Genomic DNA, 243,793 nt, shown 5'->3' with positions numbered 1-243,793 from the left:
TTTTTTTTTTTTAAATGACTCCCATCAAACGGCGGCAGCGCTGTGGGTTTTTGCGGGCGCAGGCGCACAGTAGTGTCTCTACCTCTTTAGAGCACTCAGCCATGTTAAGCTAAAATGACACTCAATTTATTCCCTCCATTAAGGCGCGCGGGCTGCACCACCGACACCCCCCCCACCACCGCCACCCACCTGTCAGCCTGTCGAACCGGGGAGCCGACGCGCTGGGAAGGCGGGCGCCAGCGTTCCAGATGGCTTAGCTCGCGCGCTGTCAGCGGAGTGGGGGGTTGGTGGTGTAGATAGGGGAGCGGCGGCGGCGGGGGGGGGGGCTAGATCAATGAGGTGGGCATTGAATGAGGCCTGACAAGAATTGTAAGTCTGCTTCCTGGCTCCCGCAGGATGACGGCGATGGAGGTGGGAGGATGCGCCCGGCTCCTTGTCATTAATGGGGAGCCGGTCTCCCCTTCTCCCCTCTTGTTTGCCAAGTTTTTTTGGGGGGGTGGCATAAATGACGGCGCAACCGGTGACGACTTGAAGTTCACATCGCCGAGTTCGTTTGCAAAAAACAAAAACGGCCATTAATGTCTGGGCAAACATAATCAAGTCCGGTTTGTGTACTTCCTGTGTTGATTTGATACTGAGGCAGCTCTCTATAATTAGGAAATTCCCTCAGTGGGGCACTTTTATACCGACAGAAGCTGATTGGGTCGGTTATTTACGACTTTAATTATGTACAATAAGGATATTAAAAAAAAAATACTCGGTTGTCAAGGATGCGCTTGCAACGCGCCGGCTCTGGTCGATGGCACAATTGCGCCTCGCAACGACTCCCGACCCCTTTGGATTTATCTCATACATCCGTCTGATGAAGAGCCCATGCAAAGCATTCAATGCAGGGAGGGGAAACCTGAACTGTGTGAGATTGGCTCTAATCTCTCTCACATTCTAGCGGACCAATCAGATTGTTTTTTTGTTTTGTTTTTTTAATTTACTGCTGGGTTGCTATAGCCCGAGGCTCACTATTAGTATGGGAAGTGACTTTAGTCTTTCCATCCAATTGTGTTTAAACCTCGGCCACAGCAGCATCCGCGTTAACGGCTCCGGCATTAGATTTGCAGTCCTGCTCGTCTCCGGCTCTCTCGAACCGCGCTAACGAGAAGCTGATTGATCACTGAACCCCAACGTAATTTTAAAAGCGACTGAAGACGCTCCCCACCTGAGGTTGGCCGGGCGGATGAGTGAGATTTCAAGGGTGAAACCTGAGCAACGCGGCCGCTGTGCGTCACATATTACGCGGATATTAGGAAACTAAGCCAGGCCTAATTTGTTGACTGAGATGACGACCTTGTGCGCCGGCTCAGATCAGTCACGCAAACGCACACCTACTCACGGTGCCTCTATACCGGCCGCTCACCAGAGACTCATCAGTATTCCCCATAGAGCAAAAAAAAAAAAAAAAGAAAGCTGAGTTTCCACTCTGCTGGTTGAACGATCGGGGCCTTTTCTTTCATCACAGGTGGCAAACATGCTGCGGGATTGAAATATGAGTGTTTCCGAGTTGCTTGGCCTTGCTGAATGACTCCACAAAATAAATCTCTCCGGATGGCGTCCGCGCTGGCAACCGGCTGGGTGTAAGCGGGCCAGCCGGAGGAAGAAAAGGAGCGACAGCAAGACGCCTAAAAGCGACAAAAAGAGGAGGTTTTGAAGAGGTCACGATCCCGGAGCTGCTGCTGCTGCTGCTGCCATCAATCACTGACGAGTCGCCGGTTCTAACGGTGCAGCCAGAGACGCCGAGGAAACCTCCAAGTTAAACACAAACGACTGATGGAGATGCGGGAATTAACAGCGATCAAGTGACATGTTGATCAGATTTTTGAGAACGTATTTGCACCGCTGTTATTATTCATCCACTCTCATTGTGAAGAGCTGCATAGAAAACGCTAAGCACATTTAGCCCTCTGTTTGCAGCCTCCTTCATTCTGGGCTTTGAAAACTGGTGCTTTGTTGTACCTGCGACATGTTTGGAAGGGCACAGAGCAAAGCGGACATGAGGTTAAACTCATTTCCGGCCAATTCTACAAATATGGTCAAATTAATTGTGATTAATGGTCCACTTGGCAGGCGACACTACGGCGCAGTGCGGCCTCAGAGCAAGAAGGTTGTGGGTTCGATTTCGGGCCTGGGACCTTTCTGTGTAGGGTTTCCTTGTTCTCCCGTGTCTGTGTGGCTTCTCCGGCTTCCTCCCGCTGTCCAAAAAACATGCATGTGTGGTGGATTGGGAACTCGAAATTGTCCCTAGGTATGCATGGGAGTGCCAATGGTTGTTTGTCTCTATGTAACCCTGCGATGAACTGGGCACTTGTCCAGGATGTCACCCTGCCTTCACCCTATGACAGCTGGGAGAGGCTCTGCAGATATTAAAAATGGATTGATGGATGGATGGTCCACTTGGCTGATGGTGTTGAGAGGAGGGTTTCATCAACGTACATGGAAGAGATGCAGAGGAGAAAAAAAGCAGCACTTTAATGCTACAACACAGTGTCATTGCAGCGGCTGTGAGACGGAGCTCCTTCAGGGTGCCATGTTCAGGCTCCTGCAGCCCCTCTTGGCCTCCAGCCACGTGGATTACAGGAGCCGCTGAGAAAAAAAAACAAAACAAAAAAACCCCTAATGGCCTCCATCTGTTCTCCATGTCCTCAAAACGCTTTCCGCTGTCACCGAGTTCCCCTGCAGCTCGGCCGCCGCATTAAAATAAGTTATCCCGGATTGTCCGAGTGCGACATGCGCCGCACGAATTCCAAACCCCTCCCGCGTTCTATTTGTCTCCATTTGCACTGTCACGGCCACTGAGGAAACACAGCCAGCTGCTCTGGAAAACAATAACAAAACAATAACAACAACAGCGAAAGCAAAAGAGGGATCAAAAAAGAGGGAATATAATGAAATCTGGCTCTTCACCTCTCCCCGAAAGAAAAGGAAGGGTGCATGCAGTTTAGATGCCTGTGCTGGCCAGTGGGGAGGAGAGCTCTGGATGCAGTGGGGGGGGGGGGGGAGCAAACATCGCTGCCTACCGCTGCTCGCTGATTGGCCTCCTAAACAAACAGCATCCCAGGTGGGGTAAAAACACGCTTTGTTGTGTCGCACTTTATTTCAGGGAAGATCCTGCGAATGATCTTGGCAGCAGTGGCCACTCTGAACTCTGCTTTTAGGGCACCACCATCACCGTCATCATCATCATCATCATCATCATCATCATCATCATCATCGTCCTCATCATCATCATCGTCACCAACATCATCATCACCATCATCTTCATCATCGTCATAATCTCCATCATCGTTGTCATCATCATCATCATCATCATCATCATCATCATAAAAAAAAAACCTTCTGGTCAGGGCAGAGCAGATGAAAAAGAGACACTCAGCAGCAGCAGCAGCAGCAGCAGCAGCATCATAATCAAACTCAAGCATCATCCTGGTTGTGTGGCAGAACACAGAGCTGCTGCTGCTGCTGCTGCTGCTGCTGCCTTCTCTCTCACACCCATGGGACTGAGCGGGTGCAAATCTGTAGCACAAAACAGCCCAGTCATTATCATGACTCCCCGCGCAAACACGATCCGTCATGAGCGCGGTGGACTGGAGGGGCTGCAGCCCGCTGCCTTCACCCGGCAGCGGCAGCGCAGAAACACACGGCGGAGTGAAACACACACTGCAGGCGAGACGCTGCGCCGCACAGGGTCTCTCTCTCTCTCTCTCTCTCTCTCTCTCTCTCTCTCTCTTTCTCTCTCTTCGCGCGCGCGCACGGACTGCAACAAAAGTTATCAAAACGCGCGTGACGCTGGAAGCCAAGCCCGCGCAGGAGCAGCAAAAACAAGCGAAGGAGGAGATATGGACATAAGGTGTCGCCTCGGATCACCATCATCATCATCATCATCATCATCATCATCATCATCATCATCATCGCCGCCGCCGCCGTCCACGCGCAGCAGCTGGTGCAAAGACGCCGCCTGACGCGAGCCGCAAGCTCGTAAAACTTCCAGGCCCCGCCCACTCGACAGCCAACAGCGTCTCGCGGTGTGTTTACGGAGAACACACACACACATACGCGCGCGCAAACACACACACACACACACACAAAAAAAAAAAAAAAAAAGTGACAGGAAGCGGCGTGGTGGCGGCACAGTGCGACGTGTGCTGGGAAAATGTCACGTCGAAACAGCCGGAGCTCACGTGGAGCCGCCCGGACGTTTGAGGTTTGACGCGCAGATTGGGAGCCTCGAGCTTGCGGGACTTCTGGAAGGAAGGAAGGAAGCAAGGACGAGGGAAGCAGCGGTGGTGGCATTTCAGCTCACCCGTGTCGACTTCAAACAATGGCGAGGCGCAAAAGGCGCAACCTGGCGGCTCGTTGCGTTTAACAATTATCGGGAATAATAATAATAATAATAAAAAAAAAACAAAAAACAAAACCAAAGGCTCCGCTGAAGTATCTCCCGGTGGACGGAGGAAGTGGGCGGCGGGGGGCGGGGGGAGGGCTTTAACACCCCCCCAGGAGTGACATGGAGAGCCCGTGCGAGAACCCGACCAGGGCTGTGGAATATTTGCAGGAGCTCAACAAGATCATCGAGACGCAGCAGGAGCTGCTGGAGAGGCAGCGGGGACGGATCGAGGAGCTGGAGCAGCAAGTGTCCGACCTGTGCGCCGAGAACGGCTGCCTGAAGGAGGAGTACCAGCGGCACCTGGCAACCTGCAGGCTGCTGCAGGGCAACAACAGCCTGGCCGCCCTGGGAGCCATCAGGGAGCGACTGACGGCGGAAAAGTAAGGGCGAAGTTGTGTCGCGCCGGAGTTGTCGACACACACACACACACACACACACACACACACACACACACACACACACGGACGCAACAACAGTCCTTCTATTTCATTTAATTTCAGTTTGTCGGGAGTGGGAAGTGTAATCTCGTGTCCAGGGGCGCAGCTAGCAATATTGGGCAATGTGACTAAAAATTGGTTTGCCCCCCCCTCATGTCTACCACATTAAAGGCAAGGATACTTAATAAAAAAAAAAAAAAAAAAGCGAAGTGTCTGTCATAGAAACATCTCAACATATGATACCCCCCCCCCCCCCCCCCAAACACAATAACACAACCCTCACCCCAAGCAACCCCAGGGCCATCATCTAAATTGGCCCTGTGCTGTAATCCAAGGTGGTCTTAGAGGAGGATTGCATGTTGCGTAGGTATGTTCATCGCTGATACACAGAACGCAATAACTACAATCCTTGGGGTGGGGGGGGTGGGGTTGGGGGTCTCAGTCGTGGAAACCTGGATCCTGTATGCAGTTGTGTTTCAAGGCTGCTCCCTATCTGCAGGCGGAGGGTTAAGCCCCGAGCAGAGCGGGGCAAGGTGGTGTAGATATAGTGTTAATACAAATGGAGTGCGAGTGCAGCTCCTGATAGAGTCAGACTGAGGATTATCACAGCTCTACTCTACTCTATCTAGTCTAGTCTACTCTACTGTACTCTACTCTGCAAGGTGCGCTTGTGTACGAAGGAATCGTCTGTGTTTGACAGGCAGCCATAGCTTGTCACACCACTTGGGCAAAGGCCAGCTCGGGATCCCTACTCACACATGTCCTAGTTCTGGTGAAATAGTTTAAATAAATAAAACTGAAACCGCCTTTAACCCTATGATTCCATTTGAAGCGACCCAATTTTTAGATTTCTAACAAAAAGCCATTAAAAACAACAACAAAAAGAAAAGGGGCTTGGTTATTCAGTCAATTTTGCAAGAAGATTCATGTTTATTTTGTTCACCAGCCGATGTACATGAAATACATTTGTATGACATTAAGTATTTATGTTGTGTCACCAATACAGCATCACGGCAGGTAGCGCTTCAAAGATTTGAAGATAATTGTTGTTGTTTTTTTGCATTTCAGACTCTCGTTTATCGGTGTTTGGTGTTTGGTTCGGCAGTGTGGCCGTGGACAGTCAGTCGACACAACTTTTCTGCACGTGCGCAGACTCACACAGGCCGTGTTGACAGAGATTTGCTGTCCTTGCCCCGGCTCAGCGTTGAAGTTCAGTCTTTGTTTGTCTCGTGTCCCGAGCGTCCCTCTGCGCTGACGTCAGCGCGGGCGGCGAAGGTCACGTGACCGCGCTTGACCTCAGTGTTGGAGTGGCTGCAAACACGTAGCGTCGACACAAAGGATGTGCAGTGTGGCTCATAAATAGCCCCCCCCCCCTCACTCCCTCTTCGCACAGTGTTCTGTCTGGTTTACCTCATAACCCACCGGATAGAATCCAGGTCCAAATTCAGTCGAGCGGTACGCCGCTAAATGAGGAGCCTGCGATTGCCGCAGTGACCCAGATGAAATATGACAGCCGTTAAAAATGTAAAGTGCATTTTATGGACGATGCAGACTTTTAAATTGGCTTTTTAGTGTGATGGGCAATTTGAATAGAGCGATGATGTAAAGGGAGATATACCAGAGTAAATGAGACGGAGGTGGTTTCTACTGGAAATGGTTTCTAGCCCGTAGCCTTCAGTTATTTCTGCCACTTCAGTCACCAGGGACGCCTTGGTTGCGGCAGATCCTTGTTGTCCTCCTTGGACTTGCACTTATTTTTCCAGCGGGACTCGGAGGGAGTTGCAGTAGAGTTGGGGTCGTCTTCTTTTCTGCTGCTGACCTCCAGCAGGAGGTCTGAGCATCTGCAGGAAGGCTAAAAGCCCGTTCTATTCATTCATTGTTTTTTTGTAGCTCTAATGACTTATTGGCTCGTAGCAAAGCGGATCAAGGCATGGCAGTGTTGTTTTGTCTTTCGCCGCCTCAGTTCGTTCATCCTGCTCCAAGCAGTCGACACTGTACACCGTCATTAAATAGTTGCAAAATCCAGGCCTGTTTACCACACGGCCTGTATTTGGCAATGCCAATGAGCAAATATTGAACCCAGCACAGCAAATAGGCGACTCAAGGTAATTAGTACATGTTGGCAGATTGACCATTAAAGGCTGACTGTCCTGTCAATCAAAAGTAGACTCGGTCGTTAAAATATGTACAGCGCGTGGTCATTTGCATCCCTCCGAGTCGATTCTTAACGCATCCTGCGTGTTGAACACATTGGAAATGTGCCATTAAGCCATTGTGTGATTTACAAAGGAGGACCAAATCTTTTAAAAATGTGTTTTTGTTGGTCGGTAGTGAACGTCCTGTCATGTGTTTTAAGGTAAATGTTCTACTTGGGTAAACAACAAGCCTTGGCTTATTTTATTTGTGGGTTTGCTTTGCAAAAAACAATGACCGGTTTCTAATTTCATCAGATAAATGGAACTTCCCGAGGCGAGTGTTTGAAACATTCTCATTAGCGTCCCTAAAATATTAATTTCCCTTCGCCGGGACATCAAACTGTCTGATTTCACACAATGCCAAGGATGTGGACGTCGCTGCTTTGTGTAATGAGCCTTGTTCCTGTCGCACTTGTACATTTGTTGACTGCGGAATCAGGAAGTGACCTGCAGCCTGTACTGTCAGGAAGCGAGAGGAGCTACTTGAAACAGCTGCAGACAATAGGCTGCTGTGGATCTGGGTCATTCATCACAGCGAACAGAAAGAAGTTCGGTCCAGATTCCTGTTGGACAAGAAAATGATGAAAAAGCCTCAAACTCATTTGTACTTATGTTAAATATAAAAGGAGGGACTGCATCAGTGTGAAACCTCTGTCCCTTACGTTTAATTATAATGCGGGGTGTGTTCCTCATAGACAGCTCTCCATGCCAAACCTTGGCTAGCTACTCATAACATGTCAATCTCCTAATCTAGCCAGGCTAGATTTTTCTGCTGCGGTACCTCGAGCAGCCGCTGGGAAACATTGGCGCGATGCCATATTTCCAGTCCGGTACCCAGTTCTTACAGTACATCCATGAATCTAGCTCACTGGCAGATTCAAATACATATACGTCTATGTATGTCTCAAGTTGCATGGCACCAAAGAGCATCATTCCTCAGAGACTTGCGTGGAGGAAAGTCTTGCTTGGTAACTTTCTTCAGGAGGAAACCCATCACATCTTCCTCATACCCGCTGGTGAGGTCGGCCAGGTCGCACCCGAGTCTGTGTGGGAGGAGTTTCAGGAGCTCCACTGTGGAGGAGCGCCGTCAGGTTTGAACCGCCGGCATCACCATACTGCAGAGCCAACGCCGCCTCATAAAAAATTTATCAGGAGGGAAAATAAATCTGGAGGAGTGTGAAGGCTCAAGACAAGGTATTTTGTCCCGGCGTGTTTGCTTCGCCCCAAGTCTCCCATGCTTCGCGTCTTCATTCTGCCCTTTCTCCTGCTTGCTGCTTGTGACGTAGTACGATATGAGCTTTGCATCAAATGTCTTTCGTCTTCGGTGGCCAACTTTTTATTGGTTCTCATTTTGCTTCCGAAAGATGTCGCTTAAATGTGGCTTTCCACAGTTAGTCCACTTCAGCATGGTTTTGTTTTTAAATACATGTCGGTCTTTTGTAAGCACCCCAAAAATCTGAGATTCATTTTTGAAGTTTGCCCTCTTTTGCTTCTTTTTTGTTTGTCCTGCTTTCCGGCCGTCCCTTCACCACTAGACAGCTGCTACCGTGCATTACCGTGACCCTGAGTGCTGGAGAAGCGGTGATAGGAAAATGGATGGATGGATAAAAGGCCATATGACAACAAACACATGTTCAATAATAAAACATACAGTCCAGGCATTGGGGTGATATTCTACTTGAAAACAAGAGACGCATCCACTGAACGAAGCATAGTTCCCGTCTATTTTTAGCTGCGTCCATTAGCTTGCTGCTAAAGGACAGCCGGCATGTTGTTCGTATGTTTTGTTTTTTTTTGTTTTTTTTTTCCTCCCGGTGCCTCGTCCCGTCTATTAGCGACAGAATGCGGCGGGAGAGCAGGAAATGTGATGCGCTGCTGATGGAGGACTTTGTGTGGTGCCGTGTCAACACTTTGCTGCGAGCGGGCTCCTGGCGGCCGAGGTCGTCCGTCAGGTTCTCAGGATGCGCAGCTGCTCTGATCCCTGTGTGCGTCGGGCCCTGACGGGAAGCCATAAACCCTGTTCTAGTGTTGTAGGACTGGAGATTGGTCTTGGTCTCAAGACCGTTCCGGAGACCACTTTTTAAGGGTCTCGTCTTAGACTCGGAGGCCTTTTTTTTCTGTCAAATTATTGAAAGAAGCAAAAAAGAAAAACACATGGGAGCACAGTTGATGTGGATTTGCAGCTCAACTTCACTTTTTTTTTTTTTTTTTCTTAAATTTCTACAGCGAATCAGTATCACAGTAACATCTTTGAGGAAACCACCAAACAAGAAGCTCTCACAGTGAGTTCAGTTGCAGTTGTGGCCACTGGTGATCAGACGCTGTGAAAGTGGACATAATCACATCTACCTGGGTCTCCTGCCACGTTTTTGTTGCTTTCGCTTCCTGTTTTTTTTTTTTTTAACTTCCTGTTTTAAAAGGATATGGGAGACAGGCTCTGAAGTGATGTGATTCTGCAGCCAGTCGGTCTGTGGCCTCCAGTGACGTCAAGCCAGCATTGTGCTTTCATGCGCTGCCTTTTTGTGTTATTTTGTGAGAATTTTTTGATATTCCACTCTCAGATTCATTTAATGATATAATGATAATAATAATATTGAATTATTCAATGGATCTGAAGAGGGAAACTGGATCCCCCACTCAGATCATCCATCCGTCAAGTGCGTTTGCTGCTTGTTCATCACAAACTATTCATTCCGCAGCCCTCTCAAGAGCCTTTTTCTCAACAAGTGGCAATAACAGAGATCAGTCTCCCAGTACTTTTATTCATTTCGGGTCTTTTGTTGACTTGGGTTTGTTGTTTCGTCCCTTTCAGTGAAATTGGTTTGGCCCATTCCGTGCAGAAAGTAATGTAAACGCATTCCACTTGCCAGTCCTGTTTTTTTTTTTGTTTTTTTGAAGTACCGTCTTACCCCAGACCACTGCAGCCAAAAGAGATTTGCTTTGTTAAAATAAATGTGAAGACCTGCGTTTTCACCGGACCGCCAGAATTGGTCCATACCCTGCCAAATTGGGACCATTACGGGGATCACGCCCAGTTTTTCTCTGTTCTGAGGTTCACTATCTGACGCTGGCTGAGATTAAAATCTCAGAGGATAAATTGAAGGGGCATCCAGGTGGATTGATTTCCAGCCAGACGGCAGAATGGAGTCTCCGCTGCCTTTAATCCCTTGTGTCTGTGTTAGTGGATACCTGCCAGGCCTCATTTGTGTTGCGTCACGCGTTGGCCTCGGTCACTGTTCGAAATATTCAGACGGGCAAAGATGTAATTGGTCAGTTTTTGCATTCAGTGTTCTTGCCCGAATTGTAAGAAAATGTATCCCGACTTTGAGCTTCATATCCCTAAAATTGGATGGGCAGTATAATGCAAGATGTAAGATTTGTCTTAATATACACAGGCATGGCTTAACCATGTAGAAAAAAAATGAAACCCATTAACTCCTATTTAGATAAAATAACTCACAAAAAAAAAAAAAAAAATCGAAGTTCAAACTAATGACATTCCTGGTAATTATTTGCATGAATAATTTCAAGATTTTTTTTTCTCTTTCGCTACATATTAGTGGTAATTCATCTTTAAGCTAATCTGTAGAATAGTTGACGGGAGAATTTGGTGTTGAAAATAGCTGCGGGATTGTTTTCGGGTGTTTATGCACCGGAGTCGCATTTTATTATTTGGCACGGCAGAGAGGTGCCATTCCACCCCCCCCACCACCCCACCCCACCCCGTAGGCGGTCGTTTAAATTCAGTTTGAGGAAGGGTAAGTAATCTTCAGCCCTCCAATAATAAATAACATGAGAGATCGCAGTTTATTCCGAGAGCCTTGGCGCTCTGATGGGGCTAATGTGAAGGTTTGGGCGCTGATAAATGAGCGGCTCTCAGGTTGTTGATGTTTTATCAGATATCAGGCGTCACTCGGACAGGAGGGGAAAGTAAACACTTTAATAAAAGTGAACAATATGTCCTCTGTTGACTGGCGTTCATTAATCCTGCCTCTTAATCTGTTTTTTTTCCCTGCCGGTTTTATGCCAAATATTTGTTGTTTTTGGGGTTCATTCAAAAACTTTTGTGAGGACAAAAATGAATAAAGGAGCAAGGAATTGGAACAACAGCAGTCTTATACTGTAGAAATCACCTCTATTATCGGTGCTTCCGGAATGTTGCCATAGACACTGATAATGCAGTATTGTATATGCATTCTCTGGGTATTATTGCCTGACCTGGAGTTTTATAACATGGCTCCAGTTTAATCCCGAGATCCTGAAGCTCACTCCCACAACAATGAGCCGAGCTGCTCATCTTTGCATAATGATCTTGCTATTACTGACGATGGCATTTTAATGAGCCTCTGCCAAGGGACCCACTGACTCCGAGCGTGTCCAACAAGTCAAACAGAGCTGCAGACTCCTTGTTGCTCCGAGTCGCGGTGAGGCTGCACCTCAGTGGAATCTGTGAGGCGGCATAGTTTTGTACGGCGAGTCTTTTCTTAAGCCAGCGAAAGGTCCAGTGTGTGAGATTTAGTCGCGTCTAATGGTGACAAAACACAACTCGGAACAATGTTAATGTCGTTGGCTGTTTGCTGATGTTTGACTCAAACCCAAAGTTGAATCATGTTGTGGGATACTGGCCGAATCCGAATCGAATGGAAGTGGACCTGCTCTTTATGTAAACTGCTCTTTGTTACAAGCTCATAGAAACACAAGTTGTTGCTTTTTAAAAAAGATTTTGAGGGACTTTTCCAAACTAAAAACGCATGCATTTCCTGTAGTTCATGCTTGCTTGCCCCTTTAAATCTTACGCCTTGCCTCTTTAACCGTCCGGGGTGGAGCTGCAAGTACCGCACAGAGTGTTTAGTTGTTCAGCTAATTTTAATCAGACATTAATGTTGTGGTGTTTGTTCAGTTCATGTGTGGAAAAATTACTTTACTTTTCTGTCTTCAGCATCTAAAAAGTAGCAGGAAAAGGAGCATTAAAGGGTGGAGTGGCTGTTTTTCACTTCCTCTGAAGGCCAAACGGCAGCGCGCAGCACTTCTCCTGTCGAGGGTTGTGCACCGTCCGCTGAGCTGCATGGACCTACATACCAACCGCAGCGTGCCATTTGGCCGTCATGTCCTGCTAACCAGAACCTCAGCTGCCCTCGCTGCCTCTCCCTGGGTGGAGCCTCCAGCCCGGAGATTGGTGTAAATAAAGCACCTCCAAGACCCGCGTAACGGCACGTGTCACCGGGGAGCCCCAGGCGGGACGTAATGGCACGATGGAGAAAGCCCTTCCTCGTGGCCGCAGGCGCCCGCTCATTTTCCCGACGATCTGCTGAACAATCAGTGTGCCAAACCAAATTTACAAGCACATGCGGCCCATCTCTCTCCCAGCAAAGCCCCCTCTAATGAAATACCCCCCGGCTCGATTAATGCCTGCCCGGGGATGATTTGCATCCAGGGCCGCCTATAAATCTCCGGCAATGGCCAAAGACAGTTGTGCATCTCGCGGTCAAAAAAAAAAAAAAATCAACCCAGAGCCGACGGCCTTCATGGATAATGGACGGTCCAAGTGCTGCTGCAGGACAGCCAGGCAACCGCCGACCTCCGTCGACTCCGCTTCAGACCCATCGAGACTCGCGTCTTCTGATGTGGCTCTTTGTCCCACAGGAAAGGATAACGATGGCTTTAATGAGGGGCCACTAAATCATGTGACGGTTGATCTGGCCAACAACAAAAAAAAAACGGCCACGCCGACGGCCCGGCGGTGAGGCACGCAAACACCAAACTGTGCGCCGCTGCCTCGGTTTTGATTTTCACTTTTAATGAGAGCGGGACTCAAGTGCGCGTTCGCTGTTATGGTTTGCAGCCGCCGCAGGAGTCCAAACTTTCTCCCCGCAACCTTAAGTCACTCTACAAAGCCTGGGTGCGCCATGTGACATCGCAAACGCGCGAGCTTGCCTCGTTACTGGTTGCTAGGTGCCGGCCGGCGGCAGTTTATTGGAGTTTGGGTAAAGTTGTGAATGCTTTGTAGCAGAGAACTAACTACCAAAAGAACGGTACGGAGACTGCGGACTTGAATGGGGCGATAAATTAAATAAGTGTTGCGGACTGAAAAGTCAAAATTGCTTTTAAGAAATTTAATCTCTTAAAGGGAAATTAAAGTGGGACTCTCAGCCCAGAGAAAGCACGTAGGCACTTTTTGCATTCATCCCGAGACGCGCGAGAGTCTCCAGTGTCGTCTGCGAGGGGAAGAGGAGAAGAAGAAAAAAAATTCCAATTTACCTAAACACCTTCCCACGAATTCTGAACGCGCTTTGCGAGACCGCTCCGGCCGTTTGACTGCGAGCCAGTGCGAGCGTTCGCGTCAACTCCGCTCCCTCTTTTATCGCCGCAGACTCGGATAAACACCGGAGCGCAGCCGCGCCCGAGCCCAGTGGAGCTTCTTCATCCTTTATTTCTTCATAGTTGAACCAATTACCCGCCTCGCAGCTGTCAAAAGCAGCTGATGCAGCGGCGGTACCTGCGGAGAGCTGCTTTTTAAAGGGAGTGCACGCTGTTTGCCAGTTGGGAAAGGTGTGTGTGTGTGTGTGTGTGTGTGTGTGTGTGTGTGTGTGTGTGTGTGTGTGTGTGTGTGTGTGTGTGTGTGTGTGTGTGTGTGTGTGTGTGTGTGTGTGTGTGTGTGTGTAACTGGGGGGGACAAGAAGACAAGCTCTGCTGCTGATGCTCATGGTGTCAAACTGGTGCACTTCGGTGGAGCCGTGCAGTGTTAACAGCAGAAACTTTGGGCTTGAGATGAATGCGACTCACATTTCCACAATTGAATGCAATTTCTGCGGGTTGCGGACACCGTCGGGAGGCCGGATCGACACTTTCCATTAGCTGCACTCGCAGGTGTTGGAGCTCTAATCTGGGGCGGCTGTCCCCCCCCCCCCCCCCCTTGCTTTGGTATACGCGCCTCGTGTAGCTCCGGCGGCTCCGAGGGCTGATCTAAATCCGAGCAATATGTTCAGGAATGCAGCCAGAGTGAAGGTGAGATCTCGCCGCTATCAGGCGCTCCGTGTTGGCTCTCAGAGTGGAGCTCGGCACAGAGGATTTCTGGCATTTTCAGGGGTTTTGCAGTCAAATCCTGTTCAAATCAGATCCCGTGATGTCAGGATATTTGACCTTCGGCCATGTGGAGGGATGTACGCACGTTTGAGACCATAAGACTCTTCCTGACTTAATCAGAAACAGTCAAGAGGGTGAAGTTTTCCTTCCTTGCGGCGTGGAAGCCAGTGCTGAAACAGTATTCTTTGCCTTTAAAAAAATAAATAAATAAATAAAATTGACCTTTATTTAACCAGGTCAAGTCAATTGAGAACCAATTCACGTTTGCAGGATATTTAGTGTACCAGAAGGGATACAAAAATGTAGTCTTCCCCGAAAATGAAAATATGAATACATATTATATTTCTCATAAAGTAAAAATGTATTTTTTTTCTATTTTGGTGTTCTAAATACCAACAACCCCCCAAAAACATGCCTGAGTACATCTTTAGCATTTTATTCAGTTTTTTTTTTTTTTTATCACAGACATTGCAGAATTGAATAGAGGATTTCTTTTCCTCCCCCACAAACTATAGGAGTCCTGCTAACATCCTTCAGACCGTACAGCTCCGAGACTCCGATTCCATTCCATTAATAACCTAAATGCAGCCGAGACAGATGAAGTGCCCTTTGAGGTTGCATTAATAAAGGCTCTGCTCCCAACCTGACAAAAATACTGATGGGCTCGGTGGTGCCGCCGCATCCCGTTTCTCTGCGGACACGCGGCAGGTTCCTCTAAATAATACATTGACTATTTGGGCCGACTTCAGAAGAGGCGATGATGACAAATGAGTGCGACTGGAGGAGGCAGACGGATGGTCCTCCTCCTCTTCTTCTTCTTCTTCTTCTTCCTCTTCTTCTTCTCCTTCTCCTTCTTTCACTCTCACCCTTCCCTGCAGAAGGTTCTCAGGGCTTCCTGCAGGGGCGGAGAGCCAGCCAGGGGTCACGCACCACTAACTCCTCGGAGGTGCATAATTTGATGGCACCGTCGGAGGGAAACCACTACAGAGGACAGGGCCCGACTCATTAGATCTGCTTAGTCGTACACAGCTTCGCCTGTAATTAGCTGCTGATTAAAACGCATCATTCAGGCGTGTGTGATATGGGAAGCCCAGAGGTGGCAAAACTATTCACGTTCTGCACTTGAGTAAAAGTATGGATACTTACTTGTGTAAAAAAAAAAAAAATAATAGTCAGGTAAAAGTGAAAGCACTGGTTCAACTCCTGTACTCAAGTAAATGTAAAAATGATTCGTTTTTTTGCAATTAATGAAACAAAACATTTGTTGATAAGCCGAGGTGCTAAAATAATCTTCCTCTAAAAAATGATCCAGTTTTATATTTCACTACACAACAGCAGAGTTCAAATAGCCGCACTTCAAGCAAGAACAACTATAGTCATAAAAAATGACTCACTTCTTTTAAACACATAAGTAACAAGCACGTTTTAACAATATTAGAAGTAGAAAGTGCAGATATTTGTGTACAGATGTGAGGAGTAAAAGTAAAAAGTCAGAAAAGGGAATGTATGGTTACCTGAAAAACCTACTTTAGTACTTTAAAGTATTTGTTCTTAGTTACTTGCCACCTCTGTGGATGCTGCAGACAGAGGAGTCCTAACACATGACTTATGGCTTTTATTCACAAACTGGGACGAGGCAAGTGTTTTTTTTCCCCTGATGGGCAGAAGTGAAGAGTCTAAAGTACACAGTTGCACAGTGTTGTGTCCTTCTCGAAAGAAAAATGGCCTTTTAAAAAAGAATGAAATAAAAACACAGTAACTCGAGAGGGTCGTAGAGGAACGTCAGGCTTCACCGTGTACCCCTCAGGAAGCTGTCAGTGTGAGTGAGCTGCACCGGCCAACTGCAGCTTCAGCTCATTGATCATTTGATGACACTGTTGTGAACCAGGGCAGCAAACTTAAAAAAAAAAGAAGAAGAGCGGGCCTGTTTATTTCCAATATAAAGTTCAGTGAATAATGGCGTTACTTTTATTTGATTGGATTTTTTTTTTCTTCCCTCCTAAAAGCTAAAAGTTTGTTTGTTCATTTTCAAGGTTTAGAGTGTTTCTTGGCTGTCACTATATTTTAGTGGCACATTAATAAAGTGTTTGGGGGAGACTTTGGAAGCAGCAGCAGTCTGGTCGTAGCAGTGCGGTGAGGGACACTGTGAGGCTCTTATTGAAATGACTGTTTACTTTGTTGCAGAGTTAAAGACTGATTTAACGTTTCAAACTAGAAGAATGTTGAAATAAGCCAAAAAGTAAAAGAGAAAAGATGGCAAATGTAAAACAAAGCAAGTGTGCCACCACCCAGACCGCTCTTGCTGTTGCTAGCTGCTAGCTGATCATTTGCCGTGTCACCTTTAATATGCATTCAGACGCTCTGTGTTCTGCTAGTCATCCTGTTGATTTCATTTCTGAAATCCGCCTCTTCCACCTTCGCCAACCTCTTCTTGAAAGTGTTTTCAGTCAGTCTCTGGGTTCACCTGCCTGTTTGCTTCCTTTCAGCTGATTTATAACCAAGAAGCAGCTGCTGCGGGCCGCCCTTAAAAAGCCCCTGAAGAACACAAAGAAGAAATTCTGGGAGCGACCTCTTTGCCGAGCTCCTGCTGAAGCTATTAGCATTAGCCGGGGATGCGCTAGCAGCAGCTGCTTTATGAAATTGGGGGCATTTTCACAGTCGAAGAAGAAAAAAGGACAGTCACTGGAGGTTTTCCGAGGAGGAAACCTGTTTTGTTTTGCCCTTTATTGACTTTGGTCACAGTTTACTGAACAAAACTCTCAAACCAATGGGAAGTTTTGTTTCATTGCTTGCTAACTTGCTGGATTTTGAAGAAAATGTGCCCTTTCAGCTAAGTCAAAGGCAGTATAGTGATAATTCTCATTAATGTCTAGACTAGACCAAACCAAACCAGCAAGAAATCAGGTTGACAGAAGGATTTTCCCAGTCAGTTGCCTGTCATTCACAAACGCCTCAGTTTCAGGTTCCCGTCAAACCCCTCCGTGTCCGAAAGGAGAGTTGCGTAGGTGTGACAAAACGCCGATATCCAGTGCGCTGGGACTGAGGACAGGGTGATCAATCACACCTCGTACCCTAATTGCCTCTGATTTTCTTCTTCTGCAAATAGCCACGCGGCCTTTACTGCCTCAGCAGCCTGCCATAATAAGAGCGGACAGTAATTGAATGAAGTGCTGGAAGGCATTTTCCTAAAGCTCAACCCTGCCCAACATTTTTTTAGCAAAAAGAAAAATAGTAATAACAATTATTTTTCTAATTACGCCGGAGCAGGTTTGTCCTGAACTGGGGACAAAAAAAACGAAACTGCTACCGGGGAAATTGTCGGCAACAGATGAAAATTCAGAAGCCGCTACCAAGTCCACGTGCAAGTAGTGCGCATGTGGCTTTGTGTGCCTTGTAATGTGCCACATTTCATTTTCGCGATTTCGTTTCATTCATTCGAAGAACACCGTTTTCTGCAGTCACGGCGTCTGGTTGCTCCTACTGCTGCAGAAAAGCAGATTGAAAAACTCTGTGTCAGCATATTTCTCTCTCTCTCTTTCTCTCTCTGGTGTTGGCTGTGCCCTCAGTCCACTTCCACCCTCATAACAGGAAACAGGTTTCGCACACTGCAACAGGAAGCGGTGACGCACAGGCTGAAGGAAAGAGTGGCACTAGTGAATTCCAGAGATGTGTGGCCGCTCAAAAGTCAACTTTGTCCTAGAGACATGGGGCCACTTGCAGGTTCATCGGGATCCCTCAAGACACAGCCACGTCAACTTTGGGGGGCATGAAAATTTTTCTTCCTCCAAGGTGGGGAGTGACAGAGAAAGTTTGAGAACCACTGCCTTAGCCGAACAAATTGGTTTCTTTATGCTGAAAACATTAACATAGGGATCTTACTGTTGGCATAATACCGACCCAGTCAGTACCAGTCACGGAGGTTCGGCCTGGCTTCCATTGATTCTGCCTCTGCTCGAACAGGGAGCTCATAAAAGTTGCAGGACTAACTACACATTTAATGAAAAGGAGATTTAGAGGCGAAGACCCAGTTTTTGGAAAGTTGTGCCACCATCTAAAGCCTAAATACAGAGTGCTGTAAACAGTTGCTCACTAAGAAAAAAACAACGACATTGTGTATGTGTGTGTGTGTGTGTGTGTGTTTGTGTTTGTGTGTGGGGTGAGGTGGGAGGGGCGGGGAGGGGGCTGAGCCCATTTTATGCTTTTTATCCAGTGATGAATTCTGAACTGTTTCCAATCTTCTTTCTTAACTGCCAATTAAAATCAGTCTTTTCACATCCAGCCGTGTCAAGGTCACCCAGTGTTAACGACTAGTTTACATTTTTAAGGCAGTCACAGGTGTGTGTGGGCGTGATTTACAGCCGTCTCGGCGTCCTTTTGTTCCTGTCTCGCCGTGAATCTCGGACTCATTGCCACCAACCTCTTTTTTTTCCTCTTTTTTTTTGATGACTTTCCGATGCATTTCCTCTCCGATCTGAAGAGGAATTTGAAAACTGTTTCAAATCATGGCTACTGAATGAGTATGCTCTTTTGCAGGACAATGCACAATTGTCCTGTGGATAGAGAAACAAGTGAAAGGAGACATCTGTGTCTAAATCAGCCTCCTTTAATTCTTGCCTGGGCCCTTTAACAATAAAAGGGATGGTACCGTTTTGTTTTGAAACATACCAGTGGTTCCGAATAACTGCCAGGAAATAGGTCCTATAAATAGCACGGTAACTTCCTTCTCTGGTTTAAAACAAAGACCTGGCAAAATAATGCCGGTTATTGTAAATATTCACCATTTGACGTGAGAATCAATCCTAAAACGCCCACGTTTTGTATCTGAGGCATCGCTATTTCAGTATTGCCGAGCACAACACAAGGTGAAGTCAGGGTTGTCGTCACCGTGGAGTTTTCGTCCAGAACCAGGAGCTGTCCATGGTTCTGACCTCTCTCCATCCTCACGCTAGCGATGGACGAGCTTCGAAGAGGTCAGATCGCTGAAAACGAGCAAAAAACGATCAGCCTTATTAAATGCAGTCGGCAGCATGCATCTCTTAGGCTCGTCCTTCCACAGCATTTCATTAACTGATGAACCCCCCCCATCCCTCCCGGACCTAATGTAGACACTGATAATGGACTCAGCCCTAATTAAAACACCAGTCTCATCAAGTTTGTTACGTGCTTTGGAGAACAACGACAACAACATTTTTTCTGATGTTTCGCTCAAATAATGAAACAGTGACAGAGAAAAAGGGTGCATGTTAAAAAAAAACAAAGCTAGAATTGATTAGAACGTCATCTGGAGGAGAGAAAAAAAGAGCAGAGCAAACCCAAGTAAGAAGAATTTTTGCATTTGACTGGTGCAGCAGCTCTGTACCTCAACGTGTCTCCATGTAAAAAGGAAGCAGCAAGGCTAATAAATTAGCCCAGAAGTACCAGGCAGGATCTTTATTGGCCCTCAGTGTTATGGTTCACAGAGCTGGCTGCGTTTCAGCTCCCTAATTTAAAGAGTAGTTCTCCCGCCACTGAAGCACCTTTCACTGACACCCATATATCTGTGAGGGGCCAGTGGAACTCTCATGGCCGAAACTGGCATCGCATCATACGAGTATTTCATTTGATTCAATCTCTGTCTTTAGTTTTTACACCTGGCTTTGTTCCCACCATTTTCAAGTATTCTGGTTCTCCCACTGAGACACGGAAATGTGCCTGTTGATGAAGCAGAGGGACATTTTTCTTTCAGAGCCTTAAAAAGAAATTCCGCAATCTTTTACAGCAGGGACTGGAAAACGAAAAGTTGCCAGTGTTTTATTTTGTGTTTCCCCCCCCCCCCACAATTTTTTGTGTGTTTTCTCTTTTAGTCCCATTCAAATGGAGACCACCACCAAGACTTGTATTTCCAGTTTCCCTTGTAATTTCAGATTGTGTCACGCGGTGCACTAACAGATCTACACCATTAGTCACAACAGAAGACCTTTTGTGAGATTTTTTGAAGCTCTTTTCCCACTCTGTTGAATCGCAGTGCAATTTGAATCTTCCATATATGTTGTTGTATGTTGGGTGACGGAATATTGTGTTACCAATCCCTGACTAATTGGCTCTGTTTGTCGGTCCTCCGTGCCAGATCCCCAAAATTGGCTGCTGTTGCTGCTGCTGTGTTGTTGCTGAATCAGCTTAAAGTCGTCTGTGTTTTTCTTTCGCTAAATTTCAACTGGATTTTCGCTTTCTTCTTCCCCACCAATCAAAAAGCATTCTTACCTGGTGCTTCTCCGTCTCGCAGGTCAGAATTTCACCCTTCCAGAATTGCTCGCTACGTTCCACTGCGCTAATATTGGGCACACTTCGAAACCGTCATGGTCATTGCGCCCTCGTAGCGGGAACTTCGCAAACCAAAAGGAGCCTTTGCCAGAACACAAAGCTCTTGGCATGTTGCCGATCCGTCCCGTCGACCGTCAGATTAGTGTGGCCGCTGCAGTAGCTGGAGTTCTATCAGGAGGGCATTTTTTTTACATCCAGATATCGTCTTCTGTTCAGTTGAGCGTGTCGAGCTGGTATCGGTAGAGGACCTCTCCTCCTTCTGAAAGGTCTGAGCCCGACCCGTCACTGTGTCTGTTCACGGGGTTCGTGCCGAGGAAATGATAAGACGTTCTGTCTGGCGCAGGCTCGGCTGACTCTGTGAACTTTGGAGATTCCAAAGCGTCCCTGCAGAAGGTGGAGATGAACGATTTGGAGCCGTAATGCGACTCCATTGTGCATGTGGAGAGATGGAATGCTCTTTCTGGTGCCTGATCTTCAGCCTCTCTCTATAGGGAAGGTTTGCCGTGTGACCCAAACAGCCTCTTTTCTCTGCCTCCATCGCACCGAGCGTGCAGGACGGACGGACGGATGGACAGATGGACTCCATCCAGACGAGTTCAATAGGACGTGGCGCTTTGACTGTGTTTTAGTCAAAAAAAATTTCAGGTCATGTCTGCTCTTCCCCGAGGTGCTCGGCTCTCCTGGCAGCTTTTCACTCGGTTCTGAAAGTCCTCTCACAAATCTGATGGGCCACAGCCTGCAGATGTGTGCCAGTCTTTGTCTTCACGCCATCGCTGAAAAAAAAATGCATGTCGTGACAGCGCGCGCACAATGTTGACAAATGTGCACAGGGATCTAATTCCCCGTCTTGTCTGCTCGGCTGTCTTGAACAAGAGGAAAGGAAAATAACAATTATTCAGTTCATGCATCAGATGATATTGAAATTGTTTTGTGGTTTTGCACATTTTCTTGGTTAATGTATGTATCAGGTTGAGGTTTAAGTCGCCTTTTAGCCAATTCTGAACATTATGTTCCGTCTTTAGCGATGCAAGAGAAGTGTTTATTTGAGTAGGTGTACCTCTAATTGCACGTGCACTAAACACTGAATAGCTTTGTAGTGTTAATGTCAGTGGATTGTGCGAAAATGCAGCGTACCGTCGATGAAAGCGGAAACTGAGAAGTGGTGTAATGGTTACAACAAGTGCACTGCACTTCATTATGCTAACAGAAAAGAAATGTGACATGGGACACAGTTAAATCAGGGCACACATCTATACAAACAGTGCTGCTGTTTAGTCCCTTCCTGCAGCTCTTTGATCTCGTGTTTCCCAAAGAGATTACATTGCTGTAAAAGTTAATTAGCTTGCCTTTTTTGGGGGGGGGGGGCTAGCAGCTTGGAAAGGTAGCATCTTTTTGTTCAGGAATTGTTGAGCATCATCCTGAAATTGCATTTTATACATATGGTGGAAAACCTCGGGTAACTGCAGCACCAGGTCCTCTTATAAAATGTATTTATCATCAATTTGTAAGCTTCTGCCGCTGCCGCAGGGATCTGAAGGCGCGGCGAGAGAACTGGAGGACAAGGCTTCACAGGCAACAGGCCCATCTCACCAATTTTGATCCTTTGATGAGGCTGGAAGCCTCCCAAATGGCAGCAGCCTTCTGCGCGCTGTACTTGGTCGGGAGTTTGGCCAGAGTTCCCAGAATCCTGTCCTCATTACTCCATCTGTGTTACTGTATATGCTGAGGCTCAACCTCCACACGCTGCGGTTTCGCATCCGTGTGCCTCTCTTGGCAGCCGCAGTGGTGATAAAAAAAAACAAAGTTAAAGTAAGTGGTGATTTTCATTTAGGTGCTTTGAGATACTCGTCGTGACGTCGGGCCCGAGAAGCTTCGGGAGCGGCGCGTCTCGCTCTCTGTCAGGCAGGACTGGCCAGCCAAGGTGCAGCACTTGCTTTGCTTCCATCAGGTTAAGACGTTAAGTTTGTCAAGGAAAGGCCTGAGATTGATTTCATGACATATTGACATATTTGACTATGAGTAATTAGTAAATATTATGTAATATCAATGTTTGATATGCACATGCATGACAAATGTTTTTTTGTTTTTTTTAAATTGCGTATCTTTTAAGTCCTTTCCCTGTTCCATTTTTATTCTGCCACATTACGAAAGCCCCCACCCCCCCCACCCCCCCCCCTACCCACCCGGCCTCTTACCCAACAGGAGCAGATGCACGTTGGGTCAGAGCTGTTGTTTTACATCTTAATGCAGAGGAACAAAGTGGCTCCGCTGGAGAGCTCTCATCACAACAACACAGAAAACAGGCTCATCGGTATGCGCGGAATATAGCATCAATAACCAGATAATTGCACTTCGTCCTACATACATAAATGAGTCTTGCTCCCGCTCCGACACCATGCTCCGAGTTAATTATGGAGGCAAAGAAAAGTGGCGGCCTCAGGGAATTTTCCCAGCAATTGAATTACTAATTGTCAGATTGCAGTCACTAGTTAACGCTTAGCGTTTTCACAAAAAAAGAAGAGGAAAAAAAAGAATCCAAATCTTTATGTTGGTGGATTTCTACCAATGAAATGGCTTTTACATGTCTCTGATAAAGATTGCCATCAATGGCAAAACACACAGATGGAGAACAGTTGTTTGAGAATTTGCGCACAACCCACTGAGCAATTTCATCCTTTTTTTTGTCACACGAGATAAATTTCCTTTAAGAAAAAAAAAAAAAAAATCTACAGGAGTTCTCTATAAGTGGGAAGTAGTCGCCTCATAAATGGCTATGACTTCCCTAAATTTCCAACGAGTAACTGGAACCTAATAAAAGTTAAAACCCTGGTTTCAAACTGATGCTGATTTTCTTTTTTCTCTTGCCTGCGCGCAGCACTGTTTCCCCCTCCGCTGCACTGCTCCTATAGAGCGGGGAGCAGTTAGTCTCAGTTACAGCTTATGCTCCTTTCTCTAATGCTCTCCCTATGGATGTAGGCATAAGCATCTCGCCGTAATTATTCCACGGCGCCTCTTTAAAGGGAAGCCAGTTTCACATGGTCGTGAACATCGCTGGGTCGTGCGTTTATTTTTTTTTTCCTTGTTGTATTATTATTATTATTTTTTTTTTTTCATCTCCCTCCCCTCGCCCTCCTCAACACACACACTCGGGGCCATTCGGAATCATCGGCACACGCCAGCCAGTCACTCACTCACTCACTCACTCACTCGCTTGATATGCTTCGCCATGACGCCAGCGAGCAGCTGATTTAAAATTGTGTGTGTTACATCGGCGGGTTGGTTTCATTACCATTAATAATGGACGAGCCACTGAACTTGGCAAAGGCGCCATCAATAAATAAGCCGCGCTCCCGACGGCTTTGGCGAGCGCTGGCTGGTTTTGATATAAGTCTGGAGCGTTTGTCTGTCGTGGGGGGGGGGGCTTGGTGGTGGTGGTGGTGAGCGGTGGTGAGTCTCTGGCTCGGGCTAATGAGAGGGGGAGAGCAAGACGGCGATTGTCGTCTGATTGCGCGGACGCCTTCCATTCAGATGTGATTAGAACTCGAGGACTCGGCCGCCGTCTGGCCTCGCCGACCCCGCCCTTATTGGATTGTTCCTCACCGGCCGTCCGCTGCTCCCCGGTGCACGTTTTGATACTGTGCTTATTCACATATAAATATATACTGTATATATGAAAGAAACCCGCGGCAGCAGACGGCAGAGCGCCGGCGCAATGCTTTATCGCTCCAATTGCAAAGTGTGGATGCAGGTGGAAATTGCGATTTAACTGGACCGTGTCTGTTTGTGTGTGTGTGTGTGTATGTTTTCTCCCCCCCCACCCCCTTCCTTCAGCGTTGGCTTCTGGTTTCTCTACCTGTTGACTCTCTGTGAGAGATGGCAGCAGTTTTAATTGGGCATCGTAAAAAGCCGCGGCCCAGAATTTCATTGTCTTCCCTGATCGTGGATATGTATTTATTTACTCTTAAACGTTTTTACGTTTAGTAGTCCGTCATTTTTACAAAATTGAAATTGCGCTCATTTTACTACTGACCAGCTCTTCATGGATCAAGGTAACAGTTGCCTCAGAGGGAAACCAAGAAACCCAGTTGTTTTGGCTGAAAACATGAGAACATAAAACATTTCGGTTGTTCTGCTCCTCCGTTATCATTACTTTTTTCACCCGACTGGAATACTTGACCAATCAGGAAAATGCCCTCCTTTGACAGCACGGCGAGGAGTAAATGGGTGAAATTTCAATTTCTGAGCTGAGCCATCCCCTTTGAGCTGGAGGAGGGAATCTGGAGTCGCAGAGCCGCAGCCTTGATGGGGTCCGCCGCTCTTTTATTTCCCCTGCAAATCTCCGCCGAGAGTTGGGCAAAACAGAGAGGCGGGGATTATAACGCCCTCCCTGCCTTTGTGGAGTCGACAATGGAGAGAATATAGAGCTCCGCCGGGCTCTTGTTGTGGAGGTCAAAGTCTTTCTCCGCTGTGCAAAGCGTCCGCGGCGAATCCCGACTCTGCGCTGAGGACGCTCCTCCGTCTCTCTTGCTGTTGTTGTTGTTGTTGTTGTTGTTGCATCATCGGAGTAAATGGGAGTGCCGGGTCTGCGCCCCTGCGAATACTTTTGACTCCAAGAGACGTGGCGTCCTGTCTCTGAAGCTGCGGGCAGGACGTTTATCTAACAAGGGCACAATGTGTGGACCGGACTGTGCTTAATTCACACAGAAATACAAGCTAAAAAGAGTCGGCCGGACCCGCGGTGTCGTCCTGATGCGTGTCTGGCTGGTTAGAGTGCTATTTGTCTGCTGGTAGGCGAGTTGAGAGTAGGCGAGTTTACGCAGTCACTTCTTTTTCCTGATCAGTTGACATTAGACTTGTTTCACGCCGACGTATCACTGAATAAAGTGACGGTATTGATTGAGAAGTTCCCCTAATGTCACAGCCAGCCACACCAGGAAGCCCGTTAGTATTTAAAGATGCCCTATGATGGCCAACTCCAGATTTAATGAATTGATTTTTACTGGTCTACTTCCAACAATAAACACGGTTTGCCTGGTCTATAAACTCCTAATTTGAGCTGTGCGGGTCTTAGAAAAACTAGCCTGAGGAGGCTGTTTTGGCTCTCTGCCTCCTTGCCATTGGCCGTCCGCTCATCGCTCATTGATGGCGCCGCTGGCTGGTGGGAAAGACGGCCACTAGCTCTCTGCAGCCTACAAAGAAAAGTTTTCAGAGGCGTTAAAGCGAGAATCTGATCGTCTTGTGACACCGAAAAGGGCAAGTTCCATACGGCTTGAATCATGCGCTAGGTCAGGGGTGGGCAAACCTTTTTTAGTGACGGACCACATGACAGACCTGCATCGAGTGGGCGGGCCACGGAAGTTTGGGGTGGCGGAGCAAGCTATCGCTATCACGTTACGCTAACCCGGCAACGTTACGTGCCGACAAAGTTTCGTTGGGGGGCGGGGGGGGGTTCCCTTCATCGACTCTTGTCAGAGCAGTGCAGAGAGCGATGCTCGATGTGATGGCCTGGGTGCTAAACCTCTTGACTTTGACCTTGCGCTAAGCCTTCTCTTACTGAACAAACCGGATTTTGGGGAGTCGATCTGACGCTGGTCTGAAATCGCTTCACCTGCGCACGTTTCAGGAGGCTAAAGGTGCGCTTGCAGAGTGAGAGGGTTCAGGTTCCTGCGGGGGAACTCTCACTGCTTCGACATAATTCGCGGCTCTGACAGACCAGAAACGAGGTCCGTGTGCCAGGCTGCGGCTGTGCAGCGCTTCGGTTCGGAGTGACTAACGGAGGGCAGTGGACGGCATTTAGACTGATTCAAGGTTCACCGGCTCTCGACTGAGGCCGAATAGATGCATTAGCATTTTTTTCAATTAATTATTCAACATGCTGAAACAGCAGCAAACGGCGGTGACATAATTAGCCATTGACGTTAGTCAAGGCCTCGGAGCAGGAGTGAGCTCACACAGAGAGAGTGAACTGTGTTTAAAAGAATCAAGGATGCGCACACGTTCTGATGAAAGATTGAATTCTTTGGGGAACTTTTGCTGTTTTGCTGCATTTTCAATGCCGGTAATAACAGCTGTTACGGTTCTGAACAAGATTTCTTAAATAAATTAGTTTAACAAAACAATGTTGCCTATAGAGAATGTTGTTTTTCCCCTGTTCGTTCCATGTGATAATGCCGTTAGTTCTCTTCACAGCAATCTCTTCAGTGGCAGTGATTGTTCACAACTAGTACCTTTAGTTGCTTCTTCTTCTCCCTGTTCCTCTCGTCTGTGTGTGTGTGTGTGTGTGTGTGTGTGTGTGTGTGTGTGTGTGTGTGTGTGTGTGTGTGTGTGTGTGTGTGTGTGTGTGTGTGTGTGTGTGTGTGTGAAATTGGAGAAGTCACGTCTCAATCTCAACGCTCTGTAAATGCAAATGAAGTTGATTGGCTGTGGAATCCAGTGAACTTTTAGGTTTTACTGAAAATGGTTTCTGTTGGAGGCTGGTAAGAGGGTCAAGATCAGGATGCTGTCGATGATGTAAGAAATATATCTGCGCCACAACTTGAATGATTTTCTGTTTTGTATTATCAGCCATGGAGTCGTCAGCATATATACTGACTGTCATACTTGAAAATATTTGACTAGTTGAAACATATTAATGTTTCTAAGCAGTAACCTAAACACAAAAATGAAAACAGATACTCCAAAGCTATATATTTCTGTAATGGTGCAACTGTGATGGAAATATTAGTCTCTGTTGGCCCAACCAAGACCAGCACATTGTCTCAACGTGACTGCCTTGAATTAATCATCCTCTGGACTGAAACCAAAACAAGGAATGGAGACATCCGCTCCAACACCTGGACTTCCTCTCCGACCCTGCAGCCACACTGTCGGTTCCCACTTACCAAGTTCGCACAACTATCAGTTCCCGTCAAAAACCTCCCCCGAGCACTGACTTCCTCCTCGGGCGTCGTGTCGAGCGGTCGCATCACGTTGAAATGTTTGGTTCCGCGTCTCAGGTGACTGACCTCTGTGTGTCTGTGCTGCAGGAGACACGCCTCCCTGCCGGTGGAAGTCGTGGAGAGCCCGGTGAGGTTGGAGTCTGCGGGCCGCAGAAGAGACACCCCCTGCCGCAAGTGGAATTCAGCCTCCTTTGGGTACAGTAAGACCTGCCAGACTGTCCAGCATCGCACCTTGACACAGAACCCATCGATCCGCTCTCATCCGATACCCTGACGTTCGGCCCTCAGAGATGCGATACCAGACGTGACGCTCGTCCTCCCATCAGATTCTCATGACGCCGCAACTTTCGCGTCTGCATTGTTTTCCCCGATGCGTGCAATAAAACTCCTCCCCTGTACCAGGAGATCATTAGGCTGTAGCCTTAATGAAATATGATCCCTGCGTGCGCCAGGCCTCGTTGCCGTGCACCTATTAGCCCTTTGCTGAGCTCGGGATTTTTCCACAGACTCTCACAAAGGGAGCGGTGAGCGCAGGCATCACTGGGACAGACTTTGGAGCCTTCAAAAGCCTGGTTTCAAAGACGCCTCCCAGTGCTGTGGGCTTCATCATCATCATCATCAAAAAAAAAAAAGAAATACTCAAAGTGTGCCTAATCCATAGCCCACTTTTGGCTCGTGTGCAGCCCCAAAAATAAATCCTATTGCATCGTGGGAGCCAGAAGCTATTTTTAAAGAGCAGTTTCTCAGGAGTTTGAGATGAGTCGGAACATCTGCTGGTTTTTAGGCAACACTGCAGAAAATAGGGATTGGCTATTTATCTCGCCCAATCGTGCATTTTTCAGACGGCTGAAAGGTGGAGAGCTTGAGGGATTGGAGCAGGATGACGGCGGGGATTAAGGCCTCGTTTTTTTTTTTGTTGTTTTTTTCCCGTCGGACAGAACTCTTCTGTCACGGTTGGTTGACGAGACAAGCGGCTCACTGGTGCCCCGCAAACCTGCAAAAACCCCTTCAAACTGGCTCCCCGAGTGTGACCTTTTGAAACCGCAATCTTCTTTCCAGCGGGGTAAATCAGCCAAAGGGACGGTGCTGTGGCTCTACGCTCCGACTCACAGGATCAAATGTGAGGACGACAATCAAAGAATAACGGCGGATTACTGAGCTGCGTTGGGGCTCGCGATTCATCGCATCGTGTCGCATGTGTTGCATCCCTGCTGTGATCACCCACCGTGTGTGTTCGTCACTGTGTTGCCATTTCTGACTCAATTAATGTGGTTCAGGTGAGTTGTGTCATTATTACACAGCCAACTAGTGGCTCGGCAGTCATATTTTGGGGATTCCCACTGTTAATTTGAACAAACAAGTGATCCGTTGTTCTTATTTACACCCATTTTAATCGCTAGTGCAAAATGCTAGCTAATTGTTGCGGCGGCGAGCTAACGCGACACACCAGATGCAAGGTCTCTCAGTCTTGGTGATTTTGCAGATCTACCTGGCAGGGAGTTTGGCCATGGCCTTAAAGGAGAGGCTCTTTCAATAAACAAACAGGTCTTGGAAAGTTTTTTTTCGGCAAACCATCAAGTAGACAGCAGTTCCAGGCTTTTCAATCGGTGTGAGGTGAGACACCTGTGGCAAGCGAGACGCTTTGGGCTTGCTCAGAACTTTTGTCAAAGCCATTGTTCAAAACGTCTATACGCTATTTCTTCTGCTAGGCTTTTAGGCTTGCAGCAGCTGCTTCCCTCAATTGTCAGAACTGAAAAATAGCTGTATTCTTTTCCTCAGTGCCGAGAGGGACTGAAAATGCTTTCGCTGGGAACTTGGCAAATTGGATGTCCAAGTTGAGACGGCTGTAAAAAGTTGAATACATTGGGTGTGTTTGATGTTGAAGTACACTTGCTTCGCCTTGATCCTGCTCAGGTCGCCACCATGGCCAGTTTTACCAGGTGGATGAATCCCGAGTTGGAATCATAAATACATGTCACACACGCACGCACCTCGCTCACAAGCAACAGGACTACAAAGTCATCATAAATAATTCATCCGTAGGCCTCGGCCCCAGCTGGGGTTTCTCTCAGTCTGACGGTTTCAATTTAATTTTTTACGAATTGTTTGCTTGCTGTTGGACAGGAAGTAAACTTTGCATGTGGCGACAAAGGCACCGGGGGAGGACGTGATCCCGGGAAGTCGAGGTGAAGGTGACTTCCGTTACAGCGCAAGTCACGTGAAAAGAATTCGACACTCCACATGTATGGGAATGTCGCTGCGCTGACCTGTCGCTTCCTGCCTTCTTAATGTTTCTGTGTGAGGCGGTTGATTTTTTTTCCCCTGGTGTTTCCTGTTTGGTGATTCTCTCCTGTCAGTAGCTGTGTTTCCATTGCAGTTTTTCACAAAATAAAAGCGATATCTCTAAAATTGCAATTTGCTGGTGTTTCCATTGAATGGTGTGAAGCGCATGAGCCGTAACTCTCGTAAAATCTCGTCCTGCAAGACCTCACTCTGAGGAGGATGGAGGTACAAAATTTCTTGCTGTCAAGAATGGTTGTTATATTTTTCTCCTTGGTTACTTTTTAAAAAAAATGTTCTGTCTCCTCCTCCGTGCAAACAAAATGCGCCATTTTCGCTTGAAGTGAACTGGTCACGTGACCCCATACGTCATGTCTGCTGACGCGTCAATGCAATGTGGGTTTTTAAAAGACGCAGCTCTTAATACGTTGCAGTTACCTGGCCCAGGCTTAGTGACAACAACCTAGCTTTTTGCAGGAGGCTGAAAACAGAGGGCTAATCATGCTGCTTTCTGGGGCTTAAGATGAAACATAAAGATCAGGTATAATAGGAACAACTTCCCAATTCTGAGCTATTTCAGCCCATGTATATGTTGTCCTGACGAAAAACAGGCTTTATTTGCAGCCATTTAAAACAAAGCACTTCCCGTGTTGGGCTGTTGCCGCGTCTTCGTAGCTCCTCCAAAGTGGAAATGAAAGCAAGGGAAAGGAAGCAGTTTTTTTCCCCCGTTGTTTGGAGAGGCTGGCCCCATCAACACGCTTCACAGCAGCGTTGCAAAGAATCTCTGGGGACGAGCGTTCATCGCGAACCCGGCGCCTCCTTGACTCTAATAGCACCCCGCCCGGGGGGGGCTCCACTGGAATCCTTGATCCTATCGTAACTATATTTTCCCCTTACCCGTCTTCGCTCCTCTCCTCTGCATCACCACCGGGTGTTTCTTCTCATCCCCCTCTAATTTTCCCTGATACAAAACAAAGACATCTATAGGTGAAATTGGATCAGCTTTAATGCTTTTTTTTTTTAATTCGTCATTAATGATTATTTTACAGTACCTTGGCTTTTGGGGTCACTGTCCATAAAATGCCATTGGTTATTGCTGTAAATGTCCAAAAAAAATTGCTGACTGGTCAAAGCTACTGCTGATTACAGTTTGGTTGTGCTGTAATTCAAAAAGAAAGACTACTGGTAAATAACTGGTAAAAATGATGGAGATGCTCCTGCAGGGACTCTTTCAGAACTTTTTTTTTTTTTTTTGCAAATTTATTGTGTCATTAATGGCAAAAAAAAAAACAATATAATTTTTACTTTTTATTGAAGTACATTTCAGATCCTGTACTTTCTCACTTTTAGTGGATGGGTAGAGGAGGCGAAATGACAAAAACACGCCGTCTACAGTTGTTGCTCTTGATTTAAGCGAAGTCAGAGTAATGATCGTGATCAGAGCAGAATGTCCTCCTTTCGCAAAGTGCGTTTCCTGTTGGCTTTCGCCCCCTCTTCCTGCCACCTTTCATGATGAAAAAAAGAGGCTGAGCCTGCTAACGTTCAACCTGTTTTCCGCAGCCAGCAGCCTTGGGCAAGGTTCTCATCAACGCTCCTCCCGTTGAAGTGACCCGGCGTACCGTGTTGAATTTTATGACCTACTGCTGTTTCACTTATTCAGCGTTAACCCGCCTCGCGGTTTTATGTTTTAGTGCCAGAGCACGCCGTTCGGAGCAGGGCGGGTGTCTCGGACCGGTGGTGGGGTCAGAACCCTTGACGGCGAGATACTCCTCACTAGCAAGAACGACTCCTCGCGCGTGGTTAAAGTTGACGCGGCTCGTGTTATTACGTTTCCCCTTTGCATAAGTGAATTAAAGGGGCGACGCGCCGCCGCTGGCCCTGACACGACCGCCATTAAATCTGCACTCGAGCGACGGTCGACCTCGACGCGTCGCCGTCACGGCAGACGAGGAGAGATCGCAGCGGAATGAAGTGCAAATAGCGGACGAGCGAAGACCTGAGTCGGGACGTTGACGAGTGGCAACGTCAGATTTTAGCAGTGGGAGGTGGCGGAGCAAACGTACAGCCGCTGATGTTTCCGCAGGAGAGTCATTTAATTGCTGCCCAGCTCACATGGGGAGGGTCAGAGGTCACGGAGGTCACAGGCAAAGACTGTTCACCGTCTGTTACACTTTGTCGGTGGAAAGCCGCTGTGGAACTCTTCTTCTTCTCCCTCTTCCTCTTCCTCCTCTTCTTCTTCTTCTTCTTCTTCTTCTTCTTCTTCTTCTTCCCTGCGGGGGGGGGGGGTTGAGAGCACCGAGGTGCCGGTGTTTTCATGTCATGCCGAGGGAGTGAAAGTGGAGCAGTCGGTCGGACCCAATGGTGACGCGAGGCGGCAGCTCACAGGCCAGATGGGGTAATTGCTGTGCGGGCTCGACACGGCGGAGGGCAGCCTGAATTTGTGCGGAGGAGTGTCACTGTAAACTGAAGGCAATTTCTTCCAAAGTGACAAGTTGTTTTTTTTTCCACTCGCAGCGACGATGTTGACCCGACTCACACCGGAGTCCTCTTCTTCTTTTTTTTTTTTATGACGTTTTACTCACTTTTATTAAAGCCCCCTGAATTAAAAACATGTTTTAGCCTACTGGGGTTTCGTTTGGACGCTGGATGCTGCATTCACTGCCTGCAGCTGCCTTTCCATTCACTCCCGTCCAGATTTAAGACCTCTTTACCCCCATCCAGCTCGACTTGAGGCTGAATGAAGGCTTTTACACAGCCCAGAATCCTTCTGTTCTCTTTTCCTCACTGTTACACTTTTATTAAATTCCACAATTATTTATATGTATGTATGAATGTATCTGAATATATATGTATATATATACATACATATCACATATATATATATGTATATATGTATATATATACATACATATCACATATATGTATATATATATATATATATATTTATATATGTATGTATATATATATATTTATATATGTATGTGTATATATATATATATATATATGTATATATATATATATATATATATATGTATATATATATATATATATATATATATATATATATACATATATATATATATATACATATACATATATATACATATACATATATATATATACATATATATATATACGGTGAACACACATATACATATATATATATATATATATATATATATATATATATATATATATATATATATATATATATATATGTATATACATATACACACATACGTACGCACACACGTGTGTATATTTTTTTTCCATTTAGTCTGCCAGGTGCTTCCTCTGCGTTTCCCTCCTTCAGCCTCCTCCTGCCTCTCTATTCTTCTCTTCTTAATTAAGAAACACATCTGACCTGATTAATAGACACAGACAGGCGCTCTACAGTGGTTGAGGTGAGGCTGACTGCTATAAACCTTCCTTGCCTTCATATCCCTCATGTAACGGCACCCCGATGACGGCGAAGCCGCTCCTATCGCTCGTCTTCCCCTTTTCTTCCCTCCGATTCAGACGATTGAGCGTTTGGCGAACGCGCGCTCCGTTTCACCTCTAAATAATTCACACGCCCAATGATATTCACGTTGGCGAGCGAGTACTTCAGAACCGAACCTGTGATTATCTCCGGGGGGGCCGTGCAATAATACCGCTGTGAGGTGTGGTGGGGGTCGGGTATTGATTCGCGGGAATGATCCCGTGTTTGCAGCAACGCGGTCACACATCCCGCCTGCAGGAGGAAAAACAACACAGCTGTCGTTACCGGCTGATGGCTGCTGGCAGGAAGGGAGCAGCCGAGCCTGTCATCTGGCCCCGCCGAGGCGAACATGTTGAACAAGTGACGCCCTCCTCTCTATTAAAATAGAGAAATATTATGGCTCGGAAGTTCACGAACCCGGCATCCAATGTGCTCGTGCCGCGAGGGCCCGATGGAAGCGAAGAGGTCATTTGGAGAAAAGCTTTAACAGCACAGTAAACGTTTTATTGTGAGCAGCAGCAGAGTCTGTGGCGAATGAAGGAGCGGCCGTTCAAAAGATTTAGTGTTGGTTTAGGGAGACAAGGCAGCGGTAAAAGTGTCTTCTTCTCCCTGTAAGATTCAGCCACTTGTCTGAATTCTGCCTTTATTGATCCGTTTGATTTGCGGCTCTCAAAGTTGTGATTCCACCAGACGGGGAAATCGCAAACGGCGCAACACTTTAACAGGCCTGTGAAACACAGAGCCCACTTCCATAATGGGTTTGAACTCGGGGGGTGGTGGTGGTGGTATAGGTGGGGGTAGGGCTTGGGGGAGGGGAGGCTCCTTCACCCTCTTTGAAGTTGCCAGCTTCTTGTTTCGTCATCACATTCTCTCCCAGAGTTTAATTACAGGCTGCGTGCTGCGTTGGCTGGAAAAACACCGGCTTTCTTCATCCTCCGCGGCTTTCGGTTAAATCGCTCGGAGTCAGAGGAGCCGAAGAAACAGAGGGCCGGCTGCTAATCAGCTCGGCCATCGGGGGATCTGCAGCCCGACAGCAGCGGCAGCACCGCTGCTGCGCTCGGACACTTTTGACGGATGGTGACACTGCGCAGCTGAAGGCTGCTCGGCTTCCGGCTCTGTGTTCCCACGTCGCTTCTTCTTCGGAAGCCTCTCATTTCACAGGCCGAACCGTAAAATGTACCCCATGCAGCGACGACGTGGCGGCCATTCATGTTTCTGCCGCGCTCGTTAGCAAAAATCTGAGTCATTCAGCTTTTCCATTCATGTTGTTGAATGGATAATTATCGTGAGAGACTTTGCAGATGGCAACTGAATCTGACTGGAGCTTCCTGACTGCTGGGGCGGGTTAATTATGGAAGATGATGGTGGTGGTGGTGGCGATGGCGATGGATGATGATGATGGTGGTGATGATGACGATGATGGTGATGATCATGGTGATGATGACGAAGATGATGAAGATGATGATGATGAAGATGTCGGTGATGATGATGATGATGATGGTGGTAATGATGGTGATGATGGTGATGATGACGATGGATGATTATGATGGTGGTGATGGTCATGGTGATGATGACGAAGATGATGATGATGATGATGTCGGTGATGATGATGATGATGGCGATGATGATGATGAAGAAGATGATGAAGATGATGATGATGATGAAGATCTCGGTGATGATGAAGATGACGGTGATGATGATGATGGCGATGATGATGGTGGTGATGATGATGATGATGATGATGATGATGATGATGATGAGTCGTGATCATTTAAAAACCTGCAGAGTCACTTTTAGTGGCTCTTTGTTTTTTGTGAGAAAACATTTTAGCATTTCTTTTCAGTCTTTCATATGAAATAAAAGCCTTTTGACTTCTATGTAAATCTAAGACGAATATTATTTGTAAGAATTCAGGCCCACACAAATGAATTGTCATCAATTTTATTTTGCTCTCGCTGTGACATGCATCACAAGTGATTCCAGGATGTATTTGCAATTTGTTGTTGTTCTCATTAGAAGACCTCCTGTACCAACCAGACCTAATGAAAAGTGTGAAAAACCGTGCAAATGAGCAACACAACCCCTGCGAGATCAATTCAAACGATGCGTCTGAAACCTGGAAGCGGCAATAATCGCAGCGCTGTATTTTCCTCGGACTAACAGCGCTGTCACCACTCTGTCAGCCGCTGCCTCTTTCCTCCAGGATGGAGTCGATGGAGTGATAGATTAGTGACACTGAGCCACTCTTAGGAATATCTCATCCTTTCATCAGCGCCGCGCCACGGTAATATCACGCACAGGGCTCCGCTGAGCCCCCTCAGATCCATACACCCCACCACCACCACCACCACCACCACCACCACCAACCCTGGTTTGATGGGAGGCATTTGCAATTCCATCGGTCTGTATCAGTGCTCAGATCAAGTGTGGGGGGAAGAGGGAGGGGGGAGGGGAGAGGAGGGGCCGCCGGGGGAGTCAGGAGTGGCTGTGCTGCACTCGGCAGGAAATCAGAGTGAAGTGTGGGATTGTTTGTCCCCGGCTGCACTCTGAGCCCCGCCACTCCAGAGAGAGAGAGAGAGAGAGAGAGAGAGAGTGAGGGAGAGACAGAGGGATTTGTCCGTGTATTTGGAGTGAGACATTAACAAAATGCCGCCCGCCGCCTCGGCCGCAGTCGGCGAATCTTGTGACGTGGTCGTGCGTGTCGGGGGGCGTGGGGGGGAGAAAATCTCCTGCGGCAGAAGAGCAGGAGAGGCCGGTTGACGGTGGGATCAGATTGCAGGGGGATAGAATGGGCCGTGCGGATGATATGTCAATGAGACCCCATGTCGCGAGCGCCCGTTGAGACATCGTGGCGTAATAAATGCAGAATTACTTTCTCGTTGCGTCGCTTTGGCGTCAGCGACGCGGCGCGCGTGGCGCCGGTCAGGTACGGGAGGGACGCATGCGCGAGAGCGTAAAGGTGAATGATGGATTCCCTGTTCAGAGAAAAAGGAATCGTTGGAGAGTGTAGACCAGACCAGCTGTTTGAACTGATCGATGATCTGGCACCAGGCCTTTTCAGAACACTGAAAAGGCCTTTAGGACGGCCTTCATTCTGTCGGTGCAGTGATTTCGGGTCCACGTGGGCTCCGAACCATCACGCATTCGCTGCAGATCTGTGGGCTGCTACTGCATGATCCCCATCGTCTGCTCCGACTCATCCCAAAAGGTTCCCTGGTGGATGTGCTGCAGATGTTGCAGATGTTGGAGATCTGTTGACTGCGGAGGCCGCCTGAGTGCAGTGAACTCGCCGTCCTCGCACTCCTGTGGTCTCAATGCTCAGTTGCTGCTAAAAGTGGCCAAAGTGTGCCCATAAAATATCTCCACGTCGTTACAGCAGCAGCAGCAGCAGCAGCAGCAGCAGCAGGCTGGACAGCTCATGCAGGGTCGGGGAGATCCAGACTTATGTGTTGTTGCGCACGTTGCTTCGACAGCGTGTTGTTGTCCATCTATTGATCTTCTAAGTCTGGCGAGATCGTCCGAGTGTGGCCTTCTGCTGCTGTAGCCAATCAGCTCCGAGGGCTGCACGTGTTGTGCCTGCAGAGTCTCGTCTTGTCTCCTGCTCACATTTTGATTGCGTGGAGTAGATATTTGGATTAAATTAAAAATAAATGCACTTAACAAGCTTTTGTTAAACGGTTGCTGCGCCGTGCTGTCATATTAACTCAATTTAAATTGGCCACCCTCGACCCACTTCAATGTCGAGGGTGGCGACACCCGACACCCGACTTCATTTATTTGACAGCTGTGGAGTCGTCGGCGACTGAGACCCCCCAACGTGGCCTTGGTTGGGGTGGGGGTAGTGGGTCGAGCAACGGCTCCGTCCATACTTCTTGCTCCACGCAGAGAGAGAGAGAGAGAGAGAGAGAGAGAGAGAGAGAGAGAGAGAGAGAGAGAGAGAGAGAGAGAGAGAGAGAGAGAGAGAGAGAGAGAGAGAGCTTTGTCTTTGCTTTGGCGAAACGCTGGTCTGTGTGCTGCCTCTGATCTTGTCGGGCTCGGGGCCAAGTCGCTGACAGAAGGAGGCTTTTTGCGCGGCGCTCTGCCCTCCGCCACAGATGCACAGAGAGAGGCTGCGTCGCCTTGTTTCGCGCACACACAAAAAAAAAAAAAAAAAACAGGCCCTCGTCCCCGGGTCAGTGTCGGGTCAGCTGAGAGATTTCGCAGTGTGCTTGAATCTGGACGGGTTAACGCAGATATGAATGATGGAACAACTGTATCAACATCATATCTGCTTATGAAACTCACAAATGGGCGCGTAGCTCAGCCTCTCCTACTTCCTTTGAGTCATGTCTGCTGCAGCTTTATTCCACTCCATCAATAAATTATATTTATTTAATCAGCGGTGCAGAGTCCAGCATCGCTGTTTGGCCTCGTCACCTCACTGGCTGCACAAAACCACCCCAGCGTGGGAAAACATTTCACAAATATCAGTCACGATACTGAAAACACCCGCTTCCCCCTTTCTCCCAGCGCTGGAGGTGACATACTGCCATCTAGCGGTTGGCAGCTCCAAGTGCTTTGCCGTATGCTGGCTTTCTCCTCCTGTCTTTAAAAACGAGCTGATCTGCCTCAAAATGGTGACCCCTGCTGCTTAGGCATGAAAAAAGATTGAATGTAGATAACTGTGGACTTTTTTTTTTTTTTTTTTTCTGAGGATGAACTGAAAAAAAAATAATGACCTTAAAAACAGAGGACGACGTGTTCTAGGTTTGGCATGAGATGATGGGATTGGAGGGAAGCGGGGGAGAAAAACAGCCTTGCTTGGACGGGGGTGTAGGAGCCGCGGCAGATTGCAGACATTCAAGATCTTGTTTTGCGGCCGCCGGCGCTTGTTCGGTAAATCTGTTATCCGCCGCTGTATCAGTGAAGGCCACTCAGCAGAGACGGACAGCCACAAACAGGCCCTGTCAGGAAATCCGGTGTTTTTTTTCCCGCTCCGCCTGTGCAACCCTTCATTCCTTTGTTTGTCTCTGTGCCAATTCATCGGAAAAACTGGACGGTAAAAGGACGCCGTGTTTATCGTTTGGTTCCCATCACGCTGTCACGTCACGTTCATGCTGTGACTCTCAGCCGACGCTTTAAAATGCTGCTTTTCAATTATGCACAATACCCCCCCCCATCCTTTTATAGTCGCACTAGATTACAGTAGTAAATGATCTCGTTGTTATGAAGTCATATCGTCGGAAAAATAGGGAACGCAAATTGATGCTTGAGCCCGTGTTCTGCTTTTTCAAACAGTCACCTACGCGCGCTCATCCGAGCGGAAGTCTTCTCTGCCCGATCGTGTGCGTTAACATCTCTGTGCTTTGTGCGTCCACGCTGGTGGGCCCTTTTGTATTCAGTCGTGCACGCTGTCACAGCTCAGCAACCCTCACAGCGCTGCAAGGCCATCAGCGCTGAGAGGGGCCATATGGTGGAAGAGGGGAGCGGGCAGGTTTGCGGAAAATGACCAGTGTTTGCCATCTATATATAAATATATGTGTGTGCACGTGCCAGGCCACTGAGCGCCGTGTGTCCGCGCGTGCAGGTTCGGGAAGGAAACGGGCCTTCAAACTCCGCCCCATTCCATCCACACATCCATCAGTCAGTCTGTCCCACATTTAAACAAAACACAATACCAAATGATTGGGGATGCAAATGATTAATTATTTAATTAATTTATCGATATTTCATTGACCTTATCAATCGATTAACGATTTATTGATAAGTGGTGATTTTTCCTGAGAACCTAATTTTCACGATAAAAAAAAATGTGTCAGGAACATATTTTTACATTAGAGAGCACTAAAAACACCCTAAACAAGTTGAATTCTAATGGGTCACGTTTCAACTTATTTTTTAAAAAGTTATTTAAAAGTAACCTGTTCTAGATATATTATGACCATCACAGTATCGACAGGTAAATTGCGCTCTCCTGCCGCTGCACTGTTTGGGTTACACAATAATAATGATATTAACTATCCGTGTAAAAAAAAAATAATAATAAATAATTAATTGAGTAATTAAATTTAATCGATTCAATTATTAATCGACAGTTAATCGATAATCTATTGTTAACATCCCTACTGATGACGCAAAAAATTTCACTGTATTTTATTTCATATTACATATTTATTGTATGCCGATTTCCACTTTGCACTTGACATTACACCACAAATGGCTTTCCAGAATGCTGCCAATCCTGCTCCTGTGCATTAAAAAAAAATCTGCACCTTCCACGTTCTGCACGGCGGCAATCACTCAGACTCTCGCTGTAGACACAGGGTGAGAGGCTGAGTGAAAATTCCGGCAGCCTTCGCCATCCTAGTCTGTTCTCGTGTGAAGAGAACCGGGGGCCTCTGTGGTGATAACTAGGGGGGAATCAGTGGGAGCGGGAGTTTAAGGTAATTTGTCAGTTTGAAAGAGCATCTCGCTGAACCAGCCTCACCTCCCGCGTGCCTGGAGCACGCACGGCCGGGCGTACGTGCGCCTTGACTGCTAACACTCTTATTGCCAGTGCACTCCAAGTATCGACTGGAACTGGAGCCCCCCTAACCCCCCCCTCTTCTCTACACACGTTTGGCCATGCGTGCACGCAAATGAGCACACGCAGGGAGAAGGAGTCTCACAATAGAGCTCAGCTGATTCGCGAAGCTGCGTGGACGATCGCGGCTGCGTTTCATTGCAGTTTTTCGCAAAATAAAAGCAATATTTCTACATTTTCGTACAGTTGCGATTTGCAGGTGTTTCAGTTGAATGGTGTGAAGCGGATAAGCCGTAATTCTCGTAAAATCTCCTCCCGTGAGATTTACAAGAATTAGGCTTGCTTTTGTTTGTTTATGTTTTTTTGTTTTTTTTTCCGGTGACGCATAAATGTGAAAAGTTGTTTCCATGACACTTTTGCGATGTACCTCTGTGTCCATACGTCTGAAAAACCACCCCATGAAAGCGTCAAAACCTTTTAGCCATATTTGAGAGGTTTTTCGAAGTTTACGTGTCTCCGTTGCCAATTTTTATATTGTGATATTTAGGTTTTGCAACATTCTACGGGTAATGGAAACGCAGCTATTGTGGCTCCAGCAACTGATGATCTGATGGGAGAAGTGTGCATTTTCCCATCCCTCAAAGGTGCAGCAACACCACCCGGTCGCGTCCGTGGAGTTCAGGCAGCTTCGAATCTTGAACAATGTTTTGCCCCTGTTGCCGGAGGCTCGCCGTCGGTGGCGCTGATATGACGGCTTATCTGCGAAGTGATGCGGGTAGGAGTTATTTGGAGGAGGTGGGGTTTTTTTCCCCCGCTTCAAACTTGTGAGTAATTTTCCTGGAACAAAAATGAGGAGGATTTGGCTGTGTTACTCTGTCGGACTGATGTTTGTTTGTTTGTTTTGGTTATCGGGGCGGATCGTCCGGCTCTCCTCGTTTATTTTATGAGAAGATAATTTTGTCAGGTGTTGGTGATGGGAAAAGCTAATGGAGCGCGTGAGGGAAAAAACACAATCGGTCGGGTCTGTGAGTCACGAGGACGAATAGGATTTTATGGCAGGCTGAATTTGGCCGTCTGCCTGTCAACGTGTTTGACTGTGTCAGCGGGGGTGGGGTGGTCATACCCTGTAATTACAACAGATGTACACAAACACACAAACAAGTGTGGAAACGTGCGTCCTGGTCCGCGCTCGCAGGCGAATGGCTCGGTCCGGGCCGAGGTGAGGAGTTGGGAGGGGTGGGGGGGGGAAGCGCGCTTCTGCGGGACGATTGAAGTCGCGTACAAAGTTGTGTAGCTGGTTGTCGAGACGCCGGCCGGCGTTGTTGGTCACCTTGGAGTTCACACCTGATACGCGGAAGTCTGGCCGAGATGAAACGCATCCTCCCCTGGGGAGGGAGAGAGCCAGCTCGCCCGCCCTGGGTCGGTCTGCAGTCTGCACCTGTGTGTCTGTGTGTGTGTGTGTGTGTGTGTGAGACTATACAACAGGGAGCTTGTCACCATAGGCACTCGGCTGCCTACCTGCTTGTTGTTCACTGGTGAAGGTGTTGGCCAAAAAACTGTTTGCCTTTCCATTAAAAAAATAAAACTCAACGTCGTGTGAACGCCGTGTTCAAATATCGGGAGCGAGTGGCGGAAACGCCGGCCGTGTCGCCTCATAAGGCCCTCGCTGTTTCGCCGCCCTTCGCGTGACGCAAGCGCAGTGCAAGGCCACGTAGTTTTCCGCTTTGCAAACTTCCCCCCCCCCCCAAAAAAAAACAATTTGCAGCTCCAGCCGTCAACTGCCGATTATTTCTTCTCCTTCTTCTTTTTTTTCTTTTTAAAACGTGACCTAATCTCTGCAGTGGCTCTTCTCCCTTCCTGCCTTCCTTCCTTCCTCCTCTTCTTTCATATTTCTCCTTCTCTTCTGCCGAGCCAAAGCTGGCGGCACGTCTGCCCTTCCTGCTCCCCATTAGCCCTCTCATCTGTTTTTGAAAAGGCGCCGGAGAGCGACGCATCGATTCCAGGGGACGGGAAGGAGGGAGGAGGGAGGGTAGAAAACAAATAGGGAGGGATAGGAGGGTAGGAGGGAGGGAGGGAGGGAGGAGTGAGGAGGCATGATAATGAGCTGTACCTCTGACACATCCTCCTGTTTCCATGGAGACGGAGGAGCCAATCCCGCGGCCCCGCCGAGGACCGTACTACTGGCCCGCAGATGGGAGGGGGGAGGGGTGTGTGTGTGTGGTGGCGGTGGTGGTGGTGGGGGGGAGCGTGCACGGATGCTGCTCCTCGTTGGTCGGAGTGTGTTGTCGTCTCTCCTGCAGGCGCAGGCAAGTCAACCCCCGCCCGGACGGGGAGGAAACACCGTCCACCTCCTTTTTTATTATTTTTCAGAGAAAAAAATAAAAAATAAAATGGAAATAAAGTAAGAAAGAGGATGCTTCCAGTCGGACCGGCCCGTTTGCTTCTTGGATGGGCTTCCTGCTCCTGCTGCTGCTGCTGCTCTCCCTCCCATCCTCCTGCAGCCTCTTGGACGCTCCTTGTTACATCACACACGCACACACACACACGGCTCGGCGTGGCCGCCTGTGTTTGTGACTGGGAAAGAGAGAGAGAGAGAGGGGAGTGAGCGAGCGAAGGGGAGAGAGAGAGAGAGAGAAAGAGAGAGAGCAGGAGCTGGTGTGGTGCCGCGCCTCCCGTCGCCGCCGCTACTCCTCCTCCGTCCGCCGACTCAGCGACGTGGTGCGTTCGTTCGCTCGCTCGCTCGCTCGCCCGCCAGGATGGACAAGCCCAGCGTGTGGCGCGCCGTGGTGAGCAGCACCGACCCCAGGAGGAGCCGCGACGCCGGCCCCCACCCCAGCAGGCCCGGCTCGGCCATGGGCTACCGGCTCTACGACATGTGAGTGGCGTGGTGTCGGTGATGGAGGGTCGCCGGGGGGGGGGGGGGGTCTGGAGGGGGGCGCGTCCCATTCATGGCCAGCGAGCGAGCGAGCAGCTGTGGCAGCGGGTTGCAGGCGCTGGTGTGTGTGTGTGTGTGTGTGTGTGCTGAGTCACCTACGGCATCTGCCCCCCCCCCCCCCCCCTCCATGTCCTCCTCATGCTGCTTCTCGGTAAACACAAGTCTTCCTCTCGGGGAGGGGCTCTGCTGAAACGGTGGTGGGGGTGGGGGGGTGGGGGGTGCGTGTGATGTGTGTGCAATGCTGATCCAAACCTCCAGTGTTTTTTTTTTGTTGTTTTTTTCAGATTTGGTCATTTCACGTGTCTATTTATGTCTCTATTTATCCGCCACAGCTGCAATCTTCCAGCTCGTCCTTCCTTCTGTTTTTTTTTCCCCCAGCCTCGGGTTTCTTCTACAGAAATGAGTCACGTGTAGAGGACACTGTGACAGCCTGTTTCTGGCCGCACCGCTTCCTCGCAGCTTCGGCCACATATCTAGCTGTGCATGTGTGTGATTTGCATTGTGTGTGTGTGTGTGTGTGTGTGTGTGTGTGCGTAAACTGCGACGGTGCTGTTATTTTTTTTTTATGTTTTTTTTTGGCGGGGGGGGGGGGACTGGGGATGAGTCCTGCAGCCTTTGTGTTGCAGAGCTCTGGCGTCTCATCCCGTCGGCGGATGGAAGCTTCGTGTTTTTGGGCTCCGTCCTCCTCGGCGGCGGCGGCGGCCGCGGCCGCGGTATTTACCCGCGAGCACCTGCCTCGGCGTTCACGTTCCCCCGACCTTCCCGTCGATTCAGCGCTCCTGACGTCTCACACATGTGGCCTCCCGGCAGCTGGTGCTCGACACCGGGCCGGATGACCCCGTCGTGTCTTGATCTAACGAGGGGTGGAAATCGGTCTCCTCAACGAACGTGAGACCTTCACGGCTCTCCTCCCGAGTCCTTCACGCCCGCTGGATTAAATCTCTGCCTTGTTCTCACTGGTCTCGCAGCGACGAGCGATCGCGTTTCTGCCACGCTCCGGTTTCTTCAGTCGCTGGGATTTTATTACAAACCCCCCCCCCCCGACTGTTCTGTTTTGTATTGCTCCCTGATGAGGGGGAAGGAAGAGCGCTGGAGGGGCGACAACTCACCTGTCAAACTCTGCTTATTGCTGTTTGCTGACAGAGGAGGCGAGGCCGCGGGTTTTTTTGGTGTTTTTTTTTTTTTTTTTTTGCTTCCCTCTCTGGTGTGGGCCGAGCGCCGTCCTGTTAGAAATGTCACTTCACCATCGCCGGCGAGGCCGCAGTCCATCTGGAATCTTAATGCAAGCGTGCACGGCGCCGGAGGGAGGCGGGGCGGGTGGTGCGAGTGGAGAATATCCTGAAGACACACGGCCACCCCTCCACCTCCCACCACCATCCCTTCTGGAGGGGCCTGGAGGAGCGCTGGGCTCTGCCTGCGGTGTAAATAGTTTTGGAATCAGCAGAAAGTGCGTGTGTGTGTGTGTGTGTGTGTCCCCTCGGGGGGCTGAAAGAGCGGATCGAGCCTGCACCCTTCAGGAAGCGCGCTCTTCTTGCACGTTGAAGGTTGACATTCTCGCGGGTGCAGCTCCTCCAGGTCGTCTCACAGTTCGGGGCAGAAGTGCTGGAACGAATGCCACCGAGATGAGACGCCTCTTCGTTGTTTACCGTCTTTGCTGCTTCTGTTTGAGGTCACAGCGTAGCTGCCCGGTGCGTTGAGGAGAGGAGGGAACTGTCGCTCACTGATAATGTTACTCTCAGTGTTGGGAAGATCGCTTTGCAAAATGTAACTGGTTAGACTTCCAAATGACCCTATTGACGATGTAATAGTAATTAGATTTACCAAAGTAATGTAACTAATTACATTTGATTACTTTTCCAAGTTTTGAATCAATGGTCTCAAATGTTTAGACATGACAGTAGCTGCGTTTCCATTCCTTCTAGAATTGTGCAAAACCTAAATATCGCAGTAAAAAACTAGTAATGGAAAGTTTGAAAAACCTCTCAAGTATGGCTAAAAGGTTTTGACGCTCTCATGAGGTGGTTTTTCAGACGCATCGATATAGAGGTATAGAGGCAAAAGTGTCACGGAAACACTTTTTTCACATTTACACGTGACGTACGGGGACGTACGGAAACCCCTGCAAATCGCAATTGTACTTTGTCGAAATCTTAGAAATATCGTTTTTATTTTGCGAAAAACTGTTATGGTAACGCAGCTATTGTTGAGCCTCCAGCAGCACTCAATACAACAACCAAAACAACAGCCATAACAAGATCAAACTTCTGTAGTGCTTTCTTTGAGATCTGATATTGAAGAAAAATATTTTGTGTACAACCAGCAGTGGAACGTGGTGTTCATCGAAATCGTTGTTGCTGCAACTCCGGAGAGAGAGAGAGAACTCAACTGGCAGGCGATTGGTGGGGAGCGCTGCAAGTCTGACCTTGACACGAGAACCAATCAGAAGCATCAGAATAGTATCAAACTTTGTCTCGTCTTTGTCTCGTCTTGTTTTCTTCTGTGGAGGGAAACAGAAAAACAGAGAAAGAAACGGAGAAAATCATGCAAAGCAACAGAAATAACACGATTCAACAGAAATCCCAGCCTGTTTTGAACAAGTAACAAAGAACTGTACTGTAATTAATACTTTTTTTCAACGAATGTAACTGATTGCAATTGTCTTAATTTAGTAGCTACAACGTTACATGCAACGCTGGTTATTTTCGGCACGAGACGTCATTTCGATACGACGGTCACGTCTTTCTCTCGAGCAAACAGCAAACTCAGGCCACCGCCGCCGTCCTGGAGGTCGAAACCCACGGTGCTTTGCACTTTCGCCGGGTGTCATCAGCTTCCTGTCCCCGCTGCTCGGCCCTGCATCGCCGCACGCCTAACGAGCGTCAATGAGCTTTTTACCCTTGACGGCGGCTAACGTCACGGGTTCTCAGAGGGCGTCTGTGCCACGAATGCCCCCCAAACCCCCCCACCCCCCCCCCCCCCGTCTCCTCCCTTCGCCTTCTCCGCGGCCGGCAGGAGGGATTCTTTAAGCGCCGGACCTGTTCCGAGGGACGCCATCGCAGACGTAACACGAAAAAAGAAAAAAGAATCAGTGCGTCACCGGAGCTGCGAGGCTCTGACGGAGGCACATTCCTCCGCTCTGACAGCCCAGTGTGCTGGGTCTGCAGATCGAGGACACGGCAGCTGCAGAGCAGAGCGCCGCTCCCGCACAGAGAGACGGCCGCTGCACGCGAGTCGCCCCGCGACGTGCTGTCATCTCCCCTGGCATCACCGAGGGCCCTGAGCCGGCTGGCAGCGAAGGCACCCAAGAAGCTGCCACGTCTCTGTCATGACGCTTTGATTTGACCCCCCAAAAGCCCCCCCCCCCCCGTCCGATTGCCGCAGCCCAGCCGTCACTCCGTCGGCTGGACACTAATTCAGTCGGCGACGGACGGTTCTTGTTCGCCGAGTGGCTGCAGTATGGATCACGAAGCTTCCTTATTGATCGGCCGTAATGGAGCTGTTTGTCAGATGCCGAGTGCAGCCAGTAAAGAAGCCGGAACCTGGTAGAAACTTGGGACAAAGTTTCGGGCCAACATTGACATTTATTCAACAGAATCTTCCTCCAGGCAGAAGGTATATGTATGGAAGATATATGGACCCAAAGCAGTTTTGTTTCAGCGTTGAATATGGAACAATCAAAGCTTAAGCCTTTACGGTAAATAACTTAATATTGCACACATGCAAAATTGAATTTCAAATGAATAAAGCTCATGAAAATAAATAAAACGCAAATAAAAAATCGTATGCCCCCTTTTTTGCAGCCTTCTGATTTAAATTTCATAAGTTTGATTTATTGATTGATTGAAGAATCTTTCCGCAGTTTTGCACCATCATGAAAAAGCCGACAAACCGTGAGCTTTGTTCCTCACATGGCTGTGAAAACACTGAGGAATTTTCTCATCACCGTCTCGAAGCTGCTGCTCATCTTCCCGCCTGTGAAACTCCTCGGTGCTGGAACAGATCAGAGATCGTGACCCCGTGCACACTGTGGCGACTGACGGACAAGTGAAATTTACAACCTCGGGTGAACCGTCCCCATACGGGTGGGTTCGGAACGCGCTCGCTCGCCTGCTTGCTCCAGCACACATGTAAACAGACCTCTAATGCTGGATCTGTGTGTGATGTCATACCCGACCCTCTGCCACCATCAACGCAAGAAGAGAGGCAGAGCGCCAGGTTTTGGCATCGGCCGTTTTGTGCGCTAAGACCCCAGCAGCTGGAGATCTTCAGCAGGAGGGAGGGATGGAGAGAGGGAGGGAGGGAGGGAAGGAGGGAGCCGCCTCGGCCGCGTGTTGTTTGGATTATCAACCCGACGGGAGCCGTCGGCCTCTCGGAGGACTCGTCTCACTGAGTTAAAAGTGTCCTCTGGGGTTGCAGCCAGTCCCGGTAAAGCAGCCCATAATAAGCTGTTGGCAAAGGCAGGGCAGGCGGAGGAGAGGAGAGGAGTGAGAGAGAGAGAGGGATGAACAGTTTGTTCCTCCGGCAAAAAAAAAAGAAAGAAGAAAAACAGATATAAGGGGGACGTGTTTATCGGCAGCGCTGTTGCGTAACGGCGGCCTTATGGAAATGGTCACTGCTGCTTATCGATTCCTTTTTTCCTCCCTGTGGTTCTCTTGGTCATAATTGTGGGGGGGGGGGGGAAGAAGACGCTTGAAGCAGTTTGCACTCTCCGGCTGACTCATGCTCGCACATTAAATCCGTCCTGTTTGTTTTTTTTTGTTTCTGTTTTTTTTCCCCTTCCTCATGACTCTTGGATTCTGTGCGTGCGCCGCTTGCATCATGAGCGTGACAATCCTATCGGGGGGGAGTGGGGGGTTTTCGTGGTGACTCACAGCGCCACATACACACCATTCGACGGAGCGAATCGCACTTGGGTCCTTGAGCAGAAACTGCAGGAAGCTTTTCTGTCGCGGCGGTGACCCGAGTGCTGCGGCACCTGCTTGGAAAGCGCTCTCGCTCCCCTCCGCTGGATGCACGAGGGTGTGCGTCTTCCTTGAGAGAAAGACAAGGACGTCCGTCCTTCCGCGGCTGTGTTGCCTTTGCATTCCAGCCTCAGATAATCATCCCAGTTTTCAGTTTTCTCGCATCGCCGTGTTTCTTTGCTTTGATGTAAAGCCAAAGCTGAAGAAGCGATAGCTCTGTTGTTCTGGCTCTCCCTCTTCCAGGTTGAAACCTCCTTTATTCGCCTTCCTTTTTTTTTTTTTTTTTTTTGTTTCGGGACTCGGCTGTAACTTTCATCTCGGGTGGCCCCCACCCACCCCCGCCCCAACGGCACGCCGCTAAAATCACACGAGGTGATGTTCTTCGCCCTCCAGCAGAAACTAACATGCCAGTCAGGAACTCTTCAGCAGTGGGTCCCCCCCTCTTTGCCATGTCATAGTATCCTCCTGCTGCCTGCCAGGAGGACTGCCTTTGTATCCTGCAGCAGCATCACGCAGACATCAGTGAGGCCCAAACACTCCGAGTTGACTTCCACCGCGTGATTTGACATTCTCACTCGTCCCCTTATGTTCATTTCATTGCTGCGTTTTCCCACGCCGCTGTCGGGTCCAGGCAGGGTTTGTTTGAAGTGGCGGCGGAGCCGACAGCCGCTGATTGGTTGTGAAGCGCTCCGTTTACTAAATACCTCCCAGATACGGCCCAATTGGGCGATAAGTGAATTTTGCCGTGATTTGTTTTGTTGATCTAATCTGCCGCGCATCTGTATTCACGTCAGAGACCTGCTTTTCCCGATCACGTCGGCTGACATGCACGAACGCTACTTTGATCGACCACCAGGGGGGGAGCTTTTCTAACACATACCATCAGTCACGCTGTCCTTCACAGAAAAAAAAGGAGTCCTGTTTTTTTAAATTGTGCTCTTCTCTCTGGGTGCCTTTTGTGATTGTACCAATCCCCCTGCTTTATTTCACTTCCTGATATCTGATAAGTTTTTTTTTTATATGTATATTATCTGCACTACATTCATTTTTCAAAACAAGAAAGAAAAAAATCAGTCAGGGTTAAGGTCATTTGGCTGGATTTTATGTCGTCAAGATGCTTCTCCATCATGAATAATGTTTTTTAATATCTTTCCATAGATTCTTTATTATTTTTGTGTTCAGTCTTTTCCGTAAGGTTCACATATCACATTCAATTTCATATATATCTTTTATTTTTCTTCCCAGTATCCAATGGAGCAGCTTTGTAATGTCCAAAAGATATATTAGATATAATAGACATTAGCCCTCTGTTTGTAGCTTCATATAGAAGTGCTTGGTTGTAAAATCCCGCTGACAAATAAGTAGTGTCAAAAACCAGGTGGCTGACCGGCAGGAAGTGTTGTCATTAACGTCGAGGGGCCTTTTTAAATGAAGTGTCAGTCATTATAAAGAGATTAATTCCACAAGAGTTTGAGTGTAACACGTTCTGAAATGTGCAACGAGCGAAAGAGTAAAAACATTGACTTTTCCCCCCCCGACAGGCTGTCGGAGCGCTGCATTGTAAGGAAACCCTGGCGAGCTCAGTTTTGCATAATGCGGGACCTTTTCAAGTTCCATTTCGTATTCCGCCGGTGTTTCATCCGAGGTGCTTCATCTCGTACGTCTTCTCTATCTGATGGCCTCTCACACATCGTTGATATTCAGACCTTCAGCGGCAGATACACTTAATGACTTTAATCACTTCCCATTGCTCAAGGAACTCCATCAGCGGCTGCTAAAGCCCGCCTCAAATCACGCAGGGACTCGTATTCATTTACATGAGGCAATATTTTTTTTCTCTCATTCGGGAGACGCGTCTTTCTCCTCAGGCCGTTAGATCTGTCCGGCGGTGTAGATTCATATTGATCCATCTGCAGGGCACTGGGGAGTTCAGGCGGAGGAGGAGGGAAACGTCTATTGCTGCCTTGAGAATGTCAAGTATTGACCGGCAAACACCTGCTTTTGTCCCTTATGTGTGACCTCTTTTCTAATGGACCATCGCGCTTGTCCTTTGCAGTGACATTGAAGATTTATGCTGATATTATGAAAGTAGAACACAGTGTTCGAATGAACAGGACCTGCCCCGAGGAGCCTTTCTCGAGGTTGTCGCGTCAGTGATGCCTCGTCGCCGTGCTGCCGATCAACTCTGCAAGTGAATCACTTTCTCTGGTATTTTCCGTTCACTTGTCAACATGACCTATCCAGCGTCGTAGTTTCCCCTCTTGCCGTTGACTGAGGGCAATGAAGTGGTGTAAAATGTCATAACGGTAGCGGCAGGTTCCAAAGACGTTGCATTGAAATCAAGCACACGTTAAAAAAAAAAAACAACATCTTCATCTACGGAAGTGCATTGCGCAATACTGTTGGATTAACTAACAGAGCAGACTTTTTTTTTTTCCCACGCCACGTGAATAAAGCTGGCAGTCGTGCTGGATCGCAAACACTTGTTCAGGTTCTCCTGACATGCCAGCATAAAATTCTGACTAGAACGTAAAACCCCGGGCCCAGAATACAGCACACCATAAATGTTCACATTCTCCTCATTCCAAGTCAGTGAAACGTTGCAGTGATTCGAAACTATCGTTTCCTGCAGAGTGCCCCTGTAATATGCAGTGGGCACGCTCGAGCCAATGCGGTGATAAAAAAAAAAATCTGGATGTGCTCCCAGGGGCAACGCACACAGTGGCTGCCCAGTCCTTAGGAAAGCAGGGGTCAAATGTAGATGCACATTGTGTTTGACCAGCAGAGTATATGCTATACAGTGTGTTGTCAGAGGTGTGACAGTAGGTTTATGATGCCCCGGATGAACAATTTTTTCTGTTAGGTCCCTGCTTTTAAACAGGGACTTGTGTGTCTCTCCTTTCTATATCTCTGCTCTGCACAAACAGAAGAAGCCGAGAGTGGTCGTATTAATCAAACCCAAGTTTGTCAACAAATGTTAAGATTAGCCCACTTGTTTTTATTTTTCGGATTTGGGTCTTTGTGTCACACGTCGCTCTGTGTGTTTGTAAAGATTTGTGGTGTTTGTGTGTGTGTGCATGTGTGGACTCTGACATCAATTGAATATTGATGAGAGGCCCTCCCACACCCCGTTCCCATGACCGCCGGGGCTGGGTGGCACTGCAGCGTGGCAGGCACCGCGTCTCAGGCGGGGAAAGAACAACACTGCTCTTGTGTTGTCCGGGAAAGTGGAGTGTGTGTGTGTGTGGGGGGGGGGAGGAACCAGCCTTTGGCAAGGAAAGAAGGCAACGCTTCATGCGTCGGGCGGTATAGCCCTCCTCAGTGCAAAGTGCTGCGACGTGACTGAACCGGCTGCTGTTGAGGACACACTCTTCTTTCACCCAGGTTGTTGCATCGTTTTCATCAGATGGTCCCACCTCGGAGCCATTCACTCGGCTCCGCCTCGCTGCAGAGTCATGCAGGGAATTTGTGCAAACTTGCCCTTTTATGAAGTCCAGCGCAGTACTAAAAAACATGAGATGCACTAAAAAAAAAAAAAACATCTTTAATGCAGCAATAAAGATGTTTTTTTTCTTTAATTTACGTGAACCCATGTGGTCAGACAACATTGTAGCAGCCCCTCCTCCCCGCTGACAACCCTCCCACCACCACCACCACCAATCACGGGGCCCCGCTCTGCGCGGAATCCATTCGAAGCTTCAGTAGTACCGTAGTGTTGCTCGGCAACCACTATCGGCACATTTTCTGGGAGGTCCTGCGTGGATGGCAGCAGCTGTGAAGAGGCAGAGGGAGTAGGGGAGAGTAAAGGGAGGAGGTGGGGGACGGCGGTGGCGGAGGAGGAGAGAAGAAGAAGCTTCGGGAGGGGATCAATCGGGAGAAGGCGGCACGGGAGCTGCGGAAGCGAGGATCCGAGAGCCTTCGCTCGTTGCAAAGTTTGTTCCTGCAGACGTCAGCGAAAGGCCACTGACGGCCGATCGCCGACGGTTCCCCTCCTGGCGTCGGCCCCCAATCCTCTACCTTCCAGGACCTGCGCCTGCAGCGGCAGAGCCGAGCCTCCTCTGGAAGTCCTGGTGTCTCAGAGGATCCCGGAGTGACGCAACGTGTTTGGGGACCGGCGCAGAGCAGTGGCGGGCTGACCTGGATACCAGCTAAATAAGAGCCAAGCCGAAGCCAGCAAGCCAGGCCAGCATCCAAAAGTTATTTTTCCCGGAGACGGATCCCACACTGTGATATTCCGGATCCGACAGGGTTGGTTGGTTTTTCCGGATGGGTTTTTTTCCAAGGTGGTGACGGCCGGAGAGACGGGAGCCAGGAGTGATGTGGTCGTTCTGGGCGGGTTAGAACCACTCAGGCTGTCGTCCAGGGGTGGTGGCTCCAGGATTGAGTGGAGCTCCGGCAGAGAACGGACCTGCTGAAGCTCCGGAGAGTGGGGGGTGGAGGGGTCGAGGAAGCGAGCAGAGTTTTCCTGCCCCCGTGGGCCCCCGCCGCGGTGCCATGGTCCCGGATCCCTCCGTCCCGTTGACCGCGTGACGACGCCACGATGTGGAAGTTCAAAGCCTTTTGCCTGGATTACTGGCACGTGCTGTGTCTGCACCCTCACAACAACTTCTATAAGAGGTATGTGTGTGTGTAGAAGTGGGTGGTGGTGGTAATGTGTCACATTCTGCTGTCACATTTCTCCTGTTTTGGAGAAGTTGTAATTACGGGAGCGCTGTCAGCCTGTTGGTGTTGCTGCCTGCGCTGGCGAACTCCAGAACATCGAGCCGGTCGGTGCGTTTTGTGAACAGGGAGAGGGCACCAGTCAGGGGGCGCCGCTGCGAGATAAATGAACCCTTCAGTTCAGTGATACGCCCCCCCCCCCCCTTTTTTTTTTTTTTTTCCGTGAGCTTCACCCCACGTTCACCTATCTCCCACTGCAGCGCCTCCGCCTGGTCGCAGCTCCGCAGCTCAGCTTTTCTCTTCTGTTTCATGGATAGGTGACGTGTTTCTGTTATTTAGTTTTCCCCCTTTTAATCACCCGCTCCGTCACTCAGAGGATGCATGCTAACGCGGGGATCGTCCTTTTCGTGAACTGCAGCCTATTGAGTGGGTCGGCGGAGGCGTCCGCTGCTAATGCAGTTTGCCTTCAGCGCTCGCAGGTATATGACAAAAGGTGCAAACTCCACCGCGTGAATTCATTTTTCTCGCCCCATCCCCCTTCTGCCTTCTCTGAAGCGGCTGGGGGGGAGGGAAAATGAGATGAAGCTGTCACGTCTCTCCCCGCCTGATACAACACCCCCCCCCCACCCCCCCCCCACTCCACCTGCCACCTCCACCCCGCCCCGCTGCACGCTTCGTACAAACGCGGCCCAAGCCCACATGCAAATTGAGGTACTCCGCGCAAAAGCGGCCATTATATGTCAAAGTAAAGGAATACTTTGAATGTTTGCTGGGGGGGAGGGGCGGGCTCTTTATTTTTGCCTCCGTCCACCATGTGATGCTCTGTAATCTCCCCTCGTGTACTCAGAGCTGCAATTTCAGCTTGGAAAGACTGTAGTTACTCTGAATTGTTGCTTTGCTCCCATTCAGCACAATTTGGAACTCGCTTTTTTTGCAATTGTCGTATATTTAGCTCGCTTCGTGCCGATCCCCATGCAGATGTCCTCCGTCAAGTGACTCTTCGAGTCTGCGTTCGAGAGAGTCCTTCCTCCTCCCTTGCACAGTTTACAAATGCTAATGTCTAGCACAGTTTGACTTCAGCATTGGTATTCCGAAGGCGAGGATGGTGTATGCCCACGATTCATTAATAATGCATCGCTGATATCATTGGTAACCCTTCATTGAATGGAGGCCTCAGGGAATCCACCCCCATACGGGAGGTGCAACCACACTTCTGCCTTTGGTGCCATGGCCGTCCTCACCGGCGGCATTGTGAATTGAAGTGTGACGTTGGAGCCTGACACCTCTGGTGGAGCGTTTTCCAGATGTTTTGAATCTATTTCACATATTCATGTATTTAAAGCAGAGGTGGGGCAAAACTTGAGAGGTGATTCGTTGAATCCTCTCTCTGTGGTTTGCCATTTAATGTTTGTTTACATTACTAGATCAGCCAGGTGGTAACAGCTGGAGGCTTTCTCTCTGTCACTTGGTGAGCTTTAATGTGTCCAATTCTTCTTTTCGTGTGAAAATGCCACTTCCAATTCTGATTAAAATAGCCGCTACTGCTACGTACCTGCTAATCTGTTTAGCAGACTAGCGGTCTCACGGTTTTTAGCGGCCATAGCTGCAGCTGCTTCCTGGCTTCTTTTTAGAAGATGAGAAGCCACTTGTGAATGGAATACAACGCAGTTTTGGAACATTTTGAAAACGCTTTCTGTTGAATGTTAGCAAGCCGGATGAGTTATATTTCAAGGTTAGCACAAGCGCGGCTAGCAGTCATGCAGAGTCTAGAGTTTTCAGCGGCCATAGCAGCAGCTGCTTCTTGGCTTCTTTGTAGAAGATGACTTTGGATTTACTTGGATTGTCGATTATTTATTTTTTTCCGCTGTGCATTACTTATTATGTGGCTCATCATGGTCAGTGGAAATATCCTTGTCATTGGGCGTAACTCATTGCAGCAGGCAGTATAACCTATTCACGCTGTGTCCAAGGGCAGGGGCTGCGCTGTTTAAAGCGGGGTCAGAGCAGTAACTCAAAACAGCCTCTCCCAGCTGCTGAACCGGGGCTCACCCTCCCTCCCGCAAAGCCTGTCCCATTGAGAGCAGTGTGATTGTTGGACACTGGCCCGTGTATTACCACATACAGACACACAGACACAGCCGCTGAACTCTCTCCCTATCGCTCCGATTCCCTCTCTCTCGCCCTCCTTCTCCAGTCACGTCCACATCAACACATGTACACATGAAACACACAACGCAGGCCCTGCCCACAACCAACCCCGATGAGTTTTAGATGGGACAGAACAAAAAGGAAGGGCTGTCTGCTCCGAGGAGACAGAGCACTGTTGTTTTGGTCATTGTGGGTGGAGAGCCTTTGTTAAGAAGAGGGATGATTTTTTTTTTTGCCTGCTATACGTACGAGGGGCCTTTACCTTACTTGGTCAAGAGGCTGCGATGTTCGGGGAGCAACTCTGAGCTCACCATAAACTCGGGCTGGGAGGCACCTCCAAATCCAAAGGAGTAGCTTCAGCAGGCAGAAGTATGTGTCTCTCCGCCGGCTTTTGGAAGGAAAGTGAAGGATGTGGGGTGTAATTTGTGGTCGGGATTGGAGGAAGCACAGACTGTACTTTTCGTGGCTGTCCTAGGCAGCGGGGGGGTTGGAGGAGGTAGGGAAGCTAATGCAATTTTGGTTTTTTGGGTTTTTTTTGTTTTGTTTTTTTCTTAAACAACTTTTTGCTTAGATTTCCTCTCGGCACCATGTGCTCTCTTTTCCGGCACGTGTGACGCCCCCCCGGTGATGTCACCCCCGTACGGGACAAGATGTGGAGGTACTGCATCTCAAGCCGAACTATAAGGTAGGAGACCATATGGCGGCGAGCTGCTCGGACCAGCGTAAAGTGCTGGTCGTCCTCCCGGCTGACCGCAGCAGTCTGCGCAGATACTCTGAGGTCCCGCCGATCGAATAACATTCCTGCCTATATGCTCGAGCCCGGCGGTTTCCTCCCCGCAACCGCGGAAATATATTATCACTGGCGCAGCCGAGGCTGAGAAGGGCAAGCGGAGAAGCGGAGAGGCAGAGAAAGACACCGACAAGGTCTTTCTGGTCCTCTCCGTCTGCTTTATCAAGGACACGCTTCGATAACAGACTCTAGAATAATCTCTCAATTCTTTTTTCATCCCCTCTAAAGCCTCCTTATGACTCAACCTTGTCCTACGCCGAAGAAAAGTGAAGGAACGTCCTCTGACACGCAGCATTCAGCGTTTATCTCCGAAACAACGTAGACAGAGAGATTTTCATTTCATTGTGTTTGGCAGTGACGAGTTCCCCCCCCCCCTCCCCCCCTTTCTTCTCTTCTTATGCGAACAATCATTATTGTAGCTTCTTATTATAACAAGATTCCCTTCAGGCAGCGTAAAACTGTATTTCCACAACTCATGCAGTGTTGACTGCTTGAAGCTCAGACTTGTGTGATGCGAGCATTTCAAATGTTCACTTTCTTTCTCAATGTTTCCTTTTGGTTTTGCTTTTTATTTATCACTCTTTTAGCTTTTTCACTTTTGCTTTTTATCCATGCAGTCGCCACCCAAACATGACTTATTTCTGACATGCTTTTATTTTATATAAACATTAAACGGGCTGCAATGCCAATACCAATGTGGAGTCTTAATAAAAACAAACAGTATTCTGACGAAAGCAAAGGCTGCTTAACTGCACAGTGGGCCAGCAGATTTTCTTTAGTTATGCAAGTAAATAATTGGTGTGGGCTGGTTCGCCTGCACAGTATCTTCTTCTTTGGGGAGATGAGAAGAAAAAAAAAAGGTCTGCCAATGGGTAAAACCTTCTTTTGCGGCTTTAGAAGCCGTCGGCGCTGGCAGAACAGCAGATGGTGTTCTGTCTGCTTTACAACCGCTTTCTTGCTTCCGTTTGAGCCAGTGGATGCGAAAGGTGGTGCCGCCGCCGTCGCTTGGGATCATTCTCAAGACGCTCAAGTTTAACTCTTGTCTGAACCAGGGGGCGCCGCAGCGACGCAGCGATGCTCTAGGCACCGGGGAAACACCCGATCTCTGGTTCCGTGTCAGGGAACACGACAGCAGCGTCATGTCTTATTCATTGCGTCTGGATCGCTAGCGCGTCGTCTGTTACGGTCCCCATAGTGCGAATCCAGACTGGCGCCGGCGCCGAGCCGGACCCGCTAGCGCCGGCGAGCAACCCGCTACCCGCCGCCGCTTGGCCTTAGTCGTGTAAACACAAGCAAGACACGCTGAGGCTTTTTTTTTTTTTTTTTTTTTTGCTCCCTTGCTTTGGTACGCTGGCTTTATGACAAGCCAGGTCTTTTTTTGGAGGGGGCCAGAGAGGAACCTCTTGTAATGGAAAAACAGCAACCTGCCAATGCGAGCTTGCAGTTCCACTGTGGTGAGTTAAAAAAAAAAAAGAGATACTGTCGGGGTGGAAAAGTTAAGACGTGTCTGGGACGGCGGCTGTATTTGTGGTCGGGGGAAAGACAAAAAAAAAACAAAAAAAACAGAAGAGCGTGATGAAGACGTGAACAGGCTGCTGCTGTTTCAGCCTGAGAGAGGAGTCAGCCAGTCAGCTGGTTTGCACATTCATCAAACTTTAAACTGATGTTCCCCCCTCCGGCAGGCCTGGACGGAGGCTCTGAGTGTTGAGTCAGCATCTTTCTACTCGCCTTTTTTTTTGTATGTTTGTTTGTTTGTTTTTTGCACTCAGTCAAGTCCAGTGGAAAACAGATTTTTTTTTTTCTGCTATTATCTGTGTCACAGAGTTACAGAGTCGCCTGGCTGCACACACGCACACTCAGCAGGGAGCATCATTAAGGATGTTTTTTTCCCTCTCCTGATACCCCATGTGTGTTTTGGTTGAGTCGACATCTAAAAGCACTTTTTTTTCGTTTTCGTTCTGTTTTTTTTTTGTTTTTTTTTTTGATCTGCGCTTTAGTTGCAGGCAGTGTCCAAGCTAATGAATAATTCAAGATTGTGTTTCACCCAGAGGGACATCAGCAGTGTGTGGGAGGATTTTTTTTATTCCTTCCCTCCTTATTGAAGTAAAGTTATGTGTGCGTGTGTGTGACTTTATTGCTGTGTTTGCTTTCAGGACATTTTGTTGAATTTTGATTTTGCATGGGGAAGCGCTGCCTCCAGAATGCACGTCCTGCGCGTTTGAGATGCTTAAATGCTAATCAAGCAGCGGCAAGTTTTTTTTTTTTTACTGCAACGGTTCGGAAAGGCCGCACCTCCCCTGCCGAAGGAGCGGGAAGGCGGCTCTGGTGGGGGAGGACGGGTGCGGTCGTATCTGCCGTTACACCTGATATCAGCGAGATCCCATTTGTTCTGCTCTTCGTCATCAGTCTCGCAGACTGATGACGAAGAGCGGGAGAGAGAAACACATGCTCTTCCTCCCCCCCCCCCATCCTCCGACTTTCCGATGACATATTGCTTCGCTTCTCCTCGCAGCGCTCGCCGGGAGAATAATGAGGGTGTGTGCTGCATTAACTTATGTAATGGTTGAGAGTTGGGGGGTTGGGGGGGGGGGGTTGAAGCTGAAGCTGAGGCGGGAGGGGGAGGGGGAGAGGAGAGCAGAGGAAAGGAGAGGAGGCGAACGATGAGCTCATGCTGCTGCACTGCAGCTCCCTCCGTGCACGCTCTGCGCTCCCGGAGCCCTCTGCTCAGCCCTGGACGTGCACGGAGGCACGTGCGCATCCGTCGACCCCACGCCGCTTGGGGCGCATGTAAATACATCTGTGTCCATAATCGGCCCTGGGGGGGGGGGCGGAGGGCGGCTTGCAAAACACGTCGTGGCTGATTCATGTGCCGCCCCGATTTTAGCGATTTAGGGTAAAAACGTGAAGGTCGTTGCCCATGTTGGTCACATCTCCTCTCGCTCTCAGTCGTTTCTGTGAATGGGAACTGGAGCCGGTGGTGCCGGTGATCAGCTGTGAGCGAGCAGAACCCCCGCCGCTGCTGCCGCTAATCCACCGACTCTTCCCAGTCACAGTTTATGTTTATTCCCGAACCCCATTAGCCTTTGCGAAGCAGCGGCTGCTCTTCCTGGGGTCGACATACTTTCAGTTTTACAAGATGAACTTGACAGACATTACAAATTCACATCACAGTACAACATACGTCACGTTACAACACACCCTTAGTACATCCATTCACACCAGTACAAATAAACAAACACAAACAACACAGCTGCTCCTCCATTTCTTTCCGTCCTTAATCTCTGAATGGATCCATGAGCTGTCAATAAATGAAATTTGTCTTTGCTCAATATTCAGTTTTCTAGCCTAACCTTGTCCCAGTTTACATGCAGCTGAAAATCAAATGATCGACGGGAATGTGTCCTCCTCCCCAACGCTAGGGGGCGATATTAGTCTTTTCAGCTTGTTCATTTCCGGTGAACCTTTTAATATAAAACAACTGGAGCGCGATACAACACCGGTGTTATGTCCGTAACCGGTCTTCAGTTTACAGGGTTCTCCTCAGCGAACAGGTGCAGATGTGCTGCGCCACCGTCAGCGTATTGGTCAGGAATTCGCAAGCACACACAACTGCCGATTTTACAGCCATAGAACCACATCTGTGCCACTGGCCTCATTAGCCAGCGTGCGTTTCGATTCGTGTCAGGAACGGTGCGAGTAGGGGAGGTGATGAGGTTGCACGAGATGCGGGGGCAGAGGGCCGGGAAGGGGGGCGCGGTTATTGATGGCACCGGAGCACATTAGCTCCATAAACCTTAGCGGGTCCTCTTAGGGGGGGGGGGGTTCATCCCGAAAGCCTGCAATTATTCTGTGAATAAACGGGTGAAATACGAGGCGGGTGGAGCGTCGTTCTGCAGGATCGTCCTCGGGAGGCGGGCGGCGCTTTATGTGTCATTGAAGACGATTGAATGTGTAATTTAATATTTTCCTACGAAATGATGGTCGACTCCGACGAGCACGTGTCCCTGCTGTCAGTGGAGGGTGGGGGCGGTGGGCGGTGGGCTGGGACTGCGGCTGGTAAACAGTCATTAATGTTAAATGTTTACCCCCGACTGTGCTAATTGCTTTGAGCTGTGTGCAAACGCTGGACTCTCTTTTTTTTTTTTTATTATTTATTTATTTATTTATTTATTTTTGCCCGAGCCAATATCTTTTTTAACGCTTACATGCATACGGCGACTTGGTTCTTTTTTATTTCTGCAGGCAGGCGCCGGCTGTTGCCTTGACAACCGGCCCCGGAGACGTGTGCGCACCTACATGCGATTGTGACAAAGCAGGGGCTTCCAGATCCACGAGGCGCCGGGCGACTTACCTTCCATTCACAATGGTGTCGCTCACCCTTCCTTCATTCATACGCATTGTGCTCAGCTGCTGAATGAGTCGGACTAATGATTAAGATTTTCTTTCTTTTTTCAATTTTGCATTTTTTTTTTTTTCCTCTCAGAAACGTGGGTGTGATCCTTTCAAAATAAAAAAGAATAATCGTCTTCGCACTGCGTCGTTTCTGACAGGTTGATCCTGGAGATCCGACCCGTCTCCTCATCCACGCCCAGACACGTCCGTGCTCGGACTAAATGAGCTCCCGGGGGGGAACCAGAGTTCCTCCGCAGGTCTTCCTCCGCGCACATTTTGTCCCCCCCTTTTTTTTTCTTCTTCTTCTTCTTTTTTTTCTTTTTTAAACCGCAACCCTCCCCGCCGCTGCTCTACTTTGCGCCCAACTTGCTTTGATGAGGGCGAGTGGGAGTCTTTTTGATCCCTCCGATATCCTCCGAGAACTGCCGTCGCCAGGCGGGCGCAGCATTGGCTGTGCACTAGCACCATCTGTTGGTGGAGGGGCCTCAGGACTGAGGTCAGTCTGCAGGTTGTGGCAAACCTCCTGTGACCACATTAAAAACCGGTCGTCTGGTGACCTCCCCCCCCCACCCCCACCCCCCGTTAAATCCCTTTCAGATATTTTTTGGAGACCGCACCACTGCTGCCTCAGTTTCTGGCTTGCAGTGTCAGTTGATGTGGCCATTGTTTTTTGGGGGTGTTTTCAGCAAGCAAAGAGCAGCAGGCTGAGCAAGTAAACAATATTAGTGAAATAAGGGAGCGGTTCTATTCATGTACTATTGAGCTGTAAGTCAGCAGTGAGTGGAGAGGAGAGGAGGCAGATGGAGGCAGTGGAGGGCTCTTGCTTTATGAGCCCCACAGATGCTGCTGCAGCTCCCGAGCTTCACTGGCTGCTATCCCAGAAAAACATAGATCTGCTGCTAAGCTGTTATAAAAATAATATATGAATAATATTAATGACAATTATAATTCTATTAGTCAGAAAGATGTCACCATAGATTATGTTGTAAAAAAAAAAATGACAATGGAAACAATCTGGTTGCAGCTTTATTTTATTTTATTTATTTATTTTTATCACTGAAAGCCATATTTTTAAAAACTGTCTTTGTTTTACTGAGTGTTGGCCAGTTATTATCAGTTGTGGTTCACTGGACAGAATGAGACGCGCCAAGCTGGACACGCGAGCAAGTAAGAAATCCGTTTTCTTAACATTTCTGGACAGTGGAGTTTCCTGTTCCAGCTCCTGTTTTTACACACGCGTTCCAGAAAAGAGGCGGCGACGCCGTTATGACGCAGAACTCACTCTCCAGGGTTTTCCAGCAAAAATGTACTCGAGCATGCAATAACCTCAATGAGATAAGCTTCTCTTTTGCAGGCCTGTCCTCCTCAGGACGTGCGTTTAAATGCAAAGTCCTCAAATGTGTCCCACTGTGATGTCACAGAGGGCACGGACGGATCTCCCAGATTGATGACGACAGCCTCGGCACGGCGGTTCTGGGCGTTTTGTTTTTTGATTCCACTTCCAAGCATGTGGAATGCACAACAAAGATTCAGCCTCAGCAGAAAGGGGAAAAATGAAAGTGCTGGCTGGAAACAGAGGGCTAAATACTGTATGCTGTTTTCTGGAGACTTTTATTGTTTCCCAGACGGCCAGGCTGCTCCTCTGGGGATCGATGTGAAAAATGAGGATTTGTGCGTCGCGGCATGCGAGGATTAGCGGCGCCATTGCAGAAACATGTTCTGGCATTTCCCAACGCGATTGTACGGAAACGTGACCTCGACAACCCTTTGAACCGCGACGCTGCTCCCCGTCTGAGGTCGTGAATGTTCTGCCTGAGAGCTCACATTTCGCTTTCAGCGTCGCCATGTGTCCGGAGGAAGGAGGGATGAAGGGAGGGAGGCAATGAAGGGAGCAGAGGAGAGGAGAGGAGAGGAGAGTTGGAGGGGAAAAAAATAGACAATGGTTGACCTTGTAGCGCTTTAGCACGCAGGCTTCACACTGGAGCTCCGACATCAAGCAGGCAGCTGAATAAATGGCCGCAGACTGTGTGTGTGTGTGTGTGTGTGTGTGTGTGTGTGTGTGTGTGTGTGTGTGTGTGTGTGTGTGTGTGTGTGTGTGTGTGTGTGAGAGAGTGGTGGGGAGAGGGGGCATATTTGGGGAGTGAGGGGGGAGCGAGGCAGCTGACGGCGCAGGGAGGAGGCGGAGGAGGGGGAGGAGGGACGGCCAGTGCGAGCGAGGAGAGCTCTTCCCGGTGACAGTTTTTCTGGGGGGGGGGGGGCGGCTCTGCTGATTAGCGCAGAGCGAATCGGAGCGACTGAGGTTCCCACGTCCGTCAGCTTGCCCACCCTGTGGAGAGCCGCTGCAGTCTGTCCTCAGGAGACGGACCTGTTTTTTGGTTGTTGTTTTTTTTTTTTTTTTTTTTTTTTTGTTACCCTGCGGGGGGAGCTGGAAGACAGGTGTGTGGATGTAAGTGAACTCTGCTTTAAGTGTGTGTGTGTGTGTGTGTGTGTGTGTGTGTGTGTGACGATCATCTTTTCCAAACTACAAATGTTCACGTTTGCGTGTTTTTCTGCTGTTTGTATTAATGTTCATAAGCGTTCAGCCCTCCGACGTTCCTCCAGACACAATTGTAGGTCGTTGCTGCTACTAGTACGGTAAATTCAGTTGCAGCTCCAGGTTCTTCTAGTAATCATCAATGTTCACATGAGTGCGCACGCCATTTGTATAGAATTAGGTGACTGATTGTGGGGTTTTTTTCACTTAAAGGAAGGTCTGATGCCGCACTTTGCTTCAGCGTTGGGCCAAATGAGAGGAATAGTTTGCGTCTTCCATGCGTCGGTGTGAATGTGCCTTTAGGCTTTTCACACAATAACCAATTCTTTGTTGTTGTTCTTTTAAATATGCAAACACAAGTCAAACTAGAGAGCAAACAAGTGCCTGCTATTCTTAGCAACCATCCTGCAGTGTTGGCTCGACAGGCAAAGCCTCACGTACAAATATTTAGCCCGAGGCCTTTTCATTGTCAAACTGTTATACTGGTATGAACACTTTATGTCTCGCCCCGCGAGATTTTACGAGAATTACATTTGCTTTTGTTTGTTTACGTTTGTTTGCTGTCAAGAACGTTTCATATGTTTTTCTCTTTGATTACTTGTAAAAAATATTCCGTTCCCTCCTGCGTCCAAACACAACGCGGCATTTTCCGATGAAGTGAACTGGTCATGTGACCCTGTACGTCACGTCCGCTGACGCGTAAATGCGGGGGGGGGAGGGGAGTGTTTCCGTGACACTTTTGCGATATACCTCCATATCTATAAGTTTGAAAAACCACCTCGTGGGCGGCGTCAAAACCTTTTAGTCATATTTGAGAGGTTTTTCAAAGTTTAGCTGTTTCTATTACCGTTTTTTTATTGCGATATTTAGGTTTTTTTGCGCAATTCTAGGGGTCATGGAAACGCAGCTTGTCACAGCGTCTTCTGTCGTGCAGTTCAGTCTTCCGATACTTCCTGCTCTCCTATTTCTGGTCGGCTCGTGTCGGACTGCCGCTGCAATCCCAGTACATAATGAGATTGCGAACTCGGACAAAATATCGATAAGTGTCGGGTTAACAAAAACAAAATAGCTTTTCTTTGTTCCAGTGCTGTGCGCTCACTCCTCCCCGACAGTCCTCGTCCCCAGAGCCGCCCCGGCTCACATTCCTGTTAATTGTCCTGCTAATGTCGAGCACCCGGCGGACATCTTTTCAGCAAAACCTCATCGGGGAGCCGATGATGATGATGATTTGTTTACGCCCGATTGTTCCAATAGAGTCGAGAGAAAGGGAATCTGTTGTCTCATTAGAGCCATCAACAGAGTGGACGGCTTGGCCAGGGCCTCATTAGGGCGTGTGTGAGACCCTCACCACCACAACCAACCCCACACACACACACACACACACACAATCACACCTTCCCACTGTGCCGTGCTGGACGTCACTAATGGCGTGGCCAAGTGCAGCGGGCTGCACTGGACCCGGCGCTTGCATGCATCCTCTCTCTCTCTCTCTCTCTCTCTCTCTCTCTCTCTCTCTCTCTCTCATTCACTCTCTCTCCGTCTCTCTCTCCCTCTCTCTCTCTCTCTCTCATTCACTCTCTCTCCGTCTCTCTCTCTCTCTCTCTCTCTCTCTCTCTCTCTCTCTCACGTGTGCATCACCCCCCAAGCCCCCCATCACATGACCATTTGTGTCATCTCCCATCATGCCCCCGACCACCACCACCACCACCACCCTCTGTGTTTACACTCCGTCAAGTCACATGCCCGGTCGTTGTTGCCTTGTGTGTTGTGTGCGTGATGTGGCCGAGTTCCGTCGTCCAGGTGCTGGAAAAATAAAAGCAGGACGATCATAAAAGCTGTGGGGTTATTGAGACCCTGGAAGTCGGTCGCCATCTCGAAATCCACATTTGGCGATAAAGATAAACGGGCGTTGTTTTCCAGTGTCATCCATCTATGACCAGCCACTTGAAATCACTTCCCAACAGAACTTGACTTTGTGCGCCGCCAGTGCTCACCTGGAAGTGCATTAGACAAGAGGCTGATCCGGCCACTCTCGCCCTCTCTCTCTCTCTCTCTCTCTCTCTCTCTCTCTCTCCGTCTCTCTCTCTCTCTCTCACACACACACACTTCCTCCACTCTCTGCATTAACGCTCGCTCAGCTCTTTGCGCGAGCCACGTGACTTGTTTACACGAGAGGGAAAAGTAGCTCGGGCTGATGTCAGGCACGGTCTCTGGGTGTTAGCAGGTTGCTGACTCACCATCGTCACCACCTCAACCGTCTCTGTAGTAGCGTGCTGATGCAAACGTGGAATGTTAACTGGTGGGAAGGCATAACAACCTGCTCAGACTCAGCATCCTCAAGGTGAACTGTGGGCTGTGGACTATTCAGGTCTGACCATTGGTTTGAAGGAATATCACTTCTGACTTGAAGCGATGGGACAAATGCTCCTCCGGCGCACCAGTAATCCAGCCTCCTATGCAATTGTGATGTGCTCAACGGGGGTATTGAGCCAATAGCTAATTATTAGCCAACGCTGCAGTTTTCCTCCCCCTCAGCACTGCAGAGCTTTTTATCATATTTCGACTCACAGTTTTACTGCCCGGAACTTTATTGAGCTGCTGCGCTCCCACAGCTCTTTAACAGGCAGCTGTTGGTGCGGACAGACTCTTATGGCCCTACCAGGAAGTGACACGGGAAAAAGGTTTTAACCGGGTGATAAATCGAGGCTGGGATACAGAAGAAAGGATAAAATATGCCCAGAGAGTTACTTTTTTTTTTTTTTTTAGGAAGCACAACTTTATATTGAAATTTGTTCAAAATGCTACTGGGTGTGAAATGGCAGCTCATCAGCTTTACAGTGTGGGGTGTTTTCCACTATCCAAAAATGTCTTTATTTTTGGAGAAATTCCAAGAAGTAAAAGAGAAGTAAAAATTCTGATTCAAATATGAGTGCTTTAATTGATTTTAAAATAACATAGACATATATTTATATGTTTTTAACAAGTCATAGAGATTTTAGGACAACAAAATGGAAAGACGTTTTTTTTTCCAAGTTGGAAAGATGAAACATGGGAAAACATCTTAAAAAAAACAATCCCTCTTGCTATAAAATATCTTACTAAGTCAAAAATAATTTTGTGAAATGATTCTGCTGCCTCAGTACCTCAGCACCGCCTTACTTGTTCAACATTTAAATACTGGCCAGTAGAAAGGGGAATCTAAATGCCACTTCAGTCCTCACCATCAAGTACCTGGTTCTCTCCAAATGTAGGCAAAAGATAGACAATGACACATCATATCTATTCTCTGCTGTTCTGTTTTTCATATAACCTTTCAAATTGACTTCAGCCCAGCCATTATTATCCAAATGTTATTTTCTCCACAGCTGGTTCCCCCATCTTTTAAAGTTGTCTTTCCCGACCTAATAATCTGAGGTTAACCACATATTAAAAAAAAGTCTTTAGTCAACTATCAACTATATTTTCCTCTCTCCACAGAGGAAATTCTGCCTGACGCGCATCCAAGACAAGCTCCCACTATATAAACTTTTACTTTTCTGTAAGGGAATCTTACATAAATAGTCTCCACCAGAAGAGAAAACATTCTCATGCGCTGACTTCAGCCTCGGCGGGCAGATAATGGCTGTTTCGGCTGTGGGAAAAACATTCTGACACGACCTCCATTGCGGCGTGGAGATCAGAGGCTGTTTATTCCCAGTACGAAACAGAAGAAAAGAGTCCGTCCTCTATCAGTCAGAGCTCCAGTATGTGTAGTTTAAGACAAAAACCCCAAAAGCAGACATGTTTCCATATTTTCAATCTTCCATTTTCTCTCTTTCTGTTTTGTTTTTTACTCCGTATCGATTTCCTTATGACCTGCAACGTGAAGGCTCAGCTGTTCGCCCTGCAGGTTTCAGAGAGGCAGTGCGTCGGGGGGGTGGGGGGGGCTTTGATAAGTAATTGAGGAGGCTTCAGATCAATGTGCCCTGCAGCTTGCGGAGACCCGGTCGCTGCTCTCAGCCAATAAAAGTGTTTTATGGAGCCAACGCCAAATCTCCACGGATGTTGTGGAGGTGGCGGACAGATTTACCCTCCATTTGAAGCCGTCCTCCTGTAATGACCACAATTTGTCTCCTTTTTTTTCTTTTTTTTGCCCCCCTCCCCGCACCCATCCCGATCCCTCTTTGATCTCCGCCGTTGTGCATGGCCCGCTCGGCATTAATGTTGAAGGATGACCTGGTCGGCTGCTTCTTTCCCCCCCGACGGCCGCAGCAGGACTTGCGACATTATCGACTTTCACACCTCTGCACCAGCTCTCTTCAGAATGTTTCCCTCACGGTGTCTTGCAGACGTTTTGGAGAGCGTTGGCGCAGTGAAAGAGGCGAATTAACCAGGCTCCCTGCCTGTTTATCTCCAATCCGAGGCTGCTTGTTCTCAGGAGTTTCCTTATCGCTCCGCTTTCGAGCCCCTGCTGACCTCCCACACGGCCTCCCTGAATGGGCCACGTGTTGGAACACAAGATCTGCTGACTTGCACTTGCCAGGTCTCGTGGAAACGGCCTGGTATGAATGGAACTCGCTCGCTCAGGATATCTTGCTCCGGAATATGTCAACATGAATCCATTTCCCAGCACAAAAGGGTTCCTCGGCGGCGCTCCCGCATTCCTGAGGTACAGGGATGCAGGGTGAGGATGACTCGCTCCGTCTTTGCGCTTTTGTCCCGCGATTGATTGGTTCCTCCTCGTCCCCTTTGTTGCAAAAAAAAGAGAAAGAAAAGAAAAGAAAACGGGTTTACAGACTGTTCGGTCGTAACATCTTATTTCTAAAGGCTGCCGACGGCTCGTTCTCAGCCTCCTTAGACCCCGGCACGACTCTAATGAGGACCAACACAAGAGACAAAGGAGAAACGTTGGCTTTTTATTGCCGGGGCTCTTTCAGCCGTGACTTTCAATTAATTTTTAATTACGAGTCATGAAGTTTTCATTTGAGACCGGGATGCATTCTAATCGCGTGTAACGTGATCCTTTCACATGCTCTGTGATGGTTTAATATTTCTGTTTGGGTGCAGAGTTCTTTAACAGGCAAAAAAAGTGCTTTCACTTTCCTTTTGCACAGGATATCAGAAACAGCTTAGCAGCGACTGATAAGCTCTTATTGGCTGTGTTGGAATGCAGTTGGCTGCCCAGCACCTACATACCTATAGGGAAGGATATCGTTATTAGGTCTGGTCGGATATTAGGTCTCATATCCGACCAGCAGGGGGCAGAGCGTGAGTCAGAAACGGGATTTTGCAACTAGCAGTTCTGAAGACGGAAAACAACACAGTGTCACACTAATTTGCTAAGGTTTATCAAACCTGAAACCCCACAAGGACGACCGTCAACTCGGAGGTGTATTTCTAAGGGCTCGTCTTACACGCGACCTTTACTCACATTTTCAAATAAATGATTTGGCTCAGAGCTCGTAATCCCCGAGCAGCCTGTCAAGCTCCCCGCTGCCGTCACTTACCCACATCTGCATCCAGTTTCCCAGCTGTGGAGGCTTTTCCTTAAAATAGTGTAATGTTTCCTGAATGACTCCATCCCTTGTCAGCGTAATGAGCGCCATAAAAATGAAATACATTTTGCACTCGATTGCCCGCGGAGGTTCTCAGTCATCCGGGTCATCGAAGACTTGGAGATTAAATTAAAGGCATTCAATCTTTTCAGAACTGAAGAGGCCTTTTCAGATGGGGGGGGCTAAATGTCTTCAAGATGCAAAAAAAAAAAAAAAAAAAAGTCTGCTTGTCTTTTACATAATCTTCAAGATTCAAGCCACAAAGGAAAAAAAAAAGGAAATATTAAGGCAGAATGTTTTGACAGCGCATATTGACACTTGTCACGGCTACAGGGGAGCCACTGTCGTTCAGTCACACTGTTCCATTTAAACCAAAGACTGTAAAAAAAAAAAAATAAGGGGGAAAAAAGGCGTGAGGGAGCAGACAGAGACAGGGCTGTTCCCGGCGAGCCGTGCCAACACAAACAATGGCCTGCGTCTGGAGGTGCTCGCCCGGGCTCAATAGGCTGCAGTGTGTCTGCCGCAGGCTCTGGATTCCACACGAGGCAAATTTGGCTTTGCCCAGGCAGAGCAAAGAGAGGCCGGAGTCCTGGCTGCAGGCTGGCTCGAGCATCGTCAGTGTCTAAAGCGGCGGTCCGACGAGGCGGCCGGCGGCGGTGAACAGATGTTGCATCAAGGCGGAGGAGGAGGAGGAGGAGGAGGAGGAGGAGGAAGAGGAGGAGGAGGAACGTGGTGGAGTTGATTCTCCAGCCGCGGTCGGCTTCCCCTCGGCGTTAATCCCCACTCGGCGTTAGCGTGTGGCGTAGGAGGCCGGGGCTCCCGCGGAGCAGACGAGAGGGCGCGATGCCTCTCCTCCCGCTGAATCACTCATTGAGGAGTGCACGCGCACGTTGGTCCGCTCACGCATTCAAAGGCGTATTTTGTACTACAGTCGGCTCTCCAACCGGGCAACACCGTTTCGCGCTCGACTGCTAATGAAATCCTGTCGGCAGCTCAAGAGGTTTCCACAAGCCGCTTCCTCTGGTCGCCCGCGCATGCAGGCAGCGATGAATGGAATCTGATTACGGCCGTAATGATTACAATTGTTTGCGAGGCTGGCAGTCAGTTGACTCAGTTCAGTGGGGTCGCCGACGATTGCTTGAGTTACTCGATGGATTTATTTATTTGTTTATTTATTGTAATGATCTTTGTTCATGTTGATTTGTGCAGCAGATCTTCAATCAGCACAACAGCTTTCTGCGGAGCTGAGAGAGTCGTTGCTGAGGGCACTCGAGAGTCGGTGAAGAATAACTGACCACGATGGTGCAATTAGGCCGAGGAGTCGTTTGGCTCAGGAAGCTTAAAGGCCTCGTAAGCTGCCGTGATCATTTATAATTGAGCTGAGTATTTGCTATCGGTGCTTGAGCTTTAAAGGAAATCCAGATTTCAATTTTGTTCAGATGGAAGCACTTGCTGTTGATACACTTGATTGTTCCCTCTATACTTTACAACCAAAGGAGCAATATGCACTATAATTTTCACTATCATTTTCGAAGTTTGCATTGTTCCACAACGAGCCCAGCACAGCCTCAATGGCCTCCTCTATAGTTTGCACGGGACCTGCATGAGCCACCGAATGATGAATGAATTGGCCCTTGGTGTTGTCTGTACAGTTTGTTTTCCTGTAAATTAAAGATTCAGGCTAACATTTTAGCAGGCGAGGTTAGCATCAAGGGTTATGAGAAGTTCTGAAGGCAGGGAGGAAGAGGAGATTTATATGTGTGGACAACCAGCACGGCCGTTAAACAATTAGAATATGATGTCAAGCACAAACCAGAATTTGTTTTTTGTCTGATAAGCAGGGAAAAAAAAACATACAAAGTTCCTTTTAATAGTAGGAAATAACTTGATTCGGACGCTTCTGTTATCAACATTCCATCAGTGAATATTGTACCGTGACAAATTCCTCCCGCAAATAAATGACAAAAAACTGGACTTAAGTTGGATTTGCTGGGTTGTTTCTTCCCTTTATTTTTTAATGTTAAAGCTGAACAAAGGAAGCTGAATTGTGATCGCACAGTTTTTCCTTTTGTACAGCCGCCTATCCGACCCATGACAAACACAACTGAGCACACTTGTCCCGGATGACCTCACCGCCACATGACTAACCCCCAGCCTGAAGGTTAATGTTTGAGGGGCCGTGTAGTTAACTTTCTAAACAGCGGGTGGCACTGTCTCTCTGAGAGACCTCTGAACGCATAAAAAAAGGGAAAAAAGAAAGAAAAGAAGGGCTTGGACTGGCCTGTTTTTGATGATGTGTCTGCGGTGCCGTGCTGTTGTTTCCATTATGCGCTGTGTGTATTTTTACCCACACTGGCCCCCGTCACCGTCACTCTTGCTGCGACGACCAACCGCTGGCGGCGACGCTGCCTTTTTTTTTCTCCCTCTGACCTCCGCGTTTGACAATGTCATCGGGAAGCTGCTCGGAGGAGCAGATACTACCGAGATGAAATCAGCAGGGCGTTCAGCCACTATCTCCCACATACTAGCGTGGATTCCTCGCAGCGTTGTTCGTGTTTACCCGAGTGTGTCGCCTCACATGGGTCTATTTTTAGCAACGGGGAATTGTGTTGTGCTGTGTTTCTGCGCCGGGGCGGGGGTGGGGCTATCGCGGAGAGCCTCGCAAGGAGAGAAACACAGCGCCTGGTATGGGTGTGCTGAACAGAATATACAGCACGGCACGCAACCCATGACCTCTGTGTGTCTTTTGCAAGGAGTCGGACTATATCAGAAATATCTGTTCAAGGCCTGCTTACATAAAGCAGGAAATAAACATTTGCCGGCTTGAGGAGCTCTGCTTGCTTAATCATGATGCAGGAATCCCTTGAACCATGTACGTGTTGCTGTGTTCTGCCAACAGTATGGCTCTGTTCTGCCCCGGAACTCACTAGAAATAAGAAAAGTCCGCCCTTTGTTTCTTTTACTCGCTCAATGCTAAAACACACAGTGCTGTGCTATTGTGATCTCACAAAGGGCACTTTTAGCCTGGCTGGTCCCTCCCACCGCCAAGTTAGTGACAAAACCCCCTGTTTTGGTTGTGCCAGATGTGGAAAGTACAACCAAAGGTCATTTCCAAGCAAGACGTTAAAACGAAACATTTTGGCAGGAGGTTTTAAATGGCGGGCTATTTATTTTTTGAATCATTAATAGGCCGAGACTGCTCCAGTGGGGCGATAATGATCAGAACGGAGTGGGTGGAATATGGCGAATGTTTTTTTTGTTGTTTTTTTTTTTTTCCTATTTTATCCCCGCAATCACTCATGTCGCTTTTTATGAGAAAGGCCTGGAACGGTCGCCCTGCCTGCTCACACTCATATTATTTGGTAATTTCCCCCCACCCAACTTGACGAGCGCAAGTTTTTGGAATGTGAGCAAAACCAACAGGAAACCGGCACTGAGAGAATGTAGAAAAAACCCCGACCCCTCCCCACCCCCGAAATGACCAGCGAATGAACAGATTCACCTCGAGCCGCTAACGGACTGTGTCGAGGATTTCAACACGCCTGCTGTTATTAAAAACAAATGGAGTCATAAAAGGCATTAGTCGGCCGTCTAACAATGTTGTCTTAATATTGCAGTCTGAAACTGCCAAATTGTGACATAATTAGTGTAAGCTTGCTATAAAACACCGCGGCTAGCTTAATAACCCAATGACGGAGCCAATTGGATGGTCACATTAATTCTCTTGGGATGATTGTTCTTACTGTTGCAGGAAAACCGAAGGCCATTATTGGTTTTTTTTCCTAAAAAGCTGAAAGGCTTTCGCCGTTCAATTTCGAGTCCTTCCAAGCGGGTGTTGGCGCTTGGGGGTGGGGGGGAATGCATAAATCGGGGCTCACACTGTAAGTTCTCGCCTGCCTTTAAGCTTTCATCCCGTCAGCAAGCGAATCGGCTTGATGTGGACGGGGGGGGGGGACAGAGCGCCGCCTGAACGAGAGGAAAGGAAAGTCTCGCCGACGTCGCTTGCCTCCGACGATCTTTGATCATTTGCGTGGGATCCCACGAGGCAACGCATCTGCTCCGGCTTTGTAGCCGGGGACGTGATGAGCGGCGGCAGCGTTGCCTTTAATTACTCTCATCTCGGCTGTGTTTATGCGTTTGCTGCCAGATCGTTTCGTATGCAGAAAGAGAAAAGTCTTTGTTCTGGAGATTTTACGGGGCGGGGCGGGGGGGGTGAGTTCTTCTTTTCTCCTCGCCGCCTCGCACAGCTTCCCTATGTGTTCCTACAGCCTCTACATCTCATTTAGTATGCCTGTTGTATTAAACTATGACATCACCCCGAATTGTTTCCAGACCTGAACATGGTCTGCTGCGTTTTTCATACTTTTTTTTTTTTCCGTTCCCTCGCCAAGGCCTCAGTCGCTCAGGGTCCAGCGAAGGCAGATTATCCGAAAAGGTGCGTGATGTCATGTCGACGGAGCAAAGCTGTGCTAAACTCTTGTGAGCAAGTCGCCAGGAAGTTGTTCTTCCCTGTTGCTGTTTCCTCCGCCGTCTGTCTTCTGTCCTGTCGGTTCGCAGCGGGGCGGGGGGGGGGGGGGGGGGGGACCTCTCCCCGATAACGCCTGGGCGTTTTGTCTTTTTTCTTTTTTTTTCCCGATGGGAACCCACCTGATAAAGGTGTCTGTTTGGGGCTGACCGGCGGATGCCTCTTTAACCTCGTCCCATCTGTAACAGATCTGTCCGTGTGTGTGAAGAAAGAAGAAAAGAAGGGCGTGCAGCGGGATGGAAAAGAGGCGGAGGGACGTGTGTGTGTGTGTGTGTGTGTGTGTGTGTGTGTGTGTGGGAGAGGGGGGGGGTTATAGAACAACCATATGTAGAAGAGAGACCATATGTATTGAGTTGAAGAAGTGCAGTTTTATGAGCAGAAAGAAAGTGGGCCTCAGCTTGGAATTCTCAATGACATCATCGCGGAGCAGGCGGGGGGATGGAGTGGGCCTTTCCCGAGACACAGCGGCCAGACTGCAGGGGGACCAGGCTGGGCCGGGGCGGCCACGCCGGCCTCGGCTGCTTTTTTGCGCTTTCAACTCGTTGAAACCTTCTCGGAAGACGGGCCGGACACCTCCAGCGCCGCTTGTGAACCACGGCGCCCAAAATCACTGCCGCCTTGCAGAGAACTTGGTACCTTCATGAAGTGCGATCGCCTCGGCGACGCCTCGTATCTCGTACCCCCCCGAACAAATAAACACTGGTCGGCGGCTCCCTGCGGACCAGCGGCAAAATGGAGCTGATATCAGATATCATGCAGATGTGTCTCCCCTGACCTACCCACTAAAGCTCCAGGGAGGAACAGATGCGACGGAATCAAAGGAATAATGAAGACGTGAAAGGAATGCGATCCTGAATGCCATTTCCTCCCCTTCGTCTGTTTGTTTTTGTTTGCCGTCCCCCCCCCCCCCCCGGAAGAGTGCAGGGAAGGAGTAGAGTGGCAGTAGAGTCAACAGGCCACGTTCACCAGACGACACAACTCCAATGAAACCAGATCACTGGACCAGCAGCCGGCCGGCCGACCGACTCCCTGACTGAGTCACGAGTCGTTGCCGTCGTCCTTTTCCAAAACAAGTCGGCATGCATACGTACCTACTTACCCGTGTTGGCGAGTAATCTATGACTGACTATGAAGTAATCCACTACTGTAATTAAACTATTTATTTTTAGTAACAGAGTAATGTAACGGGATTACTGTGGCAGAACCGGTAATTATATCATAATGGCTTTATCAAGTAGCGATTCCATTACTTTTCTGAAATATTTTGCAAGCTAAAAATATCCACAAAATGTCTGAAATTTGGAAAAACAGCCGAAAACAATGACGTCGCAGATTGATGATGCAGTCGTGCATGCGATGTCATTGATGTGCGACGACGCACCCAGCCGTTGCGTTTGATAGCTGAAAACACAAGCATTATTTTGAGTTCATCTCGTCTAAATGAAAGAATATTGTGCTTCTTTGCACGTTGTATGCAGGAAAGAAGACGTTCTTTATCTTTCTTGAACTAAAGTAATGAGTAATTGATTACTTAAGAAACGAGGTAGTTAAAGAAGTCATTAGATTACTTTTTAAGGAGTAATCAGTATTCAAACTACTTTTATGGAGTAATCCCAACAGCACTGGTACTTGCGTACGCTTCTGTTTGTCTTCCCTTCCTTTGCCTTCTCCGTCAGCATTTTTCATTTGAAGTCTGGGATGAAAACATTTAGGGGGGTGAGTGGGGGGGGGGGGGGGGGGGAGGTCAGTGACCATTTTGGAGCTCTGGGCCTGTAATTAGAGCACGTCATCATACCCCTGCAGACTGTATGTGTGTGTGTGTGTGTGTGTGTGTGTGTGTGTGTGTGTGTGTGTGTGTGTGTGGATGATTGGTGTCCCTGTAAAGCGGCCCCATGTGGCAGCCATTCTCCTCTGCTTCCTGTGCTGTTGTCATTATATAGAAAATACCTTTGACTCTGGTCCTAGTTTGCAAGCCACCCCCAAACCCCCCACCCCTTCTTCTCTCAGAGGGGTGATTAGTCTCGGGCCTGTCCAAACAGCCCACATAGAGAGTCCACAGACGGCGCACAAGCAGTTTTTGGTGGTGGTGGTGGTGGTGGTGTTGGTGGTTGGGGGGGAGAGTGGGGGGGGGTTGGCTTTTTTTTTCCCTGCCTTGAAGGCAAAGCGGAAGTCCTCAAACACCTCTGGAGTCCAGAAGCGTTTGGCGCTGGCCACAAGTATCGGGCGGCCTGATCACGTCCGCGCAGGAGAAAATGAAAAAAGGGTTTGAAAGAAGTCCCGCTGGGGTTTCCTGCAGCAGGGAGGCGGAGTGTTCTGCGGGTCTTTTCTTAGTGCTCATCCGAACAGTCGCTTCTGAACCCTGAAAGGGTTCTATTAATAGACGCTCTTTCCTGTATTTGCTATCGCTGCCCACTTTCTGCCTTCATGTCCGCGGAAAGGACAACAACACGGCGTCCATGTGATGGTCAAACACTCCGGCATTGTCCTCTCTCCTATTGCCGCTCTGTCATATTACAGGATCCTTTAACCTTATTTTTTATTTCCTTGCCCTTTGCACTCATCTCCTCGCTTTTATTTCCTGTCTCCAAGTCGTTTTTCCCGCCTCTAACTTGTTCACGTTCTCCAAATCTGACCTTCCTGATTAACCCTCCATTTTTTGTTTTTGTTTTTTTTTTGGGGTTGGGGGTCACATTTGCGTGCTGTCCTTGCGAGATTGTGCTGGAGCAAGGAGGTATTTCATGGCTGTCTGGCCAGTCTGCCCAGCTACAGACCCACCAGACTAACACACCCCCTTCCTCGCACCCCGCCCCCTTTCCATACTGCTCTGGGTCTGGCAGACACCCCCCCGCCCCCCTTGTCTTCCTGCCTCCGCCCCCCCCACTCGCGCAGACGAAGAAAGAAAGTGGAGAGAAAGAAAAAAAGAGAAGACGGAGCAGCAGCCAGCGCTCAATCGGGGCCGGGAGACTGCGGACGGGCCACCGAGCTCTGGCCATGCACGCCCGCCGTCCACGGGGAGCCGCGTCCACCAGCCAGACACGTGGGAAGTGGCAGAGCCGCTGCGCGGTCTGAGATGTTTCCGGGCGGAGCGAGAGGCAGACGCGGGGATTCGGCGAGGGCGGGCCGCTGATGGTTTTGTTTTGGAGCGTCCTGTGTCGGTGAGCGTACGGCCAGCATGTGGTGCTTGCAGTGTAACTCGGAGAAGACCCAGTCGCTGATGGAACTGGAGCTGAATGGCTGGTAAGAGGAGCGGCGGTAGCGGCGTTGGAAGGAGGGGGTTGTGTGTCTGTCTGGCTGGCTGGCTGTCTGTCTGTCTGTCTGCGCGTGTGTGTGTGTGTCCGCGTCCTGTCATTGGAGGAGGTCACACCCGCTCGCCAGATCTCGTGAGGCCTTGTTTAGTAAACAGCGGAGGGGAGACGAGGGGAGAGACGGAGAGGACACTGGTGCCCTGGCACTGGAATGCCTCCTTGGCGGAGCCGACGTAAAGGCTGTGAACTTTGCAGCGGTGGGGTCACTTCTGACCCGACCGCACAAAGGAACGCTGACCAGACCGCGACCCTCCTCCCCGGCCCCCCCCCCCGGCCACAGTCTTTCCACTCTCCTCTGTTCGGAACCCATCTGCAAATTGCAAATTGGAGCTATGCAGAGCATTCCTGCAATGTGTGTATTTTTCTAGCCCCACCTATCAAGGACAGGTGCTGCGAGTCTTGTGGACGTGTTTAATAATTCAACGGCAAAAGATAAAGGCGAAGTTAACGTGGCTGTTGTTGTTGTGAAGGCGCCGGCAGTCGGGAGGAATGGCGTTGCTTGTTGATTTCTGACGGCGTTAATGAGTGTGGGCGAGACGTCAACAGGGCGCAGAGCCGCTCGCCACACTTTGCGGCTTAGCAAATTCGAGTCCTCCCTCCTCCTCCTCCTCCTCTTTCCCCCGTTTGCGCTAATTACACATTTTTATTCCAGTGCGTTTGAAGAATCCGAGGAACGCCGCTAAACAACTCGACCTCCGTGGAAAAAAAAGTAGAGATCTGGCTTCGTTTAGCCCTTCTAGACCTCCAGAGGATTCACGCCATTGTGTGTTTTGTGCTCCATCGCTCGTCTGTCTGAAGTGCAATCAGCGAGAGTGCTCCACACATGCTGATGCGCTCGATTAGTGTATTTATTTTTACGCTCATTTGATTTGCGTTTAAATGCAGGATCGCAGCTCCCTAAATTGCAGTAGGCCGAACTTGTTAGCGTTGTGCGCCTGCTGCTGTCCTGCTGTAAACTCTGCGGAGCCTCTCTGACAGCCTGCTGGCCTCGCGCTGCTCTCCACTTTGCAGATGTGTCATAACTACAAATCCCTGACGTGCTACCCCCGCTGCAGTTTTATAGCCACTCCAGGACTCCTCCATTCAGAGGGTCTGCCGGCCCGGAATGGCTGTGAGTGTTTATCGGCTTCATTTCGATGCCGCGCTTCATTCACTGATTGCTGTGTGGTCGGGTCAACCTTTTACCTGGGAAATCTGTCTCCTCGCATCTGTGCTGCGGAGGGGTCGGCGCCGGCGTCTGTATTTATGAGCTCTGAGTCACTGCGAAGGGGCGAAGGAGGAACATCTGCTCCTGTCGAGCGGGCAAAACCGCTTCTGCCGTCGCAAGACGAAGTCGAGTGATGCATTTACACATTTGACATCGGATTTACAGCGCCGTCTGTCTTTCCCAGCTTCACTCTTATGATTGTAAAGACACTTCCACGAGCGGGCTGGACGGTCTCTGCAGACAGAAGCAGGAGGACGAGCCGGATTTCCGTCCTCAGTGGATGTTAAACTTGATTGAGGGGAGCAAATAAATGGAAGTTCTATTAAAGTAATCCAGAATAAGAACGAAAAGAAGTGGGATGGACATGTGTAGAGGCAGGCGGGCTGATTTCAAAGGCTCATCAGGTGGTTGAGAAGTAATGAGATTGTGTGCACACGGAGATCTTCAGCAGACGATTCCACCGGCAGCTGGCTTCTATTTTCGAGACATGAGTTTGGAATTTACGCTGCTCAGACGAAAGCCAAAAACGCGTCTTCGACGCGGAGCGCGGGTAGATTGGAAACGCACGTTGTCGAACTTCTCAATGACTTTGTTTGGCAGGCGGTTTTTCCCTCCACGCTCCCTCTGCAACGCCAGCCTGCACTTCATTAGCCTTCCTCTATTCCCAGAACTCCTGGAGATGTGACGCCTCCTTTCCGGGATCAAGGAATGTTTCTTCCTCAGGTCCGACTGATGGAATGGGTTGAGGCCTGGGTTGGGTTCTGGGCCTGTTTGCTCAGGATGAGTTGAGAAAGGAGGGGGAGAGAGAGAGAGGGAAAAAAAAGAAGGATGGTCCGACTAAACCCCTCCACAGCCCCCCAACCCAACCCAGTCCGCTGCTGAAATCCCAGGATCCCATGGCTGAAAATCACTGCCAGCTGAGCTGACATACTTATCCATGCCTCCATCTGAGCCATCCGGGGCTCCTGCCGGATAAAGAGCCGGGCCGAGTGACAGACACTGCTGAGCAGTCGTTGCATATGTTGCGGGATCATACGTGAGGATTCGCTTCCAGGAAAGTCTCGGGACCGCCACCGCCGCTTTAGGAATTAGTCATGTTTCACAGACACTACAGAAGAGTTTGGTCTCGACCATATTGAGTCACATGCAGCTCTCGGCTCCGCTGTGTTCTGCTGCCCTCCACCCCCATCAGCATCCATTACAGGCAGAACATTCTGGCCGTCTCTTCCTTCTTTCACGGTTTCCCCACTGTGAACAGGAAGTGTCCTCGCTCTGTGCAGACATTCTTTGACATGCGAGCGAAAACAAGAACATGTTTTGTTTTTTTTTCCACCGCATTCAGACAAATTCTAAACATTTGTATGTTGCAAAGTCCGGCAGGGCGGTCATAAAGGAAGGGAAGAGGCTGTCTTCAGGTCCTACTCCGCTGCCGTTCTGACTTTGTGCCTTAAATGTTTCAGAGTCGAAGGGGTGAATGAAAAAAAAGAAAAGAAAACACAGTGGAGCTTTGTTGTAGCGAAAAAAGCCTCTTGTACGGTCGTGTTGTTAACAGAGAGTATAGTTTAGTCTACATGTCTCGCCCTTCTCCACACGTTTAAATCAAGATTAATTTTGGTTTGGGTGCGAGTGTGCAATTAGACCAAAACCGAGGAGCGGAGAGTTCTTGTAAAACGACGAGCTACAGAAACGGCAACAAGCAATGCAAGTTCTTTAACCCGCACCACAGAGACACTTAAACCTGAAAATGTCAACTTATGAATAGTCCTGACGCTCTGATGTTAAGAGAACATGTAAAAAATGAGGTTAATTGGAGTGAAGTTTTTTTTTTTTTTTTTTTTAAGTGTTAAAACACTGCAGAAAATCACAAGAATCCCTGTTTAAAGCAGTCTGGAATCTACAATGCATTTACATGCGATCTCTCCGTCACACACACACACACACACACACACACACACATACACACACAAATCATTTAAACAAATCATTTTCTTAGCTACGGTTAAACTGTCAGCTTGTACAGCACCATTCTGATGAGGTGAAATGTTGAGCGTTTTATCTCCAGGATTCCCGGTGTCACAGCTTGACGCGACAGATGGTGGGGAAGATTTGTCCCGGCGACGGTTACGCAATCAAGTCTGATTCTCAATGTGTTGTGCAAGGACTGATGTTGGTTCCCCCCTCCCCCCCCTGAGTATAAAGGCTCTCTGTGCTGCTGTGTGGTGGTCCTCACCATGACGCTGCGGTGGCGTGGACCCACAGGCAGACAAGTGCGGACCTACTTCCACATGGGATGGAGGTAGAATTTGGTTCAACGCTTAAGTCGGGCATCCCTGCATCTTAACACTCGCTTCGCTCTCCAAATCAAAATGCTTTTGTTCGCAATAAGATCAGAGTTGCCTGGTTGGTTCGGCCCTAATGCAAAAGAAGCAGGTCGTGAGCTCTGGCTTCATACTCGGTTTATGTAACATTGCGCCATAGACGTTGATGCAAACATCGGCGGAGAGCATGACCGAGCATAAAAAAATCTCCAAAGCTCTGTGTCATTATGGAAACAATGGCTGACCATCCTTTGTAAATATTTATTCCCTGGTGCTCCGCTCAAATCAGTTCATGTAATCCGAGCGTTCGACCGGGACCGAAACGGCAGTCGATGGAGTCGCACGCGGGGCAAACAAACCCATCTGTTGCGTGAACCCGCGCCTGCATTCAGTTCCACTTTTCCGCCCCGGCAATAGTCGCTGTCTCATGAAGGAAGTGGGTTGTGTACAGTGCGTGGGTGTGCCGAGTCACAGCTCAAACACACTCGGGCTTCCAGGGAACAGCGCAGCGACTGTGATGCGGCCCGGTAGAGGTGTTGGTTGGTTTAAAAGCTGCTGGTTGAGCGGCTGGGCTCGGAGGACGCGCGCCGGGCTGTTTCCAAAGAGGCCGCTGGTGTCGTATTTGCGCTGTTATTCGGCCCCGACCTGGACTTTGTAACGTGCGTCGGTCCACAGTGTCGTCGCTCTCTCTGGTGCGTGATGCAACCCCCGCCCCGTTGGTCACTGATTGGCCTTTTCCGACGTGGCATAAAGCTGAACGGGCGCCTGTACTCTGGACTTGACAGGAAGAATGGTGGACAAGATATGGAGGAAAAGTTGGCAGTTCATAGAAAACAGGCGCTCTATTCGCAGAAAGCAGCCCTCTGATAACGCGTCAGAGTGTAAGAGTGAGTGAGTAACCACTGCATCTTTTTTTTCCTTCTTGTTTTTGTTGTTTGTCTCCCGACTGTTGCGCCTGTCACGGCTTTTCTTTGTTTTTGCGGTCCGAGGCCGATGTCATGCTTTTAGACAGAGGGTGCGGTTTCATATCCAGACACAGTTGAATGAGATGCTGTCGACAGCGTGCAGGCGAAAGAAAAGGCGGCGCTCAGTCGCACACTTTTCCACATCATTAAGTGCCTTTTTGGTCTGTTCCTGAACAAAGACTCCTGGGCCTGTTTAAATAAGCTCAGGTGTCAAATCCCGTTTGCTTTGACGTCTCATCAATTGGAGGAAAGGGACGTGGGCAAGAATGCCGCGTTTGCCACATTTTCACTCATTGGATCGAATTTTCCACCGTCTGATCGTTAACCCTTTCAACCAGAACGTCCCTAAATGTCCCTCCTCCGCTCCCTCTCCGCAGTGTGGAAGGAGATGGACGGCCCGGCGAGAGCGGCCCGCCACTGGAAGGCGTCACCGGCTACGGTCAGGGCCCGGTGACTCACGGTTCGGCCATCAGCCCCGACCGATTCGACAGCCCGCTGTACAGCCACGGAGTCCAGCCGGGACCTCAGAGGCCCCGTCGGCCCAAGCTCCAGCACTCGCAGTCCATCCTGCGCAAGCAGGCCGAGGAGGAGGCCATCAAGCGGTCGCGCTCGCTCTCCGAGAGCTACGAGCTCTCGGCTGACCTCCAGGACAAGCAGGTATTTTGACATCGGGGGGCGGGGGGGGGGGTGTTCTTGTAGGGGGACAGCTTTTCTGAGTCGACTGGTTCTTCATTCATTGAGCAGCACAGTTTAGAATTGGACTTTTTTTTTTTTTTTATTGAACATGTTAAAAACAATACAATAGAACTGAGGCAAAATTTGGAATTACTTCCCACATGCAAAGTAAACATCATCAGCAAAAAAAAAACAAAAATCTGTGAAGGTTCTCAGTCATCCAGGTATCAAGCATTGTGTTCTACTTCCAGAATAGAACGGAATGCCTTTATTCATTCCATAATTACAGCAACATACAGTGGAAAGAGAAGAAAATAAAATAAAATAAAATAAAAAATAGATAGAATACAGTAGATCAAATAAATTAAACTAAATATTTATGGAGTAAGAAAGGAAAAACAAACTATTTACATCTTACAACAGTTGGGTTGCAAGCAAACAAATAGAATAAAAAAAAACAAGAATTCAGCCTGAAGTTACTTTATGATTAAAACCTCATGTTCAAAAGTTGACGGTGGACTCGGTCTTGTTTTCCAGGTGGAGATGTTGGAGCGTAAATACGGCGGACGGTTCATCACCCGGCATGCGGCCCGCACCATCCAGACGGCCTTCCGCCAGTACCAGATGAACAAGAACTTTGAGCGTCTCCGCAGCTCCATGTCCGAGAACCGCATGTCCAGGCGCATCGTTCTCTCCAACATGAGGATGCAGCTGTCGTTCGAAGGGCCCGAGAAGGTGCACAGCTCCTACTTCGAGGGCCGGCAGGTGTCCATGACGGAGGACGGCGCGCCGCTGGAGCGCGGCGACGTGGACGTCCGCCACCACCAGGCCAACATGGCGCCTCACCCGGCGCAGCAGCAGCAGCAGCTGCAGCAGCAGCAGCAGCAGCAGCAGGCCGACCTGACGGACGCCATCACGGAGCTGGAGGACGCTTTCTCCCGGCAGGTCAAGTCTCTGGCCGAGTCCATAGACGACGCGCTCAACTGCCGCAGCCTCCAGGGCGACGAGGGCCCCGACCCGGAGGCGGCCGGCTGCCCCCAGTCGGGGCGGGACCTGGCCTACCAGGTGAAGTCGTCCCACCGCAGGGGCGGCCGCGTGCGCGACCAGACCATGGCCTCCTACAGCGACGTCACCCTCTTCATCGACGAGGAGGACGTGTCCCCGTCCATCGCCCTGTCCCGGGCGGGCGAGCTGCCCTCCGGCGCCGAGTCGGACTTGCGGCTGCGCTCGGTCGACTCGTCCCAGGACTACTGGCCCGTCGACCCCAAGGACGAGGGCCGGGACACGGACACGAGCTGCCGCAGCACCCCCTCCCTGGAGTGCCAGGACCAGCGGGTGAGGATGGACCACCTCCCGCTGCTGACCATCGAGCCGCCCAGCGACAGCTCGGCGGAGCACAGCGACCGGTCCGAGCGCAGCTCCGTCAAGCGGCCGCCGGCGTACGAGGTGGCGCACGGCCACATGGTGACGTCGTCCCAGGCCAGCCCAAAGCACATCCTCCACGGGCCGCCGGCGCCGCCTCGGGCGCCGTCGCGGGACGACGAGGCGCCGCTGCGCCACCGGCAGCTGGAGAGCCACCTGGCCATCAACGGCTCGGCCAACCGGCAGAGCCGCTCGGAGTCGGACTTCTCCGACGGCGACAACGACAGCATCAACAGCACGTCCAACTCCAACGACACCATCAACTGCAGCTCCGAGTCGTCCTCCAGGGACAGCCTGCGCGAGCAGACGCTCAGCAAGCAGACGTACCACAAGGAGACGCGCAACAGCTGGGACTCGCCCATCTTCAGCAACGACGTGATCCGCAAGAGGCACTACCGCATCGGCCTCAACCTCTTCAACAAGTAGGTTTATTTCCGATTCGGCCGTCCTGGAGTGACTTTTCGCCACTGCTAGCCCTGCTAAACTGCTAAACCTCGCTAAACCGATCGATTGCCTCAGTCTGGTCACATTCGTTTCGCAAGACACGCCCTGCCTGAACAAACTGCAACGCAGCTTGGTGATCCAGTGCAAACACAGCCCACATTTGTTTGACACTCTTTGAGGAAACTGAAACTTCCTCCATTCGTATGAGCCAAAATAAAGTTACCAGCTGCCACTTTTGGCCCGAGCAACAGTTTACATAACTCCCAAATCCAGACTGGTGTCCACTCCTTTCCGTTCATTTTGGAAAATGAAACGTAACAACAAAAAACACTGACAGTCTAGTCTTGACTCACCTTTCAACTCATGTTTGTGTTCACCTGTCCTGCCAGGAAGCCAGAGAAGGGCATCCAGTATCTGACGGAAAGGGGATTCATCCCCGACACACCGGTGGGCGTGGCGCACTTCCTGCTCCAGAGGAAGGGCCTGAGCAGGCAGATGATCGGGGAATTCCTGGGTAATCGGCAGAAGCAGTTCAACCGGGATGTTTTGGAGTAAGTCATTTTTTCCCGCTTGCGTGTCCAAGTTTTTGCGTTAGGTTAGAGAACAGTTTTGCAAATCCAAGTCATCCAAATGCATTACATAAACATTGATGAGTGTCTCTGTCTCCTCGTGTCGTTAGCTGTGTGGTCGATGAGATGGACTTCCAAGGCATGGAGCTGGACGAGGCGCTCAGGAAATTTCAGAACCACATCCGCGTTCAGGGTGAGGCCCAGAAGGTGGAGCGGCTCATCGAAGCCTTCAGGTGAGCTCATTTTCACGAATGAAATACGAAATCCAATCATTAAGTATTTCTAATTAAGTGTGTAATATTTGAAGATTTTGAGAAGAAGCAGCGACATCAAGCGGCGGCATTTAAGAATTCGCTCACCCTCCCTCTCCTGAGTTTGCCAGTGAGCTACGGTGGCCTGCGCACAAACACAAACCTGGATACTTTGTCAGCCTTCTTCTTCGTTGGTTTATTATATGGAACTCGACGTCAGGCGGCCTGGATTGTCCACACCGGGCTTCTTTACAAATATCTCGGTGCCAGATGGCAGCTAACTGGGAGCAAGACCCTTGCTCTATGTATATATATTATAGGATAACCAAATGACTTTTATTGCACTGCAAGTATACACTTTTACTAATGCATTTATGGGCAGTGTAGGGAGGTTTTAGCCAATAGAAAAATCATAAATCAGGCAAAATTCTACATACTGGACCTTTAAAAGACGAGGGAATTATTATTTTGATCATTACAGTGAAAAATAGTCTCAAGACTCGTCAGTAGAGTTTTACACCCACCGTCATACTGGCTGAACTTCACAGCAGCGCAACAGGAACATCGCAAAAAGAGAAGCGGACGTCACGCTGCTTCCCTTTTCTATGAGGAAATATTGCAAAGGTTTCCTGTGTGCGCGCAGGGCCTCCGAGGACTGTGTGTAACCTGTGACCTTGTCGTCTTCTTCCCGTGCGCAGCCAACGCTACTGCATCTGCAACCCCACGGTGGTGCGGCAGTTCCGGAACCCCGACACCATCTTCATCCTGGCGTTCGCAATCATCCTCCTCAACACTGACATGTACAGTCCCAACGTCAAGCCCGAGAGGAAGATGAAGCTGGAGGACTTCATCAAAAACCTGCGAGGTAGTTAAAGCGGACGGAGAAGAATCGGCTATGAATGTGTCCATTAAGATTAATCTGTTCGAGGAAGAGCGCAGTTTATAGTCCCTGTGAGTCTCTCACAGGTGTGATCATTTTTTTTTTATTGGTTTATTCTTCGAGCCCGTCTATCGTTTTGGCAGCCAACGTGTGCTGTAAAATAATTTGAGTGTCGTCTGCGCGCCAGGTGTGGACGACGGGGAGGACATCCCTCGAGACACCCTCGTCGGCATTTACGAACGGATCCGCAAGCGGGAGCTCAAGACCAACGAGGACCACGTCTCGCAGGTGCAGAAGGTGGAGAAGCTCATCGTGGGAAAGAAACCGGTGGGTACCAGTTAATGTCCATGAGGGTTCACCGGAAGCCATTCACAATTCCGAGTCGTCGCGTTCTACACTCTAAAGGAAAGTCACCGAATGTTTGTTTTTCTCTAATCAGTGCGCAGAGATACATCTGCAGAGAATTAGCTCGGCCGCTCTGTTAATAATGAGGCCGCTTTTACCGATGTCTGAACCCACGGACTCGCAGAACAGTCGTTTCGGTGAAAGTCAGCGAGGTGATTTAGGAGCTCTCGCTCCTTTTCCTCTTGGAATTTCGCCGAAAAGTGCACGTTTCCCCGGCTCAGGCCATCACACGCTGCTGATTCTCGCTCGGCAGAAGCCCTTGAGAAATGTCACTCGCTGCTGCAGCCTGGTGAAAAATGTTCCCTCCCTGACGTCTCCTCACATCAGGGCCTCGTACTGCAGGCGGGAGGGCGGAAAGTTGTGGAAACCAACGTTTAATTAAGCAGTGCACGTTACGCTGCGATCAGCGCGGCCCGGCGATTGCCCAGCTTTGACTTTTGGCGCCCTTCCGCTCGGCGGGGAGGCCCCGCTAGCTCCTGATGGGGGGGCGGATGTGGTGCGCTGCCACAAATAATTCCATGGTATGACGAGTGATCTATTATCGCCACTTAGCTGCCACATTAAAAGCGCAGGAGGGATAGCTGTAAGTCGGCTGCGCGCAAAAGCCACATCGGAATTCCTCCTCCTCGGTTATAATTGCTTCCAAAAGCGCCGCTAAAGAACTGGGAGGATCTGTTTTCATTTGAACATCATTACGGACTCCCCGAAGTCTGACATCAGAGGGAGAAATCCACCCGAGAGGTGTTCGCATCCTTATGGCTCTTTTATTAAGCCGCGCCGGGGCTACGAGGGCAATTCCACACATTTGTTTTGGTGATGATTTGGAAGCGGAGGCAAGAGGAAGGGAAACAGCAGCATTAAGACTCTTCTTGTCTCTGTCCTTGTGTTGCAGATCGGATCGCTCCACCACGGCCTCGGATGTGTAAGTAGGCTAAATATCCATAAATCATTGCGAATAGGAGGGCTTTTCATCCATTATTCCTCCCGACGTGCGCGGCGCACAGAGGTTGCTCTGAAACTGCATTACCGAGACTTCGGGGGCCCCCGGGCCGCACGTCCGTCACCGGGAGATGAGCTGTCATTGGGGGGAGAACCTTAGATATAAATTCCGCTGCTGTGTTTACACAGTCTGCCACCGGCAGGATGTTGAGCGCCGCTCACTGGCCGCCATGCAAATGTATCTTCCAGTCAGATAAATGCCCGGGGTTTGATTTACTTTTTATTTAGACGGGTTGGGAAGCAGTCAGTGCGGTTGTTTAAAGGATTAGAATGAACGCGACGCCCGTCTTCGTCTTCAGATCTTCATTTTTCAAGTCGAACTCCGGTGCAGCAGTGAATTCAGCGCAATATCTCTAAACTTTACTCGACTGTTTCCTGAGAAAACACTCAGCAGTTTGACATTATGTACTGATTGATGATTTGCTTTTCTTTGCTTCCGCTAAAGTCCTGCAATTAGCCAATGAAAGGTGTGTTCAAACAGAGCCGGCCTCCCTTTCCATCCGTAGTAATTACACAGAGAAATTGTGGGGGTTTTTTTTAATAATAATATAACTCGCGACGGTTGACCTGAAAAAGGGATCAAATCTGTTTCAACTGTCGTTTCCTACTTTGCCCTTTTATTGCTTCAAACAACTGTTATGGGCATCGCGGGTGCTATTATGACTGGTGGGTGGTTGTTTGATGGCAACGAGCACTTTGTTGTAAATGACGCGATCTTTATGCCTCCCGACAATTTATCAGTCGAGCTGCTTATCACTTCAATAACACAGAGTTCCTATCGTGTGGGAAATCAGCAGCTACACCCATCCCCGAAGTGGCCGCACTCACGTCGCGCCATAAATCATGGCATACTTTAAAGGCTCGGCGAATTTGTCACGGGTCGGCGTAACCCTCTTTTCAATTCAGCACACGTGGAGTGATTGCTGCTGCTGCTGCTGCTGCTGCTGCTGCTGCTGCTCATTGCTTTGTGCACTAAAGGGCAGAATGTCCTCTGAAGTTTTGTTATCTGCGCTTCTTTTTTAACCTTTTTTCTTTTTTTTCTCCACGCTTCCCTGTAGGTGCTCTCGCTGCCCCACCGCCGTCTGGTGTGCTACTGCCGTCTATTTGAAGTGCCAGACCCAAACAAGCTACAGAAGCTGGGCCTGCACCAGCGGGAGATCTTCCTGTTCAATGACCTCCTAGTGGTAAATGTCCTCTCCTCTCCTCCCCTCTCCTCTGCTATGCTCCTCCAAACCCCGCCTCCTCCTCAAAACATTTTTTTTCCGCACATGATTTCAGGTGACCAAGATTTTCCAGAAAAAGAAGAACTCGGTGACTTACAGCTTCAGACAGTCGTTCTCCCTCTACGGGATGCAAGTCATGCTGTTCGAGAGTCAGTGTAAGTCATTCTCACTACAGCGATCGGTGCAGTGTTGGCGAGTAATCTGTTACTAAGTAATCCACTACTGCAATTAAACTACTTTTTTAGTAACAGAGTAATTTAACGCGATTACTCTGGCGAAAAATGGTCATTACATCATGATGGCTTTATCCAGTAACTGTCCCATTACTTTTCTGAAATGTTCTGCAAGCTAAAAATGTCTTATCATCCACAAAATGTCTGAAGTTTTGAGTTCATCTCGTCTAAATGAAAGAATATTGCGGTTGGTTGCAGGTTATGTGCAGGAAATACGATGCTCTCAACTCTTTTTTAAACTAAAGCAATTAGTAATTGGTTACTTATGAAACTAAGTAGGTAAAGAAGTAATCAGATTACTTCTAAAGAGGAATCAGTAGTTGGATTACTTTTATGGAGTAATCCCAGCACCACTGGCCGTGACACAATGTTTACGCCCCTGCACTTCAGATTTGTCAGCTGTGTTTTAACTCTGCTCTTGATTAACGGCCCTTGTCTAAATGCCCCTCCCCTGCACTCCCCCGACCCCGACCCCGACCAGATTACCCAAATGGAATCAGGCTCACATCGGCGATACCAGGTGCCGACATCAAAGTCCTCATCAACTTCAACGCGCCCAACCCCCAGGACCGCAAGAAGTTCACCGACGACCTGCGAGAGTCCATCGCCGAGGTCCAGGAAATGGAGAAATACAGAATAGAGTGTGAGTTTCCTTCCTTCCTCCTCCTCCCCCGTCTCACTCTTTGCACCCCCAGGCTGTGTGGACTGGAACCACGGTATGGTCCTCATTACCGATCTGTGGCTCTTTTAAAAGGAAGAGTTTTCACAGCGTGGCCAAGAGAGAGGGGGGGCCAAAGCTGTGTCCCTTATCGTATTTCCACGAGTGCGCCCGAATGCAACACACTTATCGCGCTTTCTAACTTTACAGGCCAGCGTTGTCCCAAATCGCCGCTACCGTTTTCCACATTTTAGCCACATTCTCCTCTTCTTCGTCATTATCTTCTAATACTGCTTTTCTTTTAATTGAATTCTTTATTCGAGCATAAAAAACACAAATACCATGAATAAAATAAGAAATAGAAGAAAGAAAAAAAATTCAAGCCTAGCCTAGCCTAGCCTAGCAATAGCATTATATTACCGTATTTTACATATTATACCTTGGCACTGCTGGTATTATGCACGTGCACTTTATTAGCACTATATATAGACACTATAAATAATATACACTAATTACCATATTCCAGATACTATATATTAACACATGGACGGATGTTAAAGGACATGAAGAAGGCTAAAATCACACTTCAAAAACATTCTGAGTGCCTGACTCAAAATAAGTTGCTGTAGTGAGGCGCATGTTAGCTAGTTAGCCAGCTAAGTCATTTTGCCATTATGTTGATCGATATTAGGACTGTTTTGGACTTTGGCTTTAGGTGCATGAAGAGTGAATTATACTTTGTCAACATATCAGTGCAAATGAAGTTTGCAGACCTAATCACTCCAAATGTTGAGCAAGCGTTTGGCACGCGCTTCTGTGTTTTTCTCGGACGTTTGAAAGGGCGGTTCGGTTTGGTCACACAATATTGCAGTGTGGGAAATGTCCCGGGTTAATAGCGGGACATATTTGAGGTGGCTGAATCCATTACGGAGGAGTTATTACCTCGTCTGGGTGAGATGGAAAAACCGCCGCCGCTGCCGCCGCCGCCGCTTACCTCAGTCTTTCCCCGACTCCCCGTCCCGCAGCCGAGCTGGAGAAGCAGAAGGGGGTGGTGAGGCCCAGCATGTCGCAGAGCTCCGGCCTCAAGAAGGAAGCCGGCAACGGCAGCATGAACCGCGCCAGTCTGGACGACACCTATGCCATGGGCGAGGGCCTGAAGAGGAGCGCCCTCAGCAGCTCGCTGCGAGACCTCTCCGAAGCAGGTACAGCCGAGGCTTCCTCGCTTTTAACCGTCCGCCGCTCTCCTTTTTACAACCCCCGCCCCAACCTCCCCTCTGATTGAGTGAAGATGTCAAGGGGGGTGAATATAGGAAAACGCTGCTCGCCGCTACCGCTCACAGCGGGCGTTCAAGAACACTTCGGGGCGCTTGAGGTGTTTTTAAAAGTTTAACCTTGTGAAGAAATAAAGTTAATTTGTTCAGAGCAGAACCTCGCCTGGTTTGTCTTCTCCGTGTTGAATGAAATTGACGGGCGGTTCTCACCCTCACGAATGAAATTCCGAGCAACTCTGTTCATGTTTTTTTGATCATCCCTTACTTTGTCCAGTTGTTTTCCGACACGGCTCATTTACATGTTTTTGTTCTATCCTGTCCAGAAACGCACCACTTTGACCTGTTTCGAACATCTTGTCCCCTATTCTCTCATACATTTTTTTTTTTTGGTTTTGTTTTTGTTTTTTTTGCCAGGCAGACAGACTATTAGACTGGAGATCTTTAGTCTCGAAAAGTGGTGCTAAAAGTCATCTCACATCCATGAATATCAGTGTTGAACGCAGCTGTTTCCAAAGCCGGAGCACATTTCATTCATTACAGATAACGGCCGTATAAAGTTATCGGGTGATTCACCCGATAACAAAATGAAATCCAGTCAAGGGGTCCGCCTCACTGTTGGTAATATGATCCGCTTTTGTTCTTACGATCGCTCCCCTGATGGAACATAATAGGTCAGTCCAGTGAAGAAGAAGTCCCCGGGCGCTCCCCTCTGCTGTGTCCTCTCCACGCAGGATGTGGCATGTTAGTGGGGTCATTTTTTTTTCTTTTTTTTATTTTGTCAAGTGTTTTTCTTTTTTCCTTTTCCTGCCATTCTCCATCCCATGTGTATTTAACGTGTTATTTCCATGCATATCAGGTATTTTCCTGTTTATGTGTGATTATTGGTCATGTATCATTGGCTGAGTGTGCCTAACAATGGCAGGAGAGCTCTGTCCCGCCCTTCCCCCTCCCCCCTTCCCTCCCTCCAGACCTATATATGCCTGTACATCCCATGTGCAACGACCACTGTATTGCTTTTGATGTGTCTCCTCCCGTGTTACTGTCACTGAGACCGGCTTTTCGCCATTCCTAGAATTTTTTATTTATTTATTTGTTTATTTATTTAAATAATTTGCTCAACTACATCCTGTGACAGCTTTAGGAACAACCTGATACATGCTAGCAAGTAGGCAAATTGGGACTTCACTTCAAAGTTTTCGAAGCGACCTGCAAACCTCTGGTAAAACCCTGATTGGTGGCCCCTAGACGGTCTCGCAGGCCTTTTTCCAGGACGTGCGTCTACCATTTTATTTCTTTTTTTTTTTCCGAATCCTTACTTGAACTGACGCAGCATCGGTTTGCGACATAGGCAAACATACGCCCTCACTAGCCACGGCTCCACCTGTCACCCCACCACCCGCCTCCAAGCCCTGAACGTGCTCTCCCCCCTCCCCTTCCTGCCCATATTCGGACCTTACTCACAGTCACAATCCACTGCACTGCCCCCTAATGGGACTGGCGGGTGGCGTAGACGATCCAGGAGTGCTGTCGATCTCTAATCTGTGGTATTGCATGTCTCGGGCAGGCAAGCGGGGGCGTCGCAGCAGTGCAGGATCACTAGACAGCAATATGGAAGTAAGTTGGAAGCAGCTGGTATCCAAGCTACTCTCTATGTGATGATGTGCACTGTGAAAAACACACCATTTATTTATTTTTTTGGTCTTACACCTCCTTTTTGCTTCATAGACTCAGCCCATTTGTTTGGATCATTGATTTATTTCTTTTTTTTTTCCTACCCTGGGATGCCTTATGACCTGCTTGCCTCAGTTAGTGTGCATGCGTGGGTTGCCTGCCTTATGATCCTGCCCCTTTTGTGAAAGCCAGAGATCTCCTGTTTGTTGGTCATGTTATATGACCAATATACACTTTTATCTTCCAACAAGCATGACTCTACTAATCCCGCCTCTGATCCCTCCCCCCCTTTGTCGCCTGTCTCTGTCTTTCATTCAATCACACAACCGAGCAGTTCTTCATTTGGTTCTTCTTCTCTCCGGCGGGGTGGTAGCACGATGACAAAACTGTACATATCCTCCAGCCCTTCCTTCCTGTCCGGGCTTTTCTCCTCCCCCGCCCCCCACTCGTCCACAGCTTCTCTCCTCTGAAAATGTTCTGATGCTCAGGGAGGAACAGATCCTTCGTAGGCGGAGGCCTGCCGCCGCGCTGCACACAGACTTCTTTTTTTTTTCTTTTTTTTCTTTTTTTCTTACAAAGATGTGGATTTCATTCATTCATCTCTCCCTCATTTCATGTGTCCATCAGTTCATGTGTTGGACTGAAGTCTGGGATGCTGAAAAATTTCATTCTGCTGTCAAGCAAAGCCACACGCTCCTCCTCCGGCTGTAGACGGGGCGAACTCATGCCGGGAAAGTGAGCAGTGTCGAGACCAGGAAACCAAAAAAAAAAAAAAAAAGAAGAAGAGAAATAAGTGGGGGGCGGGGGGGGGTGGTGGTTTCCTGACCTGCCGTGAACGTGCGCACACAAGAGTTTAGTTCCTCCTGCCTTCCAGTTGAATGCTGATGTGTGGATGACGACTTTGCCTGTCACACCCTCTGCATGTGGAAACTATGCCTCTGTTGAGTATAACAAGCTGCATGTGTGACTCTTTGAGGGTTTGGAGCACTGACTGATGAATTGAAGACTAAATGTTTTTCCTGTTTTTAACGTCATTTTTTTGTTTTGTTTGTTTGTTTGTTTGTTTGTTTTTTAACGCTCCAGATGGTTTTAATATCTCTCCCTCTGTAACACTTTCCCCGTGCAGAGTGACTTAACGTACCGGGGCTCTTTCGAACCACAGGCTTCCCCTTCAGCGTCGCCCGCTGCACTTCATGAAAACATTTTTTTTTTCAGTTTCTCATTTGCATGCCCTTTGAAACATTCTGCTACATTTTTTAAATCGCCCCCCCCCACCCCCACCCCGTCCTCTCCAAAATGAACCAGCTGAATTCATTCTTGCCGCCGCGCTCGTCGGCGAAGGACGCGCTTGAACTCTAACCGACGCGGCGTTGCCTTTTTTTTTCACTTGTTTGTCTCCCGCCTTTGCAGGGGTCCATCATTAGCAGTCCGCACACGCGGCGGAGAGCCGCCACGCCGCGAGACGGACCCCCCCGCAGCGGCGGCGGCGGCGGCGGCGGCGGCCACCCCCCCACCGGCGGCGGCGGCGGCGGCGGCAGCGGCTACCCCACCGGCCCCAACCCGTCGTCCAGCTCCATCCTGGGCTCCATCTTCGGCAGCAAGCGGGGGAAGTCGCCCTCCCAGGGGGGCCACCCACCCCTGGGGGCTTCCTCCGGCCAACCCACCCTCATCTCCCACAAGCCCCACCCGACCAACCTGCACCACACAGCACAAGTGGCGCACACGGTGCAGGCCCAGCTCCACGGCCACCACCCGCACTACTGCCAAGTGCCGCAGAACCCGCCGCCCTACCACCACCACCACCACTACCACCCGCCCCCGCACACGCACCACCACCAGCACCCGGCGTACGCCTCCGCCCCGCAGACGGCGCACCAACACGGCCACTCGCAGCACAGCCATTACAGCCAGCACTCCCACCACTCCCAGCACGCCGCCCACCATCACAGTCAGCAGGGGGGGTCGGGGCCCGGGGCGCCCAAACCCAAACACAGTGGCATCAGTACCGTAGTGTGATGCGATGCGACGCGACGCCACCAACGAAGGAACTTTTGACGAAAGGACGCGCGAGCGCAAACACCAAAGGGACTGACGGCACGACTCTATGGCCTGTCCACTGTGTTCTACCGCTGCTGTGATGGAAAGCAGTCACACACACAGACACCTTTTGTTTTCCGCCTCCAGGTCAAACAAATATGCAGGATGGGAAAACCGGACTCAAATCTTCCACCAGGGGGCCTTTTACCCGTTTGCCTGATGGTTGGTTTGGCCTCGTCAGGGTGTCGTTGGGGGTTCTGTCCAGGAAGATGCTCTAGGTTTTCACACACATACACAAGCAGACACACACAAACACACAAACTGGCTGCAATGGCTGTCGAGAAAATGTTTGGGTCCCCCCCCCCCTCCCCCCAACCCCCCTCACCAAGCCGCTCCACGCTGCTTTGTTCCCGCCAGCAGCCTGTCTCACTTTCATGTAACCAGGAGGGAAGACGAGCGGAGGTGGGGGGGGGAGGGACGCGCCTCCTTCCTCGCGCGTTGCCTTTCCCGAAGTCGGCTTTCAGCGCCACGGTTTTTTTTTTTCCCGCCGACCCCGCCGTCACGCGAGCGGATTCCGTCGTCGTCGTCGTCGTCGTCGTCGTCGTCGCCTCCCGTCGACCTTCCCTGCGTAGTGACGCCGCCGTCATTTCACACCAAGCGCAACGTCAAAGGACAGGCTTAAAAACAACCGAGTCGACCGTCTAACGTCATTGTAGTTTCTAGTGCTGTATTTACTGTAGATGACAGCTATACGTGTTGTCTCCTAGCTCTCATAAATAAATGTGCCAATTATTAATGCATAATCTATTTAGTCAAGACTTCATGTACAGTATATTGTGCGTAAGGTAATTTGTAAGATGATACTTACAATTATTATTATCAGCAAAAATATCAGTATTATACTGAGTGGTAACGGGATGCAGATGTGAAAAGGAGTGAACCCCCGCCCCCAATTCAGAGTGGCCTATTATCTAGTCTGGAATATTTTCATGTCATTTTTATTTTTTATTTTTTATTTTTAAAATGATCTGAAGCCCCAGTGGACGGCAGCTGTTGCATATGGGCCTGAAGACGCTGCGCTGCGTCACAGCTGAAGCTGCAGATCAGAGCACACTTCCCCCGTCGAGTCTTGCAAAGTTGAGATCCTGAGATTATTAGCAAAAAAAAAAAAAAAAAATCTCTTTCCTTCATCAAATGTAAAAGCTGCTCTTCTTGAGTCTTCAAATCAGTCACAGAAACACCTTTAAACTAGTTTTGTTGCCTTATTCTTTTGGTTTTATTATTATTCATCAACAAAGTTTGTTGAGTGAATAAAATCAGCTCTGATGCAGTCAATATTTTTTCATATTTTCTTTTCCACCAGACGTGCAATACCTTTGCACTGATTTTGTACATTAAGAACAAGGTCTCCCTCCAATTCGTCTGTGCGTCTCTCTCTCTCCCCCCACCTCCCCCATGTCGTGTCATTATTTATTTATTTTCGTTTGCTTTTCCGACCCCTGTCAAGAGTCTTTCTCGGTAAATTTCGCGGCTCTCCTTGTGGTCTTACGAGAGGTACAGGCGCTGGAGTTGAATGGAATGTTTAGTAAGTGATTTTTTGCATGTAATGTTATTAATGTGAGGCTATCCTCTGCACATTGTATAACAAATCAGTGTTATCATAGCAAGTTTAAGTGCAATCATGTTCAGAAAAATGCAGACTTGAACTGAGAGTGGAAGTCTGTTATCTTGTTGTCCAGGACAAGATTCAGGTTAAAAAAAAAAATATATATATATATATATATATATAAATATATATAAATATATCTTTTTTCATTTAAGAATAGTATAAATAATTAATTACACAGCTCACAGTTGGAAAAGGAATGTGTGTATATATTTTAATAAAGGAATATGAGTCTCTTTGGGCTGAACAGAAATATTTTGCTGGATAAGCACATATGGAAGAACACTTTCATTTTTTTCAGGAAATGCAACTATAATATACAAAAATGCAAACTGATCAAAGGAGCGATGATTCTGTACAGATTACCTTTATACATTCTGCAAACAAGAGTCTATTCTAGTGTGTAAATTAGTGACAGTAAGCTGTTTGTCCCAATATTCAGGTTGTAAATGTATTTTAACATTCACAAATAAAACCATATCCTTAGGTCAGGCTTATTCTCACACATTTCTCCTCATGTAGTCTAACGTTGGCAGACGGGACAGTAATGATCACTTGAATGTGTCTTTCCATTGATTTCGTATCTTTGCTATGATTCTGAAATCTTGGGACGATGTTAAAGCCGAGCAGTTGGTTTATTTTGGTGTTTGTTGTAGTGCTTCTAATGTCTCCAATCTTCTTAATATTTTTTTTGTTCCCCTCGTGAGAACGTACCCCGACGATGCACTGCATGAATCATCATGTGTCCTATTCACTGTGAGCTGATGCAAAAAGGAAAGGAAAATATCAGCCTATAAAACTTTGTCTTTTGGTTCGGTTTTTTTGTTTCTTGAGTCTTTTTCTTTTCTTTTCTGTTTTTGATCTCCTGATGTTTGACGTGTTCCTTGTTGTTCCATGTTTGGCTGGTAATTATTGACGCTCAGCATGCATTTCCATCAACGAAGCCATCGTGTAAATGACAAACGTAAAGAGCGTTGCACCTCTGAGGGCTTTCATCGTGTAAATACGGGATTTCGATGTGCAAACCGATGAACTGCTTGGAAGGAGAGTTTGTCGTTGTGAACCTGTAAAGGGACCAAGACTGGGGGATATATATATATATAAAAAAAAAAAAAACAACAACAACAACTGTACATAACGTGTAAATGATCAGTAGTCTATTCTGATATCTGCAGCTAAGATCAGGATGTTTCACGCATTCCCTCATGGAAGGATTCGAGGGGCTGATACATGAACATATCGATTGTCTCTGCCTCCAGCTGTTGGGAGCTGACGTTTTCTGTAGAAATCCAAAACAGACTGTTAGAAAGATCAATGCCATTCGCACCCAGCTCTCTTCTCAGTACATGCAAACCTCCACCCCACCACACACTCGCACAAACACACACACACACACACACACACACACACACATGCATCCTGCAAACAGGCCGCCGGGTTGGGCGCGAGACACATTTTAGAAAATGGAAAAAAAGAAGAATGGCCTCATTTATATGTGCATTCTGTTTGTACAGTGAGTAGTGAGTCAGTAAAGACCCCAGTTATTGTAAAACTTCAACTGTGACACTGTTGAGAACGCAAAATAAACAAATATGACTTACGGTACGCCTGCGTTATTGTTTCCTCTCCGTAGCGCGGCGCTACTCGGCAGCAAATCTCTTCCTGAGCACTGAACCGGGAGTTGGTGGAAATCAAAGGAATTTTTCTTCTTTTTTTTTTTTGGCCTAATGTATTTTACATTTAGGATTTATCTCAAAGCTTTTCCATCTTCCACTTTGAGGCAGTGCTTCCCTACGAAGAGTGGCTTCATTTCCACTGGAGGCCATGCGTTAATACGACTTAAAATGGGGACGGAAAATCAGGAGCATTACACCACCTATGGGTGGATTTTGTCCCTGCTACACAGCCCCTTGCAGGATCAGCTGCTGCAAATCTTGCGCTTACCTCTCAGCTCTAAAACACTTCTGAGGAGGCTGACGTTCGTTTTTCCACGGGGCAAATCAATTTTCTGCCCTAATTTGTTTCCGCTTGTCTGCAAAATTACTGCAAGGAGAAAATTCTCCCTTTGGTTTCTGCCTCATGTGGTGTTCATTCAAGATTTTTCAAAATACCCCCTAACTAAATGGGAATTTGCACAAAGCGCTGTGCGCTCTCAGCTGTGTACGTGCATCAAAATGCCCAGTGCTCGCAACACTGCGGAGGATGGATGTCTAATAAACAGAGTGGGAGAGCTCCAGATAGCCCCTTCCACCATTTTAGAATAGATTACGTCTTATCTTCGACGAGCAGATGGATTTCCTCCATGCCGAAAGCGCCGCCAATGTGCAATTTGATTGGAGGGCTCCCAGCTGTGACGTCGCTCTGCGCAGGGTGCGTGAATGTTCAATGCTACTTGACACAACGGTCGAGGGGGGGAACAAAACAGTGACACCGTGGATTTTTTGGCGGGGGGGGCCTTTGAAAAACACTCACAGGAACGCAGGAATGGAGTCGAACTTGCGAACCTGTGAGGACAATTTAAAGATGACCGGAGTTACAAGATGTGCTGTCCATGTTGGTGGGTTCTAACAGGTTTGTGTTCCTTCAACATTTGCCCTAAAATATCTGAGTGATCGTTTAACATCACTGTCATAGCATGTTTAGCTTGTATATATTCTAATATTTGTGATTCTGCATGACCTTGACGGTTTATACACACATTTAAGAATGCTCTTTCGTAATAACTTGTCCACGCCTGTGCTGTAACTCCTCCTTCACGACATGCAGTTGCAGAAAACTTGAAGCAATGTGGAACGACTTGTCTTTCAACTTGCAGGATGCTCTCAGCTTCAGGCGTTCCTGTGCTCCTCTTGGCCACGCTCAGTGCATACGCTGCCGGTCAACACTGCCAGTGTTCGGCCTTCCCGCCCGGTGGCCTGAAGGTGAACTGCAGCGTCGTAAAACTGACGGCGCTGCCTCGACTGCCTGCCGACACCACCGAGCTCTTTCTTCAGGATAACCGGCTGACCTCGGTGTCCCCGGGCAGCTTCGACAGACTGGCCGGACTGCGAAGGGTCGCGCTGCACGGGAACCCCTTCCACTGCGGCTGTGGGATTCAATACTTGAGGAACTGGTTGCTGAAGAACGGGGACGTCGTCGCCGGGGAGCCTGTCTGCGCGAGTCCGAGCTCCGTGGCCGAAAAGCCCATCAGGGAACTCGGCGACGACCACTTCTCGTCCTGCGCCCCCAAGAGCAACACCGACGGGGCTTTGAACGGCATCATAGCTGCGACGCTGTGCTGCGTCGTCGTTTTGCTCCTGTGGAGTCTGAAAGTAGCGAAAGCGTCCAACATCACCCTGATCATAGGCGAGAGACATTCGGGATTGGAGGCCAAGGCGCTGAACTCACACAGGACCAAACACAGGAGGAGGCAGCGCGCGGAGCTCTCTCCCTCTCCCTCCTCCTCCGACTCTCTCGGCGTTGACCTGGAGAGGCCGCTGCTCAACATGGAGCTGCTGCCACAAGTGCTGGAAATCCTGCACAGGAAGCACGACATCACGATAAACCTGCCCGCAGGGCAAGTGGACCTACTGCACAGGAAAAACCGGCACACAGCGGACATGACGGCTGACGTGTGAGTTGAGACTGAACAAAATCAACCTGAGAGCATCAGTCGACTGCAGGCACCTCTCCTGCCGCTGTTTCTGGTCAAACTGCTCCCACCCAGCTATCATAACAAGCGAAACACACACTGGGCAAGTTGACAAACTATAGCTGTAATGTACAGGATGCATAGTTCAAGGAATACCTTCTCCCTATTCATGACATATATTATTATCAAGCGCCTACGAGGATTTATGTAAGACTGAACTGATTTAGAAGTGAGTGTGTTAGTGTTTTTTTTTTTTTTTTTTTTTTAAAAGCGAGAAATGGTGCAAATGTTTTTACAGCAGTTTCTCAGATACTTCTGAGACTGAGAGAAACCGAGTTTGTTTTGCTTAAATTAAAAAAGTTTATTAAAATTACAAATATGTATCTCTATATATATGTGTGTGTGTGTGTGTGTGCGTGTTTCTCGCTCTGTTCAGTAATTGTAAAGGGTCAATAACGACAAAGAGTGTGGATTTAGGAGAGGTAAAAGCTTTTAATTGACATTGTACTAGTACCTAAATAAGTATCCTTATAGATTTTGCCTCCAGAGTTAAAATCTTTAAAAACATAATAGTAAAACAAGTGTACGTGTTCATGATAAACAGGTTGTAACAGGTTATGGCAGCACTCGGCAAGGATGAACGCCAGCGGTTTGTGCGACTACTTGTGAGCGTTCACGGGACGAAATGCAAGACAAACACCGCTGTTGGAGGACAGTATTGCACATCAAACTCTTGTTTTTTTCTTCTTCTTCTCTTTACAGCACAGGTAACACTCTCATATTCATGCATAGTTTTTTCAGGAATGACGGGTAAACAGATGACCAAAAATACAATGGTTAAAAACACACCCTAAGAATTAGGGCCAACGGTAACAGGAATCGTTTTCTGTAATAAATATAGGATGGTTTAAGGAGTTATCTTAAACATTAATGTCATCTAAAAACAATTATTCAGGTCAAATAAGGCCGTTCTTGTGGTTTGTCTCGGTGAAACACAGGTAAAGACCATCACAAAAATGATACAAAAGAGCGGCTAAGGGTAACAGTTATATGATTATTTTCTCCCTCCCTTCCTCTCTTGTCCTGGTTTTGTTTTTAAATGATCTATATATTCTAATTGCCCTGCCATGTTAATGTCGATGTCCACAGTGTTGATTCTAACAGGCAATTTCGTGATATTCTAAAATCTCCAATGCTGATCTCCTCCCGCCCCCGATATCACGCAAAACACCTGTTGGCGTCAGATTCTACTCAGGCACAAAGTTCTCCTGCTTGAAGATGAGGTCCACAGCTTCGTTCACATCCTGCACGACGTGGTCGGGCTCCACCAGGTCCGGGTCGAATCTGAAGTCCCTGTGGCCGTGGAACACAGTCTGTTTGAGGCAGCGGCTCGCGTCCGACGGCACCTCGGCGTTGGGGTTGTAGACCCCTGTGCAAACGAGGACAGATTTACAGGAGGTGGCCGAGGGCAGCGCCAGCTCGCTCTCCCGCATGTTGTCGATCTCCTCCTCCTGCGGCACGGCCGCGTTGGAGCCCGTGGCGGCCGCCACCTTGGCTATCATGGCTTTGGGGTTCTTCCTGGACGTTCGCTCCTCCAGGTAGCGGCTGTACAGGTTGGCGCCGTAGATGTCAGTCATGAGGTTGTCGCTGAGGGCGCAGAAAAAAAATTAATGAATGAAGGCGGAGCTCAGTTGGCGCGAGCACCTGAAGGGTTTCCGTGCTCGTGCGTGCAAGCACGGTACGGCGATAACAGAGTGGTAATTAGCGCGCAATGACAAACAAACTGACAGCTAAACAGGCACGACGACGCTGCTTGTGACAAAAGCCGAAGTGAAGCGTTGGCGTTTGGGAGCAGGGGCGTGACACATGTTTTCAAAAGTGCTTGTGGGTTTGTGTGAGAACTTGTTGTTGTTGTTTTTCCTGAGTTACTGATTAACGCCTGTGGGCTTTTAAAAAGGCTCCAGTCACAAACAAAGAAAGCAAACACTTTTTACTGGGCTGTGAAATAAAATCCAGCGGAAGAAGATTCCAGCTTAGTTTTCTTTTTGTTTCTTAATCGCAGCCCAACCCTCGTCTAGATAATAACAGGTTGATGAAATGACGTCTTACCCAATAGCATAAAGGGACGTGATGGGATTTTTCCATTGCCTCTGCATGGCCTGGCTTCTGATGAGGTACTCTGCAAAGTGGTAGGTCAGCTCACTGGGTTTTCCCATGAGCGCTTCATACTTGAGCTCTTTCCCTGTGATCTTCTTATAAATGTTCTCTAGGCACACGAGGAATGTCCCATGGCCAAACCTGAGAGTGGAGGAAAAGGGAACAGAGCAATATCGCACACTATTTTTTTAGCAAAATCCTTCATTTTTAAAGGTACCATTTTGTGCAGGGTTCATTCTATTTTATATTGATGCAATAATGATGATGAATTCTATTTCTTCTACTTCTTTCTGCACTATCTTCCCCCTGTGATGTCACAAATGGCACGATACCTCCCTGATGTCATTGAAAACATTTCCAGATGTTTGTTCAACCTTCTACGGTTGTCTTGTGTCATCTGCTTCCAAACACGTATCGGGTAAAACAAAGCATTTAGGCAAGAAGCTAAAAAAAATTAAGAATTTTTGCTTAAGGCTGAAAACAGAGGGATAAATACAGACATCTATAGTTTCTAGGGTCCCCTGGGGTAGAAATAACAAATAATGGGTCTAGTATGAGACTGTCAAATTAAGTATTTTTTAATTTAAGTGAGTTTTCAGGTTTACCGTGGCGAATGAGCCTCGGCCATCCACATAAGGTCCATGTTGCAGGCCAACAGGGGGAGATGAGGCATGGCTTGGGTGTTGTGAGGACTGCTGAGGTTACCGTTGGTCAACAGAACATCGACGATCAGCTGCAGGTTGGTCTCCCATCGAATGGGCTCCCCGAACAACATCACACCTGTGTGTGGAATTGAAAGAGTCAAGTTACGGCTGTAAAAGCAAACGTTAGTTGCGGATTAAATGCGCTGCCGGTTCTGACCTTCAACTACTGGAAGATTGCTGACAGGATTTGACTGGGAAAAGACAAGACAGGCTGTGAATTATTATGCTCTGTTGCATTATGACAAATGAAGAGCTTTCGGTTTTGGTTTTGTTACAGGTAAGCTAATTCAGTATCAGTCTCACCGGCAGTTTGGGTCTCCTGTTGTGATCCACCATGTCCAGCAGAGGGAAAGACTCCCTTAGCATATCAATGCTGATGACGTTCTTAAAGCCAAGACTGAAAGCAATCAATTAAGGACAACCATTCTTACCCAGTTTAGAACAGGTCAGTACAATAACAAAAACAGCAACTGATAAGGATACTTTTTCGCAATTTCCAGCACAGGTCCCTGGCCAGACACCAGCACGCACTTCTCATGGAACTTTTTAAACATCCTCAAGGGACTGTGGGACATTATAACTTGATCTTGAGTAATCTAGGAAACAGATTTGGAGAGAGGTTAATAGCGGATGTGACTGGGGACCCTGGACCAAGTCCAGGGCGAAGCTCATTCAGCAGTGTGGACACTCACCGGCACCCCCAGGATGTGCGAGAGCTGGTCGGCCTTGGTTTGGCGGAGGCAGTTCCCTGCGTTAGTCACAAACACCACCGGCACCACGAACTGCCCCCGCGAGTCGATCAACTTCTCGAAGGCCTTCCTGGCTGCAGGGATCGGCATTCTTCCCCGCACCAGCACGCCGTCAATGTCAAACAGGAGGCCGAAGCGAGGCTGCGGCTGAGGCTGCGGAGAGAGATGAGGACATCAGCTGCGGGAAATAATAAGCCCGGCAGCAGCTTCCACCGCACCGTGGAGGGTTGACGGAAACAAGGAGACTCGACCTGCCAGTTGGCAAGACGGCGATATGTTGATGTTATGTAATAAAGATGATAATAATATTATTATGATTATTATTTATACTAATATAGGCTTCAGCAAACCCCCGCGGCCCTGAGTGCAGGAGTAAGCAGGTATAGAAGATAGATGGATGGATTTTTATTATTATTAGAATAATAATAATAATAAAAAATCACAATAATAATAATAATAATGATAATAATAAGCATCTCACACGAGTGAACACCAAAATGTTACCTTGGTTGTAATAAGCGTGTATAGCGTCTCTATATCAATCTGATAGGCATTCTTTACAGGGCTGCCTGCGTGGCGCCAACAGCCTTTTATTTAAGTTTACAAGGTATGGGGGCAACCACTGCGTGTCTGCCGCCACAGATGGCAGTGCAGGGAAATAGTTGATATTATCACAGATAATCCACTCATCACATACGTACATACAAAGAGCCCGTTTGTTTTGAGTACAATGAACCACAGCTGGGAACGCAATGTTATTGTTTTTCAAGCCCCCCCCCCCTCCCTCCTCCCGCACTGACTGATCACAGCTAAGCTGCATCGACTGCTGCTGCCGTTGCCTGGTGCTAAATGCCATGTCGCTCCTTCTTTTTCTTGCCGAGCATAGCCATCTGAATGCGGGGTGGGTGGGGAGTCCCCAACTGGCATCGGCGACGGATAACGTGAGAAGCAAGAGCCCTGGCCCAGCGCCAGCAAAACAAGCCGGGTTCGCCGGCGCCCATAGAGGAGCGGCGGTCTTTTGGATCGTACCTTGCTGGCGGATAGAGTGCCGCAAAATCGGCATCGAGAGGCGATAGTCCTCGCCTTCCCGGCCGGCCGGCTGCCCAGGGTGTAGAGGCCCCGGTGAATTGACAGGAGCCACCTCATCTCTCCGCAAGGAACGCCGGGTTGGAAAGGAAGAAACACTGGGGAGGAGACGGACAGGAGCCCGTAAGAAGCCGGCTGGCTCCGGCGGCTCGGGCTTGTTTTTCTCCCGACGGCTCCTTCCGCTGATTTGACTGGGCGAGCACGGTGACGTCATATGGGGAGGAGGCGGAGGATGTCGAGCTGCATCTTTACCGGAAGTAGCTGCGGTGCAGCATCTGTAACCAGCCGCTGCTGCCATTTTAGGCTCTCGAGGTGGAGGCAGTCGTTGTCCCCAAAAAACCCCAGCGAGACTATCGATTGTTAAAATTAACACCTCCGATACGCTCCCTCATGAGCAAATGCGCCCCGGGTCTTTTGTTTGGTTGCTTCGTCCTAATATTAGCCGTTAGCCCTTGTGTCGATAGTTTTCAGTATACTGCAGCGACATTGTGGGCGAGTGTGGAAATGTTAAATAACACTTCCAGTAGAGCTTTTTATATATATAATTTTTTTTTTTTTTTAACTTTAAGTAGCCACCCGACCAGATGTAGTCAAACTCTAGTGTGGCTCGGTTTTAAGGCCTCGTGATACAAAATTCCCTTATCAGTCACTGCACGTGTACAGCCAGTCAATAACTCATCTGAAATTAGAAAAGGTCCTCAATTTAAAGAGAACTTGCTCCATTTGTCAGTGGTGAAACCAGCATCATGTTGATTGCCTCACAAGTTAATGGCAACTGTTCAATTTACCTTTTTACAGCCGCTTCCTGTCCCCTTACAGTTTTGTGGAATTAAGCATCAGTTTTGGCAAGAAATTATTTGCTGCAAGCTGACAACTGAGGGAAAATGTGCAATATCGGACATCTAAACCTCATATCATCCTAATGTTAATGTTGTTACTCACCTGATATTGAATGCTTGAAAATCAAATGTGCCTTTGCGCACACAAAATGAGACCATAGAGCTTCTCCCCGTGCTCCTCCAGCTTTATTGATAGTTTTTTAAAATTAGATTTCTATTTTCTAGGACTTCAGTTGCACTTTCCTTCCGACTTAAAAACTGAGTACAAGCAAATGGTATTTATACAGTAGTCTACTAAGTGATATTGTACAAAAATAACATTTGATTTCTGTGAAAACATTTTTCATTCCCAAATAACTCCTAATTCTGCTGTTCCGACGACTGATCTGGTGTTAGGTTTTGCCAAGGTTTAAAAAATAAAATAAAATAATAAAAAAAAAACTTTTTCTCAAAAGGAAACGTGTACCATGGAAAACCATGATATCTGAAATTGTAAACAGATTTCTATAAAAGAACGTGTTTCTTTTAATACTTTCAAAGTGTTTAAATCTCAGCATAACGTGTTTTTGTAATTGCCCGCTTAGCTGCTTGTAGGGCGGAAATGCGTGTTGTGAAATGTTTCCATATCTTTACTCTCTTGGCCAACTCATATCCCACTAAAACAAACCAAAAATAACCATACATGGAAGTTTCTTTTCCATTTACTCCCTTCTTCTATCTCATTTTACTGAGGCTCTCGTCCACAAGCTCAGAGGTCCTATAGATTCCCGTGTGTTTAGTCCCGTTTATTCATCTCTGATCACCAGTGGCTTTGAAAGGGGGGCTCTTTAACAAAGCATACATAACACTGCTACCAAACTAAAACATTTTTGTATTGAATGCAGAAAGATTTTTTTTCACCCCTTTCATTGTATTACATGTCAAGTGGCTCACTGGCCTGGGACTAACCTCTGTCAGCCATACTTTGGCCAGTGAAGAGGATTCAGAGAAAATAATACAACCAACCATCAATCTGAAAAAAGGAGGGGCAACAGAGGGCACTGATTATGCACTGGCTTCAATGGTGCAGTCTTTTGCCAAGTGGCCTGCCTTGCCGCAGTTGTAGCATTGGCCCTCACTGGCTTTACCGCATTGCAAAGCGACGTGACCAATCTCACCACACCTACAAGGGGGAGAAAAAAAATAAATCAATTAAAATGCACATATCTCTACAAGAGTTAACCATAAAAATGCAAACTTAAGTCACATTATTTAAAATGACCAATAACCTCACTCTGTTTTTCTGACATTATGGCACGTAAATTAAACTCGCCCGTTTCCGAAATGCTGCCCTCAGCAATAACTCACCTGTAACATTTCACCTTGTCACAGAGTTTCTGGATGTGGCCAAAGCCACCGCAGGAGTAGCACTTCTGCTCGTTGGCATGATCACAGTCGCGGGCCATATGACCGGCCTTTCCACAGGTGTAGCAAAGCTGCTCCCTCTCCTTCTTAGGCTCCTTGCAGTCCCGGGAGATGTGACCACTCTTGTGGCAGTTGTAGCACGCTGAAATGGCAAAGTGAAGGCAAATATTACTATCAGCAATAACGATTAAGATGATCATAATGATAAGAAGCTGTTGTGTTGCTACAGCTAAATCTGGACTCGTACCTACACGTTGGGACGTCAGTAATCCAATTAAAATGTCCTAATCAAGCTATAACTAGGGCTAACTTGCACAAAATCAATAGGAAAAAAAAAAAATTAACAGCTTCACACACCATCCTCAGTTTGCTCACAGTCCCTGGCCATGTGTCCCTGGTCTCCACACCGGTAACAGAACATTTCTGCAAAGACAAGGACAAGTTACAAAGGAAATACAAGCATTACCCCATGTAATTGTATTAATTACATATAAGGGGTCGTGGCTGAGAAAAAAATTGTACCCTTGCCTCGTCCCCGGGGTCCTCTGGGGCCGCGTGCACGTGAGCCACCGGCACCGGGACAGTTCTTGATCCAATGTCCAGAGCGGCCACATCCATAGCACTCGCTGTTGCTGCCCAACTCCATTATCTGAACAAATACAAAAGAAACAGCTTAGCCTAAAATTAACTACCCTTTCCCCAGGCCAGGTTTTGGTAATTTATTAGATACAGATGTGAGCGTCTCCTTGCAATCAAAATATCTAATAAGCTGTTAAGAGAGGGAAAAAAGAGAGACAAAAACACACCTAAAATAGCTGTTTGTTCTGGCATACATAACGTATAAGTAACGATAAGTATATCATTGCAGCGTTTACAGGTATAAAAACAACATGAGGATACTGTTTTAGGAGGCTATTTTATGACCACTCAAATGACAGTCACATTGCGACACAGCATGAAGCCAGTTAATCATCTCTAAAAGGGGATCTAATCTACGCTTAAACTGTTGGGATATATTCGTCTGCTGCGGTGTCTATCATAGCTGGTGATCAAACTACAGTACATCAAACTACAAAGCTAACTTACACCTTTTCCTCAACGGAATCATGCTGAGGCCAGACCTTTGTTTGCTGACAGAGCTACGGGCATTAAGTCAGAGAGAATGCGAGTTAATGAATAATCAAAGTCCCAGTAATTGGTACCTACACAATGACGTGGGTTGGGGGGGGGGAGACACACCTGGTTTTACGTCGCTTAGTATTTACAGGCATACACATGCTGGCGATCATGTTTGAGGGCTTAAAATAGTTAACAAAACGCACGCCGTGGCTCATTTCGAACTTTTGAAACGTGCATTTAGCTAAGCAAGGCGTAGTGTTCCTCCTGCCTTGAAGCTCCACGATGGATCAACTTAAAAGGCAAAAGGCTTAAGAAATTTGCCACGCTAATTTCAAGTGACTCAACTTGTAACTCACGCCGACCACGTTTGACGAGCCGAAGACGGGGAATCGTGTTGTGTATGCTAACTCGAAGAGCTAACTCCAGAGGGCAGTCACACTACATCGTGTTGTGATCCGCCTAATGGAGGGCACACCGCTTCCACAAAGACCGAATAAAGGCTCGACTCACTCAAATGGCTTTCACCTGGCCGAATTCTGTCGCGCGCTTGGAACGTGTCCGCGTGTTCCGAACCAGCCAACGAACTGGCCAAAGCTGCAAACTGCGCCCATTAATTGTGTCTAAGGCCAAGATAACGGTGGCCTAGTCACGTTGATTTTTTTTTTTTTTTTTTTCCTTTACTGCACACCCGCTAGACGCGCTATTCGACCAGCACAGGATCGTGGCACGAACCGCGGTTAAGTCGACGATCCATCGACATTAACCGCTTGGATAGTGCGGATCCAACGCCAGCGACGATAAAACCTCGGTGTGTAACGTTTCTGACGGCTATCCGAGCGAATAAACGATAAAAACAAAATTTCCCGCGCATGGCTCGCATGCTAAAGTCGTTGTGAGGCGTTAGCATTAGCGGGCCAGACTGCGAACCAAATAGTCGAGCACTACGAGCAGGCCACACTCGTGCATTAAAAAAAGAATACATAGCAAAACTAATCAGACGACGGTAATTCCACAATGGGGTCGGAGAATACTGCACATTTTGTTTAAATAGATTTATTTTAAAAAATATATATATACTTATTGTCGCAGTCGGAAATGTTTTATTGCTTACCTTTGCTTGCTACCTTGCTATGTCGGTTGTTTACGCCTCCTTCTTTGCGCTACATGCGGTGTGATCAGGGGTTCCTGAATTGTCATTCACAGTGCCCAGTAAAAAAGCCCCTTGGTCATTGGCTGCAGCCTCTGCGAGTAGCCAATCACAAGCAGGAATGTCTGGACACCGCCTTTGGAAATTAACCAATCATCGAGACATAACGGTCTGGGGGCGGGGTGGTCCATAAATCGGCAGTTTCATTTTATTTTTTATTTTATTTTATTTTTTCCCCTACATAACAAAGATGGGAAATGTCATGAAAGTCTTTATAATTTGAGTTGTTATTCAACAAAAATATTTGGCAGGCGTAACAATGGAAATGTTAAAACTAGGCAAAATACACAACGCAAAATAGAGATAGTAAATGTTTACAGATACCATCACGAAATGCTTAAATGCAGCATTTCTGTCAACCCACATTTAATTAAGCATTTCTGTCAACCCACATTTAAGGGAACTGTGGTATTCAAAAAAATTTGCTCCGCCTGTTGTTTAATTCAGTAGATGTGAATTTATTGTTTTTAATTGAATATGATCCAACCAGTGCGTCACAGTAGTGCTGTGGATAGCACTTTCACTTAACACAGTCACACCTTCCATGTGTCTTTCCAGAAACACTGACTTACTCTGGCATTGGCATTGACATGCACGTTAGATTAAAAAGTGAATCTCCATTTGTTTATTTAAAAAAAAAGAAGAAAAAGTGTGGATACTTGATGTTTTTCTATGCTGGCCTGGTGCAGAACCACAGGGCAAACACAGCAGAGTTTACGAGGTGGTGCTTGAACAGGGACTGGTGAATGTACAATTCAAAAAATGTATGAACATTTTTATTTGACTTATCTTTAAATATATAATTCCCCAAAACAACCGGGAAGTGTGTGTGTGTGGGGGGGGGGGCAACAATTTATAAGCCTTCATGCATTCTCCAGTCCAAGTGCTAAAACTGCTCAAGACAATCTATGATCTAAATGACGAAGCTGTATATATTTCAGACTGATGGACTCATAATATATAATGGCATAACAATTCCAAATAATCCTTTTTAATGAGTCCTGATTGTATCATTAGTGAACTGATCGAGGCAACGATTCCTGTGAGCAGCATGCATCTGGTCTTCCTGGCCTGAGTGCTCAGTCAGATCAATAACTGGGAAAGATGCATTCGTTTCAGTCTTAAGGTGGTTTTGTTTTTAAGCCTTGGAAAAAGCCATTGTTATTCCTTGTGCTCTTCATCCCGCATCTCACAACCTTTAATGTGATTCAGGGGAAAATGTCACTTCCTTTGATCTGCTGGTTTGAATTGATGAAGTCACCAAATTTCTTGAGCGTGCTAGGGTAGCTGAGATACAGTATTACAGCTGCATGTGGGTTGGTGTACCTTAAAATGCTCGACAACGACAAAGCCCTGCCCTCGTCTTCCCAGGAACTGTATTTGGTAGTCCCGTTGTTCAGTAGACGGAATATGGTGAGAGACTGATGGTTTTGAACAGTAGACAAAATATATAAAGTTGGAAGAGTGAAATTGTATGATTTGAAAATAATGTCTTGCATGCAATGGTAGAAATTCCTGGCTTAAACCACCTTTCTGTTGGACACAGTGCATGTTGGTCTTGACTCTCACAACTGATGAAGCCGATGAAGCCTGTATATTCTCAGGTGTGTCCACTCCATCTTGCCGAAAGGACCTGACTGTAATGAAGGTAGTTGAAGGTTACAAGAAGGCTCTAGGAATGTTGAACACATGGTGGGTACAACTGATCCGTAAGTATCCCTTCCGTAATAGATGTGTGACAAGTTTTTATTCTCCTCTTTGAAGGCGAAATATAACATCAAATATGTTACTTTTAAAAAAAAAAACATTCATTGTGTAGTTTTCTTAAAATAACACATTTTGTCCTTCAAAGATACAGCAGTGTTACTGTTTCCTAAGTTTAAAAAGTTTTTATTTATTTATTTATTTGCGTTTACAGGACGAATACATTGTTTTCAAATTTTAATAATGTTTTATTTCCTGAATGACAGTAATCAATAAAGGTTTTCTAGAATTAAATAACTTTCAAGGCCACACTACTGCACTGCCTTGAAACATCCAGATGATGGCGGACTTCTAATTCATAATGTCACTCCTTTGGACATTGCTATTGCAAATAAATTAAGAAATATACAAATATTTTTAAAGCTGCTTCATAGACAACATCATAATGTTGTCTATGTATCTCAAATGTAGTGGTGATGATGTTGGAAGTGATGATAAGTGATGATGCTTTGACAGAAGTAGATCGGCACAGATTTTGACATAGAAAGAAGAGTGCATTTTAACCCTAAGCAACCACCTAGAACTCAGCATTGACTAAAGACCGACAGCTAGTCTTTTAAACGCACAAAAAGTGGAGATTTAGCCAAGTGGGAGGGGTTTGATTGCGCAGTGTGAGTGATGCTTGCAACTCTCGCTGTGACTGCAAGCTCCTGTTTCAATCAGTGGCGTCAGACGGACGCGCGACACCAACTCAAACCTTTTCACCTTCTCCCAGACAACGTCAATATTGATTGAAAAACGAGGTATTCGTCAGCGATTCGCTCCGTGTTTTTTTTATTTTATTTATTATTATTTGAAAGCGCCACACGGGAGTTTTGGATTAGCCCTCGTCGTGTCACTTTGAGGGTCCGGTGGATTTCCTTCCCTCACATCTACTGCAATAGGGGATACAAGTTTTCCTCTATTTTGTCCTCGGTGGTGGTTCGTTAAAAAAAGAGACCCGAATGTGACCTTCACGTCTTTAATCAAAGCTACCTAATACTGGATGGAAGATTAATTGTGAGGATTTCAGAGAAAGTTTTTCAACTTTGACTCTTTTTTCCCCCCCTTCTTGTCTTTGAATGCGTTGCAAATATGATGATGTCACCGACGCCACTTTTTCCCGAAGTTATGGCGGAGCACAACTTTTCTAACTTCTCTTGGTAAGCTCACGGAGGCTGCCGCCTCTTAGCATAGCTAGTGTTTGAAAGTAGCATTCGAGGCGACGACTGCGGTTGTTCGAGCTGCTTTTCAGTCGGCGAAACGACCTAGAAGTGTGTTTTGGACAGTGGAGATTTGAATGGACGGACAAACTTGAGCTGTGCAGTGGAGTTGGACGACCATCGTCCGCTTCCAAAGGGCCTACGTGCACTATCACGCCAATAACTGGCTTTACCGGGCCTTGTAAAAACACCCGTAGCACCGAGCGGCTGCCATAGCCGTGCTCGTGTTTGACGAGGACGTTACTTTACTGGTCTGTTTAGCGCTGTGCTGATTCGCTACCCCGCCGAAGGCGCCCCTAAACTCTGGCTTTGTAGCAGCGTCCACCACCTAGCCTACGAGACATGCTAACCTGTGGACACTCGTCTAACCTACTTTCTTAAGTGCACTTGAAGTGGCCGAGACCCCTGCTGCGTTGGATGCGACGTTTTGTTGTGGCTTCGTTAGCGCTGCTATGTTGACTGGCCTGTTATATCATGTGCGCGGGGCACTTGTAAAGCATTGTGGGACGTTGTAGGCTGAGCTGTTATAACAGAACCGAAAAGGATGGGGGCAAAGTCTATTTATACCGGGACTTCACGTTCCGTCTGTTGATACCCTTGTGTGGACGGATCACGGCACTTGTTTTGAACACACTTGCATGGTGGAAAGAGTGCAACTCGTTCTCTGTCTCTGTTATTGACGTGCGGGTATGTGCGCTGTGGCAGTTGGACAATAACTACGGTAAATCGTCTCCCTTGCGGTGAGCAGGTCATTGAAAGTGACACATCAGCGTTGGGGAGAAAGTGTTCACAGTGAAGCCGTTTAACCCGAGTGAAAGCAGTAACGACAACTCGGGATGTGGCTTCTGTTTTAGTGCAGAAACTTTTTTTTTTTTTAATTATTTATTTTTTTATACTTAACTTTATTTTAGAGTGTCTTGTTTTGATTGCACTGTGAGGTACAAAGTGTTTTTCTTTGCCTGTTGCCTGACCGTGCAGAGGAGTGAGTGTGTTGAAAGCGTATACCGTAAATAACACCGCTGACCTCTGTGGTGGCCTGAGATTCTCTTGGTCTGAGTGGATTAGTTTGTCTACATATCTCTCAGCTCGCTCTCAGATGAAGAAAGAAAACTCCACCTATGTGGTAGTCTTGAAAGCCGCAGAAGTTTATTTTTATTAAGGCGTAAGTTTAGGCTTTAATAGTTATCCCCGCTGAACCTTCAGCTGCTTTAACACCTACGGTTGCTACTTAAATGCCCTTTATCCAATACTGCCACCCTGGAAAAGCAGTCGTACATGGTGGTAACCTACCTCATATGTTACTTTAGAAAAGTATAGCAGAACCTTAACTAAGATATATTTATTTTAAATTCTTGTTCCTGGCTGTGAAAGGTTTTCACAAGTGCGAGGAAGTCCGACAAAAATACATGCACGGGAAAATTCTGACGTACAGCATCTGCCCTCTTGTCCAGTAGTTGTGCTTTTGTATTCATTAAAAAGTGCCCACGTTTTACTTCTGCCTGCAGAAGAATTGCTCACATTCTTCATAGTTCAGAGCCGATGTCGGCTTTCAAGCTCTCAGACTTTTGAGAACTCTCTGCTCTCCCCCGTGTGCGTGCGTGTTTGTGTTGTCGTCGTTTATTTCAGACCACTGCGAGCACTCGGGTTTACTAATGGAGCACCTTCAGGGAGCATGGAGGACCCTGAGCAACGGCTTCGGTATGAAAGACACTGACTTCGAGGGCCCGTGCCTCTCCCCAACCATGGTGCCGGGCTATCCATGCCAGCGACGCTCCTCGGATGATAGCAAAATGCCCGACTCAAAGACGAGCAGCACTATCCGCGTCTACCTCCCGAACCAGCAGCGCACTGTGGTAAGTTGTGTGTTTTACAGTCGGGCAGGAGGAGATTTTCTCATCCCCGAGAGAACTGATCAGCAAAAAAATGTATGCGAGAATGCAATGCATTTTCTGCTTTTCCCCACCAGGTGCATGTGCGACCAGGTATGACCCTGCAAAGTTGCCTGATCAAAGCTTTAAAGGTGCGAGGTCTGCAGCCTCAGTGCTGCGCTGTCTTCAGGCTGCATCCAGGACAGACTAGGTGAGGAAAAGTCAACTCTGGACTCAGACCCTGGACAATAAGATCAGAGAATTTCCAAATAATTTTCTTTTTTGTTATCAAGTATCAGGTTATCTATACTGGTTGAAGTTACCTTTCATTTTTTTGTCCATTTGTCGCAGTAAAAAATTACGGATGGACTGGAACACGGATTCCACCTCCCTCATTGGGGAAGAGCTGCTAGTGGAGGTTCTAGATCATGTTCCCCTGACCACGCATAATTTTGTGGGTATCTCAAGAGTTTCTCCAGAAAGCTTCAATCATCGTCGCTGCCCCCAAAAACCGCATCCTAACCCACTTCTGTCTTTCGCAGGTTCGGAAAACATACCTGAAACTGGCGTTCTGCGACATTTGCCAGAAGTTTCTTTTGAACGGGTTCCGTTGCCAAACGTGTGGCTACAAATTCCATGAGCACTGCAGCACCAAAGTGCCCACGATGTGTGTGGACTGGAGCAACATCAGGCAACTCCTGTGAGTTTGTTCAGCTTGAAATGGAGGGGGGGAGGGGGAAAAGCCTCTAAATCCTAATTATATATTTAAGCGTAACTTGAGAGTCAATGATAACATAATATAATAACCAACAGACGCATGTATGGCTCAAAATAAGCGCCGCTGATGCTCTCGATCCAGGCATCTCGTTTGAATCCCTGCTGCAAACAGAGGCTGCCTGCAGGCCAGAGGACGCCGTGATCGTACAGACGTCAACATTGTCGACTGCAGCGAAAAGCCTTTTTATTATCCGACGTCACTGTAGCCTTTAGGTGTCAGCCGTCCATTGAACACTGTTGTGAGTGCGCAGCGGCAGAGATTCACTCCTCGTATCTCCCCATACAGGTTGTGTCCAACACCTGGCGACACCAGCGCCCCCTCCCTGCCCCCGCTGACGTCTCGGCGTATGAGAGAGTCCCTGTCACGGTTTCCAAGGTGATTTGAAAACTTTTTTTGATTTTTAGCCATGTCTTCATACTTCCCTATCTGTTTTTTATTTTTTTTTATTTATTTTTTTTTTTGGGGGGGGGGTTATTTTATTTTATTTTAAAATAAAAGCTTACCTAATGCTGACAAGCTGTGTTGCTTCAAGCGGAGTGATGCAAGTATCTGTCGTGTCATCCATTTCAATCAGCAGGCTTTAGGAAATACTTTGCCTCCCTCTTCCTGTTTTTGGTGACAGAAAAGCTGTTGCATGTTGTGCAGGCGCTTGTAAACACGGCAAAGGTACATTTTCAAGTTTGAAGTCTTTGGCCCTCGACCCTCGTGGTTTGTCAGTCTCTGCTGCAACGCAGCTGTCCTCGGGTCATTGTTCGTCCACAACCTCGATGTGAAATGAAATAAATTCAGCTTTTTTTTCCTCCCTTATTTTTTAATGACGTCTTTGGTTCTGTGAAGGCTTACCAGTCCGAGTGCTGATGTAACCAGAGACGTGATAAAGAGCCTGTTGTTTCAGGAGGTTTAAAAGGTGGTTTAAAAAAAAGGGGGGAAAAAGCACCTTGCGCTGCCAAATTAAGCATTATGTTGTTCAATGCAAAGCAATCCCAAACACTGTTTTGAAACAAACTTTTTTCTTTTCTTGGCCAAGTATGGGGTTGTTCTCAGTTCACCCAGCGGTGTGATGGCACCAATGTCTCCGTTTTTTTTAAAACCCGCGGCTCCAGTTCAGCCTCTCGCATTGCCACACTAATAATCCAAATTTGTTTGGTTGAAATTGCGGCACTCAGTCGCGGCGCGTCAAGGCACAAAAAATAAATTCAAAAAAAAAAAAAAAAAGTCAATACAAAAAAACCTGCAAAAACGTCCATTTGCAGAAGAGTCATGCAGTGCAAGCAGTAGTGGTGAATGTCACAATCTGCTCACACACAAAGAGGTTAAACATGATCACTGCACTAATTACTTCTTCTTTTATTTCATTTTTTTTACATCTATTTATTCAGCTTTGGCATTTTGGTTTTCTTTTGTTCTTGAACCTGTTTTAAATTGTGTTGTTTAATTTACAAAGAAAAAAAAAACCCCAAAACCCAACAGTAACAACAAGCTATCGCTATTGTGTTGCGTCTCTTCTGTCGGCCGTTGTGTTTGTTTAGCATCACCACCGGCCACTATAAAAAAAACAAAAAAAAAACATAATCGTTGACTGCTAACACAAGGCACTAACAACAAATGTTGGCGAGGTTACAGCGTGGGTCACACCACACAAGTCCAACAACGGCATCATAAGAATAAGTCACGGTGCGTTCAGTGCATGAGTTGTGTCACTCTCCCGTCGGGCCAGCAGGGTAAGAGGAAGACCGCAGTGCAGCGAACTACTTCCTCATGCTGCTCTTTTTGTTCTTTTTTTTAGTCCCCCCCCCCACAGTTTTTCAAGCTTATTGGTTTTTTTCGCAGCCCGTCGCTGGCACAACACGACACGACACGGACTTAGCTTAAAGGCGAAGAGGAACTGAAATGACGGTGCAAAACTCCTGCGCCGAGCGGCGGTCCTGACCGGCCGCCCCGCCCCCTGGCCAGATCGGGCCCGCTTTTGAAGAAGTCAGAAACGGGCCGCGAAAAACAACCGTTGCTGCACCGTCGTAACGTGCGATCTCATCTTCCTCGTGGGGGGCGGGGGGCGGGGGGGGTTTGCGAGATGGCGCGACAACCCGGGGTGGTTTCACCTGTGTTTAAAGAAAACAACAGCGAAACAAAACTCTTTGGCGTGAGTGTTGCTGCGTGAAGAAAAGTGCTGGCATCACACAAAATGCAGGTATTTAAAGTATACCTGCATTTTGTTCATCCTAGTCTCAGATTTGAACTGCTTTTATGACTCGACAACCAAACTGAGCATTGTTGACGTTTCACAGTGAAATCCAGCACATAAAAAAACTATGGTGAAAATCAACCGGATCCACCGTGTTTTCCCATCACTGACTTCCTGCCTGAACGATTCTACCGCATGCATCCGCTTTTGGTGTAAATTAGGGGTCAGTGTGGATGAGCTCCCCATCGGTGGGTTTTCCTCTCATCTCATGGTTCCTCAGTGCGATGCCATGGGGGTGTTGTGGGTGTGTGGGTTTTTATTGGGTGGGTTGCCTTTCTGTTTTTATGCTGAATTCACTGATAATGCATGTAAAGCGCTATATAAATAAAGTTTTGATTGATTGATCCATGTGTAATCCCCGTCTCTCTCTCTCTCTCGCTCTCGCTCTCTCTCTCCCTGCTCCCTCACAGCTCGGCCCACCGGTACTCGACCCCTCACGCCTTCAACTACGCCACGTCGTGCTCGGCCACGGCCGGGGGCCTGTCCCAGCGGCAGCGCTCCACCTCCACGCCCAACGTCCACATGGTCAGCACCACCCTGCCCGTCGACAGCAGCATGATCGAGGTAACTGCACACCGCGTGTCCCCCGTCCACCCTCCAGCAACCCACACCGGTGCCAACCGTTCCTAAAATATCTCCTCCGCGAGAGAGAGGGGGAGAGAGAGAGAGAGAGATGAGATGAGAGATCTCGCTGCTGCTTGACGTCTCTGTCGGGCTCGTCCTGATCCACCTGAGCGGGACCCGAACCTGCGTTTGTTCAACCTCCCCCCCACCCACCACCAGATAACATCTTGTTCTCCTGATTGCTTTTCTTCTTCTTTTGTTTTATAATAGTAGTGCTTGCGCTCTCTCTCTCTCTCACTCTCTCTCTCTCTCTCTCTCTCTCTCTCTCTCTCTCTCTCTCTCTTTCCCTCGCTCTCTGTGTCCCCCTCCAGTGTTTAATTTCCTCCCCAAATGAATTCTGGGACTTGCATGCGACTGTGAAACTTTTCCTTCCTTTGAGTCCTCATAGATTTCTGCTCATCTCTCCAGTTGTCATTTCTTTTCCTTTTCTTTCCTTTCACCACCGCGCTCCCCATCTGCCCCGCCCTCACCCTTCCCTCCGCTGGCCCGTCGTGTCGCACCTTGCCGGGAGTAGCTAGACTGCCTGAATACCTTTCCCAGCTCGTGGTGCCACCGATTCTGGCTGAAGAGGAAAGTAGGTATTGTGCACTTCTCCCAGCCCTTTGTCGAGGCCTCGCCCGAGAGTCATGAAAAGGTTAGAATGCACACTTTTGCCTGCGAGCGTCGCGCATTGCGACCAGGCCACATTCATGTGTGTTTTTTTTTTGTTTGTTTTTTTGTACGCCGCAGCCAAACCGCGAGTGACAGCGGAGCGATGAGTCACCGTTGCGACACGCTGACCTTTTTTCTTTTCTTCTTTTCTTTTCCTGCTTTCTCTCCAGGATGCACTGCGTGATCATGACTCAGGTGAGCGACCTGCCGAGCTTCTCGTTACCCTGCTGTAAATTTCCCTTTTTTTTTTGTTTGGCTAGAGGTCGACTGAAACCTCTGGGCGACTCAGATATGCTCAAATATAGACTTTCAAAACTACACGGCATGTGACACGCCGTTGCTTTCAGTTTTTCATCCACTTTTTTTTTTTTTTTTTTTTTTTTTTGCAAACAGTTTGCTCACCACTTCTCATAATGTCGACGCCAACCAAGTCAAAGGTTCTGGTGCACTCTGACAGTTTTTTAGCCAGACGTCAGGCCTAGAACAAGGGTAAACATGACAGAGGACTAATCAAATAGTGTTCAAAATTTGCTCTCATGTAACCTGCGCTGTTGGTTATTAAAACTAGGCTGATTCATTTGGCCTGAGCAAACTTTCTAATGGGAAAATTCGTGTTACGGGGAAAAATGAATCCCAATGAATTGATATAGTAGAATGAATCGTGGTTAGGATTAATCGGATTATATTATTATCCAACACTGTCAAAGTGTCAAGAGAGACGGACGACGTCCCAACGTTGCCCTGCGAGCGAAACAAAAAGCGAGATGTACATTCCCGACCCGTTTCCTCTTCCTTCTCTCGGTGCACCTGAAGCCGGGAGTTCCCCCAGCCAGAGCCCCACAGGCTGGTCCCAGTCCAAGGCTCCTGCGCCCGCCCAGCGAGAGAGGGCCACTTCCTTCAACACTCAGGAGAAAAATAAAATTGTGAGTCTGACGTCTCTCTCCGCTGGCTTCCTGCGCCGTGCAGGATTCGCGCCCTTCTCGGCATCGCTAATCCCGTGTTTTGCTGCAGCTTAATCACGTCTGTAGAGTTCATGTGTAGCCTCGAACTCTGCCGAGGTCCCTGGAGGAGGCGCTTTAGGTTGAAAATCACACAGTCTTTAAAATGAGTTGAACTTAACGGTAATTACAGTTTAGTAAGTATGGGGTTACAGCTGCCAGTCATTTCTTCTCCCCAGCAACCAGCAGCCTTTTACTTTGGAGACTGGAGGGTTTTTTTTCCCCCTCGCTGCTGTTTCCCTCCAGTGCCTCCTCATTACTTTTCCATTGTTGTCAATGTGTCATGGTGAGTGTAACGGTCGCATTACGTGTCAGAGCAAGGCTTGATGTCAAAAAAAACAAAACAAAACCCCAGCAACCCACCCTTCCAAACACAATGACCCCGGGACACTTTGTCACCGGCCAAATGTCACTCAGATGTCAACCTCTTCAAGGGTCGTTCATTTGGCCCATGGTTGCTCTCCATGTGACCGAGCGCTCTATCAGTCGCTGCGCGCCCCGCGATCCTGGAGCGGAGCCACAAAATGTTTCTGGCTGCAGTTCTTCTTCTTCCTAGCGTTGTCTCTATTAGCGGAGTGGCTTCACGACAGCCTGCTTATCATAAATAACAGCAAATTAGCCCCCGTGTCAGGATGTTCTGTTCCTCATTATGTTTTGCAATGAACCTAATAGTGCTGCGTAATGTCAGTGTGACTTTCCACTCTGCTGCACGTTAACTGCGGTGTCGTTACACGCCTTAATTTTCTTTTTTCTTTTTTTTTTTCTTTTCTTTTTGGTTTCGGCTCACGAGTGGCAGTCTTCTGAACAAGACGCTGGCTATGATAATAAAGGTTTATTAAATTGAAATAGAATAGATAGCCTTTATTTATCCCGCATTGGGGAAATTTGTATAATTACAGCCACATAGAGTGCAAAGAGAAAATGTAAAAGAAATGGAATAAAATCTTTATGGAGTAAGAAAGGAAAAACAAGTTATTTACAGCTTACTGACAGTTGGATTATTTACAAGTTATGCATAATTTTATCGCACCTTTATGAAATCTAAGTGTTTGAGAAAATGTCTCTTGTTGATTTTCACCGTTTTATTTGTTTATTCCCCCCCATCCAGCGGCCTCGGGACAAGCGGGACTCCAGCTACTACTGGGAGATCGAGGCCAGCGAGGTCTTCCTGCAGTCCCGCATCGGCTCCGGCTCCTTCGGGACCGTGTACAAAGGGAAATGGCACGGTAGGAATGCGCTCCCAGCGAGGCCCTGCGCTGCGCAGGTGCACCCAACTCGCGCCTTCCGCGGTCTTTTTTTTTCCCGCGCCGCGCTGCCAAGTCCGCCGCCTGGCATTTTTCACGGGGGCGAGAGTGACTGAGTGGAGTGTTGTCCCTCGCAGGCGACGTAGCGGTGAAGATCCTGAAGGTGACTGACCCCACGCCGGAGCAATTCCAGGCGTTCCGGAATGAAGTTGCAGTTCTGAGGTAGGAATCGCTGCCGCCGAACACCCCCCCTTCCCCCCCCGGCGCTCCACCCTCCCGACCTGCCTCTGATTGGTTGCGTTCACCCCCCGGGGACTGCAGGAAGACCAGACACGTCAACATCCTGCTGTTCATGGGCTACATGACGAAGGACAACCTGGCCATCGTGACCCAGTGGTGTGAAGGCAGCAGCCTCTACAAGCACATTCACGTCCTGGAGACAAACTTCAAGATCATCCAGCTCATAGACATCGCCAGGCAGACGGCTCAGGGCATGGAGTGAGTCCGTCAAAAACACACAATTAAAAATTGTGTTTAACGTTCGAGAAACCCGAGGCGTCTTGATTGACCTTGTTGTTTTTGTTTTCCAGCTATCTCCATGCAAAGAACATCATTCATCGCGACATGAAGTCCAACAGTATCTTTTCTTTTGGTGTGGCAGATACTTTTTTTTTTATTTTTATCATTCATATTTTATCAGGGTTTCTTTTTATATGCACCTCAGACAAAACAAGTAAACATGGGACAACTGTTGGTTGTGCTGCAAAATGAGATTTGGATCCAGAAAATAAGCAAACGATATTGTACAGTGTTGGGGGAATGAATGGGGGAAAAAACAGCAACAAGACAAAACAGAAAGCAAAAGTAAAAACAAAAAAGCTGCTGCTGTTTTACGCTCTGTTTGTGACACCCAGAGTGACACAGCCTGGATTCCTAGTGAATTTATTTTTAATTCTATGAAGCAAAGTTTTTTATTTTTTATTTTAAATGGTTCAAAATAGTTGGCAAAGCAGCAAAATGTTTAAGACAATTATTACGATACCTTGATGGAAAGAGATGTTGCTGTTCGATTAAAAAAAAAAAGATACAGGTCATTTTTCTTTTGTTTTGTTGTGATTTTTCTTTGATGTATAAAGTCTTGGCCTTGTCTCCATCTCCATACGTTGTTCTCGTCTCGATAACGTCTTGGTCTCAGTCGGTGCGGTCTTGACTGCAACACCGATTCTCTGTGGTAGCTCTAACACCTCTGTCCGCCACGGCGCCCTCTGCTTAGCCTGGACGCGACTCTCGGCCGCTATTCCTTGACGGCAGCGCAGACATCTTCCTGCACGAAGGGCTGACGGTGAAAATCGGCGACTTTGGCCTGGCCACGGTGAAGGCCCGGTGGAGCGGCTCCCACCAGGTGGAGCAGCCGTCCGGGTCAATCCTCTGGATGGTCGGTAGCGATCCGTTATGCGGCTCGACGGGAGAAAAGCAAAAAGCTCTGTAATCACCTGACTGCTCCGTCTGCCCCCCCTCTGCCCCCCCCACCCCCTCCAGGCTCCCGAGGTCATCCGCATGCAGGACAACAACCCGTACAGCTTCCAGTCCGACGTCTACTCCTACGGAGTCGTCCTCTTTGAGCTCATGACGGGGGAGCTCCCGTACTCTCAGACTGGCAGCAGAGATCAGGTGACTGACGCCGCCTCACGCTCGCGTTCTGCACCGCACGCCGCCACCGCCGCCGCCTGTACTTTGACCTCCTGCAGGCTGCGGACCGAATGAGTCACACGCAGCAATGAGTGATATTGATGCTGACGCTCCTCCTCTAACGTGGCCGGGTTTCAAAGAGTTTGGCAGAGTCTTTCATTGGTTTAGACCATAGGTGTCAAGCTCTGGCCCGCGGGCCAATATTGGCCCCCGCAGTGTCGTTATATTTGGCCCGCGAGGCAATACAAAATCACTGCTATAGCAGGCCTGCTGCAATAATACAGCACACGTACTGCTAAAACTACAAATCCCAGAATGCTCTGCTGGTATTCTTGCCCGTCAATCAGGACAGGACGTTCACTGAAGGACATTATTATTATTATTATTATTATTATCAATAAATATAAATATAATGAGGCATACGATGTTAAGTGTTTTATAGTATCAAGCTTTGCTTGTTCCATATTCAGGTTGAAGCAAAACTTGTTTGGGTCCATATGATGTTTTGCGACTTTGTCCAAGTTTGACATTTTGGCCCCACTGTGTGTTTGAGCTCGACACCCCCTGGTTTTAGACAAAGAAAAAGCCGCAGTCTTCCGATCAAACGCGTGCCCGTTCTGTCTGCCCGTCCGTCTGTCAGTCTGGCCCGGCTGCAGGCCTGGGCCAGGAAGGTGGTGAACAGTGACTCGCTGTCTGAGGGGGGTGAGCGAGCCGGACTGAAACCGGCCATGGGAACAGAAGCAGGCACCCAGGAGCCACTGCCCTAATTTCTAATTTTAGCTACTGTAACACAACCCTGTGTGTGTGTGTGTGTGTGTGTGTGTGTGTGTGTGTGTGTGTGTGTGTGTGTGTGTGTGTGTGTGTGTGTGTGTGTGTGTGTGTGTGTGTGTGTGTGTGTGTGTGTGTGGTTTGCCGCAGGGCTCCCTCCACATCGCGTCTGAGTCGTGGTTGAAGTGATCAAACCGAGGATGCATCCTTATATTCTAGCTCTCTATAATTCACTCTTTCACACCACAGAAGCTGCACTGTCATGCCTTTGCTGTCACTCATCCGGCACCCCCCGGGCCCCTCTTTCACCTCCCTGTCAGATCATCTTCATGGTGGGACGAGGCTATTTGACGCCAGACCTCAGCAAGCTCTACAAGAACTGTCCCAAGGCCATGAAGAGGCTGGTGGCCGACTGCATCAAGAAGTCCAAGGACGAGAGGCCCCTCTTCCCACAGGTGGGACACAGCCCTGCTTTCATTTTTCCTCAGCCCGAACCTGGTTCGACCGAGTGTTGAAAATCCCCTTTGAGGGATCCCCCGGCAATGTGGGAACTTCATGCATCTACAATTTTTTTTTTTTTTTTTTTTTTTTTCATCCAGCCGTCAGACAAAGCGAGTCTCTAAAAGTAACGACACTCCAGTTTCCAATTCCGGGTCCGTGGAAATAGATTTAAAATGATTGAGGGAGACAGTTCTTCCAGATTTGAGTCATTGTGTCGGGGGGTCGGTCGGTCGGTCCAGTCTGAGTGGGCCGAAAAACCCAATTTGACTTCAGCATTCAGAGTGGACATTAGCGACAGACGGCACATGAAAAACCCTGCGACGCAAGCAGCTCGTGTCCGTCTGTCTTTCGGGAGACGCGCGTTCAAAGGCGGGATTGCATATGAAAACCAACTGAACCAGTGTGCCGTTGCCAGTGCTCGCCAGTTCCTACATTTGGCGTTGGACGTTTTGCAAGCCGCCCTGCCAATATTTTCTCCCTCTCTCTCTCTCTCTCTGACCGACGTGTCCTTTCGCAGATCTTGTCCTCCATCGAGCTCCTCCAGCATGCCCTGCCCAAGATAAACCGCAGTGCCTCAGAACCGTCCCTGCACAGAGCCTCTCACACCGAGGACATCAACGCCTGCACTCTGACCTCCACCAGGCTGCCCGTCTTCTAGAAGCACACGGCTGCTCCCACGCGTCGTCTTTGAAATTATCAAGGATGCCCCCCCCCCCGCCCCCCCCCCACCACCACCAATGCTCTCTGCATACAGATGCCTAAAAATTACACTACCTGCAGTCAGTACATACAGTACAGCCCTCGCTTATCAGAAGAGCCTATAAGAGGAGGAGGAGGAGGAAGATAGAAGCACATCTAAGATCCGTGATGGACTTTTTGCCTGGTCCACATGGAGGTGGTGCCTTACGTATTATACGCCCTGAGAAGTGTGAAGAGGCAGCGCTTTCGGTCAGATCTGTAAATACATGCATGCACACTTCGGTCAAGCAGTGAAAGGAATATCAAAGACGCGGTGCCTGTCTGCGACGTGAAGAACAGCCGCCCTGATGAAGAGGACCTTTAAAAAAAAAGCTAACATGCCTTAAAAAGGAAACAAAGTCTGGATTTGGATCCTGCACAATTCACCTCTTGTGACTATGAACAAGAACTTTAGTTGTACAGTATAGTTTTTTTTTGTTTTTTGTTTTTTTCCAGCGTCTTAAATGATAATGGGATGGATGTGGGGAGCGTCTGTCTTTTTTGTTTCTTCTCTCTCTCGTTGTCCTTGACTTCTTTTAACCGTCTATTTGTTGGGGGCTTTATTTTGGATGTATTATGGCCTGTCACCAAGAGCAGGCCCGAGTGATGGAAACATTGATTTTGCACATTTTCAGTTAAAGCAGTGGTTATGTTTCAGCAGTTGTCGCGGCTCAATCTGAGCCGCTCGGTTACACACAGAACTCACACAGACAGACACATACGTTCATATCGGTCCACCGTGGGAAGGCCATCGCCAGCCAGACACTTGGTAGTTGTCTTAAATATTTAAATCCATCAGAGACTAATTTGTATTTGTTCATCACGTCTATTTCAGAAGGTTAAAGGTTTTATTTTGAAGTTGGCAAGAAAGTTGTGTATTCAATATTTTTAATAAAATTAAGTTAAATTTCTTTGCATAAGATGTTCTTGCTTTTTTTTTTAATTTATTTATTTTTTTTAAGACAAAAAATTTAATGCAGAACACTGAATAATGAACATGCTGCCGTCACAGTTATGCCAATAACTTAAACCTACTGCAACTGATTTGAGGTCGCCGCATAAAGCCAAATTATGACTCCTTACCATTTAGAAATGCAGAAAGTTCTCACACATGTGCCAGACTTAGTGGCTGAGTGAGATGTTTGTTGTAGCGGTGCCAACGCAGTGGAGCCTCAAAGGGAGACACGACATCAGGGGACTTTGCCACGCAATGGCCTTGTGCTGTATGGCTTAGTGGAGTTGAATATGTCCTTTAATGACATTTATATGCATGTGTGTGTATATATATATGTATATCTGTGTATTAAATAATACATATGTGTATATATACACATTAGCACTGCAAGTATCCAACATGACTGGTATAGCATGACATGGCTCAAATGTACGTTAAAATTTTTTTGATGAACGTGGAAAGTTGTATTGTCCCTCTTACTTCAGCTCGTTGCGAGGAGCGCCATGGAAGCGAGTTCAGACTTTGAATCACATGTCTGAAAAAGTCTGACCTAAAGGTAAATCCAGGCTGGAGTCGGTCACGGCGGCGAACAGCAATTAGAGTTAAGCCACTGGCCGCCAGCCACTCATCTATTTTTACAGCAGTTTTGCTATATGCATTTATCTGGTCTATTTCTGTGCGCTGACAAACCACAAAGGCCAAAAGGCTTACATGCACCGCCCACAACAGTGTCATCTAGTGGCTGCTGCTCTGCAGGAGTCCCAGTCACTCTTACACAAAGAAAGGCCTTTGAGGTTCAAAAATGGTGCAGAAAAAACAACACATTGTCTTTTTTTTCTCTTTTTTTTACTGCTTACCCATTTCGGTCTCTGTTTTTTTTTTTCTTTTTCTTTTGTTTCCCAACAAATCAGACCAATCTACAAGAAGATTAGTGGGTGGGGACCATGACAGTTTTAGAGGTTTTGTTTTTCGTCTGGAACTTAAAGCACTTCATATTTGCAAGCCGAGTAATTTCCAGAGCAGAGATGTCAAGAACCATAGCAGCTCTAGCATATTAATCTTTGCCAATCCTTTCCTCTGTCTATTCTATTTTTTTTTTTTTTTTACTTTTTGAAATTGCAAAATGAAAACAAAAACTTCCTTACGTGGGGGAGGACAAAGGTTTGTGAGTAGCAGTTCAGGGTGGAGACTCAAGTAAATACCAAGTAATTTAAAAATAAATAAGAAAAAAGTACAGAGCATGAGAAATATAAATGGAGAACACCAATTCACTCTCTACTTTTGGCCACACAAAAAAATCCCTTGAGGTGACGCAAAGTACATGGGGACAGAATGACTGACTCATTTCCTCTAATATCACACTAACATGATGCGACAAGATAACCTCCAGGCATGCTGCGCCCTTCTATAATGTGAGACCTTCAACTTAGTCCCCTGAACCAACATGGTCTCAACCTTTAGCAAACCAAGTCATTTGGATTTCACTCTGTGTGGCCTCATACACAAGAGTTTTCACTTATCATTCTGCTATTTAAAAAAGTGGTTTCATTGGACAGATCTGCAAATGTACGCTTGATTGCTATTAATAAAACCTAGACATGAGCCGCTCCGCGCCACCACAAGGTAGCAGTAAAAAGCACTGCATGTCCACGACGCCGAAGTTGGCACCACATTCGCCGCGCGGCGCTTCTTAGGTTTCGATTCCACCTTAAAAAACAATTCCGCAATTTGGCCGCTAGATGGCTGTGCTTATCCCAACACTTTTCAACAAATACAATTCATCGAATTATGTTCAACGCTGAAGTGGATTTTTTTCCCCCTGAAATTATGCAGTAGAAATTGACATGTGAGGTATCATTGTAAAGCATGGGAGCTCTACTTTCATAATCAGTTGACGTATTTCACGGGAAATCATTTTTGGCCTTTTTGGGGGACTCCAAAGTTGACAACTTTGCCATTGACATCACAGTATTTTTCAGTTTTTCAGGTGGATTATTTCCAAATATTATACAATAGAAATGGACATGTGAGGTATCATTGTAAAGCCCGGGAGCTCTACTATCACAATCAGGGTTAGGGTTTCGGGGTTCCTCATGCGCAAGTTTTTTTAAGGTGGAATCGAAGCCTAAGAAGCACAGCGGAAGTACCGCGGCAAATATTGTGCCAACTTCAGCGTCGTAACGCTAACCCTAATGTCATACAAGTACATGGGGGTCAAAAGTCAACTTTGTTCAAGAGACGTGGGGCCACTTGCTGCTTCATCAGGATCCCCTAAGACACACCCACACCAAATTTGGGGCTTCTAACCCATGAGGAACCCTGAAACCCTAACCCTAACCCTAATTTCAGCCTTATCGCTAACCCTAATTCAATGCAAGTCTATGAGGGTCAAAGGTCAACTTTGTCCTTGGCCCTGTTTGCACTTGGTCATTTCATGCGTTTTTCGTATTCCGATCGGCAAAAAACACACAAAGTAACCAAGTGCAAACAGTCCAAATCCGTTTTGTCATCCGAATACCAAAACCACCTCCCAGTCGCATCGCATAAAATCGCATTCGTCACGGATGTGCGAACAGAATGCGAGCTCAGTCCACATTAACGACCGCCTACTTCACTCACCTCTCCCGTGTACGTACTTGGTCGGCGCCCCACCTCCCTGCGTCGTCATTATAAAGTTACAAACAAGAAGCCAATACAAATCATTTTTGTTAGACTTGTTTATTAGGATGCTAATAAATTTCATTTCCGCATTAGCGTATTTTGTCAGTGGAGCAGCGCTCGCAGTTTCCCACATATGAGATTAAATGTGCGCCACTGTTGATCCGAAAATAAAGTCGTCACCACTCTGTCCCACCAGTCGTTACTCCTCGTTCGGATCCATACGAGCTGCAGTAGAGTTAAAGCCAGTGACTTGATATAGTCCGCAAACAGGAAGTTGATTCTTATTCGCTTTCAGGTAAAACTCGCCGTGGTTTTGCGCTTTACTGCCCCCAGTCGTTAAAAACGGAAACGACGCATGTTGCATTTGCATAGGTTCGGCAGGGGGGGGGGGGCGGGGGTGTGATGCGATCACAAATGGCACGCTCGAGACGCATGTGAATGCTACGTGCGAACAGATGCTTCGAGATCCGTTCTCGTGATCCAATCCCCCAAAACAGTTACAAGTGACCAAGTGCAAACAGGGCCCTAGAGACATGGGGCCACTTGCTGCTTCATCAGGATCCCCTAAGACACATCCATGCCAAATTTGGGGCTTCTAGCGCAGGAGGAACCCCGAAACGCTACCCCTGATTGTGATAGTAGAGCTCCCAGGCTTTACAATGATACCTCACATGTCCATTTCTACTGTATAATATTTGGAAATAATCCCCCTGAAAAACTGAAAAATACCGTGATGTCAATGGTAAAGTTGTCAAATTTGGAGTCCCCCCAAAAGGCCAAAAATGATTTCCCATAAAATATGTCAACTAATTGTGATAGTAGAGCTCCCATGCTTTACAATGATACCTCACATGTCCATTTCTACTGTATCATTTTTTCCAAAATTATACAGTAGCCATCTAGCAGTCAAATTGCGGCGAATGTGGTGCCAACTTCAGCGTCGTGCAAGTCCACTAAACTAGCATTAGCAACAGTAGCCAAGTAGCTATCAAACAGTGTTTTTGATGCAGCCGTCCTCTAATTTGAACAGCACCGCCAGAAATACGTGATTCCAAAATAGCTCAACATTAATGCAAATAAATACAAATAATAATCTTAATCATTTTATTTTATGTATGAAGGCGGGGCCTTCGTTGTCACCAGGGTCATCCGCCACAGGGGCGTGTCTTATACATACAAGGTAATGGTTGAATGTGCTCAGGTGTGCATTTGGGGGTGAGGGAAAGTCAAACAGCTTTTTGACCATGCAAGAAAGTGCATTGACCCAAATAACTAACATGCACAAATAACTAACCTGAAAGTGTGATAAATGAACGGATTGCTATATCCAAACGGATCCAAGCTCTAGATGTTGTTTCAGTGGTCAGAACCCACGTGTCAATCTACAATCCGATCTCAGTTGTGTCTCGTTGTGATTACCGGTAAAAGTCACCGCAAAACCTCGAGAGAGAGAGAGAGAGAGAGAGAGAGAGAGAGAGAGAGAGAGAGAGAGAGAGAGAGAGAGAGAGAGAGAGAGAGAAAAAAGTCTTTTGGTCAGAAAACGGACTATCCAGTGGAAAACTAGGAGGAGGACCATGGTGGACTCCACTGCCGATCGCTGTGGACAGCGCTGGATGTCCTGATTGGAGTTCGGCCATGTTGCGGTGTGTGTGTGTGAGGACGTGGCCTACGAAAGTGTTGTATTTTTTGGACACGGACAGTGCATGGACAAGCAGGTATGTAGACCCAAATACTTATTAAGCCACGATAAACTGTAAATGATGGGTAACACACGGTTGTTCGAGAAAGACAGTTCACCCTCCTGTGATTATTATTAATACATGGGTTGCCTCGACAAAATTCAATTTCATTTTATGGCTGTAGAATTGTTAAAATATGCAGTGAGTGAGCGTATTCGCCCCCCCCCCCCCCTCCCTCCCTCCCACACACACACACACACACACACACACACACACACGATTGTGTGCACTTCCCTCGCATGTACACCAGGTGTCAGCCTCGAGACCTGTGGTAGAGTGTCACCAAATGCCCGGGATATCAAGGTTTCTGTGAGAGCAACATTTTAGCGATGGATACAAGATCATCACAGACATCATAAGGCAGAACATGCAATAGAAATATATGCAATTTGCAGACATTGTCACTTGTGATCGACTAATGCTGATTCTTGAGAGAGAGAGAGAAGGCCGATTTAAGTTGATACAATAGGAAAGCCAACATAAACGGTTTGCCTTCTCTCTCTTTTCGCCATTTAATAAAATACATTGATAGGTGGCACACTTGCTGGACTTAAAAGAGCATTCATAACGAATAATGACATCTAACATCTCAAGTCAGAGCAAAAATAAATTTTAAATAAAATATTGTTGTCTGGAGAGCAAAATAAAAAAAAAACATTGAAACCAAATAAATTGTTTTTATTGACTACTGTGAGAAAGAGAGAGAGAAATTAATAAATTAAGTGATTTTCTTAAATTTGATTGTTTGATTTGATTTTTATTTTCCAGCATAGAAAAATGAAATGACTGTAAAAAGCTAAAATACAAAATAAAAAGCATATTAAAACAAAATCTAACATTATTTGCATAACCCCCAACTGCACAAATAATTGTAATACAAAACAATTTCATAATGTGCAATTTTTTTTTTAAATCATCGTTAAATAAAAGACGTTAAAAAACAAAACAATCAAGGCACATATCGCATATTGTAGCTGCTTCAATATGTGGCGGCTTCCTTTCCCCTTGATCACCAGACCAACAATCTACAGAAACACTGTGATGGTTTTGAGTCGGTTTACTCGCAGTGTTTGCCAGCAGATGGTCAGAGCAGTGTGGCCCCCGCAGGGCAAGCGAGCAGCAGCTTTGCAGACAGCTGGGAGGAGTCGAGACAGAAGCTCCATAGCCGACAGTCACTTCCTCCTCCGTTCCTCCTCCTGTGACACCCACACGGCCCGCTCTCATTAGGCCAGGCCAGCTCGCTTGTTATGATGGGAGAAAAACATCATTAGTGTCTGGATGACTTACAAACACACATTGCGGTGTCGATTTTTATATATATGTATATATATATATATATATATATATATACGTGGTTAAGTGTTTTGCTGATGCCTGAGAAATTTCAGTCTGCTGTTCAGACACGTAGCAGATGTGTTGTTGAAATTGAGATCATGAACGTCGATGCACCCACAGGTTGTATGGTAAGACTTAACCCCCCCCCGTGTTCCCCTCTCACTTTCATTTAATCTGCCAGCCAAAAATGAGCCAGACGTGCCGGCACAAGTGTCGCTGTCTTATTGTGGATTTCGTGCTTTGGATTGCATTTTCGTTTTCATCATGTAAGCTATTTATCCTTTTATCAGCTGCAGATGCAGTTTTTCTTTGCATCCTTTGCACAAAATCAGAGCAAAACCTCCGAGTGGAGCTTTACAGAACAAGCCACTGGGGTTTTGCTTTCTAATTCCAGCACTTCTTTCCATAATTGATGACATCCAGTCACGTCAGCCCCAAAGACTGATGATGTGATTCGAGATGGTGTCTGAAGTGTAATATTGGGTTGCGGTTATGAATAGAATATTACGGCGTTACCACCTGCTCTAATTTTTGGAAAGAGTTCCAAGACCGCTTCTAAGATTCACTCTTCCTCAACCAGTTTTTCAATTTAAACGCTAAGCAGGTTTTCAAGTAAGCTGGAAAACTTGAAACATTGGTGGAGGAATTACACAGGTAACACAACCAGCTGCGCTCATCACAAAGAACAAATGGTTAGCGTTTGTGGAGTCCACCAAATAATTCAAGTTGAGCAAAATAAAATATCTAGTTACGCAGAGAAGTCATCCACCACACTGCCACCTGCTGGTAATTCTATAATTTGCACCTGTGGTACCATTAGGGCTTAACAAGGAGCCATATGCGGCCGTTATGATGGAAAAGCACTCGCCTGGCGGAAATGACTGGACACGGAGCCAGACGTGTATTGCAAAGGAAGCTTTATTGCCAGTGACGGGGGGAAAATATCCACGTAGGATTTCTTTTTCAAAGCACAATAAATTGTATTCCAGTCTTGGTTTAAACAGTCCAACACCAGTTCCAAAAGTACAGATTATTGAGCAAGTCATCATGGCCTTTACAAGTTACAGTCTGGCAGGTCTGAAGACGGAAGATTTACTTCAACACAATCGCGGCACGTCAATTTACTTATGTAGTTATTTCATCACAGTCACTGACCATGCACTTGTTGTACCTTTGCATGTCGCCCTCCCGGAAAATCAATGCCATGGCATATTTCCTATTAAACAGAACAGCACATTCATAAAGCCTCAGGCATGGCTTTCACAGGGATACGCTCACGGACACAATGGCACTTAATACGACTCTTAAAAGAAGTACACACAGAGCTTGCTAATCATAATCCTACACTATAATAACCCAGGAATTGTTGGAAAATAGCACAGATTCCTTTTTACAGTTAATTTGGTTGCTTTTTAGCTGTTTCACCATTAGGGGAATTCGTGTGTCGGCTCCATGAAAGCCACTGCTGCACAGCGTCAAAGCGATTGCGACGTCCGTGTCGAAACAGTGTTGGAAAGTGGATGATTATAGCTTTGTGAATTCATTGGATGGAAGATCTGGCTTGGAAACGATCACGTCAGTTGAGTATAAAACAGTGACTTTCATATTGCACTTTCCATCAACTCGCAGGACGAGCGCGGCTTATACTTTAAATCTTTGACAGGAGAAGTCCAACTGAAACTGAAGAGCACTTGTTGCCATGCTAACTCCGCCGTCATCGCTAATTTGCAGTACCCGGGCTTTTTGCGACATTTGATGTCAGATCCTTCAATATAATTTAAAGTTTTCTTTCACATAGCCAAAAACGAGTGCACTGCTATGTGAATGCAGTAGCTCTTAAACACATGAAATATACTCTTTTGGAACACTGCTCTCTGATGAGGCATCCCATTAGACACACCGCAGGATTAGTTGATATTTACACTGTGTGCCCCTGGCGTGCTGTGGATGATTGAAAATAAATCCTTTGTTTCTTTGGTTCAAAATGATACAAATATACTCATGTCCTGTGTGCACACCTGGACCAGTCCTATATAATAAAATCTTTCTAATATCATCTTATTTATAAGCGTCAATCTCTAAGCTAAACTCTAAATAATCTCTTTACTCGTGACGTCGTAGATGTGAAACTTTCTGTAAGGAAGGCCACAGACTGCGTTTCTATCTATGATGTATGCGTATGCAGGGCAGCGCGTGCGCACTGTCACGCCCACTGTTAATGCATGTTTTGGTAATGAACACATGTATCCCGTGAAACTTGTATAATATGTACTGCAGTTCTTATGACACATTCACAATGCAATAAAACACAGGGGAGCACAGCTGGGGCAAAACAGCAAAGTCGCGAGGGGAAGTGGAGGGGAGGGGTGGGGGGGGGGGGCAAACGTCCCTCCGGGTTGGACACTGATAACCGACTTGCACCTGCCTTTTGTTTCAGTCATGCAAAATGAAAATAAATATCTATATTGGCGTTAGTCTGAGAAAGAAAAGAAAAGAGCACCACTACAGCCATACACACTCACGTACTGTATACATATTGAGATATACACAAACTTGAAAGTGCACAAAGGGTCCACAGTTTCAACGATATCTAAAGGGACACACCAAATTAGAAAACGGGAGGTGGGGGGAGGGGCGGCGGGATTGGTCACTGCGTCGGAACAGGGAGCACAGAGCAGCACTGAACTCAGTGTAGGCACGATCTGCTTTGTCCACGTCAACAGCCCCAAAGAGAAGGGGGTAAAGGAGAAGGGTTTGGCGGGGAGGGGGTACACAGCTACTGCAACAGAGGCGACCTATACAAGCACACATCAACAGGTCAACAAGGAGACAGTACGTTTTGACACTGCATAGAGTTAAAAAAAATAAATAAATAAAATCTCCGGTCCGGGCCAGCAGTCGGTTCACCGAGCTCGCCTCAACTGATCCGAGCTGATCCCCAGCGCACACACACACACACACACACACACACACACACACACACACACACGCACATACACACTCACACGTCCACACAAGCACACACCTGCGCTTGCGTTCGGCTAAGGTACGTCATTGCCATCGAGGCTCTGACACTCCCCTCTCTCTCTCTCTCTCTCTCTCTCCCTCTCTCTCTCTTTCTCTTTCTTCTTCGCTCGCTCCCTCGTCGTGAGCTGTTCAGTTGGCCTGGACTTGTTTTGGACCCACTGCGACGCCGTTACAGTCGAGGATGTACTGCAGGCACCCTTGGGGCGGGCGGCCAACGCCGTTCTTAGCAGGGTCACCGGTGGCCTCTCCCTTCAGACCAGATCCCTGCAATGGACGCAGAAACGAGCGTCTCGTTAAGCCACAACAGGGACGGTTTTATGGTTTTTATGTCTCAGGTGTAAGAAATATACAGTACACCTGAATATACACCATTAGAAATACATTCTTGAAGATCCCTTTTTTTCTGATGTCCCCCTTGATCTCAAGTGAAATCATGAAAGTAGCAAATCTGCATTCTGGGCAACCGTCCAGACTTGGCTCCAACATGGGCTTGCTCTTCATGCTCTTCATGCATAAACAGTATATATGCATGCCGTTAGCTAATGGAACTCAGCAGCACTTTATTTTTAAGTGACTTATGTACAATTTTTTTCATCCAAATCGTTCACCTTGAATTATCGCACATTGGGCCGTTAAAGTTGGCAAAAGCGGCATTGCATTTAAAAGATTCTTGCTGTCTGATCTCCGCTTGCCCTACCTGGGACGGCTGCATGGTGGTGGGCTTCTGCGGGGCGTTGGCCTCCTTCTCCGCTAGCTCGTTCATTTCTGCCAGCACCATGTCGGCGATGAGCTGCCTGTCTTCGGCCTGGTGCTCACCGACCAGAGGCATGGCGGAGCCCACGGCCTACGGCGACGGTGATCGGAGCACAGAGGACACAGAGTGGAAGTGGAGGACACGTTAATTGAAGCAAATGCTTATGGGTGCTACAGAAATGATGAACTCCCACCCACTCCCACCTCTGTGATGTAATCCTTGCCATCTTTTCCATGGATGGCTTTGACTGCGCAAATTTGCAGACCTCCGAAAATCTCAGAGCAGGTGTCGACCCACAGCTTGTACCTGAACAAGACATCAAACACAAGACTCAGCTTGAGAAAACAGCACTACTTTTTTTAATTTATTTATTTATTTATTCATTATGTCAGCTCGATTTTACCCTTGCTTGTTAGGGTGTCTTGACTTGCTAAGCAAAAATGTTCTTATCTTTATCTGAAGATATTTTTAAGTATTTGTTTTTTTATTGTTATCTAATTTTAGTTACATTTTGTAGTTTCTGTCCTCCGGTCCTCTGCACCACACTTCTTTTCCTCATTTGTTTCTCTGTCTGGCTTGTTTTGCCTCCAGCATCTTCATATTAGAGGTGTTGCGGTTTGCAAAATTAACTTCACTAATGTTTCTAGCAAGTATCAAGTAATATTTGTTTTTGTCTTTGTTTTGATTCACTTCCAAATCAGTGGAAGGAACAACAGGGCATCAGTTTGAAAATGAGCATGACTTTCGACCTTTAAAATGCAAAATCACTGTTTATCACTCACCTGTCAGTCATGGCCACCTGCTCCAGCATTGCAGAGCCAGTATTTGTCTTCCAGTTACCAGATATGGATGTTCTCCTGTAGTTGAAATAATGTCAGGCACTTTTGTAGTTTCCTCATATGTTCCAAGTTAAATAAATTAAAAAAAACAAAACACCAACACAAACAATACGTGTCGGTACGTACATGTAGGCTTTGTAGTCATTGCCAATCTTCTGGATTCTGACGTCATACTTGGAGTCAATGAGTGGCTCTGTGGTCGTGTATGTCTGGGTCAGAGCTACAACACTGGCTATGTCCTGGAACTTGGTGTGATTATCCACCTTCACCTGCACGCACACAAGCACATGGGCAAACTAATTGTAGCAACCTCTCAAATTAATTGAAAAAAAAACAGAAAAAGTGAAATATACAAAGAAAATTGACAAGAAACAACTGGGTTTACCTTTCCAACACCGGAGTGGGCATGGCCGATCTTCACCACAACGGGGAACGACGGCATGCTCACCTAACATAAGAGAGCGGAGAGCTGTTGCCTGGCATTCTACTCGGTATTTGCAAATCTACACCCAGTTCTTGTAAACTTCTGCAGCAAGCTCACCATCTCCTTGTAGTTGGGGTAGAAGGTCTGCTCAATCAAGGGAAATTTCTCAGCGCCCAGCCTCCTGTGAGTGTTTATCAGCTGAGCAAACTGAGCACACAAAACACCAAAAATGAATCAGTAAAAGAAAGTACATGCTACAGGCAAAGTGAAAAGCCACCACCACCACCGCCAGTGTGTCCGAGTTGCGTACCGCCCAAGGCTTGTCGCACAAGTTGTAGATGGACGTGAGGGAGTTGATGCTCGGGACGCCGCCGTACTGCAGCCCGATGATCAGGTTGCGGAAATCTTCGTCCTGGGTCATACTGTAGGCATGCTGACGGATGAGTACGAAGTCTGGCTTGAATGACCTAAAGGATTGAGGATGATGGAGTTAAACAAACGTACAGGGCTGGAGGAGGACATTGAACATCGCGATCGAGTGATTTAAATGCACGGCTGTGGTTCACATCAAAGACCCCATATTGGACAAACGTTGAGCTCTGGAGGACTTAATTCAAGCTGCCGCACATTGTTGTTTTTTTTCACCAAAAAGCTTCGCAGATCCCCCCGGAAACATCCTATTTATCCCTCTCTTTACAACCTTCTCCCAAAATGTTCAAAAATACACTGTCTCAGTTTCCTGCTGATGCTTTATTGGACCTTCCACGTGTGTGGTAGAGGACAGAAACAAAGTGGTCTCAGGGGGCTGAACAGATCCCTGGCTGGAGGTGTTGTCACTAGCCCGGGAGAGATATCAGTGAGGGGTATGAGCCCTTTGTGACATCAAAGTGGAGTTTTATTGGCAATGTAGAGAAATGCATTGTTGTTAGAAAACACTGGTGAAGGGAATTTTTCAAAAACCTTGGGAGCTTTAATGTGTCAGTGTTGGCGTCGACCATGTGGCCACACAGACAGAGAACCAGCCGCACTCACACCTACAGACACGTTAGAGTCGCCATTAACGGGTGGCAGCTTGAGAGAACCCACATGGACATGCAAGCGCAGTGCAGAAAGGCAGAGGAATCAAATCTGTAACCTTTTTTCTGCGAGGCGACCTGTGCTAACCACAGCGTTGCCCACCCGGTCACACATAACATTCCTAATGCAACACTGCCACGGTAAGACTTTCCATGTGCGTCTCACCTCATAATCCTGGTTCCATTCCTGAGGACTTGCATGTTGACGTTGCAGGTGCCGTTGGCGTGAGCCACCACGTTGATCTCGCTGAATTCAGCCTGAGTGAGACGAACGATTAGAAAAGCAAATGAGGACGGAGCTCAAATACTTCTAGTCTCAAAAATAGGCCCCTCTCCTCGCTCCCCCAGTATGAATATGAACTGCTTGGTGAGACGTACCTGTTCCACTTTGATGTCATAATCTCCATGGATTTTCTTTCCCTTGAATAATTTTGCCCTTTAAAAAAAAAAAAACAGAAACAAAGAGCTGAGACAGGAATGACACAGACATATAACACTTTTTTTGCGTGCCTTTGACAGCAATAGGCAAATGCTCCATTTCAGCCTCTTTTTTTCTGTTGATGATTAATATTTGAACACTTTTCTCTGTGGATCTGACTACAAGAGTGTGAGAAGAGATGACGCATCTTTTTGAAACGCGACACCTTCCACTGCAGACACTACACCCACATAGCGACAAGACATTCTCTAAACTGCTGTATTTATGTTTTTGTTTAATGATTGAGTGATTCAGCAAATTTCCTTCTGGGACAACCACAGCCACGGTTTAGATTTTGACGGCTGCTAAACAGACACACGTTCACCATCTGTTGAACGCTCAACAGTGATGGCAAGTCCTGCAAATGCTGCTACCACGGACACAGCCTGCCTCTGCAGTGCACAAGTGGTCGCAGTGTTATAAAACCAACCTCGTGTGGCTGGGATTCATAAGTTGTCCTCATTCTTCTATTTTTAAATCAATACGTGTTGTCAATTTTTCCCCTCTCTTCCTCTCTAGACTGTGTCATCCCGCTCTCTCATGCCCTGCACTCCCAGCCTCCACAGCCAGGGCGCTTGGCTGAAATATTCATGTCTAATTAGAGCGCAGGGATTCATTGGGCTGTGGAGGAAAACAAGCATTAGAATGTGAATCGCACATTGGAGGAAATGAAAAGCCTCTAATGAATGCGCTCTGCAGATGTTCCAAAACACGACCACAGGAAAGCAAAAAAAAAAAAAAAGGATGCTTATCATGAATTTATTTTTCTATCAGCACATCATCACTTCTGCTATTTCAATTGCAGACCCTCGAGCTGTCTTTCTTCCACCGCAGACTGCGGCCGTTATTGCCGTCCACGTTTTACCGTCTACCTGCTCATTTAAATAAAGAGATGCACACTTGGTTCATTCTGTCATTCGATCGATACTTGGGCTCGGCTCGAGTCAAATAATGGGATGAAACCAAATTGCGCAAGAGCAACATGTCCTCATGTTTGGCCATTGATGAGTTTGAACTGAGCGATCAGTGAAGCCACCTCATTAAGGTCCGCGACAACCCCGGGCCACGGCGATCTGTAACAAAGCGCTGTCGAAGAGTTTCTCTTCCAGATGCTTCACCCAACAGCTCGGGTAACCGGGAGCCCCCGCTGAATTTTAATGTCTCATCGCTCAGCCTGTTTAACATTCAGCCTCAAATGTGGGCAATGTCTGGACAAGGTTACGCTCGTAGCACCAACCAAATTTGAACCTCCTGTCATCGTCATTTTAAGCGCAATAAGATGAGGCAAACGGGATCTCTGATGATTATTTACTTGGTTATGCTACAGAACTATTGGCCTGACGAACATGTCATCTGCACCTTCAATTGTAGAGGACACTATTTGTAGATGAATTGATTCAAAAATCCCCATTTTTTGCACCGTTTTATCGGCAAACACACATCATACCAGCTCAGATCTGCTGCATACACAATGATATATCACCATGCACTACCTGTTGCACAATCCAGTCCTCATATTAGTATCATAGCTTCATTTTTTTCTTCTTATTTTGTGCATCCTTTTGCAGTTGATTCCGTCAACAATGACACCAAGGATTTCAGAAATGTACATCCTTCTTTTTCTGTTGCTGGATTGATGGATTTTTCCCAGCTCTTATTACTCTGAACTTTCTGTCAGCTGCAATTATTCTGTAAGACTCTCCCCTGATTAAATTCTGTGCCCCTTGCAGCTGCCAGGTTTAATCACTCTTTCTCGGGGGGTGGAGAAAGGGGAGCAGCTCATTGTGGAATGACATATAGCCTATAAATAAAACCTGTTTGGGCTCAAACTGTGCCAGTACTGAAGAGAATTCAGCACGACTTTGGTAGTTGGCAAAGCCTCCATAGAAAATAAAAAAAAGAGGGAATTTAATTTTCCCTAAAACCCTCTACCAGTCATCTTCTGTCTTTGCCGTGTCACAGCTGAATGCCAAGCAGGTTTGGCATCTCAATCACTGCCGTACCTGAAGCATTCAACTGTGAAAACAACCGTCCAGCATTTTCACTGTTCCTCCTGGCTCAGGGTAAACAGAAACTGTAAAGATGGTAAATAAAAAATAAAAAAAAGATTGTAAAAAGTTTTTTTTTTTTTTGTCAAAGCCAAATTGGATCTGTTTACCTTTTTCTAAAAACCCACAAGTGCAACATAGTAGGAGCAAAAGTACATAAACAAAACAAAACAAAAAACACAACACTGTGCTTGTACAAATGCACATTTTGATTTTATTATCTATGTGAAATAATTAAGAGACATTGCACACTTTTATTGGCATGGAGTTCATTTAAAATGGACTGAAACTAAGTAGAAAAGAGATCATTAGGTGACACGCCAGCTCCAACAGACAGCAGCTCTGTTTGGATTTCAGATTTGTGCAAAACCTCAGCAACACTTCTGAGTTTCTACAACATGTCTTCTGCTCTTGCATTTACTCATTTAGTCAACCCAAAAAGCATGGTGGTGGGTGTTCTACATTTTGACAGGATTATTTTCACTGTCACAGCTGCATTACACAGTCACGACACCGACTTGAGGCTTCACAGGTGTGTTACCGCAGTTATGCTCAAAAGGCAATGGCCCTTATATGTGGAAGCAGCCGAATGTATTCTAGATTTCTGGAAAGTGACGGTCTCCTATTTCGCAGAACTGTTGAGGGGGTAAAAAAAAAAAAAAACTTTAGAATTAGCCAATTAACTTCTGATATGTTGCAAAAGGAAGCCTATTGGCACTTTCAACCTAGAGTCCGAGGAATGAACAGTTTCCCTGTTTCAGTTTTGCACAGACGAAAGCGGTGACCTTTTTCAAGTCCTCCAAACTGTTCAAGCGTCAAAACTTTACTGTGATATATGGGGAGTTTTACTCACAATTGATTTGTCTCCGCATCGGGGGGTATTTCTGTTCACTGTGTCATTTGGCACAATTTCGAGACTGCCGCCATGCCGCGTTCATTCCGCTTTTAACAATTTTACGGCTTCTTAAAAGGTGACTGGGGGAACTCGACAGGCCCGTCTGACTGCTGTCTAGACCTGGCCCTCATTGCGAATGCATGGCCCATTGTAAAACAGAAGCTGTGACGGCAAAGTCCTTGGCTTGCAGAGCAACGGGACTGATAAATCAATGTACTCGAAAATTTCATTTGAAAGCTTTGGCAATCAGTGACCTTCATCAAGTTGCCAAAGTCTTTTATCTCTCGCAGTCTTTTGTTTGTTGATCTCGAACATAATGACCAAATTGCTTTGAAAGCCTGGAGCTTCCAGTACAATCTCAAAGAGCAGCACTACTTGAAGGTAAAGAACACTGCTGTGGCGCTTTCAGTGAACCAAGACCGAACTGAACTGGCTTGAAGGCTGAAACCAAAACAAATAGAGACTACTTCTGATGTGGGTGATACTAAGCAACCATGAAAAATAGATGCGGCCCTTAGACAGAAAAATACCCCTCCTGACTGAAGCACTTTAGTTGATCTCCCTGGGGTATGTGTACTACATATAGTACAACACAACAGCAAGAGCAACATGAGTAGGACTAGACGTAGACAGAAGATGGAATGGCACTGGGTATAGTACAATAGCACTAAAGCTGGAAAATCCGTCTGTGAATCAGAGGAAAACGCTCCGTGTCTGTGTTGATTATTGAGAGTGATCATCTACAGGTACTACCCAGAAAATTAGAATATCCTGAAAGGGTTGTTGTATTTCTGCAATTCAACTTAAAAGGTGAATTTGACATATAATATAAACGAATAATATGCAAATCAATATATTTCAAGTTTTTATTTCTTTGGATTTTGCTGATCAGGTCTTGCAGCTTAAACCCCTCAAATTTTCTAATAATTTTCTGAGTTTGTGGGTTTGTGGTTTTAATAAGATGAAAATCTTAATCAAAGTTACAACAAGGAACTGCTTGAGAGATGTCGATTTGTTGGTTTCATCTTTTATGTTAAATTGCCAAAATAAAGCAACTTTTGCTTGATATTCAAATTTTTCGGAGGAGGTACCTGTAGTGTACCACTGAATTTGAATTGGCACATCGCACTGTAATCCTCTATCCTCAACAAGTGGCTCCCTGTCCTCCGAAAATAAATCTAGAGCAAGCAGAGTCTCAGGGCTGGCGTGTGTCCCGCCGACGAGACGTGATCTGATTAACCCTGATCGAGTTTTCCTTCTGATTAATGGCTGCCACTGCAGGCATAAACAAGATAAGGGGGTATATATGGCCACCTTCATTCCTAACAGTAGTGTGATACAGCACATTTCCAAATGCATACAGGATCCAGATGTGAGGTACAATCGCGTCAGTGTGTCCTGTGTTCTGGCACAGGACTGGTGACAAATGAGTGACTTACATGCAGTGGTGGAAGAATTTGTACTACGGTACTAAGTAAGCTAACAGAATTGCTGATCTGTATTATGAAGTATGTGATCAACACATTCAAGGAACAATTTAAATTCTAGTTATTAGTAATAGTAATTGCCAGGGAGCTAATGCTGCACAGTACTGCACCCATGATTAAGACAACTGCGATTTTGAATGCATGAAAACAACAAAGTGATTTTTTTAGTATTTGAAATTGAATGGTGAGAGTAAAGCATGCGATGTTTAGTTTCAAAACCTTTGTGGAGTACCACTAGTAGCAGTTTACCTCATTTTTAGAACAGCACATGAAAATAAGCACAATTTAAATTTACTGTATATTTCACAATTGCACGCAGCATGATTAAGTGCATGCAAAACAAGAACAAAAGTGACATCTTCCACGGTAAGTGTTTCCTGCTCGCATGCGGCAAACTAATAATGCCCATAAATAATAAGGGGTGGGGGGAGGGGGGGGTTGCAATTGAGCATCGCTGCACAGTCCCTCTGCAGAGCTCTCACACACATGTTGCAGGTATGTGGCAGCAGCTTTGCACAAAAATGTTGTGAACATATGGTGGGAGACTAATTATACTCCTTTGAAGCAAGGTGTCATCACACCCACGACACGTCGGTGTGCCTTTTAAGGCCTTCATTCAAATAAGATGAAGCATGGCTGTATATCCGGTCATTTGCATCCTGAAAATGACATCTGTGGAGCCAGAAATCCAAGCTATTGCATGCATGCAATTATTGAAATATTATCCACCCGTATATACATCACTCCGTCACATCCTCCTCCTAATGCACCGCGGGCCTGCAGTTAATTCCATTAGTAATTCCCCACGTTAGCGCAGGGTATGTCACGTGACCTGCCACGAGCGAGCGGGGGGAAACCCCCATTGAAGGAGCTGCAGCCCACCTCCACAAAGCGGGCGCACATTTTGCCTCCACCCAGCGGAACATCCATTTTAAATGGCAGCGTGGGCACGACCGCTCCAGTTTGACCCTCCGTTGTTTTCTCACGGCTGTGAGTGAAATAATCGCAGCATTTTGGTTCAGATTTTTGCAGAAATTGGACAATAAACATTTTCATCTGGTTTGCCAAATGTCACAGCCTTTGGCTTTTCCTGTCTCATTCTTAATTATTACTGCTATCTGGCCGCCTCGTAATAGCAGCAGCAGTGACAAGAACCATTGATGTCTGCAAAACCAGTTGGGGGGGGGGGAGAAAATCACCATGGAAACAGCGGCTTCTTGATAATTCCAGGTGCACGGTACGGGTGAGCAGACGGACGGGGACGCCTTACCACTCCTGCTGGGGTTCGTCAATCACCAGGAGGATCTTGAACTTCTTGGGCGTCGTGACTTGGTTGTGCTCCACGAGCCCCGCCGAGGCGGCCGTCTGCTTCACCACATTGGTGATGGAGCTGAAGAAGCCCCCTCCTCCTCCTCCTCCTCCGCTGGACTGAGCCGGCTGGGGCTTCCTCTCCGGGGCCGGGGAGCTGCTCGGAGGCGTCGGCCCGGCCGTCGGGGACTTGGCCGGCGGGGTAGCGGCGGTGGTGGAGGCAGGAGGAGGAGGCTGAGCCTGCTCGGCCCTCTGAAGGTCCGTCATGTAGCCATTGGGCAGGTTGGAGATGAACGTGCTGTCCGAGAGACGCCGGCGCAAATAATTCATGGCTGCAGCAGTGGTGGAGCGGAGGGCGAGCGGAAGAGGAGCAGAGGAGGTGCAGGCTGGGTGCGGAGGAGGTCGATCCCTGCCGAGACTTGTTCCCCGTTCCCGGCTAACGGATGAGCTCCCTGCGTCTCGCAAAAGCTCCTGGCCGTCTCTCAGCTCAGCGGAGCATCCTCAGAGCTCCCCCCGCCTCACACAGGCAGCGGTGACGTGACACTAACATCGCCAGCCAATCACGTCGCTCCATGCTCCCCTCAGCCGCTGCCAATGATGCGCCGGCTGCCTTCTCCTCCTCCTCCTGCTCCGCCCCTCCCCTCCTCTCACTCACTGGCGTGCCAGCTTTTCCTTCCCCCTCCCCCATTTTCTTCTGACTCCGGTGCTTTTGTGAACCGCAGCTCTCAGGGAGGAGGAGGAGGGGGGAGGGGGGGGTGAAAAAAGAGAGGGGTTTCCAGTGTCGGTGCGGCATCACGAGCCCTCCCTGTTGTTGCGTGTGGTGCTTTGAACGGCGGCCGAATGCAAACAGCATTTCAAGGCTGCAACCTAAAATGGCTGTGAGGACCACACCAACAGGAGAGGATCAGCGTCGCAGCGGTCACCTGAGACACGGATGTCTGATTTATACAATCAGTCTAAACTGAGTTAGCAGATCCTTTTCTCTCTGACTTCACACTTTGTTTGAGCACTAGAACAATTCCACATTTTGTGATTTATATTTTTCTTTTAATTTATTTTTTTTTAAAGTTTATTCAATTTTAAAAAGCAAGGCATTAAATGTACTGGTAAGCATCTTCAACAAAAATGAACCTGCTACTCTAGGATTCAACTGGCACATGCACTGGATCTTAAATTAGCTCATCAGACCGACCACAGACCACCAAATGTCCAACACTGTCAACTAGCGGGGCAATTCTGAGATTGCCTCGGGAAACCAATCCATAAATCAATGATGTGATTCGAGGTCAGAACGGACTGGGTCAAGAGGCTGCCAGATCTGAGTGTGTGACGCAGTAATCCCAGGATTTCTGAGTGGCCTTTGTTAAACAGAGAACCAACTTGCTCGGTGTGAATGTTTCTGTGCCAATATGCTCACTGATAGAAAGGCATTAATATTCTGAGGAAAATGGCCCGATGAGATTCATTCAAGATTTTTATTTCTCAATAAAATAATAATACAAATATTCTCATGACTAAAATAAAGGAAACATATAATGTGAAATATGTTTTGAGATAAAGGAAAACTCATGTTTCCAGAAGACAAAACCGGATAAATCTGAAGAACTCTGCAGAGAGATTGTTGCTGTAAATCTGAAGTGGCGTCATGGTTCGACCATCATTTGAAAGGTCGAATCATCCTGGAAATGTTTTTGTTGTTGGTGAACCAAATAAATTTTCAGTTGAGCCTGTGCCATCTTAATTTTTGCATGAAATGAAATTTGCACACCTGGTTATGACACTCAAAAAAATGCAAATAGACCTCGCGGTTGAAGAGACATGCTTCTTTTTTTACGTTGCTTATGCAATTTTCGAGCGGAGGCCGCTAAAACAGACGAGGGCTGAAGGGGTTAACGAGATAGAACTCACTCTTCCACTGGTTTCCTCCCAGGTGTCAGCTGTAGGATTCCTGCCTGTGTGTTTTCATTTCTTGTTATTAGCACTCTGAGCTTTTCGCTGCCTCTGTACATAGAGCAAAGGAATCACCAGCGTGCTGGGAATGTCCGCCCACCGTGTACCCATCCACAAATAACACTGTGTAGAGAAATCTAATATGAAAGTATACGTCACGGTGCTTACAATGCTAGTTGCAAATTTGAGCGCGAGCACTGTGAGTATCGCCATCATCATTTTAAATGCCCTGATTTTCTGTTGGTCGACCTGTCGCCTTTTTTTGGCCACCTCGGCTGCTCGTGGACGAATCAGAATGTGGAGGACAGAGAAGCTGAAGGAAGAGACGACAACTAAGCTGGAGCCTAACACTGTGAAATATAATGCAAAGTTGGCCACGTGACCTTTGATGTACATCAAGCCTATCGTGGAAAAGCACAGCAGCCAACTGCAGCCGACAATGAAGTTTCTGATTCTGATCCCTCTCGCGTCTTTCAGCCTCATGTAGGTAACGGGATGGACGACGGCGAGGTAGCGCTCGCCGCAGGTGAGGATTTGAAACAACAGCTGCCCTGCAAATTGAACGGCTGTAAGGCTGACGCCCGCCTTCATCAAATTTGTGTGCTCAGCGTGAATACCACAGCAGATGAGGACTAAGCCTGAAACACTGATCAACTCCACGAGAACCGCGTGGTAGGTGAGGAAGTCGGAGTGGTTAACGGCTGTGCCGGCGCTCTGCCACCGCCATCGTTTGAAAACCAGGTACAGGACGTAGATGTACATTGGGAGGAGGAAGAGGATCTGTGCGACGGTCAAGACTGTGGTCATGATGATGCCTGACTTCTGGATGTAGCAGATGAGCATTTGATGAAGTTGAGGCAGATCGTGAGGACGGGTGCCTTCGGAGGCGTTGACCGACATTGCTGTGGAGAAACTGGCAGAGGGGAAAGAGAGAAAAATGTAATGGAAAATGTGGAAACCATGACCAAAACTAACCAATTAATGCTACTTTAAAAGAAAATCTGTTGTTTATTAACTTGATTAAATACAGCACCGATAAGGAAATTTAAAAGCAATTTTCAGTTTAGCATAACTGAACACAAAATAGCTGCTTACAAGTTATTTGTTTTTACACAGGACGTTATTAATTAATTTGGCCACACAGGCCTGTTTCATTTTAGTCGTGGCCTGTGTCTTCACACGTTTAGCCTTATTTAACTTAAAAGCACCGACCTTGACAGCAGCGACCTCTGGGAGTTTTCCTCACCACTGCCCAACCCTGCCGCACACAGGTGTTGATCAGCTCACAAAGAGTGAGACCAATAGTGTCACACAGGCGTATTTGTAGAGTGGGTCCAAAGTGCATGATAAGGCCCTATTTGCGTGTGACTGGCCCTCATTTCATCATCATAATCAGCATCGTCATCATCAGCAGCATCAGCAGCGCCGGGTTGTAGGGAAATGTTGGTTGACCATGTCCATGGAGAGAAGTGGAGGGGGACGCCTACTTGCAGTACTTTGCAGTTAATGGGTGTATTTTCAGAGAAATCGAGCAAAAACTGTGGACAAGTCCACAAAAGAAACAATTGGGAATTGATGTTGTTTCAGTAAACTGGGCTAGTGTGACTCAACCTAAGATACTTTGAAAAGAAAAAAGAACAACTTATTATTATTCATTAAAAAAACAAAACAAAAATACAACTACTTGTGATAAATGTGTCGGGAGCTGTTGTGGTGGCTGACATCTCACCCCAACCCCTACCCCCACCCCACCTCTTCATCTCAGTGGATGTTTGACAGTAGTCAAACGAGCAAACTAAATAGGTGTATTCAAATCAACCAGTGGGAGACAAAGCAGAACAACAGCTTTCCAGCTAATATTGTTCTCTTTGGCCCAATTTCCATTTACTTCTTAGTCGCTTTGGCAAATTTTGAAATTTTGTTCATTTGACCATTCAATTTTGATAACAAGCTCTTTGTCTCAGTTTCACGGAGAGAAATGATGGCGTGGATGTCCAACAACAACCCATTACACAACATGCAAAAAAGAAAACAGCCACAGAATTAAACAGTTTTGAAGAGCCCAGTCAGAGATATTCAAACCAGCGCACAGTCTTGACACGCAGGTACACATCCATCTGGCATTTAAAACAACTAAGGTGAGTGAACTTTATGAAGTAGACTTATTTTGTCCTGTCTATTCCAAAGGAATGTTACTGGTGCTAATGGTATCAACCAGATTGATTTGTTTTTAAGTTAAGCCAAAGTTTGGCATGCTGTTTATAACTGAATGTTAAAACGTTATCAAGTCTAGTTCTTCAAAAATGTGCAGCATCGACATAGGTGAAGTGGACTAAATTAAAAGCTGTTCACTATTTCATTTGCGGCGATGGGGTAAGAGTTAACTGGTTTCAGGTTTTCTGCAGTAAAACTTCAAAACGTGTCCTCATGTCTCACTCACATCAATTTATAGTTGTACCAAGTTTGCAGGTTACAGGTCATCTCATATTGCACTTTCTTCTCTTTCTCCCTCCATCTCAGCCCAGTGTCAGGAGTGATGTCTGTCAATTGTTCCTCATCAAATACTTCCCTTCCATCTGCTCCTTCCTCTTCTGATAATGTTTTAGCTAACATGCAGCAATGCCTCAAATCCACACTTGGTATTTCCATGGTCACCACATTCACCATCACCTCCGTCGTCTTCCTCCTCCCCGTCTACATCTTCATCCTCCACCTGGGTTTCAAACAGTGGCGACAGCAGAGCTTCAGCACGATGGCCATGAGCCACATTGACCTCTTCACCTACCACATGGTTCTCATTGAGCTGCTGAACGTCATAGGGTGCATATGTGTGTGTTGTGGCATTCATACCAACCATGACAATCTTCTATGGATGGGAAACACCCTTTTTTTCGTCAGTGTATCTGGACAACTCTTTTTTCACACCGTCACCTGTGCAGAGCGCTACCTGGCTGTCGTCCACCCGGTCACCTACCTCAGTCTGAAAGGAGAGAAATGGAACAGAGCCAGAAATGTGCTCATTGCCTTTATTTGGCTTCTTTCCATTTTAATTACGATTTCAATTTTTATGCAAGATTGTGATAGCCCTTTTCTTTTTTTCTTTTTAGGAACATCCTTCATCCTGTTTCTCATCTTGGTTTTCAGTCTTTCTGTCCTCAGGGTGTTGATCCGTTCAGGGCCAGGGGACAGGAATGAGGGTAGACAGCACGTGGACCAATCAAAGCTCAGGGCCTTCTATGTCATTGTGGGTGTGCTGATGGTGCTGGTGTTAAGGCTGACTTGGAATTTAATATCAGGTTCTTTGCTGATTTGGATAAATCAAAGTGTAAATTGTTGGTTCATGGCATTCTCAAACTGGGTCGGTCTGCCCTGCAGTCTGCTAATACCACTACTATATCTACACAGAAAAGGAAAACTGTTGTGTTGCAAGAAGAAGAAGAATAAACAGAAAAGTTCAGTGAGTTAGATCACAAGCTGTTTTTGTTTTAAATCAATATTTGTCCATCTGATGGACAATCAATAATTTATGCATGCAGTCTACATTTGAAATGTTGCAGAGATTGAATGTTTTAAACAAACCAGAAACATTGGTCGAAAGAAATGTCTTTTTTTTTTTTTTTTTTTTTTTTTTGCTACTTTATTTCATTAACATCCAGGAGGTAAACATGTCGCTACTTCATTGTGTTCCATACTGCGTTGAGTTGCATTCTCATCTGATCCATCAGATCAGTGCAGTTCCTCTGGGTGCATGTAGGAAGTGAGATGAGTAATTGTCGTATATGGTTGTCACAATTAGTTAGTTGGTTTGCACATCAAGATGTTAATTTTACCAGGGATTATTAAATCAAATTCATTCATTCATTCATTCATCTTCTATACCCGCTTATTCCTATTCAGGGTCATGGGGATTAAATCAAATTGTTGATAAAAACTAAATATAAAAGTTGAACATTGGTTTTAACCGTTTTTTTCATTTTCATGTAGTTTTAATGTGATTATTTGAGTAATCAAATGTTGCAACGCAATTGTTCTTACCTTATACATTTACTATTTTTTGTATAAATGGACGATTAAATGGTTACAATAATTGCAAAAAGTGCAAATTTTGCTTCATATTTTTTTTGTTAAATTATACAAATACAACACGACATCAGCGTGCACAGTAAGGTTTCCTTGTGATAACCAAATATTATCAATGATGGAGGACGTGTGGAAAGGAGTTCCACCTGTGGGAAACAATGGCTTAAACGCTTGAATTTACATTTCAATAATAAAAATAAAAAATAAAAAAATAATAATTATTATAATAATAATAATTTTCTATGAAACTGTCAACTGGGACAGCCTGAAGACACCCAGCCATGCAGTGGTGTATTCATATAAAATTGTAAATAACGTGGCTCTTAGAAAAGCACCAGGTAGATCCAGCCAGTGTTCTCTAATTTGTCCCCATCCTACTGGAGGAAAGGTGCTACTGTGGATCAGGTTCAGTGACAGAAAAGACAGAGTGGACGGCCAACAATAACTAATTATATAACATGCAAAGACAGCTGCAGCAGAATAAAAGAGCCCAGTAGGAGATAAACTAGTGCACAGTCCAGATCACAGGGATACAGCAAACTGCAGATTAAAATGAAGCATCTGTATACAGGCAAAGAAGGTGAGTACATTTTATACCACTGGATGAATGTTTTTCTCATTTATTCAATCAAAAGATCTTCTTGAAGCACTGATGGTATCAACATGACTGAGTCACTTAGGTAAAGCCAAAGAGTTTGTGATGTTGGTTTCACCTGGATGTAAAGATGTTACCAATCTATTCTTGCTAGCAAAGGCAATGGATGAATTCAATTACATTTAAAACTGAAAAGTATTTGTATCTATTTTTTTTTTTTTTTTTTGGAGGGAGGGACAGGGGCGGGGGCAGAAATTGATGTGATATTTTCTGAATTAAAACTTTCCAAGAAGTTCTTGATTCAATGGTTATGGTGTCTTTTTGAGAGCTATGCAACGTTGTGCTTAAATTGCATTTTCTTCTCTTTCTCCCTCCATCTCAGCCCAGTGTCAGGAGTGATGTCTGTCAATTGTTCCTCATCAAATACTTCCCTTCCATCTGCTCCTTCCTCTTCTGATCTAATCTTAGTTTACATGCACCAATGCTTCAGAACCACACTTGGCAGTTGCATTGTCACCACCTTCACCATCACCTCCGTCGTCTTCCTCCTCCCCGTCTACATCTTCATCCTCCACCTGGGTTTCAAACAGTGGCGACAGCAGAGCTTCAGCACGATGGCCATGAGCCACTTTGACCTCTTCACCTACCACATGGTTCTCATTGAGCTGCTGAACGTCATAGGGTGCATATGTGTGTGTTGTGGCATTCATACCAACCATGACAATCTTCTATGGATGGGAAACACCCTTTTTTTCGTCTGCGTATCTGGACAACTCTTTTTTCACACCGTCACCTGTGCAGAGCGCTACCTGGCTGTCGTCCACCCGGTCACCTACCTCTGTCTGAAAGGAGAGAAATGGAACAGAGCCAGAAACGTGCTCATTGCCTTTATTTGGCTTCTTTCCATTTTAATTACGATTTCAATTTTTATGCAAGATTGTGATAGCCCTTTTCTGTTTTTCTTTTTAGGAACATCCTTCATCCTGTTTCTCATCTTGGTTTTCAGTCTTTCTGTCCTCAGGGTGTTGATCCGTTCAGGGCCAGGGGACAGGAATGAGGGTAGACAGCACGTGGACCAATCAAAGCTCAGGGCCTTCTATGTCATTGTGGGTGTGCTGATGGTGCTGGTGTTAAGGCTGACTTGGAATTTAATATCAGGTTCTTTGCTGATTTGGATAAATCAAAGTGTAAATTGTTGGTTCATGGCATTCTCAAACTGGGTCGGTCTGCCCTGCAGTCTGCTAATACCACTGCTATATCTACACAGAAAAGGAAAACTGTTGTGTTGCAAGAAGAAGAAGAATAAACAGAAAAGTTCAGTGAGTTAGATCACAAGCTGTTTTTGTTTTAAATCAATATTTGTCCATCTGATGGACAATCAATAATTTATGCATGCAGTCTACATTTGAAATGTTGCAGAGATTGAATGTTTTAAACAAACCAGAAACATTGGTCGAAAGAAATGTCTTTTTTTTTTTTTGCTACTTTATTTCATTAACATCCAGGAGGTAAACATGTCGCTACTTCATTGTGTTCCATACTGCGTTGAGTTGCATTCTCATCTGATCCATCAGATCAGTGCAGTTCCTCTGGGTGCATGTAGGAAGTGAGATGAGTAATTGTCGTATATGGTTGTCACAATTAGTTAGTTGGTTTGCACATCAAGATGTTAATTTTACCAGGGATTATTAAATCAAATTCATTCATTCATTCATTCATCTTCTATACCCGCTTATTCCTATTCAGGGTCATGGGGATTAAATCAAATTGTTGATAAAAACTAAATATAAAAGTTGAACATTGGTTTTAACCGTTTTTTTCATTTTCATGTAGTTTTAATGTGATTATTTGAGTAATCAAATGTTGCAACGCAATTGTTCTTACCTTATACATTTACTATTTTTTGTATAGATGGACGATTAAATGGTTACAATAATTGCAAAAAGTGCAAATTTTGCTTCATATTTTTTTTGTTAAATTATACAAATACAACACGACATCAGCGTGCACAGTAAGGTTTCCTTGTGATAACCAAATATTATCAATGATGGAGGACGTGTGGAAAGGAGTTCCACCTGTGGGAAACAATGGCTTAAACGCTTGAATTTACATTTCAATAATAAAAATAAAAAATAAAATAATAATAATTATTATAATAATAATAATTTTCTATGAAACTGTCAACTGGGACAGCCTGAAGACACCCAGCCATGCAGTGGTGTATTCATATAAAATTGTAAATAACGTGGCTCTTAGAAAAGCACCAGGTAGATCCAGCCAGTGTTCTCTAATTTGTCCCCATCCTACTGGAGGAAAGGTGCTATTGTGGATCAGGTTCAGTGACAGAAAAGACAGAGTGGACGGCCAACAATAACTAATTATATAACATGCAAAGACAGCTGCAGCAGAATAAAAGAGCCCAGTAGGAGATAAACTAGTGCACAGTCCAGATCACAGGGATACAGCAAACTGCAGATTAAAATGAAGCATCTGTATACAGGCAAAGAAGGTGAGTACATTTTATACCACTGGATGAATGTTTTTCTCATTTATTCAATCAAAAGATCTTCTTGAAGCACTGATGGTATCAACATGACTGAGTCACTTAGGTAAAGCCAAAGAGTTTGTGATGTTGGTTTCACCTGGATGTAAAGATGTTACCAATCTATTCTTGCTAGCAAAGGCAATGGATGAAGTCAATTACATTTAAAACTGAAAAGTATTTGTATCTATTTTTTTTTTATTTTTTTTTTTGAGGGAGGGACAGGGGCGGGGGCAGAAATTGATGTGATATTTTCTGAATTAAAACTTTCCAAGAAGTTCTTGATTCAATGGTTATGGTGTCTTTTTGAGAGCTATGCAACGTTGTGCTTAAATTGCATTTTCTTCTCTTTCTCCCTCCATCTCAGCCCAGTGTCAGGAGTGATGTCTGTCAATTGTTCCTCATCAAATACTTCCCTTCCATCTGCTCCTTCCTCTTCTGATCTAATCTTAGTTTACATGCACCAATGCTTCAGAACCACACTTGGCAGTTGCATTGTCACCACCTTCACCATCACCTCCATCGTCTTCCTCCTCCCCGTCTACATCTTCATCCTCCACCTGGGTTTCAAACAGTGGCGGCAACAGAGCTTCAGCACGATGGCCATGAGCCACTTTGACCTCTTCACCTACCACATGGTTCTCACAGAGCTGCTGAACATCATAGGGTGCATATGTGTAAGTTGTGGCATTCATACCAACCATGACAATCTTCTATGGATGGGAAACACCCTTTATTTTGTCAGTGGATCTGGACAACTCTTTTTTCACACCCTCACCTGTGCAGAGCGCTACCTGGCTGTCGTCCACCCGGTCACCTACCTCAGTCTGAAAGGAGAGAAATGGAACAGAGCCAGAAATGTGCTCATTGCCTTTATTTGGCTTCTATCCATTTTAGTAATGAATGTCATTTTTATGCAGGAAAATAATGGCCCTTATCTTTTATTCTTTGTAGGAACATCCTTCATCCTGTTTCTCATCTTGGTTTTCAGTCTTTCTGTCCTCAGGGTGTTGATCCGTTCAGGGCCAGGGGACAGGAATGAGGGTAGACAGCACGTGGACCAATCAAAGCTCAGGGCCTTCTATGTCATTGTGGGTGTGCTGATGGTGCTGGTGTTAAGGCTGACTTGGAATTTAATATCAGGTTCTTTGCTGGTTTCAATTGATCACACAGTAAATTGCGGATTATTGGCATTCACAAACTGGATCGGTCTGCCCTGCAGTCTGCTAATACCACTGCTATATCTACACAGAAAAGGAAAACTGTTGTGTTGCAAGAAGAAGAAGAAACAAAACAGTTCAGTCAGTTAAAGAAAAAAAAACAACAGCCTGTGGGGCTGTTTTTTTGTTGTTGTTTTTTTTAATCAATATTTGTCCATTTGATGGACAATCATACATCCATGCATACAATCTACATTTGAAAAGTTAATGCAGAAATTGAATGTTTTACTTAAACAAACTAGAAACATAGGTTGGTATAAATGTGCTTTATGTTTATATATATATAAATAAAGTGTTTGTATTCATTAACATACCCCAGGATGTAAACATGTTGCTACTTCATTGTGTTCCATACTGCGTTGATTTTCATTCTCATCTGATACATCAGATAAGTGCAGTTCTTATATGTAGGAATACTTGTCGTATTTGGTTGCAACAATTAGTTAGTTGGTTTGCATATTAAGACATTTATTTGTGAGCAAATATTAAATCTAATTGCTAATAAAAAAAAAATTCAAACTAAAAGTTGAACATTGCTTTTAGTATTCTTTTTTTATTTTCATGTCATTTCAATATGATTATTTGATTTATCATAATGTTACAACTTAATTGTTCTTACTTTATACATTTACTGTTTTTATACAAATGGACAAATAAATACTTACAATATTTACCAAAACTGCAAATTTTGTGTCATCGTTTTTTTTGTTCAATTATACAAACACAACATGGCATCGTCCTGCACAGTAAGGTTAGCTTGTGATCACAGAATATTTTCATTGATGGAGGACATGTGGAAAGGAATTCCACCTGTGGGAAACCATGGCTTAAACAATTGAATTTACATTTCAACAACAATAATAAAAATAATAATAATAATAATGATGATGATGATAATGATGATAATAATAATCATTTTTTGCACTTGATCCACTATTGTGGATCAGTTTCAGTGACAGAAAAGACAGAGTGGACGGCCAACAATAACTAATTATATAACATGCAAAGACAGCTGCAGCAGAATAAAAGAGCCCAGTAGGAGATAAACTAGTGCACAGTCCAGATCACAGGGATACAGCAAACTGCAGATTAAAATGAAGCATCTGTATACAGGCAAAGAAGGTGAGTACATTTTATACCACTGGATGAATGTTTTTCTCATTTGTTCAATCAAAATCAAAAGATCTTCTTGAAGCATTGATGGTATCAACATGACTGAGTCACTTAGGTAAAGCCAGAGAGTTTGTAATGCTGGTTACACCCAGATGTAAAAATGTTACCAACCTATTCTGGCTAACAAAGGCAATTGGGTCAAATCAATTCAATTTAAACAGGATAAGCGTTTGCATCAATTTTTTTTTTCTGGGGGAGCAGAAATGTTTGCAATATTTTCTGAATTAAAACTTTCCATCAAGTTCTTAATTCAATGGTTATGGTATCTGTTTCAGAGCCATGCAAAGTTGTGTTTATATGGCAGATTATAGATCATCTCACATTGCATTTTCTTCTCTTTCTCCCTCCATCTCTGCCCAGTGTCAGGAGTGATGTCTGTCAATTGTTCCTCATCAAATACTTCCCTTCCATCTGCTCCTTCCACTTCTAATCTAGTTTTAGCTTACATGCACCAATGCCTCAAAACCACACTTGGCAGTTCCATGGTCACCACCTTCACCATCACCTCCATCGTCTTCCTCCTCCCCGTCTACATCTTCATCCTCCACCTGGGTTTCAAACAGTGGCGGCAGCAGAGCTTCAGCACGATGGCCATGAGCCACTTTGACCTCTTCACCTACCACATGGTTCTCATTGAGCTGCTCAATGTATTATCATGTGTAAGTGTGCGTTGTGGCATTCTTACCAATTATGACAATCTTCTATGGATGGGAAACACCCTTTTTTTCGTCAGTGTATCTGGACAGCTCTTTTTTCACACCCTCACCTGTGCAGAGCGCTACCTGGCTGTCGTCCACCCAGTCACCTACCTCAGTCTGAAAGGAGAGAAATGGAACAGAGCCAGAAGCGTGCTCATTGCCTTTACTTGGCTGCTTTCCATTTTATTAATGAATATCATTTTGATGCAAAGCAATGATGTCCGTAACCATGTATTCTTTTTAACAACAGCCTTATTGCTGTTTCTCATCTCGGTTTTCAGTCTTTCTGTCCTCAGGGTGTTGATCCGTTCAGGGCCAGGGGACAGGAATGAGGGTAGACAGCACGTGGACCAATCAAAGCTCAGGGCCTTCTATGTCATTGTGGGTGTGCTGGCGGTGCAGGTGTTAAGGCTGACTTGGAATATTATGTCAGTTTCTTTGTTGGTTTCCATCGGTCACAGTGTGAATTGTGGATAATTGGCATTCTCAAACTGGATCAGTCTGCCCTGCAGTCTGCTGATACCACTGCTATATCTACACAGAAAAGGAAAACTGCTGTGTTGCAAGAAGAAGAATAGACAGAAAAGTTCAGTGAATTAAAGACCAGGGGTTGTTGTTTGTTTTTTTCAAATCAATATTTGTCCATCTGATCGACAATCATACATTCATGCATACAATCTACATTTGAAAGTTGATGCAGAGATTGATTTTTGAAATAAACAAATTAGAAACGTCGGTTGGAAGAAATTTCCCTGTATTTTTTAAACTGCTTGTATTCATTAACATACCCCAGAGAGTAAACATGTCGCTACTTCACTGTGTTCTGTTCTCATCTAACCCGTCCTATCAGTGCAGTTCCTGTGGGTGCACGTAGGCATACTTGTCGTATCTGGTTGAAACAATTAGTTAGTTGGTGTTGCACATTAAGACAATGAGTTTGTCTGTTTGCCAGCAATTATTTACTCTAATTATTAATAAAACTGAATCTAGTTTTGTGTTGCTCCGTGCCTCCTTTTTTCACAGTTGTTTGAATGTGAATTAACGTCTTTGTGTAGGTTTCAGGAGAGGACAAGATGTGCTGCTGCTCTACAGAAAACCAGGAAACATACAAAAAAAAAAAAGCAAGAGATTTTGACCTTGCCTTCAAATTGAGCAAAATTGCTTCCTGTAAAACAAAGCAAAAAACTAAAATTTCAGGACTGATGAATGAGAGTAATTGTGAATTAAAGACAAGATGAGTTTGTTTTGTGTCTCCATGGGACGGCATGCAGTGTCAAAGAACAACATGTTTCAACCTTTAGCTGAAGTTAATTGCAGAAGTCCCAGGTGAATGAAAAAATAAAAACTGAAAGTTGAACATTGGCGTTAATTTTAATGTTCATGTAGTTTTAATGTAATTACTTAATTGGTCAGATGAGACAAAGTAATTCTTACCTTTTACATTCAAAAATTTTGTGTGAATGGACAATAAAATGTTTCCAATATTTACATCAAGTGTAAATTTTGTTTCATCTTTTTGTTGTCAAAATATACAAACACAACAAGGCATCAGTCTGCACAGTAAGGTCAGCATGTGATAACAGAATATCATTAATAATGGAGGACGTGGAAAGGAATTCCACCTTGTGGGAAAACATGGCTTAAATACTTGAATTTACATTTTTGATATGATCAACATTTTTTTAAGTGAAAAAAGTTGAAGTTGCAAACTTTTCACAACAACATTAATAATAGTACTTTCTTTCAAGAATCGTTGGCCTCTGACTATTGTTCTTTATTAAAAACAAAAAAACAAAAAAACAATTGCAGCAACTGGGACAGCCTGAAGACACCCAGCCATGCAGTGGTGTATTCATATAAAATTGTAAATAACGTGGCTCTTAGAAAAGCACCAGGTAGATCCAGCCAGTGTTCTCTAATTTGTCCCCATCCTACTGGAGGAAAGGTGCTACTGTGGATCAGGTTCAGTGACAGAAAAGACAGAGTGGACGGCCAACAATAACTAGTTATATAACATGCAAAGACAGCTGCAGCAGAATAAAAGAGCCCAGTAGGAGATAAACTAGTGCACAGTCCAGATCACAGGGATACAGCAAACTGCAGATTAAAATGAAGCATCTGTATACAGGCAAAGAAGGTGAGTACATTTTATACCACTGGATTTGTGTTTTTCTCATTTGTTCAATCAAAATCAAAAGATCTTCTTGAAGCATTGATGGTATCAACATGACTGAGTCACTTAGGTAAAGCTAGAGAGTTTGTAATGCTGGTTACACCCAGATGTTCTTGCTGGCAAAGGCAATGGGTGAAGTCAATTAAATTTGAAACTTTTTGGTATCAATTTTTTTTAGGGGTGGAGGAACAGGGGAGGGGATAAGGATTAATTGATGTAATATTATCTGAATTAAAACTTTCCGAGAAGTTCTCAATTGAATGGTTATGGCGTCTTTTTTAGAGCCATGCAAAGTTGTGCTAATATGGCGGATTACAGGTCATCTCATGTTGCATTTTCTTCTCTTTCTCCCTCCATCTCAGCCCAGTGTCAGGAGTGATGTCTGTCAATTGTTCCTCATCAAATACTTCCCTTCCATCTGCTCCTTCCTCTTCTGATCTAGTTTTAGCTTACATGCACCAATGCTTCAGAACCACACTTGGCAGTTGCATGTTCACCACCTTCGCCATCACTTCCATCGTCTTCCTCCTCCCCGTCTACATCTTCATCCTCCACCTGGGTTTCAAACAGTGGCGGCAGCAGAGATTCAGCACGATGGCCATGAGCCACATTGACCTCTTCACCTACCACATGGTTCTCATTGAGCTGCTCAATGTACTATCGTGCATATGTCTAAGTTGTGGCATTCATACCAACCATGACAATCTTCTATGGACAGCAGACATCTTTTTTTTTGTCAGTGGATCTGGACAACTCTTTTTTCACACCCTCACCTGTGCAGAGCGCTACCTGGCTGTCGTCCACCCGGTCACCTACCTCAGTCTGAAAGGAGAGAAATGGAACAGAGCCAGAAACGTGCTCATTGCCTTTACTTGGCTTCTATCCATTTTAGTAATGAATGTCATTTTTATACAAGACGGTGAAGTCCCTTACTTTTTATTCATTTTAACAACAGCCTTATTGCTGTTTCTCATCTTGGTTTTCAGTCTTTCTGTCCTCAGGGTGTTGATCCGTTCAGGGCCAGGGGACAGGAATGAGGGTAGACAGCACGTGGACCAATCAAAGCTCAGGGCCTTCTATCTCATTGTGGGTGTGCTGATGGTGCTGGTGTTAAGGCTGACTTGGAATATATCAACTTCTTCTTTGCTGATTTTGATCAATCAAGGTGTGAATTGTGGATTCATGGCACTCACACACTGGATCGGTCTGCCCTGCAGTCTGCTAATACCGCTGCTATATCTACACAGAAAAGGAAAACTGTTGTGTTGCAAGAAGAAGAATAGACAGAAAGGTTCAGAGAGCTAAAGACCAGGGGTTGTTTTTTGTTTTTGTTTTTCAAATCAATATTTGTCCATCTGATGGACAATCATTCATTCATGCATACAATCTACATTTGAAAAGTTGATGCAGAGATCGATTGTTTTAAACCAGGGGTCAACAACCTTGTTAAACCTGAGAGCTACTTCATGAGCACTAAATAATGCTACGGCCCACCAGTTTGCCACTCTCTTTTGAAATCACAAGTTTTCTCAGTTTGCCTTTGGTTATATACTTTTATTAATGATACGCACCGATGTGAAGACACTGATCACGTTAATGATTCCTCACAATAATTATCAATAATGACTTGACATGGTTGGATACAGATAATTTCAATATCCAACACTTTATTTCTATTAATCAGAGTTCACAGAGTTCCCCTGAACTTCTCTAGACTTCATGTATAACAAATTATTTTGGTCATTTTATTTTTAAGTTATTGTCATTTTTGTATCCATCTTATCGCAAGTGTGCTTATCAAAGAATAGAAACAGAATAAAATTACATTTTAAATGTAGTTCACTGAGTTGTGCCTCCTTTTTTCAAAGTTGTTGGAATGTGAACTAATGTGTCTGTGCAGGCTTCAGCAGAGGCCAAGGTGTGTTGCCGCTCTACATAAAACCAACAAACAAACACCAAAATCAGGGGAAAAAAACAGCCTTGCCTTGAATTGAGCATAATTGCTTCCTGTTAAACAAAACGGAAAACAAACAAAAACAAATTAAACTTTGAACTGCTGAATGAGGAATTATAGAGGAATTCCACCTTCCTTCCAGGGAATTCCAGGAAGAGATTCGATTGAAGAGATCTGGGTGAGATGGATTCCTCTTTCTAGACAAGATTAGGGCCTTGCACTTGCTGGGCTCGAAAGTGACCTCCCAGGCATCAACCACCTCAGGCCCATTTAATGATGTGATGGGGGCGAAAATGGTGGAAACAGAAATATGTTGTTCTCACACTGTTCCACAACATCATCCATGAAGATGGACAATAGTAATGGGCCAAGAATGGATCCCTGAGGTACAGATGAGTTGATGGAACGTGGTAATGAAGACTGACCAGAAAGCACAACTTTGATGGGTCTTTGTTGTAGATACTCGTGTTGCCAGACGTGTAATCTTCCAGTTATGCCCTTTGAAGAGAGCTTTGCACAATGGCCATTGTGCCAGACCTGGTCGAATGCACCCTTAATGTCCAGTGTGACAATGTACACTCCGCCCAATGTACACTTGGCTTAAATACTTGAATTCAAATTTCAATAAGATAAACATTTCTAAATTGTAAATTGTTATTATTATTATTATTATTATTATTATTATTATTAATATTAATAATAATAATAATAATAATAATAATAATAATAATAATAATACATTTTCTGTGCATTGTTGTCACAGGTGAATAAAGCGCATCATCAACAGTTGGTTCATAGAAGAATGTAAATGGATATAATGTCTGATGTTTGAAGTAATAATAAATCAAGTGGCACAGACAGCCAGGTGTTCTGCTCTCAATCAACCTTCGATTTGAATGAGCCTCAGTTTAAAGTGGCATCTCATTTGATTGTAATCAAACATCCACTCGAATGGTCAAAGTTGTGAAAATATTGTCGAAGAAATGTCCAGGAGAATATTTGAATGAATTTTGAATGCATCGGTTTTTGTGTTGAGCTGTTTAAGGATGAAAAATATGTTTTGAAAGTTGGTTTGCTATTTTCTGTTCTCGCTTAGTCGTGATCATTCCTTTGGTCTTTATTCAATTTCGATTCCGATTATCTTGATAAGAAACAGCAACAACTCAAATTCATATTCCACATGTTTGAGTCACAAAAGTTGTCAGATCGCTGAGGGCAAATCCACATACAATCTAGTTTCACTTTAGAAGAAGACCTGCTCGCTTGATAATCTGCAAGCTCTTCGCTTTCTTTCAAGTATCTCTGCCCTCTGTAGCAAATGTTTTCGTAGCTCTTTTGAAATGCCCCATGTGCACTGTAATCACACACAATGTGTTCTGTTGTGACCCCTATCAAAGCACATGAGGTGACAGTAGTGCTCTGACTGAACTGTAGGACAGAATATACAGCAAAGTAGCCCATAAGCTGGTTCTTCAAAACAAAGCGTTTGCATCGAGTGATGCTGTCAATGATATGAGATACATGACTTCCCATGAAATAGATGACAATGTTGTGCAGTTAAGATTCTATTATGTGTTGTATAATTATAAAATATATATTTTTTGAAATGGTCAACTGGGAGAGTCTGAAGCCCTGCAGTGTTGTATTTAGAAAAAAAATCCAAATAAAGTGTCTCTAAAAACCACAGGGTAGACCCACCTAGTTTCCTCTATGCCCACCCACAAGGTAATTTGTCCCCAGTCTACTGGACAAACTATACCATTGTGGACTAGTTTCAGTGGCAGAAAAGAAAAAGAGGATGGCCAACAATAACTGATTACATAACATGCAAAAAAACCCCGGCTGCAACAGTTTTGAAAAGCCCAGTGGGATACATAAGTGCACAGTCCAGAATCAGAGAGATACAGCCAATCAGTGATCAAACTAAAAAGAACATTCTGTATACAGCCAGAGAAGGTGAGTACATTTAATGAAAAAGGACACATTTATGTCTGATTTATTCAAAAGGTTCTTTCTACAGGTTTATGTTCCATCGATTTTGTTGACTGGAGTTTATCAGCTGTCTTGGAGCAAAGGCAGGGTTACACCAAGGAAAAGACACCAGGTGGTTTACGTGTTTTGACATACGTAAATGGTACATTATAGGTCACCTGGCTGTCAATATCTTCTCGTTTTCTCTCCATCTCTGCCCAGTGTCAGGAGTGATGTCCGTCAACTGTTCCACCTCAAATGACTCCCTTCCATCTGCTCCTTCCTCTCCTAATCTATTTTTTGTCTACATGCACCAATGCTTCAAAACCACGTTTGGCAGTTACGTTGTCACCACCTTCACCATCACCTCCATCGTCTTCCTCCTCCCCGTCTACATCTTCATCCTCCACCTGGGTTTCAAACAGTGGCGGCAGCAGAGCTTCAGCACGATGGCCATGAGCCACTTTGACCTCTTCACCTACCACATGGTTCTCATTGAGCTGCTGAACGTCATAGGGTGCATATGTGTGTGTTGTGGCATTCATACCAACCATGACAATCTTCTATGGACGGGAGACATCCTTTTATTTGTAGGCCTATCTGGACAGCTTTTGTTTCACACCGTCAACTGTGCAGAGCGCTACCTGGCTGTTGTCCACCCGGTCACCTACCTCAGTCTGAAAGGAGAGAAATGGAACAGAGCCAGAAATGTGCTCATTGCCTTTATTTGGCTGCTTTCCATTTTGATGGCAGTAATTCTTTTTGTGTGGAAAATTAGTGAAAGTTACTTTTTCTTGTATTTGATAACAGTTTTGGAACTATTCCTCATCTTGGTATTCAGTCTTTCTGTCCTCAGGGAGTTAATTAGTTCAGGCCCAGGGGAAGGGAATGGGGGAAGATGGCACATGGACCAATCAAAGCTCAGGGCCTTCTATATCATTGTAAGTGTGCTGGTAGTGGTGGCGGTGAGGCTGATCTGGACTTTAATATCAGCTAATTTTGCATCTGAGCTAAGTCACAAAAATGGCAAAAATTGTCAGCTCATGTTGTTCACATTCTGGATCGGTCTGCCCTGCAGTCTGCTAATACCACTGTTATATCTGCAAAAAAAATGGAGACTTAGAGAGAAAAAGAAAAGTGAACCAAAGCATCCACAAGGTTGAGTTTTTATTTGATTCATACTTGTCCATCACACTATTGCAAAAGTTTGTGATAATGATTGAATGTTTGTTTAAAAGAAATGAAAATAAAGAACAAACAACCAAGTAACGTGATGAAAGATTTTTTAGTTTGTTTTACTGTGAGGCTTTAAGTTCTTTGTGTTCAAGTAAAGTGTACGTGTATACGATACTGCGCAGCGTGGAATGCTAATCCTTAAGATCAGCACCGTGTCTGTGGGTCATTTTGAAGGTTAATCAGTGCATATCATCACATGAGTCAATGAACTCATGGTTGTACCTTTTGTTTGGTTTCAGAAGTTAATTACTCTCGTCAGTGTGTTAGCCATGTTGGTCTCTTTGTCTACGGTTATCAGCCAACACTACTTTTGTCCTTTATGTGCCTTATTCAGTATACCTTACTTTGTGGTTATCCTCATGTGTGAAATAATGTGTATGTTCAGACTGTAGGAGAGGAGAAAGAGCGGTCAAGGTTTGTTGCTGCTCTAAGAAGAAATAATGGATATAAAAAGAACTATCAAGTGAGCTTGCCTAAAGAAATTAAGCTAAAATGGTTCTAATATCTTTTTATCATTAAATGGGGAAGTTATTCAAGATATCAGACGTAGTGTGAAAAATGCAAATGATGAAAATTGCACAAAATTCTTTCGGCTGGTTAATGTTCCATCACTTTTCTATCACTGTCTCTCCCTTAGCTCAGTGTCACGGTATTGTTGTTACACCCTGGACAAATTATCAATTGGTCTTCTTACCTAATAAATGGTATACAATAGGAAAACTCTTGTATCATGTTCATATTGCATCTTGCATTTTGTACTCTTTGTCTCTCCATCTATACCCACTGTCAGGAGTGATGTCTGTCGTCAGTTCCTCATCCAGTCATGAAGTTGTTTCTGATTGTTCATTTGGTCTTCAATCAACAGTTCAATCATCATCTCAGATTTTTATATCACATACAGCATTTGAGTCGCAGACAGTTGTCAGATCGTCCACATAGAATGTCGTTCCACCCTTGCAGAAGACCTGTTCATTGATAATCTGCTAGCTGTTTGTTCTCATTGGCCCTCTGTGCCTTGCACTTTCCTTTTCAATTGGGAGAGCTTGTAGCAGGTAGCAGGTAGACCCACTTCATTTTTTTCAATGTATACTCACCCCCACTATGCGTCTTCCCCCCTGCCGGAGGAAAAGTACTATCGCAAATCCGTCGTCCACCCCGTCACCTACCTGAGTCTGAAAGGAGGGAGATGGATCAGAGTCAGAAACATGACCATCAGTTTTGTTTGGCTGCTTTCCATTTTGGCGACAGCGAGCATTTTTCAGGGACAGATTAGCGATGGTTATGTGGTCGTTCTTGTACTCGCAGCGTCTGAACTATCACTCATCTTGATATTCAGTCTTTCTGTCCTCAGGGTGTTGATCCGTTCAGGGCCAGGGGAAGGGAAAAGAGGAAGACACCATGTTGACCCGTCAAAGCTGAGGGTCTTCTGTGTCCTTGTAGGCATCCTGGTAGTGCTGGTGTTGAGGCTGGGTTGGAGTGTAGTATCAGGTTCTTTGGTGATTGAAACAAGTCACCGTAAGTGGGACACCATGAGTGAAAATTGTGGGTTTTTGGCCTTGACATTCTGGATTGGTCTTCCCACCAGTCTGCCTATACCACTGCTATATCTCCAGATAAAACCACTACTACTGCTACTACTAACTACTGTCTTGTAAAAAGAAAAATTGTCCTGACAGCGCCCCCCCTTGGTCGACATTAACCACTGCAGTCAATATTTCAACATTGCAGGAAAACATAATTCACCAAGACTACATTAGCTCCATGTTCTACCACTCTTAGACTAATTTGTGTGTTATGTAGTATAAAATGAACATATGCATAAAGACAAGAAAAAACCTGCAAAACCATGTCAGTTTTAATCTAGCTGTGCTAGTCAGTTTTAACCTGACCACACACACACACACACACACACACACACACACACACGCAAATGTGACTAGTTGCATGATGGCAGCTTAGTATCTCTGATGTTTGGAGTATTAATGTAAACAAGTGACACAGAGAGCCAGGTGTTCCGCTCTCAATCAACCTCTGATTTGAATGTGCCTTGGTTTAAAGGTACACCTCATTTGGTTTTAATCAAACATCCACTCTAATGCTCAAGGATTTGAAAATATCGTAGAAGATATGACCAACAGAATATTTGAATGAATTTTGACTGTGTGCTGTGCAGTTTGAAGGTGATAAGTCCAGGCTCACTGATAATTCAAGCAAAATGATTTCAAATGAAAAAGATGCCAATGTAGTGCAGTTAACATTCTAGGAACAGACACACTCTTCTTTCATATCTAATGTAATGTAATGTGATTAAAAAAAAAAAAAAAAATTTAAATTTAAAAAAAAGTCAATTTGGGGAGTCTTTAGGCAGTCCTGTAGTATTTTATTCTCCTAAAACTTTAGATGAAATGGGCAACGCCAGGATGACTCACCCTGTTTTCTCCATTTCCACCCACTCTATGATTTGTCCCCGCCCTACTGGAGGAAAGGTGCTATTGTGGATCAGTTTCAGTGATAGAAAAGACTGAGCGGACACAACAATTACTATATAACAAAACAAACAAGTGCACAGTCCAGACTCACAAGGGTAACGACAACTGGAGGTTGAAATCAATTTCAAAAAATTATATACATATAGGTGAGTACATTTTATGAAATTGATGTATTTTTTCAGATTTTTCCAACAAGTATTTGGTTGTTTCAGTATGAACTAGTTGTTAAATAAAGTCAAAATAAAAGGTTAAGTCAGTTCTTTTGATCATTAAATGAGGAAACATTTCTGCTTTTCAAGATGTCAGACATGATTTTGATCATGTTCTGCTTACATTGGTTCAAGTGAAAATTTGCAGAAATTCTTTCTACATATGTAAATTCAATCAATTTTCAATCGCAGCTTCTCTTGCACTCAGGGTCACAGGTGTTGCTGGAGTCCATCCCAGCTGTCCTGGGGCCAAGGTGGGTTACACTTTTACCCACTTAATAATAATAGGCAATCTCTCCTTACATCATTTTCATATTGTATCTTAGATTTTCTTCTCTTTCTCTCTCCATCTCTGCCCAGTGTCAGGAGTGATGTCTGTCAACTGTTCCACAGTAAATGCACTCATGTGCTACAGAACCAAATTTGGCAGTTACATTGTTAGCACCTTCACAATCAGCTCCGTCGTCTTCCTCCTCCCCGTCTACATCTTCATCCTCCACCTGGGTTTCAAACAGTGGCGGCAGCAGAGCTTCAGCACGATGGCCATGAGCCACTTTGACTTCTTCGCCTACCACATGGTTCTCATTGAGCTGCTCAATGTACTATCATGTATAAGTGTGTGTTGTGGCATTCATACCCACAATGACAATCTAGTATGGATGGGAGACGCAATTTTTTTTGTCAGTGGCTGTGGACAACTTTTTTTTCACATGCTCACCAGTGCAGAGCGCTACCTGGCTGTCGTCCACCCGGTCACCTACCTCAGTCTGAAAGGAGAGAAATGGAACAGAGCCAGAAACTTGATCATTGCCATTTTTTGGCTGCTTTCCATTTTGGCGATGGGGAACACTTTGGTGGATGAGAGTGGTAATAATGAAAATTTGCTGTTTGGAGTAAAAGTTTTGCAACTATTTCTGATCTTGCTATTCAGTCTTTGTGTCCTCAGGGGGTTGATTTGTTCAGGACCAGGGCCAGGGCAAGGGAATGGGAGAAGACCCCTTGTTGACCAATCAAAGCTGAGGGCCTGCTATGTCATTGTCAGCGTGCTGGTAGTGCTAGTGTTTAGGCTGGCTTGGAATGTCACAACAGGTTTTGTGTTGTTTCTGCCAAGTGAACAAAACAGTGTAAGGTGTATATTCTTGGTATTCACATATTGGATGGGTCTGCCCAGCAGCCTGATAATACCACTACTATATCTAAAGAGAAAAGAGAAACTATTCCGTAAGAAAAAAAAAGAACCAAAACAACTGAAGGCTTAAGTTTGGATTTATCAACAACCTCTGGAGGGGGTGGTGTCTGATTTTATAGTTCTTTTCAAACTTTTCATTTGATTTTCAAGTCGATGTATCGTTGCTGATGGTAGAACAAGATTCTTTTCTATTGAACAAAAAATGAACAATTGTAAAATAATTCAAAAATACATTTTAAATGTAGAAAAAAGTTACAATATAAACTATGTCACGTATTCCCCTGAAATCTGTAACAGATGACATGAAACTATTCAGATTTGTAATTAAAAAAGTTTTGTTTCATGTTCCGTTCTTGGTCATTTCTTAGCCCTCTACATCCACCGCAAAACTTTCATATCTACGTGTACAAACTTTTTTCTCTGTACCATATAGCTTCTGCATGCGTGACAATTACAACAAAAGAATCCGGTGGCCACGCATCAACGTATCAACTATTGCATTTGTCCTTTTGACCATCTCATGACCGCACGGTATGATCTCGTGGCCAACGATGAATCAATCGTTTTTGAATTTCACCACAGGGCTCTGTACGTTCAGATTGATTTAGATGCCCTTTTAACAGCATTTCGTGCTTTTTTTATTACGAGGCAGGAAAGAGGCAGATAGACTTCCTGTATTTGAAAAGGTTGGTTTAAATAAAGTTTAATGAAGCATCCACACTAACACTCAAAGATATGAAAACATTGTGGAACCTATCACTAATGGAAAGTCTGACTATAGTATTTGAATACAAGGTGAGACGTGTTCTAAGTGGTAGTTTGCCGTTTTCAGGTTTTTTTCTGATTTGGTCATTTGCTCTTCACCTACCAGCATTTTCACTCAAAACATCAACATCTCACATTCATTTTTCACATATTTGAGTCACAGAAATCTGTCAGATCACTGAGGGCTCACCTACATAGAAGGTGGTGCTGTTTGTTTCCAATTTCTGTGACCCTCTGTGCCTTGCACTTTTCTTTCCAGTTGGGAGAGCCTGGTGTAGGTAGCAGGTAGACCTGTTCTTTTTTTTGTTTGTGTTATGAGTCGACGGGAGAACGCCCTGTTTTTGAATGCGTCTTAGGACGCCTTCTGCTCGCCGGCTCTCTCTCTCTCTCTCTCTCTCTCTCGCTCTCTCTCTCTCTCTCTCTCTCTCGCCCTCTCGCTCTCTTTCTCTCGCTCCTCCTCCTTTCTATTCCAGAGGCAGCACCTGTGGTGAATTAACCTGGAGGCAATCAACCTGATAAAAGGAGGCGGACCAGCGGGAAACGGGGGGGCCCCACCGCAGCAGCAGATTCTCGGGGAGTTACTCTCCCCGAGTGGTTTACTTTGTTTGGGGTTGAGCGCTGGCACGGGTTAGCGTGCTGGACATTTATTATTTTAGTTTGCTATTTTAGTTTGGACTGGGGATCTTCGGTAGTCCTGTTTTCGATCCTTCATTAGGTGAGTTGTTTTAGGCAGGTTATGGGGGTTGGGCTGGGTTGACGGCCAACAGCGTGGCTGGCTCAGACCTTCCCCCCTTTTGTTTCTTTTGGCTGGGGTCTCCAGTCCTTTTCGTTTGTTGGGGAATTATTTTATTAAAATATGGTTATTGAGAAATAAAACCTTTTTTTTTGCACACTCGAATTGTTTGTGGTGGCGTCCCTTTTTTCGATGTTCGGTCTTATAATTGTTTCGAGTCTATTCGTTGTGGCCGTAACAGTTTTTTTTTTTTTTATGTATGTCCATCCTCACTAGAATGTCCACACCCTACTGGGGGAAAGGTACGATTGCAAATTTCAGTGACTGAGATGACAGAGTGGATGGCCAAGAATAACTGATTATATAACATGCAAAAACAACTGCTGCAACAGCGTTGGAGAGCTTATTAGGAGATCAACAAGCAAGTGCACAGTCCAGCCACACTGGCATGCAGGCAACTGACAGTCATCAACTGGAGGTTGCATTGAAAAAAAATTATACATGTACATTAAAGGTGAGCACATTTTCTCTTACGGATGTATTTTTTTTATGATGTATTCAAAAGATGAAGCGCTGAATAAGCAGTTAATATAACTTGTGATCTTTCAATTACAAAGTTTTCTTTCTTTCAAGATGTCAGATGTGAAGTGAATAATGATGAAAGGGTTACACCCCAAACATGTCGCTAGTTGGTTTCTGTGTCTTCTTATCCATTGAATAGTATATTATAAGTCATCTCTTTTTTAATTGTCACATTGAATCTTGCATTTTCTTTTCTCTCTCCATCTCAGCCCAGTGTCGGGAGAGATGTCTGTCAACTGTTCCTCATCAAATGCCTCCTTTACATCTGGTCCTTTGTCTGATCATCAATTTTTAATTTACACACATCACTGCTTTAAATCCACACTTGGCCGTTACCTTGTCAGCTCCTTCGCCGTCACCTCCGTCGTCTTCCTCCTCCCCGTCTACATCTTCATCCTCCACCTGGGTTTCAAACAGTGGTGGCAGCAGAGCTTCAGCACGATGACAATGAGCCACTTTGACCTCTTCACCTACCACATGGTTCTCATTGAGCTGCTGAACGTCTTAGCTGGTATATGTACATGTTGTGGCATCCATGCTAATAATGCACAGCTTATGTTGATGGGAACCATCCTTTCAACCGAAGGTACATCTGGACAGCTTTTCTTTCACATCCTCACCTGTGCAGAGCGCTACCTGGCGGTTGTCCACCCAGTCACCTACCTGAGTCTGAAAGGAGAGAGATGGATCCGAGCCAGAGACGTGACCATCGGCTTTGTCTGGCTGCTTTCTATTTTGGCGACAGTGAGCGTTCTACAGCGAGAGACTCGTGAAACTTACGTGGTTGTTTTTGTACTCACAGCTTTTGAACTATCTCTCATCTTGGTATTCAGTCTTTCTGTCCTCAGGGTGTTGATCCGTTCAGGGCCAGGGGAAGGGAATGAGGGAAGACACCATGTTGACCCGTCAAAGCTGAGGGCCTTCTGTGTCCTTGTGGGCATCCTGGCAGTGCTGGTGTTGAGGCTGAGTTGGAATGTGATAACAGGTTCTTTGGTGATTGAACCCAATCCATGTAAGAGTGGAAACTGTGGGTTTTTGGCCTTCATATTTTGGATGGGCCTCCCTCCCGGTCTGTTCATGCCACTGTTATATCTACAGAGAAAATGGAGACTTTTAAAAAGGAAAAATGAACCAAAACATCAAAAGAGTTAAGTTTTTATTTGATCAATTCTTATCCATCTGACCACTGTAAAAGTTTGTTAAAAGGTTCTAAAAAGTTTTATCAATGATGAAACATGATATGACCCGATATGACCTTGTCGGGTTCATTGATATGACCTTGAAGGAGCGCATACAGGTTTTAATTCATTCAGTTCAGGGAGGTTTGGGCTCAGTACTGAATAAAGTTAAGGCTTATAAGAATTTAGGATATCATACTTGCACACTATTATATCATTGTATGTGATATTTCAGATTATGTTTCTCTGGTATGGAGCTTCCTATCTAGCAAATATCAGACATAAAGGTGAGATGTTGAGACTTTGGAACAGATTTGTTAGCACACCTGAACATAGAAATATTTCTAATTGGGACACTTCTAATGGCTATTCTTGGGGAAATCAAGTATAATATTGATTTTGTTTTTTTGTGAATAATATATCATTTATTTATTGAAATGGATTACTTGGTAAAATTCAAGAAATGTAGAATTACATGCTCCTTAAGTAGAAAGATAGATGGTTTGTTGACATGTGGTACAAACAAAACAGATTGTGTTATTCAGAAGAAAATCCATGTAAATAATGGAAAAATGTATTGAAAAGTCAAAGATCATTCTGTGCACAGTACATTACGAATAGCAACTGTCACCTTGACCTAGCCCCTGCTAATGTATCATGTGGTGTAATTTAATGTTTTTGCTTTGAATAAAGCTTTTCATCACAATAAGCTTCTGTTCTGAAAAACATTAGCTTTATTTGTCAGATTTTACCTATGTTGTATAAAAATCATGATGCATATTCATTCATTCATTCATCTTCTACACCCACTTATTCCTATTCAGGGTCAGGGGGGTCTGCTGGAGCCTCTCCCAGCTGTCTTAGGGCGAAGGCAGGGTGACACCCTGGACAAGTCGCCAGTTCATCGCAGGGCCACATAGAAACCGACAACCGTTCACACTCACATGCACACCTACGGACAATTTAGAGTGTTCAATTGACCTGACATGCATGTTTTTGGAGTGTGGGAGGAAGCCAGAGAACCCGGAGAGAACCCACGCAGACACAGGTAGAACATGCAAACTCCACAGAGAAAGGTCCCAGGTCCGGGCCCCGGAATCCAACCCACGACCTTCTTGCTGTGAGGCAGCAGCGCTAACCACTGCGCCACCGTGTCGCCTCTTCAGCATATGAGATAATTTTTAAATTTTCCCCTTCAGGTAGAAAGAAATGTCCGCCATGTTCGAAACAACTGGCGAGCGATATTTGATGAACTTCCTCAATGGTCGTGAAAAAACAAAGCAGCGGACGAACCATGGAGCAGGAGATGGACGGATGAATCGGGCCAGCAGCCGCTGTGATGCAGTCATTGGACTGGTCTATTGCAAAACTCTCCATTCACCATCTAAACCGCTACCTACGTTCCAATGCTCACCTATGGCCATGCATTTTGGCTCATCTGTTTGGGATGCCTCTCCAGGGAGGTATTCAGGGCATGTCCCACAGGTGGGAGGCCCAGAGAAAGACCCAGGACCTGTTGGAGAGATTATGTCTCTCCGCTCACCTGGTGAAACCCAATTGATTGCATCCCAAATGACTGCACTGTCGAACCCTCTGATAAATATAACCTTTAAAACAGAGAATAATTTGATGATTATTTCTGCTTAATGAAATCTTGTTTTTCCTGATGGTTCATTTGTTCTTCAACCACCATTTTTCATAGCAACAGTATTATCTCAGATTCATGTTCCACGTGTGTGAGTCACAGAAGCTGTCAGACAATTTAATTCGGATTTTTCGAGATGTGAGCTGGCAGTGCTAATTAACTGAACTGCTGGACAGAATATACAGCAAAGCAACCAGGCAGCGCTGACTCCCCTAAACACAACATTTGGGTCCAGTGATGCTCCTGATATTTCCAGCAAAATGATGGCCAATGAAATAAATGCCAATGTAGTGTAGTTAGCATTCTAACAACAGAAACAATCTTCTTTCATTTCTGTTGCTTGTGATGTGATTCTTTTTTTTCCAATAATCAATACGGAGAGTCGTTGTTTTGCTCTCAAAAAATTGGAGATAAAGTGGGCGACGCCAGGAAGACTCACCCAGTTTTCCCCATCACCACCCACACTATTACTGGCCGCCACCCTATTGAAGGAAAGGTGCTGTTGTCGATCAGTTTCAGTGACAGAAAAGACTGATTGGACGGCCAACAATAACAAGTTATATAACATGCAAAAAACCCTGCTGCATAAATATAACAGAGCCCATTAGGACAATCCAAATAGACAGGGACACAGCCAACTGGAAGTTTAAATAAAAAACATTTATAGACTAAAGGTGAGTACATTTTATGAAATTAATTTCTTATTTCTGATATATTCAAAAAGTAAATGGGGAGTAATTGCAATTTCAGTATGCATCAGTTGTTAAATAAAGTAAAATTTTTTGGATCAATAAATGGGACCGTGACATCAATCGTGTCCCGCTCAACAGTGTGTTGCTTTACATTTGTTCAAGTAAAAAAAGCTGACATTCTCTCTACAGGTTTATGTTCCATCAATTTTCCATTGCACTCAGGGTCACAGGTGTTGTTGGAGTCAATCCCAGCTGTCTTGGGGCGAAGGTGGGTTGCGCCCTGGTCAAGTCACCAGTTGTTGTCTTTTTTTTTTACATTTGTTTTTGTCCATCACAGGTCTTCTGTCTCACTGCATTTTCATATTGCACCTCACATGTTCTTCTCTTTCTCTCTCCATCTCAGCCCAGTGTCAGGAGTGATGGTTTTCAATTGTTCCTGGTCAAATGCCTCCCTTGCAGCTGCTCCTACTGTTCATGATCCACTTTGTGATAGGGTACAACATTGCTTCAAAACCACACTTGGTAGTTCCATTACCAACACCTTCACCATCAGCTCCATCGTCTTCCTCCTCCCCGTCTACATCTTCATCCTCCACCTGGGTTTCAAACAGTGGAGGCAGCAGAGCTTCAGCATGATGGCCATGAGCCACTTTGACCTCTTCACCTACCACATGGTTCTCATTGAGCTGCTCAATGTATTAGCATGTATATGTATGAGTTGTGGCTATCATACCAGCCATAACAATCTAATACAGACGGGACATTTCTTTTTTTTTCTAATTATGTGTGGGCAGATTTTTTTTCACACCGTCACCTGTGCAGAGCGCCACCTGGCTGTTGTCCACCCAGTCACCTACCTCAGTCTGAAAGGAGAGAAATGGAACAGAGCCAGAAACGTGTTCATTGCCTTTATTTGGTTACTTTCCATTTTGGTTGCATTTTTTCTTTCGCTGCCCGACAATAGGATCACTTTATTTTTCATGTTGTCCGTAACAGTTTTGGAGGTATTTTTAATATTGGTATTCAGTATTTCTGTCCTCAGGGTGTTGATTCGTTCAGGGCCAGGGGAAGGCAATGGGAGGAGACTCCGTGCTGACCCATCAAAGCTGAGGGCCTTCTATGTCATTGTATTTGTTCTGGTAGTGGTGATGTTGAAGCTGATTTGGAATGTAATATTAGGTTTTATCATACTTGCGGTGCTATTAGGTGGGATTGTAGGTTGTGTGATCATGTCATTCACATTCTGGATCGGTCTGCCCAGCAGTCTGCTTATGCCACTGCTGTATCTACAGAGAAAAGGGAGACTGGTGTTTTGTAAGAAGAAAAATGAAGCAAAACATACAGAGAGTTAAGTTTTTATTTGATCAATACTTTTCTCTACAATATGAACATCTTCAATGTAGGATTGAATGTTGAAAAAGGAAACAGGTGTTTCTGCACAGCGTGTAATTATATTGAATATAATATAAGAACAAATAAATAATACAGGATGTTTGATCTTCTACATGGACAAGATACTAATGAGTTCAATTCAAGCTCAGCAGAAATTTTGTAAGTGCAAAGATATAAAAGGCTTTACAAATATTGATCACTAGACAGCTTCCGGTGTTTCTGTTCCTATAGTTACCTCACAGTAGGTCTGTGTTTGATAGTTTTGCACTACCACTATGAGAGCAGCAGTCAAGTCAGTGACTGTTTAGTGTTTCCTTTAATGTTGGTTTTAAAGCAGTCTTCATAAAGTTGCTTTTTTTTTTGCAAATGTTCTGAAATAGTTGCTATTCTTACCTTAGCCTGTATTCTTAAAGTTATTTGTTTTTTGCAAATGTGCGATGTGTTGTGTGTACTCAATTAAAGTTTTCCACTCTGTAAAGAGTTTCACATTGTTATAAAGCCTTATAGACGTGCTGAAGTCTCTGTGTGTGCACAAACGTTTGTTTGGGTTTTCACCACTTGGGGGTACTTGACTTTTTTCCATTTTTTTCTCCTTGCTACTCCAACTGATGTAATTCATGTAAAATCACATTCAACTGTGATTACAAAGTCAGTTGGGAGGGGCTTCAACTTACAGTCTCAGACATAAGGTGAAACTACCTTCCTTTGTTATCTTCAGTTTAAGATAATTTAACAAGTAATTTGTTTTTCTTTGAAAATCTCTCTGCAGTTGTGTCATTTCTGCTGATGATGAACATGTGCACTTTGGTGTCATGGTTGCTGACTGGGAGAACATGTGTTGTACACATTTCAATGTGTAAGTGCAGCCATGTTCGAAACAACTGGCGAGCGATATTTGATGAACTTCCTCAATGGTCGTGAAAAAACAAAGCAGCGGTGGTCACGAGTGGACGAACCATGGAGCAGGAGATGGACGGATGAATCGGGCCAGCAGCCGCTGTGATGCAGTCATTGGACTGGTCTATTGCAAAACTCTCCATTCACCATCTAAACCGCTACCTACGTTCCAATGCTCACCTATGGCCATGCATTTTGGCTCATCTGTTTGGGATGCCTCTCCAGGGAGGTATTCAGGGCATGTCCCACAGGTGGGAGGCCCAGAGAAAGACCCAGGACCTGTTGGAGAGATTATGTCTCTCCGCTCACCTGGTGAAACCCAATTGATTGCATCCCAAATGACTGCACTGTCGAACCCTCTGATAAATATAATATTTAAAACAGAGAATAATTTGATGTTTATTTCTGCTTAATGAAATCTTGGTTTTCCTGATGGTTCATTTGTTCTTCAACCACCATTTTTCATAGAAACAGTATTATCTCAGATTCATGTTCCACGTGTGTGAGTCACAGAAGCTGACAGACAATTTAATTCGGATTTCGAGATGTGAGCTGGCAGTGCTAATTAACTGAACTGCTGGACAGAATATACAGCAAAGCAGCCAGGCAGCGCTGACTCCCCTAAACACAACATTTGGGTCCAGTGATGCTCCTGATATTTCCAGCAAAATGATGGCCAATGAAATAAATGCCAATGTAGTGTAGTTAGCATTCTAACAACAGAAACAATCTTCTTTCATTTCTGTTGCTTGTGATGTGATTCTTTTTTTTTTCCAATAATCAATACGGAGAGTTGTTGTTTTGCTCTCAAAAAATTGTAGATAAAGTGGGCGACGCCAGGAAGACTCACCCAGTTTTCCCCATCACCACCCACACTATTACTGGCCGCCACCCTATTGAAGGAAAGGTGCTGTTGTCGATCAGTTTCTGTGACAGAAAAGACTGATTGGACGGCCAACAATAACAAGTTATATAACATGCAAAAAACCCTGCTGCATAAATATAACAGAGCCCATTAGGACAATCCAAATAGACAGGGACACAGCCAACTGGAAGTTTAAATAAAACACATTTATAGACTAAAGGTGAGTACATTTTATGAAATTAATTTCTTATTTCTGATATATTCCAAAAGTAAATGGGGAGTAATTGTAATTTCAGTATGAATCAGTTGTTAAATAAAGTAACATTTTTTGGATCAATAAATGGGAACGTGACATCAATCGTGTCCCGCTCAACAGTGTGTTGCTTTACATTTGTTCAAGTAAAAAAAGCTGACATTCTCTCTACAGGTTTATGTTCCATCAATTTTCCATTGCAGGGTCACAGGTGTTGTTGGAGTCAATCCCAGCTGTCTTGGGGCGAAGGTGGGTTGCGCCCTGGTCAAGTCACCAGTTGTTGTCTTTTTTTTTTACATTTGTTTTTGTCCATCACAGGTCTTCTGTCTCACTGCATTTTCATATTGCACCTCACATGTTCTTCTCTTTCTCTCTCCATCTCAGCCCAGTGTCAGGAGTGATGGTTTTCAATTGTTCCTGGTCAAATGCCTCCCTTGCAGCTGCTCCTACTGTTCATGATCCACTTTGTGATAGGGTACAACATTGCTTCAAAACCACACTTGGTAGTTCCATTACCGACACCTTCACCATCAGCTCCATTGTCTTCCTCCTCCCCGTCTACATCTTCATCCTCCACCTGGGTTTCAAACAGTGGAGGCAGCAGAGCTTCAGCACGATGGCCATGAGCCACTTTGACCTCTTCACCTACCACATGGTTCTCATTGAGCTGCTCAATGTATTAGCATGTATATGTATGAGTTGTGGCTATCATACCAGCCATAACAATCTAATACAGACGGGACATTTCTTTTTTTTTCTAATTATGTGTGGGCAGATTTTTTTTCACACCGTCACCTGTTCAGAGCGCCACCTGGCTGTTGTCCACCCAGTCACCTACCTCAGTCTGAAAGGAGAGAAATGGAACAGAGCCAGAAACGTGTTCATTGCCTTTATTTGGTTACTTTCCATTTTGGTTGCATTTTTTCTTTCGCTGCCCGACAATAGGATCACTTTATTTTTCATGTTGTCCGTAACAGTTTTGGAGGTATTTTTAATATTGGTATTCAGTATTTCTGTCCTCAGGGTGTTGATTCGTTCAGGGCCAGGGGAAGGCAATGGGAGGAGACTCCGTGCTGACCCATCAAAGCTGAGGGCCTTCTATGTCATTGTATTTGTTCTGGTAGTGGTGATGTTGAAGCTGATTTGGAATGTAATATTAGGTTTTATCATACTTGCGGTGCTATTAGGTGGGATTGTAGGTTGTGTGATCATGTCATTCACATTCTGGATCGGTCTGCCCAGCAGTCTGCTTATGCCACTGCTGTATCTACAGAGAAAAGGGAGACTGGTGTTTTGTAAGAAGAAAAATGAAGCAAAACATACAGAGAGTTAAGTTTTTATTTGATCAATACTTTTCTCTACAATATGAACATCTTCAATGTAGGATTGAATGTTGAAAAAGGAAACAGGTGTTTCTGCACAGCGTGTAATTATATTGAATATAATATAAGAACAAATAAATAATACAGGATGTTTGATCTTCTACATGGACAAGATACTAATGAGTTCAATTCAAGCTCAGCAGAAATTTTGTAAGTGCAAAGATATAAAAGGCTTTACAAATGTTGATCACTAGACAGCTTCCGGTGTTTCTGTTCCTATAGTTACCTCACAGTAGGTCTGTGTTTGATAGTTTTGCACTACCACTATGAGAGCAGCAGTCAAGTCAGTGACTGTTTAGTGTTTCCTTTAATGTTGGTTTTAAAGCAGTCTTCATAAAGTTGCTTTTTTTTTTGCAAATGTTCTGAAATAGTTGCTATTCTTACCTTAGCCTGTATTCTTAAAGTTATTTGTTTTTTGCAAATGTGCGATGTGTTGTGTGTACTCAATTAAAGTTTTCCACTCTGTAAAGAGTTTCACATTGTTATAAAGCCTTATAGACGTGCTGAAGTCTCTGTGTGTGCACAAACGTTTGTTTGGGTTTTCACCACTTGGGGGTACTTGACTTTTTTCCATTTTTTTCTCCTTGCTACTCCAACTGATGTAATTCATGTAAAATCACATTCAACTGTGATTACAAAGTCAGTTGGGAGGGGCTTCAACTTACAGTCTCAGACATAAGGTGAAACTACCTTCCTTTGTTATCTTCAGTTTAAGATAATTTAACAAGTAATTTGTTTTTCTTTGAAAATCTCTCTGCAGTTGTGTCATTTCTGCTGATGATGAACATGTGCACTTTGGTGTCATGGTTGCTGACTGGGAGAACATGTGTTGTACACATTTCAATGTGTAAGTGCAGCCATGTTCGAAACAACTGGCGAGCGATATTTGATGAACTTCCTCAATGGTCGTGAAAAAACAAAGCAGCGGTGGTCACGAGTGGACGAACCATGGAGCAGGAGATGGACGGATGAATCGGGCCAGCAGCCGCTGTGATGCAGTCATTGGACTGGTCTATTGCAAAACTCTCCATTCACCATCTAAACCGCTACCTACGTTCCAATGCTCACCTATGGCCATGCATTTTGGCTCATCTGTTTGGGATGCCTCTCCAGGGAGGTATTCAGGGCATGTCCCACAGGTGGGAGGCCCAGAGAAAGACCCAGGACCTGTTGGAGAGATTATGTCTCTCCGCTCACCTGGTGAAACCCAATTGATTGCATCCCAAATGACTGCACTGTCGAACCCTCTGATAAATATAATATTTAAAACAGAGAATAATTTGATGTTTATTTCTGCTTAATGAAATCTTGGTTTTCCTGATGGTTCATTTGTTCTTCAACCACCATTTTTCATAGAAACAGTATTATCTCAGATTCATGTTCCACGTGTGTGAGTCACAGAAGCTGACAGACAATTTAATTCGGATTTCGAGATGTGAGCTGGCAGTGCTAATTAACTGAACTGCTGGACAGAATATACAGCAAAGCAGCCAGGCAGCGCTGACTCCCCTAAACACAACATTTGGGTCCAGTGATGCTCCTGATATTTCCAGCAAAATGATGGCCAATGAAATAAATGCCAATGTAGTGTAGTTAGCATTCTAACAACAGAAACAATCTTCTTTCATTTCTGTTGCTTGTGATGTGATTCTTTTTTTTTTCCAATAATCAATACGGAGAGTTGTTGTTTTGCTCTCAAAAAATTGTAGATAAAGTGGGCGACGCCAGGAAGACTCACCCAGTTTTCCCCATCACCACCCACACTATTACTGGCCGCCACCCTATTGAAGGAAAGGTGCTGTTGTCGATCAGTTTCTGTGACAGAAAAGACTGATTGGACGGCCAACAATAACAAGTTATATAACATGCAAAAAACCCTGCTGCATAAATATAACAGAGCCCATTAGGACAATCCAAATAGACAGGGACACAGCCAACTGGAAGTTTAAATAAAACACATTTATAGACTAAAGGTGAGTACATTTTATGAAATTAATTTCTTATTTCTGATATATTCCAAAAGTAAATGGGGAGTAATTGTAATTTCAGTATGAATCAGTTGTTAAATAAAGTAACATTTTTTGGATCAATAAATGGGAACGTGACATCAATCGTGTCCCGCTCAACAGTGTGTTGCTTTACATTTGTTCAAGTAAAAAAAGCTGACATTCTCTCTACAGGTTTATGTTCCATCAATTTTCCATTGCAGGGTCACAGGTGTTGTTGGAGTCAATCCCAGCTGTCTTGGGGCGAAGGTGGGTTGCGCCCTGGTCAAGTCACCAGTTGTTGTCTTTTTTTTTTTACATTTGTTTTTGTCCATCACAGGTCTTCTGTCTCACTGCATTTTCATACTGCACCTCACATGTTCTTCTCTTTCTCTCTCCATCTCAGCCCAGTGTCAGGAGTGATGGTTTTCAATTGTTCCTGGTCAAATGCCTCCCTTGCAGCTGCTCCTACTGTTCATGATCCACTTTGTGATAGGGTACAACATTGCTTCAAAACCACACTTGGTAGTTACATTACCGACACCTTCACCATCAGCTCCATCGTCTTCCTCCTCCCCGTCTACATCTTCATCCTCCACCTGGGTTTCAAACAGTGGAGGCAGCAGAGCTTCAGCACGATGGCCATGAGCCACTTTGACCTCTTTACCTACCACATGGTTCTCCTTGAGCTGCTCAATGTATTAGCATGTATATTTACGAGTTGTGGCTATCATACCAGCCATAACAATCTAATACAGACGGGACATTTCCTTTTTTTTCTAACTATGTGTGGGCAGATTTTTTTTCACACCGTCACCTGTGCAGAGCGCCACCTGGCTGTTGTCCACCCAGTCACCTACCTCAGTCTGAAAGGAGAGAAATGGAACAGAGCCAGAAACGTGCTCATTGCCTTTATTTGGCTGCTTTGCATTTTGATTGTATTTATTTTTTTGCTGCCCGACCATTGGATCATTTTCTTTTTCATATTTTCCGTAACAGTTTTGGAGGTATTTTTAATATTGGTATTCAGTATTTCTGTCCTCAGGGTGTTGATTCGTTCAGGGCCAGGGGAAGGCAATGGGAGGAGACTCGGTGCTGACCCATCAAAGCTGAGGGCCTTCTATGTCATTGTATTTGTGCTGGTAGTGGTGGTGTTGAAGCTGATTTGGAATGTAATATTTGCTTTAATCATACTTGCGGTGCTATTAGATGGGATTGTAGGTTGTGTGATCATGTCATTCACATTCTGGATCGGTCTGCCCAGCAGTCTGCTTATGCCACTGCTGTATCTACAGAGAAAAGGGAGACTGGTGTTTTGTAAGAAGAAAAATGAAGCAAAACATACAGAGAGTTAAGTTTTTATTTGATCAATACTTTTCTCTACAATATGAACATCTTCAACGTAGGATTGAATGTTGAAAAAGGAAACAGGTGTTTCTGCACAGTGTGTAATTATATTGAATATAATATAAGAACAAATAAATAATACAGGATGTTTGATCTTCCACGTGGAAAACATACTAATGAGTTCAATTCAAGCTCAGCAGAAATGTTGTTAGTGCAAAGATATAAAAGGCTTTACAAATGTTGATCACTAGACAGCTTCTGGTGTTTCTGTTCCTATAGTTACCTCACAGTAGGTCTGTGTTTGATAGTTTTGCACTACCACTATGAGAGCAGCAGTCAAGTCAGTGACTGTTTAGTGTTTCCTTTAATATTGGTTTTAAAGCAGTCTTCATAAAGTTGCTTTTTTTTTTGCAAATGTTCTGAAATAGTTGCTATTCTTACCTTAGCCCGTATTTTTAAAGTTATTTGTTTTTTACAAATGTGCGATGTGTTGTGTGTACTCAATTAAAGTTTTCCACTCTGTAAAGAGTTTCACATTGTTATAAAGCCTTATAGACGTGCTGAAGTCTCTGTGTGTGCACAAACGTTTGTTTGGGTTTTCACCACTTGGGGGTATTTGACTTTTTTCCATTTATTTTTTTGTTTGTTTTTCCCTCCTTGCTGCTCCTCAGGCATAAGGTGAAACTGTCTTCCTTTGTTATCTTAAGTTTTTAAGAAAAATTCAACAAGTAATTTGTTTTTCTTTGAAAATCTCTCTGCAGTTGTGTCATTTCTGCTGATGATGAACATGTGCACTTTGGTGTCATGGTTGCTGATTGGGAGAACATGTGTTGTACACATTTTAATGTTTTTGCTTTGAATGAAACTAAGTTATCATGTAAAATGTAAAATAAAATAAAAGAGGAAAAAGATAAATTAGCTTGATTGGTAAGTTACGCTCATAACTTTTCTCTCGTGGCACCTGTAAGGGGTTAATGTTTTGTAACTCTTGCTAAAATACGTTTATTTCATGCGGCAGAAGAAGAAGAAAGTTATTTTCTTTTTAGTAAAAACAGTGTTCATGTACTACTCCCGCCAGCAGGTGGCAATAGGTTTGTTTTTTTGTTTTTTATGGTGCGTTGCCAGAAGTTACAGCAGGTAGAACCAGTCATAATAGGCCAGTTGATAGTCGGAGGCCGGATGATTATGACTTGTGGCCGGTGCTGCTGTATGCCTACTCTTGCCGTTTTGCTGAGTTTTCGCCGGTGGAGTAAGTAAATGAACATTCTTCTGCACCACGACTGTCGTCCGTTGTGAGTGGTGTCAGACTCTCACCCCCTCAAAACAAACGAAAAAAACAAAAGTCCAAACTCAAGTTGCAGACTAGTTACTTGACTGCACTTTAGCATGTCTGATGTTTGGAGTATTAATCAAACAAGTGACACAGTCAGCAAGGTGTTCTGCTCTCCATCACCATTTGATTTGAATGAGCCGCGATTCAAAGTCACAACTCATTTGATTTTCAAACATCCACTCTCACCCACAAAGTCTCTAGGAAAACCCCCTGTCGCAGACGACCAGTTTGTTAATCTCCCAACTGTTTGTTTCCTATTTCTTTGATTTTCTATGCCCTCCACAACAGGGGGGACATGAGTTGTACACCTTGATCCATTTCTTGCTGTTGTTTGTGTGTTATGATAGTAATCAAGCTACTTTTTCACATTAAACTTCTGACAAAAGAAAAAAAAAAACAATTGAAAAAAAGAGCTAATTTTGCTTTGTTGGTCAGTTTTTACCAATAGAGTACATGTTCATAACCTTGCCCTCTCCCCTCCACAAAAAAAGCTCAGAATTGAGGCTACTTAAGGACTGCAGCCCGCTATGTCTAATATTTTGTGCGTAATAAAAACATTTGACGCAGACAGCCAGGTGTTCTGCCAACCATCAACCTTTGATTTGAATGAGCCTCGGTTTCAAGTCACATCTCATTTGATTTTAATCAAACATCCACTCTCACCCACGGAGGATGCAGCACAACCAACCGCAGCAGAGGAGCTGTTTGTTGATAACGTGCCAGCAGTTTTGTTTTTTTGTTTTTTCAATTGCTTTGATTTTCTGTGACTTGCACTTTAATTTGACAGCAGTTTAAGATGAATCACACAGATGTGATGTGAGCTGGCAGTGTTGCATTTACCAAACTGCAGTACAGGATAGACAGCAAATGAGCCAGCAAGCTGCTTCCTCTTAACAAAGTGTCTGTGCCCAGTGGTGCTCTTGATAATGCAAGCATAAACATTTCAAATTTAATAGATTCCACTGTAGTGCAGTCATCGTTCTAGGAACAGACGCGCTCTTCTTTCATTTCTGATTACAAACAATAGTTTGTAATAGTGAGTCAGGAGAACCTTTAAGAAGGCCCTGCAGTCTTTCATTCGTATAAAATTATAGATAAAGTGGGCGACGCTAGGAAGACTCACCCAGTTGCCTCCATTCCCACCCACACTATAATTGGCCCCCACCCTACTGGAGGAAAGGCGCTATTGTGGATCATTTTCACTGACGGAAATGACTGAGTGGATGGCCTACAATAACTGGTTGTATAACATGCAAAAAACAGTTACAGACGTATAGAAGAGCCCAGTAGATGATTAACAAATGAGTGCACAGTACAGACTCGCAGGGACATTGACAACTGGAGGTTGATTTTTTTTTTTCTTTCTTTCTTTTTCATTTTACTGAAGGTTGGTACATTTAATGAAATGGGTGTTCTGTATAGTTTCTGATTTATTCAAAAAGTAAAAAGAAATGCATGAAAAATGTTTAACAGGTTTCTGTGTCTGCCACAGGTGTTGTTGGACTCCTCCCCGGCTGTCTTGGCGGGAAGTCGGGCTTGCACCCTGGACAAGTGGCCAGTACATTTCTTTACCTTTTCTTTTCTTTCTCTCTCCATCCAGGAGTGATGATTTGTTCCTCATCAAATGCCTCCCTTACACCTGCTGCCTACCAATCTTTTGTTTGCTTGCACAAATGTCATCTATCCACATTTAACAGCTACATTATCATCACCTTCACCATCACCTCCATCGTCTTCCTCCTCCCCGTCTACATCTTCATCCTCCACCTGGGTTTCAAACAGTGGCGGCAGCAGAGCTTCAGCACGATGGCCATGAGCCACATTGACTTCTTCACCTACCACATGGTTCCCTACGAGCTGCTCAGCGTCTTAGCATCCATGTGTGTGTGTTGCGGCCTCCATACGAATAATGAGTATCTCATGCTGATGGGAATGGGGTCTTCAGTTGTAAACATACCCGGACAGCTTTTCATTCACACGCTCACCTGCGCAGAGCGCTACCTGGCTGTTGTCCACCCCGTCACCTACCTCAGTCTGAAAGGAGAGAGATGGATCCGAGCCAGAAACGTGACCGTCGGCTTTGTTTGGCCGCTTTCCATTTTGATAACAGTCATCGTTTTTCTGCCCAGTAATCATGATGTATATTTGTTTCTTTTCATACCAGTACTTTTTATGCTATTTCTTGTCTGGGTCTTGTGTCTTTCTACGCTCTGGGTGTTGCGTCGTTCAGGGCCAGGGGAAGGGAATGGGGCGAGACGGCGCGTCGACCAATCAAAGCTCAGGGCCTTCGATGTCATTGTATGCATCCTGGTAGTGCTGATGTTGAGGCTGACTTGGACTTTAATATCAGGTCCCGTCACACTTAATGCCAGTGAGAGTGCAAAGTGCTTTATATTGTCATTAACATACTGGATTGGTCTGCCCAGCAGTCTGCTTATGCCGCTGCTGTATGTACAGAGAAAAGGGTTGTTGTGTTGTAAAAAGACTATTCTTAGAACATGAGCAAGTTTTGTTGTTCATCTAAATTTAGGATTGAATGTAAAAAAAAAAAAAAAGGAAATACTTTTTCTTTTTTTAGAGGCATTTCTTAACATGTCACAGGGTGTGATTGTGTTGAATAATATAAGAATAAATAAATAAGAAGGATGTTGAATTTTCCACAAGGGCAACACGTCAAAGGTGAAAATAAAAATAAAAAAAAGAAGAAATCACACATACAGAAGAATTCACAGCCTTTGCCGTGAACCTCAAAATTGAACTTAGGTGCAAGGAGCAGAGGAACGAAAATGTGTTCAGCATTTGGAGTCGCAAAGATTTCATCAGAATTGTTGTTTACATCTACTGCTCTAAAGACACCGCTGCCCATTTTTTGATCCTCGCAAAAATTCAGAAGAAAATACTGGTTAAAAATTGATTTAGATCGTTAATACCCAAATACTTTAGACATCATCGTTTTGCTTTCTTTACAATAATGTCTACATACGGTGACTGCTCAGTTCTGTTTATCTTCTGGGAGGTAAGCTAATTATATTGATGTTAGGGCGACACCCACTGGTCATAGTGATGTAGTGCATATTTAAATGTAGGCTTAGTTAAGCTAAGCGGTCAGTTATTACGTTGAAACAGATGAACTGATATAAATGGGACAAGGAAAAAAAATATGGACATCTTGAAACGGCTGAGAAAACAAACAGAACTAAAACATGTAAAGGAATGAGTTTTGTTTCTCAAGAATAAAAAAAATACAAAATGCAGCCATTCTTTAAAAAACATTTTATTCACTCACTTGCTGTTAGGAGACTTCTGCATAAAAACATAAAAATATATTGACTAGAAAGGAGCTAAGAAAGTTATTGAGAGCATTTATTCTCCAAACAGAAAATGCATGCTATGCTCTGACTTAATGCTGCACCATCTTGTCTAACAGTACAAAAGAAAAACAAAATTCAAAACTTCAGTGAAATGGTTTAGTTAACTGTCTTCAGAACTGACTGCAATTCCTTCACTTCACTTCTCACTGACATTTCGAGGAGTTGTTATTTTGGTAAACTTGGTCTTAACTGAAGTTGACTGTGAATGAGAGTCAATAAGCTGCAGCTACTAAACAGTATTAATAAAGAGGAGCCCATTCATTCATAAAAAATAAGTCAAGAAACCAAAATATATCTCAGTCAATGATCCCAACGAAAAGGATGCTTTTTGCGTTTTCCCATTAGTTAAATTTCTAAACCAACATTAACATTCATTGAATATTCACAGTTCAGATCAGTTGAAATGATTATTATCATTATTATTATTATTATTATTATTATTATTATTATTAATATCATTATCATTATCATTATCATCATTATCTAAACATTTAAAACTTTGTGGTGACACAAAACTACAAAACTTCTAAATGAAGTTACTGTGCTAATGCATCCATTTCTGTTCTTGAAAACAGAATTATTTGTTGAGGATTTGAGTGTTTGTTGTTTTAAACCAACTCAAACTCCCGGCTTCCTTGAAAACATGCCAGGAATTCTCTATTGATCAATGAGCGTGACACTAAACACGTGACTCTGATATGACACATGATGAAACCCAGGACCATCGAACAGTCAAACTGTCATTCAAATCCATAAAGACCTTGTTGGATTTTTGCGATTGTCCTTCGCTTCATTGTGTTTACAACAGTCTGGCTACACTATTTACTCAAATAATGCAAGAATACAAGTTCTAAAAAAAAAGGGGGGGGGGGGGGCTTTTTTAAAGATATCTTAGTAGACTTTCATTTCTATTTTGGCACCACGCTGTCAATTTTCAGTCCTGTGACAAAACTGCTTCCTTGTCTGATGTTGATCCTCGAGGCGTCTTTGATAACAAGAATGATTCTTACACAGCAAAACCTGCTTCAGGTGTGTTTTTTAATATAGTAATGAGTGAGCTGCTGGTGTTGGGGGTGTATGGCACAAAGTCACTACACAACACGGCAAACAATTGTATTTACAAGCACGCAACCAACTGCTATTTAGAGGGTTGGCTCCGTAAATTATTCATTTTTGTTCCTGGTAAAGTATTCCTAAAAAGTTCAGAACAACTGAATTTTGCTTGAATTTGACTTTTTTATATGTATATATAAAAAAAATTAAAACAAATTTTTACAAATGTCCTTCTTTTTTTTTTGTTGCTTGCTCTCTGCATTGAAACCTGAAAAGGTTTGGACTCGACTGAAGTGACCACGAACAATTTGGAATGTGTTCTTTTCATCACGTCCGGCTGTGGAGCAGCGCAGGGAAAGACCTTTACATGCTTCATTTCAAAGTAAAAGGTCAAAAAGTGCCTAGAATTCCAAATCTTAACGGCAGTTCACAACCCTGAGGAAAGTCTTCATTAGTGTTGCATTTTTATTCATTTTTTTATCTTACAGTCATTCTGTCTCTTGTGCGTCTGCCTGGTTTTATTTAAGTGGTGAGTGTTTCTGCAGGACTTCACAAAGGCACATCAAACACCAGAACCAGTTACCTGCTTAAAAGCTGGACAACCACCTGCACAGCAGCAACAGCAGCAGCAGCAGTAGCTGCCGACAGAATCATTAAAGTGTTTGTATGGCTTCAGGACGTTTCTGCTCTATAAAAACAGTGTGTGGTTGTACTAAGTGACTCTGACTCTCTTGTAGTGTTTGTGCTTTGTTCTGGCGTCCTCGCTAGCCCGTTTACACCGTGTCCTCGTCCATCCGGGCAACGTTATCTGACACGACAGCAGTAGCAGCGCCGTCCTCCGCATCTGCCTTCAAGTTGGACGGAGAGGGCGGAGCCAACATGGCAGTGCACTCTTCCTTAGGTTCCTCCCTCTCTCTCCTCTCGGCCTCTTTCTTCTCACGGTCCAGCAGGCGGTAGTTGATGCCCATTCCACAAAACAGGATCACACTGGAAACTATGAGGATGATCCCGGAGGAGATGTAGGTGTAGTCATAGTGTTTGTAGTAGTTGTAGAAACTGCCTGGTGGTGACCAAAAAAAAAAAAATCAATCAATCAATCAATCAATCAGTCAGTCAATCTGAGTCCAGAACTAAGCTTCAGCACGAATGCTGTAGGGAGAATCACTGGCTTACCTGTCAGCGGAGGACCCAGCAGCACCGGCCCACACTCCACGATGGTGACCAGACCCACTGCCGAGGAGAACCTGGAGGCTCCCACCAGGTCCATCAGGGTCTCGAACAGAACCGCACTCAGCCAACCAAAGGCAAAGCCAAAGAAAATGGCATAGACCACAAATCCAGTGTAATTGAAGGTCAGCGGTGCCAGAACGTGACACACTCCGTTGTAGAGGACGGCAGCAGCAAAGAAGTACTGAATTCTGGGCCGAACCCACTTGGTGTTGGCAAGCATGCCCATGGAGGGACGAGCAAACATGTCAACAAAGGCCAGAATTGAAAGGAGGAAGGCAGCCGCTTCTTTGCTGATGTCCTTGCTCTTGGCGTAGTTGGACAGGAAGACGAGCGGAGCGAAGAGGCCAAAGAACATGACAACGTTGCCGCTCAGGTAGAGCAGGAAGCCGCGGTGTTTGAACAGGGTCAGGTCGATGAAGGAGTTGATGGTCTGCAGCACCGTCTTCTTTGGCTGAGGCGGCACCGGACCTGCCGCCTTGTCCTCCGGGTTGGCCACTGCCTGCTGGGGTTTGGGTCCGATGGGCCGCATGAGGGAACCGGCCACGCAGCAGTTGAGCAGAAGTCCCCCCAGGATGAGGAAGCTTCCCCTCCAGCCAAAAGCATCGTACAGCCACGTGTTCAAGGGAGCGAGTGTGGAGAGGAAGACGGGGCTGCCCGCCATGGCGATGCCGTTTGCGATGGGCCGTTTATGGTAGAAGTATTTACCAATCATCGTCAACGCCGGGTTCAAGTTGAAGGCCAGTCCCAGTCCTGGGGAGGGATGGAGGATTGAGGTTACATGAGAAAACCACCATCTGATCATGTGATTGTCACTAGTGAAGTTTAACCTTCACAGCAGAAAAAAGCTCTTCTGTGACATTTCGTTCGTTCGAGTTTCTTCCACCTGCAGCAGTTCTGCTACTTGTGTTCACACAAGAACTTTCTGACTCTCACCTCCCACCACCCCAATGAAGAGGTAAAGCTGTTCCACGGTGTTGCAGAAGGAGGCGATGACGAGCCCCAACCCGGCCAGACATCCACCAAGAATGATGATTGGACGACTGCCAAATTTGTTGACCAGGATGCTACTGATTGGACCTGGAAACCAAATGGAACAACCAATCAGTTAGCTGCACAAAATAAATATAGGCCTGCTGTTGATTATTACTCTACTTACATTTGAACGATTTGTTTGAAAATAAAACAGAGCAACAAAATAATTCAGCGACATTTGATACTGACATGAATAAATGTAAGAAAATTTTAGCATGTTTAAAAAATACCATACATGCTCTTAATAGGAACGTCTTTGGTTTGTGACATTTTGACAGATGGCGAATAAAAGGAAATTCTAAAGGTTCAAGAAAATACAGCAGAGAAGACTTGCAGTAACAACTGATATAAGCACAAAGTAGTTACAGCAGTTCGCCAACAGGTGGTGCTGTCATGTGTAAAATTAAACGTCGATTGTGTAACAACACCAAATGCACACAGTCAGAGGCAGGAGGCCAAGGGAGGGAGGTCGGGGAGTGAACAAGGGAGGAGTGTGAGGGAGGTGTTGGAGCGAGGGAGGAGCGTGAGGAAAGGGGTGAGGGAGGGAGAGGGGGGAATGTCAAGGAGGGACGACAGGAGGAGAACTGGGTTGAAATCCGCTGACGTGTCTCAAGTCCGGCGTGAAAAACCTGAGAGAAGCTAAAAAGAGAGAAGGGAGAGAGAAAAAAGAAAGGAAGAGATGAGGAAACAGTGAAGCAGGAGAGAAGAGGGGAGAGGGGGAGTGGTTGGAGGCGATGCACGTGTCTCTAGTTGCGTGCAGCCCCGGTTGCGTGTTGCTGTGACTCGTCTGTGAGAGACAGATTTGGGAGAAGGAGAGGAGGGTAGCAAAGGGGAGGAGTAGATGAGGAGGAGGGAGAGTAATGGGAGGAGGACATAGAGAAAGAGGAGGGAGAGGAAAAGAGGACAGAGGTGTGTGGAGGAGGGGGTGCAGTGAGGAGGAGTAGAGAGAGGGGGAGGAGGGAGAGTGATGGGAGGGGAAGAGAGAGGGGCAGCGAGGCGTTCAGGCGCTCCAGGTGATCTGAGGTCAGTCCTGTGAAGTGTCCGTTTAAACCACGGCTGCTTGGTCTAACTGAGGATTCACTGCTGCATCGAGTTGGAAGATCGTCTGGTTGCACCATCACAGGGTTAGGGTGGGATCATGTTGGAGGGTTAGGGTTTGGATTGGGGGGGATCGTGTTGGAGGGTTAGGGTTTTACGTTAGGGTGGGACTGTGTTGAAGGGTTAGGGTGGGATTGTGTTGGAGGGTTTGGGTTGGAGGGTTAGGGTTTGGGCTAAAGTGGGATTGTGTTGGAGGATTAGGGTGGGATTGTGTTGGGGGGTTAGGGTTAGGGTGGGATTGCGTTGGAGGGTTTGGGTTGGAGGGTTAGGGTTTGGGCTAAAGAGGGATTGCCTTGGAGGGTTAGGAGTAGGGTGGGATTGTTTTGATGGATTAAAATTAGGATTAGGGTGGGATCGTGTTGGAGGGTTAGCGTTTGAGTTAGGGTGGGATCGTGTTGGAAGATCATGTGGTGGCACCGTCACAGGTTGGAAACTATTTTAGCTTCGAGATGGACAGAACTGTATGAAAGGGTGAAGTTGATCAGCGGAACAATGTCCTTATAGTCAAATCCATCAGGTGGATTTTTCAGCTTCACAGTCAGAAACTACTTGCCTCAAAATGTTCGATGTCCTCTTCGGACACGACACCCTGACCAACTAACTGCCTAACTAACCCAACTGCAGACAAGAATCTTCCTCCCGGGGCAGCTGAGGAAACAATCGCGTCTCACTCAAACCAGAAGAGACAATCTTTGTTGCTGTCCAACTCAACACAAAGAGCGCAGTGAGGAGTGTTTGCAGAGATATTATATAAACACAGACACTCTCCCTTCCAATCCTCCCTCTCCTCCCTCCCCTTCTCCTCTGCTCACCCCTGCCTCCTCCTCCTCCTCCTCCCCCTCCTACCCTCCACCCTCCCCACCAGCCCTCCTCCCAGGGAACCGAAAGGAAACCTGAGTGAATCCAGCTGCGAGACACAAGGGCCCTGTTTGCACTTGCTCATTTCAAGCATTTTTCGTGTTCCGATCGGCAAAAAATCACACAAAGTAACCAAGCGGAAACAGTCCAAATCCGTATTGTCATCCGATCACTAAAACCACCTGACCTCAGGGAGGTGGTTTCGACGCTTCGCAAAGCATTCCTCACGGACGTGCGAACAGAATGCGAGCTCAGTCCACATTAACGACCGCCTACTCCACTCACCTCTCCCGTGTACGTACTTGGTCGGCGCCCCACCTCCCGGCGTCGTATAAAGTTACAAACAAGAAGCGAGAACAAATCATTTTTGTTGGACTCTTTTATTAGCATGCTAATAAATTTCATTCCGCATTAGCGTATTTTGTCAGTGGAGCAGCGGTCGCAGTTTCCCACATATGAGATTAAATGTGCGACGTTGCATCCGAAAATTTGCCAGCCACTGTTGATCCGAAAATAAAGTCGTCACCACTCTGTCCCACCAGTCGTTACTCCTCGTTCTGATCCATACGAGCTGCAGTAGAGTTAAAGCCAGTGACTTGATATAGTCCGCAAACAGGAAGTTGATTCTTATTCATTTTCAGGTGAAACTAGCCGTAGTTTTGCGCTCTCCTGCCCGTAGTGGTTAAAAATGCACTAACGCGATCACAAGTGGCACGCTCGAGACGCATGTTAATGCCATGTGCGAACAGATGCTTCAAGATGCGTACTTCGTGATACGATCCCCAAAAACAGTTGCAAGTGACCAAGTGCAAACAGGGCCTCAGACAAATTGTGAAAGGACAAAGAGGAAATTAGTTCAAGATGTACAATAACTGTTCCATCAGACAGACACTAGACACTAGACGTGTTTTAAAACTGGTCAGGATCACAGTGAAGCAACACTCCAAAGATCATTAACAATGCAGACCATTTTGACAAAAGTGAAGAAAATCCTTAATTCACAGGTGTCAAACAAACATCAGGTGGTTCAAAAATGCGCACGATGAGAAGAGTTGTTGGCGCAGAGGGAACAATTCTGAACAGCTCTTAACAAAGTGCACAAGGCATTTCTGTTTTATGAAATTTGTTGCCATTACCTTGAAGTTTGATCTGGGATTAACAGATCGGCATGTCATAACCTGATAATGTACAACTAGAATGAATAATCATCAAATGTTGATGATGTTTTTTAGTGACCCGAGAGATGACACACGCACACGTACGCACACACGCAAACACACAGAGTCTTACCTCCAGCGTACATGACGGCCAACATGATGGAGGAGATCCAGGAGACCTGACTGGGCGTGGCATCAAAGATGACCTCAATCTCTTTGAAGAAGACAGTGATGGACTTTGGGAAGGCGTAGGAGAAGCCGATGGAGATGAAGGCCCCCACCACCACCACCCAGCCCCACCCCCCCTCAGGTGGGGTGTAGCCCACCGGCCCACCCGGCGCTGCAGGCATGACTCTTTTGCAGGAAGACGGCGGAGGAGCGACGGAGACGGTCTCAGGATCTCAAAGCTGTGGGAGAAAGAGAACAGCTGCAGAAGATCTTCCCTGGGATGAGGATACAAACAAGGCCCTCCCTCTTTAAATCCCCTGGCATTTTGAGCGCAACTGCTGTCCACAGCAAAATGAAAACGGTTCAGCAGAAAAAATATTCACTGAGGTAAGGGAGGAATCCAAAATATTTATCTTTCATTTCTCAGTTGAAAAACCCTCAGCAGATGCTCAATCCATCAAATCTTGACCCCATTTGAAACTTGCTTGGGTTGTTAGATAGATAGATACAGTAGATCTATTGTTGGTCAGACGTGTGAACTAAACACAACGAAACAACCACAGGAAGTCACAACATTAACCCATTTTCCAGGAAACAGCAGGAAATGAAGAAGTTGCGGCAATTGGTCACTCAGACTACCTCCCCTTCGCACACGCATACACACAGACACACACATGCAGCTGTGCGGTTGTAAAAAAAAAAAAAAAAAAAGACAGTTTGTCAGTCAGTCGATCAACCTTTACATATCAATCTCTAAATCACATCCGCTGGAGTGACAATTAAAGAGAAACAAACAAAAAAGAAACAACAGCAGACACAGGGGCAATAACAACACAAAAAACCACAGCACACACTTTCATGACACTTTTTGTCAGGGTTAGTAAAGCACACAGTGCAAAGGAAGTGCACTGTTCTCACACTAGGGGGGCGCTCACACTGGCCAAGTGAACCAGGGCTCCGACGTGCTTGGGCCTGGAGAGAGTGAGCACTTTGGAAAGAGTTAGAAATCTCTTCTTTTTTTCCACATGTAATTCCTTCCGCTGCCACAAGGGGGCTCGTGCCTTCATAACTAATGAACGAATGCTCTCACGAGCAAAACATCACCAGACTTTGATCTTTCAAACTAAACTCAGACAAACAGAATGGAATAAAATCTCTTTCAAACTGTAGCCTTTAACAAGACTCATCCACTGACGACGTCCTTGTTGGAGGTAAAAACACAACTGAGCTATTTCTGGCTGCGGCATAAGCGGTGCTTCAGTTTGGGCTGCTGACCGTACAAGGACTCGGATCGACATGCTACACAACCTCAGTCCCGTGAGTACTAGCAGTGACACTCGGAGCTTGAAGCTAACTGCTAGATCCTGAAGTTCAAACTCAGGGAACGACTGCAAGCAATGGACATATTATTTATGACAGTTACGCACCAGATTGTGTGTTGTGTGCTTGTGTGCGACATGAACTTAAAGCTTCTACTTCATGAAGACGAAGCAGAAATTTCAGCCCAAACAGTGACTTATCATCATTTACATATCAACTACTCACTCAGATGTTGACAACAGATCAACTACTGAAGAAATGAACTCTCACCTCCAAGACAACAACAGAGAGGATGATTTACAGTTAAAATCAACCAACTTGTGGTTGATTTTAAGTGGATTTAAACTGGATTTGAATAACATTTGTTTTATCCTTCATAATTAACGTTTAGGACTGAGCTGTCAACAGATGTTTGAGAGACGACTAAAAAAGAAAAACTCTGAAAAAACAATCATCCGATTGTCTTCCAGCATTCTGGGATCACGCCTCCCCTAATTAACATATTGTCGCACCTGTACTATTAAAGGACTCGCAGGGCAATGAGAGACCACACACACACACACACACACACACACAGATTCCCAACAATCCCACCCACTGATGGAGCTTTTTCAAATTTTAATTCAGCAGAAGACAATCTGGTGTGTGTTGGTTAGTCTCTGTCCACCCCACACAAACAACACATGTTCATCACAACGCTGGAGCCGAAGCTGAAGATCAAAAGACTTCTGGCAGGACGGCTGCTCAGAAGATGTCATTCTCACAGAGCCCAGTTCCCGCCACTCAACACACAGGCAGACGGGTTAGCATTTGGGCTAGCACGCTCGTTCCACAAGCACCAATCAGGTACCTGGCAGGAACTCCGAGGTCGTCCAAGGACCGGCACAGCACCCAGTGTGAGCCTAATTAGCTGAGCAGGTTATCAGATAATCTAGCAGTCACGGCTGTTGTTCAGGTGGTAAACAAACAACACAAAACACAACAAGGTCAGAAGTGTGAAGGAAGCTGTTGATTACAAGATACAGACTCTTCCATGTGTGTGTGTGTGTGTGTGTGTGTGTGTGTGTGTGACCGTTCATCTTGACAATGACAAATCCACTGCCTCAGATGTCATCCACATTAAATTTCAACGCTGTCAACAATTGAACGGCAGACTTTTTTTTTCCCCCCCAACAACAACACAAACTCACTGGGCTGTCACAACAAATCTGTCACTGCCTGCATCAAACACACCAATAATAATAAGAGAAACCCAGAGCTGAGCACCTTGACTGTAACTCTCATTTACATCCTAAGAAGAATTTAGTGAAGAATCTTCCAGCAGGAGCACAAGGACCAGTTTAATAGACTGGAAATGAATTCCATCAATTTCCAAACTGACAGTCCAGAGGCAGAAAAAAACCCAACATCTGGTTCTACTTGCGGTTTTGCCTCCCTCAAACACACACTCACGCACGCACGCGCGCGCGCGCGCGCACACACACACACACACACACACACACACACACACACACACACACACACACATTCATGTTAATTTTTAACCTGTGCATTTCAAACTTTAGAATCTTTTCTGATAAAATCATCGCGTTTACTTCCGTCATAAAAGTTGCTGATAACAGATTTTTATATCTATATATAGATATTTTATATAGTTCAAGTTACCCTTCGAAGAAAAGTGTTGGGCAACATCTGAACTTCCGACGGTGGCGCAACACATCAATAAAGACACACATTAACCCGTGCGGGACACCCGGAGCCGCTGCCGCTTCCCGGGGGACCAGGGCCACATGGTGGCCGGGGTTTGGTCCTCAGCCGGCGGCTCCGCCACAATCAGGTCGGACTCGGCACACAATGTTTCCATCGACCTGATTCCGCTCAGACGCATGAGGCCGCGTCACGCATACTGACGCGCCCAGAGCTGCGGGCTCGGCTCGGCTCGGCTCGGCTCGACTCCGTTCGGCTTGGCTCGGAGGCAGCATCCTAACGAATCACATGACGACAGTGAAATCAGTCGGCGGCATGATTGCCCGGTGTCCGATCGGGGAAGCTGGAAGAACCGGAGACGGGCAGTAGCAGCAGCAGCAGCAGCAGCAGCAGCCGCCGCCGCAGCGGAGACGCGGCGGCCCGCTGCCCAGAGCCTCGGACCGGAGTCCCGGTCAGCCGACCGCCGTCCCGCCGCTCACTCACCGCAGGTTCGGCTGCTCCACTCGAGCTTCGGCTCGGTTCGAGTCCCGTTGTTTGCAGCGTCTCGCAGCAGCACACTCACACGCACCCTCTGCGTGTCCCTCCTGATGCTGCTGATGACACCAGCATCAGCGCGCATGCGCATGCGCATGCCGTGGAGGAATCTGGCAAAGCGCACGTGCGCGATGCAGAGGGGCCGGAACTGATGAAACACAAAGGTCCGAAATTCAGCAGACAAAACCGCTTTCAGACTCGTTTTGCACCGAAACACTGAGGGGGAAACACGCTCAGAAAGATCCTGAATGTAAATTTCACCCCCAGAAAGAGTCCAGGCAAGACAAAACACTCTAATCTTCAGCAGGAAAAAAATGCATCTGTTATAACAATCATATACTCTCAGCCAGTCAAAGGTTGAAACCTGAAACCTGCTTCTCTCACTTCCTTCAGTTTCTCACCACTTTGACCAGCAGGGAGATTTTTGGCAGATTTTCTCCTGCAGCTCTTTTCCAAACTTCACTAATTTCACTCATCATCATAAAAATTTACTTTCAGGTCTTTTCTTTGGTGTCTGAAGAAGCAGAAACAGAAATTATTTCTACCTTTTATCTGGTGTTTTGTTGTTGTTGTACCTCCTGATAGAAGAAGCATCATCTCTGAATGACTAATTTCATTGTGAGCGACCGACCCAGAACCAGAACCAGAACCGGCTCCACCTCCCCACTGGGCATCATCACTGAACCTCGTCTGTCTGACGGCGTGACACGGACACTTTGGCAGCCAGACAGTCGTTAATTGGAACTTTCACTTTCTGCTAATGAGGCTCAGAACAAAGAGATCAAACACTTTTTGTCTGTCAATTGCTCTTGAAGATGAATAAAGTATCTATCTGTCTGTCTGTCTGTCTGTCTGTCCCTCGGTCTGTCTGTCAATGATTTTTGTCTCTATGTTGGATGTTTGTTGGTGAAACTCAGGATAAGAAAAGCCCTCCGTTCTTCTGAGCTGCTGCCCTGTTTTCACTCAGGGCCAATAAAAGAATAAACTCTGTGTGTGTGTGTGTGTGTGTGTGTGTGTGTGTGTGTGTGCATGGTGGGGGTAATGAGAAACAGAATGTGGCGCAGTTGGAATGTCTCTCTGCTCTTCTGGCAAGAAACAACTTTGAGTGTGTGTGTGTGTGTGTGTGTGTGTGTGTGTGTGTGTGTGTGTGAGCGCTGCAGGTCAAATACACAACACACTAGGGAGGTCGCCAGCAGCTGCAAGAAAAGACCTGCAGCAGGAGGTGTGAAGATTCTCCTGAACCTCATGAGTCTAGTGAAGTAGAAACCAACCAACCAATCAATCAATCAATCAATCAATCAAAGGTTGACAAAAAAAAGAGCCTGAAAACCTCCAGACAGTGAACCAAGAAGAAATACCAGGATCTTCTGTGTGGACCAGCAGCCGGGCAGGGAACCCTGACTCAGTGACACAATGAACCAGTTGTGTTTGAACAAACTCAACAATCTTTGTGCAAATTAACAAAGATCCAAAGTTCAGAGGCTTCGCGTCACTAACTGATCAAACACATTGATCGCTGAACGTTGTCCACTTTGTTCTTGAACTTTAACCCACTTCATTCAGTTGTTCTGCTCAATGAAAAAGAAAAAGAATCTCAGGTTTTGCTGGTATGGCTGAAACATCATTTCATTAGCCGAAAAAGACAACATATTTCTGTCTGTTTGATGTTGACAATCAGTCAAAATGTTTTTTGTTTTTTTTTGTTTTTGGAGAGACAGCAGCAGCTTCAGGTGGAAATGGTCCCATGACCAGGTACAATAAGACTTAATAACCTAATGAAACCCAGAAAACCTCAAAGTCTTTAATTAAAGCCATGTGCGTTCCGCCCACATTCTTGCTCCAATCACAGCACAGGATGAGTTGGACTCGACGTACAGTGGAAAAAGTACATTCAAGTTTGTTTTTTTTACAATAGAAAAAAGTTTTATAATTAATATGAATAATTTTCTAGAGATTTGATCCCCAAGGGCAAAATCATCACCCAAAGTCGAAACGTTTTAATTGAATTTTCATACATTGCTGAAGTCTGCCACCTAGTGGTGGTGACAGTAGCATTGCACTCGCTCAAATATGAACAGTTGTAAACTTTTGAGTTTTTAAAGATGAAGTGGATTCAAAATCTGGAGGAAAATTTATAATTAACATTCATGACGTATTTTCCGTTCAAAACAATGTCATGCAAGCGGAACAATGCATTTTCCCCTTCAGACCTCAAACCTGACTTAATCTTGCAGTTGTTGCTCAGAGTGTTGTTGTTAGACATGAGTGTGTGTGCCAGCGGTTTCACCCAGCTTCAGCTGATGAGGACACGCCTCAGTTTGGAGGGGGAGATGGCGCTAGAGAGCAAAACACACTCAGAAAGACAGTTTGACTGGACTTAAATTGGGTTATTCTATTTGTGTTCATGTTTGCTGCTTTCTGAAGACTTATGATGCCTTTCATGGTAAACAGGAAGTGTGTCGGTTAAACATTCCAACCAGTCAAACTATAATTACAACTCAGACGTGAGGAGGGAGCTACTTAGTTCAGCTAATGGCTTCACCTAGTGGTCAAATGAAAAATGTTCTAATCCAATATTGAGTGACGATTAAAGTGTTTGTTTTTTTTTATACTTAAGTTAAAAGTAAATAGTAAGGTTTTTTTATCAGTAAATAAGACCATCAGACCACGAGTTTAAGAGGGATGACGTCATTATCAGCAGGTGGCAGTGGTGAATTTCTTTGTCTGTTGAGCGCCGCACAGGTAAATTGCACTGATTGGATGGAGAGCAGAGGGATCTCACCTGCTGGGTGGGGCCAAAGAGAGTTAAATGAATGTGGTGTAGCTCCGCCCCTTATCCAGAGTACTGAAAGCAGTGAAGAAGAAAGTGGAGGACTGTGTTCACAAGTTGCAGGACTTTTTCTTCTGTGGAAAAAAACTTTTCAGAAGTCTCTTCTTCACGCCCTTCTTGTTGGTGAGGAGAAGCTTCAGCTCCGCCCCCTGTTTCACCTGCAAGGTGAGTGAGATCTGCGTTCAACCTGCTAAGGTGTGAACCAGCCGAAATTTGAAGCCAAACTGCTGTTTTTTTTTTCTCCTTTGAACTTCAATCTTAATCTAACACTCAGTTTTGTGGCTGTTTGGAAGTTTACAGACAAACAATTAATTACCGATCAGCTGCAATCAATCACTGATTACTGCAAATAACATGTCCTCTGAGGTCAACATGGCCCCTCCCCTCACTGTGTGGGTCTGTCACATGACCTTTCTGGCTCATTCTTCATCTCTCCAACAGTCAGCCTCAGTGTCTGAAGGGCGCTCCCTGGTGGAAGATCAGTGTCACTGCAGATTGCTTCTCAGAGTAAGCTGACGTCATGCTGCCTTTCACTTTCAGTCATTTTTTTCTCTCTCTCTCTCTCTCTGTCCACTTAGAAGTTTAGTTAGCATCACTTCTGTTTTCTCTCCACTTGTCATGAAAACATTTTTACTAGCTGTTGTTTCACGACTAAACTGCTAACCGCTTATTTTCTATTGACACTGCTGTGTGACTTTATTTTGTCACTTTTTCCACAGTAACACAACTTTGTGGTCCCTATTGATCAGCAGCTTTCAGCAGACGTCTTGGAGAGAATTTGAGTTATTTGAAGCAGCAGCTCAAGTCTTCTGGACCAATGGCATCCTGCTACATTGCTGACGGCCACGCCCCCATCACTCCGCCATCAGGAACCTCCAAGCACCGAACCGGCCTTCTGAAGCAGGAGGCGGAGGCCAGCAGGGATCCAGACAGCCAGCAGGGGGCAGCAGCTCCAGACATGGAGAAGCGCAGTGTTGTTCTGACCAGCCTGACGATGTTGAAGGTGAAGCTGCGTCTTCTCTTCTCGACCCCAAGGACGAACTAAGGTTTCCCATGAAAAGAGTCACTTTGTTCTTTCAGAGGTCTGGAACCTTCCAAACCCGTCAGCTGCAAGTCACATGGTCTCACGCACGCACATACACACAGATGGCCTGAGCATTAGATTACTGATGAGCTCAGACTGATTCTGTCTTCATACATAGAAGGTTGATGAATCAGAAATAAGTTTGTCCAAATCTTGTCGAGTTAATAATCAGCTGCAGCCTGCTGTATTCAGACCAGGTCATGTGACCTGTGACATCATCACAGCTTTGAGATGTATGTGGTGTCAGACTCAGCAGCACAATGACTTGTCACCATGGTGACAGATGGGGCCGATGATGTCACAAGGCATCATTCTCTGTTTTGTCTCCCCCTTCCCCCGACTCCCGCCACACTGGCTGCTGCCCCCCGGAGGCTGGGCCAGACAACTTCAGTCTTTCCAGACACATGCTGTCAGTTAGCAGATACATCAGTCCCCACCCCCTCTCCAGCCCTGAGCCTAACCACACACACACCCACACACACACAGACACACACACCAGCTGCCACTCCACCAGCTTCCTGCTCTGGGGGTGTTTGGGGGAGTTTGGAGGAAGGATTTGGGGGAGGACAGTTTTTCTAACCCCCCTAACACCTGCTCCCAACTCGCCTCCACCCCATCCCCAACCCCACCCTGCCCATTCCCATCATCCCGTAGTGAGCCCCGCCCCCTAAGTCTGTGTCTCCTCTGTTGTCTGGAGCCTCACTCAGTCGTCCAACATCCTGCTGTGTCAACGTTCAGCATCGTCTCCCCTGCTGGTGGAGGGACCTCTCCAGGGGTTCTTCCTCATTGTCTTCCTCATCATCTCCGGTCCTGCTTGTCTTTGTTAGACAGAGTTCCTCTGATTTAACGGACAGTTTTCTGGCAGGTTGTACTTTCTCTTTGTTTAAGCTGTAGAGTGTGTGTGTGTGTGTGTGTGTGTGTGTGTGTGTGTGTGTGTGTGTGTGTGTGTGTGTGTGTGTGTGTGTGTGTGTGTGTAAACTGTCTGTCTGAATCAGGATTAGCCACTAAATCTTTGTCTGGTCTTTTGGCCCCGCCTCCTGAGGCTCCACCTGGCCTTTTATAACCCCTGTGGTTGTTTACATCCTATCACCCCCCACTCAAACACACACCCCTCTTTAAGGGTCGATGGTCACCTGAGTGCCCTCCTTGACTCATTGGCTCCTTATCTTTCTTCAGTCATGTGACACTATGAATCATTTCAAAGACTCTTATCTGAGTTTTTTAGCTTCTCAAGAGAAGAGACGAGGTGCAGCTTCAACACTGTCCTCACCTGAACCAGGGGGCACCATACATACACACAGCTTCGACCTTGTGTATAAATTCTGTGTCTATTCTATTCTTTGTCTATTTTCCAGGAGTGTGTGGAGCAGAAGAGTCCAAGAAGCCGCTGGAATCCAGGGAACATGGAGCAGCCTCTGACAGGTTTTGCATTTCCTGTTACATTACATTGTTTTTGAAATTATGTTAGCATTAGCATGTGCAGTTTTCTGACCTGTGTGTGTGTGTGTGTGTGTGTGTGTGTGTGTGTGTGTGTGTGTGTGTGTGTGTGTGTGTGTGTGTGTGTGTGTGTGTGTGTGTGTGTGTGTGTGTGTGTGTGTGTGTGTGTGTGTGTAGATGTTGGTCTTGCTGAAGCCACTTCACTCCGGGACAGGATGGCGCTCTATCAGGCTGCTGTGTCCAAACAGGAAGTGCCTGGCCACTCGGCCACTGTGAGTTGGATTCTACCTTTTGACCTTCTGCAAAGGCTTGAAAACTCTGCTTGCATCAAAAGAATAAAAACTGAATCAATGTGAATATTCATCTTGAGAATATGGATCAGAAAAGAACTGCCGTGCTATTTAACATGATTGGTCATTAAACTTATTGGCCCCACCCACCTTCATCCAAGAATCCATCAAGAAAATTGAAGGCATTCAATCCAGTCACAAAGCGGATAAAATGGGATGTCCTTGTATTTGATTGGCAACCCGTCCAGCTAATAGAAACAGTTGTTTTTTTTCCCACTTTAGTATCTTGGAACAACTGGAAGGAGATTTTTCAAAACAAATTGGCAGGTCAATGTGTGGCCAGATGGTCCAACTGAGTCCTGACTGTGGGAGTTACATGGTGGCTCAACAACATTTAATCTGGACTGAACTGTTCTGATCATCAACACATCCTCAACGGATCATTACTGCATGATGAATCATTCCATTTTTTTTTTTACATTTTCTCACCCACAGAATCTAGATTTCAGAGTTACAGGCAGAAACTTCTCTGCAGATGATAGTTCGAAATCAAGTTCCTGTCTTGTTTTCTGTGTCAGAGGGATCAGCCAGACGGTTCCTGTGGAAAGCAGAAGGAGAACGTTCCTCCTCCTGGTCCAGACATGGTGAGGAGCAACTAAGCAGACCGTCAACTGCCAAACAGCTCAGCCCTAAATCTCTAGTGACATCATCACTTCTCCTGTTTTGTTGCAGAGTTCAGAATGTGAGCGAGACGTCAGGAGTGACGGTAATGTCATTTTTCTACTCCACACAACAGGAAGTGACCATTGTGTCATGTCCCTCATTTGGATACGATAGCCTTCTATCCAAAATTTATTCTTAGCTTGTGACATTGAAATTCAATCAGAATATCAATATGAGAATATCTTGTTTTTGATCACCGTTTCTTCCCTGTTAGGCTAAAAATATTTAGCCTATTATTTTTATTTTATTTCATTTTATTTTATTTTATTACTTATTTTAATCACTATAATCTCAATTATTTTGTATCGTATTGTTGTTGTAATAATAATGCAAATTTCCCCAATGTGGGATTAATAAGGGCGTCTTCTTCATCATCATCAAAAAATAGCTCCATCTAGTATAGTGCAGGGCGTCAAACGATGGAAAGGTCAGTGTGTGCGTGAAGCTCTTTGTGTGTAAAAAAGCACTCGTGTATTTCATCTGTTGTTCTCTTTATCCCCAGCAGGTGGCACTCCAGAGACACCCCTATCCTTCGCGCAGCCCAGGACCCCGAGAGTGAGTCTTGGCAGAAACGCACTCGCCACAGAGAGTAGTCAGTTAGTCACGTGTGTGTGTGTGTGTGTGTGTGTGTGTGTGTGTGTGTGTGTGTGTGTGTGTGTGTGTGTGTGTGTGTGTGTGTGTGTGTGTGTGTGTGTGTGTGTGTGTGCAGAGTTACTGCACACCGCTCAAGGAGAGGTGTGTCGCCTGCCTGAAGACGGTCTATCCTCTGGAAAGGCTGGTGGCCAATCAGAATGTCTACCACAGCTCCTGTTTCCGCTGCTCGCACTGCAGCACCAAGCTGAGGTGAGAGGTCATGACCTCTGGTAACATCACTGCTTTCTGTCTACAGTGGATTTGTGTTGTCTGTGTCCTTCTCTACCATCTATCGTGAATGTATTTGATCATTTGTTCTCGTTCAGAGAAACAAATCTTATTTATGGATGATTGTCGTCCATGTTCATTTTTCATTCTCTCTCCCGGTAGTTTGGCTAACTATGCCTCCCTGCACAACAACGTCTACTGCAAACCGCATTTCAGCCAACTGTTCAAGACAAAGGGCAACTATGACGAGGGCTTCGGTCATCGTCCACACAGAGAGCTGTGGGAGGTCCAAAGAGACCAGGAAGAATCGGAGGAACCGGAGGAACCGGAGGAACCGGCACCCAGCCCAGGGGTCCCAGGTCCAGTAGCCGAGTCCCCAAAGTTAAAGGTCACCGTGCTGACCGCCACCATGGAGGGTCTGGGTCAGGACCCCCCAGACAGGACCGATAGACCCTCCGAGAGCCGGCGGCTCAAAATCTCCTGGCCACCACATGGCGACACTGAAGCAACGCCCACTAGAGACGTCGTCCTGGCCAGCAAGCCAATCAGGGCCAAATGGCCGCCAGCCAACCAGGACCCAGGGCCAGCCCACCTGCACGGAAGCTCCTCCCTAAAGGAGCTCTGTCTGCTTTTCACCACTGCACAGCAACAAACTGCACAACAGACTCCACCTTCCATCGCGTCCAGTCTCCAGGACATGTCTACTGAAGGCGTCCACATCAGCTTTGCAGAAGACGGACAGCAGAGTGTGCCAGAGGGCCAAAACCACTGTCTCACCAAGGGCAACACAGAGGAGGAGATGGAGAAGGTGAAAAACATGGACGAGGAGGAAGAGGAGGTGAAGGTGAAGAAGATGGAGGGGGAAGAGGAGGAAGACGTGGATGAGGAGGAGAAGCTTGAGACGGTGAAAAGGATGGACGAGGAGGAGGAGATGGAGAAGGGGAATATGGAGGAGGAGGAGGAGGAGGAGGAGGAGGAGGAGATGGAGGAAGATGGAGGTGTGTTGGAGGAGGTGATGGTACCTGTGAAGGACCTGGAGGCCCTGACGGAGACGATGTCCCCAGAAGATCTAGACGCCAGCCGCTCCTCTCAAGACGTGGGTTTCTGGGACAGCGAGGAGGACGACGACCAGAAGAGGGCACTGTCTGTGGAGGAAATGATCAAACGGAATAGATGCTATGAGGATGAGGAGGTCGAGGACAAAGCTGCCAACCTGGAGTCACATGTGATGACTTGAAGTCATCCAGTCGGTTACCAGGTACATTTGTGTTTGTCAGAACATCAGGGATCTCAGCTGATGTTGCTCCAGTTCAAAAACAGGAGACTAGATCACTTCTGGAATACATGTTGGTCTGAAGAAAAATTCTTTGCATCTTTTTACTCTGAGCCCAAGAGAACATGTCAGAATTTCACAACTGCAACTTGTGAATTTGTACCTGTTGAAATAAAGTGTTGGTTTGCAAAATGAGATTTTGATGGTCACCCACACAAGACAGGACGTGAGCATCAACCCACAGTGTGGAACTTCAAAAAGCTTTAGTGAGGCCACCAGAGAAACCATGACATCAACAGTGAAGTAACACAGCAAGTTCACAGCAAGAATGGTCATGGCTAGATGGTATCAAAGATTTGCCATTCCGCAACAGTGACATCAGGGTGAACTCCATTGTGGGTCACTGTAGAACTTGAAGAGTGTTATTTTGTTTTATGTTGTATTATGTAAGATCTGGCAGATCAGTACGCAGCATTACCCGTCAGCTGACCCACCTGCTGTGGCCAATGAGGTCTCAGAGGCGTGGCTCACCGTCACACAGAGGCTGTGGCTGTGTCTCAATTCAGAGTCTGCATTTGAAGGCCAGTTGCATCATAGCACTGTGCGAAGGCTTGTCCCAATTCACTAAAATTCGAAGGACGCTCCAAATGCGCCCTTCAAATGTGGCCTACTTTTAGACAATTCGAAGGATGCACCACTACTATCCTTTGCGTCCTTCTGTATCCCAGGATGCTTTGCAACAGCACGCACAGCATCCTGGGAAGTCAGCTGAAATGGCAGCATCTACTGACAAAGACACAACAGATACATTTAAGAACTGAAATTTCACATAAAATATTAGGTTTTTACTTATTTGAACATCCAATGCCATGGTTGGATGGCGAAACAATGGTTAGCTTGATGCTATAAAAACGTCACTTCCAGGGTTGGCCAGCAGTAGGGAACGGCGGTGATGCAACCAGGAAATACGCCGAAGGCTTGACCATTCCATTTGGTTACCGTGGAGGTGGTTTTTGGTTGGTCTTCCTTGGCCGGGTCCTCCAAAGGACCCGCCTTCCGACGGAGGACGCATCCTTCAAAGGATGCAGACCCTGAATTGAGACACAGCCAAAAACTCTGTACCGCTTGGTGGAACATTTCTGCTGACAGATGAGTTCAGAACAGTGACTGTGGCGTCACAGTCTCACAGAAGTGTCGGGCCTTGGACTGAATCAACAGCGCCTCCTGCAGCTGTGGAGGGAAATTACAGGATATTTGTCCTGTGATTGAGCAGTGAGATAGCACAGAAGACAAAACACAACGCGGTGAAAGATGTGTCACCAAAAGTGTTTTGTTGAGCTTTGAGGGGAAATATCTCAAAATAGTGAAATAGTTTTGGTCAAGTTTTCCCAAATAACTGGAAACAAACAAAAACATCAACAAAACAAACACCTGAGGGGTTTTTTTCTACATCGACACTGACACAAAGTCCAAACTAAAACTTAAAGTCAAGCAAGATAATAGAAACCAAAATATTAAAGGTTGTTCTAACAATTCACAAAATTAAATAAAAGGCAAAATGTTCAGAAAAGACTCCAGATTTGTTGTTTTGAAACAATGAATTTACAATATTAAATACAAGGAAAATGTTCAGAAACAGTAAAAGAGTAAGATCACAAGATATCAAATAATATAATATAGAATAAATCATATCTTTCGGGACCTTGTAGTCATGGAGCGCTGTGAGCTTTAGCTGATACTACCTGATGATGTCAGCAGGAGGTGCTGGTGGACACATTACTAAGTCACAAACACCTGATATCGAAGAACCAATAGCAGAAAGTGAAGTGAAACATCCAGCCAATCAGCAGTTAGGGAGCAAGAGAGAGAGCGAGAGAGAGAGAGAAAGAGAGAGAGAGAGGGGAGGAGAAAGAGAGAGCAGTGTTCAATGCCAACAAATGAATCAGGTGTGAATTGATGATTCACTGAATGACTCAGCGACGTTTCTGCAGACTCATATTTTGTGGGCCGTCACCCCCCTCCACCTTCCTCCTCCCTGGCTCCTCCCCTTCTTTCCCCATCTCTCTCGCTCCTTCCACCCTCTCTCTCTCTCACTCTCTCCCTCTCTCTCCCCCACAGCCCCCCTTTAAAGCCGGTGCTGTGCCGCCCCCCTCTCGCTCTCCGTCTCCGGTGGCAGCAGGGAGAGAGAGAGAGGGCGAGCAAGGAAAGAGAGAGAGAGAGCGAAAGACTCTCCAGAGCCGCTCTATCACGCCATCACGCCGCCGGAATCCCAGCATGCCTTTGCTGTCCAGCCTGAGTGCCGCTGCCGTCCTGCTGCTCGCTGCCCACTGCGGGGCGTGGACCAGCACCCCCCTGCAGGGCCCCTCCAGGGCCTGCCCCTCCTGCAGGGGGCTCCAGGGGGCGGGACGCCCCAGTGGGGGGGCCTTGGCCCCGGGGGAGCCGTGCGGGGTCTACACACGGAGCTGCGCCAGGGGACTGCGTTGCGTGCCACCCCCGAGGGAGCTGAGTCCCCTGCAGGCGCTGCTGCAGGGCAGAGGGGTCTGCGCCAAGCACAGCAGGACCACCCCCACCGACAGGCCACGCCCCACAGGTAGGAGCCCAGGGTGTGGGTGCGAGTGTGTGTGTCTGTCTGTGTATGTGTGTGTGTGATGTGGTGTATCTGGTTCTTCCTCTGGGGCCGTCCTCTGTGATGGAGCCACCTCCTGCTGGGCCAGCAGCAGTACTATGCTGTCATGAGTGATGCTGCTGTGTTCTGCCCTCAGGTCCTCAGCCGTCACACAGTGATGACATCGAAAGAGTGAGTACACACATAAACACACGCACACACACAATCCATCTGTCAGCATATGCACACGCACACAGACAAGAAGTTGTGATGATTGGTCTCTTCACACTCACTGCGGTGCCTGATGTGTTGCTGCTATGCGGCAGAACTAATTGAGCATGATGGGAAATGGGACAGTCCTCATAAAGTGTGTGTGTGTGTGTGTGTGTGCGTGCGTGCGTGCGTGTCAGTGTGTGTGTGTGTGTTTGTGTCTGTGCGTATGTGTGTGAGCGTGTGTGTGCACGCCGAAAGATTTCATCATCATGACAGCTTAATTATTCTAAGTTACAAGAAATGTTACCAGTTGCCATGAGCTGCCTGACGTCACGTTCACACCAGCGGGGGCGCCACTCTGTGACGCTCACAGCGGCACCCCCACTGGTGGGCGGAGCCTGTAACGCCACCTCGTTTCCAGTGGAATCCCGATTCTGCTGCCAGTCCCAACACACATTGCTGTGTTTTCAGGCGCCCTGTCGTAAGCTGCTCAACAGCGCCCTCCGGGGGCTGGAGCTGACCGTCATCCAGTCGGACCGGGACATCTACATCCCAAACTGCAACACGCACGGTTTCTACAGGAAGAAGCAGGTAGGGTCACCTGACCGCCACCCACCAATCCTGCCCCATCTTGCCTACTCACCCCACTCCTTTATTCTTGCTGCTGTGCTGGGGTCACAGTGCCGCTCCTCCAAGGGCACGCAGCGTGGCCACTGCTGGTGTGTGGACGAACTGGGAGCGCCGCTGCCCTCCCGTGGTGGCGGAGACACTCTCCCGTGTGACGGAGAGTGACGGCTGGACTCCGAGCCTCTCGGGGGCAGAAGAGCGCTGGAAGATTCCTGGACAAGCACTTCCTGCAGAAAACACATCAAGTTTTGTGTAGAAGCACACACACACACTGTCACAGTCCAGCCACTAGCTGAGCTGCGGCGCTGTTGGCTGCGCCCACCTCCATCTCTGACACTGCCCGGGTTTGTTCCCGCCTCAGTGGCTGAACACTGTTAAACCCAAAACCTCCCCAGAGGAAGTCGCTTAAAGAGGCCACTTATTATTTCTCAGTCTGCAACTCCACCACAAAAACTCCCACTGATACCAGGTCACATGACAGGCCTGCGGTCGAGACCCTGCAGCTGATTTGTTGGGATGTGAAGCAAGAGAAGATTAAAAGAGAAAGAAAGAAAAAAGCTTTCAGCTGTCACTGGTTTGAGAAAAAAGTTGAGGCATATTTTTATACAGGCCAATATGATATTTTATATATATATATATTCACACATGTTGTTGGTTTAAGGAACGATCTACAGCACAGTGGCATATATTTTTATATTATTAGCTTTTTTTTAGTTTTGTTTATTGACAAAGTCTATTTTAGTTTATGTTGGAAACAGTCTTGTGTTTGTGAAGAAAGAAAAACAAATTAAGCTGCTGCACATCTTATGACCACAAGTTTATAACTTTGTGAGTTGTTGATATGAGAATGTCTGTGTGATTTGTTAAGTCAATGTCGAGCATCATGTCACATTGTCACGTTAGGGTGTATTTGTCACAAACTGTGTTATCAAAGCTGTTGTGTTGATGTGTGTGATGTGATGACAAACCTCCGAAAATGAACGGAAACATCTGAAAATATGAAATAAAAAGTAACGAAGACTTCAACGGCAGTCAACTTTTTTTTTCAACGATAGATTTCCATCACAGACGACCATGAACGCACGTCATGAGTCCCGGATGCCCCGCCCTCTGCGTGCCGTCATGTGACTGGACTGCCGTTCTGCCATTGGATCCCTTCCCCTGTCAGTCGCCAGCTCGGCACGTGGTCACTGATATCAGGGTCGGCGGGGGGCGGTGGTGGGCCTCTGACGTCATCTCCCGGTAAGAACGAGCGAGCGACTCGAGTGAGAAGCTGAAATCGATTTGCCGGCTCCGCTCCGATACGGCGCGGGGACCCGGGGAGGGCCGCTCCGCCTCGGACAGCTGTCATCAGGAGGACCGCAGGGCGAGGACGGCGGAGCAGCGACCATGGCCTCAGTCAGCAGCTCCGGGGCCTCCGCCAGCCCCATGGTGGTCCTGGCGCCCAAGACCAAGACCAAGAAGAAGCACTTTGTGCAGCAGAAGGTGAAGGTGTTCCGGGCCAGCGACCCCGTCCTCAGCATCTTCATGTGGGGCGTCAACCACTCGGTGAGCGGGTCGGGGAAGCTAACGCCGTTGCCGAGGCTAAAGCCAACTGGCAGAGTGTAGCCCTCAGCGGCTAGCTGGTTAGCATCCAGGGGGACGGTCTGTCACAGCGGTCGGCTGTTAGCGTCGAAGCTAAAAGGTGTCAGCTGGTTCCGGTTGAAACATTGCTGTGTGTGTGTGTGTGTGTGTGTGTGTGTGTGTGTGTGTGTGTGTGTGTGTGTGTGTGTGTGTGTGTGTGTGTGTGTGTGTGTGTGTGTGTGTGTGTGTGTGTGTGTGTGTGTGTGTGTGTGTGTTCCCAGATCAACGATCTGAACCAGGTTCCTGTTCCCGTCATGCTGCTTCCTGATGACTTCAAGGCCAACACAAAGATCAAAGTGAACAACCACCTGTTCAACAGGTGGGGGCGCTAAGCGGCAGTCTGACTGTTGGCTGTGGCTGTACAGCAGCTCAGTAGCAGCATTTCCACTACAGTTGTTCGCAAAATAAAAGCAATATTTCTAAAATTCCAACAAAGTACAATTGAGATTTGCAGGTGTTTCCATTAAAAATGTTATGAAGCGCATAAGATGTAATTCTCGTAAAATCTCGTCCCGCAAGATTTTACACTGTGTGTGTGTGTGTGTGTGTGTGTGTGTGTGTGTGTGTGTGTGTGTGTGTGTGTGTGTGTGTGTGTGTGTGTGTGTGTGTGTGTGTGTGTCCCCTCCAACAGAGAGAACCTCCCAGGCCACTTCAAGTTCAAGGAGTACTGTCCTCAGGTGTTCAGGAACCTGAGGGAGCGCTTCAGCGTGGAGGACCTGGACTATCAGGTAGGAGCTCCAGGCTGGACCTGAAGGCCATCGAATGTCTTTGAAGGTCCCTGAGCAGCCGTGTTTTCCCTGCAGGTGACCTTAACCCGCAGCGCCCCCATCAGGAGCACCGATGACCAGGGGGAGGGGCTGATGCTGACCTCCTACGATCGGACGCTGGTCATCAAGCAGATCTCCAGCGAGGAGGTGGCTGACGTCCACAACATCCTGTCGGAGTACCATCAGGTGGTGCTGCACTCACTCACTCACTCACTCACTCACTCACTTACTCACTCACTCAGACACTGAGGCTGTCAGTCTTCACACACTTAGACCTAGATGTTCAACACACACACACACACACACACACACACACACACACAGATTCACTCACTCACTCACTCACACTGTGTAGCTGAGTCAAGTTGACCCACACATGGGTTTTGTAGAGCAGCACACTGATTGGTCCAGTTTTAGCTCTGCCCCGTCTTCCTGCCGTAGCGTCTCTGGCTGCATCAGACTCTTTGTTTTGTCAGTGTGAAGAGGTCGCATCAGACTGTCAAGGTCTGGATGGACGAGATCAACCAGCAGAAATCAAGCGCAAGGAGCTGCTAAGAGACTCGCGCAGCCGACAGCAGTGTTGTCTCTGGTGTGATCGGTGGTTGTGCTCTCATCCCCGCAGCACATCGTCAAGTGCCACGGCAGCACGCTGCTGCCTCAGTTCCTGGGCATGTACCGGGTGAGCGTGGACAATGAGGAGACCTACCTGTTGGTCATGAGGAACATGTTCAGCCACAGACTGCTGGTGCACAGGAAGTACGACCTGAAGGTGAGGACGCCTCCACACACACACACACACACACACACACACATACACACACACACACACATGCTGTGTCTCAATTCAGGGTCTGCACCCTTCAGACAGAGTGTCCTCCATCTGAAGGAAGCGTTCTTCGAGTACCCGACATAGAAGGACGGACTAAACCCCGCCTCCCCGGTCACCACTCGGGACGGTCTAGCCTTCGGCGTATTTCCTTGTTTCGTCACCGCCGTTCCCTCCGGCTGGCCAACCCCGGAAGTGACGTTTTTATAGTATCAAGCTAACCATTGGTTCGCCATCTAACGATGGCGTTGCATGATCAAATAAATAAAATCCGTACGTTAAAAACTGGATACTTTATGTGAAACTTCAATACTTAAATTTATATGTTGTGTCTTAACCAGAACATGCCGCTAATTTCAGCTGACTTCCCAGGATCCTACGATGCTTTACAGCAGCACGCAAAGCATCATGGGATACCCAAGTATGCCAAAGGATAGTAGCGGTGCATCCTTGGAATCGGCTAAAACGAGTGCGTATTTCCGAGTACGCATTTTGAGCGTCCTAAGCACCCTTGGGAATTGGGACAAGCCTTTGCGCAGTGCGATGACGCAACTTCCTTTAAAAATGCGCACTTCAAGGATACAGACCCTGAATTGAGACACAGCAACACACACAGACTGTACCCCTTGCTGTGACATAATTTCCTGGTCACTTCCTGGTTTGAGATCTTCACAGGGGTCTGCCTGTTCTTAGACAGAGGTTGTTGATCAGGATTCAGGATTCAAGAACTTTATTTGTCACATGCTCAGAGGATGAGCAATGACGTCTAAAAGTGACAATGCTTAAAGCATTTGCAGTGTAGAATGAGCAGCAGGAACAATAAAGAATAAAAGAATAACACTGTGTACAAGCACATTTTTTTCTTAAATACAAAGAGCACACATGATTGAGATCGTGCAATGTGAAGGAAGTGAAGGGATTGTTGAGACACGACCATGGTCATGTTGTGTGATGATGACGCTCACCTGTCCTGTGCTTCTCGCAGGGTTCTCTGGTGGACCGGGAAGCCAGCGACAAAGAACGGGTAACGTATCAGAAGCAGACAGTGTTGTCCTGTGACCTCTTCTGTCACAACTGGCCCGTGACGCGTTCACTTCCCCCAGGTAAAGGAGCTACCCACCTTCAAAGACGTTGACTTCCGGAACAACATGCAGAAGGTGTATGTGACAGAGGAGGACAAGGAGAAGTTTGTGGAGAAGGTCAACAGAGACGTGGAGGTGGGTGGGCTGCAGTGGCCTCTATTTGACCAGGTGGTGGCAGCACTAGCAGCTGGAAACTACTGGATGTAACCAAGTGTTTGGTGTCTGCAAGTGCAGTTCCTGGTGAAGCTGAAGATCATGGACTACAGTCTACTGTTGGGCATCCACGACGTCGGCCGGGCCGAGCGAGAGGAGGACGTCGAGGAGGTCTTCAACGAGGAGGAGCAAGAGGCGGAGAACGTCTACGGAACCTCCCCCGAGGGCATTGCCGGCTACCTGTCGGCCTGCAGACCTCTGGGACCCGGAGAGTTCCACCCCTACGTAGACGTGTACGCCATCAGGAGCTGCACAGGTACGTGGTCCTCATGGTCAGTGAGCTACTCGGGGAGGCAGGGACGGTCTTGACTGATGCTGCTGCTGCTCCTCTCCCCTGAGGTCAGGAGCTCCACAGAGGGAGGTCTACTTCATGGGCCTGATTGATATCCTCACTCAGTACGACACCAAGAAGAAGGCGGCGCACGCTGCCAAGACCGTCAAACACGGGGTGAGTCAGAGCTTCCCCCCCCCCCCATCTCCAGATGTGATGTGATGTGATGGAAGGGGAGGAGCTAACAGGAGAAGGTTGACCTGCTATATGTCTGCTCTGTTGCAGGCTGGTGCTGAGATCTCCACCGTCCACCCCGAGCAGTATGCCAAACGATTCCGAGACTTCGTCTCAAACATTTTTGCCTGACCGCACCGCAAGCCGATTGGCCAATGCGGCGGCTGCACGTTCTCGCTACTGATTGGTGACCTCGAGCTTCTTCACTGCTGATATTTATTGAAAGAGTCTCTCTGCGAAGCTCTCAGAAGGCAACACTGGGGGGCCCTGTTGACCCATTGACTGTTTCTTTGTCTCACCCCAACACTCCCACCATCAACCATCTCCAATCATCTCCGGCTCCGGTACAACTTGTTAGCTTAGCCAGTTAGCTTCCGCTGAGCTCGACGCGCAGCCAGCAACACTAATCTGCTAGCTGCTAAGCTAAAAGGTCGCTAGCTGCGTTGTTGCGTCACAAGTGTGATTGTTGAAAGTGTCTGGAAGCTTCAGTAGCAAACAAATGGAATCAAGCGGCCGACATGTTTTCACACATTGATTAGATCCCTTAGAACCAGCGACGTCTCATAGCTTAAAACACTAAAGGTAAATAGTTGCATCATTTAGTGGGCGGCATGCTTTGAAATGTACAAAGTATGAAACAGGACCAAAACAGGACCATAACGCAGGACAGAAGTTTTTGAATTTAGAATCGGTCACTATGAAACAACTTCTGCTGCTCTAGACGCCTGTGGATGTCCGAAGCTCCGCCTTCTTTGCCATCACATGATGTATTTTTGCAAATCAGCTTTTGGACCAAAATATATATTTTACAAACAACTGCAATTGTGTGGCTCATTATTCTGTTGGGTGCGGGACTTCCTGGGTTTTGAATCATTCTGGGCACCTGAGAAGGTGATGGGGACATGCCAACTAATGCTGCCAACCAGAACCAGGCCAGAAATGGTGTTCTAAGTTCTACTGGTAGAAGTTCTGGTGCTCTCCAGCCACATGCTGCTTTGACGTCTGGCCACGGTGCTGGAGGCCAGGAGGTGAGAGAGCTTTCCTTCCTGAAGATGTTTCTGCTGATGGTTACTTCCTGTTTCAGCGGCACTCAGAATGTGCTGACTGGCTCTTACCGGACCACGAGCAGGCCTGATAGGCCGGGCAGGATGGGGGTGGGGTCAGTAAAGTGCTGACCATCGGGAGAAGAAGAGGCTGCACTTCCCTTGGTTCAGCCAACACAAATGTTACCAACGTTCCTCTGCAGCCACCAGTGGACCTAGGTCCCCAAGCTCCGCCCCCTCAGCACACTCCCAACTAGCACCAGTCTGTTATCAGGGACTTCCTGCGATTGTCTTCAGCTGACACACACACACAAAAGCTCTCTAAGTTTGTTGCGTCATCACAGCCCAAATCAACACCAATCAGAGAGCGAAACTCATCTATCAATCTGTTGATCAGATGTTTGTCTTTTTTTCTGATCAAAAAAAATAAAGAAACTTTCATCCGAACACACAGTGTGTGTGTGTGTGTGTGTGTGTGTGTGTGTGTGTGTGTGTGTGTGTGTGTGTGTGTGTGTGTGTGTGTGTGTGTGTGTGTGTGTGTGTGTGTGTGTGTGTGTGTGTGTGTGTGTGTGTGTGTGTGGAGGGGAGGGGAGAAAGAGAGAGGAGGGGAATGGAGCCCCCGGCCGCCCCACTGCTCACATCTCCTCACCCTCAGAGCTTGAAGGAGCCTCGCAGGGATCCCTCTTCTCCTCAAATTACCTTCTACTCCTCAGGTGACCTATTCTTCTGCTTCTTCTCTGCTCTCTTGTTTGACCATCTCTCCCGAGGTTCAAACTCTTTCCAATGCAGTAGGGCAGGAGTGAAGGTGGTGCAGTGGGACCTTCTCCTGCTACTCCCTCTGGACATCAAGGCTGAAATCATCATGTGACTGTTTGAAGAACCCTTTTGACTTTTTCCCTCTGCAGACGATGAGCGCTGACACGTCCAACTACTCCTGGAACCTGAATGGCACACCGTGGTTCCTGATGGACTGCACCCTCCAGCCGGACAACCAGTCGCGGCGTGTGGCCCTCTTCCTGCTCTACATGCTGATCTTCATGGCGGGCCTGCTGGAGAACTCCCTGGTCCTGTGGGTCAACTGGCGCCGTCGTCACTCGGCCAACGGCGTTCTGTTCTGCATCATCAACGTGACCCTGTCGGACCTGATGGTCATCACCATCCTGCCTTTCTTCATCATGGAGACCACCCTGGACAAGGTGTGGCTGTGGGGCCGCTTCCTGTGCAAGGTCACCTACCTGGTCTACCTGATCAACTTCTACAGCAGCTCCATCTTCCTGGCCCTCATGACCCTGGAGCGCTACCGGTCCCTGAGCCAGCCCTCTGCCCGTTCGCTGTTCCCCGTGGCGAGCAACCAGCGCTGGCTGCTCTGCGGGGGGGTGTGGACCTTCTCCTTTGTTCTGGCCCTGGTGGAGAACGTCCACGTGGACCTTCTGGAGTGGGATGAGCCAGGCTGCTACATGGTCCCTGAGTACAACTACTTTGAGTGGTTTACCACGGTGACCTTCATCTCGCTGCTCTTCCAGTTCCTGGGTCCCGGCGCCATCATTGTCACCTGCAACGTGCTGATCGCCCGGGCAGTCCGGACCACTGCCGATGTGCAGGAGCGGCGGGATGTCTGGCTGGTGCATGTCTACTCGCTGGTCTTCACCGTTTGCTGGCTGCCGTACCACATGACCACGCTGCTGATGATCGTGGACGACTTCAACCCCTTCATGTTCAGCTGCAACATGGTGGAGGGCCTTTACTTCTCCTTCAGCGTGGTCCAGACTCTGACCCTCTTCCATTGTGTGGCCAACCCCATCCTCTACAACTTTCTTAGCAAGAGCTTCTGCAACAACCTGGTCAACACTGTGCTGGACCACATCCCCCGGCAGGAGGCCCCTGCTCCGCCGGGAGCAGGAACCCAGCCTGGCGCTCCCAACGGGGGTGGGACCAAAGTGGCCTCGCCCCGCAAGTGGAGCAACGGCAGCACCAGCGAGTCCGACGTGGACTCGTAAGGCCGGCTGCAGGTCTCCAGGGACTGGAACCATCAACTTTAACGTTCCAGCAGCTGCCTGGCTTAGTTTCAAGCAGAAACTCTAAACTCCCAGTTTGATTCCGATCACGTGATTTCACCGTATTTATCTGCTGTCACATGTTGAAATACGGGAAAGTGTTTAAATGTATTTACTGATGTTTCCATTCATGTATTCAATCAAGATAATGTGATTAAAGATCTCTTTTCCTGCTCTTTGACTCCTGCTGTCACTGGGGAATGGAAAGGGCCACATGAGAGCAGGAAGTGAAGCTTCACACTATTCACTGCTTCCTGTCATTTATTCTTTGAAAAACATCCATCCATCCATCTTTTTGCACCTGCTTCCTCCTGCACTCAGGGTCGCTGAAATCTGCTGGACCCTATCCCAACTGTTCCAAGATCAAAGCAGAAAAACACATGTTTTTGGAGTACCTAATGCAGACACAGGGAAAACATTCAGACTTCACACAGAACCCAGGTCTAAATGGTAAAATGGTAAAAGGACTGCACTTATATAGCGCTCTTCCAGCACTTTCACGGTACCCCAATGCACTTTACAAGGCCTCTCATTCACGCATGCACGTATTCATACACCAATGGGTGGCTGCTGCCATGCAAGGCGCTGCCTAGCCCCATTGGGAGCAATTTAGGGTAAAGTGTCTTGCCCAAGGACACAACGACGGACTAGGATGGAGCGGGATTTGAACCTCCTACCTTTCTGTCATTGGCCAACCCGTGCCACTGTGTCTCCCTAAAGGCACAGTGACTAACACAGTGACACAATCTGACTAGCTAGTTAGTTAGCTAGTTAGTCAGAGCTAGTTAGAGTGCTATGGAGTTCCACATTGGTCCCTTCTTGGAACAATTCTCTTCAAGTTTTACAGGTTACTTCTTGGTAATATAACTACAAAACATGACAATGACTGTTATTGCGATACGGACAATACTCAATTATATCTCAATGTCTATATATCTAATACACACATACATAATCATATATGATATTTTATATTGCCTAATGCTTCATACTAGTAAAACTGAGGATCATTGTGGGCCTAGGTTAGAGACAATGTAGTAATTGCGAGGCGTGCCAGGTTGTTGTCGTGAGATGAGAGTAGAGTTCCATGAGATTTCCTGTTCTTGTGACACAATAAAACCATTTTCTTTCAGTATGTTTCATCTTGTCAAATTGAAACTTAAAAACCGTCAGACTGGGATTATTGCCAAGTTATTGGTATGGGAATGAATCTGGTTGTTATAAGTTGTTTTCTGGATTCTGCTTGCATCAGTTTGTTATTCCAGAAATAATTTTAATTATTCCCACATGATTCACTTGTCAATACAAGCCGTCTTCCGTCTCTTCCCTCAGGATGCTGCTTTCAACTCCAACCGCTACGTTTCCCACTGATCGCTCAGTGACTTATCTCAACAGAAGAAGGCCTCTACAACTTAACAAATCATTGCACCGGTCCCTCAATTCCAGGAGGCAGGTTACAAAAAGAAACTGGTTATTGGATGAAAACCTTTTCGGTACTTCAGTGTAGCTGTAATACCGGCCTTGACCACAACCGCTGCACATTTGTCTTGCGGAGGCGCTGTTTGACCACCTGACAGTTTGGTCCGATCGCCACTGCCCCCTGCTGGTGACGGATTGACAATTCTTCCTGGTCTGCTGCCCCCCAGCTGCTGCTGTCCGCGCCTGGCGTCATCCTGGTTGAATCCATCTCGTCAGCAGGTAACGAAGCTTTCCATCACCTCGAACTTGTCTTGAAATTCCACTGATAGTCTGTCCAGACCTCATCCTGGAAGATCTGGGAGATCTTCCCAATAAACTCTGCCTTGAGGACATGTTTAGTCCAGCTTGTAGATCATCTGACAGACTGACATGTCATTCAAAAGCCTGAGTAATTAAAAAAAAAAAGAGAGAGAAGTTGTTTTGACATTTTACTGCATGCTGTGGTTATTTAATTTCCTGCATGGACCTGATTTCCATCAGAAAGGGGTCACGCGTCAACAGAATACAGACAGAAGACTTGTTTTCATTTTTATTTTTTTATTTTACAAATTCTCCAATCCGTCCAATCAGAAGTTCCTGCGAGACACAAGACATGCCATTAGTGAAACATTTTCAACTTCACTTTTGCACAAACATGCAAAAAAAAGAATCACGATCCAATTTCAGGATGCATCCAATTTTTAATCCGGCCATGCACTGAAATATGTGCACAAGGGTGTTTTTCTGGAGTCAAACCCAGTGCCTCAGTTACAGGGATACTTCCTGTGAGAGGTGAAATCAGCTTACCTTGCTTACTTGGACACAACGCCATCAGTCTTGGCCAGCCTGAGAATCGAGTCGTCAGATTCCCCCTACAGGATGAAACAGAAGTTCAAGGGAAAAGTCAGGCCAACACTACATCGACTCCTGGGCTGTGTCTCAATTCAGGGTCTGCATCCTTGAAGCATGCATTTGAAAGGAAGTTGCATCATAGCACTGCACGAAGGCTTGTCCCAATTCCCAAAAGTCCTTACTCGGAATGCGCCCTCGTTTTAGCCGATTTCCAAGGCTACACCGCTACTATCCTTTGGCGTACTTATGTATCCCATGATGCTTTGCGTGCTGCTGCAAAGCATCATGGGATCCTGGGAAACCAGATGAAATTAGGGGCATGTACCGGCAAAGAAATTCATGTATTAAATTTCACATAAAATTCAGTTTTAATATCGGGTTTTTATTTATTTGAACGTCCAATGCCATCGTTAGATGGCGAACCAATGTTAGCTTGATGCTATGAAAATGTCACTTCCGGGGTTGGCCAGTGGGAGGGACCGGCGGTGACGCAACGAGAAAATACACCGACGGCTAGACCGTCCTGTGTGGTTACGGGGAGGCGGGGTTTGGTTTGTCCTTCTAGGCCGCGTCTTCGAAGAACGCTTCCTTCAGACTGAGGACGCTCGTTTCGAAGGGTGCAGACCCTGAATTGAGACACAGCCTAGATCTCTTAATGAGGGGTTGGACCAACACTCACCATCCTGCGGATGGCGCCACAGATGGCGTAGGTCTTGAACTGGCCGTTGAAGCGGCCGGTCACCTTGTCGACCTGCAAGCAGGAGGAAGAGGGACAAGAGGTCCAACAATCAATGGCTCAATCAGACATTGATGATTTGGATTCGTCATTGTACTACTGGGTGCCTTGACCAAACATTTTTAACACAGCAATATCACACGTACATTGGTTTCAGTGGGACTGTATTTTTTTCCTTGCACGTTTCAAATGACTTGGGGAGGAATTACAACAGTGAGCAGCTCCAGAATGGCCTACTTGACTGTCATGAGTGAATCATGTAGAAGAACATCAAGACTTACAGCCCAGCGACTCAACGTCTCAACTCCAGGCTTTATTGCATTAAAATATAAGAGTATTTGATTCAAAATCATCTTTCTAGTCCCCCCTTTTACAGGGGGACTTTGTGGGTTCCCCACGGACCAACATGATGAAACACCCCCAAAACACACACTTTCATTACACTACTTTTATTCCTGTCTTTATTACTGCAGACATTATCAAAAATCTTTGGAAAAAAGATCAACATCTAGTAATTAATCAAATTTTCGCAGTTATTCTACCCTGAGGATGTCTTATGGAATTATTTTTCTCCTATTAAGTGTACAGAAGCCTTGAATCTGAAAATGAAAAAAATAACATCCGTCTTCACTAAGATATGCTGGAAGGGCAGCATTTAAATATTTCAGCTGGCAAAATTCCTGAAATGCAGCAATTTCATGTGGCGTCATTATTATTATGATTATTATTTTTAGGTATTTCAAATTAAAAACCTAAGCTAACCAACCAAAGAAGCCACAGGAGTGAGCAGTTTGGTTTACACAGTTCAGATCAGCAAGTGCAGGAGATCTGAAGACATGTACAATATTTTCCGTAAAACAGCTGCAAGTCAAAACATTTTCAAGTTATTATCCGATTGGTTCCGATTATCCTCAACATTTTTCCTGGATCTAGTTCTGGGTGATGTTCTTCAGACAGAGCACCTCCGGCATGAGAAAACTCAACATGAACTCAGGGCAGGAAAAATCAATATATTATCGGCATTAAACGCCGTTTTAGCGGATAGGGATATCATTATTATGCAAACAAAATTCATTACCTCAGCAATGTTCATCTGGATCGAAGCGTGATCTTTAGCTCCGATGATTCTGTTGCTTGCGGAGCTGGAAACAACACATCACATTTTGGTTAGTTGACAAAACTAACGAAGACAAATAGTCCAGCGTGTCCACCGGCTGGCAGCGCAACAGCTCGTCTTCCTACAGGAAACTCACCATTTTCGTGGGACGTAAAGATCCACAAATTCACCTGCGTCGTTCTGCATGTTGGAGCTTCTTAGGTTCAACCTGAAAATGACGCGAAGAACTCCAGGGGTTAGACTGAGTCCGACCAACACACAACACGTTCACGGCCTGACGAGATTTTTTTATTTTTGAAAAAAAGGATATTCTGTTCCAGAGACTGTTTCACACCGAAGCTACGGCTAGCGAGTTAGCAGCTGGCTAGCAACAGCGCAACATGAGGGCCGCGTGTGCGGCTCGCGCAGACACGGCGGCTCAAAGCCACGATATTTCCGAGAAAATAGCCCACTTAAGTTTCCACAGAGTACAAAAACGTTTAACTACCGTTTACAAAAGTGTAGAGGCGAACACAGAGAGGATAAATACGATAAAACTGGACCATTCGACGGAGAGCTGGACACAAACTCACCTCGCTCGACTAATGGCCGACAGGAAAGAGGGAGGGAACCGACCCGGAAGTAGAAAAAAAATACAATGAACCGATTGTGTAGCCCCCTGCTGGATGAATTTATACTGGTGAGTCTGGCGATTCTGCCACGCAAATAATTACATGTTTACTCGGGTAAAGAGTGATATTTATTCGTACTTTTATTAAAATAATAACAATCACATACAAAATGAGGCCTGTAACAATCCTCCTTTTTATTTGTTTTATTCAAGCCCCGTTTAGAAAGGGGAAATCACATTGAGACCAAAGGCTCTTTTTCAAGTGCGACCTGTTCATATCAATAGAGACAACTCGCAACTGATTTCCTGAGCTTTATTAGATTTCACATAAACTAAAGCCAATGTGACAGATACAAGTGCATAGAATTGTAAAGAATTGTAAAGAATTAAGGAAAACTGCACAGATTCAATCATTCAAGAACCTTCAAAGTTGTTGACATGAAAAGATGAAGTGATCTTCAAAACATTGAAAAACACACAGCCTGTCGTGTAGTTGGTCCTGAGAGAAACAGATGTGGAACTGGCCACAAGTGTCAAAAGTATTAACAAGTACAGATTGGACTCGGTTACTCAAATGTTCATGTTCTGAAACAAACTGAAGTAAAAAGTAAAAATTAGGTGGGGTTTTTTGTCAAATTCATTGATAATTTTTCAAAAAGTAAAAGGTGACAGAATAATCTGGACTGAACTTGTTCTTTTCTACATGTTTATTTTTCTCTGTACTGAAAATGTACTGAACTACGGAAGCGCATTGCTGCCAAAAACGTGATCATTTTTTAGTTTTTACGTGATAATGTTCACATAATTTCATAATGAATCTAAACTAAATGGAGTGAGGCAAACGGAGGCACCATGTCTCGTCTGCATGAGTTGATTAAACTGTATTTTAAACTTGGTTTGAAGCATGGTGAGATCTTCAATTTATTAAACACCATCGATGAAATTAACATAAGTTTGCGTACTTTGAGGAGGATTTTGAGATGTATGTGTTGGAACTCGCAGCTCGTCCATAGTTGGAGGGAAACACTTGATACGGTTTCTTTCTTTTATAACTTTGCTTTATTATATATTTCCCATGAAAACTTTCGTGGACAGAGCTCTTCTTTCATGGTATCGAAACATCCCATAATACAACAGAGAACAACAAAACGCGCTCATACACCTTATTGGCGTTAGTGGATCATGTGACTCCCACTGGCTGATTAACTTCAAAATAAAATAATAAAACAATATAATATGAGAACATACAAAATCCAACAGTATAGGATTGTATCAAAGGAAGAATGAATCCGACCCGATCAGCTGGAGGGGCACGGAAGGCTCCATGGGTATAAGTTCCACCATCTCAACTGCATCCTAATTTTCACGTAAAACCGTGAAAATTATCATGTAAAAACGTGAAAGTATTACATTATAAGTGAAACTATTGCGTTATAACGTGATACTGAATAATCTCCCTCTAAAATATCATCCACTCTTAAATTCAACTACACCACAGCTGAGTTCGAATAACTACACTTCAAGCAACATAAACTAGAACAAATAATGCCTTTTTCATCTTTTAAACAGTTTTAAACATAATAGTAATCTGTGCATCTTTCCAATGTAAGGAGTAGAAAGTACAGATTTCAGAAGTCAAAGTAAAAAATCATCGGAAAAAGAAATACTTGAGCACAAGCACAGCTCTACTGAAGTACAGTGAGGAAGTATTTTGTACTTTGTGACTTCTCACCTCTGGCTGGTCAGTGCTGGCTGACACAGGTGCAGCCGACAGCCAGCTGGTAGGGACACCTGCACATTCCCGTCAAATCATGATTCGGCTGCAACACCCGGATCGACAAGTAGATGGGTTTGGCGACCATGTGCTCCACGTTGCAGGACATGCACACAGCTGTCTTGATGTGGTGGGGAAACCGGCCTGAATCTCTGTCGATGCTGGAAGGTGTGAAAAATCAAAGTGTGAGGGCGTGTTGATGAGCTGCTGACCTGTGATGAGCTTCTGGCTGAGGGACTCACATCAGTTTCCAGGGAGCCACGGAGGAATTTTTCAGCTCTGAAACGTGGTTGAAGAGCGTGTGGGAAGTTGTTCCGTTGGTGGCGGGTCTACAGTTCGAGGGACAGCTGCACGCCATCCGCATCAGTCCTAGAAGAAACTGCACACACACACACACACACACACACACACACACACACACACACACACACACACACATTTAGACTCCTCCCCCTCCGCATTTTAGCTGGTCACATGGTCAAAAAGCTACCCAGGTCCAGATTGAAGATTAAGATGATTTCTCTGTCAGGCCTTCAGCAGCAAGAGCTCCTGCAGTTAAACCACTGCTGTCACACTCACCAGAAGAAGAGTGAAGGTCATGCTGGTCCTGGTTTTGGTCCTTGTCCACCACTCCAATCTCCAGCTAGAGCATTTTATATTCGGTTATCAAACAACAGATTTGCATCAAGAGGAAACAAAGGGGGCAGAGCCTGCAATGTATTTTCATTTGGTGTTCCATCCTGTGTGTGTGTGTGTGTGTGTGTGTGTGTGTGTGTGTGTGTACGTGCTGCACTCGCCTCTGTAGAGTTAAGGAATACTTTAGATGTATAAAAGCTCATTTTGAGGTCATGGTCATGAACTGAGGTCAGGTCTTTTATTCTTCTAATCGTCCCTTCACACTGGGAGAATTTATTTTCCGTTCACTTAACATTGAATATTTTTGAGGGTTTGAACGTCTGTTGGTTGCTTCAAATCATTCAAGACAAATTTTTCAGACAGGTAACAGAGTGAGAACCAAATTTCTGGCCTGGGATTGGCTGCTGGAGGCCCAGGCTGGTGGAAGTCCTGCTGGCTGAACCTTTCCATCGCATGCAAATTAGTAAAAATCCTCCCAAACACCCGTTTCCACATTTAGAATGTAAATATTTGTGTGTGTGTGTGTGTGTGTGTGTGTGTGTGTGTGTGTGTGTGTGTCAGGTGATGGATTTACACTTTCCCTCTGGACTTCCCAACTGGACTTCCCAACACACACACACACATACAGCAGCCACTCTTATCTGTTGTTGTAAACAGTATGAGTCACTCTGAGGGAACACCTGCTGGCTTACATGATTCATCCATGGAAGAACCCGGAGATAAAGGTCATGTTCTCCACACTGAGTGGGTGGAAGGTCAAGATCTGAACTTGTGTCACTGGTGTGAAGGTGACACACCTACAAGAGGTTCAGGTTGGAACCACAGACGAACACCACTGATTATTAGGTACTGAAATGATATAAAATTAAACCTGCAAGCAGGGTTGATGGGGCTAAGCCCGCCTACCCTGACTGAAAGCGGACCCCCGTGTATCCCACCACGTGCATGTGCGCCACACACACACACACATACAGCAGCCACTCTTATCTGTTGTTGTAAACAGTATGAGTCACTCTGAGGGAACACCTGCTGGCTTACATGATTCATCCATGGAAGAACCCGGAGATAAAGGTCATGTTCTCCACACTGAGTGGGTGGAAGGTCAAGATCTGAACTTGTGTCACTGGTGTCAAGGTGACACACCTACAAGAGGTTCAGGTTGGAACCACAGACGAACACCACTGATTATTAGGTACTGAAATTATATAAAATTAAAGTGGGTTGATGGGGCTAAGCCCGCCTACCCTGACTGAAAGCGGACCCCCGTGTATCCCACCACGTGCATGTGCGCCACACACACACACACACACACACATCAAAGTGTTTCCTGTCACATACTGAAGTTTAAAGACCCTTGACATAACTAAGCGGAGCGTGTATGTATGTACATGTGTATTGGTGACTACAGAGAGCATATGTTATGTTGTTTGTCTGTTCTGTTTCGTTATGATAAAAACTAATAAAATCTATTTTAAAAAAAATTGGTTGATTTTTTTATTTATTTTTTAATCTTTTTGGCTCATCCCCAAAAACTGTCTCACTTTCAGGTAAGTTATGGAGGCCTGACTACGTTGAGATTACCAGGTGGATCTCCTCTCCTCAGGAGGTTTTGACTGCTGGGGTGCCCCTTAGTGTTTAAAAATGTGAACAGAAGTCTCAGTGTTTCCTCAGCTATGTGATTTTCAGCTGCTACATGATCAAAGATTTTCTTCTGCTCTTCTAGTCTTAAAATCTTCCCTTTAGCTGGAGACAGGTAGTGGAGGCCAGCTGACCTGTGGAGCACTAGGGGCAAAACTGATTGGTTGGCTGGGTGAAGAGTTAAAGTCCCAGTGATTGTCACATCCCAAAGGATGCGAAATTTGTCCTCCGCATTTGACCCATCCCCCGAGGGAGCGGTGGGCAGCAGCAGTGCCGCGCCGGGGAATCATTGGGTGATCTAACTCCCCAATTCCAACCCCGAATACTGAGCGCCAAGCAGGGAGGCAATGGGTACCATTTTTACAGTCTTTGGTATGACTCGGCCGTGGATCGAACCCACAACCTACCAGTCTCAGGGCGGACACTCTACCACTAGACCGCTGGGCAGTGGAGTTGCTGCCTCAGCAGGACTGTCAGGGTGTGATGATGGTGACGTGTCAAAGAAGAGAGAATGATCGACATGAAACAACTTTAATTTCCTGTCATGAACTTAATAAAGCACAAGGGAAGATTCTCACAACACGAGGAGGCAGAAGATCACAGAGAAACAATAAAAACTTGGTTCCACGTGTTTTTCCAGAGTGATAAAAGCTAAAAAACTACAGTTTGAAATTTTCTCCAGAACACACAATCATTGGACACAAACACTACAATACATCAAGCCCCGCCCCCTCCTAATGACCCTCACACCGCTGATCACAGACGACAAGTAGCAACGACTGTACACAGACCCCCACGGCTCCGCCCACGCCATCTCGGAGAGCGCCGACCACCTGCCAGAACTCGTCCTGCCAACAAGGACCGACTTCCTGTTGACCTCCTCAGGACAAAGAAAGTTCCTGGTCCTGCTGTGGCTTGCAGGAGTCAGTTCCCTGGAGCGCCCCCCCCCCCTGCAATCTCAGTGGGGTACTTCAGAAACCACCCTCAATCCCTCTGTTGCTCAGAGTGACAGCTGCTGGAAGTGGAAATTAGTCTGGATCCAGCAGCACCTCCAGCAGGCCTCAGCGCTCTCCTGGAGAACCAGTACCTCTGTGTGTGTGTGTGTGTGTGTGTGCATATGCATGTGTGTGTGGATACATTCTAAGGTTCTTGGTTCTGGTGATGTTGGAGGGCGGATGGAACCCAACTGAGATGGCACGTCACTTGTCTGGCGCCGTCCTCCCCATAAAGCCAAGCCGAGGGATTGGTGGCTGTGAAGTCACAGGTGTGGCTGGCGGGCACCGGGCAGAGCAGGAATGTTGCTTGTATTTGACAGAAGTGGGCTGATTGGATCAGACGCTGTCTTCTGTTCTTCAGGTTGTCAGTTCAAACTTCCTTTTTGTTTGGTGACTTTTTGGTTTTTATTAAGAAATCTTAGAAAAGATTGACGGTTCCTGCTCCTCTTTACTTCCTGTTTTTAGGGTTCGGGTGTTTTGGTGGAGGTGAGACGACGGACAGGAGGAGTCTGAAGCTTTTGGTTTGAGAAGACCTCCCACTTGGCAGGAGGACTGGATGAGCTGGAGCTCTGAAGTCGGAGGGAAGGAGGTGAAGATGTGACAACCAGAAGAATCACTGATCCATCACTGATCCATCACTGATCCATTCCTTCTTCTGGCTGGAAATCTCCTGATTTGACTTCATCCTTGACCACTGGTTAAACTGACCAATCATGGCGTGTGCATCTACAGCTCACTGGGCGAGCAGGCTAATGGGGTGCAAAAGGGTCAGCTGCTCACTGACACTGGCTTTTGTCTTCTGGATCAGGAGCCATCGATTTTATTCACAATTCAATTTTTCTTTGATAACTCGGCCACATTTTCACTTCAGTGTTCCTGCCGATCCGCCTCTCACCAAGGGACAACTTCTGCCAGGAGGACAGCAGGTGGCGCCATCCCACAGAGGCTCAGCCCCGCCTCCACTAGGTGGTCTGCAGGGAGGACCAACACAGAAAACATAAAGATGAAGGTATTGTTCACAGCCAGCAGGGGGCACCTGTGGCTAGTTGTGTGATCTGATTAAAGCAGCAAAGAGTTAAGAAACTGGAGGAGAAGGACAAACAGGAGGTGAGGGAGGATAAGGAGGAGGAGGTGGAGGGAAATGGAGGAGGAGTAGGAGAATGAGAAGCAGGAGGGAGAGGAGGGGGAGCAGGAGAAACAGGAGGAGGAACAGCAGGAGGAGGAGGTGAAATAGGAGAAGCAGCAGGAGGAGGAGACTGACCTCAGTGCTCTGCCGCTGCATCTTGTTAAGGGGGCAGTTTGCCTCCTTCTCCGCTGAACCTTCACGCTCCGACTCTCGCTCCCTCTTGGCTGTGACTCCTCTGGTGTGGAGGAGGAGACCTGAGGAACACGAGGTCATGGTGGTCATGGTCACAGTGACAGTGCTGACTGAGGTGTGAAAGGTGTGTGCGTACCTGGGTGCTGAGGAACGACAAACTTGTGGTACAGTAAACTGCTGGTGATGGTCTGGCTGGAGTCTGATGGGAGATATGCAACAAGCAGCAGTCAGAAAGGCAGACAGGCAGGCAGGCAGGCAGGCAGGCAGGCAGGCAGGCAGGCAGACAACCCACCCTGCTGCTGAGGGGGCGGAGCCACTGGCAGTCTTGGCTGAGCTCCGCCGCTGCTCCGGCTCTGCTCCTTATGGTCAAAGTTGAGCAGGATGCTCCCGTTGCCTTTAGGTGTCGCCACCAAGCTCCCCGACACAGACGGCACTGGCAGACAGGCAGACAGACAGACAAGTGGTGAGACACGTGTCTTCAAAGGTCCTGCGGTCCTCCCTCTCTTGGCCACTCACAGCTGCTGTTGGTCCCCTGCTGCTGCTGCTGCTGCTGTTGTTGTTGTTGTTGTTGTTGTTGTTGTTGCTGCTGCTGCTGCTGCTGCTGCTGCTGCTGCTGCTGCTGCTCCCCAGGTGAGTAGACCATCATCCCTCCAGTCCCGCTGCCATTGGTGGACGGCACCGATGCCAGCAGGCCTGACAAACATACACATACACACGGGTTAATAAAGGAGCCTGCAGTGGCTGGCTGAGCAGTGGGCGGAGCCTCACCCAGCCCTCGGTAGCGGCTCAGCTGCTGGTAGATCTGCTTCATCCTCTCGATGTTGAGCCGGCTGGCCTCGGCGTGGTTGACCATGGGTTTGGGGTAGTGCACGCCGATGATGCACTTGGCGGCTGCCTGCACCGACTCGGGGGCGTTCCAGGGGTCGTAGATGAACTTGGCGGGGAAACCTCGGAGGACAGGTAAATATCGTCTGCAAACACAAGAGGACATTAGATTTGCCAGCAGGTGGCGCCTGTCGTGACGTCACAAGCATCCCGTTGGACTTTTAATCTTCGCAACACAATGTCGTTTGTATCCGGGCAGATTAACGCAACATGAAGTTGTGCTGTGGGACAGTACGGCGCTACAACTTCACAACAGAGTGTGAGGGACGCTGCAGTTTACCGTCACAGCGCCCCCTTCTGGACCGACACACACAACACCAACACGTCCCAGGGATGGAGGCCAGCACCGAGAGTGCCACCTACCTAGAGCACGCCGAGCTCACGCAGTCCAGCAGGGGGCAGAACAGAGTGGGAGGAGGGGCGCCGTAGTCGGAGCTCCGCCCCCTTGTCTAGAGAGGCGACTGCTGATTGGCTGACGACGCTAGGCGGTAACACGCCGTTACAAAGCAGAGTGTACTGACCCCGCCCCCCTGCAATAGAGCTCAGCGCTGCCCCCCTGTCCCCTCAGACTGTGGTGGTTGGTTTTTAAGTGGTCTGACTGACTGACCCCGCCCACAGCCACAGCGCCACACCCTTTTGCTAGGAAAACCCGCCACCTCCAGGCAACAGGGAGGAGCAGCAGAGGACTGCACCTGGAGGAGTATGTGTACGTGCGTGTGTGCGTGTGTACGTTCTCGCCAGTAGAGCACCACTGAACATTTCACAAAGTGTGTGTGTGTGGGGGGGTGCACCAGCACCGGCACCAGGTGGGCACTGGGTGGGCGTGGCCAGAGCTGGCCCAGCCCCTCTCCTCTCCACCCTCTGGGGAATGCTTCATTCACCTCTACCCAGTGGGGAACACAGGCCAGTCTCTGCAGTCTCTACCCAGAGGTCAGAATCCCTTTTAACAAAATCAGACGCTACCAAGTCACAAACTCGCCCAGATGGGGCCGCTGAGGCAGCCAGCCAAGTCCCGTCCCTGCCTGGGGGACACCATGAGAAAGAGAAGAAACGACCACCGGCTCCACCCTCCAACTACCAGTCAGGGCAACTCAGCTGCGCCTGGGTGGGGGAGGGGCCTGAGGACGGCCAATCACTCTTAAAAGCAATCGGCCACAATCTATGAGGAGAGGGACCGCAGCCAGGACACAAACACAGGGTTCATCCTGGCTGCCACAGCTGCCACACCCACATCACCGCACCTCCACCACGGCCCGCCCAGCTAGACCAGTGTGTGTGTGTGTGTGTGTGTGCGCGCGCATAGGTGCTCCAGGCAGCAGGAGGCGGGGCCTGTACCCACCTGATGAAGTCCCCGTTGGGGTCGGTACGGCGGCCGAAGCCGACGGGACAGTAGCAGTGGAAGAACTGCTGGAAGAAGGAGCTGCAGGACAACCACATCCAGCTGCCTGCGTTCACACTCCAGTCTGCATCCAGCAGCAGCTCCTCAAACACCTGCAACAGTGAGAGCTTCAGGAGGTGGAGGAGGCTGAGGAAAAGAAAGGAGCAGGAGGAGGGAGACAGGGAGGAGGAGGAGGAATAGAAAGAAGAGGAGGAGCGGAAGAAGAGGGAAAAGAAGGAGGAGACGGAGGAGGAAGAAAAAGGGCAGGTGGAGGAGGAATAGGAAGATGGGAAGGAGAAGAGGAATAGGAGGAGGAAAAGTAGAAAGGGGAGAGGAAGAGGAGGAAGGGGGAAAAGAAGGAAGGGGAAGAGGTGGAGAAGGGGGAGGAGGTGGAAGAGGACAAGGAGGAGCAGAAGGAAGAGGAGTAGGAGGAAGAGGTGGAGGAGGCGCAGCCGCAACAGCTGCTGCGCCTCCTCCTCCTCCCCCTCCTCGTCCTCCTCTTTCCGCCCTGTGGTCTCCTCACCTTCATGCCCTCCTTCCAGCCAATCCTCTTACTACTTCTCCTCCTCCTCCTCCTCCTCCTCTTCTTTTTCCTCCTCCTCCCACCCCTCCCAGTGGTCTCCTCACCTTCATGCCCTCCTCCCAGCTGATCCACAGGTCTCCTCGGGTCAGGAAGCAGGCCACGGCATGCCGGGCCAGGTGGTGGATCCAGCCCTCCTGCCTCAGCTGGCTCATGATGGCGTCGATCCAGGGGAACCCCGTCTTGGCCTCGCCCCACTTGGCCAGGGCCTCCATGTTGCGGTCCCAGGGGATCCGCACGCAAATGGGGTTCCCCTCCATCTTGTCAAAGCGGGCGTTGTTGGTGGCGGCGGCGTAGAAGAACTCCCGCCACAGCAGCTGGCCATAGAGGGAGAGGGGGGGCGAGCTGTTCTTCTTCACCTAGGGCCAGAGAGAGAACGAGAAACAGAGACGGCGGGGTGAGCGTTGGCCTGAGGGTGGCGCTGCAGCCCGGGGGTGGGGAGTGGCTGACGGACCTTGCGGTAGAGGTCGCTGAGCTTGAAGTAGAAGAGGCGGCAGGAGAGGCAGCCGAAGCGGAGGTAGGGGCTGAGGCCGGTGGGGCTGGCCAGCAGGGAGTTGGCGTTCATCCGCGGCCGCTCGAAGTTCGCCACCCACGCCTGGAGGGGGATAGGGGTGAGAGGCGAAAGGGTGAGGGGGGGAGGGTGAGGAGTTGGAACGCCACCAGACCACCACCTGCAGTACTCACCTTTCTCTCCAGGTGGCGCTCTATCCTGGTCAGCGCCTCGCTCTCTCCCCCTGGCCACACGGCGGTTGGCAGGCCCTCGATGTCAAAGCCTGGCGACAGCGAGACATCCCATAATTCACAGGTGCGCTCGGTAACCGTGACGACACAAGCAAACGCACCGGTCCTTGGACACATGGGTCCGACCTCCGACCGTCTCAGAGAAAAGAAGCCATGTTCACTTCTGACATCTCACACCGACTCCTCCATCCACATGTCCCCATCTTCCCACCTCCACCTACCTATGCCCACCGCCCTCCTCCTACGTCCACCTGTCCCCATCTTCCCACCTCCACCTACCTATGCCCACCTGTCCCCACCGCCCTCCTCCTACCTCCACCTGTCCCCATCTTCCCACCTCCACCTGTCCCCACCTCCCTCCTCCTACCTCCACCTGTCCCCACCTCCCTCCTCCACCTACCTATGCCCACCTCCCACCTTTTACCTCCACCTGTCCCCACCTCCTCCCTCCACCTGTCCGCACCTCCCTCCTCCTCCCTCAACCTCCACCTGTCTGTCCCCACCTGCCTTCTCCTAACTCCTCATCCACCCAACTACTACTACAACTACAACTACTCTTTCGCTCTCTACTTGTCGCATCTCCACCCACCTGTCTCCACCTACCTCTCTCGACCTCCCTCGGTACAACCTCCACCCACCCACTGATCCCCACCTACCCTCCTCAATCTCCCCTTCCTACCTCCACATCCACTCACCTGTCCCTGCCCTCCACCCTAGCTGGTCCTGTGTGTGTATGTGTTGTGTGCCAGGACTTGGGCTCCAGCGGTTCCTCACCCAGCTCCTCCAGGGATGGAACGCCGTACTTGTCCCCGTGGTCCTCGGAGACGGGGGTGACACAGCGTCCCATCAGACTGTCGGACAGCGCCTCCACTGGCAGCTCGGGGGGGTCCAGGCGGCTGATCAGGGTCTGGAAACGCTTGTAGGTGAGGGGGGGTTGGCCGCCATTCAGTTCGATGATTCTGAGGGGGAGGGGCAGAGGGCAGCTGACACTTCCTGTTTTACACACACCTAAAACATCACTCCACGGATTGATTTGCCAACATGCTGTGATGTCACCAATTCTCTCTCTTCAGTCTCTTCAGTTTAGGATTGTTGCCGTCAGTAAAAGGTACACTCGAAATTTTAGAAACTACCAGCAAGATGGCAAATCAACCCAGAGATTACTGACTGAAGATTAAAACCAGGAAATTACAGCCTGAACCAGGAGGTAACAGCCTGAATCAATGTGAACCAGATGACAACCTGCAAACAGTTGCTGCAATGTCCATGGATGTCCATGATTTTGAAACAGGAATTGACATCACTCAGTCAAACCATCACAAGATGACATTCGCATCCTTGAACGTTTGTGTGTGTGTGTGTGTGTGTGTGTGTGTGTGTGTGTGTGTGTGTGTGTTCTCACTTGTCCAGGTCGTAGAGGGTGTGCGAGATCTTGACGATGACCTCCACTCCAGCCTCCATGGCCAACTTCTTGATGGCGGCGTCTCTCTCCTTGCCGAAAGGCTCCGAGTCATATTCAAAGGTCAGCCGGGAGATCTTCCACTCCTGCACAGAGGAGAAGGTCTCACACTGGAGCCTCCAGCCAGGAGGAGCTCTCTACCGCCCAGGAGTAGCTCACCTTGAAAAGCCGAGGGAACACATTGGCTGGTTGGCCCCTGATGACAAAGAGGCGGGAGTTGAGTTTCCTCAGGTTGGCATCCAGGTCCTCCAAACACTGCAGGAGAAACCTGACGAGGAGAAAAAGGAGTTAGTGAGGAAGAGGAGGAGGAGGAAGGACTTAATCTGTCTCCCATCTTGAGAAGTCCAGTTTCAACTGGTTTACAATTTAAGACTGGAACCAAAATCCTCTGGAGAGCTTCCAGAGCTGCTGTGACCATTGGTCAACGGACCAATCACAGAAACCAGACATCGAACCAGGTCTCAGGTAGCGAGCATCCTGGCTACTGTTAGCATCAGGTAGCGAGCATCCTGGCTTCTGTTAGCATCAGGTAGCAAGCAGAGTGAGCAGGTCCACTCAAGAGTCAGAGTTTCTGAAGGCCCAAACACTGGAGCTCCTTCTGAGCAGTTCAGACAGCAGATGGCGCTCTAGGGGCCATCACCTTGAAAATAAGAACTGCTAAAAAAAAAAAAAAAAAAAAAAAGTATGATTGTGTGTGTGTGTGTGTGTGTTGCTGTCTGACCTCATTAGTTTGCTGTCACCTGCTGAAATGTCAAAGCCCTGTTTGCTCTCAATCCCCTGGTCTAGGGTGACACCTTGTGCATTTGCCTGTGTGTGCTGTGTGTGTACAACACAAAACAAAACAACACAACACCAGGCGCGATGACAACCCAACCAAAAGGCATGATGGGAGATAGTAGCTTTTTCTTGGCTTGTACGGCAGCAAAGAGGTTATGTCAAGAATATATAAGAGGTATGGCTGCAACTAACGATTATTTTTTGTTGTCGACTAATCTATCGATTATTTTTTCGATTGGTCACAATAATATTTATTTTTACCACCTATTTAGGACTCCTGTTTAACCTAACTTCCGTAAGTCTTCACACCTGTGTTATACTGCTGCACTCTGACAGCATACATTTTTATATATATTTTCAAAGTAAAATATCATAGGTATATTAATTCATGATTTAAAGCTTATATGGAATGTTTATCACTGTTAAATACCTTAAAGGTGACCTATTATACAAATTTTCTGGCCTTTGTATTTGATTTAAATGAAATATATTTTACTTTTTGTACTGACCGTGTTTTTGTTTTGTATTTTTGAGAGACATTTTAATAGAACTTAGAATGATTTCGTTTCATACTGTTGACTTGTATCAAAACACTGTCCTAGCAGAGAAAATATGGACACTGAAACGATCACTTGAGTCACAGAGTCGTTTATTGTTAGACAAGAATATCTGCACAACTTAAGTCCACACCAAGCACAAAGCAGGAAGAGCTCTATACAACCCATGTTAACATGCTGGCAGCGTGAAAATCGCTGTAAGGAGCGAAACTTGAGAGTCGATGCCTCTTCAGTTTCGCTGCCAGCGAACACAACATAGAAGCAGAGCACGGAGTTAGCGGTGGTGGCTAACAGTTTATCAACACGATTCAGCGGTTGTACATTGCAAGTAGTCTTAAAACTAATGTTGCTTGAGGTCACAATACACTCACAATCCTCATACATGTTTTCAAATATTGACGTGGCTGACTATTCTCTCGTCGTCCACCGGCCGAGTCGAGTCCGTCTCCCTCCCGTTGCCGAACGGGCCGGTGTTCCATCGCATCCGCATTGGGCTGAACAAACATTTGAATCCAACATTTTCTCCGTTCATTCCACTCCGACAATTGTGGTCCTTGGTGCTTCGGTAGTCGCTCGGTAGTCGCTCGGTAGTCGCTTGGCAGTTTCTCTGTATTTTTTTTTTTTAAATTTCCCTGACACCGAAAAAACATTTTCTGCGACATCACTTCCGGGGCAGAACCAGTCCGAGAGAAAGGGTGATGGCCATAGATATATATATAAAGATGCGTTAGGAAGTGACAAAGATTCTAACAAAGTCTCGTAGATTCTTTCCAACTCTAGTCGGGAGAGATGGAGGGTCCGAGTAGCCCGGGCTTCACTGCAAGCATGAATCAAATAAAATCAATCAATCAACGGTTAGGTTTAGGATCAGGACTCGGGTGGCTGTTAGGTTTAGGATTCGGGTCCGAGTCAACGGTTAGGTTTAGGATCAGAACTCGGGCGGCGGTTAGGTTTAGGATCAGAACTTGGGCGACGGTTAGGTTTAGGATAAGGACTCGGGTGACGGTTAGGGTTAGGATTGGGGTCCGAGTCACAGTTAGGATCAGTATTCAAGTTACGGTACTGGTCAAGAATTACAGTTTTGGAGGCTAAGGATGCTACATAGGGTAAAATCATTGCCTATCTCTATCAATGTTAGCCATCCTCTTTGACGTTAGCTTTGTCTTCAACATGGTTTTTCGAGACTTTCTAAGAATCTACGTCACTTCCTTACGAATCTTTGATACCATCTAGCCATGACCGAGAGTAAGCCTGAGCTTGTCCATGAAAGGAAATCTGGAATGCATTCACGTCAATGCGTTCCCAGTGTTAAAAAAAAACTCGGTGAACAGAGCGTTCAGAACCATGCCCAACAACTTGCAGGGCTCACGTCCAAACGCACGAACCTCATTATTTGACGATTTCGCATTGTTTGACACTAGGGTTAATTAAACATTGTAACAGTATTTAGAGTTCAGAAATGTGGAAAAGCATCATAGGTGCCCTTTAAATGTATTTTTTACAACTTAAATATCGAATTAATATGTCCATAATAACACAGTTGATAAGTGAAAGTTTTACAATTGAGTATGAATGCTAATATTAACAGGGGCTGTAATTCAGTAATTACTGACATAAAGTACGCATTTTCCTAACTGAACTATTGTTCAGTTAGCAAGCTTGTTCCATGACGCGTCATAGGCTGATGATTAATTAACAAATAAGCGTGTCATTTAAAAAATATCTATGAAATATCTATCCTTGACTGGGGACTGATGATACAGGAACTCTGGGGTGTCGGTGTTTAAGCTGTTCGCGTATCGCCGTCGTGCTACAATGGAATGCTAGGTGAGCTTCACAGAGTTTGCACCTAATGTGTTTCGTGCTTCATTTTCTCTGAAATATTCCTAAACTTTAGAAACTTTGGGTCAGAGTTTTAGAGCCTTTTACAAAAGAAGCTGTTCTTCTCTGTTTTTGCAGTATGTAAACAACAGGTGACAGGTACAAATGAGCACGTAGCAGCCAGAGTGTGATTTTATCATTCAGCAATTTACAAAAACATTAACACAACGTGTCGACGCTTACATGTTCGCGTCAACGAATTTATGTTGTCAACGTAATCGATTACGTCGACTAATCGTTGCAGTCCTAATAAGAGCTGGATAGCAGGTTTTCGCCAGTCGCCACTCATGGCACAGCAGCTAGAAAACTGCTAATTCAAATCTCAAGACACAATGACCTCATCTGCTTATCATGATGTGAGCAAAGAACATCTAGAACTGATCTGAGCTACACAGCAGGGTTAGTCACTTCCTGTGTGTGTGTGTGTTAAAGCCTTATATAACCACTCTGGCCTACATCGGTCACACACATACGTTCACTCTGTTCACTCTGTGTGTGTGTGTGTGTGTGTGTGTGTGTGTGTGTGTGTGTGTGTGTGTTTGAGAGAGAGAGAGAGAAAAAGAGAGAGAGAGCCAGTGAGAGAGAGAGGGAGAGAGAGCCAGTGAGCGAGAGAGAGAGACAGAAAAAGAGAGAGAGAGAGAGAGCCAGTGAGCAAGAGAGAGAGACAGAAAAAGAGAGAGAGAGAGCCAGTGAGCGAGAGAGACAGAAAAAGAGAGAGAGAGAGCCAGTGAGCGAGAGAGAGACTTGTCATAAGTGGGTCACAGTCATGTAACAGCTGAAGTTTCCTTTGGTGACACACTGACCTACATGTACACACACACACACACACACACACAGACACACAGACACACACACACACACACACACACACACACACACACACACACACACACACACACACACACACACACACACACACACACACACACACACAGTGTGTAGTCCTAACAGTTGTTGGGAGAGTTTGTTTTGTCTTGTCTTATTTTGAAAATCCACCAGAGGACAGCAACAAAGGTAGCTCTCCTTGTTGAACAACCAGATGGGGGTGCTGTGTGTTGCTCGCTATGTTGCCATGGCAACCCCATGTTGTTGTTTTTTTATGTAATGATTCTTTATGGTCAGTCTGTGATAGGACAGAACAAACAGCTGCCTGTCAGTAAGCCTTCAAAGGATTTTCCTCTGCCTCTTCAGTTAGTCTGTGAGGTCAAACACACACCTGCTCACTAGCGCCCCCCCTCACCAACGCCTGTCACAGCAGTTCCCAGAAGGACTTCATTCTCTTACCGCCACCTGTTGACCCCGACGTTGGAGGAGCCTGCGAACCAGGGGTCCAGGAAGTAGACGCAGCGCACCGTCCCCGCCCCCCGGACCGCCTCCCTCAGCGCCGGGTTGTCGTGGAGGCGGAGACCTTTCCGGAACCAGTGGATGGAGTTTGGGGCCATTTTATTCTGGAAGAAGAAAGGAGCAGATGAGCTTGGAACAGATGCTTTCACAGGAAGTGGTCTGGTGGCCAGTGTTAGCTCAACGCTGGCTTACCTCACTGTGCTAGACATGAGGTTCTGCTGAAAGGGGCCAGTTTCAGCAGAAACCCTGATATTGAACCAGAGAAACCACCAACAGCCTCAGCATCTGTAATTGGTTGACTTGTTGGCTAAGTGTTTGTGGTCTTCCAGCTTCTAGCAGATGAAACAGAAGCTGGACTAGGAGCTGCACCAGGACCAGAAGCTGGACCAGGAGCAGAAGCCAGACCAGGAGCAGGAGCAGGAGTAGGAACTGGACCAGGAGTAGAAGCTGGACCTGGAGCAGAAGTGGGACCAGGAGTAGAGGCTGGACCAGAAGTTCTTGAGGTCCTACGTCAACCACACAATTGACTCCTTGTTAAACGCCAGAAAACAGCGCCATAATCTGATGTGTGGGCTACATATCAGCCATGGGGCTGTCCTGCCTAACAGACTACCCCCTTGTGGTACACCTGGACCATGCCCACAGTGTCATTGACAGGTTGATCAGACTGTGGAAGGTTTCCTGTCACTTTCTCAGATCCAGTAGGAACCAAAACTTGGAAGACAGGACAATAAAGCTAAAAAAAAAAAAATGACCAACACGTGGAACCAGGAAGTCAACACTGAAAACTGGACCGACAGATTTAGAACACTGCAAGCCGCTAACAGCTTGAGTGCCACCTTGTGGTGGATAGCGGGACAATGCTAAACACCAAACATGACGTTGAGAGGAACTTCTCTCTCTGCAGGAATCTTCCTGGACACAACCATCACAGGAACCTTCTGAACACAGCTCCTGGTATCCACAGGAGTTCTTCCCTCTGGGACTGGTATCTCGACCAGGAAAAGATCTGATCACCAGTATTGTAGACTTTTGAGAAAATCTCTCGGGTGACTGTACTGAAACACCCACAGCCATTAACAGTGAAGAAAATTGTTTCAGAACCCCAGAGAATCTTCAGCACCATCTGAGATCCAGTCAGCTGGAGGATTTACAGCCGAGAGGTGATCAGACACAAGTTTAGTCTGCAGTCTGTCGGCGATGCTCCAAAACACGGAAATTAGGTCACGGGCTTTACCCCCCTCTCTTGGGAACCCGATGTTCCTGATGTTCGTAAGGTTTCTCAATTCTATCCCACCACTGGCTCCATCTCACCTAGATACGCCGTGACAGAGACCCTGCGGTCGGGTGTCCCCCTCACAGGGCGCCCTAACACAAATGGGGTCACCGGAGCAGCTTATGTAAGCAGCGGCGCTGTTCGGAGCGGAGCCGCAAAAGGCGCTATCAGGGCGGCCTTACCTCGCTCCGGTTCCCCGGGGGTCGACTCTATGTCAGGCCCGGGGACAGAAGCATGTCTCTCCGCCGTGGGTCCCCGGGGCTTCGCTGTCGGCACGGCTCGGCTCGGCTCGGCTTGGGTCAGTCTACCTACAACAAACACTGCGCTACTTTGTTTCATAAGAGTTTGCATTAGTGCGCATGCGCCTGCCGCGAGTTGAGGCTGCTGGCGCATTCGCGCCCCGCGATGGGAATCGGAAACCGGGGAACTTTGAGTGCAGAGCGGCTCTTCGTCAGCCGGCGGACGTCAAACTGACGGAAGTCAAAACCCTGCCCCGCCAGAGTCTCAGTACTGAATGTCATTAGTGGGACGTCACACTTGCCGTTTGTGAAAACCCACTTAAATTAGCCATGGCGTCACACCGTTACGTTGACCGTTGTTATTCATTAGAAGAAGAAATAAATTCAGCCGCAGCGAACCGTTGGGCCACTGTCTGTCCTGATGAGTTTTGTGTCTGGGGCTGCTGATGTCAGAATTACCCGAAAGTATCGGTCATGTGTCAGTGATTTCCCACTGCACCCGAATGCAGCGCCGCTTGCTGTCAAACGTGAACGGTGACGTATGGAGAAAGAGGCCCTCTCATTGGCGGCTCGGGCCCACTGCTTCGAGTCGGGTCACGTTTACTGGGCATGGAAACGCGGAAGTGTGTCCAATGGGTAGCCATGACCCGGATGGCTGACCCACCTCCAGACAAACGTCCCAAATAAAGATGAGAAATCAAATAGAGCTTTTTTTGTCCTCGGGCAACCTGCTGGTTGAGGAGCACAAATGCTCTCAGAAACACCATAATATTGATTTTCCTCTAAACGACAAGTTAATATTTGTTGTCACAGCCATTTAATGAGGCTGCTATTGTGTACAACTGACTGTGCTAGTTTCCTAGTTCTCTGAAACCCTCTTCTTGGTCAGAGTTTTGCGTGTCCAGTCTGAGATTCCTCAGCAGGTCCAGTCTTCCGCTGGTCAGAAAAAGCTCTACGTCCTCCAGCTGTCCATCTCTGATGTCAACGCGGACCTGCTGAGGAATCGACTGAGGGCCTGCCAAGTGGGAGGAGTCGTTTTCAAGTAATTATTCTTCAAAGTCACTGAAATGCAGTGCAATCTTTTGTCCATAATGTTCATAAATACTAGACTGACTGAAATTTACAGTTCATCGAGCCCCTCCTCGCTGCCCCGATGGTTAATGTTGCTATGCCAAACACGCTCACTTCTGCTTCATTCAGATGGCCATGTCGACCTGGATTTTTGGTGAAAGATACTCCAAAGGAAATATCCAATCCAAATAGTGAAATATCAGAAATTAGACAGAAAAGACTGATACATGCCAGTTTGAACAAAGAGGACATCCAAATCCAAGGACCATGTTTGCTGCTAATCTTCCCACATTATTCTTTCAAATGTGTCACATAAATTTGTTTATACCAACTTCCTAAATTTGATTATAGCGTATACAAAGAAGAAATAAGATGTAATAATTTGATCAGTTGATGTCACTATGTTTGTTTTTTATTGCAACTTTTCCAAATGTTTCATATCTACTTTTAAATCCACCAAATGTTTTAATGTTTGACACCTGGTGTCACTAAAGTGGTTCAGCTTTGATGTTTGTGGAACTTGTCCATCAGTCCAGCTCCAGATAAGATTTTTTTCTGTGTATAACCTCCTCCTCAGACAAGAAGGTCTCAAGGTCTCGGCCGGGTTTTTCCTCAGTAACATCAGCAGGGGGCGTGTCCTTGACTTGCACAGGAATCTGGAGGAATCAGTGTTCCTCATTTCAGTGTGAATGCACTCAGTTTTCACTCAGCTCCTTGGAAAGTCCCTCAGAACATCTCACAATGGATCAGGCTACCCCTCGAATCAAAATTAGCCATAAGTTGTGTTCAAAAAATTATGTTCTACAATTTTAATTTATCTTTGACAGGCTCAAATAATTTCTAAGACAGTCATTCATTTGTGGGTTAAGCGTAATATTTCAGGAATTAAAATGATGCTAATGGTACAATCTGAACCTGCCCATCCAGCAGAATGGTCGGTGGTGGAGGTCGGGCTTATTGGGAGCTCAGCAGCCCTGAAGCTCTGATCTAGCTGCAGACTGCATCCAACCACCCCCTGATCTTCTATTAATTCCGACTTTTATTTATTTTAAACAACCTTCTGGGCTTTTATAGGTGCTGCTTTTTTGTACTCTGATCTCAGTTCCAGGATAAAAAGAGCACAAGGAGCAACTTTAATGAAATGGAGGAATCTTGTATTTTTGGTTCCAGATTAGAGAAGATAAAAGTCTGAAGAACTGAAGCCACTCCCATCTCCTCAGCGGCCAATCTGGTCTGACTTCATCCAAGAAACAAACATCTTCCTTCAACCACATGATGGCGCAGGTGCTCCACCTCTTCCTCCTGCTCCTTTCTCAGGTCCTCCTGACCACCGTGCATCCAGATGACGAGGACAAGCTTCTGGTGGAGGTCATCGTAGACAGCTCCCTCTGCAGTGTCACCTGTGGGCTGGGAGTGAAAAATGAAACCCTGTGTGTGATGACGAACGGCAGCACTGCGGAAGGTGAGAGAGACAGTCGGAGGAAGTGCTCACCTAGCAGTAGTCAATGAAATTTGAAAAAAACTATAAATTGATTGCTGTGATTATGACTACGACTACTAGTGGTCAGAATTGGTAGGACAGATTACTGCACTTTACTGCTAGTCAGTTATATCGAGCAGAATTAATATCTGTGAAATACATGTGCGATATTTTGAATCAATATGAATCTAAGTAAATACATCTAAATAAATGCAGACTCCTCCCACTCATGTGAAACTAAAGTGTTCCACAGGCTCACGAATAGAATATAATCCTTTCAAATTTTGTTCCTTATGTCATGTATTGGGGTGTAATATATATTAATTTGACCATAATCTCTCATTATTTTTTTGTTTTGGTATTGGGACCCCAGTGCACTCCAGCCACCCTGAAGTCCAGGAGGACCAGTTTGGTCTCGGCTCACAGGTAGTGATGTCACCGACATGAGCCCTGATGGTGCCAGTCCACAGTGACTATTGGTGACTATTGTGTTTGCGCGCGTGTGTGTGTGTGAGGTGTCGGACCAGTGTCGGGTCAGGACCGTGCGCTGTAAAGAGTCCTGGCGTTGCGGCCTGCGGACAACCACGGTCAGCGAGGGCCAGCGGGTGGAACTGGACTGCCTGGGCCCGGTGATGAAGGTCATGGGGAGGTTCTCCTGGAGGTTGGACACAACATCACCGTGTGTGTGTGTGTGTGTGTGTGTGTGAGTGGAGGGGGGGGGGGTCCACAGTGTTGGAGGGCTGACCTCCTGGTTCCTCTGTCCCAGGGTGTCGTGGCGACGGGCTCCAGGGGTAATCAGCTTCGATGACTCTCTGTTCAGACGATGGAGAGCCCCCCTGCTGGACCGGCTGGTCCTGGACCCGGTCCGTGAGGAAGACTCAGGTGATCACCGCCGCTTAATGTCTGTAATAGCTGCAGGTTCATGTTATTTGTGCGCATTAAACAGAAAATATTGCTGACGTTGTGCTGGGAGACTGGTCAGTGGATCAGAACCAGCAGCTGGACTCAGTGTGTCCTCTTCCTGTCACCTGTGGCCCTCAGGAACTTACCGCTGCGACGTGCAGGATATCTCCTTCCGGCGCGTCAAACGGGAATACTGGGGGATCCGAGTTTTACCCGCTGGCCTTTTCAACCTGTACTACCTTCCAAATGAGAGTTCTCTGGACCACTGGAACTCTACTGGAAGCCAGCAGGGGGTGCTGGTGGACTCACGCTCCACTCTTCTGATGACGGTAGGGGTGACATGGTGCTGATGGACTGACTTTTATCCATTAGTCCTGCTCCTCAGCTGAAGGTCTGTGTGAACGTGCAGGTCTTTACTGGGCTGAGTTTGGCCGGGCTTGGAGCCGGACTGGTGCTGCTGCGTCTCTGCAGGAGATCCCAGACCAGAACTCCTGGCTCCTGAGACATCTGTGTGATGTTCAGCGTCAGCGTCCTTGAGTAAAGCGCTTCTGTTTCCACACAGGAAGTTCAGGAATATTGTTTATTTTCCTCTGAGGTGATGGGCAGCGGGTCCAGACATGGACAAGTGCCACCATGTGGTCACTGTTCCCAGTCTTCACTGATGGAGCTGGTTGGCTGCCGGTTCCATCTCAGGTTATTGAAAAAAATCTGACCAGCTAATTTAAAAAAACATCCGAGAGGAAACTGAAAATAAAAAGCAAATGAGACACAGTCAAGTTGTTTCTCGTTGTTCCCTGTCTTCTGTTATTCATCCATTATCCATCCTCTATCCTCCATCATCATCCATCCATTATTCTTCCAACATCCATCCATCCATCCATCCATCCATCCATTCCAGCAGTCAACAGGTTGTGTGTGAAGGCGATCAGCTGATCGATGAATAGATGGACAGATGATGAACATGCTAATGTTGCTAAAGGTTTCTTAGCTCACACACTGACTGACGCTGCTGGTGTCGGTCTGACTCAAAGCCTTCACTCTTCTTTTCTCCATCGGGGCTCGGGTTCTGCCTGCAGGTGGCAGTGTGGCTCCAGCTGCAACCCAGCAGCCTTATTGTCACCTAAAAAAAAGCATATTTTTACTTTTCCTCTGAACCAACTGGAGACTGCTGTGAACTTCCTGTCCGGCATCAGCTGATAGATGTCGTCAAGTGAAGAACATTTTGTCTCTGCCAAGAATATTTTGTCTCTGTTTGTCTTCAGAACCAGAACAAAGCTGCTGGACTTGAGCTTCCTCCTGCTGTGCTGTGGTCAAAAGGAGGGAGCAAGTGTGTGGGTGTTCGTACACGTGAATGTTGTGTGTTTGTGTGAGCGTTTGTGGCGTCTGTGTTGGGTTTGTTGTTGCTGTTACTGGGGCTCATCTCCATAATTATCATCAGTCATCACTGCAGCGTTTGATGAGGTGTTGAAGAGCAGCTGTAGATGGGTCACACGCACACACGCGCACTCACCCATTACTATTTATTAATATTTATGTGTCCTCCTTTTACTTGTTTCTTGTCTTTTTGATGTTTTTCCATTCCATTTCCATGACATCACTTCCTGCAGAGAACTGTGGAGAAACTCGAGCAGAGAGTTTCATAACTTTGTGACGATCATGTCCTGCAGTAAACAGGCGTGCTGTCTCTACCTCCGATGTGTCTCTGCAGGTCAGCTCCGCAGGAAGCTGGAGGCCAGAAGGTGCCAACAGTTAGTGGCCTCCAGTCAGTTGACGTTGTCCAGACTTCCTGTTTCAGAAATGATCGTCAACAAACAGCTGCGTTTTTTTTTTTTTTTTTTCCTTCACAACTGGCCTCAGAAGCCTTGACTGCTGCTAAAACATGTAGAAAGACTGATGACGGCAGTGTTTGGACCTCTTCACAATATTGACAACTACAGAAAGTCGGATGCAACATGTCACAGCGTGACCTCCTGACCTCCACTCATCTTCACCTCCTCCTTCCAGTCCTGAGCAAAACTGGCTGTTGAGCTGCAGATATTTTGGACAAAACTTATTTTAGGAAAGAATGTGACACACTGACATTTTAAAGTTTGTGTAGCGATGACCGACCAACTGTTAGGCCCGACCAACTGTCAGGCTTGTGGCTCCTCCCGCCACCTAGTCCCTCTCTGTAGCCCTCTCCCCTTGTTTCTGATTACAGAACCAGCACCAGGTGCAGGAGCAGGTGGAACCAGCTGTAGCTCATCAGCCATCAACTCACCTGCTGCTTAGGGGAGCTGAGAGATTGTGTGAGCATCAGAACGTAGCAAGCTTTGTGGAAACAGCAGTCCGTGCTACTCCAGGCGCTAGCTGCATTTCCTTTACCCCTGGAATTGCGCAAAACCTAAATATTGCAATAAAAAACTGGTAATGGAAACGTCTAAACTTAAAAAAATAATAATTTCACTCATTAGGTGGTTTGTCAAACATATCTATATAGAGGTATATCGCAAAAGTGTCATGGAAACACTATTTTCGCATTTACACGTCACCCAACATGACGTACGTCACGTGACCAGTTCACTTCAAGTGAAAATGGCGCGTTATGTTTGGACGGTGGAGAAGACGGATATTCTTTACAAATATCAACCATTCTTGACAGCAAACAAACAAAAGCAAATGTAAATCCCAAGATTTTACGAGAATAACGGCTTATACACTTCGCACCATTCAATGGAAACACCTGCGAATTGCAATTGTACTTTGTTGAGATTTTAGAAATGTCGCCTTTATTTTGTGAAAAACTAATGGAAACGCATCTGCTGCCTTGCCTGCCTCTACCTGCCTGCCAGCTCAACCTAACTGCCCTGCCAGATTGCACAGCTTCATATGCCTCAGAATAAACAAAAACAACAACACTTAATTAAATCCCATTGTTGATCTCGGTTGCTGCTTCTCGGTTCCTGACCCACCGGGTGCTCAACACCAACACCTGATCAAATCTTTGTGTGAACAGTGATGATGGAAAACCTTTATGCCCCGTTGTTTGCTCCTTGTCCACCACGTCGGGTGGTTGCATGAGCTCCACAGGGATGTGTTGCTGATGCTGGGACGAGGCTGACGAGGTTAGCTCCCCAATACCTTCTTCTTTTCCCACTTTCTTTGTGACGACGTTTCTGACTTCTAACGTCCTACCCCCGCTATGTCAACGGAACCTTTAGTGCTGTGTGCTGTGTGCTCTTGGATTAGCTGTGCCTCATCAAGGGAACCAGGAACCAAAGAGGTCCCTCCATCACAAGATTCCTGGTCAGTCGGCAACAGACACACACACAACTTTAGTGCAGCGTTTAACAACAACAACAACCTTCCTGTTGTCCTCACATCACTGCAAGAAAACTCGTTTCCACAGTGACAAACACATCTCCACCAGAGACTTACATCTCGATAACTGCACCCTGCTGAAATCAATCATGGAGCAATTAGCAGCAAGAAAGGCGTGTGTGTCAGTGTATGTGTGTGTGTGCGATTGTGTATGTGTGTGTGTGTGAGAGAGAGAGAGAGAGAGAGAGAGAGATAAGGTGTTGCCAGGATTCACTCAACAGGAACAAAAGCAGATCTGGATGTCAGGAAATGAGTTGCGACTGATAAAACACCTTGGAGGAGGGGGGTGGGGGGTGGGGCATTCTGGAAGGGGCCACTTCAACTCCATGATTTCAACTGAGTCTGTGTGTGTGTATGTGTGTGTGTGTGTGTGTGTGTGTGTGTGTCTTCTCACCACTGTGAGTCCAGGACAAGCGAGCGGCGAGCTGCAGACTTCCTGCGCTGCTTCCTGTTGCCAGGCAACCAGCAAGTCCGAGTCACTGAGTGAGGGGAAAAAAGTCACTTTCAACACACTCTGAACACTTGTGACATCGTCATCCTGACTTCATGGAGGGATTCGAGCCAGTAGGGGTCAGAGGTCAGCATTCAGACCTATGGCACCCAGGCTGTGTCTCAATTCAGGGTCTGCATCCTTCAAAGCCTGCATTTAAAGGCCAGTTACGTCATAGCACTGTGCGAAGGCCTGTCCCAATTCACTAAAATTCAAAGGATGCTCCAAATCCGCCCTTCAAATTCAGCCTCTTTTTCGCCAATTCGGAGGATGCACTGCTACTATCCTTTGCGGCCTCCCGTATCCCAGGATAATTTTCTTGCTGCTTCAAACCATCCTGGGATCCTGGGAAGTCAGCTGAAATCTACTGGCAAAGACACAACATATCAATTTAAGTATTGAAATTTCACATAGAATATTACAATTTTTACAGTAGGGTTTTCACTTATTTGAACATCCAAGGCCATATATATGAAACCAAAACCCCCAAATTCAGTTAAAATGTGTAAATGTTAATGCTGAGTAATGATTAGCTTGATGCTATAGAAACCTCACTTCCAGGGATGGCCAGCAGTAGGGAACGGCGGTGACACAACAAGGAAATACGCTGAAGGCTGGATCGTCCCATTTGGTTACCGGGGAGGCTCGTGTTTCGTCGACTGGGTCCTTCTAAGGAACGGGCCAACGGAGCTGGACCCAGACGACGAAGGATGCCGATCCTGAATGGTCACAGTTGGACCTCCATCCTCAGCCCATCAGGAGGGTGTGGCTGAACTGGAAGTGGGTTCTGGGAGACCAGTTGGAACAAAA

At 46.6% G+C, this 243,793-nt stretch overlaps 14 protein-coding genes and 1 long non-coding RNA gene across 41 annotated transcripts; 8 read left to right on the top strand and 7 right to left on the bottom strand.

Moving 5' to 3' along the window:
• Positions 1–4,150: 4,150 nt before the first annotated feature.
• iqsec1a (IQ motif and Sec7 domain ArfGEF 1a) lies at positions 4,151–95,932 on the top strand. Of its 9 annotated transcripts, XM_076026949.1 has the most exons (16): positions 4,151–4,815; positions 27,476–27,583; positions 80,301–80,580; positions 81,136–82,442; positions 82,854–83,015; positions 83,144–83,266; positions 83,983–84,149; positions 84,352–84,491; positions 85,462–85,491; positions 86,627–86,752; positions 86,847–86,946; positions 87,506–87,667; positions 88,708–88,884; positions 90,518–90,567; positions 92,035–92,133; positions 92,173–95,932. In XM_076026949.1, the coding sequence occupies exons 1-16, from the start codon at positions 4,556–4,558 to the stop codon at positions 92,638–92,640; spliced, it is 3,759 nt and encodes a 1,252-aa protein (XP_075883064.1). In that variant the 5' UTR covers positions 4,151–4,555; the 3' UTR covers positions 92,641–95,932. The 9 variants fall into 9 exon arrangements, 8 of the variants coding, with proteins under 8 accessions (XP_075883064.1, XP_075883063.1, XP_075883071.1 ...); XR_012926702.1 differs by lacking the exon at positions 90,518–90,567 and having other exon boundaries at positions 92,173–92,285; XM_076026948.1 differs by having other exon boundaries at positions 92,035–95,932.
• Positions 95,933–96,717: 785 nt separating this feature from the next.
• Positions 96,718–103,934, top strand: gp9 (glycoprotein IX platelet). Of its 5 annotated transcripts, none has more exons than XR_012926704.1 (4): positions 96,718–96,898; positions 97,143–98,165; positions 100,715–100,854; positions 101,325–103,934. XR_012926704.1 is itself a non-coding variant. In XM_076026965.1 (2 exons), the coding sequence occupies exons 1-2, from the start codon at positions 96,879–96,881 to the stop codon at positions 97,942–97,944; spliced, it is 822 nt and encodes a 273-aa protein (XP_075883080.1). In that variant the 5' UTR covers positions 96,718–96,878; the 3' UTR covers positions 97,945–98,207. The 5 variants fall into 5 exon arrangements, 1 of the variants encoding a protein (XP_075883080.1); XR_012926703.1 differs by having other exon boundaries at positions 101,320–103,934; XR_012926705.1 differs by lacking the exons at positions 100,715–100,854; positions 101,325–103,934 and adding an exon at positions 100,229–100,345.
• On the bottom strand, positions 98,431–102,732 carry LOC142888548 (haloacid dehalogenase-like hydrolase domain-containing 5). The gene is made up of 8 exons (XM_076026963.1): positions 102,598–102,732; positions 101,512–101,721; positions 101,303–101,415; positions 101,123–101,216; positions 100,977–101,010; positions 100,721–100,895; positions 100,068–100,256; positions 98,431–99,605 (listed from the first exon to the last, which is right to left on the bottom strand). Exons 1-8 carry the CDS (start codon positions 102,712–102,714, stop codon positions 99,206–99,208), a joined length of 1,332 nt encoding a protein of 443 aa, XP_075883078.1. The 5' UTR covers positions 102,715–102,732; the 3' UTR covers positions 98,431–99,205.
• On the bottom strand, positions 103,658–107,250 carry cnbpa (CCHC-type zinc finger, nucleic acid binding protein a). Of its 2 annotated transcripts, none has more exons than XM_076026966.1 (5): positions 107,128–107,250; positions 105,420–105,546; positions 105,255–105,320; positions 104,841–105,039; positions 103,658–104,655 (listed from the first exon to the last, which is right to left on the bottom strand). In XM_076026966.1, exons 2-5 carry the CDS (start codon positions 105,541–105,543, stop codon positions 104,538–104,540), a joined length of 507 nt encoding a protein of 168 aa, XP_075883081.1. In that variant the 5' UTR covers positions 105,544–105,546; positions 107,128–107,250; the 3' UTR covers positions 103,658–104,537. The 2 variants fall into 2 exon arrangements, with proteins under 2 accessions (XP_075883081.1, XP_075883082.1); XM_076026967.1 differs by having other exon boundaries at positions 105,426–105,546.
• Positions 107,251–108,891: 1,641 nt separating this feature from the next.
• raf1a (Raf-1 proto-oncogene, serine/threonine kinase a) lies at positions 108,892–123,210 on the top strand. Of its 8 annotated transcripts, XM_076026941.1 has the most exons (19): positions 109,616–109,730; positions 110,096–110,129; positions 111,816–112,042; positions 112,156–112,268; positions 112,409–112,511; positions 112,600–112,757; positions 113,121–113,210; positions 115,488–115,641; positions 116,216–116,335; positions 116,523–116,547; positions 117,166–117,275; positions 118,459–118,576; positions 118,732–118,816; positions 118,916–119,092; positions 119,185–119,231; positions 119,911–120,029; positions 120,134–120,265; positions 121,372–121,506; positions 122,070–123,210. In XM_076026941.1, exons 3-19 carry the CDS (start codon positions 111,842–111,844, stop codon positions 122,208–122,210), a joined length of 2,028 nt encoding a protein of 675 aa, XP_075883056.1. In that variant the 5' UTR covers positions 109,616–109,730; positions 110,096–110,129; positions 111,816–111,841; the 3' UTR covers positions 122,211–123,210. The 8 variants fall into 8 exon arrangements, with proteins under 8 accessions (XP_075883058.1, XP_075883055.1, XP_075883056.1 ...); XM_076026943.1 differs by lacking the exons at positions 109,616–109,730; positions 110,096–110,129 and adding an exon at positions 108,892–108,915; XM_076026940.1 differs by lacking the exon at positions 110,096–110,129 and having other exon boundaries at positions 109,577–109,730.
• Positions 123,211–129,880: 6,670 nt separating this feature from the next.
• syn2a (synapsin IIa) lies at positions 129,881–142,274 on the bottom strand. The gene is made up of 11 exons (XM_076026938.1): positions 141,279–142,274; positions 135,479–135,536; positions 135,267–135,358; positions 134,335–134,491; positions 134,142–134,231; positions 133,986–134,048; positions 133,727–133,869; positions 133,544–133,618; positions 132,965–133,067; positions 132,705–132,851; positions 129,881–132,271 (listed from the first exon to the last, which is right to left on the bottom strand). Exons 1-11 carry the CDS (start codon positions 141,644–141,646, stop codon positions 132,137–132,139), a joined length of 1,431 nt encoding a protein of 476 aa, XP_075883053.1. The 5' UTR covers positions 141,647–142,274; the 3' UTR covers positions 129,881–132,136.
• A 41,960-nt stretch (positions 142,275–184,234) lies between these two features.
• Positions 184,235–193,636, bottom strand: LOC142888547 (monocarboxylate transporter 1-like). 2 transcript variants are annotated; one of them, XM_076026962.1, is made up of 5 exons: positions 193,322–193,636; positions 189,777–190,491; positions 186,432–186,575; positions 185,442–186,248; positions 184,235–185,328 (listed from the first exon to the last, which is right to left on the bottom strand). In XM_076026962.1, the coding sequence occupies exons 2-5, from the start codon at positions 189,991–189,993 to the stop codon at positions 185,042–185,044; spliced, it is 1,455 nt and encodes a 484-aa protein (XP_075883077.1). In that variant the 5' UTR covers positions 189,994–190,491; positions 193,322–193,636; the 3' UTR covers positions 184,235–185,041. The 2 variants fall into 2 exon arrangements, with proteins under 2 accessions (XP_075883077.1, XP_075883076.1); XM_076026961.1 differs by having other exon boundaries at positions 189,777–190,050.
• A 2,587-nt stretch (positions 193,637–196,223) lies between these two features.
• Positions 196,224–202,065, top strand: LOC142888546 (LIM domain and actin-binding protein 1-like). 4 transcript variants are annotated; one of them, XM_076026958.1, is made up of 9 exons: positions 196,224–196,367; positions 196,955–197,205; positions 198,642–198,708; positions 198,901–198,995; positions 199,592–199,657; positions 199,746–199,779; positions 200,239–200,291; positions 200,446–200,579; positions 200,760–202,065. In XM_076026958.1, exons 2-9 carry the CDS (start codon positions 197,020–197,022, stop codon positions 201,832–201,834), a joined length of 1,710 nt encoding a protein of 569 aa, XP_075883073.1. In that variant the 5' UTR covers positions 196,224–196,367; positions 196,955–197,019; the 3' UTR covers positions 201,835–202,065. The 4 variants fall into 4 exon arrangements, with proteins under 4 accessions (XP_075883073.1, XP_075883074.1, XP_075883072.1 ...); XM_076026959.1 differs by having other exon boundaries at positions 196,922–197,205; positions 200,242–200,291; XM_076026957.1 differs by having other exon boundaries at positions 196,922–197,205.
• A 2,003-nt stretch (positions 202,066–204,068) lies between these two features.
• igfbp6b (insulin-like growth factor binding protein 6b) lies at positions 204,069–206,215 on the top strand. The gene is made up of 4 exons (XM_076026936.1): positions 204,069–204,460; positions 204,633–204,667; positions 205,160–205,279; positions 205,370–206,215. Exons 1-4 carry the CDS (start codon positions 204,145–204,147, stop codon positions 205,478–205,480), a joined length of 582 nt encoding a protein of 193 aa, XP_075883051.1. The 5' UTR covers positions 204,069–204,144; the 3' UTR covers positions 205,481–206,215.
• Positions 206,216–206,496: 281 nt separating this feature from the next.
• On the top strand, positions 206,497–211,147 carry pip4k2ca (phosphatidylinositol-5-phosphate 4-kinase, type II, gamma a). Its single transcript, XM_076026932.1, has 10 exons — positions 206,497–206,863; positions 207,160–207,257; positions 207,570–207,666; positions 207,742–207,891; positions 208,328–208,474; positions 209,517–209,555; positions 209,635–209,748; positions 209,848–210,082; positions 210,171–210,274; positions 210,383–211,147. Exons 1-10 carry the CDS (start codon positions 206,705–206,707, stop codon positions 210,461–210,463), a joined length of 1,224 nt encoding a protein of 407 aa, XP_075883047.1. The 5' UTR covers positions 206,497–206,704; the 3' UTR covers positions 210,464–211,147.
• An 805-nt stretch (positions 211,148–211,952) lies between these two features.
• ackr5 (atypical chemokine receptor 5) lies at positions 211,953–213,603 on the top strand. 2 transcript variants are annotated; one of them, XM_076026934.1, is made up of 2 exons: positions 211,953–212,087; positions 212,280–213,603. In XM_076026934.1, the coding sequence occupies exon 2, from the start codon at positions 212,283–212,285 to the stop codon at positions 213,369–213,371; it is 1,089 nt and encodes a 362-aa protein (XP_075883049.1). In that variant the 5' UTR covers positions 211,953–212,087; positions 212,280–212,282; the 3' UTR covers positions 213,372–213,603. The 2 variants fall into 2 exon arrangements, with proteins under 2 accessions (XP_075883049.1, XP_075883050.1); XM_076026935.1 differs by having other exon boundaries at positions 212,067–212,141.
• A 1,821-nt stretch (positions 213,604–215,424) lies between these two features.
• rps21 (ribosomal protein S21) lies at positions 215,425–218,209 on the bottom strand. Its single transcript, XM_076026937.1, has 6 exons — positions 218,164–218,209; positions 217,728–217,799; positions 217,553–217,616; positions 216,418–216,489; positions 215,694–215,758; positions 215,425–215,483 (listed from the first exon to the last, which is right to left on the bottom strand). Exons 2-5 carry the CDS (start codon positions 217,775–217,777, stop codon positions 215,699–215,701), a joined length of 246 nt encoding a protein of 81 aa, XP_075883052.1. The 5' UTR covers positions 217,778–217,799; positions 218,164–218,209; the 3' UTR covers positions 215,425–215,483; positions 215,694–215,698.
• Positions 218,210–218,712: 503 nt separating this feature from the next.
• On the bottom strand, positions 218,713–220,579 carry LOC142888541 (uncharacterized). The gene is made up of 4 exons (XR_012926701.1): positions 220,555–220,579; positions 220,218–220,354; positions 219,934–220,136; positions 218,713–218,796 (listed from the first exon to the last, which is right to left on the bottom strand). It is a non-coding gene; the product is annotated as an uncharacterized LOC142888541 (long non-coding RNA).
• Positions 220,580–222,764: 2,185 nt separating this feature from the next.
• LOC142888536 (cryptochrome-1-like) lies at positions 222,765–235,802 on the bottom strand. 2 transcript variants are annotated; one of them, XM_076026930.1, is made up of 15 exons: positions 235,623–235,802; positions 234,105–234,268; positions 229,765–229,873; positions 229,549–229,691; positions 228,921–229,105; positions 228,090–228,178; positions 227,860–228,000; positions 227,453–227,764; positions 226,787–226,938; positions 225,331–225,533; positions 225,079–225,255; positions 224,854–224,995; positions 224,699–224,772; positions 224,506–224,624; positions 222,765–224,215 (listed from the first exon to the last, which is right to left on the bottom strand). In XM_076026930.1, exons 2-15 carry the CDS (start codon positions 234,260–234,262, stop codon positions 224,207–224,209), a joined length of 2,013 nt encoding a protein of 670 aa, XP_075883045.1. In that variant the 5' UTR covers positions 234,263–234,268; positions 235,623–235,802; the 3' UTR covers positions 222,765–224,206. The 2 variants fall into 2 exon arrangements, with proteins under 2 accessions (XP_075883045.1, XP_075883046.1); XM_076026931.1 differs by lacking the exon at positions 234,105–234,268.
• Positions 235,803–236,220: 418 nt separating this feature from the next.
• On the top strand, positions 236,221–239,643 carry tmem81 (transmembrane protein 81). The gene is made up of 8 exons (XM_076026065.1): positions 236,221–236,315; positions 236,569–236,701; positions 238,068–238,212; positions 238,589–238,656; positions 238,746–238,891; positions 238,997–239,112; positions 239,272–239,462; positions 239,543–239,643. Exons 1-8 carry the CDS (start codon positions 236,221–236,223, stop codon positions 239,633–239,635), a joined length of 987 nt encoding a protein of 328 aa, XP_075882180.1. The 3' UTR covers positions 239,636–239,643.
• Positions 239,644–243,793: the final 4,150 nt, after the last annotated feature.

Source organism: Nelusetta ayraudi, unplaced genomic scaffold, assembly GCF_046127955.1.
Source record: "Nelusetta ayraudi isolate G7.1 ecotype Tasmania unplaced genomic scaffold, CSIRO-AGI_Nayr_v1 ptg000019l, whole genome shotgun sequence".
Taxonomy (NCBI): domain Eukaryota; kingdom Metazoa; phylum Chordata; class Actinopteri; order Tetraodontiformes; family Monacanthidae; genus Nelusetta; species Nelusetta ayraudi.
This window is presented reverse-complemented; position numbering and strand designations above follow the sequence as displayed.

Bases quoted from the DNA above. Each gene is read 5' to 3' on its own strand.
- iqsec1a (XM_076026948.1), top strand. From the start codon at position 4,556: ATGGAGAGCCCGTGCGAGAACCCGACCAGGGCTGTGGAATATTTGCAG. The intron at 84,492-85,461 runs GTGGGTACCAGT...CTTGTGTTGCAG, and splicing joins TCATCGTGGGAAAGAAACCG to ATCGGATCGCTCCACCACGG. The intron at 86,947-87,505 runs GTAAGTCATTCT...GACCCCGACCAG, and splicing joins CATGCTGTTCGAGAGTCAGT to ATTACCCAAATGGAATCAGG.
- gp9 (XM_076026965.1), top strand. From the start codon at position 96,879: ATGTTGGTGGGTTCTAACAG. The intron at 96,899-97,142 runs GTTTGTGTTCCT...TTCAACTTGCAG, and splicing joins ATGTTGGTGGGTTCTAACAG to GATGCTCTCAGCTTCAGGCG.
- LOC142888548 (XM_076026963.1), bottom strand. From the start codon at position 102,714: ATGAGGTGGCTCCTGTCAATTCACCGGGGCCTCTACACCCTGGGCAGC. The intron at 100,896-100,976 runs GTCAGAACCGGC...TTCCACACACAG, and splicing joins CAATCTTCCAGTAGTTGAAG to GTGTGATGTTGTTCGGGGAG. The intron at 100,257-100,720 runs GTAAACCTGAAA...CTCCACTCTCAG, and splicing joins GCCGAGGCTCATTCGCCACG to GTTTGGCCATGGGACATTCC.
- cnbpa (XM_076026966.1), bottom strand. From the start codon at position 105,543: ATGGAGTTGGGCAGCAACAGCGAGTGCTATGGATGTGGCCGCTCTGGA. The intron at 105,321-105,419 runs GTACAATTTTTT...TTGTCTTTGCAG, and splicing joins ACCCCGGGGACGAGGCAAGG to AAATGTTCTGTTACCGGTGT. The intron at 105,040-105,254 runs GTGTGTGAAGCT...TTGCCATTTCAG, and splicing joins CTGTGAGCAAACTGAGGATG to CGTGCTACAACTGCCACAAG.
- raf1a (XM_076026943.1), top strand. From the start codon at position 111,842: ATGGAGCACCTTCAGGGAGCATGGAGGACCCTGAGCAACGGCTTCGGT. The intron at 118,817-118,915 runs GTAGGAATCGCT...CGGGGACTGCAG, and splicing joins AATGAAGTTGCAGTTCTGAG to GAAGACCAGACACGTCAACA. The intron at 121,507-122,069 runs GTGGGACACAGC...GTCCTTTCGCAG, and splicing joins AGAGGCCCCTCTTCCCACAG to ATCTTGTCCTCCATCGAGCT.
- syn2a (XM_076026938.1), bottom strand. From the start codon at position 141,646: ATGAATTATTTGCGCCGGCGTCTCTCGGACAGCACGTTCATCTCCAAC. The intron at 134,049-134,141 runs GTGAGCTTGCTG...CTCTTATGTTAG, and splicing joins ACCCCAACTACAAGGAGATG to GTGAGCATGCCGTCGTTCCC. The intron at 133,870-133,985 runs GTAAACCCAGTT...GTGTGCGTGCAG, and splicing joins CCCACTCCGGTGTTGGAAAG to GTGAAGGTGGATAATCACAC.
- LOC142888547 (XM_076026962.1), bottom strand. From the start codon at position 189,993: ATGCCTGCAGCGCCGGGTGGGCCGGTGGGCTACACCCCACCTGAGGGG. The intron at 186,576-189,776 runs GTAAGACTCTGT...TTTGGTTTCCAG, and splicing joins GGCCGTCATGTACGCTGGAG to GTCCAATCAGTAGCATCCTG. The intron at 186,249-186,431 runs GTGAGAGTCAGA...ATCCCTCCCCAG, and splicing joins CTTCATTGGGGTGGTGGGAG to GACTGGGACTGGCCTTCAAC.
- LOC142888546 (XM_076026958.1), top strand. From the start codon at position 197,020: ATGGCATCCTGCTACATTGCTGACGGCCACGCCCCCATCACTCCGCCA. The intron at 199,658-199,745 runs GTGAGGAGCAAC...GTTTTGTTGCAG, and splicing joins CTCCTCCTGGTCCAGACATG to AGTTCAGAATGTGAGCGAGA. The intron at 200,292-200,445 runs GTGAGTCTTGGC...GTGTGTGTGCAG, and splicing joins CGCAGCCCAGGACCCCGAGA to AGTTACTGCACACCGCTCAA.
- igfbp6b (XM_076026936.1), top strand. From the start codon at position 204,145: ATGCCTTTGCTGTCCAGCCTGAGTGCCGCTGCCGTCCTGCTGCTCGCT. The intron at 204,461-204,632 runs GTAGGAGCCCAG...TTCTGCCCTCAG, and splicing joins CGACAGGCCACGCCCCACAG to GTCCTCAGCCGTCACACAGT. The intron at 205,280-205,369 runs GTAGGGTCACCT...CTGGGGTCACAG, and splicing joins GTTTCTACAGGAAGAAGCAG to TGCCGCTCCTCCAAGGGCAC.
- pip4k2ca (XM_076026932.1), top strand. From the start codon at position 206,705: ATGGCCTCAGTCAGCAGCTCCGGGGCCTCCGCCAGCCCCATGGTGGTC. The intron at 207,667-207,741 runs GTAGGAGCTCCA...TTTTCCCTGCAG, and splicing joins TGGAGGACCTGGACTATCAG to GTGACCTTAACCCGCAGCGC. The intron at 208,475-209,516 runs GTGAGGACGCCT...TGCTTCTCGCAG, and splicing joins ACAGGAAGTACGACCTGAAG to GGTTCTCTGGTGGACCGGGA.
- ackr5 (XM_076026934.1), top strand. From the start codon at position 212,283: ATGAGCGCTGACACGTCCAACTACTCCTGGAACCTGAATGGCACACCG.
- rps21 (XM_076026937.1), bottom strand. From the start codon at position 217,777: ATGCAGAACGACGCAGGTGAATTTGTGGATCTTTACGTCCCACGAAAA. The intron at 217,617-217,727 runs GTGAGTTTCCTG...TGTTGTTTCCAG, and splicing joins CTTTACGTCCCACGAAAATG to CTCCGCAAGCAACAGAATCA. The intron at 216,490-217,552 runs GTAATGAATTTT...TCCTGCTTGCAG, and splicing joins TCCAGATGAACATTGCTGAG to GTCGACAAGGTGACCGGCCG.
- LOC142888536 (XM_076026930.1), bottom strand. From the start codon at position 234,262: ATGGCCCCAAACTCCATCCACTGGTTCCGGAAAGGTCTCCGCCTCCAC. The intron at 226,939-227,452 runs GTGAGGAGACCA...TCACTGTTGCAG, and splicing joins GCTGGGAGGAGGGCATGAAG to GTGTTTGAGGAGCTGCTGCT. The intron at 225,256-225,330 runs GTGAGGCTCCGC...TATGTTTGTCAG, and splicing joins GAGCCGCTACCGAGGGCTGG to GCCTGCTGGCATCGGTGCCG.
- tmem81 (XM_076026065.1), top strand. From the start codon at position 236,221: ATGGAGAAAGAGGCCCTCTCATTGGCGGCTCGGGCCCACTGCTTCGAG. The intron at 238,213-238,588 runs GTGAGAGAGACA...TTTTTTGTTTTG, and splicing joins GAACGGCAGCACTGCGGAAG to GTATTGGGACCCCAGTGCAC. The intron at 238,892-238,996 runs GTTGGACACAAC...CCTCTGTCCCAG, and splicing joins ATGGGGAGGTTCTCCTGGAG to GGTGTCGTGGCGACGGGCTC.